The sequence below is a fragment of the Mixophyes fleayi genome, chromosome 1 (genome assembly GCF_038048845.1).
Source record: "Mixophyes fleayi isolate aMixFle1 chromosome 1, aMixFle1.hap1, whole genome shotgun sequence".
NCBI classification, from domain to species: Eukaryota; Metazoa; Chordata; class Amphibia; order Anura; family Limnodynastidae; genus Mixophyes; species Mixophyes fleayi.
The window spans coordinates 32,011,979-32,282,061 of NC_134402.1; the positions used below are offsets into that span (position 1 = coordinate 32,011,979).

A 270,083-nucleotide genomic window follows, 5' to 3' on the forward strand; every position below is an offset into this window, starting at 1 on the left:
TATGGCATAAAATATGTGTTACATAATATATATTATTTATATGCAGTTCACGGTGAGCCCTTGTAACTGGATTTACTGGTAGGTCCAGCACACCCCAGTCCGACACTGGTAATTCTTTGAGTAGCCAAAGTACTTGGGACAGCTGTAATGTGTATAAAATACACTAATTTACAGTATATATTGTATATATTTGTAAATTGTATATGGCTATATTGACAGTTAAGAGCCTAATTGTTAAACCGCAATAGAAACTTCTCTACATTAGTAATTGTATTTCTCTCAACTATATGTAACAAATAAAAAAAAATATTTTCACAGCTGACGCACATCAATTCAGACAAGGTAATTGAAGATGTGATTTATATCATACAGCACGTGCAATGAGACAGAACTAAAGTGCAACTAAAAATCACAAGCATAGTGTAATCACATTCAAAACAATAACAAAATGTGCAACTGTACAATTAATCATACAAAATCACACAAACAAAAATCACCTGTAACCCTAGGAGATAGGAAAGGGTAAGAGCTAGCTGGGAGGAGTTATTAGTGTGGTGGGTGGAGTTGAGTGTAATTAATGCTTAGATAGAGGTGACCCCATTACAACCAAATTTGCTGCTGTAGGTATTGTTGCACCTTTGTGTCTTATATATATATATTATATATATATATTTTATTTGATATACACCGCCTTATTTATGAACATCACAATTATAATCACTGTGCTGTAATTACCCTGAAAAACTGACCTGTCATTGGCAGGGCCGGTGCTGGGGTCCTTGGCGCCCTAGGCACACTTTCAAAATCCGCCCCCCCCCTCCCCCCAGGCACACTTTCAAAATCCGCGCCCCGACCCCCACGTCTTTCCTTACCTTTACTTGCCTCCATAAAGCTGCTCCTCTCTGCTCCGTCTCCTCCCCTCCACTCACTGACACTGTCGGGCCGTGATGATGATGTCACGCCCGACAGTCAGTGAGCGGAGGGGAGGAGACGGAGCGCCCCATCAGCTGCTGGAGGGGAGGGCGGCGGTGGTGATCAATAGCCCCTTCCCCCTCTCCGTGGATTTATCTGAAGCTGTGAGGCAGCCGTTGAAGGTATGGTTAGCAGTCGCCGCACAGTTTTAAAGTAATTTTAATTCTGTGGCGCCCTCCAGAGCCCGGCGCCCTAGGCAACTGCCTAACCTTGCCTAATGGGAGCGCCGGGCCTGGTCAGTGGGCTAAAAGCTGAATAGCACTGACCACGTTAACATAATGAATATTCATAGTCCTGACCTTATCAACAATAACATTGCCTTATGCCAGAGGTATGCCATCTGTTGCCTGGATAAAATAATGTAATAGTTGTGCTAATTCTACTGAGCCTCTTGCAAAAGTGTTTCTCTGTTATTCAATAATGTGGGTTAAATGTATCAAGCTGCAGGTTTGAAAAAGTGGAGATGTTGACTATAGCAACCAATCAGATTCTAGTTATCATTTACTTAGTGCATTCTACAAAGTGACAGCTAGAATCTGATTGGTTGCTATAGGCAACATCTGCAGCTTGATAAATTTACCCCTGGAACATTCTGGTATAGTTATGAAATGGTGTAAAGCCTTTTACCCCTTTGATAAAATTAAACTTGACAAAAATATGTATTAAGACTTGCAATGGTCATGTTTTCATATAGTTTGCCCAGCCTCATGAGACATTTTATATCTTGTTGGCATAGACTGATACGAAGTAATCTCCACGGATTCACCAGCAAACATGTCAGCAGTACAGAGTTAAACATCAATTAGGGCCAACTCAAACAAACTAGTGCCCATGTGCTATACCTTTCTAACCTCAGCGTTATTCCTTGTCCTACATTCCGTCTCAGGATAACAGTGTAGAAGTACATAATTCAGTAATATGTTATTTACACAGTTCAACTACTAGTTGTGCCTAGTGCAACAACAAATATAAATCCGAGTTCACCAAAAAGCAAGACTGAGTTAATAAAGTTAAAGTTCAATTAACATAGATTTCTTACAATTCACTCAATATTTGGCAGTATTACAGAGGAATTTAAAATATATATTTGTAAAGTATATTTTTGCTATATGGATATGAGGAAGAAAACATATTTCTGGACAGAACTTGGAAAATGCTTGTTAAGGGTATATTTTCTTTTATGTTGCTGGAGATTTGCCCTGGTAATGTGTAAAAAGTGTAGTTTTATGTGTACATTAATTGAAATTTAGGTTAAGTAAAATGCATGTTTCACTTGTAATGATATAGTGCACAATTTGTTTATTTTTTCTTATTTAGTGTTAAGTGTATATGTACCTGCATATGTAGTTCCTAATATGGCAACTGATTGAAATAACTACTTACAAAAGCTGCACTTTTATCAGCCTTGAACCTTAAGTGCTCTCAGCTGCTCTGCACTTGTATTACAGACTTCTTCACATGATGATGTGAGCAGAAGTGGTGATGTAATACATATAGTGAATCAGTTCAGACATATTCCAAGACTCTAAGGGAGCTAGTGTATGTGCTTGTGTGCCCAGCAATAACAACCTTATTCACTGACGTTAGTCATGAATGTGCTGCAGCTAGAGAAATGTTATGAATGCCCAAGAGTATTTTAAAAAAGGATCTTTTTTTCAATTTCTATTAACTTATTTGCAGAAAGCAATTTTACAAAAGCGAGGGGCCGCCATTTGTTTGCTTACTGATCTGAATCCACTTTTTATAGAATAATTTAATGGTCACCATACCTCTTGTGTAATCCTGTAAGTAAATACCTGCTTGTACAGTGCATTGTACTGCTTAGCTTGGTGTAACTTCCATGGCTATTAGTAACTGTTTGCTAGAAATAATAATAACATCCATGGTATTCATTATTTTATTATTATTTCTTTTTAATATCCGTCAAATATGCAAGTTATACCTCACTGTCACTATAATTAATAGTAAATAGGTCAGCAATAAATTAAGTTACATATTCAGCTAAATGTTATTCTAAACAAATTTTAAAAAACAATGATTTACATGTGATCATATTTTAAATTGAAAATATATCCCTCCCTCATTTACTTGGCTCTATTGTTCAGTACGAAGTAAGACATTTAGCACCATTATGATGTTCTTACTTGTATCTTTTAAAATGATTGGGAGCTGTCATTTTAACTGGCCAATGTAAAGTGAAATATCAGCAATATATTCTTGTTATGTTTAGAGGACAATAACCAGTAGCACACAGAAACCTGCCTCTGTATATCAGTGTAGTAATCTCTGCCATGATCTTTATACTTGTAGCCTTTTATCATGGTGCAATATATCAGTCACATAATCACCATGTAAAAAATGACTGTGAGCTGTTATTAAATTCTCACTCCCAATAACATATTGTACACAGCCCTATTTAAAGTGCACCAATTGCTTGTATGCAGTGAAGGCAGCATTTATCTGGCTGAACTAATATTCAGGAGCAGCAGCTTATATGATCACTATGAACCAGTGACATCAACGAGGCAAGAGACTAAGGGGCATATTTAATAAAGCACGATAGTGCTTTTAACGGGTAATTAAGGTCCCACAGTGCCCTCCGCAAATTTATTAAGGGGGCATCGCAGCAGATATCATGGATATCTGCTGCTTTGCATTCCTCTTTGTTTTTGGGAGCAGTCACCATTCAACAGAATGGTGACTGCTCCTGGCCGCAATCTAACAAGTCCCGAAAAAAAAAACGCTGCAGCTGGCGTACATCATCCGAATTGAGGAAATCTAATGCTGTCAGCTCTGCTCCGCAGAGCAGAGCTAGACAGCGCATGTGTGGAGGGATCACATGATCCCTCCCTGTCCCTCACAGCTCTCTCTCTGCAACTATCGTTGCAGAGACAGAGGGGATCTGTGTGCGCATGTCCAGTTCTTGGAACTGGACATGCGCAATTGAAGACTAAGGAGAAGACCCGAAGACATCGCTTCCGAAGAGGCAGGTAAGTATGATTTTTTTTTTCACAGAAACAGCAGATTATCGGGACTGCTGTTTCTGTACTCCGGTTTTGATAAATTTGAGAAATGAATCAATACTTATCCGTCCGATAAGGATTGATAACCATTTCTCTATTTCAACGATAAATGATAAATGTGCCCCTAAGTGATCTATTTATTAAGATCCCTCCGTTATGAAGATTTTCAATTGCTGCATATAGCAAAGACAGAAACTCTCCCGGAGAGTAGGACATTGTCCCCATTTCCTAGTCAAGTGGGCAGGTGGGAGCATCTATGGCGTGATTTGTGGTTTAATCACATAATTTTGGCCCCCCTCCGTCCTCACATTTCACCTCCCCTCAGGGATCTCCCAGAGAAAAAGAGAAAAAAGTTGGTAACTATAATCTTTACTCACTGCAATTTATCAAAAACATGTCACCAGGGCAGCTGAGCGACGCTCAGCTCCCCGGCAACACTGGAGTAATAAGAGGAGTAATACCATTCACCAGGCCGGTGCAGGGTCCCTCTGTGCATGCATGGGCCAACTTCAGGCTCAACAAAAAAATTACAATAAAGTTATTTAAAAAACAAACAAGTAGAAAGAGAAAAAAAACTTTATTTAAAAAATTGAAAAAATATTTTACAAATAAAACATTTATTCCTGTGGGCAACCATGGCAATTGGAGGTCAGCGGTGGCACTTTGCATTGGGGAAGCAGTTCCAGAGGCCCCTGTGGAAGGCTGCCAACAGCTTTGATAAATAGAAATCCACAGGATTTTTTCCTATTGATAAATAGATCCAAAATTGTTTCATACCTTAGTGGTGTTACTAGTTCTAATTGAATAGACAGCCTGTATGCTCTTAAATATTAATTCAGCTATATCTCCCAACATTTTATATAGTAAAATTGGGCCACAAATATGCCCCTCCCAAGATCCACCCAGACCATGCGCAGATCTGTTCAGAACAGACCCAGATTCTTCAAAGCCATGGCCAGATATGGCAAACCATGTCCACATTGCCAGGGCCCATATGTATTCCTGTGTCTTCTAAACAAGACACTCTCACCAACGTAGGGACTGGTGGGAGGTATGGTGGGTGCCCTACTGTGTATAGGCAATGGGTACACTTTAACAGTATGTCAATATATTTCAGTATGTGTGTTTTTTTTTAATGCACTGCTGTAAAAACACCACTATAATGTACGGTCAATCCCTATATTGCCTTTGTTTTCTACATTTTGATGGAAATTATACATAGACTAAAAATGCAAACCAGTTCTTTTTCCTCCTACTCAAGTGTATTCTGATTTTTCCTAATTTTGCTAGATAACTCAGTGATTGCCTTTACTCAGTTCAGAGTGAATAAATGGTCTGCAGATACTATACTAAGCCCTTTCATCATCTCTGGCTGCACAGGGGTAATGTGGGTCCCTGATGGCCGATTTTACTGTGAATATCTGAATAGCTGCGATATTTCGTTTGCTGCATAATTTGTTTTCAATTTATTTTCTATATAAATCAGAAAGTTAAAATTACAAATGGAAATGTATTCTGCTGATGTAAATAATGTTTAAATAAATAAATCAATCTTAAATCTGTCTAATGTATTTTTATATTCTAAATTTGTGGTTGGAATTGTCTCAATACCATATCTTTTTTTTTTAGCATCCTTGAGTAAGATTTGTCTATTGGTAATAGTGCTGTATTATAATGACTGTTCATGATGCAAGAAAGTATTGCAAATAATGAGCAACTAATGCTTCTTCATTTCTAAGGCTATTCATAGGGCACTCCTTTTTAAAAAAAATCTTTTACAAGATAACATAGGATTCTAGAAATTCCGTCTTTTAAATGTTAACACCACCCATTGTTTAATTCATATTTCATAAATCATATTTCAAAAGATTTGCAAATCATGTTTCTGCAACCTTCTCCTTGAAATAAAGCACATAGTAAAGTTATTAATAATGGGCTCATTTAGAGTTAGGAGCACTACATTTTATCATAATGTAGGGCACATGAAATTAGAAAAAAGTGAGTCCGGAAACCCCATTTAAGGATTGTGTACTTTAGGAATACTGTACTGCCTTCAGATCCTTTAAGGTTTGTAGCTGAGAATTGGTGTATGGTGTGTATACGATTGTCTGTCTTATTATAGGAGTTACCCATATACTTTTTGTCAACATTTGAAACCATTAAATACATACTTTACAAAATGGTAATTTTGTAATTCATCATGTGAATAATAGCAGGAAACCTGTGCTTGGATGTCTTTCCAGAATTTTACCACATGTACAGTGCACACTGTTAGGGTATATTTTTGCCACCAACACTTCATAATTATATTGTATAGAAGACTTTCCAAAAAAAAGTCACACAAAATGTGGGCACACTCCAACTACTGTGATTTCAGATACTTGAGGAAAATATGCTAATGAAAATGATAATTAATCTAATCTCTAGCTTCCGTATCCATCTCGATCCTCTTGAATACCATTTTGAATGCCATTTTCCTAATACTATAAGTGAAACGACTAGGGATGAGAATAGGTTGCCTGAATTACATCACATCTCTAACATACATTTAAATCAACTCACTAAGGAAGTACAGACAGTACCCATGTTAACAAAGATTGATAAATGCCTCTCATTCTGTGTTAATGCATTCTATATTGTTTGCCTCCCCAATGGTTTTCTCTGTGTATTCCTTGCAGACATTTTCACAGTAATATCACACCTCAGACCACTACAATTTCTCACCAATAAAGTCTTGATTTTCCATAGATCAAACGTGTTAAAAACATATGCCTGAAATATCGACATTTATTGAAAGGCAATGCATGTTTATAATTATTTCTAAAAATAGACTTTTTAGTGGGTCCAGAATAAAAACATATTTAGTGTGAAAAGCACATTATGGACCTCATTTAGAGTCTAACGCAAAGTCCGTTTTAGGCACATCGAACAAAAAAACACTCACACATGTGCAGCAAGCACAATATCCACCTGCATCTTGGATGCAATTAACACTTGCGACAGCTTGCAGCTCACTATAAGAGAAAGGCCGGAATGTGGAATTGTGAAGGAGTGACCATGTAAGTAAATCCTTGATGCAGTGAGGCGCAGACGCAACACACATCAAAAAAGGGCTAAAGCTGTGCGGCGGGAATTAGGTGACGCAAGCAGTTAGCTAGCTGCAGGAACTGCTCGCAGCTCGGTAGAGTATTACGAGTGGGACACGACTGGGGTTGCTTGTCACTCGTAATACCCTACCAAGCTGCGGCACACTCCCACTCCAACACTTCTTACATGGACTTTGCGTCCGACTCTAAATGAGGTCCTATAAGTTCTCATCAGGCCCACCAGCTGCAGTTCTGTCAAGATTTTCACATAACCATATCACAAATCCACTGAATATATATTACTATTAATAATTGGTTATTTTATCAACATCCAATAAAACGGAAATTTGCATTTTCTTTGCCTATGCAACATTATATATACATACATATTGTTTACTTCAGTGTGGACTATTACCGTAAAACAGCCAATGTAATAAATGTATCAGTTAGACTAATTATATTGCAAAGTTTAATAATATCTAGCTGTATGTATTTTAAAAATAGTGCTTTCAGACAAATCCCCATCCTCTTCTATTATTGGTACAGAATGGAAGAGGAAAAAAGGGTACACCTGACTAGACAGACTGGGTATCCTATCTAATGAGTCATCATGTGCCATCTTAAAACCATTGATGGATCTCACAGTGCAGGATTGGTCAGATCTGGATTTTAGGCGCTCAGGGTAAATAACCACATTATATAGGGAACAAATAGTGCAGTTGACCACTGACAGCAACATTGTCAGATCATGGGTACACTCCAATGTTCTCCTTTAGCCCTGATCAACAGCTGATCAATCCCAGTCATCTATTAACAGGTAATATGGTAATGGCGGCAGTGTTGGACCTCTTTACACATGCTTATATGTATCAGTTTGGTCTTTGTAAAGCACTGCATATATGGACATCATTAGCTCCAGGTACCACTGCTGGTAAGTACTGATAAGGGCAGGGTTATTAGTACTTGTTGATTGCAGAGAAAGCAAGGAACCCCAGGTGAAATGTGTGGTGGGATATTATTTTATATATACATCACTTTTATTGCAATTAAATGAGGAACTTCCCTACACAGATGATGAAGGAACTTAATCACACTTACTCACCTTTCCCTGAATGGCTAAGGAAGCAGAACTTGGCTTAGAAGCTGTTTTCTGTTCAGATACTTCTCCCTTCTTATCATCTTGTTAGACATTTTCTTAGTCTTTTATGAACACCAGCAAAGATGTTCATACTTACAATTAAATAATATATAAAAACTTTTTATATTGTTGTTCAGTCCACTAGTGAGAGGTTATAGCATTTTTACTAAACATTATGAAAGATGGGTGTCTAATCTACATATTTGTTGACATGCTAAAAGCTCATAGACAAATAGTTTATGCAATTGTGCCCTGGTCCACCTTTCTGTCAGACAATTGCCCAGGGCCCAGTCGGACATTGTGTTCACCTTTAGACTTATTAGTAATAGAAAAGGCTTGACTTCTATCTCTTTTGCTCTTACACGTTGTTGTATTTTTTAAAATGTAAGCATCCTTCAACATGTAATTTGTCATGGTTCCAGTGTTCAACGTTTGCCAATTCTGGATCTGGATTGGCTTTATTAACCTAGCTCCAGAGCCTAGATCAGGGCTTATATATCATCTTCAGACTGTTCCAGTAACCCTGCTCCAGCTCTGGATTTGATAGTATTTTCTACATAGTGTTAATAGGATAGGATAGAAATCCACAGAAACCAAGTTCCAGCTAGACGTTTAGAAGGCTCGGCTTCCGCTCTGCTCCAGCATGCCAGCTCAATTTTGGCTCTGGGCATAGTTTAAAAAAAATCTTTGCTCCAGCTCCATGTCTTAGAGCTGGGTCCTTCTATAGAGGAGAAACAATCCCTAATACAATATGCCTATTGCATGCCCTGGGCCAATGATAGGCCTCATGATACAAGGGCCACATTAGCGGAGATTCAATTCAGCAATTTATGTCTCCATAACGTACAGGGAGACACATCACGCCAATGTTATGGCAGGAATTTCCACTCATTGTTCCAAGCACGCCATAGAGGTGAGCAGAAAAATGAGCAGGGATTCCTACCGCAATGTGCGGAAATGTGAGCAGGGAATGTCTGAACAGCACATCATCAGCATTTGAATCTCCCCCATAAATTCAAACTTAAAATAATACATTTGTTATCTGTAATAACATATCTGCAAGCATTTTAAACAAGTATTACAAGAAATGACAAATATATTTGACAATAAAGCAAGAAGAAGCTGGGGTCTGCAGGTGAAGGGTCAGAGGGCCGCATGCAGGGCCGGCGCTCCCATTAGGCAACCTTAGGCAGCTGCCTAGGGCGCCGTGCTCTGGGGGGCGCCACTCAAGCCAAATATAATAGTTAACGGTTGTCCCTTAATGCTAGCGTCAGCCGTGGACATGATTAAGATAACCTATTTGCCGTTATAGCCGCAGTGCACCTCATGAATTAACCTGGATCAGCAATTGAGTCATTCAGTGACTCTTTTGAACAGCTGCGGAGTAAGGCGCCCTCTCCTTCACTGCTAGACAGTTATACTCCGCTCACGGAGGAGGTCCTGAGGGAGCAATGGTGAGCAGTGCCTCACTCACCCTTGGATCGCTACTCGCAGGCGACTCATGGACAGGATGATATCAGCGTCAGTAGCTGCAGGGGTTCTGCTGCAGCCACATCGCCCATCGATCTGTAAAGGGAGTCAATGTCGGAGGCAGCTGCAGAAGCAGACTCCAGCGGAAGCATGATTGCCTGTGCAGGAAGTAGACCCCGCGAACCTCCTTCCTCTGTACATTCAGCTGCAGCCTGAATGCAGCCCAGAGAGCTGAGAGTTCGGCAGGGGAGGTGCTGTGGTACCTGCACTGCTCAGAATTGCTGTGAAAAATGAGCAGCTCTGTTCAGCCCTGTTGAAGTCGTATAATTGGATGAACGAAAGTATATTGGTTTGCCGTGCGTATTGCGAAGCGTACGCCACGTGTTACGTGGCGTGGTGCGTTCGCACGGTAAAATACGCACGCACACACTCGCATTACAACAGTTAGTTATTTATATAATTTCTGTTACACTGTAATTCAGGAGCAGATAGTATTCGGTTTATTATTAGTCTATATATATATGTATATATATATATATATATATATATATATATATTGATTATATGTACATTGTAGTGTTATTAAAGGTTTAGGTAATAGGAAAGGTGTCATGCCTGATATCATATTGAAGCCCTAATCATCAGCAGCTGTCCGGTGCAGTCGGCGAAGAGATCGCACATTGCATACTTTAGTTATTGATATTAGAGAGTAAACCTTTGTATGATACTGGCTATGAAAAGGAGCAGACCCCCTGGACAGAAGACCCCCACCTTTGGATTCCTTAGATTGAAGCAACCTATTACCTGTCTGGCCTGGACCCACCCAACGTCTGGACCTATAGAAACAATCTACGTTATCTCTATTGTTCACAATGAAACACTGACTGTATATATATTAGCTGCATCTCACTGGGGCCTCAGTCAACTATGACACAATATTCTATACAGAAAATTGTCCATCGGGTCCCGTGGGTGCGCATGCGAGCGCAAGCTATTGCATTGGTATGTACTTATCTTTTGGTATTGGCTGTGCTGTACTGTACTTTATCATGATATAATAATGTATTGAATTGTTGACTATTTACATCTGTTAAAAATAAATCACTTTGTGCTTTGGACACACATTCAATTGATTGGGCAATGCTTATTTTAAAACGATAGAATTACTTTAATACTTTGGGGGCTCTTGAGTTAGGAGTTACGTTACCGGCAGGTATGCAATGCTTACGATATTCGGTTCCTCAACAAAGGGTGGATTGACGGACGCGTCGCATAAAGCAGGAAAGAACGTTATGCGTCTAATACCTGTGGTTCACTGTGTGTTGTGAAACCGAATGTCCGTTGTTGCATAGACTGAAGGAACGCTAATTAGAATCTAGGGACAAGAAAGAAAAATGTTTCTTTTTATTGTCGTTTTAATGGTTTAAAGTGTATTGCATTGCTGTGCGTATGTGTACTTCCTGCTGTGCGTACGCAAACTTCCGGTAGATTTGCCACGTGGTTGAACAATTGTTTTGATAGTTATTATATGCATAGTATAATTACTTGTGAAAGCCTCTGAGACATTATTACGGTTGTTGGGAACTTTCAATTTTCTGCGCAGAAAAGGTGTATAGTGTGCGATTTTGTAACGTAGATACACTGTTATTATTCATGTGCTCAGTTGCTGTCTGACGAGGCGGATTGCCCAACTGAAGGACGGTATACAGGGCAGGTATACCGAATGCGAAAACGAAGTTTTCGCAAAAGCGCTACCAATAGATCGCAAGGTTTGCTAATAATTAGTATTGGTAGGCAGTGCGATCCAATCGCACCGTTAGTGCGAATTGGTGAAGCAGCTAGGAGGAATTATACTGGAAAGGCAGGTTGATTGTATCGACTTTGCGCTCCCAGCGATAATAAACTCAGCAGATTTTTTGTGGTTGAGCCAGGGTATCGAGGAGCTGATAGCCCTTGGGGCCCACAGTGATATTTCTGTATTAGGGATCCTCGCCTGGTGCGAGAAAAGCGAGTGAACGCGGCTAACAGGAAATACGTTCACCGAGCATAATAGATCTCTAGCGGTGAGTATAGCAACAGAGTTGAAATTATTAGGTGGAAAGAACAGAGCATTGCGGTGTGTCTGTATTTCACATTTGGCCGGAAGGAACAGAGCATTGCGGTGTGTCTGTGTTCCGGGTAGAAAGTATATTGTGCAACATGGGTGCTAGGCATACGCTAGAGATGGCCAATTTACTGCCTAAGGAAGGTCTTATTGAGTCAGCGAGATTTCTCATGTGTGCAAAATATGGTGCATACGCAACTGTGTATTGTGACACGTGGGTCGAAATGACCAAAGATTGTGATAGGCCTTTCCCAACAATAGGGAGTTTTAATGCAGAGGTGCTAAATACCGTAAAAGATAAAGTACGGTTGATTAAGTCAACGAAAGTAAGAAATGCACATAATCATTGTTTAAAATCGTGGCAAATGGAAGGTAACACGTGGCAGAGCAGCGAACGCACAGCGGAAGTGAGTGTAAGGAAAAACACATGTTCAGCGGAAGTAAGCGTACCAGAAACAAGCATTCCGGAAGTGTGCGTTGCAAAGCGTGGCGAACTGAGCGCAAACACGCCCCCGATAAATTCGGTTGGGGCGGGAAGTACAGCCAATACCAAAAATGTAAAAACTGTAACTAGTAAGTTGTATGTTGTTTTAAGTAACGTTAAAAGTAATGTTTCAGGACAAAGAAGAGGAACGGTCCCACCAGCAGGGGCAGCTGCTGAAAGTGGTGAGAATAATGAAAAGGTTAACACAGGGGGAGACATACATTGTACTGCAGCAGCAATTTCAGCAACTAGTTTTAGTGATTTGGTAGACTTACATCCTGTCTGCACAGCAGCAGTTCCCAATGGGAAAGCAGACAGGAATAGTGATGTTCCCTTAAAACATGTAGCAAAGCATGATCCATGCACTAGGTCTGAAACATTTTCAATTTTGTCTGATTTCCCTGATCCTAGGAAAGATTTGACCAAATGTCAGCAGTTTATTAGATATTATGGTAATGTGTATGAGCCAACTAATAACGATTGGCGAGCATTATTGAAGGCCTGTCTTCCTCTCAATACTGATATACAAAAGTTCATTAAGGATTGTATGTTGGAGGAGGATAGAAGTATAGACAAGTGTTTAAAAGGGGTGAGATAGAGAAATAGAAGAATTACTCTTGAAAGACTAATTAACAATAGACAATTGGAACACTCTTTTGTTTTAGGCTGCAGTGACTCATGATAATTTGTTTGGCTGAGAATCATTATCCAACAATGAAGTATGTACATACTTTGCTCCAAAATATCGTTTTATATATTTCAGAGAAAATATGAGTCACTAAGAGTACATTTTTACATTTCTCTATTATAAGTTAGAAAAGTCCGTTGAAAAGGTATGTAGTCAATGAGATACCGAGTTCTTAATGAACAAATGACGGACGACACTGGATTGCACTGTTAAGAACCCCTAGTCAAGTATGGGAAGGGGTCATAGTTAGCAAATAGCTTAGGGGAACAGTGGAATGAATACAGCCATTTCCCCATAGAGTCAGAGTCCAATCCAGCTGTCATTTTGTTGTAAAAATCTCCCTTTCTACATGTATGTTTGTATTCAAACCTTTGTATTCCCATCATTCATTGCTTTCCTATTTCTCATTCTTTACACAAACGCTAGTCTCTCTCTCTCTCTCTCTCCCGCTCCCTCTCTCTCTCTTTCTCTCTCCCTCCTCTCTCTACCGCTCTCTCTCTCTCTCCCGCTCCCTCTCTCTCTCTCTCCCTCTCTCTCTCTCTCTACCTCTCTCTCTCTCTCTCTCTCTCTCTCTCCCTCTCTCTCTCTCTCTCTCTCTGCTCTGGTAGAGATAAAATCAGACACAGTCTCAACAATGGGGCTAAAACATATTTTTATGTTTTTACATAAGACAAATTCAGAGATACACACACTAGATTGACATAAGTTACAGAAACAGTCAGGGATTTTGTTTTCATGTGTATAGAAACTGCTGATTTTTTTAAGCAGAAAGGTTCTGTTGTGGAAATACGATTCATGTTTTATAGATTGCATATCTGTTTTGTTTTTTTTTTGTTTTAGTTCGTGCCTCCTGTACAAAAATGTGCCTTTTTATGGATGCACAAAGGGTGGAGACAGGAGATTGCTAGAGGATAGGCATACAGATATGCATCTCTGTGTAGAACATTGGAGTAGGATTTTTACCACAAGATACGACATAATGTGAAACCCTAGAAAATGTAGAATTTTCATGTTTTTATAATTTTCACTGTTAGACAGGCATGTACGGGATACTGTTATATTTGAAGAAAGTGTTATAGAAAGAGACCTCTTTGCCTTTCCCACTTAGTCAAGTAGCTGAATATGAGGTACTGAGAATGACATGTGAGTTGGCAGAGGGAAAATCGATTGATATACATTGGTCTTTAGCATTTTTCTAGTCTAGAGGGCGATGTTGAGGTGACTGAGAAATCGTTTTATAATAATACCAGCACATGATTAGGACACTACATAGAGGACTTTATACAGTGACACAGTTACCAACTGAAGTAGCTGCTAGTAAGGTCCACACTTACACGCACAACCATACATGGCTGTCATACCAGGGAGAACATAGCTGTCAAATAGACAGCAGGGTTTTATGTGACAGCTAACAAATCTATGTTTTGTATTGTTTTATGTTGTATTGTTTTAGTTTTAAAAAGGTGAACACACACACACATGCACGCATACACATATTGGTTAATATAGGAAAATTTGTGTTACCCGAGGGATAAACTGTCTGGAAGGTGAAGAGATGTGGTGAGGAGTCTGGTGGACTCTGGAGAGATGGACAAGGTAGACCAATAGAGCCATCCCATATCCCTCCTGCTGATGGGTTTTCCTCCAGGTAAAACAAATACACGTCATCCAATTACCACCATGCAGGATCCTCAAGTATACACAGATGTACCAATGAAATATGTCTGGGTAGAGGTGTATTGAAATGTGTCTAATGTATTACTGTATCATACTCAAAGCTTTTGTTATTTAATGTGATAGTCCTAGAGTTATAATAGATGATAGGGGTATTCATGTTGTTGATAATAGATGTATAATGTATGAGTAGTGGTAACAAATCACATACTTTCAGTTAGCCATAAACCAGTGTGAACATAAAGTAGTGGTACTCGGTAGAATGAATTGAATAGAATAAGAGTTGGAACTTTATTGAAGTGCCACTAGTCCTTTCCTGTTACCAAAAGATCACCCCTGGGCAGACTCCTAACCTGTCAGTTTTTGAAATGTTCTTGACCGCTCGTGAGATGAGATTGTAACTGGGAGGCTAGGTTAGACCTTGAGAGAAGGTAAATAGTGAGACAGTAACCAAGAACGTCCAAAACACTGTTTCCTGAAAGGTCACACTAACTGTCAGGATGTTGGATCGGGAGAGTAAGTTGTGGAGCAGAAATTTCTTAAGCTTAGGTTATTTGCCAGACAGGTACCAGGTGTAGGCTACCAGCCTCACGGCTTCAAGGGTAGCAGAGACACACTGGTGCCCATACCACCCACTGCAGAGGGGCCAACACTCCGAGAAGGGTCCAAGGGCACTCATGAGTCTGTACTGGAAGGCCTCGAATGCAGTTAGTAGCACCTGAGCCAAAGGCTAAGACTGTTGTCCAGCATGAAGTTGTAGTTTTTCCTCTTTTGTGTTCTCTCATTTCATTCTCTTCTTAGGGCGGTTAATTCTTTTAGTTATTAGCAGGTGACAGAGACTGGTTCGGGTAATGATAAGGAGGTATTGGGGAGTAAGAAGTTAGTAGCATAATCAGTCCAGCCAATTACTCTATTCAATTCAGGGGTAAAGGAAAATTTGGAAACCTTGGAGCTTGGAGAAAGTGCGAGGGGCTATTGTCTGAGTAGCATTACGTCCGTAAGTACGGCGAACCCATAGTTAAAAAGAGACACACCCAGCGATGCCAGTCCAGTAATCTTCGGACTTGAGCAGGCATCCTTGAGAATGATTATCATTCTTGGGAGGGTAAGGTTTTAGACCAAACAAAGTGCTGGGCGTGCTCACACGTGCCTCAGTGATTATATCAAGTAGGATTAGTTCTCTTTCCACTAAATATTCTTGAGGTACCCGAACTATAGGCGGGAGGTCACTAAGGGAAAAAGTAGGACACCTAGGTCCCTTAGTCTGAAGTCTCCCAATGCTTTGCAAGCCGATCACTGTTAAATCTGAGTATTGAGAGACTGGGAAGAACGAACAGACAATAGCCCACCCACAAGTGTTGATGAAAAGAACTGGTGACATTATTAGATGTGTGTATATTAACGCAAGCTGAAGGAGATTGCATATGACATTATTGATAGACATAGGATGATGCTATTGATGAACATGAAGTGTTTAAATGTATTCTGAGCTTAAAGACATGGGTTGGACAGAAGAACCTGTTAAACTTGAAGAACTGTAGTAGAGAATTCTGTATAGCTGATACACGTTCTACTGTACCGTGTACCTTTCCAAATAATGTATTAAGTGTTTTATTGCACCCTTGAAGGGCATACAAAAGGTTATCTCCAAGCTCCAGAAGTGTACGGTTTATAGTAAAAGAAGAAGTCGTTTAGTGGATTAAGACTCTCTCTTATGATAACTTGTTTAGATCTACAAACAGTGTGGACATACACCAAAGGGGATTTGTATTACATAACAATGAAACGTGGTACTGAGATCCTGCTTATAACATCTTTAAGGTGATAGTTTATTGTACTATCAAAGGGCGGACTGTTGAAGTCTTATAATTGGATGAACGAAAGTATATTGGTTTGCCGTGCGTATTGCGAAGCGTATGCCACGTGTTACGTGGCGTGGTGCGTTCGCACAGTAAAATACGCACGCACACACTCGCATTACAACAGTTAGTTATTTATATAATTTCTGTTACACTGTAATTCAGGAGCAGATAGTATTCGGTTTATTATTAGTCTATATATATGTATATATATATATATATATATATATATATATATATATATATATTGATTATATGTACATTGTAGTGTTATTAAAGGTTTAGGTAATAGGAAAGGTGTCATGCCTGATATCATATTGAAGCCCTAATCATCAGCAGCTGTCCGGTGCAGTCGGCGAAGAGATCGCACATTGCATACTTTAGTTATTGATATTAGAGCGTAAACCTTTGTATGATACTGGCTATGAAAAGGAGCAGACCCCCTGGACAGAAGACCCCCACCTTTGGATTCCTTAGATTGAATCAACCTATTACCTGTCTGGCCTGGACCCACCCAATGTCTGGACCTATAGAAACAATCTACGTCATCTCTATTGTTCACAATGAAACACTGACTGTATATATATTAGCTGCATCTCACTGGGGCCTCAGTCAACTCTGACACAATATTCTATACAGAATATTGTCCATCGGGTCCGGTGGGTGCGCATGCGAGCGCAAGCGATTGCATTGGTATGTACTTATCTTTTGGTATTGGCTGTGCTGTACTGTACTTTATCATGATATAATAATGCATTGAATTGTTGACTATTTACATTGTTAAAAATAAATCACTTTGTGCTTTGGACACACATTCAATTGATTGGGCAATGCTTATTTTAAAACGATAGAATTACTTTAATAGCCCCTTGGACTACAACAATGGAGAGCCTTGGAGTGTAAGGTAAGGAGATTTGTATGCAGAATGACAACAACATGACACCCACAGGTGCCTGCCCCCTGCTCTTGTTTGCCTGACCCCCCCCTGCTAATGTGTGCCTGTCCTCCCCCCCCTGGTCATGTGTGCCTGTCCTCCCCCCCTGCTCATGTGTGCCTGTCCTCCCCCCCTGCTCATGTGTGCCTGTCTTCCCCCCCCCCTGCTCATGTGTGCCTGTCCTCCATTCCCTGCTCATGTGTGCCTGTCCCCCCCCCCTGCTCATGTGTGCCTGTCCTCCCCCCCCCGGTCATGTGTGCCTGTCCTCCCCCCCTGGTCATGTGTGCCTGTCTTCCCCCCCTGCTCATGTGTGCCTTTCCTCCCCCCCTTGCTCATGTGTGTCTGTCCTCCCCCCCCTTGCTCATGTGTGCCTGTTCTCCCCCCCTTGCTCATGTGTGCCTGTCCCCCCCCACTGCTCATGTGTGCCTGTCCTCTCCCCCCCTGCCCATGTGTCTCCCCCTGCCCATTTGTGCCCGTGTCCCCCTAACCATTTGTGCCTGTGTCCCCCAGACACTAGGGCAGGGACCCCCCACCTGTCAGAGTGTGCTTTGGGCTCCCTAAAGACTTCAGTCAGCTCTGATGGTGGCTATGTAATGATGTAGCCCTTGAACAGCAGCAGTTGAGACACCAGCTTTGTGACAGCCTGACAGGCAGTATACATTAATTTTGAATTTTTAGGTGAGATGCTGACTTAAGTCTTTAAATAAATAACCATAAACAAAAACCTATACTCTTGACTATACTCATGTCCACTTATACTCAATATACTCAGAAATGTAGAAATAATATAGAAGGATGTTCTACTCCCAATAAGTTCACACTAAAAAATACCTTTACTATATTTGAAGCTTTCAGTTCTCTTCTTGATGAGTTTATGAATGTGGATCAAAGGTAATGGGAGGGGGGGCGGGGGGCGGTAGGCTGAAGCTTTGCCTAGGGTGCCCAGAAACCTAGCACCGGCCCCGGCCGCATGTTGCTCATCATTGCCTTAAGTCCACTAATCTTTTCAAACAGACTTGCTCTATGTCGCATTTCTTCTCCCTATCCAAATCTACGTGTAAGCAAAATAAACTCTGTGGCATTCTAGTGGAAAGTGAGTGTTAAAGTAGCATAACCTAGTGCATGCTGATCTGCACCAAAATGTTAGTTTTTTGAGTAAAGACCTGGAGAAGGCACCACAACTGAGTCTGTATAAACACGTGAAGGTGCCAAGAGTATACTTATTGGAATTGAACTTGTCTACAATTACTGGTTAAGTCACTGAACACTGAAGATAGTCAAGAGCAATATATTTTAACATATTTTTCACAAAATCATTTAACTGACACAAAAAAAAGGCATACTACACTAGGACATGTTACACTAAATTGGATGGCAAAGAACCTTATTTTATGCAGATGCAACAAACACACAGGAATGCAAGTTGTTATAAGTACGGTAAAAATAATGTGTTATGGAGTGCAGAACAAGAAATACAGACAGAGTGATGATGAAAAAATTAAAAAAATTTAGATTCATCTTTATCCAAGAACGAATATGTTAACTTAAGGAAACATTGTGCTTCAAAGCAGTTGATAAACATTAGCATATTGTGTCAGAGGAAGGAAAGGATGTTACGAATAACTCAAAGTGAATGCTCAGACAAAAACAAAAATAGTGATAGTAACTTAAACTAATGTCACCACATTCCAGCATAAATAGAATAGTAACTGCAAAAAGCTGTGTGAGTACAACAAATATTGCATTCTGTGCGAACTAGTAAAAATAAATGTTTAATCACAACAATAAAAGGCAAATATTAAATCTACTGATCCAGTTCCCTCTTTTACCTAATCCTTCCATGACTGGTAACCTGGTAGATGCATTTAAACACAGTAAATTAAAATAAAAGTTATGAGATTTTATACTTATATATTACTAATAGGTAAAGTAAGTACTTCCCACCTAGCCTCTGAAAATCCATAGAAAGAAGGCAATATACAATGTTATATATTTAATGCATCCATTCAACAATGCCCAGACATGCCATTCCAAATATGTATCAGTCAATTCTGACTTCTGTATGACCTTTTTTTATATTTGTAAAAGTATAATTACATAGAAATACATTCAAATCAATATGTATGGTCATCGATTGGGAAAAAGAATAAGAGATGCATGTGAATTGATAACACAATATCTTAATATATTGCATTACATATCACTATATACGGTATAATGGTAACAATGTAAACAGAGATGTTCAACCTTTAACAATTTTAATTGAAACAGATAAGGTCAGCAAAAAAACAGTACTGTGTATTGAATTCATGCAGAGCAAAATAACATGTCAGCACTGGCTTATTTAGTGCAGTTGTACCTGTAGCGACTATGATAAAGTATCTTTGGATCACATTTCCCAGTGAGAAAACACAATATAGATTAAGCATTACAAGAAAGAAAGAGAAACAGGCTGCAGATCTCTGCTGGGTACCGTGGCTAAAATAAGTACAATAAGCTGGAATGAACCAGTCTGGTCCCACTGCGGTTGCCTAGGGCTACAGACAGAATGATGTAAGAGACATTTACATGCTGAGTATTAGGTGCTGATGAAGGAGTCTGACGAGCAGTTGCTTAGTGATTCCCAAAAGAATCAGTGCAGATCGGGGAAGTACTTGGTTACTAAATAACAGGGCTGAAGGGTGTTGTTCTACTTCACTTCAAGCTCACTCATGCATCCCCAGGATTTTCCAGAGGATAATGTGACTTTCAAAGGGACCTAAAAAATACATGGATCTCTGCTTCTTAGGAAGATCTGCATACTTTAAATATACAACAAGCCAATGAAATAAGTGTCATTCTTTTATTGTTACTAATTTCAGCCTCAGTTGTGTATCCTAAACGTATGTTAAGTCTTGAGAATTCACCATATCAACAAATTTAACATTTTGTGTCAAATGCAATATAAATGAAGTTACTCAATAGAAAGTTATAAAGAGCTTTGTGACTTTCTCATGAGTTTCAAAGAATAAAAATGGATGGAACAATTCACTTATCAATATTTTAAAGACATGTTTCAAATATGATAGCACTGCTCCAAACTGTGGTTAGAGTTTGAAAAAATAAGCAAGTGAATGTAACTAGGCAAGTATTAGATTAATCTGCATCAAAAAAGATCTGTTTTGAAAAAACAATTGTCAATTTTATATCAATAATAAATATAAGCAGCCACCAGCACTACCGCTGTTACACAAAACTACTGTATTCATATAACCTGATCTTTATCTGTCACAGTAAATATTTGTACCTTTAATCCAACACCACGAGCATGCTGTAAGGATTCCATGATGTGTTTAACAAGTGCTAGAATTGTAAGCAAAGTATAAAATAGCTTATATATAATTATATTTACACATAATATAATATGCCTAATTTAGTGAAATATACAAGATTAAAGAAACATTCTGTGGATAAGGAACACTATTTTGAAAATTATATATGTTTCACTACATGTCAGGTTAATATAGTGTGCTAAATGTTTGCTAAATAATTACAAAAAGAAGGTAGTAAACACTTGTATATTTTCCTTTTTAGGGAAAACATTACAGTCTCAGCAGTTTAGCGATCGTAAATAATTTGATATCCAATAAGTTAACCTGCTCTGTAAACAGTCCGTAAAGGAAACACACGATTGCTACAAAAAGCTGGCATTCTAGAGAATAATTAGTGCAATGAACTCATCAATTACAGAAAATATGTTTTATTCTAAATATTTCATGGAAAGTCATGAAAAGCACAGTACCATATACTGTTGATATTTTCCACTGAAAGTGAGAACTATAAATGAAACATAATATTTTTTTTTTTTTGTATGGCCTTATACAACAATCTCAGCAGAAGTTATAGTGGCATAGAGCGAAGAAAGGGCTGTGGAAGACTCATATCTCTGTCCAGTAAATATTGATGAGCACTAACAAAGGGTGTTTTAAAACAACAAAGTGTGCTGTCTCATATAACAATATAAATGTTTAAGGTTTAATGTTACTTTAAAAGATAATTCTATACTAAAACAATATGGATGTGAGTTCTCTGTACAGCACTGAGGAATAAGTTGCACTATATAAATAGCTGATGATGATGATTATGAATATCTGTAAACTAATATTGGGCAAAGAAATGCCTCTTTTTATTATTATTGTGACTCCAGAAATCCCCTATGTAAGTGCTTTTCTGAATCCCAGTTACAATTTTCTGACTTTGTGTCTTTTTTAAATGCTGTTCTGGTGAGGGAAGTGCAGTTTGCAAACGCATGCCAGCTTTATGTGCTACAAATGTGGCACGAAACCACATCTACCTTCATGCATTGCATATCCAACAGCACCACTAACAGTTGGAGAGAAGCTGACAATGAAGTCTGAAGTGGGAGGAGGAGGGACAGATGTTTCTGTCCATCCTCCTCAGGCTGCATAGCAATCATCATCATCTTCAGATATTTATATAGCGCCACTAATTCCGCAGCGCTGTACAGAGAACTCATTCACATAGCAATGTCTGTTTATAAGAGCCACTGAAATAAACAACATTAATCCACAGGCCCGCTGTGCTGCATCTCCTAAACCAAAGCAGCCCAAGTACTTACATTAAGTGGGCTGAATATATGTTATAATTATGTGCTTCTGAGCAAAATGCTATTAAAGAGGTTGCAATATAATTGCCAGTTCAATACTTGCCTAATTCCTGGTTCCAGCTTACCACTGTTGCTGTTTGTTTGCTGCTTCATTTTGCCTGCTGCTTTACAGACTTCAGTCATTAACACTTTGTGTGAATTCAGCTTCATTCTGCCTGCTGCTGTACAGACTTCAGTCATTAACCATTTCGTGTGGATTCAGCTTCCTTCTGCCTGCTGCTGTACAGACTTCGGCCATTAACCCTTTGTGTGCATTCAGCTTCATTCTATCTGCTGCTGTACTAGATTCCAGCTTTCACCCCTCGTGTGGATCCAGCGCTCTGCAGCCTATTCCTCTGACTCATCTAATGGCTATTTGGAGTAGTAGGTTACTGCTCTGAGTCTTCCAACTTCTAGAGCCATCTCTGTCTCTCTGGGTACCGACTTCCGGTTCCTGGCTTGACACAGGTTCTGAGTTTTGAGCTGCCCAGGGCCAGTTCCAGGCTTATCTAGTGTAAGAGGTAGTCACCCCTGATAATCCGCTACCTGAGTTCTCAGGCTTCCCAGTCCCAGTTTTGGTACTATAATCTTCTGAGTTCCTGGATCCGTGGGTGTAGTCTCACCATTGGTTCAGTCCCTCTGCTCCTGTACCAGGTTCCAGGCCACCAGGTCCAGATTCCATTATTGAGTCCAGTCCAGCATTCCTCCTCCTGACATCTGTCATAAGTGAATAGAGCACATCCTCCCTCTATGAGCAAGACCTTCATCCGGCCACCTAGTTTCTACTCCACCCCTGCCACATCTAGTCTCAAGGGTCCCTAGACGGATCCCAGAAACCCTATTGCCGTGATACTCCTCTATTTTAATAGACAAACTCTATTGTTTTGTGCTTTTTTTCAAATAAAATAGTGAATAAACAGCTGCCTAATGTCTGGACATGCCATTATAATATGTGGGTGGACCACTTAGGCACACCAATGCAAAAATAAGGTATTTTGAAGTGCATTTCCACTGCTCTTCATAAATTTGGTCCTATATTTGCATTTTTAGCCTCATATTGTTATTTATAATACTGCACCAACCTGCAAATTCCTGTATTTGAGAATCCTCAACTTCAAACAACAGTTCATCGTGAATTTGTGCGATAAGCCTGAAAGCAAGAGATCACGTTTCAGTGGGATTATTCTACTAGAGCTCGTACATATGGAAGTTTTCTATGTGCTGGAGGTTCATTCAAAAGCATGTAAGTGCTGCTTGAAGGATTTAAGGATCCATATGGATAATGCACACTGAGGGCCTGATTCATTAAGGCATGCAAAACGAACGTAAATTGTGTTTTTTTGAAAGCGCACCTAATTTGGGCAAATGCACCGACAGACACAATACACTGCAGGATACGTCCAATACATATGTGGAAAATAAAGTCTCAGCAGAACCCGCAATTAACGTCTACTGTACATAAGATGCATTTTTACAGTTGCTCTTTATTGCAAGCACATGTTTTAGAATGCACACGTGACAGTCATCACTATCACTCAGCCCTTACACAAGCTCTGTAGCTGGTGTAAATAATACGACAGAAAAACACATACTCTGAGATGCCAAAAGCTTGAATTGGGTGATGGTGCGTGTGCTCGAGCTTGGCACACCCTTACTGTACATTGACTGCATGCATACTCTCCATTACCCTCCCTATTCTGCCCCTGAAATCGTAGGCTAGGATCCTTTGCGCTCGAAGATGAATTGGATGTTCTTGTTTTACTGGGGTATGGTCTGCTTCTGGGCATGCACAGAACGATTTTATGCAAAATATGTATACATGTTTCTTAATGAATCAGGACCCCGAGCACAGCAATGAACAGATTCACCCTGCAGTTGGATTCATAGTTATATACATGACATTCATGATCTAAAATTTACTGAAGTCTTTATTTATTTCATATGGATTTTTGAGATAAAACAATAATGTAAATTATGTAAAGTTGTCCAATTTGTTGTTCGTTTTTTTAATATATATATATATATACTTTGACGCCAATAAACGCATTTTAAATGAATATTTGTAACCAATTCATATATTTATTAATGCTACAATTTCTGCCATTATTTTTGGCAATCATAATTCAATAGTCTCCAGCCTAAATACAGAAGAGCATTCAGGGTGAACACTTTATGGCTTACAGAAATGCTTCTCGTAGAACTGTCAAACATATCTGATATCAGACGCTGTCCCCGCGCCTCACTTGCCGGGGACGGTCGTCTTCTTCTTCCGGAGCGCCCCGTTGCTAGGCAACGGGGACGCTCCTTCCGGTCGGCTCCTGCACCTGCGCGCCCGTTGCCTAGCAACGGGATGCGCTTCTCAGCTTCCTGTCGGTGGTCAGTGCGTCTGAACGCCAATCCACTGCCCACCAATGAGGGCTGACCCCTGTGGGTGCCAGAGCAACTAGTTTACTTGTATTCTAGCCTCCAGCGTTTACTCACATATCTAATATATATAAGCCTAGCGGCGTGTGTTAGTGTGTGTGTAAAAAACTATTTTCTCAGAAAGGGCTCATCCAATTGACCTGAAATTTGGTATACTGACATTATTTGACAAAAAAATTATAATAGTGAAGTCAGTTAACTTCCATCATCCCCCCTTCCCCCTGTGGGAGGGGTAGTAAAGGCTAAATTTACGAGTTGAGGGCTCAAACTCTTGACCGTGTGGGTATTTATTTACCAGAGCCTGTGTTTGGTCATGGACAATTGTATGTCACATTTTCACGAGTACGGAGAAGCAGTGATGTGAAAGTGCAGGTTATGAATACCTTCAAGTAAGACTGATTGAGCACAGCGATAAGGTGTTTAGCAGAAACGTGTATCGAGAGGTTTTAGAACAGTAAGACGATGGAGATTAAGGATGTGGCGATGAAGATGAAGGATGAGGTGATGGAGAAGAATGATGAGGTGGTGACATGTGGACAAAACCACGTTAAAAAAGGGCGCTTACGTCGGGAAGTAACGCTCTGCCCCTGAGGAGGCCTGGCCTAGCCCCAAATGCATGACAAGAACCTTTTTAACACCTTAAGTAGCTTGATTTGACTAGAATGCATGAGTATCATGCACGGGTTAACTTGTATATTATATAGTCTGATTGTATTCCTGTGTACCGACCCGGCTCTTCCTGACCCTCCTTTGGATTCTCCCTTGGTCCTGCATAATACTCTCACAATTGACCCTTGGCTTGTTTGACCATTCTCTGCCTCCCGATTTTGTACTTCATCTGCCCGCACGGTTCCTGACTCCTGCTTGTACGATCACGATAACCTTCGCCACCTCGCAGGTAGCTCCGTGGGAGGGCCGCGACCTGCACGTCGTTTTCCGCAAAGTCCAAACTTCCTGGTGAAGACCGGCGGCGTGTTAGACTCCGAGCCTCCTAGTGTAGCTGTGCCAATACCCGCAGGTGCTGCAATCTTCTTCGTGACATCTGATTATTCAAGCAATCACCAGGAAAAAAGTCAGCTTCTCCAAAGGGTGCATTCATGCTGAACTTCACATGCATCTGAAGGCATTTTCTGGCATCATACCTTGCTCATTATAAAATTACTTATTTTATTATGCAGAGTAATCAAGTTACTACACAGATGACTGTGCGCTCCCTATATATGCGAATCATCTGCCATAGGTGGGTGTGACGGAACTCGGTGCAAAAGTTGTTGTCTTTTAAAATTTCCTGTATATCACATCTTCTTCAGCACACATCACTTTATTTTACTTTACTGACACATATTTCTTTAATAACTTTATTCCTCCATTCCAACTCTATGACCAATATATTTTATTTTGTTGATTTTTTTACTTGAAGTTCAAATACAATTTTATGGTCACATATAACCACAGAACTCCTTGATGACCTATAATCTACAGTAAAAAATACATTATCCCTTACGTAAACAATTTCAAACTTAGAGCTAACATTATTTAGCAAGTCTCATGACACACAATAAAAACAAATGAATTTTAAATGAAAATGGAAATATATTCCAATATACACCAGAGAAGCTAATCCAGAGTTGATAATACACTTTGTAAAGAAAACTTTTCTCCTGTATTTTCTTTATTCTTATTTATTCTTATTTTATCCTAATATATCTATGATTTCACATTTCTATTCCCCTGTTTCACTGAACTTTGCAGTTACTTATCGTCTTCCATATGCATTCTACAATTTTATTGAGCTACAGCAGAGATCAAACAATTTCCATAGACTCAAGAGTCTGAACTGCAGGAGGCTGTCCATTTAAATAACAGAAGAGAGCTCAGGGAGAGGGTGAAGACTGACATGAGAGGTGACTCTTTATGAGCTTGATTTCTGGATGTTCTTTTTATGCTTCACTGAGACCAATATTATTTTATTACAGCACTATAACTGCCACATAAAAGAACAACCCCTATCACCCATAGCTATGTTCATATGTCTGACATTGCCTGCTCTTTGTCCCAAGTTCTCTTTCTTACCACTTGCACTCTCTGACCACCAACTTATCTAATTTACAAAGTATGAAAACATCCCAGTTCACCACTGCTAAGCATGATTACCTTGCTACTCCTATACTGCTTTTACCAGGCAGCAAACCTCACTCTTTGATGTTCTATCCTCATAATCCTCAACCGTAGTGTAACTTTAGGACATACTTTCTTATATCTGAGGTTGACTCCATTCTATCCTATGGGGAGAGCATCGCAGGAGAGGGATCTTCCCTCCCCAGTAGGCTTGGTGCTCCTTTCCATGTCAAATTCTGCACAGGCCATTAGAACCTGTTAGTAAAGTGATTATGATTATAAACTATTCACGGCAACAGGCTCCTATCGGGGCTGCTGTCCTGGCTGAGCAATGTTAATAAATAGGCACGGTGTATAATTTCATACTAATGAGATAAGAAATTATAAGTAATGTGAGGAGAATACGATGGATTATAAATAGACCCTTTAGATTGGGTTTCCAAATTCCTCACTATAAATACCTCTTACTTCCACCTAGTGAAATAATCATTAGCTCTGATAATAATTAATGAGACTATTTAACTGTTTAACTGTGTTTGTAGCAGACACTGTAACAGAAGGTACAGAGAGCATTTCTGCATATTTGTATATCAATATATTTCTTTAGAACTCTATTAGATAAATCAAATAAGAAAACTGTAAAGGAGAATGGGAGAGCTGATGGATTATGTCACATTTTTTTTCATTCAATCCATGAAAAGAGTGCACAGTGCCATATCCCGGCAATACATCAAATTCAGGCTGCTGCTCCACCTTGTGGAAAAGGAGAGCTATCCATGTACCTGTAAACTACATGGATACCTTCTTTCCAGAGGTTGGTTAAGCAGGAAGCTGGCTCTAGAATGACCTGTCCAATGTCCCTCGCGTTGCAATTGTTATATTCAACACATAGACAGAGAGATGAAAAATAAATCCATAAGCCAGCATGGGATGATTTCCTTTATACAGCAAGACAACATAGGCACCAGCACAGCAGTGTGGTTATGTATTATGCTGTTGAACAGCAGGAACATATTTTGTGCTCTTTTTGTGGTTTTGCACTGCTGCTCCTGAATGTTCCACCTAGCACATATTAATGTTCCTGGCTATACTACGCTCTCAGGAAATACATTGGAAATCAAGAAGTGCACCTAGGTATGGGAATAAAAACTCCAGAGTGGAACTGTGCAGAAGTTTAAACATCACATCAAGGAACACTGTCTTACCACTTTAGTGTCACCCCTCTCAAAAAAATAAACTATTCAGGTCTCCTCCTAAAATACTGCACAGAGAGTGAAAAAAATAAGGGAACAGTTCTTATTACATCTAGCAATTTTGTCTGTACGAGCATTGAAATGTGCTCTCTCCTCTCCTCTCCTTTAACTCATTTCAGTAATAACACTTCACAAAAGGAAATCTGGTTTCTGCACTGTGGGCCATCTTTGCCATTGGGCACGATGGGCAGCTGCCCAGGGGCCCCATGGGCAAGGGGGCCCCATAGGCACGGCTCTTAATGAGAATAAATAATCCTGCAAAAGAAAAAAACCTGCAAAAAAAACCTTCAAGGGTCACTGAGCAAGTACATCTATCTATCTCTATCTCTATATATCTATATCTATATACATCTATATATCTATATCTATATATCTATGGATGTTTTGTATATTTATAGACAACAAATATATGATAATAGGATGTGAATGGGGCTTATTTCCAAGCAAAGCAATGCCCATAAGCATATCCTGTAAAAGGAGGCTTGGCCTGGTAGCAATGTCCTGATTGGCTCCCTGCATTTTAATAGAATAGAGCTCTGTGTGTCTATGCTGGTTATAGGTGCTGTGTCCGTTCGCTTCAGTGTTCTGATTCTGTTTTTTTTGTTGGATTTTGTTGCTGAACCTGTGCCTTAAATACTGACCACTCTGTCTGCCTTCTGCCCTGAACCTGGAATATTGGCCACTTGCTATCTGTCTCCTGCCCAGAACCTATGCCTGGAATACATTCACAGTCTGTTGCTACCTGCCTCTACTGGGATTCTGACTTGCTCTGTCTACCTTCTGTCAGTATTACATTCAAACACAATTTGTCGCACTAGTCTAAAACTTGGACTGTTCACACTTTTAATTGATATATTATATCCTATTTTTAAACATGCTAAAGTTTTTTATATGTCTATTTTATTATTTTTAGGTGAAGGTACAACCAAGCAGGTTTAGAAATTTCATTAAAAGAGACAAAAGGATAGATGAAATACTGGATGATTTGGTGCTCAGGAATAGTCCCAATTACTCTATCTAATGTCCTATCATCTAAATTCAGAAAATAACTTGTATTAATCAAAATGTTAAATTGTTTTATTAAACGCAGCAAAAATATTTGTAACCAGTGAATAATAAACATGATTTAAAATACTGACTGTGACTTTTGATCACTTTATTAATATTGCAAATGAATTGATTCCTGCTATGATTTTATATTTTGGTAGGATGTAGATCCGCCCACAGCTAGAGTAAGAGTATTATGTTAATTAGTAGGAAGATATTGACTTGCAAATAACTGCTTGATTCCTCAAAACCCAGGGGCTTAAGGCAATGTCACACATTGCACCAGCTAAACCTGCATTATGGTCACTATTCTAACCTGTTTCCCTCTTTCTGCATTCTGTTGCTGGTCTGAACTGAGCATGCACACACCTGGTCTGTTCAATACTTCCTACATTCTCTTGATTGGCTAATTGCCTGTCAGCTCTGTCTATTTAAAGTATCTGCTTCTCTACCAAGTTGCCAGATGTTCAGGTCAACTCTCCTGTTCAGATGTCCTGTTCCCTGGCTCCTGTTTGCTACCTGTTCTCTGAAGTCTCCAGCACATCTATCCGCAGATCATCACAGCCTTTGTGACTGCTCCACTACCCTGTGGTAACACTCTGCAGATTATTGCTACCTGTTATCATCACAGTCTCTGTGTCTACTACACTATCCATATGGTAAACGCTCTGCCGATTTTTGCTACCATCGCTGACAGCCTCCTGTTTTAATCAGCACACTGCTCTACTGTCTCCTAATCTCTCAGTCTTCCTGGTACTCCTCATCCAAAGCATCTTCAGTTATAGTCCTGGTTCTCTTCACAGTTTCGCTCATCACCTCCTAGAAGATCCACAACCTGCTGTCAGGGGGCTGCGAAGAACAAGCGCACAAAAAGATGACCCCATTCTCTGGGACAGCAAACCTTTATTTCGGCCTTTCGGAAAATCTTTGATGAGCCAGGTCGGGTTTCATCTGCAGCTTCAAGTATTCTCAGACTTCGCCTGGGTTCTCAGTCTGTTTCTCAGTACGTCATAAAATTCCGTACTGTTTCATCTGAACTCCAATGGAACAACGAAGCCCTGGTCGCAGCTTTCTGGCTGTATAAAGGATGTCCCCGCCTCCCAGGAATTACCGACTTCTGATTTCTCTATGCCAATGAGTGGACACCCGCTTCCGCGATAGATCCTCAGAAAAAGACACTGCCCAACGGTCTGTGATCAAACTGGCTTCCTAGTTCCAGCCACCCAGCCCTCCCGGGGACCCTATGCAATTAGACCACTCCAGACTTTTTCCTGAGGAAAGGCAGAGAAGAATTACCAACAATCTCATTTATTGTGGCAACTCCGGCCATCTCATCGTCTCTTGCCCAAAAAGTCTGGGAAACGCCAGGCCCTAACCTACACTGGAGAGGTCAGGCTGGGGACATCAAAATCCTCTCCAGATTTTTAAAAAACTTCTGTATGTTCCATTCCTGTCACCATTTGTGGACCCTCAGTATCGTTCAACTCCTGTGCCCCTTTGGATTCTGGGGCCACTGGGAATTTAATTTCTTCCACTATAGTAAAAAACCTATCATTTCCTACTGAACTTTTGTCCATTACCATTAGCGCTATTGATGGCAATCGTATTGCTAATGGAATCATTCGTCGTCAGACCAAGCCAATCACTCAAGTTGGTGGCTTACATTTTGAGACCATCTCCTTCTTAGTTTTCTCCCAGGTTATTAGTTCAATTATTCTGGGCCTTCCCTGGCTCCAATGGCATTCTCCTCACATTGACTGGTCTTCCTCTCAGATCTTAGCTTGGGGCTTTATCTGCCATTCCCGCTGCCCGGTCCAGGTCAAACCCTTACTGGCTTTGTCAACTCAGCCTGCTGATCCTGGGACGCTCCTACCTCCACATCTCAAGCCCTTTTCCGTTGTCTTCGATAAAATCCATTCAGAGGTCCTGCCTCCTCATCGTACTTGGGATTGTCCGATTGACCTCCAACGGGGTAAAACACCGCCCAGAGCTTTACCCAAGAACCAAGCCATGGGTGAATATGTGAAAGAAAATCTTCAGCACGGTTTCATTCGAACCTCTACCTCTCCAGCAGACGCAGGCTTGTGAAAAAGAATGACGGGACTTTACGACCTTGCATTGATTATAGGGGTCTAAATGCTATCACAGTTAAGAACCGGCACCCTGTTCCACTCGTGACCAAACTGTTCGATCGTATAAAAGGAGCACAGATTTTCACCAGGCTAGACCTCCGAGGAGCCTACAATTTAATCTGCATTCGTAAGGGGGACAAATGGAAGACTGCTTTTAATACGAGGGATGGCCATTATGAATACCTAGTAATGCCCTTTGGGCTCTGTAACGCCCCAGCAGTATTTCAGAGCTTCGTGAACAAGATCTTTAGGGACTTACTTTACTCCTGTGTAGTAGTGTACTTAGACGATATTTTGACCTTCTTGGGATACATTGTATTGGACTATGGCTTACAGATGGACCCAGATAAAGTCCGGGCTGTTCAGGATTGGCTCCATCCAGCTGGGCTTAAAGCTATTCACCGTTTTTTAGGATCCGCCAACTACTATCATCAATTCATACGAGAATATTACACTCTTGTAGCCCCAATCGTGACATTCACCCGGAGGGGACCTGAAACGAAAACTTGGCCTCCAGAAGCTATTGAAGCATTCAACATCCTTAAAAAGGCTTTCTCTACAGCTCCAATTCTCAGAGAGTCTAACTTCTCTACCCTGTTGAGGTCAATGCCTCTACAGTCAATGTTGGTGCTGTGCTCTCGCAGTATTTCCCACCAGAGAAAAAGTCGCATCCCTGTGCCTTCTTTTCTCGAAATTTTTTACCAACAGAGAAGAACTACGCTATTGGAGATAAAGAGCTCCTAGCTATGAAACTAGCTCTATCCTAATGGAGATACCTCCTGGAAGGATCACAGTGTCACTGAGTTAGGGTCAGAGGACTGCCCGTACACCTGGCTCACGTGATATTACCTCCCAAGAGGAGCAGAGTCTAACGGTGAGGGAGGTGTTCGTCAGGGACTTCCGCAAGGGAGTTTGGAGTTAGCTGCTCCCAAACTGCAGGTCGTGGCCCTCTTAGGGGGTGATGAGCGAGGCTGTATTGAGAACCAAGATAATAACTGAGGATGCCACGGATGAGAAGTAGCTTAAAGACTGGGAGACTAAGAGGCGGATTCCCAGGGCAACAGTAGACCCAATGTATTGAGGATAAGGAACAGCAGGCAAGTATGCAGGTTATACTGGAGACTGGTAGCGATGATCTGCAGGTAGATGTGCTGGAGACTCAGGGAACAGGTAGTAATAATCTGCAGAGCATTACTACAGGATAGTGGAGTAGACACAGAGGCTGTGATGATCTGCAGATAGATGTGCTGGAGACTTCAGAGGACAGGTAGCAAACAGAAGCCAGGGAACAGGACATCTGAACAGGAGAGTAGACCTGAAGATCTTCTTGGTAGAGAAACAGGTGCTTTAAATAGACAGAGCTGACAGGCAATTAGCCAATCAAGAGGATGCAGGAAGTATTGAGCAAACCAGGTGTGTGCATGCTAAGTTCAGACCAGCAAGTGAATGCAGAAAGAGGGAAACAGTTGAGAACAGTGACCATAATGCAAGTTTAGCTGGTGCAATGTGTGACGCACAGTTTCAAATCAATATTATTACTGATCACAAGAATCTGCTCTATCTACAAACAGCCCAGTGCTTAAACCCTCGCCAGGCACGCTGGTCCCTCTTTTTTTCTCGCTTCAACCTGCACATCACTTTTAAACTGGGCTCTCGAAATAAGAAGGCTGATGCCCTCTCTCAAGCCTTTTCCCATGAACCCGAACCAGCAGAATTCTTGTCGTGACATATTCTAGATTCTAACTGTCTGTTGGCCACATCAGTATCCTCTACGCCTACGCCACCTGGGAAAACTTTTGTTCCTCAGACTCTCCGGGAACAAATTACTCCACTGGTTTCATGCCTCATGTTTCACTAGTCATGCTGGAATCCGGAGAACAACTGAGCTTGTTTCCAGAAATTACTGGTGGCCTACCCTTTGCTCTGATACAAAATAGTTCATAACTGCCTGTAATCTCTGTGTGCAGACCCCTCGTGTAAGTCCGGCGGGACCTCTATTTCCTTTGCCTCTACCTACGAGGCCTTGGGTATACATCGCCATGGATTTTATTACAGATCTCCCTACAAGTAAAGTGCTCAACACCGTCTAGGTGGTTATATACCGGTTTCCTAAAATGGCTCACTTTGTACCCCTTGTTGGCCTACCCTCGGCTAACCAGCTGGCTCGCAATAGTTGTGAAAGAGATGTTTCGGCTACATGGATTTCCCTTGGAGATTGTATCGGATTGAAGAGTTCAATTTACGTCCAGATTCTGGAGGTCCTTGTGCAAACTTCTTAATATCCAACTCAATTTCTCTTCATCCTACCACCCGCAGTCTAATGGATAAACCAAGAGAGTGAACCAGGACTTGGAGACGGTTATTCGGATCTATTCTTCAGTCTAGTAAGACAACTGGTCTGATCTCATGTCTTAGGCAGAATTTGCACACAATAATCTTTACCACGAATCTATGTCATCTACTTCATTTTTTATTACTCATGGGCAACATCCAAACCTCCCTAGGTTTGCTTCCCTCCAACCCATCCAGATGCCTGTAGTTGATAAAATTCATCAGAGTTTTGTCTCCCTCTGGGCCCAAACCCTCAAATGTCTCATCTTCCTCCTGGTACAAACATTTTGCCGCTAAGAAACGACGGGCTATCCCTCCTTTAAAAATTGGCGACAAGGTGTGGCTGTCCATTAAGAACATCCCACTTAAGGTGCCATGCATGAAGTTTCTGCCCCGATTTATTGGTTCATTCAAGATACTCCAGGTCATCAATCCTGCTTCGGTGAAATTGAAGTTGCCCCCTGCTCTACAGATTTCCAACACTGTTCACGTGTCCTTACTCAAACCTATCATCATTAATCGATTTTCCCCCATCAGGACATCTTCAGCACCTCTTCCTGCTACACATGATGAGGAGTTTAAGATAAGTTAAATCCTGGATACTAAGATTTCTCGTGCTAAGCTTAAGTATCTTGAAGAACGCATTTGGATTGACTCTTCTGACGTCCATGCTCCTATCCTGGTGAGGAGATTCCATTCTAGAAATCCTAAGAAACCAACACTTAGGTGTCCAGTGTCCACCTTTAAAAGGGGGGGTACTGTCACACATTGCACCAGCTAAACCTGCATTATGGTCACTGCTCTCACCTGTTTTCCTCTTTCTACATTCTCTTGCTGGCTGAACTGAGCATGCACACACCTGGTCTGCTCAATACTTCCTGCATTCTCTTGATTGGCTAATTGCCTATCAGCTCTGTCAATTTAAAGCACCTGCTTCTCCACCAAGTTGCCAGATCTTCAGGTCTACTCTCCTGTTCAGATGTCCTGTTCCCTGGCTCCTGTTTGCTACCTGTTCTCCAGCACAATGAGCAGGGATTCCTACCGTAATGTCCGGCAATGCACGCAGGGGATATCTGAGCAGCACATAACCAGCATTTGAATCTCCCCCATATTTTCAGTAAGTTAAAATAATACATTTGTTATCTGTAATATCATATCACCAAGCATTTTAAACAAGTGTTACAAGCAATAACAAACATATCTGACAATAAAGCATGAAGAAGCTGGAGGCTGCAGGCAAAGGCTCAATGGGCCGCATGTTGCCCATCACTGCCTTAAGTCCACTAATATTTTCAAACAGACTTGCTCTCTGTTGCATCTCTTCTCCCTATCCAAATCTTCATATACCCAAAATAAACTCTGTGGCATTCTAGTGGAAAGTGAGGGTTAAAGTAGCATAACCTAGTGCATGGTAATTTGCACCAAAATGTTACTTTTTTTAAGTAGAGACCAGGAGAAGGCACCACAACTGAGTCTGTATAAACGTGTGAAGGTGCCAAGAGTATACTTATTGGAATAGAACTTGTCTACAATTACTGGTTAAGTCACTGAACACTGAAAATAGTCAAGAGCAATATATTTTAACATATTTTCCACAAAAGCTTTTAACTGATACAAAAAAAATGCATGCTACACTAGGACATGTTACACTAAATTGGAAGGGAAAGAACTTTATTTTATGCAATACAATAAACTCTCAGAAATACAAGTTGTTATAAGTACGGTAAAAATAATGTGTTATGGAGTGCAAAACAAGTAATGCTAAGTGTTAAGTGCTAAGTGTTTCACTTAGGTCTCACTTAGAGTAAGGCATAAATCCAACTAGAAGGTGTCATTTTGCACTATGACAAAATCATATTGTACTGTCAGGGATGAAAATGTAAAATGTGTGTACAGATTTAGAGTTGCGAGGGAAGTGCGTCCTAGCTCAACCGTAAATTGCATTGTTAAAATAAAACTGCCCACTATTTGTGTGTTACATGCAAATGTAGGCTGTATTTTCCCAGCATGTGAAAAATCCAAAAACATTTGCACCCCTTACAACGCAACATGGTTTGTCCAAGTGCAAACTTGGATTTGCTCTTAACTTTAAATGAGGCCTTATAAACACCCTTTGATAAAGAATAGCCTTGACTCTCCTTAGCCACAAGTCAATTACAAGTGTTTGCCCACACTGACCGCAATGTGATTGGCTGGCAGCTAAGGAAATCATAAGTCACTTGCAAAGTCATTTATCAACGGGCACTTGTAGTACACTCTTTATGTGGATTTTTGCTGCGTATTTTTTTTTTCTAATTCCATTGGACTATGATGGGACAAGACAGAAAGCTACCTGGTATATAGTGTAATGTATCAAACATTTTATGTAAATTAATAAAGCTTATATAGATCCTAAATTCAACACAAATAGATTAAATAGTTAACTTTAATGATTTTGATGTCCTAGTAGTAATAATAGCACGTTTGACATATTTGGACAATTTGTTTTGATAGATGATAAGTGCATCAGAAAGGAGTTAATGGATTGCATCTATATAGGATTGATTAAGATCAGTTGTGTACTGATGCAAATCTCTTTTTCTCATAACCATTTCAGTTATTGTTCCTTGCTCTACCTTCTTCTCTGTCCCTCTCCACCCTGACTACCAGTACATTTTTGCTTTCTCTTATAAAAGGGTACAATACAGATGGACCAGATTGCCCCAAGAGTTTATAAATAGCCTCAGTATCTTGGCACAATCCTTGCATGGTTGTTTGCAATCTTTTCAAACAAGCAATGGGTCTATTCTAGTTCAGTATGTGGATGATGTATTGCTGTGTTCTGATTCATTAATGTTATCAGTGACTGATACTAAACACTTTTTACTTCATTTTTTACAAACAGAATACAAGGTTGCAAAGGACAAATTACAGCCATGCCAGACAAAGGTCAAATACATGGGGCGCTGCCTCTTAAGGCTATACACTACATGACACTGCCACAAAACCAGCTACAGATTTGTACTTTTATACTGTACTGAAGCTACTAGTGTGCTGCAGGTGTAATACGTGAAATCCAGCTACATATCTACCATATGTGCTGCAAGATGCACAAAGGGTGGAAGGAGAGGAGAAGCTAGCTCAAGGTGAATTTGGCACGTATACAGATATGCATGATTGTATGGAATATTTGAATCAGACCTTTACCACAAAACCTGACATGCGTGACACCCCTTTAGAAAATGTAGATTTTCTGTTTTATATGGATGGGAGTTGTCATAGACAGAGGGACACAGTAGAATTTTGCACTGGTTATGCTGTTGTAGATGACGAATGTGTTATATAAGTTGAACTCCTTTGCCCACCTCACATTGTACAAATAGCTGAACTCGTGGCATTGATAAAAGCATGTGAGTTGGCAGAGGATAAATCATGACTCTAAGTATACCTTTGGGGTAGTGCACGACTTTGGGGCTCTCTGGCATCTGTCAGAATGTCTGTCAACGATACAACTACCTAAGGAAGTAGTCATTATCAAGTGTAAAGCAGACACATAAGACAGGGACCCCATTTCACTTAGTAATGATAGAGCAGATGAGGCTGCTAAGAGAGCAACAGGCTCACTCATAAAAACAAATGTAACCAAATTAAGAATTTTTGAAGCTCTCAGTGTACAGAAATGAATAGAAATACAGGAATTGTGTTCCCTACAGGAGAAGGATGTCAGGAAGTTGAAGGGATGTGGTCAAGAGTCCTCAGCACACTAAAAAGATGGATATGGTAGGCCAGTGGCTGCCAAGGCATATCATCCAAGCTAAGCAGAAGCAGCACATTGTCTGACTCACCTGGGTAAGGAGGGAATGTGCAAATTAGTAAAAGCATAGTGGTGTGTACCGGGCTTCTCTTCACAGGCTAGTAAGAAAGCAATGTATTGTCTTACTTGTCTGAAAAGGAATACGGGACAGAGCTATCCCACATTCCTCAGACAGATGGACCTTTCCAGGTCATACAAATCGATTTTATCCAATTACCACCCTACAGGAATCTCCAGTATGTATTAGTATGTATTAATGTTTTCTCTAATTGGGTAGAGGCTTATCCAGCTGCTGTTTTAACTACTAAGAAAATTGTTCAGGAATTTATTTGCAGGTGTTTTATCCCCAAAATCATTAAAAGTTATCGGGGTACACATTTTACTGGGGATGTCTTTCAGCTTCTGTGCAAGTTCATGGGTATTAATAGTAAGTTACACACTCCCTATAGGCCACAATCCAGTGGGAAATTAGAGAGGGTAAATGGTACTATCAAGAAAAAATTGAGTAAAGTGATGGCTGTAACTAGATTAGCGTGGAATTGCCATTAGTTCTCCACAGCATCAGAATCACTCCTGGAACACCTCTTAACCTTTCACACTTTGAGATACTTTTTGACAGACAACCTCACTTAATGATAGATCCCCAAGATGATTTAATTGACTGTTTAATATCTTATGAAGAGGCGCTAACAATTGAGACAGCAACAAAGGAATTTCAAGGATATATCAGACACTAGCTGTCATGATGTTGAACCTAGGGAATATGTTATGAGCTGCAATTTCCTATTTTCAGGCTGTTTAACAGACACGTGGTAAGGCCCATACCAAGTGTTGATGACCAGCACCACATAATTGAAAGTAGCAGAAAGAGATGCTTGGATCCATTCCACCCACTGAAGAAAAGTCAACAATCTGGAGAATGTTCAAGACAAGGCTGAGGTTGACAATATAACCCCATCACTCGTGAATCTGTTCCACGAGACTCAAAATTGCAGTCAATAACATCTGAGCCAATGACTTCGAAAGTCTACTCTCCGATCAGGGACGGACAGTGTGACTGGATCACTATTAAATAACTTTTGGTAAAAATGTATTTAAAGCGAATAGCGCAGAGCACTTATTTATGTAATTGCATTTGCACTTATTCTTGTTTAGTGTAAGATAGGAAGTCGTTATCTCTGAGACCAGGGTAAAAAAATATTTTTTTCTGTGTAACCTTGCTATAGGAAATGCCTATTTCTGATGTATATATCTGATACAATAAGTCTTTGTTTTGAAAGCCTTTTGCATATCTTAGTGAGAGGAAATGCATTTATGTCTAAGGTATATGTTTAAAGTCTGATAGCATAAAGTGCTAATGAAGTTTTGTGATGAAGTGTCATGCCTGCTCTGGCCAAAGGCCCAGCAGGGGGTCGTTACTGTGTGGCCTTTGCCAGAGTGAATTTCATAGATAAGTGTAAATTTTGTTAGCCTTGAAATACATGTAAATTCATGGTTGTGTCAATAGAGTATATCCTGTTTCTAAAAATAGACTACTTCTGAACTGTACAAAAGATGAGCTCTGTAAGCATGTAGGTGTTCTTCTGAATTGTCATCTGACCTGATCACACTGGTACCTTCCACCAGTGTGTGTGAGTAAATAAACCATCTTGCTTCAAAGACCTGCTTGGAATCATCTTCAATATTGCTGTTTTCCTGTGATCTACAGATTAGACACTAAAATCTAATCCGTTCTCCGGCTGTCTCTTTGGTTTGGACCCAAGCTATTCCAGTACCAACGCTCTGCCTGCTACCCAGCAGCCCTGGTTAGTGTGATAGGCCAGGGGGGATCCATTCTCAGCAACCCAAATCCATAGTAAGAGGTCCGGAGTTACCAGCCAGGTACACCAGCAACGAGATACACTAGCAGCGTCAGTGACCCAGAAGAAACCCGGTACTGGATGCCGGTAAGGAGTCCAGTGGTGGCAGCCTTTATAAACCCCTTCTATTGCGGCAAGAGGGCACTTTTTGGATAATGAAAGGGAACGGTGGCCAGCCGGTTCCCAGCAACAACAGACAGGGTGGCATAGGCGGTCCATCCTGTCAGACAGTTTTTCTGTTTCTATTGTTTTTCTCATCCTTATTTTTTTCCAGGGACAATCTATTTTTGCAACAGGGATCAGTTGATGAAGATTGGTTTGGGTCATGGTACTAATATTGTGGAGAAGAAGGGGAAAGTGTTAGCCTATTCAGTTTAACTTAACACTTTTCAATTCAGGTGTAAAGAAATGATCTGCTAACCTTGGAACTTGGAGACAATGTGAGGGGCTATTGTCTGAAGAATATTGTATTTATAAATACTGTGACCCCAAAATCGAAGAGAAGTGCATCCAGCAAAGTCAGTCTAAAAATAATTTGAACCTGGGTGGACATATATTAGATGATTATTATTCAATGACACATCGTCAATACTCGGTAGACAGATCTTTGCTGTGCCTGAATTTTACGCACGTTAAGAAATTAGAGTATTGGGAAGCTGAAGGGAACAATCAGACAATAATCCACTCCACAAGTTTTGTACAAATAGTTAACTCCGAGCTCCAAAGAAATATGTTGTTAGGAATAGTAGTTCCTGAAGTGACTGCTCCCATGATAAAATAAAATAAAATGACTGACATTCACAGATCAATCCCACCTTCTTATGTACATACACAGTATGAACACAATGTCAAAAGAAGTATGACACAGGGAAAGAACCATTAGCTGCAAATTTAATCAAACAATCCACAGGATTTTGGTTCTTGGTTGCATTGGACCTCACTAAGATGGCTCGGGGGAAAAACAATTATAAATATATACTGGACCTGGCTAAATGAATTGATAATATTACTAACATCTACAATGACACATTCAGGTATACGAGTAAGGAGCTGCAAGCATATAAGAAGGAATGAGTACACCATAGAATGGTACTAAATTACCTCACTGCAATTACTGGTGAAAATTGTGTGACATTAGCCACCTAGTTTGGTGTTAAGTGCTGTACCTATATAATAGGAAATGGTAAAGGTAAGCTCCTTATTCCTATAGTTGGTGGCTTTATAGTAATTTGGCTTATGCTTCAGATGTGTTCCTGCCATGTGTTCTTGGGAATTCCCCATAGACTATAAATAGACCTCACGGCTGGATTCTATTCAGTAGCTTCGGCCAGCTTGTACACTGTACAAGCAGAAGTTGCGTCGTTTGTAAACTGGGTTTATTATTTCTCTCAAGTTCCGGATTTGGATTACAAATATGGGACCCATTCTGGGCTGAAGAACAGAAGACTGCAAGCAACAAGGGGGCCTTTTTGGCCAGGAAGAACAGAAGATATTTACAAGCAGTGACTTAGGAATTACAAATTATTTTGGACTTTTGAAGGTGGACATTTGGAATTACAATTTATTTGGGACATTTCAAGCTGGAAATTTGGAATTACAATTTATTCGGGACATTTCAAGCTGGTCTTTGGAATTACAAAATATTTGGACATGGTTCAAGCATTTTTGGATTAAAAGCTGCTGACAAAATAAGAATAATTCTGATTGGTAAGTATTTTGAGGTTTTAAGTATTTTGGAGTTTTCTTATTTTTAACAAATATATGTGCTATTAATGAGGGTGTGTATTGTTTTTATTGGGGTTTTATTATTTTTATTAAAATTTTGTGGTTTAAAACGGTGTTGTGGTTTTTTTAACATAATTTTTTGTGGAACTACAGGTCTCAGCCAACCCTGGGTGTCAGGGCATGTTGGCACTTGTGGTTCTCCAAGAGCCAGCATGCCCTGGCTGCCATGGGTATGCTAGTGCTTGTAATTATACATGCATCAGCATGCCCACACTGTTTATGGCAGCCCGGGCTGGCTGGGACTTGTAGTTCCACAAACCAAATGGCATCTGATTATTTTTTACATTAACTTTTGCTGTTATTACCATACACCCATCTCCCAGGGGTGTAGGAAGAGCCCTAGAGCTTTCAGCACTGGGCTGGGTGTCCCTAGAGGGGGTCTGCTCGTTTTTTTCGGTGGACCCCACTCCCTAGGGAATCCAGCCCAACGCTGAACAGCCTGGTATTGGTTTGTCATTATGGCAGGGGGACCCTTGCCGCGTGTCCCCCTGCTATAATGTCACACACACCAGCTGGTTTGCCTAGTGCTGGTTATGTGAAAATCGAGGGGACCCTGCGCAACTTTTTTCCCCGATTGTCACGTAACCAGCAGTAGTCTGGCTGCACTAGGGTTAATAGTGCTCGGGCAGGGAGACCCCACAATTTATTTATTTTTTTAAACTTTTATTTATTAATAAACTTTTGACATCTGCCGGGACCTCCAGCTGTATAGACAGGGCAGAGTAACAGTGATGTGTTTACTAATCATGCAGGAAACACAGGAGGGTTAGCTAAACACGGGAGTGTTTAACATTGCAGCAAATCACCAGAGATGACCAGCGATTTTTGAGATCAGAGTAAAAATCGCAGTTTAATACATCTGCCAATTTAGGGACTAAAATCGCGGGTGATAACCCACGAGTAACCGCAATTTTAAAACGCTGAAAAAATCGGACCTTGATACATTTACCACCTGGTCTCTGTTTAGGGTCACAAGAACCTATATGGAATATTTATGTTGTAAAGTACTTTACAATCCTGACAGTAAAACAAAGTAAAAAAGCAAGAAGTTGTTTGCATGTGTTTCACCAGAAGTGTGCTCTTGGTTGACTCTGGAAGTGAACTTACATTGGTTTCCAGCTCTGCCTTGCCCAAAATCATAACTACTTGGATGCCCAAGGTGAAGGTCCTGTAAGTACAAGGAACCACTGAGGAGTATGACAGAACACTTCTGCTAGTCACACTTAAAAACCAAACAGTTATGGTGGTGGCTGCCATAGCGCCTAAACTCCCATATCCACTCATTCTGGGGCGAGATTTCCCACTGATACAACGGTCGGAAGCCTGGTCTTAAAGAGGCCGCCTAAGAATCCACAACATCTGGACCTCAATATTTGGGAACCGCCAAACCGAAATGCTATCCTAGGGGTCACAGCAGGAGTTCCACTAAAGCATCCACCAGCAGCAGGGAAGAATGGACAGTCCAAACTAGCATTGACTGGTGAAGTTGCAGATGAGCCAACCTGTCAGTGAGAATATGGACTGGTTTGCAATACCAATTTTGTTTCATCTGCAGGACTTTGCTCGTGACCAACTTAAAGATGCAACTTTAGAACATGCTTTTAAAAGTGTGACAGAGGTGAAAGATGTAACAAAATTTTTGTTAAAAAAACCTTTTTGTGTAGAGTTGCTATTGTACAGGGGGTAAAAGTAGATCAGTTAATGGTTCCACAGGTCCATGTATCACTAGTGTGAAAAGCAGCACTTACACATGTCTGTGGGGGACACCTGGGGAAGGATAATACACGGGAATGAGTTACTGCAGGTCTTGTCCCATTTGTCAGAGACTCTGTCCCAAACCGATGTACAGGGCACCTATCATCCCAAAACCAATAGTATAATTTCCCTTTGAACGAATAGCCATGGACCTGGTGGGGCTGCTGGAAAAATCTGCTCGTTGGCACCAATATATATAAGTGATGCTTGACTATGTGACCAGATATCCATTGGCAGTTCTCATATGGAACATAAAGTCCAGCACCATAAAGAACTTGTATTGATGTTCACACGCTTGGGAATACCCAAGGAAATTCTGACAGACATGAATGGGCTGCCCTAGTCTAAACTCATGAAGTACATGTGCAAATTGTTAGGGGTTACGGCTCTTTACACCTCCATATTCCACCCATAAACAGACGGCTTGGTGGAGTGTAACACTTTGTCCGCACTACTCAATTATTGATGAGAGACTGGCGGTGATTGTGGTACAAATGAGTTCTGTGGAAGTATTTGTACGTTCTCCCTTATAAGTAGTAGAATCCACAGACAGCACATATTGTTCTTGTATGTTCCACTCTGGTAGAAACTGTTCTTTCTGTATTTCACAAATATTGTGTAAAATACGTCAAGCAGCAACTACATCGGGCTCAAGTTTGTCATTGTGCTTCAATAAACACCGCCAACATCCTTTCAATCATCCAAAGGCATTTTCTACCACCATCCGAGCACAGCTGAGGGAATGGGTGAAGCAAATTTGTTGCCAGAAAGTTAATGGTGCTGTGTGAAGCCCTTCATCAACCATCGCCGCAAGGGTAAGCTGCATCCCGAATGATGTGTACTGGGATATCCACACCATTCAACGATCTTGGATTTCTGTAAAGAAATACAACAGATTCAATTTCTGTAGTGCTTTACAGCGAATATTGGAACTTTGACAACAATCACTACATCTATAGACTATTATTATTACCATTTATTTATATAGCGCCACTAAATCCGCAGCGCTGTACAGAGAACTCACTCACATTAGCCCCTGCCCCATTGGGGCTTACAGTCGAAATTCTAAACACACACACACACACGCACACACACACTTACACAGACACACAGACTAAGTTACAGAAGACAATACACCTGCTGGTATATGTTTTAATTGTATTTGGAAAGCGGAACATCTACAGATGGACAGGGACACTAAACAAAAAGCAAAAAATACATAAATATATTAGCTAGCTGAGGAAAATGTCATAAAAAAAAATATATATTTACCTCTCTAGGGAGCAAACCAATCATTTTGTTGCTCTTCTGCAATCTGGTACAGACCCGAATTGGCCAGAACTCTGGCGTCATGGGAACGTCTTGGCCAGCCTATAAATACATCTGTGAAACTAAAAGTATAATATATTTAGCTTTGTTTTACAATACACATTATAAGTCACAGTCTCATTACAATAAAAAATGATGCTTACCAATGGTTATGGTCAACTACAGTGCAGAATGATGGAATGCCAGCCTTTGCAGTTGTAGTAATCCGCAGGGTTCTCTGTGGGGGCAATGATAGGAAGGTCTGTCCCGTCTATGGCTCTTGCACACTGTGGATATTCAGATTGCAGGAATCCAGTGATGATGTCATCTAGTTGCTGTCCTGGAGGCAAGGAGATGAAGCGATGGTAAAGGGCTTCCAGCAATGCCCTGGTGACTTCATGCATTAGAGTGCAAACTGTGGATATCCTCACTCCAAACACACCACCACAACACAATCACTAGTCTCCTACTTGGTGCAAAGGGTTTTCTGAAGTTTGTGGTCTGTTTAGAAAGTGCTGGGGTAATAAGGTCCAGTACATACTTAAATGTGACATACAAAAGTGTGTCATCCACTGCTTGTCCTCAAAAGCTTCCACAGTAAACTAGAAAGCTTCTCTGTGACTGCATTCTCTGGCCCACATAGTTCGGTTAGTTTCCGCATTGACTCTCAATATAGAGGTTGGAGGCTGGAGCTGACAAAAGCTCTCCTCTTGCACAAATAAAGACGTTAAGTATTCTCTCTCTCTGCCATAAATTGCTCCTTTCTCCTCCTAAAATGACACTGTGCAGGGTAGTACAGTGTTAGCAGCTCCATCAAGCTCTCATTTGCTTTATAAAACAGCCAAAAAACGCAATGAACGAGGAACTCCTGGCTACACAGCAGTGACTTGTCGTCCATGATTAAAGCAATGCTGTGAACAGTCACCCCCCACTTTGGCCTCATCTTTGTGTGCAAAAAAAAATGACCTCACCATTTTCCACCAATCAAAGCTCCTCTTGTGATGACTCTCACTTATTGCCAGGGCAGATGCTCTGTGATACAGCAAAATCCGGGCTTGAAAGACCCAGGATATTGCAGGGGCAGCAATGTGACAGTGGTATTACATGCTTTGGAAGTGTCTTTTCTCATGCAGCAAGCTAACAGGGTGTTCCTGCAGTAAGAGCAATGAAACAGAAGCAGGTAATGAGAACTTCCTTTTAAAAGGAAGATCGATGGCTAGAGAGCTGGCTTCTGTTTATTTAGCGTTTAGGGTCACAAGAAACTGTATGGAATATTTAGGTAGCCAAGTACTGTACCATCCTGACATTCAAACAAAGTAAAAAGGCAAGAAGTTGTTCATGTGTGTTTCACCAGTAATGTGTTCTTGCCACTATATATATATATATATATGTAAGAGATCCATTCCCCATGACAAAATAAAAGAAGAATAGTGAACCAAATGATCTGTGTTCTGTAACAATACGGAGTCCTTATCATAGTGGTGTCAACAGTGGATTTACCCGAGTGACCTGGGCAACGGAATAGTCCATAGGCTTCTGCAACATAGGACACGAGTCTGAAAGCGGTCCTTATCATAGTGGTGTCAACAGTGGATTTATCTGAGTGACCTGGGCAACGGAACAGTCCATAGGCTTCTGCAACGTAGGACACGGAGTCTGAAAGCGGTCTGGTTCAGCGCACTCAAAGCTTAAAGGGGCAGACGCAGCCTTTGCTGATGCCTTGTCTGCAGTATATTTCCAGATGAGTCCCCTTGAAAGGACACCTGGCTTCTGTCAGGATATTGGCTTTGGAAGTCAGATCAGAGGTTTGGACATTTGCTGCAGCATTCCAAACCTCTCTACCACAAAAGCAAGTTCTTCAAACAATTGTGGATCAGAATGCAGTACCCACCTTTGCACTCCATGGTCCAAACTATAAATACAGTGGTCTATGGCTAGGATTTCGATCAAACGGGTGGGGGTGTTTCTCAGGCTGCAGCCATTTTTTTAAAATCTTTGAGAGATCTGATAGTTGTGACTAAACTGATTTATTAAGGGTACAAAATTATTAAATTATTATATTATTTGGGCACAATGTAAATTGTGCAACATAAATAATTATATCTACCATTAACAATCAGGTAATATTAATATACAAGTTAACCCGTGTATGATACTCATGCATTCTAGTCAAATCAAGCTACTTAAGGTCTTAAAAAGGTTCTTGTCATGCATTTGGGGCTAGGCCAGGCCTCCTCAGGGGAAGAGCGTTACTTCCCGACGTAAGCGCCCTTTTTTAACGTGGTTTTGTCCACATGTCACCACCTCATCATTTTTCTCCATCACCTCCTCCTTCATCTTTATCGCCACATCTATCCAGATGTCTATCCAGACACAGGGATCTCTCTCAGCGGTCCTGAGTATCACACTCCTCTCGCTCTGTCACCCCCGGCAACCACCAACCACTCCCCACTGTCACCCCCGGCAATCACCAACCACTCCCAAGTGTCACTTCTCCTTCAAGAAATATATTTTTTTTTAAAATCTTTATAAACACTTTTAACAATTAACAAATTAAATTAACAAATTAAAAACATCTTAGTATACCAAATTTCAGCCCTTTCTGAGTTTTTTTTCCCCACACACACTAAGAATTTAGTAGGTCAGTGTATAACTCCACCCAGCAGGTGGCGCTGCAGCTTGTGTTTTTTTTTCACACACACACAGACTAACACACGCCACTAGGCTTTTATATTATAGATATATATTCATTTATATTCATTTCCCCCATATTATAATACAATAATAGTGTCCCCTTAAAATAAAGAACAAATCAAAAGTTACTTTTGTTTGGCTGACCAGATCATAGCAGTCACGTTCCATTTAAACTTAGTGATGTAGAATGATGGTATTGAACTTAGTTAGAGAAATACATTATGCAAGGTTACAATGAACACCAGATTTCCCAGACAACCCTTTAGGGTGGGGTTCTCTCTAGATTAAGCTTTAGACTGTTATTTGCAGATTACTCAGCTTAGAGAAAACAGTAACGATAATTTACAAAAGTGTAAAAGGGCAATTTCAATGCTGTAATGTACCTTCACTAAACACTAAAACATACATTCAACCAACCATGACAGATGTTGACATATTGACTTCCTTATAGGTAAAAAATGACATGTTTTCCTCTCCTAGGAAGGAATGTCTCCTGGAAACCCACCCACAAGGCCCAATTTTAGCAAAATGTTTGAGGGCAGTTTACACTAATTGATGGTAATATGGCAACACCAGATTTATCATTTTGGTTCATGATGAGATAAATCTGCAAATCAAGTCACAACCCCCAATGTAACTAGTTAGAGGGCATGCATCTGGAAGTGCACTTGTGGGTCTGCATTTTTTGTAGTTTGGATATGAGCAAGCATGTACAGAGGGAAAAAAAACCTACAAAATATATGAACATGCTCCTGTATATACTCCTCCTATATCATAAGTCATATTACATGTTAAACATCGCTATCCACCAATTACCTCTGTTCAAGCAGATCTATACAGGCAAATGAATATTTACTATCATTCAGGGCCAACCTGCTTGTGATTCTATTTTTCAAAGAAACCTTTGTCGTTCTCTGGTGGCTGGCCACGCCCCTTCAATGACCCCATTTCAGGTACTCCCACGATTTGATTTCCCCAGTAGGCCCTTCATGCCCCAGTCCGACACTGTGTGTATGTATATATATATATATATATATATATATATATATATATCACACAGAAGTACATATATTGCTGGGAAGGAAATGCTACTTTAACTTTGTTGGATGTATTCTAGTCGTTCATAATGTCCTGTAAACCACCAATTAAATGTTAATGGTTTATCTACAAACTTTTCACTGCAGAAAGTACCGTATATACTCGAGTATAAGTCGACCCGAATATAAGCCGAGGCACCTAATTATACCACAAAAAACTGGGAAAACTTATTGACTCGAGTATAAGCCTAGGGTGGGAAATGCAGCAGCTACTGGTAAATGCACAGCCTAAGGTCAGCATCTGTAATCCAGGTGACAGAAGTAACAAAGGCCAGGAGACACTTACAGAATGATTTACTGCCACCCAATGTGGTTATCTTCTGTCAGTAACCAGGGTCCAGCTAGAAAAAGATGCAGGTGCAGTTACTTCCAGCTATTTGTTGTTCAAAGATCATGGTCTAGCCACACATTTGCATTAATGTGCGTGACTTTCACAAGTGATATCATCACCACTGGGCATGGTCAAACCTCGTCCACTTTAAACATTCATCCTTTGGTTTCATCCTCGCTTATGTTCTATATAACTGCTGACATTGATGAACACCAAGGTTGCATTTATTTTAAGTGTCAAATATTTTCATTTCCTCTGTTTAAATTAATTGGTTTGTGTATGAGGCTTTTAAGAGTATTCCCCCTTTGGCTTTTTTTTTTTTTTACCTTTTAATTTTCTTACATCAAGACATCAAAACTGATGTATTGGGGGATTCTAACCACTGATCAACACAAAAAACTCTGGAATAGGACATAATAAAAAAAAAAACCCTCTAAAGCTGTTTCCTAATTACTTACAAATAATACACTGACATTAGCATCACTACATTAAATGCAAATAAACATCCGTACACTATCTGATATGAGCTCAGGATGAAGATCATGAAATAAGACTCACAAATATATATATTTTTTTCCCCATTTCTAAAAAGGATATCTTCTGCGTGACTGGGAGAACGTGAGATCATTTCACAGCTAACAGTACATTTGATCTGTGTCAGCGCATAAGCCATCATTACATCTTGGCTGATTCACACAATAGGGCTTAAATCTGCTAAAGGGAAAACAGCATCTGATAGAGAACAGCAGTCTCAGGGTAAAATCTCTGTAATCCCATGAAGCACAGTAGCAGAGCTCAGATAAGACAACAGTAGCTGTAAACGGACAACATACCAGTGATGAAGACTCATGAAGGCCCGATTCAACATGCATGGGCTCTATGGGGCAACGCTGTGTGTGACGAGGGAAAGAGCTTGATGAAACAGGAGAGATTTGTTATAACAGCACTGTCCCCCCAATTACATCCAGGTATCGTCCAGAAAACATGCTCCACACCACCTAACCAGATCACTTACGACCGCAGTGGAACGCATGTGCGTTCCAAATGCCGAACTTCCTGTCAGTGGAACGCACTGGAGTTCGGCATTTGGAACGCACATGCGTTCCACTGCGGAAGTTAAGAGCCAAGGGACCGGAGACCAGGTAAGTTCACCCGTGTATAAGCCGAGGGGGGCTTTTTCAGCATAGAAGAATATGCTGCAAAACTCAGCTTATACACGAGGATATATGGTACTTAATACATGTGTACTATTATATTTGTACTATATAGTGAGAGAAATATCATTATGTATGAAAATGACAATATGAACAGAATCAGACCCATGTCAAAAGTTGAGTAGAACACACAGATGGAATATTAATTTGAATTTATATAAATGTTTACTAACCTGGATGTTAAAATGAAAGAAGATGCAATTGATGCTGAAATTTTAATCATTGCCAATTTGCATAGATCAGCAGCAGACCCTGGATTAAATGTACATGTTTAACAAAGTCAAAAAGATACTCCAAAAACTGAAATTAGACTTTATTAATGCAAGCAGAGGTGGATTAAGGTAGGGGGAATCAGGGAACATGTATCCCGTGCCCCCCTGTCTTATGGGGCCCTGCAGACCAGGTGTGGACCCACAGCCATAGGGTCAATCCATATGAAGTGGTCCAGCCCTGGTTGCTTGACCTTTTTTTTAAAAAAAAATATTTTTTTGTACATGATTACCCCTGTTAGTTAATAGTTAGGAAACCAAAATTACTTTATTTTTATTTACCTTCATATGAAGATGGCAGCCATTTTTGTATCATGACTTATGACATTTTTTGCTGTTGCTGACGTTTGGGGTAAACGTAATATCTCAGCTCAGAAAAGTCATTGAAAGCTGAGATAAAAACCATTATTTTCAGCACATTTCAATATTTTTCCCTATTTCTCTTCCTTATGACTGAAATTTAAGCCCAAAGTTAATTGCCAGATTTTAAAAAAGTCAATTTTTTGGATTTAATTTCAGTGGGAAGGAACAAAATTTCAGAGCTGTTGTCGAAGTCAGCAAATTGGATAAAGTCCTTTTCAATTAATGTTGAGCAAACTTGATTGTCTTTGTCTGAAATTATGCGTAGAGCACGCTATGGTGTGGAAGGGCGTATCCAGCCGCAACACGTGGCAATAACTGTTTTTTACACTTTTGTATACATTTGCACAAACACACACATTTGTAAATAGTACACATTAATCGTAGTTGCAACACATAGTTATTTATGTCGAAATATAGTAGTGTTTATGTGTAATATTATAAGTTATATGCATATTAGTGATACATATGGTTCAGGTTAAAGGAAAGGTGTCATGTCTGATATCATATTAATCCTCTTTATATCAGCAGCTGTCTGGTGCATTCGGCGAAGAGATCGCACATTGCATACTCTAGTTATTGATGTTAGGGAATAAACCTTCAATATGATACTGACTGTAAAATGCTAATGGACTGGTAGCAATTGGAGTTTTGTCGGGAAGAACAGAGCTCATCCCCTGGAGAGATGACCCCCACCTTTGGATTCCTTAGATTGAACTAGCCTATGATCTACAACCCCCTGGATCTTCCTGAAGCCTGGACCTATAGAAGCAAGCCATACCAACTGCATTGTTTCACTGTATTTCTGTTTGCATATAAGCAGTAGCTCTCATCTAGTGTTCAGTCACATTGACCACAGATTTCAGACTTGAATGACTGTTCACTGGATACAGAGCGCCTGCGATAAGTAACGGCTGTACTTACTATTATTTCGCTTGAATTATTCTGCTACTTTTTGAGAATAAATATTTGTGCGTTGGAAACACAAATCGAGATTCGACAATCGTTATTGGATAGTGACAAAACGTGCATAACACTGTAATATTTAAGGGAGTAGATAGATACTCAAATATTTGAAAAACCAATTTTGAGTTATCTATATTGTCTACCTTTTTTATTAGAGCACTTTGAAATTGCTTGTTTTTTCAGTTTTTCACTAAAATTGACCCCTAATATCTCTGGTGGGGGACATGATAAAAATTTAAAATTCAAAGCATAGACAGTACTCTTTGAGAGGTAACTGTAAAAATAATTTGGAGTTTGATATTCCATGGGGAACAAAGTTACACTAAAAGCAAATGTGTTAAAAGTGTGTTATAAGAAGTTTACATTTTTTAATTTTTTTTTACGTGACCGTGTTAAATAAAGTAGCATCTAAATTACATAATTTGACATACTCCTTAAGGAAAATATTATTTACAATTTTGTTAAGCTCAATGTTGATTAAGCAGTTGAGCTATTTCTTCACACAGCTTTTTGTAAATAATATGTGAGCTGCCTTTTTATGACAAAAAATGTAGCTTGTAATGTGCTGAAAATAATGGTTTTTATCCCAGCTTTCTATGACTTTTCTGAGCTGAGATATTGCATTTATCCCAAACGTAAGCAACAGCGAAAAATGTCAAACCTCATGATACAAAAATGGCCGCCATCTTCATATGAAGGTAAATAAAAGTAAAGTAATGGTGTTTTCTAACTACTGACTTACAGGGGTCATCACACAGAAAAGCTAAAACAAATTAAAAATGGTCAAACAACCAATAAATTCAGAGAATCCTAATGCTATCTTCATATGCAAGATTAGATGCAATGACCCAAGAAATATGTAGTTTTTGTACTGCACTCCACTTTTTATAAAAAAAAAATTAAAGCACTACTATTAATGAAGTTCATCAATGGGCACTATTAATAATTAAAATTAAGGGGGCACTATTATTAATTCTGATTATCAACTAAGCACTTTTATTAATTATGTCAATGGGAGGGCAACTATTATTACTTAAGAGCATCAATAGCGCACTATTAAAAATTAGATCATCAAGGGTTCACTTACAAATAAAGATAATAAAGGGGACACTATCATTAATTAAGACCACCATTTGGAAACTATTATTAATTACGGCAATTAATAGGGTACTCTTATTAATTAAGATCATCAAGGGGGCATTATTATTAATTAAGATCAATATAGGGACACTATTATTAATATAGATCACCTATTGGGTACAATTAAATTTAGATGATAAAGGGTTCTAATAGTGTAGTATATTTAGAACCATGTGATTCAATATTGGGTAAGTAACTCTCCTAATTTTAGAACATAGGGGCCCTCATGTCCCGTGCCCCCCAAAGCCTTAATCCATCTCTGCATACAGAAATAGATTTGTGATTTTTCCAAGCTGTCTCTATGATTCGAACCCTTTCATAATAAAATTCATAAATTACTACAGAAAAATTAACATCAGTAGCAATTACAAAATATCAGAAGAACTTCCTCATAGCGCCATACTTATTGCATGGGAACTTGTTTTATGGGATGTAGGAGCATCATATTTTGGTTATTGTAATGTTTGGATGTACTGACTTAGATAAAAGCAATCAGTTTCTACAATTTCAATAATGCTGGTTGTGTTTATATACAATAGTACAAATAGAACATTTATTGTTAAATTTGCAGTACCTTTTTCCCATTAAAATCAATGTCATGTAGTTCCCCGAATCCACTGTTACCCTTAAATACAATTTACATGTCATACTTATGTCCAAACTCTGGATGGTTTCTGGTTGGATTCAGGGACTTTAGTATATAACATTATTTATTAGACAATACACGCTAGGTTTGTAATATTTTTGATCAGAGATTTTGTTTATTAGGTTTAAGCTTGACTAATATCAGGTTTCATTAAATAGCCATTAGAAAGCTCAAAGTGATGATAGAAGTGGTGGATTATATCTACATGTGGCTCAAAATAACCTGTCACCAGTGAATTTGCATTTCTTTATACTACATTTTGTATTAATTTAAAATAATTACTATTACTTTAACTATGCAAGATGTTCTTTCTTGGTTGACTTCATTTCTACATCACAGATTCCCTGCCCCACCAGCAACCACAAGACGGGGTAGTTGTATGGAGGAGCTGTTTGGAAGAAGCCAAGAAAAGCAAAACTATGTACCCCCACTCCAAATAAATACAATTTTCTGTACCTGTGACCTAATTCTTTAATGTCCCCTGTAGACCATTTCTAAAATTAAATATTTTATTACTGTTGGAAAGATTTTCTGACAAAAGCAATCCATCCCCTCCATGCTTGCCTATGCTTTTTGAATACATTTATTTACCTTGGATGACAAAATTTACAGCCTGCCTTTCTGCCTGGGCTCTAAAGCGGTAGTTTTTTGAATGAATATGAGGAAGAGGCCTTTTGCGCCCCATAAGCGAGACCACAAATCCTGCATGTAGGTAGAAAAAGAATAGTTAGATTCCAAAATGAACACGTTTTGAAATTTACACAAACATATTGACTCCTCTCAGACAGCACTAGCAACAGAACCACGATCAGACGCAACATTGGCATACTGTATTTACATGTATTTAGCATTTGTTATATTTACATTATTTACTAAAGAGGACTAACTTTCATGTGGAGACCATTTAAGAACATGAAAAAAACACTCCAACTTTGGCCATCGGGTGTGGTATGGGCTAACGCAGGCGAGAATTCCAACTTCTGTTTGATTGACAGCAGAAGAAAGATGGATATAAGGCATATAATAGAAAATTTACTACCTACCATATAACTTACCACCCATTTTTCCTAACTGTGAAATGATCGTGTAGTGTGAAATGCGACTAAGGGACACACCTACACATGAAAAAGAGGATTTATGTACTTACATTAAATCCGTTTCTCTGATTCCGTCTGGGGACACTGCTTACCATGGGTTGTGGAGGGGAGCACGGGAGTTGGCACCTAGCTAGTTAACTTTAGCACTGCTGACAGACCCCTCACCTCTACAATCCCCCTGCCTCTTCCTCTTCCTGTCAGTTAATTAAAAAGCCCCAAGGAGAAAGGTCAATCAACCAAGAGCATACAGAGGAAAAGCAGAAGGGAGGGATCGCAGTGTCCCCCAGACAGGATCAGAGAAACGGATTTAACGTAAGTACATAAATCCTCTTTTCTCTTTCATCCAGTCTGGGGGACACTGCTTACCATGGGGACGTTCTAAAGCAGCCCACTAAGGGTGGGACCGCTCTGAAAGCCCCGCTCGTAGAGCACTACGAGCGAAATTTGCATCCGCAGATGTAAATACATTAAACTGATAAAATTTTGTAAAGGTGTGGACAGAGGACCAGGTGGCTGCCCTGCAAAGCTGGTCTGCAGAAGCCCCATTTCTCGCTGCCCATGACGCCCCTACCGATCTGGTGGAATGGGCCGTAAGTCTCTCTGGCATCGGACGGTTAGCCTTTATGTAAGCTTGCTTAATGGTTGCCGTAATACATATTGCAATGGACTGTTTTGAGGCTGGCCAGCCTCTCTTATTAGAATCATAAAGAACAAACAGAGAATCTGTACGTCTAATCTGAGAAGTTCTTTTGACATAAATGCGGAGAGCCCTAACCACATCTAACTTTTCCATAGACTGTTGATCCGAATGGGAAGTAGATGAAAAGACCGGAACTACAATTTCCTGGTTCAGATGGAAAGCCAAAACTACTTTTAGAACGAAGGAAGGGAGGGTTCTTAACACCGCTCTGTCCTCGTGGAAAACCAGATATGGTTCCTGGCAAGACAGAGCTCCTAATTCTGAAACCCTACGTGCAGATGCAATAGCTAAAAGAAAGACGACCTTCCAGGTAAGACACCTAAAATCTGCCGTAGGTAATGGCTCAAAAGGAGGCCCTTTAAGCATATCCAGTACCAGGTTAAGATCCCATGGTGCTGTGGGCGGAACGTAAGGAGGCTGAATATGTAAGACTCCCTGAAGAAAAGTCCTGACGTCTGGCAGGTCCGCTAACTTCAGGTGAAAGAAAACTGAAAGCGCTGAAACCTGAACTCTTAATGAACCTAAACGGAGCACTGCTTCCAGCCCATCCTGAAGAAAAGCCAATAACCGAGGGAGACGAATGGAAGACGTGTGACAGGGCTTATTTTCGCACCATTTAATATAGGCTCGCCAAATACGATGATAGATGCGTGCCGAAACCGGTTTTCAAGCTTGCAGTTCACTACACTGGGGGAAAAACCCCTAGCTCTCCAGAGGCTGGCTTCAACAGCCATGCCGTTAAACTGAGCTGAGGTGAATTCTGGTGACGAAAGGGACCTTGGAAAAGAAGGTCATCTCTTGTGACGGAAGACGATATCCTTGTCCTACCACCATGGATATTATGTCTGCGTACCACACTCAACGCTGCCATGAGGGAGCTATTAGAATCACCGGCCGACCGCCTTGCCTCACTCGTCTGAGTACTCGAGGAAGCATGGGAATCGGGGGAAACAGATAACCCAACCTGAATTCCCATGACATGGACATCACGTCCACCGTTACCGCTAAGGGGTCTCTTGCCCTTGCGAAAAACCTGTAAACTTTTTTGTTGTGTCTGAAGGCCATGAGATCTATATGCAGGATTATTAAGAGCTGTGCCTATGGGACCCCCCTTGCCCGTTGGGCCCCCGGGCAGCTGCCCATCGTGCCCAATGGAAAAGATGGCCCTGCTGCCACGCTGTCCTAGCTCCTCTGCCCTTTCACGCTTTCCCAGCTCCTCTGCCACGCTGTCCCAGCTCCTCTGCCACGCTGTCCCTCTCCTCTGTCCCCCTCCTGTCACGCTGTCCCTCTCCTCTGTCCCCCTCCTGTCACACTTTCACTCTCCTCTGTCCCCCTCCTCTCACGCTGTCACTCTCCTCTGTCCCCCTGCTGTCACTCTCCTCTGTCCCCCTCCTGTCACTCTCCTCTGTCCCCCTCCTGTTACGCTGTCACTCTCCTCTGTCCCCCTGCTGTCACTCTACTCTTTCCCCCTCCTGTCACTCTCCTCTGTCCCCCTCCTGTCACGCTGTCACTCTCCTCTGTCCCCCTCCTGTCACTCGCCTGTCCCCCTCCTGTAACTCTTCTCTGTCCCACTCCTGTCACTCTCCTCTGTCCCCCTCCTGTCACTCTCCTCTGTCCCCCTCCTGTCACGCTGTCACTCTCTTATGTCCCCCTCCTGTCACTCTCCTCTGTCCCCCTCCTGTCACGCTGTCACTCTTCTCTGTCCCCCTCCTGTCACTCTCATCTGTCCCCCTCCTGTCACTCTCCTGTCCCCCTCCTGTCACTCTCCTCTGTCCCCCTCCTGTCACGCTGTCACTCTCCTCTGTCCCCCTCCTGTCACTCTCCGTTGTCACTCTCCTCTGTCCCCCTCCTGTCACGCTGTCACTCTCCTCTGTCCCCCTCCTGTCACTCTCCTCTGTCCCCCTCCTGTCACGCTGTCACTCTCCTCTGTCCCCCTCCTGTCACTCTCCTCTGTCCCCCTCCTGTCACGCTGTCACTCTCCTCTGTCCCCCTCCTGTCACTCTCCTCTGTCCCCCTCCTGTCACTCTCCTCTGTCCCCCTGCTGTCACTCTACTCTTTCCCCCTCCTGTCACTCTCTCCTGTGTCCCACCTGTCACTCTCCTCTGTCCCCCTCCTGTCACGCTGTCACTCTCCTCTGTCCCCCTCCTGTCACGCTGTCCCTCTCCTCTGTCCCCCTCCTGTCACACTTTCACTCTCCTCTGTCCCCCTCCTCTCACGCTGTCACTCTCCTCTGTCCCCCTGCTGTCACTCTCCTCTGTCCCCCTCCTGTCACTCTCCTCTGTCCCCCTCCTGTTACGCTGTCACTCTCCTCTGTCCCCCTGCTGTCACTCTACTCTTTCCCCCTCCTGTCACTCTCCTCTGTCCCCCTCCTGTCACGCTGTCACTCTCCTCTGTCCCCCTCCTGTCACTCGCCTGTCCCCCTCCTGTAACTCTTCTCTGTCCCACTCCTGTCACTCTCCTCTGTCCCCCTCCTGTCACTCTCCTCTGTCCCCCTCCTGTCACGCTGTCACTCTCTTATGTCCCCCTCCTGTCACTCTCCTCTGTCCCCCTCCTGTCACGCTGTCACTCTTCTCTGTCCCCCTCCTGTCACTCTCATCTGTCCCCCTCCTGTCACTCTCCTGTCCCCCTCCTGTCACTCTCCTCTGTCCCCCTCCTGTCACGCTGTCACTCTCCTCTGTCCCCCTCCTGTCACTCTCCGTTGTCACTCTCCTCTGTCCCCCTCCTGTCACGCTGTCACTCTCCTCTGTCCCCCTCCTGTCACTCTCATCTGTCCCCCTCCTGTCACGCTGTCACTCTCCTCTGTCCCCCTCCTGTCACTCTCCTCTGTCCCCCTCCTGTCACGCTGTCACTCTCCTCTGTCCCCCTCCTGTCACTCTCCTCTGTCCCCCTCCTGTCACTCTCCTCTGTCCCCCTGCTGTCACTCTACTCTTTCCCCCTCCTGTCACTCTCCTCTGTCCCCCTCCTGTCACTCTCCTCTGTCCCCTTCCTGTCACGCTGTCACTCTCCTCTGTCCCCCTCCTGTCACTCACCTGTCCCCCTCCTGTCACTCTTCTCTGTCCCACTCCTGTCACTCTCCTCTGTCCCCCTCCTGTCACTCTCCTCTGTCCCCCTACTGTCACGCTGTCACTCTCTTATGTCCCCCTCCTGTCACTTTCCTCTGTCCCCCTCCTGTCACTCTCCTCTGTCCCCCTCCTGTCACGCTGTCACTCTTCTCTGTCCCCCTCCTGTCACTATCCTCTGTCCCCCTGCTGTCACTCTCCTGTCCCCCTCCTGTCACTCTCCTCTGTCCCCCTCCTGTCACGCTGTCACTCTCCTCTGTCCCCCTCCTGTCACTCTCCTCTGTCCCCCTCTTTTCATGCTGTCACTCTCCTCTGTCCCCCTCCTGTCATGCTGTCACTCTCCTTTGTCCCCCTCCTGTCACGCTGTCACTCTCCTCTGTCCCCCTCCTGTCACTCTCCTCTGTCCCCCTCCTGTCACGCTGTCACTCTCCTCTGTCCCCCTCCTGTCACTCTCCTCTGTCCCCCTCCTGTCACTCTCCTCTGTCCCCCTGCTGTCACTCTACTCTTTCCCCCTCCTGTCACTCTCCTCTGTCCCCCTCCTGTCACTCTCCTGTCACGCTGTCACTCTCCTCTGACCCCCTCCTGTCACGCTGTCACTCTCCTCTGTCCCCCTCCTGTCACGCTGTTACTCTCCTCTGTCCCCCTCCTGTCACGCTGTTACTCTCCTCTGTCCCCCTCCTGTCACTCTCCTCTGTCCCCCTTCTGTCATGCTGTCACTCTCCTCTGTCCCCCTCCTGTCACGCTGTCACTCTCTTTTGTCCCCCTCCTGTCATGCTGTCACTCTCCTCTGTCCCCCTCCTGTCACACTGTCACTCTCCTCTATCCCCCTCCTGTCACGCTGTCACTCTCCTCTGTCCCCCTCCTGTCACTCTCCTCTGTCCCCCTCCTGTCACGCTGTCACTCTCCTCTGTCCCCCTCCTGTCACTCTCCTCTGTCCCCCTCCTGTCACTCTCCTCTGTCCCCCTGCTGTCACTCTACTCTTTCCCCCTCCTGTCACTCTCCTCTGTCCCCCTCCTGTCACTCTCCTGTCACGCTGTCACTCTCCTCTGACCCCCTCCTGTCACGCTGTCACTCTCCTCTGTCCCCCTCCTGTCACGCTGTTACTCTCCTCTGTCCCCCTCCTGTCACGCTGTTACTCTCCTCTGTCCCCCTCCTGTCACTCTCCTCTGTCCCCCTTCTGTCACGCTGTCACTCTCCTCTGTCCCCCTCCTGTCACGCTGTCACTCTCCTTTGTCCCCCTCCTGTCATGCTGTCACTCTCCTCTGTCCCCCTCCTGTCACACTGTCACTCTCCTCTATCCCCCTCCTGTCACGCTGTCACTCTCCTCTGTCACTCTCCTGTCACTCTCCTCTGTCCCCCTCCTGTCACGCTGTCACTCTCCTCTGTCCCCCTCCTGTCACGCTGTCACTCTCCTCTGTCCCCCTCCTGTCACGCTGTCACTCTCCTCTGTCCCCCTCCTGTCACGCTGTCACTCTCCTCTGTCACTCTCCACTGTCCCCCTCCTGTCACTCTCCTCTGTCACTCTCCTCTGTCCCTTTCCTGTCACTCTCCTCTGTCCCCCTCCTGTCACGCTGTCACTCTCCTCTGTCCCCCTCCTGTCACTCTCCTCTGTCACTCTCCTGTCACGCTGTCACTCTCCTCTTTCACTCTCCTCTGTCCTCCTCGTGTCACTCTCCTCTGTCCCCCTCCTGTAATGCTGTCACTCTTCTCTGTCACTCTCCTCTGTCCCCCTCCTGTCATGCTGTCACTCTCCTCTGTCACTCTCCTCTGTCCCCCTCCTGTCACTCTCCTCTGTCACTCTCCTCTGTCCCCCACTGTCACTCTCCTCTGTCACTCTCCTCTGTCCCCCTCCTGTCACTCTCCTCTGTCACTCTCCTCTGTCCCCCTGCTGTCACTCTCCTCTGTCACTCTCCTCTGTCCCTCTCTCACTTTGCCCCATCTGCCGCGCGCCAGCCATAAAAAAAAAAAAACAGAAACACTTACCAATCCGCGTGGCTCAGGGACCCAGCATCCTCCTCTCTCACGCAGCTGTCACTGATATGACAGGCTGCGTGAGAGAGGAGGATGCTGGGTCCCGGGGCCGCGCGGATTTGCAAGTGTTTCTGTTGTTTGCTTGTTTGTTTTTAAGGCTGGCCCGCGGCACCCCAGTGACAGCGCCGCGGCACCCCTGGGAGCCGCGGCGCACAGTTTGGGAACCGCCGACTAAGAGTATAAATATTAAAATATATTGTCTCAGCTCAAGTTAAAATATGTACATCACTTGGAACTTTATAATACAATAGTACTTTGGTTTCTCATCTTAGAATGAACTCTCAATATTGATGATGCTTAAATAGAATTGTTGTTATGACAAGTTTACCTTTATTGTGGCACTGTTCTATAACTTTATGTGTAAAATTGGACACTTTGTATCTTTGAAGAAAACGTTCCATAAACGCATTAGCTTCAGCTTGTGTTATGCCCAGGCATTCTGAAAGACGTTCTTTTCCTTTAACATATGTAATAAAAATTAAATTACATAGTAATATGCAAACTAACATGCAACAAAAAAAAAAACATTGTTTTGGTTATGGAAACCAAACTACTGTCAGAGAAACAGCGGCGAAGTGGTGGTAGCTTTTGGTACTGAGAATAGGCACAAGTTGCACCACCGCACATCTTTAAAGACTATTATTAAGAGAAGCACTAGGCCATAATAAGTGAATACATGATGAAGAAAGGAATAGGTATAATTGTAGAGCCCCACCAATTCTAGCGAATATTATTTGTTTAAGTAAAGCATTTTTCACCAAGTCTGAACAATAAATAGTATATATATATATATATATATATATATATATATATATATATACTTAATAACTGGCTGGTAAAAAAAAGTTAAGACTATGCTTACCGTTACCATACAGTATCTCCAGGCAGCTGATAATCAGTTAGCTGCTTTTGTGCTATTTTATTGCTAAATAGTGGACAGAATAGATTTTCTACTGGTGTGATAAGTAGCGATAGAAAATCTGTGGTATCGCTGCATAATAATGAATATATTATCTTGGATTAAAATGGGGCAGAAAAAGTGTTGCTTCTTCATAAAATACTGGTGATGCCAAATCTTGAATATGCAATACAGTTTTAGACAACAATTCACACAAAATAGATGCTCTGGTACTGGAGGGTATGTAACAACTAAATGAATAAAAAGTATAGATAAAAAACAAGATAGGTATTCATTTTAATAATACTATTGGCCAGATAAAGAGTAGGCCACAATATATATTTCCGACTTGAGTAAAGACACGAAAATCATCATCAGCATCAGCTTCATGATGGCTACAGTATCTATATTAAAATAGAAAGAAGCACAATATTGTATTGCATAATATTGAGATGGGGTAATCCTATATTGCAGCTTACCCTCTATATATTAAGTGGTTCTTTGTAAAATTTGTTATGAGAAATCGAGTTTCGTAAATATACCCGTATATGTCACATATCTCAAGAATAGAAACAAAATGGATATTTGAATTAAAAACATTAACACCCTATGTGTCTCAAATTAGATTTTGACCAAGGTTCCTTTCTCGCCTTTAAATCTCCTTTTGCACCTATTTAATTTTTATTGTTTTTGCCCTTTTTTTATTATTATTATATTTATAAGTTTTTATCTATTATCTTTTTCATTTTTTTGTATAGGCCTCAGTCTGCTGATTGATCTTCTTATTAGCAGCAGAACAGATTCTGCACTGTTATTTAATACATTGTTTTTAAACCAGTTGGTCAATAAAGTTATTGATGAAACCTCACACAGGCTAGAGCTTAAATAGCCTTATTTTAATGCCAGTTGTATCCTTGACAAATTCCTTCAATGGATAAAATGTGTTGATTTGACATCTGAAACATACACAATTTTGACCCCTGACAGCTGCCTTCTACTTCCCCAAATGCGTTCCATAGCACCTGGCAACGCTGATATTGGCAAATTCGTTTTGTTATAATGTGAAACCAGCTCCAGCACAAGACTGAATTCCTTAGGTTAAGTAGGCAATGGCTTCCAGGACTTGTTGGGATATCGTTCCACAATAGTAATTAATCTATTTTTTACTTATATCTATTATCTTTTATATATATATATTACCTAGCTTGATTTCTGGGGTGATTCCAGTCCATTGCTGACCGGGGTGTGGCTGGTTTCACATTATGACAGGGTTACCCTACATCAAGGATTTCCATGTTATGGTGTGACCCGCACAACCTGGCTTAGCTTTACGTGTGTACTCCAATACTGTACTCAACTTGCACTTGCCCACTCCTGATCCACCTCTCTAGATATAAGGGGTTGCAAGTGCAAGTTCCTTAGAACTCTAAATACGGATGCAGTTTATTACGGCCCTAGATAATTACGGGCTGCAGCTGGACATACATCCAACTCTAGATCAGGCCAAAAGTGTTTTGTCATATGACAGCACCAAAGAATTCTAGATACAGTTTTATTTTCAGTTATACAAACAACCTAAATAAAGTTAAAGAATTCCATACCTACTCCATAGATGACTGAGTAGACTACACGTTTAGCTTGCTCTCGATCAGTTTGGGTTATTTTATTATATTCTACATTTTTCCTGTGCAAAGGAGAACAAAGTATCATGTACAAAAGAAAAACAAAACAATATTAAAGTAACATTAAAGCAAATACATATCAGAAGTATCAGAAGTATGTTAGGGTAAAGTATAACTGTTAAGAATTGCAAAATGGCGATTCACAAAGCTGCATAAGTGCAAGCCCACAGCTCAAATGCTATTTTGAGACATTTTGCACGATGTACCCTTGTTATATTGGAGATGCATTAATTAGCGCATCAAGATAGCAACAATTGCAAATGGTGAAAAGTTTACATTGTCTAATGGGAGAAGCTGACTGAAATAATCTGGGCCTACCTTGCTGAAAGTGGGCAAAGCACACTTGCATACATCGTATCTTTCCCTCATGCAAATACAAGATTTCTTGTTGAGAGACAATATATTTAAATGAAATTCAAGGATCAGACATTGTACAATTTAGAATATATTCCTTCTGCCTCATAATCATCAATAAAAAATAAGGAACTAAATGTCAATCTTCTAAGTAGAATGAAGAGATTTTAGTGTTAGTTACAACACACTAACTAATCATTCTACATTATATATGACTCTCATGTCCATTTCATTAAAACTCACAACTGTAATGAAATATAGAACACCTTCTATGTTAAGACACAAGATTCAACAGTTTTTATAAACAGTTTTTATATTTACAACATGCAAAAATAAAGGGGCTGATGCAGAGTTGGACGCAATTGTGCCCTAAACCACAGACGCAAATTGTATTCACTAAAAAAACACAATTGTGGAAGTAAGCAAAGCTGCAAGTTACATGGAGGTCTGCACCAGTAACATATGAGCACAGTTTACACCAGGCATATATCACATATACTTACGACCATGTTTATAACCATTTGTTTCATTTGCAAAATAAATATTTGCTATAATATTTGCTATTAGGCATCAATAAAACTTCAAAACCTTCTCTAATACATGAGAATCAGCTCCCTATCTCACATACATGAAGCTAAAAATGCTTAAACCAGCTTTCAAAATAATATAATATATGCATGTGCACTAAGAAAGATCTTATCAGCATCAGAGGAGCATTCGCAAATAGCCAATCACAAGCGTTTCTTGTTTTCTGGGCAAGTGCAGTGCACTTTCATGCAAGATACACTACACAGACTAGCATAGTACTCACACTGCATCAGCACCAAAACCAATAAACTGTAAAACAGCATCACCAATTCCATATAAATATACAGAGGCCCTCCCATCAACTTTACAATACACACAAGTTATTATTGACCTCTCATATTTTAAGAGTGTAAGCATCTGAAGCAGGGACCTCTTCTTCTACTATCTCATTTTATTTGTTATATTTCCCTGTATTATCTTATTCTATTTGCTATATTTCCCTGTATTGTCTCTTGGTAAGCTTCGAGCAAACAATGGCACAAAATAAATATATACATACATGTTTAAGTCATCAGTGGGCAACAGGTTCCCACCAAAATTCTATTGCAGTTGTTAATTATAATGTAGAGTTACTCATCTACCCTCCTCAAGTACCCTCAAAATGGTCATGTTTTCAGTATTTGTCATTGTCATGATTATGTATTATGTCTAATCACTGATTGTTAGTTTTTCTTGAATTTTCATGTATGACAATGTCATACATTGAATTTATTGTATGTATCCTTGTAATGTAAAGTGTGTTTTGATGACTGTACAGCGTGAACAGTCCAGCCAGCGATGTAACAGAGGCAAGTGCAGCTTGAGCAGTATAGCCTGTAGTACAGTAGCACAGTGGAGACAGGTGCAGCCTGAACAGTCCAGCCAGCGAGGTAACAGAGGCAGGTGCAGCTTGAGCGGTATAGCCCGTAGTACAGCAGCACAGCGGAGACAGGTGCAGCGTGAACGATCCAGCCAGCCGGGTAACGAGGACAAGGAGGCGCTGAGGATCCACAGTAAACGTACAGAAGACAAGACTAAGTCTAATCAGGCAGGTAACTTGATCAACAGGCACTGAGGAGAAAGAGGAAGTGCCTTTTCAAGTTTGGAGCCAGAGCTGATAACCAATGGAAAACATGCAGAGGACACAAAGGCTTAGGGTCTGCGCATGAGCAGAACCAAAACCAGGACACCAGCAGCAGAAGTATGCTTCAATGGGGAACAGGTGAGCGTGTCGGTCTTTGGTTGTGGAAGCTGAATGAGCGCCGTGTGACAGCTCCAGATTTGTGTATACAGTCCAGCCACTCAAGCAAAGCAGAGGTGAGAATCATGCCCTCTGAGATACCAGACATAAATCTCAGTAAATCTCAGGGATAGATAACTCACTTTGAAAGCCCTGTGTCATTCTGGTAATCAAACTGCCTTGGTTGAGAGAGCTAACCTCAAAAGGTGGGGGTGAGAACTATGTGAGAAAGGTTTAAATCATCTGCTTTACCTAGTAAACGTGTGAATTTCTAAAGAAGAAACCTACAGTATCTAGGTTGAAGTGTGCTATCGTTCCCAAAGTGTACTCCTCTCACACCAAGTCTTACTACTTAAAAACTTTTAAAGGACATACTGTGCAAATAGTTTCTGTTCCCCCCTTCTTGTTGTCATTTCTATTTTAATTTGGTGAAAGTGTGAGGTCCAGAATGGCTACTGACTATAAGTGTGCAACAGAGGAATTGTTGACCACAGGAGAAACCAAGAGCAACTGATATAAACGCTTGTGGAGGCTGATCAGAAGTTAAGTGTCATGAGGCTTACCGGCTTAAGTTCCGAGACTCAAGGCAAAGTCCCTCTGATACCTATACCGGACTGTTAGCACAATTATCAATCATGATGCATCAATGGATTGAGGGATTGCAAGTACTGGACTATGATAAACTAAAGTATCTCATTCTCCAGGAGCAATTCCTCGCACTGTGCCTAGCTGGGGTGAAACAATGGGTTGGGGATCATGACCCTAAGACATCGCAAGATGCTGCAAGCCTGGCTGACAAGTACACCATCACCAGGGCTCCTGTGACGAAGAAGAGTTGGGGAGCGCCAGGGCAAACTGCGAGGAAAGAGAGGCAATCTGGAGTATCACCAATGAGTTCCCTGTCAACCAAACCAGCTGTTGCAGCACCTTTTGGGGGGGCGGGGGGAAAACATGTTTTGTCAACTGGCTGCAGGTGTTTTCTGTGTGATGAAGTGGGGCACAACAGCATCAATTGCCCCAAAAAGAAGAAAGCACACCTTCTCCTGTGAGGGGTCCGTCAGAGAAGCCAGTGCCAGCCCTCCTGTGTGTGGGTGGACCCCAAAAACGCCCCAGAGACAATCTGCAAGCGGTTAAGGTAGGACACCAAGTCGCACTTGGTTTGTTAGACTCTGTCGCAGACCTGACTCTTGTACACCCAGCCCTAAGGGTCCAAGAAAACGTTATTCCAGGGAAAACTAATGCTGTGCGAGGAGAGGGGGGTCTACACTTCACAGTCTCCACAGTACCCCTAGCCAGAGTGTAACTAGATTGGGCATCTGGCAGAGCAATACGAGATGTTGGGGCACTAGACAATCTGCCTGCCACAGTACTGTTGGGGACTGATCTGGGAAGGATGCATGTTGCCTATATAAATGAAAGTGATGTAATTTCTGATGCACTGGTGCAAACTAACCCTATTCATTCTCAGATGGGCACTGTCAACCAACACAACATGAGTGCAAAAATATCTAATGAAATTTCATGTGCTGCTAAGAATACTCACACAGATTTACAGGTACAGGGAGGCACTTTGGGCTGGGTCACCGGGCCACCTGCATATTTTTTCCTTTAAAATAGGCTGCTGAGTCGAGTCTTGCCCCCCGGGCTAAAGTTTGCCAGCCCTCCCCTGGGGGAGGGATTATGTGGCAATGTGTCTAAAGGTAATACTCTTGCTGGAGAGTCTAATGCTTTATATCCACTGGGTTGTGAATTTGATCAGGGCAAAATGTGTGCGATTGTGATACCATGTCTGCTAATGTTTTAGGCAGTCAGGTCGATTTACATGTGCCCAGTTCTGAAGGTGACTCAAAGTGTGAAAATGTATCCAATGTCTTAGCAGTAGTAAGCTGGAGAGCAGCACAGAGAAGCTGTGTAGTAACCCCTGCTAGTGTGGAGGGAAGCTCACTAGGAACTAATCCCCCTTCACCCCCCTCTCTCCCTCTAGAAGCTGCAGACTTAAACAGTGGACTAAGTGAGGACAGGCAATCTTCTGCTGTATGCAATAATGACCCGCTCAGAAGTGACACTTCCAAAGCAGAACAACACACTGATCTCAACAGTGAGGGGGAGGGTCAGAAAGGCCTATCTTGAAGGTGAACAAGATAGCATTTTTTGGGAAAATGGCCTTTTGAACAGAGAGAAAAATGTCACGAGTAAGCATCCAGATGTAATTGCTGACAGGCAACTAGTTGTACCACAGACCTATAGGGAAGGGTTGCTAAAAGAGGCCCATGAGATTCCCCTAGCAGGACATTTCCATGTTGCCAGAACAAAGATCATTTGATATACAATTTCTACTGGCCAGGAATGCTGGCTGGCATAACCAAGTACTGTCACTCATGCCCTGCGTGCCAGGTTGTTGGGAAGTCTGGTGATGTGTTAACTTATCAAGGTAATCAATTCATGTCTAACCTCATGCAGAGCCTTTGTAAAAGAAATGCAGGCAAATCATTTAATTACCTCCCTGTATCACCAGCCGGCCAACAGGCTGCGCGAAAGCCTTAATAGCATCCTAAAACAAATGCTTAGGACTTTTGTGGAGTCGCAGGGAGGAGACTGGGAGAGGTTCTCCTCTTTGCATATTGTGAGGTACCGCAGGAATCCACTGGCTTCTCACCCTCTGAACTCTGGTACGGGCGCGAGGTGCGCACCCCCTTAGATTTGACTAGGGAAGAGTGGGAATGGAAACTGATCACCCCAGAAACATTAGTGGTACATCATGTAGTGCAGATCAGGGAAAAAATGCAGTCCTTAATGGGGATGGCACAGAGCAACCTGAAAGCTGTGCAGGCGAAACAGTAGCTGTGGTATGACCACAATGCAAGAGAACGCATATTTGAGGTGGGGCAAAATGTCCTGGTTCTGGTCCCTATGCAGCAGAACAAGTTGCAGGCTGTCTGGGAAGGACCCTACACCTTAGTACAGCGCATTAATGATATCAATTATGTAGTGGCAAAAGATGAGGGGCGAAAGAGGCAGAAGGTATATCACATCAACATGCTCAAAGGTTATCATGATAGGGAAGCTTATAAATTAGCTGTGTGTAGCTTGCCTGAGAGTGATCAAGAATCTGACCCCTTGGTGGAATTAGTAGCTGACACACTAAGGCCCTACCAATCCCATTTCACAGGGAGACCTGGGAAAACACACGTGGTCACACAACATGTAAACACAGGCAATCAGAACCCCCTCAGACAACCAGCACATCCTACTTCCCTAGCAGTGTTGGAAGCCATAAAAATGGAAATTGCTGAGATGTTGCAGCTAGGAGTAATTCAAAAGTCTTACAGTGCTTGGGTGCCCCAGAGGTACTGGTCCAAAAGAAATGTAGGGGCACCCGGATCTGGTGGTACTCATTAACGGTACTTTAAATGCTGACACACTTTATAACCACAAAACAATAGCTATTCCCTTAACAAAGACAACCTGAAAATATGTACTCACCATATAACACACATGCACTGGATCGGATATCTTCAATTGCCTCCAAATGAAAAATACGACTGAAAAAAATATGTACAGTTACAAATGACGTCACTAAGAATGGACACAGTAAAAACGGCGCTTTTAAAGCGGCAATGGCTGGCCCCACCAACTGGATTACATTATACAGACGGTGGGGACAGCCATTGCAGCTTTAAATGCAGCGTTTTTACTTGGTTCATTCTTAGTGACGTCATTGGACGGCGATTGAAGATGTCGGATCCACTGAGGGGACAGCTGGCAAATTTTAGCCTGGGGGCAAGGCTCATTTCAGCAGCCTGTTAGGAACATTTTAAAGGAAAAATAAATGCACGAGGCCCAGTGAACCAGCCCAGGGTAACATGCCCCCCTGCCCCCCAGCCCAGCCTGCCCCTGGATCCACTGCATGTCTGTTATATGGTAAGTACATATTTTCAGGTTGTTTGTGTTATGGCAATCGCTATTGTTTTGCAGTTATAAACTATGTCGGCATTTAAAGCGTCATTAAACCCTACCACACCCCCTGGTTCTGTGTAGACTATAGGAGGTTGAACGACACCACATGTCTGTTTGATGCTTATCCTGTGCCCAGGATAGATAAATAGATAAGCTTGCCCAGGCACGCTACATTGTCACCTGAGGCCTGTGAGTGGTCTGCATTTATCACCCCATTTGGGTTGTTTGAGTTTTCGGTCATGCCCCTTGGAATGAAAAATGCCCTTGCATCCTTCCAGCGCCTGGTCAATGACATTCTAGGACCAGGAGGAACATGCAGTTGCCTACCTGAATGACATTGCGGTGTTCAGTAATACCTGGGAGGAGCACCGGATCCATCTGAATCACTGGAGCAGGCCTGACTATCAAACCAGAAACGTGCCAGCTTGGCATGCATGAGGTGCAGTACTTGGGCCACAATGAAGATGGAGGTACCAGAGCCAGGCAAGGTAGAGACTATCACTGTGTGGCCGACCCTTACAACGAAAAAGCAGGTCATGTCTTTTTTAGGTACGGCTGGGTATTACTGAAAGTTCCTACCCCATTATAACACCCTAGCCAAACCTCTGACTGACTTAACAAAAAATAAATTACCACATGTGGTTAATTGGACAGAGAATTGTGAAAATGCCTATATAACACTCAAATCTGCTCTGGTCCAGTCATCCTGTGATACAGGCCCCAGATTTCAAATGGAGGTTTATACTGCAGACCGACGTGTCTAATTATGGACTAGGAGCTGTCTTTAGCCAGGTGGCAGCGCAGGGGGAGGAGCACCCTATAATTTTTCTAAGTAGGAAACTACCTCCCCGAGAGGTGGCTTATGCTACCATTGAACTAGAATGCCTAGCCATCGTATGGGCACTTCAAAAGCTACAACCCTACCTGTATGGACAAGATATCACCATCATTACAGACCATAATCCTTTAAGCTGCCTGAATAGAGTTTCTGGGGATAATGGAAAGCTGTTAAGGTGGAGTTTGATTCTGCAACTTCACCATTCAACATCAGAAGGGCGCAGAACATGGAAACTCAGATGGACTCTCGCGAAAAGGGCCAGAAGTGGTGAATGGGCAGGAGAGACAGTGACATATCCTGCCTGTAGTATCACTGTCCACCAAAGGGGCCACTGTGGTACTTAGACTGCTCTTACCTGCCTTGTTATTGCTGAAAGCTTAAACACCTGCTTCTGGCCTATTTAAGCCTGCCTGTCCCAAGCAACCTTTGCCAGATCATCTGTTGCATTTGCCTGTGTTGCTGTTCCTGTCCTTGGCTCTTGTTCTCTGAGTTTCCAGCACATCTACCCGCAGATTGTCTCAGCCACTGTGTGTACTCCAGTATCCTGTGGTAACGCTCTGCAGATTATTGCTACCCGTTGTCTACAGTTCCCAGCACATCTATCCGCAGATCATCTCAGCCACTGTGTCTACTCCAGTATCCTGTGGTAACGCTCTGCAGATTATTGCTACCTGTTGTCTGCAGTTCCCAACACATTTATCCGGAGATCATCTCAGCCACTGTTTTTACTTCAGTATCCTGTGATAATGCTGTGCATATTATTGCTACCTGTTGTCTGCAGTTCCCAGCACATCTATCCGCAGATCATCTCAGACACTGTTTTTACTTCAGTATCCTGTGGTCAGGGGCGGATCTATAAAATTGCTTTCCCCATGGCGATTTAGGGGGGCAATTTAGGCCCCGCCCCCTTTTTGACATCTAAGGCTGCCGGCGGCTGCACACTATGTGCAGGTCCGCTCGGCAGTGTCAGTGTGCTGCCCGGCTGCTATGATTGTGTTTTAAACACAATCAGAGCAGCCGGGCAGCACACTGTCACTGCCAAACGGACCTGCACATAGTGTGCAGCCACCGGCAGCAATTGCCCCGATCGCCCCCCCCGGATCCGCTACTGCCTGTGGTAACGTTCTGCAGATTATTGCTACCTGTTGTCTGACGTTCCCAGCACATCTATCCACAGATCATCTCAGCCACTGGCCTTGGAAACTTTTTTTGGATTAAATACATTTAGCATATTCTCCGTGATTCTTTGTGAATTTATAAAGCCAAGTGAGGCTCATACTACATGTGTATGTGATTTAAGTGTGTAATTTTAATAAGCGGTTTTGGTGAACATAAGGACTCCATAGTAAATCCTTTGTGGTGGCAGAAAGGTATATTCATTGGTAAGTAACCAAGGTAACTCCAGTCACAGCCAGCTGTTGCAGATTGCCGTATCTGAGACAGGGTGGGTGTTCGTGACAGTCATTACAATATGGAGGATTATTTGTGATTCTGGAAAATAGAGCAGTTTAAAGCCTATCAGGCTTTTGGGGGCCGTCCTGCCATCCAAAAAGAAGAAAATTCTCTGGGTTAAGCACTCCCCACGAAGTGCATGGTGCTCATGGGAGAAGGGGCACATCAGGCACTGAGCGCTCGGAGAGCAGGTGGCACAGGTGAGGGTATTGGGGGGAGGGGTGGTAGGTTGATCATTTTACTAGGGCCCCAAAAAGCGTTGCACCGGCCCTGGTCTCATTGCTGAAATTACAGATCACTCTGAAATTGCTCATAATGTGTCTCTCCAAGCTGACGGCTTATGTGTCAAACAATCATATTGTTCAAAGGGAAATTATTAGATTGCTGATTACTTCATGTGTGGCAAGCTTCAGGCTGAGAGAGCCAGTGATGAAGATCCCAAACACACTAAAAAATTACCAATAATGAGGATATTTCACAAATCATAAATATCGTGCAAGTATGTGTCCCACCTCCCTCTTTCACGGGGCGGACAGCATGTCATAGTACACAAAACAGGAGAGACAGACGGAAGAGTCTGCCTCTGAAGTGTACAGATCCAAGTGGAAGAAGGTAAGTGATGGCTTATTGTCATAAAGGTGGAGGCTGGGTATTAATTAATGGTGAGGGTGGGATGTAATCATTTAATAGTGGGTGTGAAATATTAATTTATTGGTGGGGGCCATGTATTTCATGGTGAGGAATATTTAATAGTGGGTTCACAGTAATGATTATTAATTTAAGGTGGCGTGATGGCATTATTTAATTAATACTAGGCTGGAGCCCTATTTGTTAATTGTGAATACCAATTATTTAATATTGGGGCAAATTGGGCGGAAATATATTTAATTATTAAATGGGAGTACTAATTATTTAATATTGGGAGAAATAGGTGTATTTATTACATGTGAGTACCATTATTTTAATGTCAGGACTGGTAGGGAGGAAATAGGTCTATTTATTCAATGTGAATACTATTAAAATAATGTTGGGCTGGTTTTAGGTAGGGTGGCCTAATTATTAAATGTAGGTGTTATTGATTTAACATCTGAGGTGGTTGGGGGAGGGAGGCCTTAATGGACTCACTCACTTCTATACTATTCATAATTTATGTATCTCCCTTTTAACTAAACAGGGCTCCAACACTCCAGGATCCAGCAAGCAGCAACTGAGCTTAAGAGACCAGCAGAAACTACAAGAACAGGTAGGAGAGTGCAGCACAGTCTGCCAACTGTCCTGATTCTGGTGGGACAGTCCTGATTTTGCGTGACTATCCCACTTAGTCAGGACTTTGTCCCGACTGCCACAATATTTGGGATGTATGTCCCGGTTCACACTGTACTATTCAATACGGGCAAGCAACATGCACTACAGTTATATGCAAGCAGCTCGCCCTTAATAAGTAGAGTATAGCGTGAAGCAGGACATCCATCCCAACTATCCTTGCATTCAGAACAAGGTCCTTAATTAGAGGGATAATCACATAAATTTGGGACTGCCCCAACAGAATCAGGACAGATGGCTATCATTGCCTGTGTATTTTGAAGGTGATAGTAAAGGATGGAGTACAGACCAGCACTGTCTCAAGTGATAGCCACGCCTTTTTCATATACTCCAGTGGTGTGGAATGGAAACCCCCCTAGAAATCCTGCGTTTTCCCCTTCAGTGTGAGTTATTCACAATTATTCCAAAATGACCCATTTACCTATTTGCATTTTTTTGTTCACAAAAACTGGGTGGTCTTATAACACAATACATCATATAAAGAGATATTTAGATAACATATTAAATGAGTTTTCCCTAATACCCTGAGAATATGAATAAAATAGCTTTGCTTACTGTTCTATAACCTCATGATCAATAAGGCAACAATCCACCATGTGCTAGGAGCCAAACACTAGCAGAGATGACTTTGTTATAGTTCACAGTTTGACATTTCTTTGTCTATTTTCTCTGATTTATTACTTGTGTAGTTATAAACAATTTCCCGCTTGACATATCAGACTGCTTTTAGTAGTAAGTTAGAAACAAGACTGAATGTTTTGATCTATGCTGAATTGTTGAGTTGCAGTAGAGAGATACAAAGTCAGCAGGTGCACCCCTTACACCTTCCAGAAAAGTGCTAAAAAACTATGATACATTTTGTGCTATCTTCCAGATAAAGCCCAGTGGTCCTAATGCTATTTCCTTGTGTGTAAACTCACATACTGTTAAAGAGATGGACACCACATGAGACAGCTTGTGGCTTGAGAAAATACCATCTGTTTTATGCTAGTGTGCAGCTGGCACTCTATTATTTTATCTTTTCAGATTGTTAGGTGTTTTGATTGCATTGAGCGGTAAAGGCAAGATAACACCTCTACTAATGCTTTCATAAACACATATTTATAAACATTTCATTTTCACAGAGTATTATACCCAGACTAATTTTCACTCTAAATAAGTGATGAGCAACAGGTGACCCTATGGCCACATGCTGCCCTCTGAACCTTCACATGTGGCCCCCAGATCCTTCCTGCTTTATTGGCAGATGTGTTTGTTATAGCTTGCAACACTTGTCAAATGCTTGTCGATATGTTATTACAGCTAGGTGTCTTTTTCTTTAAATATATTTTATTTAACTTATTACTGAGACTAAGGGTAATGTGTGGCCCTTTTGAAGTGTAGAGAGCCACACCTTGCTGCCCTAAAGTGTATAAAGTTGCCCATGACTGCTCTAGGTTGTCCCAATATGGCTCTACTGTGCAACAAGCAATTGATAATAGCTAGACATGAGGCATGGAGTCTGATGGGAATGACAGTGTTCATCAGGGAGGCCCACTAGAAAGTTATGGAAAACTGCAGGAACCAACAGTTTGCAGCAACAAGGCTAGTCTTTCTAGGTTACACTGAGTGACGACTGAATACTGGAAACAGGCCGAGGGCAGGACAGGAAGCTCAGGTGCAAAATCAGAATTCAATCCATGGTCATATTGACAAACTCAGTCAAACAAGCCAGAAAGAAGGAAAAAGAGGAAGGGAAGGGAAAGACCTTAGGTAAAATAAAAGATGCTCACCTAAGAAAATGAATCTAAATTTGACAGTAGATATTCAGTTGTGTCTACTAAAAAAGGAGCAGATTGTTTCATATCTTTTGAGATAGCTTAGCATGCCAGCACTTTGTAAATTGTTTCACAATAATTACAAAAATACAAAAAATAAATAAGAAACAACAAAAAATCTTATTTTGTCTCAAAAAATTAATGATTTTTATGTTTTGTCTCCTGTTTCACCTGACATTACACTTAACATACTTAATTTGATTTATTTTTTAAAGATACTTTTCTATTTTTATTTTTTTGCCATTTTATTTTCATTATTTATTATTTTTTATACAATATTTTATTGAGTTTTTAGTAAATTTGAGGAAAGCTTGTGGGGTCCAGAAGGAAAAAAGCCCAAAGGGGAGTAGGACAAAGATAAGGGGAGGAGATACATGAATAAGATCGCATAACAGTGTCTTCCAGAGGATATCGGAATTATAAAGGTGGAGGTCTAAACAGACAATAAGATAAAACACTGTGGAGGCAATTGTAGTGCTTCTTAAGGCGCCAATAAGCACTGCAGTGTTATTAGGCATTAGGAAACAACAACATGGAGATATAGGGAATTGAAAGGATGAAAGACATGGGGATGTTAGTATAAAAGGTGGGGAATAAACAGGGAGATGTGATAAGAGAGAGGAGTTGAGTTCTCAAACCTAGTCAGAGTGAGAAATTACTGAAGCTGAGTTTCTGATTCAAATTATTCAGTTCAGGGTGTCAAGTAGATAAAAATTAATTAGGACGGTCATGAAGTTGGCTTGTTATATGTTCGAGTTTATGGATTTGACAGATATGTTTAATTAGGGATGTAATAAAGGGGGACCTGGGTTCTTCCTGATCTGAGCTATTAAGCATCTAGCAACAGTATGCAGGGCTGCCAAGAGGAATTCAGGGCCCGGGTACAACAAATTCATGGGGCCCCCCTCATAGTCGAGTAAGCCCTAAAAAAATGTTGTGGCTGTGGTCATAGATTCAGAGGCGTGGCAATGTGCCGTTGGGGGCGTGGCTAGCCTAACGCCGCTGCAAAAATGTTTGGGGGTGTGGTCATACATTTGGGGCATGGCAATGCGCAGTTGGGGCATGGCTAGCACATCAAAATCACTAGGTCCTGAATTCACCAGAGTGTCACATATGTCCCAGCACTCCTGACTTTTAAGACATCTAGCACCACAGTGTAGTATACAAAGAATGCAGTGTGTACACAAAGAGTTCAGTCTTGGCCTGCACCTTACATTGGGCACGACACTCACCAAAAATTCCCATTGTCTCTACTAGAATCACAACATTTCACACACTCTGCTGCTCTCTCCTACCTGTTCTTCTCACTTTCACCACCTGTGACTGCTGCTTTCTTTAGTTGCGGCTTGTCCGGATCCTGAAATGTTGGAGGACCTATTTGGGGAAAAAATGGCTACATTTAGAAAATTACAGCCAGCCCCGGCGTTAAATCAATAGCACCCACGATTAATAATTAGGCCTTCCTCCAGCCCTAACATTAAAATAATAGTATTCACAATTAATAAATACACCTATTTCCCTTCCTGCAAACAGCCTACCAATACCTATTTCCCGCAACCATCACTGCCATTAATAAATTCATAGTCACATTTAATAAATAGACCTCATTCTCCCTAAACTCACCCCCATATTCAATAGCCTCCAAACCACCCCATCTTAAATTAATAGTCCCCACTATTAAATGTGCCTCTCCCCTTTTTATTTTAACTCTGTGCTTCTCTCCCCTTTTTTATTTAATCTGTTTCTCTCCCCTTTTTATTTATTCTGTGCTTCTCTCCACTTTTTTATTTATTCTATGTTTCTCTCCCCTTTTTATTTTAACTCTGTGCTTCTCTCCCCTTTTTTATTTATACTGTTTCTCTTCCCTTTTTTATTTATTCTATGTTTCTCTCCCCTTTTTTATTTATTCTATGTTTCTCTCCCCTTTTTTATTTATTGTTTCTCTCCCCTTTTTTATTTATTGTTTCTCTCTCCTTTTTTTTTTATTCTATGTTTCTCTCCCCTTTTTTATTTATTCTCAGCCTCTCTTCCCCGTTGTTTTACTCCCACTTCTTTATAGCACTGTCCCTTTCCTCCCCTTGCCTCTCTGTTTTTTTACTTACCTCCAGTCAGCTTCTTTCTTTTTCTCTTCTTCTCTTCTGTCTTCTCTTCTTTTTTCTAGCTTTGTCTTGTCCGGCGCTCCTCACTGACTGACGGGCGTGACTTGATGACGTCACGCCCGACAGTCAGTGTGAATAGAGAAGAGGAGAGGAGGGACGCGGCACTGCGGTCACGTGAGTATTCTTTTTGTTTTATTGTTCCAGCTCCCCCCACCAACAAACCGACCCCCCCCCAGCCGTGAAAAAAAAAAAATACATAAAAAAAACGCAAGTATGGATGTGTGATGGGAGTTTCCAGATCTAGTTATGGATTCCAGGAGGCCGGCGAGGGAGAAGAAAAAAGGAGAGATGAAAGGGGCAGGAGAGAAAAATAAGGTCAGACACCTCTCACCAATAGGGCTCAATTTTCAGGCAACTCCACCAAATGTGGGACAAGGTTCTTCGCTGGCCACAGTTCCACCAGCACAGATCCGACGTATCGGGATATATTGTTTTGAGTCTAGAAGGGACCAGATACAATTGAAAGAGAAGTTTACAGGAATTCTCCTTAATTCGTGCACAGATGGAGGATTTAGCAGTGGCTTCTCGAATGGGCATCCAATCCTCAATGTCAAGCGTCTCATTCATGTCCTTCTCCCAGCGAAGCTCGTGAGGGTCTTTATCTGGGAGATTGAAGTTCATTAGAAGCGAATAGAAGGTAGAACTAAGTCCTTTGGAGGAGGACCGATGAAGACAGAAAGTCTCTAGGGGGGCAGGAGTATAGGGGAGTCACGGGTCAATAAGGGTGTTATGGAGGTGTCGTATTTGGAGGTATTGATAAAAAGAGGTGGTAGGTAGATGAAGGCGATCGCAGAGATCAGAAAACTCAGAAGCCCATTGGAACAATATCCGGGAGGAATTGAAAGTCATGTCTTGTCCAAGCAGAAAAAGCCTTAGGATTTAGACCCAGAGGAATTAGTTTGATTATTAAGCACCCATCCCATAAACAAAAAGAACAATTAAATATCTCAAGCAAAATAAATACCCATCAGCCTCCAAACTTAACAACTCAACAACACACGTACTAACAAAATGTCCTGTACCTGCTAAGCCCAGATCTAATAGAGTGGACTGAAGACTCCATATTCAGCTTCACTCCTAGCTTCTCCACGACAAGCACCTTTATCTGCCATCAGGTAACAAGAATGGGGAGCTAAATCTACTTTATTTTAAAAACAGCAAGGATTGTGTGTGTCAAAGGGAAACAGCTATGCATTTGTTCTGATTGATACTGCTTTAAGAAACTTAGAATATTTGCCCTAACTAGCACATCATATAGATAGAAACTTGAAATTGATTATATAATTACATATTTCCCAAATGTTCTTAAATTATTACCTAGATTCTCTTAGGATCACTACTATACTTCCCTCAAATAGAATCTAATCCAGCGATAGGCAACCTGATACACTTCAAGGGATGCATGTTGCTGACTGTTGCCCATTACTGACGCAGAGAATAAGGGTCACAAGCCAACAAACCTAGTCAAATAAATCAGGAGCAAGGGAAAGAATGTAAGGAAAGTAGGTAAAATTCTACATCTCTGGTGCATATTCCATGTGTGCTATTTGCATGTTTCTTCTCATATAAAGCTGTCATAATTTATTGGTTCATGAACATGATACCTTTTGTGATCTATCATGTCAGCTTCACCCAAACAATCAAGTGGGATGAAGGTGTCCTTTTTCTTTAGATTAAACGTTATCTGAATAAAAGACAAACAAACAGCAAAGTCTCACCCCTGTAACCCATAAGTAATTGCACTAAAATCTAACAAAAACTCATAGGGAACACTTGGAACAGGGGCGGAACAGTGCATTTACTTGGTGAACAGATGGCATCAGGATGCACTATGGGAAGAAGGCAAGCTGGCGGAGGCAGTGTAATGCTCTGGGCAATGTTCTGCTGGGAAACCTTGGGTCCTGCCATTCATACGGATGTTACTTTGATACATACCACCTATCGAAACATTGTTGCAGATCAAGTACACCCCTTCATGGTAATGGTATTCCCTGATGGCAGTGGCCTCTTTCATCAGAATAATGCTCCATGCCACACTGCAAAAATTGTTCAGGAATGGCTTGAGGAACATGACAAAGAGTTCAAGGTGTTGACATGGCCTCCAAATTCTCCAGATCTCAATCTGATCGAGCATCTGTGGGATGTGCTGGTAAAACAAGTCTGAGCCATAGAGACCCCAACTTGCAACTTAAAGGAGGGTCATTCATCAAATCAACACAATTTTAGAAAGAAGTCTACCTTACATTCTAGAATTTCAGTTAACTTTGGAATAATAAATACAGCCACGGGTATAAAGAAAAACCCCAAAATTTGAAGTTCTATGTCTTTAATGCTGCAACTTTTTAACAAAAAATGTGCTTTTAACGTTTTTTAAATTGCATTTGTAGCTCACCTAATTGAGCTAGAGAATTTGGCTAATTTTAAACCTCTTTTTATGGCTTTCATGATATATAATACAGCAGTATGTTTCAATAAAAAATTAAATTGTAAAATTTTGATTTTCTCAAAAAGCCATACTTTTTGATTTTTGAAGTAGAAAATTGTTCATACTGTTGTTAATAAATCCCTAAAATTTTATTTTGGGATCATGATGGGATCATCTGCTACAAGAGCTTTCATTTTTGAGTGATTCGTGAAAATTGTATTTATTGAGGCTCTACACATCTAAGAAAATCAACAAAACAATATTTTTTACAGTTAGAGGAATGCACATTCCTCTTCAGGTGTGTTTGGGGATGAGATTCTTCAGACCGCACCTACTCCCAATTCTGCACCAGCATGTGAACTTAAGTAGAAAGATACTGCATGTGGAAAGACACTTCAATTGTGTTGAACAGGCCCACCTTTTACAGGGACAGGTTAGGTTCGGGTGGGCTTTAATTAGTGAAGAAAAGCCCATAGGTCACTAATCTTAAGCAGACCAAACCCTGGAGCATTTGTGTCACATTTGAAAAAGCGGAGTGTTTAATTACAGTGGAGTATAAGATTGGGAGAATGTGTGTAGGGAGCAGGGAGGAACAGTAATTTGCAGAAGGGGTAGACACAGTGGCAGTCTGCTGCTTCCAGAGGAAACTCATAAACTTGTTGAAGAAAAATTTCCAGAAACCATCAAAAAAGATTTTTTACTTCTCTGATTGGTCAGCCCCACACTTTAAGAACAAGACAAACTTTGCCAACTTATTATTAAAAATGATTTTGGTATAGAAGCAGAATTGGATTTTTCAGTGCAAAGGGCCTTGCTATGGTGTTGGCACAGAGAAAAGGTTAGCATCCCAAGCAAGTCTGCAATGTCCATATGATAAACAGATTCTTACACCACAACAACTTTTTGACTGGGCAAAACATTACAGGAATGCATTTTACTTTCTCAACTAGTGTTTTGTGTTTTGGGTTCTGATTAGCTTGAGGTTTTGGGTTCTGATTTGTTTTGCCAAAACACCCGACGAAAGGTTTTGGTTCTGATTTAGGGTTTTGGGTTCTGATTTATTTTTAAAAAAGCATAAAAAGTGCTAAAATCCCGTTTTTTTTTTTCACTCCTACGGTATTATTAACCTCAATAACATTCAATAAGAATCATTTCCACTAATTTCCAGTCTATTCTGAACACCTCACAGCTATCTGGCTGCTCCTACATCCTCTGCAGCATATAGAGGGTGTAGTTCGAGCGCGTCACTACCTCTTGTTTTCGACGATGACAGGTCATTTTCATTAATTTTTGATTTGGCAGCAACAGTCAACATATTTTAATATCTGATACGTATCTATCTGGACTGCGTAGTGGAGTGGCCCCGGTACCCAATTTGGTGCCGAGGCCACAATACCTCCTCCAACTGGTCTGAATTCCACTGCACAGATAGCGGACACCGGATGCACGTCTAACACCAACATAGCTGTTAAGGCCGCAGTTATTTTTGGGTACAGCAGCAACAGTGAACGTAGTTTGACTTTTAAATAGCAGTACCTAGTATTTTTGGGTACAGCAGCAACAGAGAACGTAGTTTGACTTTTAAATAGCAGTACCTATTATTTTTTGGTACAGCAGCAACAGTGAACGTAGTTTGACTTTGAAATATCAGTACCTAGTTTTTTTTGGTACAGCAGCAACAGTGAACGTAGTTTGACTTTTAAATAGCAGTACCTATTATTTTTTGGTACAGCAGCAACAGAGAACGTAGTTTGACTTTGAAATAGCAGTACCTAGTATTTTTTGGTACAGCAGCAACAGTGAACGTAGTTTGACTTTTAAATAGCAGTACCTATTATTTTTTGGTACAGCAGCAACAGTGAACGTAGTTTGACTTTGAAATATCAGTACCTAGTATTTTTTAACTAATTTTTAAATATTTTTTTTCAATTATTTTTGTATAATTTTTTTATAATTTTTTAATATTTTTTTTAAATTATTTTTGTATAGGTTTTTAGAATTTATTTTTACATTTTTTATAACTTTTGAATAATTTTGAAATAACAATGCCCTTAGCAGAACAGAGCACAGGACACAGGCAGCACCACTGGACTCAGCAGGACAGAGCAAAGGACACAGCACCACTGGATTCAGCAGGACAGAGCACAGGACAAAAGCACCACTGGACTCAGCAGGACAGAGCACTGGACAAAGCACCACTTGACTCAGCAGGACAGAGCACTGGACAAAGCCCAAAGAACCACTAAACTGATCAGGAGCTCCCTAACTACAACCTCCCTCACGAGTGATCACAGCCAGAATGAAGATGGCGCCCGCAAGGTGCGTATTTATGACATCCGAGTCTCACGAGATCCGACGCGAGACTTAGATGTCATAGCCTCAGTTTGGCTCTGTTTGGCGCCCGGAAGTTCCCGTACAGTGCTCGGATCCCGTCGGATCCGCACTGTTCGGGTGGGCTCGGATTTGCGGAATCCGAGCCCGCTCATCCTTATTCTCAACACAAGAAGAACATATTAAGACAACAATGGTTCTAAAACACAGTAACAATTCCTGGAACCCTGAAATTCCGCATCCACAACAAAAATCTTCGTGAATATGTTTTCCTGCTCACAAAATTCATTGGAACAGACAGTGAAAACATCCCAAGAAAGGTTCCCACTTGCAGACATCAGAGAGTATGCAACTGCTCTGGACACAGCTGAAGTGAAAGTGACATTCCTCCATCCAGCTGGTCCATCACAATCTTTTTCATACCCAAGGAAGCTGGATGTTTTATGGATTACTATGGTAGATATTCTGTGTTTGGTGAATCCGTTAAGTGCAACGGGTCAAATGTACACCCTTTCTGAAATGGAAATACTAAAACAAATGAAGCCTACAGACAGTTCCAGCCAATCAAGTAGCACCATCTATCCAGAGCAGCAGCACCAAATGGTAATGATCTGTAGTAAGCTTTCTTATAATATGTGAAAAACATAAAATTATCAGAAATGTTTTAAATATTTCACTATTTCCCATGACTTCCAAAAATGTCGAGCTCTAGTAAATTATGTTATGGGCCATGAATGCTATATGTACAAAGTTAGAAATGCCAGTCATAAGTATTATCAGATATAGTTTTGCTGGTGCAACTCCAGGTATAGCATACATTACGGTGACGGTGACATTTATGTGCCTGAAAATGTACAGAAATTCTGTTTTATATGCTTTGTTAGTTTATCTACGGACACAGCTATATATGTTTCAAATCTTTGAATTGGAACCACTGCTATTATGTCAGCCCTTTCATTAATAATTGTTTATATCCAATAGTTAACCATTTACCTAACTTTTTACTATATTTTTAACCTGGATAACTAATATGTCAATTCATTGATTAGATTAGCAAATGCTTGTCAGCATAACATATGTCAGGTTGCTTTTATGGGTCTTTTTTTGCTTTTTTGGTTCTTTTTTGTTTGTTTTAATTTTTGTTTGTGTTATAAAAAATTTCCAAAAAACACATGATTAAAATAAAATATATATATATTTCAGTATTAACATACTGTGTACATAATATACATCGAAGGGATTGTTTAAGGAGATAAATTAAAAGTAATGAACAGGCTTAGATAGTTCTCATTTTCATTATTTCAAACAGTCCAAAATGAAAGCCCTTGTAGCAGATTATCCCATCATGATCCCAACTCTGGTGATGTATTAACAACAGTATGAACACTTTTTGAGATGTTTTTCAAAACTTAAAAAGTATGGGTTTTTGAGACATACTGTTGTGTTACAATTCACATGAAAGCAAATAAAAAGAGGTTTACAATTAGACCAACTCTCTAGCTCACTACGGTGAGCTACAAATGCAATTTTAAAAATATTAAAAGCACATTTTTTGTTAAACAATTGCAGCTTTAAAGGCATATAACTGCAAAACCAGTGCACATATCAGCCTAAGATTTGTGTTTTTTTCTTAACCAATGTTAGTATTTATTATACCAAATTTCATTACAATCTGAAACGGTCCGTTTGAAACCCGGTGTTGATTTGATATGGAATGACCCAGGACTTAAAGGATCTGCTGCTAACGTCTTGGTGCCAGATACCACAGGTCACCATCAGAGGTCTTGTGGAGTCCATGCCTCGATGGGTCAGAGCTGTTTTGGTGGCACGAGGGGGAACTACAAAATATTAGACAATAAACTATAAAATATTACAATAAACATGTGGTTTTAATGCTGTGGCTGCTTGATGTATATCCAGGTAGCAGGATGTTCCTTAAGTAACGGCTATTTTCAGTTTCATATTTCATTTACAGTTTCTTTGTCATATCTGTACTTCTGCTGGGGAAGGGATACACAGAAAGAACTTTCTCTAGGTCTGCTAATAAAGCTGATAATGATTAATAATTACAACAAACATCTGCAATGTACTCTGCACCTATAGCCAACAAAGACCCATAATAACTCAAAGACAATAATCACAAGACAGGGATCCAGAGCTCCAATCTTAGAAGAAATAGAATCATACAAGACCAGTGAAAGATCATAATAACCCAGATCCTGATTAAAAATGCTGAATTACCCTGCATAGTTCATGTAGCACACAAATACTTGATAGCTTATTTGTACACTGAAATTTAAAGTTGATATGCGTGTGCTACATAAAAAAACAGGCAGTATTTAACTTATGTGCAAAACAGAACACTCATTTGCACCCCTTGCAATGTAACATGGTTTTGTCCAGGAGACTGAAATAAGAATCATCTTCATTTAACATCCTTAATGAATCAGGCCCTGTATTACTAATGTTTACTGAAGTGTGTAAAGCAGAAATCACCATTTATAATGAATGACATCAGAACTAACTCAATATAACAATAGTATTTATATAAATTAACATCAGTTATGTATTATAAAACATGAATAACACATATATCCCAACATAACCCATATCATCCAGGACACATTACACTACTCTTATTTTTCTCTCTAATTTTTGGATTGTATTAACTTGGGCTGTATTAAGTAAGTTATATAAGTTTTTAGTATGCATAATAACCCCTTCCAAGTTATCTACAAGAAACAAGAAACATCCAACTGCAATCAACAAAATTATTTTCTGTTTTATTTTAAAATAATTAAAAAACATTTAAACTGCATTTCGAGTATGTCTATATAGAGTTGCTTTCAATTTTAGTGAGGAAATTATTGAAGTAGCATTCTAGATTACTTATGAACAGAATATGCAGGTCATATATTGAAGAGCTAGAGCTACAAAAAATAGTCCATAGTGAAAGTATACATTATATATATATATATATATATATATACACATACATCATCATCATCAACATTTATTTATTTAGCGCCAGCAGATTCTGTAGCGCTATATATATATATATATATATATATATATACATACACACACACATGGCAGTAGCTCTTACATAGCATAATGCTTTACAGAAAGTGCACTTGTGAAACTTTACAATGTAGCTCGGCAACTTGACATAAGCCTGATAAGAGGATTTTTGTACTTACATTAAATCTCTTTCTCCGAGTCACCTGGGGGACACTGCTACCTTGGGGTTATGTCTGAGGGCGTTGGAGTTGGCACTTAAACTTGCTGCTGACTCCTCCCCTCTGCAACCCTATCCACCTCAGTTAATACTAAAGTCCCAAGAAAAAATTGGGCAAGTCTAACTAACTAAAATAACAGCAAAAGGGAGGGAACGCAGTGTCCCCCAGATGGACTCGGAGAAAGAGATTTAACGTAAGTACAAAAATCCTCTTTTCTCCATCATCCATTCTGGGGGACACTGCTACCTTGGGGACCTTCTAAAGTAGCCCCTCTAAGGGTGGGAATTAATTGGTCTACCTGCTTGTAATACATTTTTGCCAAAATTGGCGTCCGAAGACACAAAAATGTTGAATTTGTAAAACCGAGTAAAAGTATGGACAGAAGACCAGGTAGCTGCCCTACACAGCTGATCCGCAGAAGCCCCATGACAATCAGCCCAAGATGCCCCCACTGCACGGGTAGAGTGTGCCGTGACAACTCTAGGCACAGGCCGGCTCACACTCATATAGGCATGCCTTATGACAGACTTAATCCAGTGAGCAATTGTCTGTTTGGAAGCTGGCCATCCTCTCCTTGAGGAGTCGTAAAGCACGAAAAGAGAATCAGTTCTTCGACAAACAGAAGTCCTTTCCACGTATACTTTTAAAGCTCTGACAACATCCGGACTTATTGACAAAGACGGAGAAGAGGACCTAGGAGAGGACTCTTCTTCCTTAAAGGCTGGAACCACTATTTCTTGATTCATATGGAAACTTGAAACCACCTTTGGCGAAAAAGATGGAATTGTCCTGAGGACCGCTCTGTCCTCGTGGAAAATTAAGTAGCGATGGCTAAGAGATAAACAACTTTCCATGTCGCAAAATCTGATGTCAGCCGATTCCAGAGGCTCGAAAGGAGGATGTTGTAGAACATTCAGAACTAAATTTAAATCCCATGGGGCCAACAGTGGAGTATGGGGAGGCTGCACATGCAGAACCCCCTGAAGAAAAGTATGAATATCTGACATGAAGGCCAAGTGGCATTGGAAGAAAATAGACAGTGCAGAGAACTGAACTTTCAGGGAGCTTAATCTAAGACCCTTTTCTAACCTATCCTGGAGTAACGCCAGAAACCAAGCTAGACTAAAAGACACAGGATCATGACTATTACTTTGACACCATTGTACATAAATCTTCCATATTCTATGGTAAAACTTTTCTGATACTGGTTTACGAGCTTTCATCAGGGTATCCACTATGCTAGATGAGAAATCTCTGGAGCTCCAGAGTTTAGCTTCAATAGCCACGCCATTAAAGCCAAACGAGTTAAGTCCAGATAATGAAATGGACCTTGAATTAGCAGATCGGATCTGAGGGGAAGAGCCCAACCCTGACCTTCTGCCATCTTCAAGATGTCTGTAAACCAAACTTGTCTTGGCCAATTTTGTGCTACTAGAATTACTGGATGCACTCCCATTCTTACTCTTCGCAGTACTCGTGAAATCATCGGAATTGGGGGAAAAAGATATCCCAGTTTGAAATCCCAATTCATTGACATTACATCCACTGCTACTGCTAAAGGATCTCTGGTTCTTGCGCAAAATCTTGAAACCCGATGATTGTATCTCAATGCCATCAAATCCAGATCTGGAAGACCCCACCTTTGAACTAGTTGCTGAAACACCTGTGGATGTAGAGACCATTCCCCCGGAAGGATTGCATGCCTGCTCAGATAATCCGCTTCCCAGATTTCCGCTCCTGGAATGAAGACTGCGGAAATCGCTGGAACCCAGATCTCTGCCCAAGACAAGATCTGTTCCGCCACATGCATTGCTCCTGCACTTTTTGTTCCTCCCTGACGATTTACATATGCCACTGCCGTGGCATTGTCCGACTGTAGATGGACCGGTTTTCCTTGAAGGAAGGATTGCGCTCCTTGAAGGCCCAGTAACATGGCTCGTAATTCCAGAAGGTTGATTGGAAGAAGAGCCTCCCTGCTGGACCAAAGTCCTTGTAGTCGGAGATGGAGAACTAATGCTCCCCATCCTTGTAGACTTGCATCTGTTGTCACTATGACCCAGTTTAATAGAACAAAGCATCTGCCTATCCTTAGATGATCCCGAACAAGCCACCAACCCAGAGAATTGTAAATCTTTTTGGAAAGATGAATTCTCTGAGATTCCAGATGTAGGTGTGATCCTGACCACTGACCCAAAAGATTCCACTGGAAGGCCCGAGAGTGGAATCGACCCTAGGGAAGAGTTTCTAATGCTGACACAATCAATCCTAGAATCCACATGCCCAATTTCATTGAAGGGCGAGGATGGTTCAGAAGTAGCTGAACAGAGTTCTGAATTGAGCAAATCTTTTGCTCTGGAAGAAAAACCTTTTGAAGAGACGTGTCCATCAAAAGTCCCAAGAAGACCATTTTCTGAGAGGGCTGTAGATGAGACTTTTGATAATTGATTATCCATCCATGTCGTTGCAGAAAGGTCAGGGACAAGGTAAGATGTTGAGCCAGGAGCTGATACGATGGAGCCTTTATTAGCAAATCGTCCAGATATGGGATTACGTTTATTCCTTGAGCACGTAACCCCGCCGCCATTACTGACATAATTTTTGTGAAAACCCTGGGGGCGGTGGAAAGACCGAAGGGAAGAGCCCGAAATTGAAAATGAGAGCTCCCTATCGAAAAACGAAGAAGAGACTGGTGTCCCTCCCAAATAGGGACATGTAGGTATGCGTCTTGAATGTCTATCGATGCAAGAACCTCCAGAGACTCCAAACTGTTTATCACTGAGCGGATTGATTCCATATGGAATTTGGTTACCCGAAGGTGAAGATTTCGATTTTTGAGGTTCAGAATCGGCCGAAACGAACCGTCTTGTTTTGGAACCAAGAATAGGTTTGAGTAAAACCCCTTGCCTCTTTGACTTTCCGGAACCTTAATAATAAAAAATAACACTGGCGCAAAGAAGAGAAGCGATCGATTGCAACATCGCATTTCTCTTGATGCAATCGTGAGGCAACTGAGTCTGGAAAAAATGTTGGGGGGTAGGGCCAATAATGTCTAGGAAATAACCTCTGGAAATCATTCCCAATATCCAAACATCCTTGGTGGAAGCTGTCGACTGATCTTTGAATAATTGAAGTCGACCCCCAACCCCCGCAGCTGCTAGGAGAGGGGGAATCACTTCATGCGGAAGGCTTATCTGATGTCTTAGACTATGGACGCCTCTTAGAGTAAGAACCCCTTCCTTTCTGAGATTGACCTCTAAGAGCGATTGGCTTACCCCTAATGGAGGACTGTCCTCTTGAAATTGAGCTACCACGAAAGGGCTACCGAAGGGAACTGAACCGTGGAATTCTGGGTTTAGAAGAATTAACTGGTAGGAAAGTATTTTTACCTCCAGTAGTCTGACTGATCATATCATCTAATTTAGAACCAAATGGGACGGACCCGGAATAAGGTAACGCCTCCAAAGATCTTTTAGATTCCAAGTCCGCATTCCATGAACGAAGCCAAATCATTCTTCTAGCTGCCACTGCTGAAGCAGAGACCGTGGAAGAAATTGAAGCCGCATTCTGGGCTACCTCATAGAGATAACCAGAAGCCTCTTTTAAATGAAGGGCTAAAGGAAGGAATTCCGTATCCTGTAAATCCGTATCCTGCTACAAATTGGTCAGCCCAGGACTCCATAGCTCTAGCCACCCACGCGGATGCAAACGAGGGTCTAAAAAAAGAGCCTTCCCCAAGAAAAATATTTTTTAGAAACCCTCCCAATCTACGATCAGTAGAATCCTGGAGAACCGCTGCGCCTGGAACTTGCAAGGCGGTATGACGTGCCAGCCTAGCCACCGGAGTATCTACCTTGCGTAGCTGTTCCCAGCGAGATACATCCTGTTACTCTAGAGGATAAAGCATAGCATATCTACGAGAGACTGAAAACTTCTTATCTGGATGTTTCCAGGCAGATTTAGCAATTTCCGTAAGTTCAGGGGAAGTAGGAAAGCAAATAGTTTTAGGGCTGATGCGCTTAAATAAACCCTGGACGGGAAAAACGAAATCCTCTTCCATGCGATCAAGGTTCTGACGCACCGCTAACACCAAATCCTGAATCCCCTGGTTTCTGGAATTTTCATCCCAGTCACCTAATTGTACAGAATCTGCATCCTCTCCTACCTCTCCAGATGAATCGTCAGAATCAGAAAGTAACAAAGGATGAGAATGACGAGTGCGCTTTGCTCTAGTAGCTAAACGTGTAGAAAAGTCTAAGAATCTATTCAATCGATCCAAACGCTTCCCCAAGGTGGATGACCATGCCGGTTCAGATTGAGATGTAGAGGGTTGTACCTGAGACAAGTCATGCACCAAACCGCCTGAGGTCCCAGTCTTAATTATTTCGCTAGAATTTGCAGACGCAGAGCCAGAATCCACTCCAATTACAGTGGAATTTGTCTCTGCCTGTCTATTGATAAGCTGGGTGAGCATAGAAACATACTGCGCCAAAGAGGAAACCCATACCGGTTCTTCCACCATGTCAGAAGGGCCACCCCGGGTCCGCTCGCCCTGTGCTCCCGAATCACACACTGCACACACAGCCCCTTTGTCCACTTGTCCTACTGGTAGTTTAGCAGGACATTTAGAACAAGAAAAATATTTATCGCTGACACTCTTTCCTTTGTCAGACATTTTATATATATAATGCCTCTCACAAATTAAATATAAATTTCCTGTGCTCTCTTTTTTATTTCTTTTTTCTTTTCTAGAAAAAAAAAACCAGCTTTTAGCAAATATATTTAACTTGTGCACGCTAAAAAAAATAGGTTACCAGCCCTTATTTCAATAGGGTAAGGGGGGGAATAGGGGAACAGGTAGTGAAATCAGAAAATATACATATATATATATATATATATATATATAGATAGGTATAGTGCAGGAATCGGCGCTCAAAGTGTGACAGTATTGGAAAATAAGCCAAAGTTCAGTGGAAAATATAAGTCATAAGTAAATAGATCTTTCAAGATTCTGGATAGTCCTCTTGGACCAAGGTTATAAGTCCAGTCTTACATGTATGTAAAAGACAGAAAAACAGAAAAATCAGAGGACTAGTGTGTATTTGTGATAGCCCATCACCCTAATCAACACACCAGAAGATCAATAAAATAGCTTATCTGCATAGACTGCTCTTATTCAAAGGAACCGTTTAGCTGTGTAGCAGCTTCCAGTATAATAATATAACCAGCTTCCCCGGTATCACGATGTTTCTCCAGAAGTCTGCATAATCAGCACATCTGTATGTCTGTTCCTCAGTCATACACCAGTCACAAAACCTCTCCTCCACTCATCAGATATGGGGAAACAAGATAATGTACCATATGGTGTAGTATTTCAAAAAACGGATATTTAATTAGCAAATCATATAGAATGTGCACTCACAATAAATCAATCAAAAACAAGCTTATCTGTTATACAGGTTACACTGATTGGTGTAAAACCAGCCCCTCGGGTATACACAGGAACTTCTATTAAAGTAATTCTATCGTTTTAAAATAAGCATTGCCCAATCAATTGTATGTGTGTCCAAAGCACAAAGTGATTTATTTTAGCAGATGTAAATAGTCAACAATTCAATACATTATTATATCATGATAAAGTACAGTACAGCACAGCCAATACCAAAAGATAAATGCATACCAAATGCAATCGCTTGCGCACGCTGCGCACCCACGGGACCCGATGGACAATATTCTGTTTAGAATACTGTGTCAGAGTTGACTGAGGCCCCCAGTGAGATGCAGCTAATATATATACAGTCAGTGTTCCATTGTGAACAATAGAGATGACGTAGATTGTTTCTATAGGTCCAGACGTTGGGTGGGTCCAGGCCAGACAGGTAATAGGTTGATTTAATCTAAGGAATCCAAAGGTGGGGGTCTTCTCTCCAGGGGGTCTGCTTCTTTTCATAGCCAGTATCATACAAAGGTTTACTCTCTAATATCAATAACTAAAGTATGCAATGTGCGATCTCTTCGCCGACTGCACCAGACAGCTGCTGATGATTAGGGCTTCAATATGATATCAGGCATGACACCTTTCCTATTACCTAAACCTTTAATAACACTACAATGTACATATAATCAATATATAAATATATATATATAGACTAATAATAAACCGAATACTATCAGCTCCTGAATTACAGTGTAACAGAACCAATATGAAATTATATAAATAACTAACTGTTGTAATGCGAGTGTTTGCGTGCGTATTTTACTGTGCGATCGCATCACGCCACATAACACGTGGCGTACGCTTCGCAATACGCACGGCAAACCAATATTAAACCAATATACTTTCGTTCATCCAATTATACGACTTCAACAGTCCACCCTTTGATATTATAATAAACTATCACCTTAAAGATGTTATATGCAGGATCTCAGTACCACGTTTCATTGTTATGTAATACAAATCCCCCTTGGTGTATGTCCACGCTGTTTGTAGATCTAAACAAGTTATCATAAGAGAAAGTCTTAATCCTCTAAACGACTTCTTCTTTTACTATAAACCGTACACTTCTGGAGCTTGGAGATAACCTTGTGTATGCCCTTCAAGGGTGCAATAAAACACTTAATACATTATTTGGAAAGGTACAAGGTACAGTAGAACGTGTATCAGCTATACAGAATTCTCTACTACAGTTTTTCAAGTTTAACAGGTTCTTCTGTCCAACGCATGTCTTTAAGCTCCGAATACATTTAAACACTTCATGTTCATCAATAGCAACCATCTATGTCTATCAATAATGTCATATGCAATCTCCTTCAGCTTGCGTTAATATACACACATCTAATAATGTCACCAGTTCTTTTCATCAACACTTGTGGGCGGGCTATTGTCTGTTCATTCTTCCCAGTCTCTCAATACTCAGATTTAACAGTGATCGGCTTGCAAAGCATTGGGAGACTTCAGACTAAGGGACCTAGGTGTCCTACTTTTTCCCTTAGTGACCTCCCGCCTATAGTTCGGGTACCTCAAGAATATTTAGTGGAAAGAGAACTAATCCTACTTGATATAATCACTGAGGCACGTGTGAGCACGCCCAGAACTTTGTTTGGTCTAAAACCTTACCCTCCCAAGAATGATAATCATTCTCAAGGATGCCTGCTCAAGTCCGAATATTACTGGACTGGCATCGCTGGGTGTGTCTCTTTTTTTAACTATGGGGTGACAGTACTTACGGACGTAATGCTACTCAGACAATAGCCCCTCGCACTTTCTCCAAGCTCCAAAGTTTTCAAATTTTCCTTTACCCCTGAATTGAATAGAGTAATTGACTGGACTGATTAAGCTACTAACTTCTTCCTCCCCAATACCTCCTTATCATTACCTGAACCAGTCTATGTCACCTGCTAATAATCAAAAGAATTAACCGTCCCGAGAAGAGAGTGAAATGAGTGAACACAAAAGAGGAAAAACTACAACTTCATGCTGGACAACAGTCTTAGCCTTTGGCTCAGGTGCTACTAACTGCATTCAAGGCCTTCCAGTACAAACTCATGAGTGCCCTTGGACCCTTCTCTGAGTGTTGGCCCCTCTGCAGTGGGTGGTATGGGAACCAGTGTGTCTCTGCTACCCTTGAAGCCGTGAGGCAGGTAGCCTACACCTGGTACCTGTCTGGCAAATAAGCTAAGCTTAAGAGATTTCTGCTCCACAACTTACTCTCCCGATCCAACATCCTGACAGTTAGTGTGACCTTTCAGGAAACAGTGTTTTGGACGTTCTCGGTTGCTGTCTCACTATTTACCTTCTCTAACCTAGCCTCCCAGTTACAATCTCATCTCACGAGGGGTCAAGAACATTTCAAAAGCTGACAGGTTAGGAGTCTGCCCAGGGGTGATCTCTTGGTAGCGGGAAAGGACTAGTGGCACTTGAATCAAGTTCCAACTCTTATTCTATTCAATTCATTCTACCGAGTACCACTACTTTATGTTCACACTGGTTTATGGCTAATTGAAAGTATGTGATTTGTTACCACTACTCATACATTATACATCTATTATTAATAACATGAATACCCCTATCCTCTATTATAACTCTAGGGCTATCACATTAAATAACAAAAGCTTTGAGTATGATACAGTAATACATTAGACACATTTCAATACACCTCTACCCAGACATATTTCATTGGTACACCTGTGTATACTTGAGGATCCTGCATGGTGGTAATTGGATGACGTGTATTTGTTTTACCTGGAGGAAAACCCATCAGCAGGAGGGATATGGGATGGCTCTATTGATCTACCTTGTCCATCTCTCCAGAGTCCACCAGACTCCTCACCACATCTCTTCACCTTCCAGACAGTTTATCCCTCGGGTAACGCAAATCTTCCTATATTAACCAATATGTGTATGCGTGCATGTGTGTGTGTGTTCACCTTTTTAAAACTAAAACAATACAATGAAAAACAAACAAAACATAGATTTGTTAGCTGTCACATAAAACCCTGCTGTCTATTTGACAGCTATGTTCTCCCTGGTGTGACAGCCCTGTATGGTTGTGCGTGTAAGTGTGGACCTTACTAACAGCTACTTCAGTTGGTAACTGTGTCACTGTCTAAAGTCCTCTATGTAGTGTCCTAATCATGTGCTGGTATTGCTATAAAACGATTTCTCAGTCACCTCAACATCGCCCTCTAGGCTAGAAAAATGCTAAAGACCAATGTATATCAATCGATTTTCCCTCTGCCAACTCACATGTCATTCTCAGTACCTCATATTCAGCTACTTGACTAAGTGGGAAAGGCAAAGGGGTCTCTTTCTATAACACTTTCTTCAAATATAACAGTATCCAGTACATGCCTGTCTAACAGTGAAAAAATATAAAACATGAAAATTCTACATTTTCTAGGGTTTCACATTATGTCGTATCTTGTGGTAAAAATCCTACTCCAATGTTCTATACAGAGATGCATATCTGTATGCCTAACCTCTAGCATTCTTCTGTCCTCCTGTCCTCCCCACCCTTTGTGCATCCATATAAAGGCACATTTTTGTACAGGAGGCACGAACCAAAATAAAAAAACAAAACAGATATGCAATCTATAACACATGAATCGTATTTCCACAACAGAACCTTTCTGCTTAAAAATCAGCAGTTTCTATACACATGAAAACAAAACCCCTGACTGTTTCTGTAACTCATGTCAATCTAGTGTGTGTATCTCTGAATTTGTCTCATGTAAAAAAATAAAAAATATGTTTTAGCCCCATTGTTGAGACTGTGTCTGATTTTATCTCTACCAGAGCAGAGAGAGAGAGAGAGAAGGAGAGAGAGGAGAGAGAGGGAGAGAGGGAGAGAGAGACTAGCGTTTGTGTAAAGAATGGGAAATAGGAAAGCAATGAATGATGGGAATACAAAGGTTTGAATACAAACATACATGTAGAAAGGGAGATTTTTACAACAAAATGACAGCTGGATTGGACTCTGACTCTATGGGGAAATGGCTGTATTCATTCCACTGCTCCCCTTAGCTATTTGCTAACTATGACCTCTCCCCATACTTGACTAGGGGGTCTTAACAGTGCAATCCAGTGTCGTCCGTCATTTGTTCATTAAGAACTCGGTATCTCATTGACTACATACCTTTTCAACGGACTTTTCAAACTTATGATAGAGAAATGAAAAATTTACTCTTAGTGACTCATGTTTTCTCTGAAATACATAAAACGATATTTTGGAGCAAAGTATGTACATACTTCATTGTTGGATAATGATTCTCAGCCAAACAAATTATCATGAGACACTGCAGCCTAAAACAAAAGAGTGTTCCAATTGTCTATTGTTAATTTGTCTTTCAAGAGTGATTCTTCTATTTCTCTATCTCCCTTTTTAACACTAAGTCTATACTCCTTTTGTGTCCCCTTTACCTGTGAGAAGAAAAACAAGATAGTTATCTTAAAACAGCAAACAAAACAAATATTTCTATTCTTTGCCATCGGCTAGCGATTTAGGGAAACAAACATGTGACAACATAAAATGAACGAACAAAATCAACAAAGGTTACCTTTTAAAAATCAGTTTCCTGCACACTACTACTTACCACAGTTTAAACCCTAGAGTCGGCTATATTTCTCCCCCCAGAATATTAGTTGTTACAGAGTGTGCAATCAATTGTAGGGGAACCTCTGAGAGAAGTGTACGTCTCCTTTGTGGATGTCTATGTGATTTCCAAGAGTTGTTCTTTACATTGTGGTTCATCACTGAAATTGCAGTAATGAACCACAATGTAAAGAACAACTCTCCCTATATGCACAACGCTTTATAAACAGAGGTTATCCAGAACAACTCATATCAGAAGCCCTAGCCAAAACTGAAAGGGTAACGAGGTCAGAACTAATGGTGTACAAACACAGAGAGACTAAGATGGGGTATGTTCCTTTCATTACTAACTATAACGCCTGCGAATACAGGATCAGGTCCACATTATCCAAACATTGGGACATTCTGAGGATGGATCCCATACTAGCGAATATCTTACCTGCTAAACCTGATATAGTCTTCCGTAAAAGTAGAAATCTGAAGGACACCCTGGCCCCCAGTATGATACCTGAGAGACCCCTCAATGTCAGAAAAACTTTCTTGGAAATCAAAGGCTTTAACAAATGTAATCATTGCAATATATGCAAGTACACGAATTCTGATAGAAAGGTATTCTATAATCACAACAATAGTGTGAAATATAACATCAAACACTTTATGAACTGTCAGACAACTTCCGTCATCTATCTACTTGAATGCAGCTGTGGCTTAAAGTATATAGGCAAAACCAAAAGGCCTTTAAAAATACGTATATACAAGAGCATATCCGTAATATCAAAAATAAGATTGAATCACATTCAGTCTCTAGACATTTTATCAGTGTACATCATTCCGACCCTACCCACCTTACGTTTAAGGGAATAGAGAGTGTCTGTCTGGGTGCAAGGGGTGGAGATATTCAAACCAAACTATCCAGAAGGGAAATGTTCTGGATATTCCAACTTAACACCCTGGCCCCGGCTGGACTTAACGAAGGATATGAGATCGCTCCGTTTTTATGATGATTACGCTTTTTATGTTGATTATGCTTCCTTTGTGCTTTTATGTGTTTTATTTTATTTAACTAGGTGTCTTACCATAATTTTATACTGATTCTGTATAAGTCCTAATAGGATAATGTATCAAAATATAGGTAGGAGACACACCAGGTTTATGCAACCTTTGCCTTGCTGTATATGCTAATACACATAGGTTATACATGTGGATATATACATTTTATATGTTTCCTCATCATCTTTGTCTTTATATATTTTTATATTATGTTATTATGTTCTACAACTGTATGATGTCACTATGCTTGTTATTATGCTTATTATTTATTATTTACTATGTACCACTCAGTATGTTATTACTATCATCTATTGCTGCTATACCTTAATATTATCATCTAAGGTCACTCTGTTTTCCCTCAACCAAGATGGCCCCTTACAATTGAAATGATATGTTTATATCAACTTTGGGTTTAGCCTGCCCAAAAACAAAATGGCCACCGGCAAATCGCCGTTTTCTACACTCTTTATGCCCCTCCTGGCATTGAGCACCAGTCCCTAGGTGCCCCTATGAACCTATTCAGCCATTCCTGAAACAAGTGAGAGATAACTCACTTTAAACACAGCAGAATAATCGCGGCTCGGTCGCGCATGCGCAGTAGCGATCGCGCATGCGCAAAATGGCCGCCGCCATATACAAATTACACTCCTGTAGATAGGAAGTGTTTTACATTCCTCCTGAAGAAGTCATTAGACGAAACGCGTTGAGGCCTTTCCACTGACTGTGCATCCCTGTCCTGAGTCTACCTGGAGTATCTAACCATTGAGTTTTCTGTGCGGAGACTGTGGGAAGTTCTTGTGTATACCCGAGGGGCTGGTTTTACAGCAATCAGTGTAACCTGTATAACAGATAAGCTTGTTTTTGATTGATTTATTGTGAGTGCACATTCCATATGATTTGCTAATTAAATATCCGTTTTTTGAAATACTACACCATATGGTACATTATCTTGTTTCCCCATATCTGATGAGTGGAGGAGAGGTTTTGTGACTGGTGTATGACTGAGGAACAGACATACAGATGTGCTGATTATGCAGACTTCTGGAGAAACATCGTGATACCGGGGAAGCTGGTTATATTATTATACTGGAAGCTGCTACACAGCTAAATGGTTCCTGCCTTTGAATAAAAGCAGTCTATGCAGATTAGCTATTTTATTGATCTTCTGGTGTGTTGATTATGGTGATGGGCTATCACAAATACACACTAGTCCTCTGATTTTTCTGTCTTTTACATACATGTAAGACTGGACTTATAACCTTGGTCCAAGAGGACTATCCAGAATCTTGAAAGATCTATTTACTTATGACTTATATTTTCCACTGAACTTTGGCTTATTTTCCAATACTGTCACACCTTGAGCGCCGATTCCTGCACTATACCTATCTATGTACTCTGGACTTACCACCCATTATAAGGAAGGCTGCCTCCATACGTGGAAGAGGTATTTTTGTGGACTCTTTTGAAATACCATATATATACAATACTGTTGTTTGCGCCAATTGTTTATTGCTGTATATCTTTTATATATATATATATATATATATATATATACCGTATATACTCGAGTATAAGCCGAGTTTTTCAGCACATTTTTTGTGCTGAAAAAGCCCTTCTCGGCTTATACTCGAGTGATGGAGATCCAGATCTCAATAAACAGTACTGAAGGGAATGGTGGTATATCCGGAGGCTCCAAACTGTATAGGAGATAACAATAAGGAACAATGCAGAGCAGTGTTGGAGTGTATAAAAAACCTTCTTCTTAAAGGAACGGAACTTTGTTCCATTATAAATATCTATGAGGAAAAAAATGTCAATAACATTAAAACCTCACCTACACTCATTTGAAAACTAATAAAAAATAATAAAATCTAACACTAAACAGCAGGTACCAAACGTAGCCCAACTCCTTGGCCACTTATACATAACTGAGGTGGATGGGGTTGCAGAGGTGAGGAGTCAGCAGCAAGTTTAGTTCTTAACTGTTTAAGTGCCAACTCCAACACCCTTAGACAACCCCAAGGTAGCAGTGTCCTCCAGAATGGATGATGGAGAAATATATTGTATTCCAAACCACTGATATTTTTTTTTTATTATATGTGTTATCCCAACACAGTAAAAATTACACAACGCATGGAAATTTCTTTTAATCGCAAAGCATTAACAGGGAAGTTAGTTTGACTCCTCCCTAAAATTATATTGGGCCATTTTACAGTATATGCATTTTTTTCCAAAATATCCAGATCTTATTTATTTGTACACTTTACCAAAGCAGATTTACCATTCTGACAAGTGAGACATTTATTTATATGGGAAATGGATTTTTAACTAACTTACATTAAACAAAAGTGTTCATTTTGCCATCATAGAAAACATTGTTATTTTACTCACAGTCCTCTCTTACTGCAATACTCCTTTAGAATATGGGCCAGAAAGTTATCAGAGCACAGAACAAAAAGCATGAAAACATACATTTTTAGAAGTAGAACCACCCATCTTGTAGGCAGGCACTTCAAAGTGTATTGTCTGCTCTTTAAGGAATCTGTGAGGTAAGTCACCCGGACTTTCCAGAAGAGATGGCAACTATCATATTCATGAGTCAGTATTTGTTTGAGAAGCTTCTATATTTGATCTCCCAATTAGCAGAATATGAAAATCATCTGTATTAAAATATTATACTTACCACTGAGAAGCCAGATTTGTAAAGATATCAGTTGTTTCCATTTCATTAAATAATTGTAAAAGTTCAGGATCAGATGAAAAGTGAGCAAGCAAACGCAGCTCTATTTGTGAAAAATCTAAAAGGAAAATATAGCATAACATATTCTAATACATTTGTAGAAAGAAAGAACACATAATAAACAAAATGTATACAAAGTATTGATTGGCCCAGGGTGAAGATCACCTAACTCTTTGCAAAACATGAAGGTTAACTTGTAACTCTACCCCAAAAGTATTTTGTCATAGTGACAAATACAAGACAAAGCACACACACACACACACAACACACAATACACACACACGCACACACACACTTCCAACATCTTATTATTTCCAATAGTACAAATAATGCCATGGCAGGATTTAGGGAGATAAGAGCAAAACTCTGATAGTACTGGCAAACATTAGGAACTAAGATTCTGACTATGATTTGGTTTTAAATTAGCCTTGGTTTTAGGTTAGGTCTAGAAGTCATGTTTGGGGTAAAATAGGCTAATGTTAAAATGTAATGGTTAGGATTAAGATCATTAAATACAGATTGAAGTTACTATTTTTTTTTGACCCACAAGATGAAAGAATCATATTAGTCAAGCCGCTCCCTTGAAAGAGGAGACTTAAGAAGGAGAACTAATTCCATCTATGGTTCCTCCTATGAAAGTGCCATGAACTTTTAATGATGGCATTCTTGTTCTAGTAGGCCCACAGCAAGAGCCCCTTTTTAAAAAGACCTGACAATAAATACTTAGACACAGTCAAGAAACTAAATCTGTGTGTAATTAACCATTATATAATTTTCTCAATCAAAAGAAAACTTTTGAAACATTATATAGCTCTAATAATGACATGTCTAATGACATGTCCATCAGAAGCAGAGAATACTGCTCATGTGTTGTGAATCAACAACATTGGGAAGATTATTTTTACATTGGTGCACTTCTTTTCCTTGGTATAATAGCAATGTTGTTATTACTTTCATTGGACAAATACAGTCAAACCTACAACAAAATCCACACAAATTGTTAGTTACACGTAAGTACACTGTCAAAATTAAACTGCCAACTCTTAAGTCCAGGTAGCAGATATAAATGTTTTTTTTTGTGAAATGGTTCTGAAACAAAAGACTAGACAGAATATAATGCAATACAAAGAACCCAGCAATTGTGGTCATTGGTGCACATTTTTGTCTACCAGAATGTTAATATATGTACAAAATTATTTGAAAACAAAATAAATATATTATTGTGGTGTCTTACATAGTCATTAAAAGATTCTAAAAATGCAACAATATAACAAAAGTATAAATAACACCATTGATAAATAACTCAGCATGATGTATATCAATATTAGATGAATATACAGAAATATAATGTACAGGCAAAAGTCTCCCCCTTGTGGACACACATATTTTACAATGATTAACTGAGCCATTTTGCATGCATCATCTTATTTGATTTTTACTTCTTATTCTCAAATTAATATGTTAAATGGATCAATAATAATCCAAATGGGTTACCTAATTTCATAAATTGTTGTACTCTTAAAAGCTATGCCGAAGTGCAGCTTTGACTGCAGGGCATTTCTTTCTTCTTCTTTTTTTAACATTAATAATTGTTATTAGAGGTTTATCTCTGAGGGAATGGGGTACAGAAAAAAGATTGGGGGTTAGAAAGGGGGGTACATAGTGGGGAGCAGATATAACAGTATATACCTAGCTATTAAACATCATCTTAATTACAGAGTAATAAACGCATATTAAGAGTCTATAGATAGTATGGATGTGGAGTTTCAATCAGGGACTAAGGGTACGGGCCCCTCCTCCACCAAATCGGGGAGGAGGGGTCAAAGAGCTCTGCTGGGTGTATGAGACTAGATCCTTTACCATCAGTGGTAAACTTGTGCCATGACATCCATTTATCGATAGGAGAGGAGGGCGCCATAAAGAATGGGACATCTAGTATCTCCATGCGGAAACTAAAGTGGATTTTTGCAATAATTTTGTGAAGGGAAGGAGGAGATTGTTTCCAATGTTGGGCTATTGCCGCTCTAGCAGCCACCAAAATATGGCCATAGACATATCGATAGTATTTAGGCAGCTGATCAGGGTAAAGGTAAATGAAAACAACGAGTAGGGATAAAGTCAAGGATAACGTAAGATTTCGAGCAAGGTCAAAGACCTTTTGCCAGAGAAGCTGGACATTGGGGCATAGCCAGAATATATGCATAATATCTACTATAGCCCCATGGTTACGCCAGCAGAGCTTGGATTGATGAGGTCAGATCTTCTGGAGACGGGCTGGGATAATTGAGATTGTAGATAGGTTACCATAGGATTCCACATTAAGAAAGGGGAATGTTGAGATCCGTTTCCCACATACACTGGAAGATGTGTTTGGGAGTGTCAGGGAGGCAGGATAGATATTGGTACCAAAAGGAGATACCACCCTTGTTGCTGCCCTTAGTTAGTCTGGCATGGAGAAGAGGTGGGGAAGGTGTAGTAGGCGGTCGTGGTGGCAGAAGTCCCTGATCCAATGCTGCAGCTGCAAGTATTTATAAAAATCTTTAGATGGGATGTCATATTAATTCTGTAGCTGCACAAAGGAGCAAAGTCTCCAAGATTCAAACAGATTTATGATGGAGGAGATCCCCACTTGGATCCAATTAGATAGATCAAAGTCGGGATGCAACATGGAAATTGTGTGGAGGGATATGTTGCCAGTTGGGGTATAAAATCAGTGGTGGTTCCAATGGTTCTATCCCAAACTTTAAGCGCATCAAGGAGAGATGTTGGAGGGTCATGGGAGCTGGGTCTCATAGAATTGGGGAGTCATATCAAATCTGACACAGGGCACAAGCTTTTTTCAGGTCCACCCAAAGTTTTTGCAAGGCCGGAAGTGCCCAGTCCCTAATCTGAGAGAGGATGCAAGCTTCTTGGTAGCGGCCAGAGGCAGGCTGGGCTGGGGGGCAGGGGGGCACCTGCCCCCCGGGCCAGTCCCATAGTGAGCTAACTTGGGCTGGGTCACTGGGTCACCTGCATTTGTTTTCCATTAAAACAAATGCAAATGCTAAAATATGCCAGCCCTCCCCTGGTAGCGGGTCAGGTCTGGCAAGGCTATGCCTCCAGATTTTTTGAACAGAGTCATACGTACACAGGACAGCCTAGATGGTTTACCCCTCTTAATGTAACAGAGCATCAGCGAGTGGAGTGCTGACATAAACTTCTTTGGGAGCATGTAGGGTTGGTCCTAAATAGGTACATAAGCTTGGGGAGAAGCATCATTTCAAAGGCCACCCTGCCCAGTCATGAGACCGCATATGTTATCTAAGAACTCGATAACTCGTGCAGAATGTTATGGCCCACGACCAGCAAAATGAGCTTTTAGAACAATTAAGAGTAGAGATCTTCACCTTTAGCAGCCGCCTATCCCGTAAAGCTTTATGTGCTCACAGGTACTCAGATGCCCCCAGGTCTTAAGCTCAGAGTAGTAAAAGCTCATGAAAGATGGCCATAGCGCAGATGGAACCGGGGGCGCTAGCCCAGACTGAAGCGGGTGGTCAGAGGCAGGCCGAGGTCAGAGGTCCGTAGCGAAACAGCGAAGTGCAGAATACAGGTCAAAGGGTCAGGGTCACAGGCAAACAGCGGTCCAGAATACAAGATAAAAGGTCAGGGTCATAGGCAAACAGGCAAGGTCCAAGGTACAGGCAAAGGACACAATGGAAGATCAGGTAGACAGGAATACAACAGCAGGTTAGCAACAATACAGGACTGGAACTGGCAGGGAGACTAACCCCTCCCTGCCTTAAATACTGAAAAATGACCAATAAGCAGGGAGATGTGGAATAGGGTAATTGGCTCCCAGGAGGAGACTGATTAATGGGCTAATTCGCCCCTTAGGTTTTAGGGCACACGCGCCTGACTTTCAGCATTGCCGGGACGCGGCACTGACCTAGAACGAAGTCCCGGCCGTGTCCCTGACAACAGTCGGGACACACGAAGCGGAAGTGACATCCCGGCCGTTGTCATGACAACAGCCGTAACGTAGGTAGGAACGAGATGAGCTATTAAGGGTAGTTAACGTCAAATACCTCTAAAATGTTTGCAGGGACATGGATCCCTAGAAATGAAATCGATTGTTTTTTCCAGACATATTTAAACTTTAATTTTAAATGAGCCGAGGAGTCAGGGGGAATGTTAAGTGGAAGTGCTTAAGTCTTTGTGGTGTTTAGCTTGTAATAGGAACCTTGACTATATTTATTCAGTATGTGGCGTAACAGGCCTAGCGAGGTCCCTGGGTCAGATATAAATGAAAGGACATCGTCTGCCAATAGACACAGACTGTGGCTGGTTCCCATGAGGTCGAAACCCCTACAGGCCTCTGAATGTTGCAGTTGTTCTGCCAGAGGTTCAATTGCAAGAACATCGATAAGGGGTGATAGGGGACACCCCTTTCTGGTAACATTTTTGATAGGAAATGTATTGGATAGGAAGACGTTGCTGAAGAACACTTTAGCTGACGGGCCTTGTTATAGGGCCATATTTGCCTGCAGGATGTGCCACTGTAAGCAAAATTTAATTAAGACTTGGCTCATGAAGGTCCAGTGCAATCTGTCGAAAGCCTTCTCGCATCCAGAGAAAGCATCAACAGTTCGGCACGCCACCTCGAGGCATATTCTACCAAATTCAGGACTCTCCTCGTATTATCGTACGTCTGGTATCCCAACACAAACCCCACTTGGTCAGGGTGAATGAGAGTGGGGATGAGGGGGCAGCTCTTGTTGGCAAATAGTTTGGCATATATTTTCAAATCCGTATTAAGAAGGGCTATTGGCCTGTAATTTCGGCAGTCTGTCGTGTTTTTCCTTGGTTTCGGGGTAGTCACAATACAGGACTCCAACATCTCCTCAGGAAACCCACCACAGACTGCACCCGCATTAAACAGGTAAAACTAGTATGGGAACAAGGTCCTTCTGGAAAGTAGAGTAGGAATCATTGGTGTAACCACAACGGCCAAGAAGACCTTTAATGACCTCAATAACCCGGGGAGGTCCATAGAGTATTCAGGGCTTGGAGGGCATCTGAGTCTAGGGAGGGAAGGTGTAGATGGTATAGGTTTTCCCTCCGGTGGCAAATGCGCGCCAAGTGTCAAACAATTCATACTCCGCTGATAGCTTGCAAAATGAGAGTGAGAGGCCCACAGTGTTGGAGAGTAAAGTGGTATCCGGGGGGGTAAACCTTGTCTAGTCATGGGTCTAACATTAGATTAACATTACCCAGCAGAATAAGGCTACCTATTCGAAAATGTTGTATTTCCCTAAACACGGCCTTCAAAAAGGATATTTGTCAGGAATTGGGGGAATATAAGGAAACTACCATAACTGCCTTGCCGTTCAGTTGACCAGTCAAGATCAAATATCGACCTTGTTTATCTTTTTGGTGTATTGAGAACAATTTGTTGGAACCAAACTAGATGGCCACGCCATTGCGTTTAAGAGGACTGTTGGCCGAGTAGCATCGGGGTAGTATTTATCTCTAAGTAGTGCTCTCTGGAACAAAAATGAATTACTGCAGCACAACCACATCCACCTTATGTTTGAAAAATATGCTATTAGCTAACCATCTTTTGTTGGGGAGTTTAGGCCCCATACATCATCATCATCATCATTTATTTATATAGCGCCACTGATTCCGCAGCGCTGTACAGAGAACTCATTCACATCAGTCCCTGCCCCATTGGAGCTTAGAGTGTAAATTCCCTAACATACACACAGACAGAGAGAGACTAGGGTAAATTTTTTATAGCAGCCAATTAACCTACTGGTATGTTTTTGGAGTGTGGGAGGAAACCGGATCACCCGGAGGAAACCCACACAAACACGGGGAGAACATACAAACTCCACACAGATAAAGGCTATGGTCGGGAATTGAACTCATAACTCCAGCGCTGTGAGGCAGAGGTGCTAACCACTTCACCACCGTGCTGCTTGAACAAACATCTGCTGTATTGGGAGGGAAGTGGCAAAGTGAGTAACATGTGGGGGTGTGGAGTCTATGGCAAAGGAAGAGAGAACGGCAACCTGAAAGGGTATAAAAGGGGAAGGCTGTGGGTCTGAGAGTCTCAGCGTAGGTGTACGTATGTATGTAGAGACCCATTACTAGGCGAAGAGCGTACCTACACCTGAGTTGTAAAAGGCAATGACAATGAAAAGGATAGCATAATAGTGCAAAATAGCAGATTAAGTATATGAAGGTCAACAATCAACATGTAACATTAATACAACTTGATATAAAAGGGCCCTGGAGGGGAACCACCAGGGGCACAGGGAGCGGACCGGTGGGCCAAGGATGGCACAGGAGCCACGGGATGGAGTATGCCTCTAAGGCAGGTCGGGTCCTCAGCCACCTGGTCCACCACCAAGGCCGTGATAGCAAATCAATACAAGCAAAATACAAATTGCAATATTATGAGGTAAGGTTACCAGGCCCTCCACGTCACATAGGAACTCGTGGATCATCCTAAAAAACAAAATGAAAAGACAAAAGCCAACGAAAATAATAATCTATCAACATTAACATAGGCAGCCCAAGTCATAGTTGTCCAGAGAGTTCAACTATGGGAAGTGTGTGCCAGGTGAGAAGGCGGTGCATTCCTGGTAACAAAGCAAACACTAACATAAAGAGGCGGTACCTGGAAGTCCCGATGGGAGCTCCCTGATCAGGGTAGTACCTGCAAATGAAGAGGGTTATAAAACGTTACAGCTAGAATGTTGCAAGATCAAGAGCGTCCTGCAGTTGACAGGTCAGGTTGAATCCGAGGTCGAGGTAGAAAGTTGCTTGGGGCACAGGGCATTTCTTTTCTTTGCCCAAAGTCATAGGTCTGAAGTAGTTGACGTCAGGAACATATTTGGTAACTTTTTTTGGGCCCATTGTGTAGACTGTCAAGGGATGGCCAAGCCAGGTCAATAGTTACACAGGTGTGGTAAAAAGCTAGATCAGATTGCCAGAATAAATTGAATGGTAAGATTAACAAGATATGAGTGGAATGGTATTGTATATATCAGTTATCAGACATCTTCATGCTAAGAGAGTGTGCACTGTTCAGTCTGTAGAAGTTCATATGTACTATGGGTCACCAGTCAGATTTCAATGAAAAAGTGTGGGTGGACTCAAAAGGCACAAGGTGTAGAGATGTATAATAGCCACTGGGTGGCAGCAGAGCCCAGGTGCAATAATGGCAGAGAATGTGGGTGAGGTACGAACTAGCGACAAGTAGAAAGTCTACAATTACTACATGTCGCTATAACAGCTAAATATGGGACTGGAGGTCATTATTCCCAGCCATACATGTCTTCCATCTCTGCCTCTTTCACAGATTAGTCTCTCTCATTACTTACACAAAAGGGGGAAAATACATTCACCACTGAATACATTTCAGTTGTTTCTGTAGTGCCCCATGTGACTACCAGAAATTACTTAACACCAATGCGACACCTCACTGGGCATATTCCCAGCCCAGTATGGACATACACTCACACCTAAGCAAGTATCACATTTATTTTCTTAAAGGAAATACCACCAAAAGGCTATATCCCTATTTAACAATAAAAGACAGAACACCCATACTGTGTACACGTTAATATACAAAGGGTGCACATACTGCAAGTGACAACTACCCTGTAGGCCTTGGTGTTGTAATCCAAGAAAATTGTGGGTGTCAAGGATACTTCTGCCTTAGTGTGACAGCAGTTAATCCCAGGCATTACCCCGCTTTTTGGAGGGGACACAACCATGCTAAAACCTACAGGCTTCTCTGAGAGATATTTTTGGTTTATTTTTCCTTTCTACTGCCAGTGCATATGGAACCATAACCTGCAGCCAGCCTGGTCTCTTATATCACCCATCTTACTTGGTCTTACATGCTGGTGCTCTCTGGATACAGGGGAAATCCAACCCAGGAAAAAGAAATATGGTTCCACTTATCTCAAGACTTTGGCAAAGGGAAGATAGTTCTGTCTATCCCCCCTGAATTCCCCACTGTGACTGGCTCCATTGAGTCAGGTATTAAGATTCTGGGATAATTGGGGACAATACATGAGGAATAATGGCCAGTGATCACTATATCATGGAAAGGATTTGGTTCCCTCCCCAGTTTAAACCGTTAAGTGAAAAAAAACTGTATGTCTATCCTCTGGCACTGCTTGGGGAATTCTTCATTATGTGACACAAAATAGTGCACACACATTTCACATACTGCCATTTTCTGAATTCCAATGAGTGCCTAACCATCTGAATGCTTGCATGTAATGTGTGTGTTTTAAAAGAGCACAGAATTTGTTCATAGTTCCAACTGTAATTAAATTCAGGCTTATCTCAAGATACACTTCCATTTGAATCTGGGTGTATGTAAGCTCTGCCTAAACAGTACTTGCCATACGTAGATACACAGAACACACTGTCCTATATGCACAAGGATATGTACAATAAAAGGTCACAAAACACATAAAATCTTTATTTGGTCATGAAATAAAATAACAACTGTTATCAGTATAATCATTTATATAAATCTTAAAGTTGTTCTGTGATAGCTAGTGGCTATCACTTTTTAATCAAAGACTATGCCAGTATCAGTCATCACAATCAGTCGGCATCTACACCTGCCTTGTAGGTGGTGCAAATAACGAGGCTGAAAACAAGCATACTTACGAGAAACCCAGGACTTAAATCAGCCGCATCTGTGTTGGAAAGCCCTCAGTGTACATGGCATACATTTGTCCACACCTTCCCTCTCCCCTTTCAGACTCCTAAGTTATAGGCAGTCATAGGTATCATTTGCATTCAGACATGAATTGCATGCAATTGCATTCATTAGCGTAATGTCTGTTTCTGGGCATCAGCAGAGCTATTTCCAGCAACATATGGTACACAGACAGACTTATGTCCAACATGAATCCGGCCCATTGTCCACTAATATCCACATTTCTTTTTACCTTACAAAGGTATGTCAAACACATGCTGTCTTCATTGCAATATCCACCATTTCGATATCCATCATGATGGTTGTCAAGAGAAACTTACATTTGTAGTCAATACGTCGAAATCGCATTAGATAAAGTGCATATGTCACGATCTGTCTCTGGCTGCAACCTTGCATCTAGATGCTGCTGTGCCTTCCCCTGATCTTGGTTGAAGGTTGAAATATATGTATCCAGCCTGAAGTACCACGGTTCCACCAAAGGAACCACTGTGATACTTGAGACTGTTCTCCTACCTGCTAGAGTTAAGCTCATTACTTCGGAATGCTTAGCACCTGTATCTGGCTTTTAAAAGACTGCCTCTCACAGCAGTCTTTGCCGTTCCATCTGTTGCCTTAACTACTGGTAGTTTTCCTGTGTATGATTCCTGATTGATTTCCTGGTATTGAACTCTGCCTGTCCCTCTAATTTGGTACCTCTTCCTATGACCCCTGACCCGGCACTGTTGTGATTTTCTTCCTGCTTTCTTCCTGGTATTGTGGTGGACTGTCTGGCTTTGACCCCTGGCTTGTTTGACCATCCTGTTTTACTGTGTCTGCAGTTTATTGCTCCTCTAGCAATCCAGCACCTACAGTCTGAGATATTTCCAGCTATCCAGCTCTTGTGTCTTCAGTTTATTGCTCCTCTAGCAATCCAGCATCTACAATCTGTAGCATCTCCAGCTATCCAGCTATATAGCTCCTGTGTCTGCAGTAGTTACACCTTCGTGTCTGATCCAGTATCCTGGCTGTTTGCCTACTTGGAACCCTGCAGACCACTACACTTTCTCTGCCTGCTGATCATCCAGTGACTTGTGCCTCCTGAGTAACCTGGAGTCATGACACCCGTGACTCATCCGGTGCCTCCTGCCTCCTGAGTAACATGGAGTCCTGACACAAATGACACATCTAAAGCCACCTTCTTCCTGAGTAACTTGGAGTCCAGTAATCCATAATTCATCCGGTGCCTTGTGCCTCCTAAGTAAACCAGGTATCCTGACACCCGTGTATTATCCTGCTTCTCCAGCCTCTGAACCAGACCTTGTTATTCTCAGCACTGCCTCTTTGAACTATATTACTACTGACCATTCTCTGCATCTGTGGTTTGCTGATTTATCCATGTTATAACTGCTATACCCTGCTCACTTGTACTTGTTGCCTTACCATTTATTGCATCCTAAACCTGTGTAACCTGTGTTATAAATAAACCACTTTGTTCCACTTACACCTAACAACATAGCTCTGGTAAGTTTATAATTGAAGAAGACTCTGGTGATGGCAAATTAAATGAATCTTCTAATATTTCCTTCCCTGTCTCTGAAGAAATCTATGCTGATAGCCTGATACATCTTTACAGTGTGTTTCTAAGTATGACATTTGACGTCAAAACCTCTGACAAAGCAGTGAAGATTTCTCATTATTTTGTAGATGGTCATTCAATACAACAAATAGGAATAACACTGGAGGACATAAAAGCAAAAAAAGCTTTGGATAATGGAAATAGCCAGGACACATTTACAGGGGGAGGTTATAGGACATACCATCAGTGCTCGAAGTAGGGCAGTATGAGATACCAGCACTTGTTAGCCCCACTTCCTTACAGGTAGCCAGGGCCGGCAGAAAGCATGATAAGCAAGGCGGGAGGGATTTGCCATGCCTTCCCCACTTCTCCACCGGCTCTGTAAATACTTACTTGGTACCGGCTCCCCCCCGCTCCCTTCTCACTGTCAGGTGTGACGTCATCATGTCCGTCACAGTCAGTGAGGAGCAGCATGAAGAGGAGCCAGAAGACCAAACAAAGGAAGACGAGAAAGAGAAGAAAGTAGTAGAACATAAGGTCATAGAAAAGTAAATAATGAACAGAAGGGGCAGCAGTGTGAAGTACTTTCAGTACTTTCAGCTAAGTACTTTGCTCTGGGAGTGTAGGGCAAAAAAAGTTCAGCAACTAATCAAAGGTCCTGACAGACATCCAAGTAAATTAAAATAATTATCTCAGAACCATATAGCTGCACTAACTACAGCCTGAAGCATCAGGTTCACACGGAAGACAAACCTCATTCTCTCTCAGTGATGTAATCAGGATAGAGAATGATGTTGCCCGGCTAGAGAATTGTGTGGAAAAATCTAGAAGGAACTAAACCATCATAAAAAACACAGATTGAATGAATTTGTAAACGAGTGGCAAAACATCCAGCGCATGTGAATCATGAATCGAACACATACAAAAACACATTGTGGTTTACATGTATTACTACATTTTGCATTTGCATTAAAGAAGTATTTTAAATGCCTGTGGTTATGTGATCTTAGGTGAGCAAATATAATTTTTTAAAAGCAACCATTACATGTATTATTGTTGTATTTGAATAATTTTATTCTTGTAATTTGCATTGTAATTTGTATATTGGATGCCTACTGTGGATTAGATTCAGTTTTGATAAAGATTGTGGTCCAAAGGTATTATACATGCATCTGGACAAAAACCTGACTTCATTATATAAGTAAGCGAGTTATGGAAATTAGTAAAAGTCCCATTGTGCAAAACTTTGTACACTTTCATGTAAGCTAGACACGGCGTGTAATATAAAAAAACATTTTATCCCATTACTTAGCTAAATGGCATTTTTGCAGTCTAATTTTGGATCAACAGAATTTGATGAAATGCAAATGCTTAGAACAGAAATATTAATTCATAAAATAACATAAATAAAGTAAGACAGTTAATTAAATGTCATGGTAAAATTCTAAATAACTTACCTGCTGCAAGGAAAGAATGGCCTTTGGCAGCTATAAACATGGATCTTGGGTTAATTGTTACAATTTCTTTGGCGTTTCCTGTTATACAAAATGCATATTAATATTTAGCAGTAAATCCGTTTCCTCAATGTTCTCATCTTACCAGAGCTCTTTAGCACATTTCTATAAATGACCCATACAATAGGTTAATACATGTAAGAAGACATTTATGAAAACTGGTACACAGAAGAAAAGGCACTCTTGCCCATATCATTCAATGAGGTGTTTGTTTTAATTTGCTAAACAGTACTAAAAATATTGCAGTAGAATCTGACTGGTTGCTATAGGTTACAGTATATTTTTCTGGGTACCAGTTTTCAAGTGTCCACAAGTTTCTCAATATCAACTGTGCCATGTTTCCATTGTGATAAGGCGCATCTTCCTATTAAAGTCCAATAAAATGGCAGTCATCATAACGTCCAATAAGTAATGGAGATAGCAAACAAGCCATTAAAAAAATTTAAGTGATATAATTGAGGTAATCTGTGTGAACAATTAGTCTTCAATGTCCAGTTCAACAAATAAGATATGACACTACTGATACTGCAATGTCAAGTCCTATCAGAACACATTCAAAAAACTTTTTTAGACAATTATTGTACAACTATTCATACTATATCATTAATAAAAATATATTTTTTATCACATGAAATACAAAAATCAGGATGTTCTTAATGTGTTCTGTAAAATGCATTTTTATAGTTTCTCTTACTTGTAAACATATGTTCTGGCATGAATACTTATCAGTCATCACTTACAGCAGCCCTGTAGCTGGTGCAAATGATACAACTAAAAACACGTATCTAAGAGATGTAATAAAACAAATGTGTATGCGCTCGACCTCGGCACGCCCCATGCTGACCAGCCTGGGGCTGATTGGCATCATGGCAGGGGGACCCTTTGCTGTGTATTTCCATGCTATAGTGCCACCTGTCCCGGCTGGCTAAGCCTAGGGCTGGCATCACTAGGGTTAATATGACTACGGACAGGGCAGCTGTATAGCCGCTGGACCCGTTGGCATTGCCGCTTTTAATTCGGCATTGTAACTGTCGACATTTTCACTGTCGGCAATCACAATGTCTGTGTTTTATCAGTGTCTGGAAAATGTACATACAGGCATTCAACCTGTCTGCATTTTAGTGTCAGCAGGATAAGTATCGGTATTTCAATCGTTGGAATTTCGTACCCAACACCAGCACAGACAACACTCTGTAGAGCAGTGTGATAAATCTAGCATTTATGCAGAATTTCTCAGAACTGACTGTGCACTTCGATTTCTGTGATTGTTTGATGATTGTTTACTCACACCTTGTATAGCGAGTTAGAGCATTTTAGATGAGGTTTCATTTATGTTTTAATACTATTAAATTATGTCATAAGTTTTTTCCACTCTCTCATTTTTTGCTTATTACTGATTATTTCACCAGCGCTGTAATTTATTCCTTTGTTTTTAACTACCAGTGATGACAAGAGACCTTTGTTTCATTTTCATCAATGACACTCAGGGGCAGGGGGGCCTCTTCCTCCCCCCCCCCCCCCCCCATCCTGGTCCGGTCCCATAGTGTGCTACCTTGGCCTGGGTCACCTGCATATTTTTCCATTTAAAATAGGTTGCTGCAGTATTGCCCCCCGAGTTGAAATTTGCCAGCCCTTCCCTGATGACACTCATTTAAAATTGTTAATAAATATTGGTTAAATATTGATCATTAATTTTATCTTATGATGTATATTTATTGTAATGGTTAAAGTCTATCCAGCCATTTGGTAAGAGTAAATATAGGTTGAAAAGAAAAAAGAGCACAAGGATTTATTTCTAAAACTAAAGTGGGAACTTTCACATGCCTTAACTTTGTAAATTGCAATGATGTGATTTTCAAAGGATTTAATGTCCCACTAAATTAGTCTTTACTTTTTATATTGCAAATATAATATTTTAAGTGACCCTTTTGACTTCCCAACAATGTCTTAACAACCTTTGTTACAAAGACAAACTTGAGGGCACCTACTGGGGAGAAAGATTCTTCCATAAATAACCCAAACAAAAAGGTTAAGAAAGAAAAAAGACCCATTACCACATTTTTAGAGCATACATACAAGGTTTCTGACATCAGTTGGTAAGTGTATAAACAGCATTTTTCCCCTGAAGGCGTTAATTATAAAAGAAAATTGTTACAAAGACAAGTAATCTAGATTGTGAGCTGAATGCTAAAAAAAAACCCTATAGGACTCCATGAGGAGTGTAGGTTAAAATTTATTTTTATTCATCATATAGACTGTGTGACTGTCTACACAGAATTTAGTGGATTCTCTATGTCAGCCAGGATTGGCTCTGGCAGGAACAGAGGCACAGAGTCTAATGAATCCCCAGTTTTCTCCAGGGACCCCCGTAAGGAGGTTTGGTCTTTGCTGCTGATGGGTTCATAGATTGCGGCCCTCTGCCCTGCCCTCCATAGTGACATGCTGGTGTCAAGGAGAAGTGAAGACTGGTCTACTATCCAGAACACGGTCAGGCTTGGAAGGACAAGCCAAATTAGCAGCCATCAGAATCAGAAAGAGTGCCAGCAACACTAGATCAACCGCAAAAGAATGGACAGGAACACTGAAGTACAGGTATGGAGCCTAATACATTGGCATATCACTGTGCACAAAGCAATTTTAAATAGGCAGGACAATATGAATTTGGGCTGGCTATGATGTAGTGGCCATATGACCACAAATTAAAATCCCAACAGATTCACATGCCATTTCTAAAAAGATTGAGGCAGCTAAGACAGGAGAGAATGCAAATGCTGACACCCGGATGGAGGAATAGGAAAGAGGGAGCACATCGGAAATGGACACAGAGGTCAATGTCAGACTCGATTATAATTCCTCATGTGTTTTGTCAAGTGTTATAATGACCTTTATGCATTACTTACTCTGTATAGTGCTGTGGAAGATGTTGGAATTATATAAAGAATAAAAAATGATTTATTATCAAAGTATTTTCTGCCTTATAACAATGATTCGGGATTGCTTTTTGCTTATAAAATGCAAAAAGAAAGCATTATATGATAATCATAGTTACTAATGAACTAGCTAATCAACATACTTTTTGGATCTCTCCTAGCGCAGAAAGGAGCAGGGTCATGATGTACCTCCCCAATCTGCAGAAGGGGACAGGGCCATGAAGTACATCCTCATCGTGCAGCAGGGGGTGGGGCCATGATGATGGAAATCACATAATCGGTTGCCACAACATCATTTATTTATATGGCACCACAGATTCTGTAGCGCCTGACATAATCATACATATAAGAACAGTAAGCATGACAATGGGTACATGGGTACAAATAAGCAGAATAATAAATGCATGGATGTACTTAACAGAAGAAATTGCATATCATGCAAAAATGAATTTAGCATAAGACATGTCATGGACCAGTGAGAAACGGAGAGTGGATAGACATGAGACATATGGTAGAGGACCCTGCTTGTGAAAGCTTACATTCTAAATGGATCCAGGAGGGTCATCTCCCAGATATTCCGGAGAGTAAGTAAGGAAGTACGATGCTAATATTTTCCACATCATTTAGCAATATGTAATAATAAAGCTACATGTACTACTTTATACTTTCAAATTCTATATTTTCGGTATTTAGCAAAATTATAAAGTTAACAAGTGTTATTTTACCTTGTATATAATGTTGCTTTTCAAACTGAACTGAAAGCTTTGAAACACCTTGGATGTTCTAAAACATAAAATTATTACTGGCTTTTAAAACTGATTAGCGACAATTTATAACAATATGGTACAAGATTTATTATCATTTAGCCCGCTGAAACAAATGAAATACATCATAAGGTGATGCTATGGATTCATAGTGTAAAGCCCTGTTATGTTTCTCAAGGAAATTTGCAGTAATGTTGGTGACAATCTTCAAATATTAAGATAAATGGTTTTCATTAGTCCAGTCAGAATCTCAGCTGAAATAAAATCCATAATTAGTTGAATAACCTGTCATTGCTGTTAACCAATGCTGCCTAAAGTACTTGAGAGCCATGGCACAGCTAATTGTAACAGGAACTTAGTGCAAATATTATCCAGGCCTCTTTCACAGGTCCTACCTGTCTTTCTGGGGTCTTTCCTTAATCTGTCCCATGTTTCTTGTCTCTCTCCTTCATGCCTGCTATGTCCATGCACATTATAGGGTCACAGCTGGCACTCCAGGGCCGTGGGCTTGTTACCATGGTTGCTACAGTTACTAATCTTATTGATAAATTACTGTGCCAGAGCATAACTAGTTTTGTGGAGTAGAATGGCCAAATATTGAAAGATCTGCATTTGGAAGCTGACAGGTTGTAAGCAGAAATTATTAGCTAATATGTGTGTGATGGGTGTGGACGCTGTGAGATTCCACACAAATCTCCTTGTCAGTAGTGTGGAAGTAGGAGCATTATATGCTGGCAGGAAATGACTAAAAAGTAGTGTATTCAGTCATCTGGAGCCACCTTTATTCTGTGCAACATTAATGCATATTACACAAGGGTGTGAACCCCATGATCCTCCATTACAACAAATTATTTCTTACATATTTTTCAGTTTATGATTAGGACTCACTTGCTCACCATCTGATAGCTGGAAGAACTGCCATTGCAGAGACAGAAACAGCAGTATAGTTAAGACTTCAACATTTTCCTGTTATTTAATGGAATGTAAGCAACATAAACTTGCCAGAGATGCACCATTATAGCTCTCCCTTCCCACAATAGCAGAATTACACATTTTTTTTGTTATATATATATATATATATATATATATATATATATATATATATATAACATTAACTTACAGGATGCTTTGCTGAAAGCCTGCCACTTACAGTACCAGTCTGGTTCCAGGTGGGAGACACATGGCCCTAAAAGACATTACATATGCTTACTGTAATTGTAACTGAATTTCTCTTTAATTAAAATATATTTACAGATCTAAGAATTATAAGGAAAATATTCTGAAAGATCCAAAAACCAAACTCTTAGCAACTTAACTTAATCTAGCAACTATGTAAAAAAATGTACTGTGGCAAGCCATTTAATGCATTGTAACAGAAATGTGTGATTATTAACTTGTGATTATTATTAGACAGACAGACATTTTGTACCTACAATTAAGGGAATATATAAGTTTACATAATACATTTTAGAATGAGTGATGTCTATGCTTTTAAATGTTTAATGTACTTTAACAAACACTGAAGTTGGAAAACTAAATCGCACAGCACCCTGTTCATGTTTGGAAATATTTACTGTTTTCTTAACTGTTTAGCGACATATATATACTGTATATAGCGTACATGATGTCCCTGAGGAAAGTTGCGATGAACTAAAAAGTGGGGATGGATTAAACACTTTTTTTCACTTTACATGGCTTGTCTAAATCCATGAGTACCATCTCACCTGGAATCTGTATACTGTATGTAAACTATGTATTAAAAAAGTACCAATCCCAATTACATTTAATCCACTATGTACACCATAATTCACTGTAATACAGTACATTAAATTATCCCTGCCTACCTACCTTAGTTATATAGGATGAAAGTCCATCGACAAATGCCGATTTTATTTTTTGTACCTAAGGTAGAAAACCATTAATACTGTAATAATAATGTGAAACACAGCAAAGAAAACAAAACATTTATATTGGCATGCAAATAACATCAGAAACATACATAACTGATACCATATGAGGATTACTTAATAATAAACATTATAATGCTTATGTATTCGTTTTCTCATTTGGAAAGACTATAGTTCACAAAAAATAAAGGGAAAAGAGCAATGGGAAAAATATAGAATGATTCTGAATATATAAATACAATACATATTGTTTATTTTAGCTTTTCTGTAACCGATACTGTAGTCTAGTAAATGCAGCTGTGTACATTTTTGATTACCCATATAATATACATTTAACTAAGCTAAGATTATTGTATTTCCCAAAATCCCATAACAACCTACTTGTCTGAATTGTAAAATAATTCTAGGCAGTGGATGCAGATCTTCAAGATGATGCAACTAAAAATATAAATAGACATGTTTGTTTTCCATTTCTGCAAATATTAAATAATGTGCTATTGAGAGAGAAAAATGGTCATGTGTGTATTTTAAAAGCAAAAGACTGCCATATAGATGTAACAAAGGAAGGAATTACACTCCAGTAACATTCATTTGGGTCATATGTTGTACATAGTCATGTCTGTTTATCATGTCCTGATTAAAAGTTTGTTTCTCTCTATCCACCCTTAGCTATTACCCACTCAGATCCCCAATGCCCACAGTTCTACCACCTTCATTCTGTAAAAAAAAAAAAAAATTGGCAGTTTATGAGCACCCCAAAAAGTCCATATCTCCATCTCCAGCTGTACAGCTACATATCGAATAAGAAGGAAAAGATGCCCTATGTGGACTCTCCATAGGTCCAGGTCTGCCATTATGGCTGAGAAAAAATATGAATAAGGCACTTGATGACGTATTCTGTAGTGACGTTGACAAAGCTCTCCAAGGTAAAGACACCAGTGGCAAAGGACAGCAGTGGGTAGAAAAGTGTTATAATATGTGTGCATTCAATTATATTTACAGGCAACACAGACGAACATATATCATTTACTGTCTAATACAAACCAGAGAAGAGCGTGTCTCCACACATGTATACACCCCTTCAATTTGGAAGCCCTTGCTTTGAACATATCTCATGTCCTTACTTGATAGTTTAGACTAATGTTCCATGTTCTGACTATATAGTGGTGGTGGATGGTCGATATCTTCTTAGTATTGCTATTCCCTTTTTCACATACAATATATGTATAAATATATGTATGATTATTAATAAAACTTGTCATGGTAGACTTCTATTAATAACTGAAATAACTAGACACAATTGAAAATAAATTCACTTCTATTTTTAGCTTTTTAAGACATTTCTTTCCCCCATAATTTCAAAACTCTGTTGCCATCAGCAGCAGCAGAACCAACTGAATCAAAACAGTCGCATATCTCTCAAATGACAAAGGTCCCCTGTAGCAGATCATTAAAGGAAGAACAATTTCTTCAGCAGCCAATGAATAGGAAATAGTCAATTAAGTTATAAATACTAATTTGCATAATCTTATTGTTTTGCAGCTTGTAACTCTCTGCTGACAACTTTAATTTGATATATTTAAAAAAACCTAGAAGCTATATTGCAAGAAACTGATTTCTACTTCATACAAGTAATATTTCTGTTTATTCTATAACTGTGACTTATTCATAATAATTAGAGATGCTCTTTGACCCCCGTGTTTTGGTTTTGGTTTTGGATCTGGATTATCGTTGTGTTTTGGTTTTGCCAAATCGCCTTTGCGTGTTTTGGTTTTGGTTTTGTTTTGCAATTTTGTTTAAAAATCAATGTTTTTGGGCATAAAATAACCATATTTAGTGCTCCACCTGTTTCTTGGATAAGTAATATAATTGTAAAGCTAATAAATTATGAAAAAAACTGTTAAATTCCTGGTAGGCCTTCATTAATTCTACACACAAACCAAATTGTCTTCCTCTCCATCAATGCATATTGGCAATGCAGCCATCGTCTTTGTGTGTATATTACACCCTACACTTATAGTTAATTATCTAAAGAAATGAACAAGAAAGTTTGGTTTCTGTCTCTCTAGGCCCCCCTCCACTTGTAGAAAATACTAAAAAATTCAGTCGTTATAGACTGTACAATAGAAATAGAAATGGACAAAGGCAGTTTGGTTTCTGTCTCTATAGGCCCCCCTCCACTTGTAGAAAATACTAAAAAAATTCAACCGTTATAGACTGTACAATATAAATAGAAATGGACAAAGGCAGTTTGGCTTCTGTCTCTATAGGCCCCCCTCCGCTTGTTGAAAATACTAAAAAATTCAGCCGTTACAGACTGTACAATATAAATAGAAATGGACAAAGGCAGTTTGGTATCTGTCTGCATCAGACCCCCTCTCCACTAGGAATAAAATAGAAAACTATTCAGCCGTTATAGACTCTAGAATATAAATAGAAATTGAGAAAGGCAATTTGGTATCTGTCTGCATCATCCTCATCAACATCATCATTAGCGCCCTCATCGCCTACACAAATCTCCCCCTAATCCTCTTATAATTCCAAAGTGGCATCCTCAATTTTTGTATCACCGGCTACACTCGGGCTGTTCAGGCACACATCAGCAGAACTGCTGAAAGGACCCTTCTTTATGGGTACACTATCAGAATGCTCATGATTACATATACCATTGGTGGATGGACTCTCCACAGGGATTGGTGTCATTTTTTATTCTAAGCATACATTATCCTCTAATGCCTTACTGTGATCTTGCAGCTCAGCTTTCCCGCGTAACAGTAGATGTGCACCACTTTTAGACTCCAAATTATTTGATCTTGCTCGGTCACGAGTGACCGTACAAGAAGAAGGTTCAGTAACATTTTTTGATCTGCCACTAATAGAGAAAAGCGAAGGCCTCATTCTTTCTTTTCCACTGCGTGTGTAGAATGGCATGTTGGCAATTTGCATTTTATCGCAAGCTTTTCCTCAGTTACTGTCACGGTTCAAATACAAAGTGCAGCTCAGGATCCAGGAATGAGGTGAAAACACACAAAGTTTATTGCTGGAATAACAATCTGATGGTGTAATACTGAATATACAGGAAAATGCAGGAATAAATACCGGGTAGATGGCGGATGTAGGAAAGTGGTAATATGGAGAGCTCCCAGATAGCAGGTAAGCAGATATATGGAGAGATTCGGGCAGCATGAAACCACAAGCACAGCAGAGAGTAGGAACAACAGGATGGGACAACAATAACCAGCAATGACTGCTGGGAGAGACAGGTTTAAATGGAACACACCCAGGTGCATGGGATAATGAGTGAACAGAAAGGTTAACTCCTAAAACACAAGAAGCAGGCACAATTGCAGCACCTCTGGTTATCAGAGGTACTGCTGCTAACACATAAAATGAAACACAATAATACAGTCCAAAACTCCAGGAGACAGGAGCTGCCAATACAAGCAGCAAGATTAAGCAGATCGTTACAGTTACACTTCTTTTTCGCTTCAAGGCGGTAAAAAAAATTTTGGTGTGTTTTTTTCCCTGATTTAAAAAGACTATGTACTTTTACATCGCCTTTCCCAGATGATGTACTGGGAACACTACCATCAGGACTGGTGCCAGAACCTGCTTGCTGATTCTGCTCATATGTGGACTGCTTTGAATTCATTTTAATGAGCCCGAACCACTTGTAGTGCCAAAAATTGTATAGATACTGCTTATAAATATGACTTTTGACAGCCAGAAAAATTAGTGTTTCACACTGGGGAATATGGGACACCCCAAAGCACTTGTAGTGCAAAAAATTGTATAGATACTGCTGATAAATATCACTTTTGACAGCCAGAAAAATTAGTGTTTCACACTGGGGAATATGGGAAACGCCAAAGCACTTGTAGTGCAAAATATTGGAAAAAAAAAAGACTCCTCTCTTCCTGCTCTAACAATTGCTAATAGAATTGGCAATAATAATAGAATTGAATAGAATAGAATTGAAATAATAATACAAAGAATAAGGTGTACAATTATTGCTCTGTTTCTGCTCTAATACAGCCTGTGACCTAACCCTGCTCTCTTCTTCTGTCAAATGGTGATGGATTGCTGTGGAGGCGGCTATTTATGCTTTTCAAATATCGCGAGAACCGAGCTCCGACTACGTCATGATGACGTTTTGCCTTGATTTCGATTTCGAACGGGTGGGAGAGTACCGAGCCTGCTCAGCTCAGTACTCGGATAGGCAAAGTTCGGGTGGGTTCGGAACTCGGGGAACCGAGCCCGCCCATCTCTAATAATAATATTGAACGCTTTTGGGTCTGTGTGCAATTTCCACGTGTCTTTGACACGTGCTCTTTCTTCTGTATGTTCTACATAGCTCAACTTAAAAATATATATATATATATATATATATATAGATATAAATATAAAAGTGAACAGAATAATATTTTATTAGGGAGCCTCCATGCTTCTGTCCCTGACATGTTCGCCACACAGCTTGTTCAATCAAATTCTCTGTCACTCTGACTGCAGACCTACTCAGATCAGAAATTCCAGGTACTGCGGACTAGGCAACAGTTCTGGCAGGGATAAGTATTCTAAGCGATGCTTTGAGGGCAGAACCCTCTGCAGTCTCACTAGTTAAGGGTAATCTGTCTGGAACTCTAATTTGCACTGATTAATATGCAGGAATTATGCATGTTTTGTATACTATAATTTACACTTTTAATATTAAATTGTGAACCAAATGTGTAATTTGTTTAATAAAATTATACATATATAAACACCAAACTATTTTCAATAAAAAAAATCCTAAAAAAAAAGTTAACTTGGGGCAAGGTGTTCAGATTTTCTTGTATAATCCAAAAACATAATGGTAGATTATTAGGTTTATCACTAAATTTACTGGTTGTAGAGACGGGTGTATATGAACAAAATTATGCAGAATATGTTGCCACTAAATGAATAGTGGATAGTAATAATAACACTACAATCTCACACATGTTATATAAACATTCACAGAAAGTTTTGCACCAAATAAATAGTTATCTTTACCGTAGGCTCAGCTGTCGATGGTAAATGGGACAAGTTTGTCAGAGGAAGCTTGCTTTTACACTGCAGGTGCAAGTGCAACTTTTCAAAAAGCACCTAAACAATATGAACAGTCACTGAAGAAGATACAATTATGTAAAAAATACCCACATGGTTTTAGTTGTTTTTTTTATTGACTGAAACAACTGTTTAGTATCTCTGATTTCCCATGTATAATACTCAGCCTGTTGCATCATTATTTATACCATAGACTGAGCCAGGGTTGTTCCTTGCTTAAAACTGTGATAACATATAAAATAGCTATTTTTACCAATGTCAGTGAATCAGAATAAATTTACACAATATTGTGTTATATATTTTACACTGGAATGTTACAATATTTTAATAATGGAGTCAGAATGCCTGCTTGTTTGTATAGCCCAGAAAGGTGCAGTGCTTCACAAGAATATCAGCTATCCATTTACAAGTGAGTGTAGTCACAATTGCCTTTATAACATTCATTTGTGAAAGAGTACAAGCAATATTTGTTAAATACTCCAGTGTAAAATTGATTCATAGTCAAATAAGTAGTTGATATTAATTTGATGATGACTAATCAATATTACTATTAACAGTTTTAAAGACAATGTTTTTGAGAAATTGGGTCCAATATAGAGTTGGACATACACCAATTTCATTTGCGGAAGATATGCATTTCCGTACTGCAAATTTGTACTGAAAATGAGTATGCATACATCCATATATACATTTTTTTGTAACTGTGACTTAGGTCCAGTTACCCCTGGGGAGGTGGAACGGGGGCAGGGAAGTTTCACATAATTGTTCACAAAAGGGATTTGCATGTTGTTTTTAATTATTTTGTTTTACTCATAAACCCTCCTTTCTTCCACACTTTTGATTGTTCACGCGAAGTGGCATCTGAATTCATGAATTCTGTCAGTGGAGCTAACTTACAGTTATTTTCTTCCATACCTAATGTTTATATTGGTGTAATCATTATGACAGACAACAATGTGCTATAGCAGCAGTGTTCAACTGAAGAGCACTCTATGGGCCATGGGTTTGATGCAGGGGAGCGCAAGATGAGCTACCCACCAGCAAGTGACTATTTTTCTATGAAGGTGGTGATGGTATTGTGAGTTACTATTTTGCTGCTTGTCTGCCAATCAACTTTAGAGCATCAATTGCAGTATAGGCAATGGAATGAATGGGGAAGAAAGAGGTCTGGCATGTGTATGGGGCAAATAGAATAGAGTCATTTATTACACTTGCAACATTTAAGAGTTGACAGTGGTTGGGAGTCCATTAGGGTGGAGAGGTATATAACATGGGTAGCAAAGTGTCAGGAATCCAGGCTTCCATTTGAGCAGTGTTCGGAACTCACAATTGCACACGGATAGCAGACCACCAGGAACTCACTATTGAAAAGGGGTAGCAGAGTGTCAGGAACTCAGGACTGTACTCGGATAGCAGAGAGTCAGGAACTCAGAATTGCACTTGGGTAGCAGAGCCAGGAAGACATGGATAGCAGAGTTTCAGGAACTCAGGACTACAGTTGGGTAGCAGAGTGTCAGTAGCACATGGAGATCAGAGTGTCAGAAACTCACAAATAGCAGAGTGTCAGGAACTCAGGATAGCACATGGGTAGAATAAAGTAAGGACCTCAGAATTGTACACTGGTAGCAGGGGGTCAAGAACTAAGGTTTGTGTCACACTTCTAGTATCACAAACGGAACCCAATAGCCAGGCATTACTGAATTCAACAGGATTTATTTTGGTATATAAATAAATCTCCAGTGTCCAACAAATAAAGTCCAAAGTAACAAGAGGATAAAGGTCTGGTGGAAGTATCAAGTACTTGTAGTCCAAATCACAAGGAGGCAAGGTTCTGTGGAAGCATCTGGTTCAGATACAAACACAATACTCGTGCAAAGGCTTCATAACAGGAAGTGCCTTTTCTAGGCCCAAACAGGAAATGGGATCCAAGATGGAATCTTCATGAGACAGTCCCGGCCATCTTGGATAAGGGCTATTGTAAGGGCAAGTTCATAACAGAGATCCAAGATGGAAACTTTATGAGGCAATCACGGCCATCTTGAATGAGGGCAAATCTAAGGGCAAGTACATAATACCCTCTTGGATGGAGTAAAATGTTTGCAAGTTCAAGTTTATAACTATGTCTTGTAGATAAATATATGTGTTTAGATGCATAACTAGAAGCTTTTAGTACTGTAGATACACAAAATAAGTTGCTGTGAAAAAGGTGGGCCTTAGATTTTTTTTTTTTAGATTTGGGGGGCATCAGAATGAAATATGTTGAGAGCCATAGATAAAAGTCAAATTATTTTGTAGTAATACAAACAACTTATCATGGGATTTGACAGCTTCCTGAGCCATGTGTTTACTTGTCATATGAAATATATATATATATATATATATATATATATATATATATATATATATAGTGTATATATATATACAAATGCACACCTGTCTAAGTTCTTTACTGCTTGTTAATCTGAACTTTTCTCCTGCGGCATGGTGTGCCTCTCGTTCCAATTCTTTGAGATGCATCTGTAATATAAATCATACTTTATCATTTATAGGGTTCGTTTTAGTTTAGTGTTACATACAGACACAGCATAAAAAAATCGCTATGCATTTTATTGTCTCAAAGGAAAGCAACCCTTCTAGCTTTCTTATAGCCAGAACCCCTCTCCCCACTACCCTTCTTAAGCAGAAAATATGACAATGCAAGCTGAATCTGCTGGCAACTCTGCTACCCTAGCCTAGTATGCTTCACTTTGTAAATCACCTCCCTTGTAAATATAGATTCATTGAGGACCATTAGAAAAAGAAGAAACAGAAAACATATAGTAAATATATATTATGTGTTATACATAAGGTAAATGCAGAGATTGGAAATCTCCTGAATCTGTAGCTTACTAGCCCTCCCATACGTTTATTTCTATTCTCCACTAACACCTAGAGAACTATAATCATTCTGCACAAGATGCAAAGGTGATTACTTCCACTATGCCGCTATTCACTTTAACAGGTATCAAGTATACTTTTAGTCTAAAGAACACCTTGCTCCTATAGTAATACAGTATCATTGCCAACCATTTCTAAATGAATGTCCTCAAATCCAACTTCACTTGCTTCTGCATCCTTCTTGATCTATGTTAAAAGATAAGACCACCTTTTCTTGAAACCCCCACCCCCCACCAAGTTGCTTTTTTTTGTAGCAGAGGTAATTTAGCGATTATCTGATTTTCAAATTCCTATATGGTCTTTGCTTCAAATGGCATAAGCACTCTACATTTGTCAAACGTCTGAATCATCTTCCCCAGAATATAATGTTTCAAATCCCCAGTGTAAATAGTTATTTGTGGTGGGAATGTGTAAACTTAAATTAAGGATCTAGAGTCCATAAAATCTAGACTATCCTTTAAATGTACTTTGTAGTCTAATTAAAATTAGCTTTTTATTAATATCTAAGTATAGATTAGGTATGCTACAATTATTTAAATTTATTTATCATTATTATTTACCCCTAGAAGTACTGATGTCCTCTTCAGCTCCTCTTCATTAACTTGAATTGTATTGTTTTCCATTACTATAAATCAAATAAGCACACATTTTATGTTTGTTTTAGAACCAAATGATTGTACAACACAAACTGTATTATGTCAAGTAAGAAATTTAATATATTAAGCTCATAAAAATATATTACAGGTCATCATCATCATTGTTTATCTGTAAGGCCCAAAATAACTCCATAACATCAGACAGTTGGCATAACAAATCATTCATAAAAACAAGTCATATATATAAACAAAACAAGTACATGTGAGACTGAGGATTCACTTGAATGGTCCTCCTTGAATGTTAATGTGGCTCACGGAAATCCTGTTGCTTCCAATATCATGTATGTTGCATTATGTATTTTATTTCTTCTATTTGATTTCATTCTGAGCTGCTGCTCAGCCCAATGAATCATGCAGTGTTGACAAATCATGCCCTTAAATACCAAAATATTTTAACCACTTCAGTGCTGAGAACGAGAGGGTCTCGTATTAAACATGCCTTATAAGTGCTATGGGTGAGTCTCACATATCTTTTGCACATCCAAAAGCCTGGTGCAAATTTACATGTTGATAATGACAATGACTTGCCTTTATTCCTCAAGGAGCATGTACACGCTTGATATGTTTGATAATGATGACTTAAGTTGGTGTGGTTTTTTTTCCCCTGGACGCATCTATGCACTCTATTTTATTGCACGTGTCTTAAGCGATGTGCAACTCAAAATACGGACAGATCCATTTTTGTGTACACAAAGGTCCTGATTCGTGTTCTGATGTAGACCCATTTGCATAGCGTAACTTGAGTGATTCCGCACTGTTAGCGTCAGGGGCGGATCTAGAAAAGTACTGTACCCGGGGCGATTTAGGGATGGGGGGGCGATTTAGGCCCCGCCCCTTTCTAAAATCTTAGGCTGCCGACGGCTGCACACTATGTGCAGGTCCGTCCAGCCGTGACAGTGTGCTGCCCGGCTGCTCTGATTGTGTTTTAAATACAGTCAGAGCAGCCGGGCAGCACACTGTCCCTGCCTGTCACGGCTGGACGGACCTGCACATACTGTGCAGCCGTCAGCAGCAAGTGTCTGCTAGGGGGGGCGATCGCCCCTATCGCCCCCCCCTGGATCCGCCACTGGTTAGTGGCCAGAAAAGAGGATTTATGTACTTACGTTAAATCCGTTTCTCTGATTCCGTCTGGGGGACACTGCTTACCATGGGTTGTGGAGGGAGCTTGGGGAGTTGGCACCTAACTAGTTAAGTTTTAGTACTGCCGACAGACCCCTCCCCTCTACAATCCCCGTGGACTCTTCAGTTTATTAAAAAGCCCTAGGAGTAAGGCCAGTCAAACAAGAGCACACAGAAGAACAGAAGAAGGGAGGGATCGCAGTGTCCCCCAGACGGAATCAGAGAAACGGATTTAACGTAAGTACATAAATCCTCTTTTCTCTTTCATCCAGTCTGGGGGACACTGCTTACCATGGGGACGTTCTAAAGCAGCCCCCTAAGGGTGGGACTACTCTGAAAATCCCGCTCGCAAAGCATTACGAGCGAAATCTGCATCCGTAGATGCAAATACATTAAATTGGTAAAATTTTGTAAACGTGTGGACAGAGGACCAGGTGGCTGCTCTGCAAAGCTGGTCCGCAGAAGCCCCATTTCTCGCTGCCCACTACGCCCCTACCGATCTGGTGAAATGGGCCGTAAGTCTCTCTGGCACAGGACGGTTAGCCTTTATGTAAGCATGTCTAATCATTGCCGTAATCCATCTAGCGATGGACTGTTTTGAGGCTGGCCAGCCTCTCTTATTAGCATCATAGAGAACAAACAAAGAATCTGTACGTCTAATTTGAGAAGTTCTTTTTACATAGATGCGCAGAGCCCTAACCACATCCAACTTTTCCATAGTCTGGAGATCAGATTGGGAAGAGGATGAAAAGGCCGGGACTACAATGTCTTGGTTAAGGTGAAAAGCCGAAACTACCTTCGGAACGAAGGAAGGAAGGGTTCTTAAGACCGCTCTGTCCTCGTGGAAAACCAAATATGGTTCCCGACAGGACAAGGCTCCTAATTCCGAAACTCTTCGAGCAGAAGCGATAGCTAAAAGAAAGAGGACCTTCCAGGTCAACCACTTTAATTCTGACACACGCAAGGGCTCAAAAGGAGGCATTTCCAGTACCAGGTTGAGATCCCATGGTGCTGTCGGCGGAACATAGGGAGGCTGAATATGCAGTACTCCCTGGAGAAAAGTCCTGATATCTGGTAAATCGGCTAATTTCATATGGAAAAATACCGAGAGTGCCGATACTTGGACTTTTAGGGAACCTAACCTGAGACCTGCCTCCAGGCCATCCTGAAGGAAAGCTAACAAGCGAGTGAGGCGAAAGGAGGATGAGTGGCAAGTCCTACCTTCGCACCATCTAATGTAAGCTCTCCAAATCCTGTGATAGATGCGAGCTGAAACTGGCTTCCTAGCTCGCATCAGGGTATTAACTACGTTGGGGGAGAAACCTCTAGCCCTCCAGAGGCTGGTTTCAACAGCCATGCCGTTAAACTGAGCTGAGGTAAATTCTGGTGTCGGAATGGACTCTGAAGGAGAAGGTCGTCTCGAGATGGTAGACGAACCCCGGGTCCTTCTGCCATGGAGATTATGTCCGCGTACCAGACTCGGCGAGGCCATGAGGGGGCTACCAGAATCACTGGCAGACCCCCCTGCCTGACCCGTCTGAGAACGCGAGGAAGCATGGAGATGGGAGAAAATAGGTATCCCACCCTGAACTCCCATGGCATGGTCATGACGTCCACTGCCGCGGCTAAGGGGTCTCTTGACCTTGCGCAAAACGTGAAAACCTTCCTGTTGTGTCTGGAGGCCATGAGATCTATGTCCGGAAGACCCCACCTCTGAACTAGGGACTGAAAGACTTCCGGATGGAGAGACCACTCGCCCGGCATCATCTGGTTGCGACTGAGATATTCGGCTTCCCAATTGTGTATTCCTGGGATGAATACAGCCGATATTGCCAGAACATGAAGTTCTGCCCAAGACAAAATCTGGGCTGCAATTTTCATTGCCGCTGCACTCTTGGTTCCTCCCTGTCTGTTGACATATGCCACAGCCGTGGCATTGTCGGACTGATTTCTGACAGGGTGGCCCTGGAGGAGGGATTGTCCTCCTTTGAGGGCCAAGAGAATAGCCTTCAGTTCTAACACATTTATGGATAGGGATGATTCCTGAACCGACCAAAGGCCCTGAAGGCGGAAGTGTAGGATTACCACCCCCCAACCTTTCAGGCTGGCGTCTGTCGTGGCTATGATCCACGCTCCCGGAGAGAAGGATCTTCCCACTGTCAAGTGATCCTGAATCAGCCACCACTGGAGAGATTCTCTGGACCTCGGGGATAGAGAGATCTTCTGGAGGTCCAGGCGTAGATGGGATCCTGACCACTTCGTCAACAGGTCCCACTGAAAACAGCGAGAGTGGGCTCGCCCAAAGGGAATGGTCTCGAAAGAGGCCACCATCTTTCCCAGCAGCCGCATGCACAAGTGGATTGATGGGCTGGGGGAGGACAAGACCTGAGATGTTATGCTTTGAATTGAAGCAGCCTTTTCGACAGGAAGGAACACCTTTTGCTGGCTGGTGTCCATGATGAGGCCCAGGAAAATCATGCGTTGACACGGAACCATCTGAGATTTCTTTAGGTTGATTAGCCATCCGTGACCCTTGAGAACCGCCAAGGCAAGGGACAAGTGATAACGCAAACAACTCTCTGAGGAGGATTTGAAGAGCAGGTCGTCCAGATAAGGCACGACCTGGATGCCCAGAAGGTGAAGACGAGCTGCCATAACCGACATGACTTTTGTGAAAACCCTCGGCGCCGTGGAGAGGCCAAAAGGGAGGGCCCGAAACTGATAATGGGAGGGTCCTACAGTGAATCTGAGCAGGGACTGATGGCCCTCCCAAATGGGAATGTGGAGGTATGCATCTTTTATGTCTATGGAAGCCATAAATTGATCTCTCTCCAAACCGTTTATGACCGACCTCAGAGATTCCATCCGAAATCTGTCGACTCTTAGGTGCACATTGAGGGTCTTTAGGTTTAAAATGGGTTGGAAGGAGCCGTCCGGCTTCTTCACAAGGAACAGGTTTGAATAAAAACCCTGTCCCTTTTGGAATTCTGGAACCCTGCAGACAACCTTCTGAGAGAGAAGAGAGGCGACACAATCCTGTATTGCCTGTCTTCTGGATGGATCTCGGGGTAGGGGGGTTACGAAAAACCGATGGGGTCTGGGACCCAGCAGGTCTATCCTGTATCCCCTTGATATAATGCCCCGAATCCAGGAGTCCTGGGAGGAATCTGTCCACTGTTGAAGAAAAAGAGACAGACGACCTCCCACTGGGGTTTCCCCCCGGGGAAACAAGTGGTCGTCAGGACGCAGGCTTCTCCTGAGTCCTGGAGGCCTGGCGCCTGGCCGAAAAAGAAGATCTTCCTCTAGAGGAGGAGCCTCGGGCATTTGGCTGTTTACCCCTAAACACCTGTCCCCTGGACAAGGAGGATCCTCGAAAGGGCTGACGGAAGGAGCTGAACCTGGGTTTTCTGCTTCTACCTGGGAAAACCGGCAAGGAAGTACTCTTGCCCCCAGTAGCCTGGGATATCAAGGTATCTAATTCCGGACCAAACAAACCTGCTGCTGAAAAAGGAATGATTTCAACAGACTTTTTTGATTCCGCATCTCCTTCCCAGGTTTTCAGCCATAGAGTTCTTCTAGCTGAAATGGATGCAGCCTGTATAGAGGAGGAGACAACCGCTGAGTTTTGAGCCGCCTCATAAATGTACCCCGATGCCTCTTTTAAATGTAAGGCCAGGGGGAGTAATTCAGAACCCTGTAAGGTCTCTGCCAGCTGGTCTGCCCATACTTCCATGGCTCTAGCCACCCAAGCTGAAGCGAATGTGGGTCTAAAGGACGAACCTGCAGCCGCAAAAATAGATTTCAGTTGGGATTCAACCTTCCGGTCATTGGCATCCGGAAGGGACGCTGAACCAGGAGCTGAAAGTAAGGTGTGTTTGGCTAAACGTGCTATAGGAACATCCACTTTTGGGATACTTTCCCAACGAATTACCTCCTCCTCCTGTAAGGGGTACAAGGAGGAGAATCTTCTGGGAACTGAGAACCTCTTCTCAGGTTGTTTCCATGCTCCTTCAGCAATATCTACGAGTTCCCTAGAAGGGGGAAAACGGTAAGCCTTTCTTTTGGCTTTCTTGAACAGAATTCTGTCTCTAGGCGTAGGATCCTCCGGTTCTGGGAGGTCTAACGCTTGTCTAACTGCAAAAACCAAATCATTAACAAATTGGTTTCTAGAACTATCCTCCTGTTCCGAAGACTGAACTTGGTCAGAATCGGAATAAACTGTCTCCTCATCCTCAGAAGATTCCTCAGAATCTGAAAGGACCGTGATAGGGTTATCCGATCTAGGTCTCTTCCTTTTAGCGGACGGGATGTTTGGGGACTCAAGCAACAAGTTAAGCTTATTTAAACCTTTAAGGAAAGCTGTAGACCATGCCCCTTCTGTGGGGATAGGGGTTTGGTCAGAAAAGGTTGAGGAAGGTCCTGGTAAGGACGCTCCAATAGACCCTGTGGTAACAGGGAGGCCCAGCTGAGTGCTATTATTAGAAGCCACCGAAGTAGCCATATTAGATAGCAATTGGTTAGAGTGTAATACCATCTGAGCTAAGGAGGAAACCGACTGTGTCAGGGAGGCCACCCAGGCCGGCTCCTCCGTCAGAGGGGCTGTGGACTGATGAGTCTGCACAGTGGAAGCCCCTGCATCACATGCAGAACAGAGCGCCAATTTAGGGTCCCCCTGCCCACACGGTAATTTAACTTGACATTTTGAACAAGTGAAATATTTTACAATAGGGCCCTTTCCCTTATCTGTCATTTTTATAAAGGAAGGCACACCAAACACACAGATTAATGGGTTAATCTAGCTGTGTAACAGAGAGAATAGAGAGAGATATGTATGCAGAAAAAAACAGATTATATAACAAGAAACAACTGATCTATATAATAAAAGTTGTACTTGTAATAATTAAACACCAAATGTTTTGTAGGCAAGTAGGAGACTATAATGTAAACCTTACAAGCCTACTTTTTTCCACAGAAATAAACAATATGTGTGTTTAAAGGCAATACTTAGCCCAGGGCCATAAAGGAGAGAAGTCCACGGCAGTTTGTCCAGTGTCTGCTCCCTCAGCTCTGATCTCTCTTCCCGGGCTTCCTTTGGCGCCAGAAGACAGGGATATACCATCTCTCTGTGGAAGGAGGGGGGAACTCTATGTATTAGCTCCCCCCCCTTCAATAGCTCCAAAACGCTTGTAAAAAGAAAAAAAAAAAAAGAAAGAAATTAAAAATTTTAAAATTACACTAGTCTATAAAAAACGCTGCCCAACTCCAGGGCACCTGAAAAAAAACTGAAGAGTCCACAGGGATTTGTAGAGGGGAGGGGTCTGTCGGCAGTACTAAAACTTAACTAGTTAGGTGCCAACTCCCCAAGCTCCCTCCACAACCCATGGTAAGCAGTGTCCCCCAGACTGGATGAAAGAGAAATGGACATTACGCCAATGAGCACAATTGCAGGCAATTTCTATCTACACGCAAGTGACAGATAGGAATTACGGTTCTCTACGACTTGAGAATAACGTAGGCTATGTACTGTAAGGGCATTTCAACACAGTTGCAGCCAATTCAAGTTTTTTGTTTGTTGTAAATACGCTTGTTTTCTGACTTATTATTTACACCTGCTTTTAAATGCGCTTTTTAAACATTAGCATCTGAAAATCACTTTGACAGAAGATAGGTGTGAACAAGTCTTCATGAAAGAAGAATTGACCCAGAACTGAACCCAAAAGCACCTCAATTATTATTGTAATTTTTTTATTTAATCTTAATTAAATAATTTTTGCATTCCCAGCTGAAGAAAAGTGTTGCTTTGTAAAACTCACCTGTTTGTTTTACTTTATGTTTTGATTTAAAGCAGAACAGTCCAATAGTAAAGAATAATTGCTCATTCTTACCAGCCAAAATAGGAGTAAGTGGAAGTTCTATGGTGCAAAATAAATCCCACAATTCTTCTGACTGCAAAAGAATAATAACTTGTGACAAAATATAGATTGATTGCAAGATATTTAAAATAATTTTGCACCAACAAAAAAGTTATTTTGTTATGTATAACATCTTTCAACTATAATGAAAGTCATTTTATTTATTAGCAAAATGTTTTCTTTTCACACTAAGGGCCAGATCTACTAAGCTGCGGGTTTGAAAAAGTGGGGATGTTGCCTATAGCAACCAATCAGATTCTAGCTTTCATTTATTAAGTACCTTCTACAAAATGATAGCTAGAATCTGATTGGTTGCTATTGGCAACATCCCCACTTTTGCAAACCCGCAGCTTAGTAAATCTAGCCCTAAGTTCCATTTTAAACATTGTTTTATATAGAGGTATACTATTCGTGCTTAAGCAAAATATAGTTGGCCCTATGAGGTCATTTGATGTTTGTTTATCCCCACCAACCTCCATAGTATTATAACATGCAAATGTTTATTCATATACTGTATGCCAGAACCACAATACTCTGTTGTTAACTAACTTTACAACCGTAATCTAAAATTCTGCTGATAACATTATGGTGAAAATACAGTAGTATTAAACCTAGATTACTAGTGGTCAAAATTTGGTCTGAGATATATTGTTGATTATGATTGTATCTAATTGGTCTTTATTAAAGAATCCCATTGGTTTAAGATAAAATCTATAAAGGTCTTTAAGCTCTTACATGGCCAGTCTTCTATCTGCAAAGCATCTAAGAACAAATCTCTTGGTGTATATTATTCTGCATAAAAACTCAAAGACATGTCCTTTCCAGACCATCCTCTAGCCTTGGCTAGTAAACCTGCTAATAATTAAACTATATGATAAATGCACTCAACTATTGAGGTTGCTGAGGTTTCCCAAAACATCACATCTCAATTAGTTTTTTTACATGCAGTACCATTTTTAACCACAAGCTGCTGTAGGGGTGGATTTCCCTTTTATCCTATATGAAACCTGCATAAGACTGGTTACTGCTTAGGCATGGAGACAACGAGCCTGGGATCCTGTCGAAAATAAGGCAACCAGCACCAGACTATGTTGGACAGGTCTGGTCATATCATAAGCTGAAACTAGCCATAGTCAATTCAAGTAAGGGTAGAATTCAATATGGGGAAATAGCCACACAAAGGGTGATAATAGTGTAGTACAGAGCATGCTGGAGCTAGTGGAACATGACCTGTTGGAACATGTAGACACACGATACAATTTTAAAACCATTTTTACTAAAAACATCCCAAACCCCAAAGGGAATCTTTTTACTGAAGTCCATAGGGAATCTTCAGAAGTGCTAACCACTTAGCCACCGTGCAGTCCCTCACTGCTAAATAATATTGATCTACATGGAGCAGTACAAGCCTTCTGTCATCTACCTAAGCATAGTTTGCTCAGGACGCATACCTATTCGATTATTTACAATACAGCATCAACTGTTATGTTTACAAGTAAGATGCATTTTTATACACTTGTGTGACTGGATCACATATTTTTATTTAAAGGAAATAGTGCAGGTCACTTATTTATATAATTGCCAATGCACTTACTTTTGATATTGTGTATATTTTGAGATAGGAAATCATTATTTCTGAGACCAGGGTAGAAAATTAGCTTTTCTGTTTTACCCTTGCTAAAGGAAATACCTTATTTCTAATGTACATATCTGATATAATGAGCCTTTGTTTAGAAAGTCTGCTGTGTATTGTGATGTGGGGAAATGACTCGTTAGAAGTTTATACTTTTCTTTGGGAATGTGTATTCTGCAACTATTGGAACAAAAGGCCTATATGTTAATCAGGCCTTTTGATGTGTGAGTCCTTTTGAAGACAGGAAGATTTAATTTAAAACGTGCTGCTACATTTCCTGCGTCTAAAACAAAGATGCCGGACATTACAGCTTTTCTAGAATTTCACAGATAAGTGTAAATATTGTTAGCTTTGCGATGCACGTAAATCTATGTTTTGGTAAACAGGGTTACATCCTGATTCTAAAAACAGCCTGAGTCCAAATCTGTATAAAATGCACTATCTTGTACACTGAAATGTATCTTCTGATTTCAACGTCTGACCTGATCACGGGTACCTCTAACCAGTGAGAGCAAATAAACAAGTTGCTTCATAGACTTTCTTGAAAATATCTTCCATGCTGAAAATCCTGTGACCTACAGATTAGACCCAAAACTCTAATTCGTTCTTCGGCTGATTCTGAGGTTGGACCCAGCTCTCCAGTACCACCCCTCTGCCTGCTACCCATGCAGCCCTGGTCAGTGTGTTAGACCAGGGGAGATCCATCCACAGCAACCCTGATCCATAGTAAGAGGTCAGGAGTACCAGCCCAGGTACACCAGCAATGAGGTATGCTAGCAGCGGCAGTTACCCAGAAGGAACATGGTTCCGAGTGCCATAAAAGGAGCTCAGTGGTGGCAGTAGGCCCCTCCTACTGTGGCAGGAGGGGCGTATTTGGAATAACGAAAGGGAACGGTGACAAAGTAAGCCCAGCTGGTTCCCAACAACAACAGACAGGGTGGCATAGGCGGTCCATCCTGTCACAACTTGTATCCGACAGTGTTAATTTATCTAAAAAAAATATAACTATGAAATTTAAATATTGTAATGTAAAATAAAAACAATTCCATAATTATCAATGTAACATGAGATTACAATTTTAAAGTATACATTAGTTCATGTATTAAAAGCTGTAGAAGGGGGGTGTGGCATGGTGCTAAAACGTTGGAGATGTGTTTGGTCTGAGCTATTTGCTTTTAATCACAAGTGGCTGACATCCAGCATTATCCTGACTGTACTCACCCACTATATACAACTTAGGCCCTACAGTAGACGGAACAACTTGGTAAGGCTGAAACAGCAGTTCTCCCAGTCTGCAGCTTACATTCCACTGGACACCAATGAGAATACACTGTACCCAACTAACATTCTGGGGCCACCCCACTTCTGAGTACCTAGATCAAGAGACCACCATTACTTCCCCAAGTGCCCTGTCCAGACACAACTGCTCTGCTCTCTCCTATTTGGTGATGGCCTTGGGAGATGCGGACAAGGCTGGATCAGTTTTTTCCCAAGGTGGCCCTGTTTCAGCCGCAATTAAGTCATCCTATTTGTTTGGCGTTAGTCCTGCATAGCCCTGACTGTAGCGGACAGATTGGGCCTGCCACTAGATCTTGAGTACAAACCCATGGGCTACTGCCATTTTGAGAGACTCATTCAACCTAATACTCATACGACCTGATAACTGAATACATGACTTATCATTTACCCTGAGGACTCATATTCCAAAGTACAAGCCTAAGCCAAGATCAGGCACTGCCTATCAAACCACACTGGGCTTCTGATACACTAGAGTCCTGCCTGTAGTTGACTACAGGACCCCACCTAAAATCCAATGCACTTCACAGCTCACAAAACCTCAGGCTGGGCTTTGTTTCCAAGCTCTTTTCACCCCTGCACACAAACCTGCCTGGAGGACAGATCCATGCACGCTGTAGACCTCTTACCTTTGGCTGCAGCCTGCTCCGCCAGGGCCATAGACCTCAAACTGCACCCACTCCTTTCCACTGCTGGGTCAGCACATATCAGTTCCATTTACAGCCCCCTGTATCATCACTGGCTCCAAATTCCTACATGCTGTCTCCAGGCCCAAGACGTTCAATTTACCACTAAAAGTAGCTGTGTCTCCAGCTTCAGAGAACATTGATTTAGCCTTCCTTCTAAGAAGACTGAGACCTCCTGCCATCTCCCTGGTCTTCCCCTTTTTCCCCTCTTTCTCCTGCCCTAAGTCTGTCTTGACTACACCTCATCTTTGATTATCCCAACCCTTTCATTAACCATATCCCATCATCAGTGGAGTGTCGTGTGGTACTTACACCTTAAACCACAGGCCAACACTCTCCCTGACTGAGGCCTCACCACTGTATTAGAGAACTAGGCAGTGAGAGAAAAAGGAAACCTCAAATGTGTTAAGTCTTCAGAAAATATAACGCTAAAAGTAGCTGTGTCTCCAGCTTCAGAGAACAGAGAATTCAGGAAGTTTCCTGCTTCCGGTACCTCTGCAGTTCTGCTGTGGTCCACCAAACTCTCCCCCTGTGTCCTTGATCCTGTCAGTTCCCCACAACATATATCCAACTCAATATATACCAAATACTATTAGCACTCCTGGAATCTGCTGCCTAATATGTATATAATAGAAGAGGGTTCACTCTCCTCACACTCTAGAAACATGCAGATAAAACAAAATACATACATTCAGCACCAATTCCTAACACTCTGGGATTTAGATGTTTATCTTCAATTTGGAGAATATCCAACAGTCTTGTTTTTTCTTACTACAACTCAGAAAAAATATAACATAGTGTAGTATGTCACATCAAAGTTCTAAACAATCCCCAAGATCATAGAGGAAAGTTCCATATAAACACTGCGTAGTCTTTATCAGAAACACCAAAAAACAAACAAACAAAGCTTGTGTCCTTCCAGCACACCTTGGCCCTATAGGACCTATGTTTACAGAAATTCTCGATCAAAAGCAGCCTTCAAATAGACACCCCTTCTCTTGGTCATCCTTCCTTCACTGAGAAGCCGCAATTCCCTCCATAAACAATACAGAAATGATGGGAAGGAGAAAATCTAGTGCATTATCTTTTTAATCATCCATATGATAGGTAAAAACAATAAAATATTTGTATACATGAAAAAGATTCAATTCCAATATATCAAAATATAACAGGGACTCGTACCAGACTGTCTCAAGAATCAGGCATTGATGTCGAAGCAAGTCCAGCTCTGTTACCAGTCAAATCCGGTCCTCGTTGCACCAACGCATTTTCAACTCTCCACGAGTCTTTATCAAGGCCAGTAGGGTTAGTAAATCCCCTTCTATGGGTTTTATACTTTTTTCATAATGAAAGCGAGGTTTGGGCATAACACATCCCCCTCGGCATATCCCCATCCTCTCCAACTCGCGTTGAACAGAAATCGATGCAGTGACGTACTTCCGGTACGTATGTGTCGCAAATACAGCAATAAAGTTTTAACAATTTGATATAAAACATACACTTCTAAAACATAAATAACTATTCCAACATTATAAAAACAAGCACAAATATACACTCATGTCATGCATTTCTTCCTTATGTATCCATAATTGAATCTCTCTTTATTCATGTTCCATCGTTGATGGGTACTCCGGTAAGTATGTATGAGAATACAGATGGAAAAGAAAGAAAATCCATAAACACATGGTTCATTAATCCACACTTTTCTATACACATGGCAAATCTAGCTGGCATTCAAATCTATAAAAAATTAGTTACAAAAGAAAAAATCCCATAAACAAAGCATCTGCTATTGCTCATACTTTCTGTTCCTATAATATTATATAATATAATATAATATATTATATAATAATATATTGGGCCATCATTCACCACACAGTCCCAGACTATAACCTTTCTCCGACTCCTTATTGCTCTATAAAGTGTGAAATGGCACAAATGGGGAGAAATACGAAAGAAAGAAACCCCAAGGTACCATGTACTTATACTACTTACAAGAACCATTTCAGCTCGAAGTCTACATTTAAACTATTAGGGGCTAATGTTTTTAATTTAAAAATCCATTTCATTTCTGCTCTCGATAGAGAGGTGCCTATATCCTTTTACTCCAATTTCTCTCAATTTTTTGTATTCCCCAGAAATGTTTTATTTTCTCAGGTTTACAGGCATGATGGATTTTAAAATGATTTGATAAAGAGTGGGTCTCTAAGCCCTTTTTAATATTATATACATGTTCCCGTAATCTTATTTTCAACTGGCGAGTTGTTCTGCCTAAAAGTGACCAAATTCACATTCTATCAAATAGATTACATTATTAGTGTGGCAAGCGATGAATTGTTCAATCTTGCATTTGTAGCCATTGACCTCTACTTCTGTGAATTTGCCAATATTGGATTTAACTGTCTTGCAAGCCATACACTCCCCACAACGGTAAAACACTTTAGTTCTGTTAGATTTTCTTTGTTCTTCAGGCATAAAACTTTTAACTAGCTGATCCTTCAAATTTTCTCCACATTTTTAAAATCCCTATTAAATTGAGATGTAAACGCCCAATCAAATTTTTTTGACACAACTTTATCCTCCTTGTCTTTCAAAGTTAGAAGCTCCTTCCTTTCAATATGTAATACCTTCTCCTACATTCTATTAAGGGCCTCCCTCCTATAACCCTTTGCTTCATATTGTGTTTTCATGTCTTTTAAATGCTCAGAAAAGTCTTGTTCCGCCGTACAATTTCTCCTAAGTCTTTTCATCTGACCGAGTGGTATGTTATCAAGCCATGTTCGGTGATGGTTGCTGTCATATTGGATATACCCTACTATGTCAGTCGGTTTTCTGAAAGTCTTTTTCTGTAGGTCCTTATCGTTGATGTAAATCATGATATCTAAAAAGTTGACAGTAACTTTACTGTACTCAAAGGTTAATTCAATATAACATGTATTGGAATTCAAATAAGTGCAAAAATTCTGGAGGGTTGTCTCTGATCCTCTCCATACAAAAAATATGTCATCTATATAGCAATGCCAAGCAACCAGGTCCACCCCAATCTCATGGGCGCGCCACACAAATGACTCATCCCATTATGCCATGAAGATGTTGGCGTAGTTTGGGGGGAACCTGGTGCCCATCGCCGTACCAATACATTGTAAATAAAAATGTTCCTGAAATCTGAAATAACTATTATTGAGAATAAATTGGATTCCTTCTTTTATGAATCGTCTCAAGGTTTCTGAATATGATGTACTTTCAAGACTCTTGGAGACAGCCTCTAAACCCAATTCATGTTGGATGATTGAATTAGTTGCCAACCGTGGCACACTACAGTAACACAAACTCTACAAAAACTTTCTCGTAAAGCAGAACATCACTGGCGTAAATCTTGTGCCTCTAATGATTTCATCACATATACTGATATCTACCACTCCTATAGAAATGCCCTGGACACTGCTAAACAAGCACACTTCCAATCTCTCATCTATGCTCAGGCTTCTAACCCCAAGTGCCTCTTTAACACATTTAACTCTATTCTGAATCCTCCTGTCCCAAATCCTCCAACTAACAACAGTGCACAGGATCTTGCTTCCTATTTCAAGGACAAAATTGATAAGGCTTGAAATGGTATCATCTCCCTTAACAAGCAATCGGCTCAATTCCTTTGTAGCACCCTCTGACACTCTCTCTTCATTTGATCCCACAAATGAAGAGGAAGTTTCTACTCTCTTCTCATCTTCTTACTCTACCTCCTGTCCTCTTGATCACATTCCCTCACAAATTGGTATGTCCCTGTCTCTTCTGCTCATTCCCCCTCTAACTAAAATCTGTAATCTCTCTCTCTCTACTGGTATTTTTCCATCACTATTCAAGCATGCAGTGATTACTCCCATTTTAAAAAAACAGAATTCTGACCCTAACTCTCTCATAAATTACCACCCCATCTCCCATGCCCCTCCAAGCTGTGAGGCGAGAGAATTGCCTACACTCACCTCACACACTTTCTTACAGCAAACAACCTGTTGGATCCTCTTCAGTCAGCCTTTCGCTCTCGACACTCCACAGAGACTGCACTGACCAAGGTTGTCAATGATTTGATCACAGCAAAAAATAATAACCATTACTCTCTTCTAATTCTCCTGGATCTCTCTGCTGCATTTGACACTGTTGACCACTCTCTCCTCATACAAACGCTACAATCCCTAGGTCTTGAAGTCACTGTCCTATCCTGGTTCTCATCCTACCTATCTAATCGCTCTTTCAGTGTTCATTTTTCTTGATCCACCTCTGCTCCTTTATCAGTTGGAGTACCACAAGGCTCAGTCCTAGGTCCTCTGCTATTCTCTATCTAAACCACTTCTCTTGGAAAACTAATAAACTCCTTTGGATTTCAGTATCATCTCTATGCGGATAATACACAAATCTATCTATCCTCTCCTGATCTTTCACCATCTGTGTTGTCTCGCGTTACTGACTGTATTTCTGCCATTTTATCTTGGATTTCTTCAAACTCAATCTTTCAAAAACTGAATTAATAATATTCCCACCCAAAAACAGAAGCTTCCTGACTGACATTTCTATTTCTGTTGATAACATGACCATAAATCACACCCCGCAAGCTCGTTGCCTAGGTGTAATCCTTGATTCACAACTGTCACTTATTCCCCACATCAACTCTATATCTAAATCATGTTACATACACCTAAAGAACATTTCCAGAATACGCACATATCTGACACAAGACACTGCAAAAACATTAATTCATGCACTCATCATCTCCCGCTTCGACTATTGCAATTCCCTGCTTACTGGTCTTCCCAAAGTCAGACTTGAACCCCTACAATCTATTTTGCACGCAGCGGCTAGATTGATTTTCCTTACTAACCGTTTTTCCTCTGCTGAGCCACTGCTGAGCCACTCTGTCAGTCTCTACATTGGCTGCCTGTATTTCAACGAATCCAATATAAAATTCTTCTACTAACATACAAGGCCATCAACAAAATTGCACCAACATACATCTCCTCACTGGTCTCGCAATACCTCCCTACTCGACACCTCCATTCTGCACAAGATCTATGTCTCTCCTCCACTCTCATCACATTCTCCCATTCTCGGTTACAGGATTTTTTCCGGGCTGCACCTACTTTGTGGAATTCCCTCGGTCGCACAGTAAGACTTTCCTCTAGTCTTCAAACCTTCAAGCGTTCACTGAAAACCCACCTCTTCAGATAAGGTTATGATATTCCGCAACCACCATCTTAATTTCCCTAGATTACCCTATTACCATCCTCTACACTGCTAATGCAAGACAACAAACCTCTGACCAACATTGCAGCAAACACAGCCCTCTCAGTACTTTTACCTTTACGTTCTAGCTGGTCCATTGTGCAATATGATGTAGCACATGCCCTTGTGTTTCTAACTCCCATTGTCCTATAGATTGTAAGCTTGCGAGCAGGGTTCTCTTACCTCTCTGTCTGTATGTATTACCCAGTATTGTCTTATCAATGTTTGTTACCAATTGTAAAGCACTACAGAATTTGCTGGCGCTATATAAACAAATGTTGATGATCATGATGATGATTGTATATAGGGATTTTACATCCGCTGTCACCAAGAAGAAGTCAGATTGCCAGTTAATCTCATTCAGTTTTTCCAGGAAACACCTGGGGCTAGATTTACTAACAGGCGTGATGCATGGGGCTTGAAGCCACCATGCATCGCTGCGGTTTTCCGGCGGGTTTGCATTGCAAACAGCCGGATTTCCGAATGAGCGCATTTCATCTTCAATTTGAAGCCGCCGGCGATGTAACGGCGGGATGTAATGGTCAAAGCCGCCGGCGGCTTTGAATAGAACATGGCGCTTTTGCTTTAAATGACGGCGCTTTCGTGTAAAGGCGTTTTTTTTGAAAATTACACCTGTCTCTTGGCCTGTTACTATTGGCTATTTTCAAAGTCAGGAGATTTGACAATAGCAAATATCACAAGCCCTATATAAACCACTGGCCTGACACTTTTTTCTCTGATAGGGTTTTGAGGAGTTTTGTGAGAGGAGTTTGGAGGATAGTGCTTTGTGAGAGTTGGTGAGAGTTGGAGTTTGGTGGATTGGTGGAGCGATATCTGATTGAAGTGTGAGTAGTCCTGTGGTATTTTTCTGTTTTGTACATTTATTTTCTCATTTATTTTCTGTCTTGTATTTTTTGTATTTGACTTGTCCTTTGTCTGTGTTACTTGTGTGTGTGTCACGGGCACTAGGAGTCTTTACCCAGGGATCACCAGGTGGTAGGCTTACAAGAGCAATGTAGATGGTAATAGGGTACTCTGGTAGCTGGGTGATCACGGAACAGGAAACAGCAGATGATGGGATGCTCAGGAAAGTCTATGACTAGCAGCACTGGTAATATGGAGGTAATAGTACACGAGGAACTGTAGGACAAGGACACGTGAAGGTAGTCAGTGGTCTGCGATAGCAAGTTGTACCACTGCTATAATGAGGGGGAATGTCCAACAGAAACGAGGAGGTGATGAGAGTCAGCGGTCTGCGGATAGCAAGTGGTACCGCTGTCTGAGTGAAGGAATGGAATCCAAGTGGAGGTATCCGGGGAGTCAGTGGTCTGCGATAGCAAGTTGTACCACTGCTATGTGAGAGGATACTGGAACAGGTGATACCGGAAACAGGGATCAGTGGTCTGCTACTAGCAAGTTGTACCACTGAATATATATGTGAGGAGGTGCACGGGGAGAGACTGCAACACAGGATATACACAGGCACCTTATACACGATCCACAGTAACATGCACAATATATATAAATGACTGAACAGGTCTGCAAATATAGAAAGTCTCTTGAAGTAGTCCAGCACAAGTTAACACAGTCAATGATGGCAATAGACTCAGCGGATAGCAGACTCCAGAGGAGAACCAACACAGTCCAGCAAGGTATGCAATACACCAGCACAGTCAATGAAAGGTATGCATACCGTGGTTCAGAAGCAGGCAGTCAGATAGGAGTGCAGCGATACCTGAGCGGCAGGAGGCCGGCTGGATGAGAAGTCCCAGAATAGATGAGGCAGCGGTCTAGTAGGTGCAGCGCACAGATAAGTAGACCAACAGGGACACGAATACACAGGAATCAGTAACACGTGGAACTGGACTCAAGGAGGGCCCAGGAGAGTGGAGATGATCCAGCAGAGGAGTAGTTGATGAGATATAAATCCAATGCTGACAGGAGGGTAGACCAGCGGGACACGTGAAGACGTGGAGAGCGGGTCAGCAGAAGATGGGTGATAGCGCGGTCAGCAGCAGCAGGACTCTGCGGTACACGGAGGTAACCAGTAGCAACCAATAGGTGTCAGTAGCGATGGAACACGGGAGAGCAGAGTAGGCCAGGAGCTGTTGATCACGGAGAGTAGCGAATGGCAATGAGAGCAGCAGTCTCGAGGAAACACAGGAGAGCTGAGGAGAGACTGCAGTGCACAGGGGCAGCGGATAGGAATCAGCTAACTTGTCACGATGATGAACACAGGCGAGTTGTAGGCTGGAGGCTGTAGTGCACGGAAGCAGCGGATAGACATCAGCTAACAGTCACGATGATGAACACAGGCGAGTTGTAGGCTGGAGGCTGTAGTGCACGGAAGCAGCGGATAGACATCAGCTAACAGTCACGATAATGAACACAGGCGAGTTGTAGGCTGGAAGCTGTAGTGCACGGAGGCAGCGGATAGGAATCAGCTCACGGACTTGATGAGGAACAGGTGAGTGGATGTAAAGTAAAGGCTGGAGTGCACGGAGGCAGCGGGTAGGAACCAGCAAACAGTCACAGTGAAATACAATAGCGTGATGTGGACTAGAGGACTGTAGTGCACGGAGGCAGCGGATAGGAATCAGCAAACAGTCACAATGATATGAAATAGCGTTGAAGTGGTTTGGAAGACTGTAGTGCACGGAGGCAGCGGATAGGAATCAGCAAACAGTCACGATGATACAGTTGATGGTAGAAGTGGTATGGGAACCACAGTAGTAGAAGTGGTTTGGAAACCACAGAGGTAGAAGTGGTTTGGAAACCACAGGAATCAGCAGCGCTGAAAACACGAGGAATACAGGAACACCTTCAGAGACTCATAGGGAATGAGACTCCAAGATCAGGCAACGTGGTGTTGACCACAGGTGCTTAATATAGGGAGTGTTGCCTGATCTGCCAATTGAGTTAAAGGGACATACCCTGAAGTATAGGAAAGGGCTGCGCATGCGCAGACCCTCAGGATGGAGGACGGCCACGGTTCCTAAATGTCCGAGAAGAGGCACTCACGGTCCGGTGAGTGACAGTACCCCCCCTTTTAAAGGTGGGCACAGAACGCCTGGAACCGGGCTTGTCCGGATTTTTGGAGTAGAACTTCTTCAAAAGGGCAGGAGCATTAAGATCTTCAGCTTTGATCCAAGAGCGCTCCTCAGGACCAAAGCCCTTCCAATGAACGAGGAAACGGAGGACTCCTCGCGAAATTTTTCCGTCTAGTACCTCCGTAATCTCGAAATCCTCCTCCTGATGAACTTGAACTGGCTGCGGAGCTGAGGGAGGATTTGAGAAACGGTTGATAATAAGAGGTTTGAGTAAAGACACATGGAAGGCATTAGAAATCCGAAGATTCTTAGGAAGAAGAAGTTTCACACATACTGGATTGATTACTTGAATGATCCTATATGGACCAATAAAACGAGGGGCGAATTTCATAGATGGAACCTTCAAACGAATGTTTTTAGTAGATAACCAGACACGATCTCCAATTTTTAGTGGTGGAATAGCCCGCCTCTTCTTATCTGCGAAAGATTTATATTTGATAGATGTCTTCTTTAAACAGGTTTTGACCTGAGACCAGATATTTTTAAAGGTCTGACAAGCAGTCTCCACCGCAGGAACTTGGGTGGGCGGGAGGGCAGGAAATTCCGGAAAAGACGGATGGTGACCGTAGACCACAAAAAATGGAGTTTTGGATGATGACTCATGGTACATGTTGTTATGGGCGAATTCGGCCCAAGGAAGCAACTCTACCCAGTTGTCTTGATTGGCTGAAGAGAACATCCTTATAAAAGTCTCAAGATCTTGATTGACACGTTCAGTTTGTCCGTTAGATTGCGGATGGTAAGAAGATGAGAGTGCTAATCGTATGCCCAAGGTTTTACAAAGGGCTCGCCAGAATCTGGAAACGAATTGTACTCCTCTATCCGACACAATCTCAGAAGGACATCCATGGATACGGAAGATCTCTTTAATGAAATGTTCAGCCAGAGTAGACGAGGAAGGCAAACCAGATAGAGGAATAAAATGAGCCATCTTCGAAAATCTGTCCACCACCACCCAAATAGTGTTATGATTCTTACTAGGTGGTAAGTCAGTAACGAAATCCATACTAATATGGGTCCACGGTTTGGACGGAATGGGTAGTGGTCGCAGCAACCCTGCTGGAGTTCTGCGGGAAGATTTGAACTGGGAACATAGCTCACAGGAAGCAATGAACTCTTTGACGTCTCTCCTCATTGAGGGCCACCAGTAACTTCGAGAGAGAATCTCAAAGGTCTTGTGTTCACCGGCGTGTCCAGAAAAACGAGAGGCATGGAACCACGAAAGGATTTTCCTCCTTAGAGTAGAAGGCACGAGGGTCTTCCCAAATGGTAGCGTTTTGGTGGATGAAGCAGCCAGTGAGATACATTTGGGGTCTAGAATGGTATGGTTGGAAACCTCTTCTATATCAGAGGATGTCACAAAAGCTCTAGATAAAGCGTCAGCTTTTTTGTTCTTGGCAGCTGGTTTGAAGGTTATTATTAATTCAAAACGGGAAAAGAAAAGAGACCATCTTGCTTGACGAGGGTTCAAGCATTGGGCAGACTGGAGATATGACAAGTTCTTATGATCCGTGAAGATCGTCACCGGATGGCGAGCTCCCTCCAATAAGTATCTCCATTCCTCTAATGCAGCTTTGATAGCTAGTAACTCCTTGTCCCCGATAGTATAATTCTTCTCTGCGGGCAGGAGGCCCCGAGAATAGAAGGCACAAGGATGGAATTTTTGCTGTTCCGAGCGTTGAGAGAGAATAGCTCCTAAGCCCACATTAGAGGCATCTACTTCCAGGAAGAAGGGGAGTGTCACATCAGGCTGTCGAAGGATTGGAGCCGAAGAGAAGGACTCTTTTAGTGTTTGAAAGGCTTGAAGAGCCTCAGGTGACCATTGCTTAGGATTAGCCCCCTTCCTAGTCAGGGCCACAATAGGAGATGCAATGGAAGAAAAGTCTTGAATGAAGCGTCTATAGTAATTGGCAAAACCTAAAAAACGCTGGATAGCACGAAGAGTAGTTGGCTGGGGCCAATGTAGTACAGCATTCACCTTGTCTGGATCCATCTTCAGGCCAACTCCGGAAACTATATACCCCAAGAATGGAATCTGAGGTAATTCGAATGAACATTTTTCGAATTTACAAAACAATGAATTTTTCCGTAGCCTGGAAAGGACTTCTGCCACATGTTGGTGGTGAGAAGGCCGGTCCTGTGAAAAGATCAATATGTCGTCCAGGTAGACGACGACACATACATATAATAAGTCCCGGAAGATCTCATTGATGAAACCTTGAAAAACAGCGGGGGCATTACACAGCCCGAAAGGCATTACCAGATATTCGTAATGCCCATCTCTGGTGTTAAACGCTGTCTTCCATTCGTCACCGGAACGAATTCTGATTAAATTGTAGGCACCACGAAGATCCAACTTAGTAAAGATACGGGCTCCCTTGATGCGATCGAATAGCTCAGTGATCAGCGGAATGGGATACCGATTCTTGATAGTAATGGCATTGAGTCCACGAAAATCTATGCAAGGGCGTAAAGATCCATCCTTCTTTTTAACGAAGAACCCCGCTCCCGCGGGAGAGGTGGAAGGTCGAATAAACCCACGCTGGAGGTTCTCCTGTATATACTCAGATGTAGCTTGAGTTTCAGGTAACGAGAGTGGATAGACCCGGCCCCTGGGGGGAGTCTTGCCAGGTAGAAGATCGATCGGATAATCCCAAGAACGATGAGGAGGAAGACGTTCAGACTGAGCTTTATCAAAAACATCAGTAAATGAAGCATATTGAGGAGGGAGTCCCGGTGAGGTAGATGAGATGGAAGATTGCTGTACTTTGAGAGGAATGACTTGGGCAAGGCAACGATGGTGACATTCAGACCCCCAAGACGTGACTTGAGGGGTGCGCCAGTCAATCTGGGGAGAGTGACACTGAAGCCATGGAAGGCCTAAGACAATTGGACTAGTCGTAACAGGGAGGATTAAAAACGATATTTCTTCATGATGCAGGGCACCAATCAGAAGGGTTACTGGAGACGTACTCTGAGTGATGAGACCGTTGATGAGACGTGATCCATCTATAGCCGTCACAGTAATGGGTGTTTTTAAGGTAATCACTGGTAGGGACCATTGATTTACTAATGATTTGGAAATAAAATTTCCTGCTGCTCCGGAATCAATCAATGCCTGTGACTCAAAGGTTTTGGTAGCACAGGAAATAGTAACATCAAAGGCGCAGACTTTAGATTTCATGGAAGATGGAGAGGACTCCAGGGACCCTAACTTCACCTCTCCAGAACTAGTTAGGGCCTGGCATTTCCCGATCTCTTAGGGCAAGAGCTGAGCATATGAGTGGAATCAGCACAATAGATACAGAGTCTATTCTTTACTCTTCGTTTCCTCTCCTCTGAAGATAATTTGGAACGTCCTATCTCCATGGGAATCACAGAGGGTGAAACTGGACGAAATTGAGGGTTAGAACGAAGAGGTGCTTTCGCAGAAGTTGTTTTCTCAGCCTCTCTTTCACGAAATCTCATATCAACACGATGGCAAAGAGAGATCAGATCTTCAAGTGACGAAGGAAGCTCCTGGGTAGTCAGTGCATCTTTAATTTTATCGGAGAGCCCCTGCCAGAAGGCGGCAACTAGGGCTTCAGTGTTCCACTGAAGTTCAGAGGCTAAGATCCTAAATTGAATGACGTACTGTCCTACTGTATGAGATCCTTGTCGCAGACGGAGGATGCTGGAAGCAGCGGAGGTCACACGACCTGGTTCATCGAACACACTTCGGAATGTAGAAATGAATTTGGCACTATCTTGCAATATTGGGTCGTTTCTTTCCCACAGAGGGGAGGCCCAAGCCAGGGCTTGTCCAGAAAACAACGAGATAAGATAGGCCACTCTGGAACGATGGGTAGAAAAATTTTGAGGTTGGAGCTCAAAATGGACTGAACATTGGTTAAGGAAACCCCTACAAGTTTTGGGGTCCCCATCGTACTTTGACGGAGTAGGCAGGTGAAGCGTAGAAGCTGTAGACACCTGGGATGGCACTGGGGAAACGGAGGAAAGCACAGGAGCCTCAGTAGTAGCTGTCACAGTCTGTCCAGATGTTCCTTGGGAGGTTAACGATTGATAACACTGAAGTAACAGCTGTTGGCGGGCATCCTGTTGCTCCACACGGCTGACCAGATGCTGCAGCATCTCTTTGGCTGTAGGTTCCGTATCTGGGTCTGTCATGGCCTGATCTTACTGTCACGGGCACTAGGAGTCTTTACCCAGGGATCACCAGGTGGTAGGCTTACCAGAGCAATGTAGATGGTAATAGGGTACTCTGGTAGCTGGGTGATCACGGAACAGGAAACAGCAGATGATGGGATGCTCAGGAAAGTCTATGACTAGCAGCACTGGTAATATGGAGGTAATAGTACACGAGGAACTGTAGGACAAGGACACGTGAAGGTAGTCAGTGGTCTGCGATAGCAAGTTGTACCACTGCTATAATGAGGGGGAATGTCCAACAGAAACGAGGAGGTGATGAGAGTCAGCGGTCTGCGGATAGCAAGTGGTACCGCTGTCTGAGTGAAGGAATGGAATCCAAGTGGAGGTATCCGGGGAGTCAGTGGTCTGCGATAGCAAGTTGTACCACTGCTATGTGAGAGGATACTGGAACAGGTGATACCGGAAACAGGGATCAGTGGTCTGCTACTAGCAAGTTGTACCACTGAATATATATGTGAGGAGGTGCACGGGGAGAGACTGCAACACAGGATATACACAGGCACCTTATACACGATCCACAGTAACATGCACAATATATATAAATGACTGAACAGGTCTGCAAATATAGAAAGTCTCTTGAAGTAGTCCAGCACAAGTTAACACAGTCAATGATGGCAATAGACTCAGCGGATAGCAGACTCCAGAGGAGAACCAACACAGTCCAGCAAGGTATGCAATACACCAGCACAGTCAATGAAAGGTATGCATACCGTGGTTCAGAAGCAGGCAGTCAGATAGGAGTGCAGCGATACCTGAGCGGCAGGAGGCCGGCTGGATGAGAAGTCCCAGAATAGATGAGGCAGCGGTCTAGTAGGTGCAGCGCACAGATAAGTAGACCAACAGGGACACGAATACACAGGAATCAGTAACACGTGGAACTGGACTCAAGGAGGGCCCAGGAGAGTGGAGATGATCCAGCAGAGGAGTAGTTGATGAGATATAAATCCAATGCTGACAGGAGGGTAGACCAGCGGGACACGTGAAGTCGTGGAGAGCGGGTCAGCAGAAGATGGGTGATAGCGCGGTCAGCAGCAGCAGGACTCTGCGGTACACGGAGGTAACCAGTAGCAACCAATAGGTGTCAGTAGCGATGGAACACGGGAGAGCAGAGTAGGCCAGGAGCTGTTGATCACGGAGAGTAGCGAATGGCAATGAGAGCAGCAGTCTCGAGGAAACACAGGAGAGCTGAGGAGAGACTGCAGTGCACAGGGGCAGCGGATAGGAATCAGCTAACTTGTCACGATGATGAACACAGGCGAGTTGTAGGCTGGAGGCTGTAGTGCACGGAAGCAGCGGATAGACATCAGCTAACAGTCACGATGATGAACACAGGCGAGTTGTAGGCTGGAGGCTGTAGTGCACGGAAGCAGCGGATAGACATCAGCTAACAGTCACGATAATGAACACAGGCGAGTTGTAGGCTGGAAGCTGTAGTGCACGGAGGCAGCGGATAGGAATCAGCTCACGGACTTGATGAGGAACAGGTGAGTGGATGTAAAGTAAAGGCTGGAGTGCACGGAGGCAGCGGGTAGGAACCAGCAAACAGTCACAGTGAAATACAATAGCGTGATGTGGACTAGAGGACTGTAGTGCACGGAGGCAGCGGATAGGAATCAGCAAACAGTCACAATGATATGAAATAGCGTTGAAGTGGTTTGGAAGACTGTAGTGCACGGAGGCAGCGGATAGGAATCAGCAAACAGTCACGATGATACAGTTGATGGTAGAAGTGGTATGGGAACCACAGTAGTAGAAGTGGTTTGGAAACCACAGAGGTAGAAGTGGTTTGGAAACCACAGGAATCAGCAGCGCTGAAAACACGAGGAATACAGGAACACCTTCAGAGACTCATAGGGAATGAGACTCCAAGATCAGGCAACGTGGTGTTGACCACAGGTGCTTAATATAGGGAGTGTTGCCTGATCTGCCAATTGAGTTAAAGGGACATACCCTGAAGTATAGGAAAGGGCTGCGCATGCGCAGACCCTCAGGATGGAGGACGGCCACGGTTCCTAAATGTCCGAGAAGAGGCACTCACGGTCCGGTGAGTGACAGTGTGCCTGTGTTGAGAGTGTGTCTGTAGTTAGTCTAGTTTGTCCTTTGTGTTTGTCAGTCCTTCAGTGTTTTGTGTTTTTCTCTGTGAAAATGTCCAGAGATAGGAGGGGAGAACAGGCTGAGGAGAGGGAGATGGAGCTGGAGGGGTCAGAGGAGGGAGAGGGAGAGTTTGAGGAGACAGGACAGGGCAGGAAGACAAAGACAGGGAGGAATGTGTGTTTCTCGCATGATGAGAATTGTGTGCTGGTGCACAATATCATTCCCTGCTATGAGGTCATCCTAGGCAACCTGGCAGCCCGGACTCCTCTAAGGCGGCGTCACCAATTGTGGGGGCGTGTCTGTGATGCTGTGAACGCGGTGGGCCCACTGAAGCGGACAGTGGCGCACTGCCGCAAGCGCTTCTCGGACATTAAGAGGAGGCTGAAGGAAAAAATGGGCCAGGAAAGGAGGTCTACAAGGCGCATGGGTGGTGGCCCCCCACTTTGTGTAGAGTACACCAGTTACGAGGAGGAGCTGCGCCAGATAATGCCGGCTGAGATTGTAGAGGGCATAAATGTGCAGGACACCGATTCGCCCTCTTTGGCCAAGTAGTTGGTGAGTTATTTGGTTTTTTTAACCTAACAGTATTTTAAATGCTTTTTACTTTTTTTAAATGCTTTTTCTTTTAAAAAAAGTTTTTCTTTTTATTGTTTAAATTTTTTTTTAGATTTTAAAAGTGTGTTTTTTACTCTATTAGTTTGTAAAGGACTTTTTTTTAAATGTTTTTTGCTGCATATACATTTTATGCATTTTCTATTACATCCAGAATCGCCAGGACCGCAGTTCAGTCCCAGTCCGAGACCTACACCTCCACCTTCAGCGAGAGATTCGGGCAGACGAGCAAGCAGGTGCGTGATTTGTGTTTAGGAGAGAAATAATGGAGTTAATTGATTTTCTGTGCAAATGTTGCTGTCAATGTAATTCTTTTTTTTATTTTTTTTTTATGGTTTGCAATGTGAACTTAGGGCTACATTTACTAAACTGAGATGTTGCCTATAGCAACCAATCAGAATATACCTTTACTTTATTTATTGCATTCCACAAAATGACAGCTAAAATCTGATTGGTTGCTATAGGCAACATGTCCACTTTTTAAAACACGCAGTTTAGTCAAAATACCCCAGCATGTACTACACAGAGGGAGTACTAAAATAGTATTAGTTTACCCCAAAGCACGGTCTAGCAGCATTTGGATGACTAAATTTTCATATTTGTAGGTCAAAAATACTTTGCTTATTTAGCCCCCTCAACCATACATAGTCCAAATGATAATGGGTATTAAAAGGATTATAAGTGCATCCTTAAGCAGGTAGCATAGGACAAGAAATCAGGAATGCAAACATTGTGAAAGAATCTGTAGTTGCTAAAGATTATTCTTTCCTATTCAGTGTTCAGAATGCAATATACAAACATATTATATCCTATATACTTACCGTCATTTTTCATACACAGGGCCCTCTTCATACCAGGCACCTCAGGCGGAGTCCCTGCAAATGTCCCCTGAGCCAGATGAGCAAACCATAATCACCCTGGAAACAGTGGATGCCCCTGTGTCTGACCTCCAGCATGTTGCACCTGGCCCTGCTGAAGCCCCAGCACACCACCAACCTGCACCTCCAAGTATGGACCCAGCCAGAGAAATGGCGCTGTCTATTGGCGCATTCCAGCAGCAGCAAACAATGTTCATGGAGAGCCAAACTCGCCACATGTCCCAAATTGCGGCCCAGTTGAGGCGGTTACACCGCACAAATAGCCAGATACTTGCTGCAATCAACCGTCTGGCTAATGCATGGGAACAAACCAATGTGCAGATGGCCCAAATGACTGGGGCTGTGGAGGCATTACATTCCTCCGTTCGCGAGGGGAATGCGAACGTGACCCGGCTGGCAGGCCAACTACAGCAGGAACTCATTGCCCACTTGCCGGCACCTTTTTCATCCGCCACCACCAGTACAGCTAGTACGCCAAGCAGATCGGCACAGAGTACTCCTCCAAGGAGAGGTACTTGCACCAGGGGTGGGCGAGGGAGAGGAGAAAGTGGGCCAAAACATAGCGATATGCCAGCAAAAAGGCGTCGCTATCGCTAAAACATTATTATCACCTAATGTTTTGTTCAGTTTGTGTAAGTATTATACTTTCTTATTTATTGTGTTGTAATGCAATAAATGCAGTTAAATTTCTATGGTGTCAGTGTTTCTTTTCTACTAATTAAACAAGAGTATACTGATGTTTAAAAAAACTATGCACTCAAATCACTTACACATTGACCTCTGACTGCCACTTTCCAGGGATGTTCATATTTACCACATGAGGAGCTCACACTATCCTCTTTTTAAAGGTTCCAATGTACAAAACAATTTAAATAAAAAAATCCATTGCACTCACATCAAACACATTTTAGAGCAATAAATGTTTTTCCTATTCTGCACTTACATGTGAAGTCGTTTGTAATGAGACGGACTCTAATCTGCCTTCCGCCCTCTGTGCTCTGCACATCACCAGATATGACACGGACCCCTTCTTCTTCACTGTCTACTGCAATAATCGGTGGGGTAAGTTGATGTAATGCTAAATTATGTATCAAACAGCCAGCCAAGATAATATCAGACCCCTTTTCAGGTGCATACATAGCCACCCAACCAGATTATTCTAGTAACCTGAACCTAGTTTACCAAAGTACAGATGTGTGAGGATGCAGCAGAGGAGTCATCAGCCAGAAACCCATTCTTTATTTAGTAAATTTAGAATTGCTTTTACACTTTGTTAAGGGATTTGTTGCAATATTAAAATAAAAAACAACAAATGTGGAAATCAGTATATAAATTGCATGGTGGGAAAACACAAGAGAAAAATAAACCAAAAAAACACTGCAATTACAAGACACTGGCCTTTTAACATATACAATCCCAAAGGAACAAACTTTGTACATGAAATGGCCCTTTCCCTTCTGTTCTGATTGACCAAATACCTGAAACAGCGCACTGTTTGAACAATCTCGCCGCTCACAAGCAGCGCTTTCATTTTGGTCTTTTGAATGGCGGTTTTCCGGCTTTATAAACCCCCTAATAGTAATCCGGCTGTTTGTATGTTGAACATTGTTAAAACCGTCATGGCGCTTTATACAGAGGCGGGTTTGAAAACATCATTTCTGGCCGTTTGGACGGCGGGTTTAGCCTTAGTAAAACCGGAGATGGCTAAACCGCCGCCAAACCCGCCGAAAGTCGGCGGGTTTACAAACACGCCTGTTAGTATATCTAGCCCCTAGTGTCTTTGAGATGAGATTTAAATTGTTGCGCCAAAGGCTGCAAGTAATGATCGATGACCTCTGATAAATTAATTGTTACCGAATTTAAACCTGAAATAATGGGCCTCCCTAGTGGAGCTGTTGGATTTTTGTGGATTTTAGGTAACGTATACAGTACCGGGATACGAGGATATGGGATGATGATGTATTCAGGCACTACATCATCCATCACCCCTTCCTCAACATATTTACTAACCATTTTTTGTAAGTTCTTAAGGATACCATCTGTCGGATCACTCTTAAGTTTTTTGTATGTTTCCCCTGTATAAAGTTCACTCTTAATTTCTTTTATGTAGTATTCTGAGTCCATCACAACTACCCCCCTCCCCTTTGCCCCCAGGCTTAATCACGATGCATTTGTTATCCTTTAAACTTCTCACAGCTTCCCTTTCCTTTCTTGTAAGATTGTACTTGTTCTTTTGTCTACTAGACTTTATATTCACTTATTCCAGATCCTCCGTCACCATTCTATTTAAAGTCTCAATAAAGTTTAATTTCACTTGTGTGGGAAAGAAATATGATTTCTTTTTAAAATTTAACTTTATCAACACTCTCGTCCTCCTCTTTTAACATACTTGTATTATCTTTCATTTAAAAAAAATTCTTAATTGTTATTTTTCTGATACATTTTTGGACGTCTACATACAGATCAAAAGGATCAATCCTGTTCATTGGGGCATATTTTAACCCCTTTTCCAGGAGGGACAACTCCTCTTTCAAAAGTTGAACAGAGCTGATATTAAATACCTTAGACTGTCTAGATCCCATTCATCCAAAATTCTAGACTGGGAGGATGGGCCTGGAGCGTCTATATCTTATTCATCCAAAATTCGAAACCTGTTACTCAGATATAGAGTCCCATACGACTCGGTCAGATGAAAAGACTTAGGAGAAATTGTACGGAGGAACAAGTCTATTCTGATCAGTTACCCATCAATGATGAACATGAATAAAGAGAGATTCAATTATGGATACATAAGGAAGAACGGAAATGCATGACATGAGTGTATATTTATGCTTGTTTTTATAATGTTGGAATAGTTATTTATGTTTTAGAAGTGTATGTTTTATATCAAATTGTTAAAACTTTATTGCTGTATTTGCAAAACATACGTACCGCAAGTACGTCACTGCACCGCTTCCTGTTCAACGCGAGTTGGAGAGGATGGGGATATGCCGCGGGGGATGTGTTATGCCCAAACCTCGCTTTCATTATGAAAAGAGTATAAACCCCATAGAAGTTGATTTACTAACCATAGTGGCCTTGAGAAAGACTCGTGGATAGTTGAAACGCGTTGGTTGCAATGGGGACCGGACTTGACTTGTAACAGAGCTGGACTTGCTTCTACATCAATGCCTGATTCTTGAGACAGTCTGGTACAAATCCCTGTTATATTTTGATATATTGGAATTTAATTTTTATGTATACAAATATTTTATTGTTTTTACCTATCATATGGATGATTAAAAAGATAATGCATTAGATTTTCTCATTCCCATCATTTCTGTATTGTTTATGGAAGGAATTGTGGCTTCTCAGTGAAGGAAGGACGACCAAGAGAAGGGGTGTCTATTGGAAGGCTGCTTTTGATCGAGAATTTCTGTAAGCATAGGTCCTATTGTTTAGAACTTTGATGTGACATACTACACTATGTTATATTTTTTCTGAGTTGTAGTAAGAAAAAACAAGACTGTTGGATATTCTCCAAATTGAAGATAAACATCTAAATCCCAGTGTGTTAGGAATTGGCGCTGAATGTATGTATACATTTGTTTTATCTGCAAGTCCCCCTCAACAGCCTTCTCCTTCCCACTACCCTCTAAACAGAGCCATCCAGATATAACTGGAGGGTCACTCTCTCTCCACCCAGTTCTTATTCTTCAGTCTCCCCCTGTCTTCCCATAGATACTATTTATCCCTCCTTTGCCCATTATGGTTGGAGGGTAAAACTGTCCACCTAATCACAAAAAAAATCATAGCCACTGGACCACAAGTTTTTCTCCCTCCAAACTCACCGTCCTTGCAGACATGTCCCTATTCTGAGTTTATATGAGTTTATATATAAAGCTATCATCACAAGTCATGGTGGTGTCTGTGCTGTTGCAGCTCATTGTTTCCCAGCTGTTGCTATAACAACTGGGACATCACTCCTCCCTTCTCCATCCCAGCATGCTTCTGTAATCAGCGCTGCGTCTTGGTAATTGACAGTCGGACGTGTGTGCATTCCATGCACATTAATTAGTAGCCTCCTAAGAAGGTAATCAGGCTAGTTGGAGCTCTGGCCCCTCATTGGTCAGTATGGGTATATAAGGTAGGGAGGTCTTAGCCTTCCTGCCAATTATAGCTTTTGTTCACACACCTGCTGACCTGCTTCCTATACCTGTGGATACTCTGCCTGTAATCTGTTGTGACCTCAGCTTGTTCTGGACCTTACTGTTTCTTTTCATTGAATCTTTACAAATTGACTAATTACCTTTAAGTATATGCTTGTTTATCCTTCAATATCTCCCCCCCCCCCTCCGTCACAAGTTTAGTTACACCCTCTAGCTCCATTATTCTCTTGTTCACATCTTGGTTTCTGTCACACACATTATTTCTAATTGATGCAATATGTTGTTAATAGTCATTTTTCTTTATTTTCCCTCCTAGTCCCCCCCTTCACAATCAGTGCACCACTTAGCGGCTTTGATGGTTCACGGGCCATTGTGGACTAGCAGGACTGATTTTTGATAAGTTTGTGTGCTTTCACCACGGGTTTGAATATAATCTCATTGAATGTCAATGTGTTTAGTACACCAAAAAGGTGCACACTCTTAACCACAAAATAAAAGGCTAATATTATGTTTCTGCAGGAAACTGATTTTGCAAACCCTCATCCTTTGCTGTCAGGGAAGCAATTCTCTCAGTCCTTTTTGGCTTCTGCAATTAATAAACTTGATACACAATAATATATAGTTTGCATGTTTGAGGAGAGGTTTTCAGTTATTGTCAGACATAACTGAGCTTTAAGTTTGACCCTGCCATCTATATATGGGTCGACTACACTATATTGAGTTCCACTCTTATCTTCACAAGATCTATACACACATTGACTTAATATGTATAGATGCTTCCTTAACTCAGAAACTACTAAACATGGGGTCACCCCCATCTTATGGTCGGATCATGCGACAACGTCTATAGAATTACATTTAGCAGGGACCTCTCCTTCACACCCTTTCCCCATTACTTAGTTGCACATAAGTAATAGGGAAGGAGATCGGTCAGGCCATCTCTGAGTTTTTTTGTAGCTCAGTCTATCAGATGATATCCCACGCACAACGATATTGAAGGCCCACAAAGCCACCATTTGGGGAGAACTTAATGTTATCTCGGCAGAGCAAAGCAAGCGCAATAGAGAGAAGGTGGAGGAGTTGCATATTTAGATTCAGGATTGTACAGTATGTGCTAAATGTGCTTTTGTCTGAAAAATATATTTGGACTTCTTCGATCTCTGCACACTTGTTCCACTGCTGTGGTAAACGCTATGATCTACACCTGTTACCTACTCAGTCTGCATTGCTGACTACTGTTACCTATTCTACAATCCGTGGTAAGCTGCTATTCATCGCTGCTGTGTGTTCATCGCTGCTGTATGTTGACTTCCTCGATCTCTGCATTCTTGTTCCACTGCTCGTGGTAAACGCTATGATCTACACCGGTTACCTACTCACTCTGCATTGCTGACTACTGTTATCTGTTCCACAAACCGTGGTAAGCTGCTATTCATCGCTGCTGTGTGTTCATCGCTGCTGTATGTTGGACTTCCTCGATTTCTGCATACCTGTCCCACTGCTTGTGGTAAACGCTATGATCCACATCTGTTATCTACTTGGCCTGCATTGTTGACTGCCCTTATCAGCTCCACAATCCGTGACAAGCTGTGTCTATAGTGGCTGAATATGTCTGGACTTTGTTAATTCCTGTGCCTCAATTCTACTACTATGGAGACTCTGGTTATTGCATGTGCAGCTTGTATTAATGAATGTTGCTGACAGTTACTATTTTTGCATGTCTTCGTGATCATCATTTGCAAAGTACTCAAGTTTTCATTGAACTCCTGTATTAATGTTTTATAATAAAATGGTAATCTTCTTTATCACCATTTGATGTCCGAATTGGATCATTCTTCTGCTATGTAACTTGTTCTCTAGCTTTCACATAGGGAGCTTTCCTGGAGGGCCGCGACCTGCAAGGTGGGAGCCGCAGAAGCCCATATTCCCTTGCGGGAATCCCTGCTGAACACCTCCCATTTTGTTAGACTCCACGCCTCCAGGGAAGTTTAATCAATACTCATTGAGACAGCAGGATCTCACTCAAGTATTCGTGAGCTAACCTGACATGAGGCCTGTTTATGAAGTCTCTTGCCCTGCTGAGTTGACTCCTGTTCCACTGTGTTCCTGGTTATTTAATCTGTTCCACTGTGTTCCTGGTTATTAAATTTGTTCCACTGCAGTGTGTTCCTGGTTATTTTATCTGTTGTAGTGTGTCCCTGGTTATTTAATCTGTTTTAATGTGCTCCTGGTTATTTAATCTGTTCCAGTGTGTTCCTGGTATTCTGTTCTCCTATATTCCTGGTATCAGCAGCCATCAATCATATTCTCAGAATCAAGTTATCTGTAGTTATCCTGATGATTTCAGTAATCCACTGATTTAGGTTATCGTTTTCCAGTTTATACCTCTTATATTCTCACTAGACTCTATCTACCCACTGGTCACATCTGGTACTTATTCAGAGGGCTGCAACCTAAGTAAGGATAGCAGTAAAGCCTATACCTCTTTGCAGAGGTCCATGATGGATACAATCCCTGCATTAGACCCTGTGCTTCCATTATAGGTAGTGTCAAATCAGACTGACTGTTCATATCCAGAGTTTCTGTGTAATCCTGACAACTACATTTAGATAGATGACAAACGGTTTGTCTAGCTCAATTCAGATATATATCATTTAGCAGTGGGGCTCTATAAGCAACATTTGTCTTCATGTTACATGACTTCCCCTCACCCCTTTGGATCACTGCGTGGAAAAAGATTCCTATGGGTTACTTCATTAAAAAGATTACCTTTGGAGTTACCAGATAAAATGGGGTTGTTGGGTCTTTATTTTAATAAAAACCTTTGTTAACAAATTGCTTTGTGTATTTTTTTTTCTATTAGATACTATTGTGTATCTCCAGCATGCTCTGGCAGCCATGGGCATGCTGGTGCTTGTAGTTCCACAAGTGGCAGCATGTCCAAAAAGGCAATGGCTGTCAGGACTTTCAGGGACTTGTAGTTTCACAACAGTACTGAATATTTTTGCACTATACACTATTATTCTGACACCCAACGCATGCTTGGCCAAAAAGGAATGGATGGATGTAAGAATAAGGTGAGCTGCTCACATCCCATCCTTGGATTCCTTCTGTGGTCAGATATGTCCCGACTGCTAGGCCTCCCTTTCAATTACAATAAATATTACAATTCGTAAGGTTCACATCCATGTTATTGCTACACTTTGGGATTCATGTAGAGTTGAATATAGGCTAGTACTGGCAAAAATAGGAGCACACAAAGCGTGGGGCCCCCTGAAATTGCCAAATGCAGCACTAGACTATGTGACGCCACTTCACTAAAATCCATTAAGAGCTCCCCTCTCAAATAAACTTTTTTTATGGAAGAGAAGTGTCATGCTTTATGATATGCTTTAAGCATATCTTACTGAAATGTAAGCATTTTGTGCACTACGCAGGGCCGCACATTGTTTGACATATATGGATCTCTGAATAGCGATTAAAGACTGGGAACCTTTGATTCATACAAAGACATGCCTGAATAGTCCATAAAGCCACTACACTTAATCATTATCATCCTTGTTCTTGGGAATACATCCTAAAACTACTACACTATTTTGTGCCCTTTTAAATTTTTTTTTTTTTTTTAAATTTCTCCAGATTTACCAACCGACATATTGGAAATCAGCAGCCACCCATGCATTGGGAAGTGTGTAAATGTCTAAGACTTTTTGAATTGATGAACATTTCCAAATATAGAGTTAAGTGTCTTATTGTATCTGTCTATGACTATGTGATTGTTTAGCAAGTAAATTACATTTTAAAAAATGGATGCAATTTACACTTACATTTTAAGCGTAGATTAGTTTTAAGCGTACTAGATCCAACTCTACATGAGACCCCATATATCAGGTAACAGATTGAAGGAAAGCATTTTACTTCATGCTTTGGTACTTATGTCATTTATTGTTAAAAACAATCTATGCACTAGTTCTGCTATGCTTTTTAAATTGTGCAGCAGTGAAAACTTATGGGATGCAAATATAGTTGTTTCTCACCTTAAGTTTATGCTCTAGTTTCACCATCAGATGATACAATATAACCAAACTTTTGCAAGTGATCTGGTGCTATAAAAAACACAAAAACAGAGATATTCACTTGCAACTTTAATTGCCGACTGCATGCCTTCTTAAAATGGTACAGCAAAAAATGGTATCAACATTCTTCTGAAAGTGCAGACCCCAGCCATCACTTCAGTTTTTCAGAGTTATATAAGCATGAGGACCACATTGTCACTGTCATTTGGCAGTCCTGTTCAACAAATGAGAGGCCTGTGTCAAATCTCGAGCACTGTCACATATGTCTAAACTGAATGTTATAAAAGAAGCAGTTATACTTAACTGCAGGGAAAAGATGAGATCTACATGGATCCAGAAAATTAAACACTGGACAACTGAATATCTTTCAAATAGGACTCACACTTACATAAAATGGCGAGTAGGACGCAAATAGTATCTGCATTTGGAACTTTCATCAGTTAATTGGATAAATCCATAGTGCTAATGAAAGCTTTGCTGGTCTATGGTGAATTTTTTTATAACTTCCAAACATTGCCTGTAAGAGGCTGAAGGAATACCCATGATCACTATAGTACCTGACATATAAGCTTTGAGTATGCAGGGACATTAAAATCTAAAATGAAAGAGCCATGATGTTAAAAAAAAAAAAAAAAGTTATTAATGTATCAGCATTGGTGATTAGTTTATGATACAGCACTTAAAATGTTAGTTTACTGATAAAGTTCTGTTAGTTATTTTGAAGGATGGGTTTTGCATGAGTTACCATAGCAAAATTAGGCGAGGGCAGTAACAGTAAATGAGAGTAAGAAAAACTGAGAGTGTGTGATAGAAAAGGAAACTTAGAGAGAGAGAAAATGGATTTACTGCAATATGATAAGATTGTTAAGAAATAGGATCTCTCCTATTTGTCTTATCTGTCATCTGTGCAGTATGGCTGCAACCATGTGTAGGATCAATTCTGCAGTAAGGTAAATAGTAACAAGCTTCTCTTTAGTTCCCAAGTCTGGTTGCATCAGCTATGCTATTACTTACCACACCCATGCAACTAATTAACATGTGGTTTCTGATTGGTGCTACTGCCTTTATAAACCTCTTCCTGGCAGCATACCAATGCTGGTGATAGTTCCTGGTTGATCCAGTGTGTCTTGTATCATGACCTGATTCTGTCTCTTTGTATTTGACTGGGCTCTTTTAAGCTACATGCCCTCACCCCTGACTTTAAAAGGATTGTGCTGTCTTCTCCACTCCTGACTTTTTGGCTTGTTAAATGGATCTGCACCTATATATCTATCTGCCCTGACCTCTGACTTGTCTGTACCCTGCATTAAACCTTGCCTGTCTGGCTCCGAGTTCTGCTATTTACAGTCTAGTTGCTCACTTACCTGCTACCGTGTGCTGTCCTCTCCCCCGGGCATGTGCCAGACTATTCCCCATTAACCTTTGCCTGCCTGGATGAGAGTTCTACTAATAACATCATGGGTTGCTGTGTTCTGTCATCTCCCACCAAGCAAGTGCTACTACCCGAGCTTTAGTCCTGGGGCAACCGACTACTGTGAAACATAACAAGTTCCTCGGAAAGGGGAATGCACCAAATTATCCCTTTAAGAATCTATTGAAGATTCATAAAGTCTTTCTCTATTATTGTTGCTCCTCTTGTCCTGTAAAGGAGCAGATCCTTCCATATGGTATCAGGAAGCACTGAAGGCCTTTCATAGCTAAAAAGAGACATCTTGCACGACACCCATACTTAGGCGCCCTAACGTGAAACAACCATTCATTATTGAGGTGGATGCCTCGGATATCGAGTTAGGGCTATTTGGTCAATCTTGCTGATAAAAAATTCCATCCCTGTGCATTCTTTTCTTGGAAATTTTCCTCGATGAAATTAACTATGACGTGGGCAACAGGGAACTACTGGACGAAAAATGGGTTTTTGAAGAGTGGAGGCACTGACAGGAAGGAGCAAGGTACACTATTAAAGTATATACTAATCATAAAAATCTGCAGTACATAGAATCAACAAAAAGGCTCAATCCAAGACAAGCTCGGTGGGCCCTGTTCTTCTTCAGATTCAACTTCACCATTATGTCAGACCTAGTACTACAAACCTAAGAGTAGATGCCTTTTCTGAGGTCAAACCTCCCGCTTCAATCATCCTATCTACTAATATCGTAGCTGTTCTAACTCAGGATCTGTCTGTGCAGGTAAAAACATCACAAAGCCACGCACCATCCCAAACTCCACCCAATGTCCTGTTTGTTCTGAAACATCTAAGGCAAGCAGTCCTCAAGGAATCATATGAGAACAAATTGGCCGGACATCCAGGCATCAATTAAAATTTCCAGGTCTTGTCTTGTTCGGTTTGGTAGCCATTCATGTGGAAAGATACAAAAAGAATTAATTCAAGCCTGTCAAACTTGTGCTAAAAACAAAAGCCTTAGGGGACCTCCCATTGGACCCCTCATGCCACTCACTCTCCCCAACAAACCATGGTCATCTATTTCGATGGACTTCATTTCCTCCAGTTGGTTTATCACTATATGGGTGGTCATGGACTGCTTCAACAATATGACTCATTTTGTATCTCTTCCCAGACTGCCTTCAGCCAAAGATCTAGCCTCTTTATTCATCCAGAACATCTTTAAAATGCATTGGATCCCTACCAATATTTTATCAGACCGAGGGTCACTGTTCATAGAAAAATTCTGGAGATCATTCTGCTCGACCCTAGGTGTGAAACTTAATTATTCAAGGGTCTATCACCCTTAGATTTTTCGGCGCCTATGGCTACCTAAAGCATAGGATAGCCATAGGTGATAATTGGGATACAAAACTAGTTATTAAAAACTTAAGAATATCTGGAGAGACCAAATATACCTCTCCCACGTGGCCACCCAGTCTAAGCTATTCTTTAATAAAGCTTGCACAAAATTTAATTTTAAAGTAGGGGATTGAGTATGGCTCTCCACAAAAAACATCCAAATTCATTGGTACATTCAAAATCACCAGAAGGATGGTCTGGCTTAGAGACCTGCCATTTACAGTCTGGTTGCTTACTACCTGCTACCGTGTGCTGTCCACTCCACCGGGCATGTGCCAGACTTCCACGTTAACCTTTGCCTGTCTGGATGAGAGTTCCGGTCATAATAACCTGACATATGGAGTCTACTCCACCATCTCCTGCTCAGATTCTGGCAAATCAAATATAAGCATTGACACAGGTAGTCCAAGACTTATTTACACGGGTGGCAGTATAAAAAGATACCACCAACACCGCTCAAGTCATCTCTCTTTCAGTGAAAGAATCTAAATTGATTCTACATGACAGCTTTTCTGGTGACCGGAAACATTTTTGGAATTTCACGGATAGCTGTAAGCTATATTTCCAAATCAGGCCAATCTATTCAGATACTGAGGAGCAGCATGTACCCCCCCCCCCCTCCCTACTGTGTTCTTTTTTCTCCACCTGGCAAGTGCTAGATCAACAACTGTGCTACTCAAGATTAAGTCATGGGGCAAGCAAGTACTGTGGAACATAACAAGCCCCTTGGAAAGGGAGCTGCTAAAGGTGAACATCTCATGAACCAGTTCTAGCAGCTGAGGACCTCACGCTGCTCTGTTCTAAACAGGGATGATATAAAAAAATAAGTAATAAGACACAGAGTAAAGTGTCAGTGAGGAAAGATAGGAAAGAAGAGTGTGAACCCCCAGTGTGACAGGAGTGATTGGAGTCACAGACAAAACTAAGGGGGCAAACAAGTTATCAACAATATGAGAAATTACATCTTACATGAGCAAGGAAAAATAAGATAAGCAGTTTCTTACAATGTTAAGGTTTATTAATACCCCCCTAGTCAATTGACTGTTGTACTACATAAGATAGGGATAGTTAGTTATTGTATTATTAAGTACACAGAATACTGACAAGTTAAATAAAGTAAAAGTCAATCCATAAGAAATTGTAATTTATAGTAAGGTTAAAATTATACATTGATCAGCCACAACATAAAAACCAACCATTGCCTAATATTGTGTGGGCTCCCCTCTAGCTGCAAAAACAGCTTTAACCCTTTGAGGACCTCTGTAGGTGTCCTATGGTATCAGGCACCAAGACATTAGTAGCAGATCCTTTAAATCCTGTGGGTTGCATGGTTAGGACTTGTTTTTCCAGCACATACCACACGTGCTATCTCGGACTGAGATCTGGGGAATTTGGAGGCCAAGTCAACACCTTTTACACTTTAACAATTTGTCATGTTCCTCAAACCATTGGTCCCAATGCTGTGAAGCAGCAAAGCTAACCACTGTGACCCGCTGCCGCCCAAATCTTCAAAATTTGTTACAGGAGAATCCAAGTATCGCAAGTGCACCTATTTCCCCATTCACTACATTTAGAGCCTCTTCTTTTGATATATAAGCATTTAGAGCATGTATTCCAATTAAGGTCTTTTTTCACTTGGTATTTGTTATTAGGAGATTACATTCCTTACAATTACAGTTAACCATACTTGAGACTATACCGATCAAATAAACAGCCAAGGCAGGTAACATAGCACTTGTGCCTACAGATCTGTATAAAATTTAAACAAAACAAAATTAAAACAAAACAGGACACTTTAAGCCACTAGCAGAGAACTTGCTTATGGAAACATTGGTAGGTGTGAGGACCTTCTAAAGGCTGCATACAGGTGTGGTCTCTTAATCCTAATTTACTTGACCTTTAGCAAAGTGCTGATTGCAGTAAGTGAAAAGAATGTGCAGTTGTCAGTTCTGATGGTGCACTCCCACTTGTCATTTGTAGCTGGTATTGCGGCAGATCCTCACACATTGCAGTTGTCAGCATTGACTGTACACTGCCACCTGTTGTCTGTAGCTGGTATTGTGGCCAATCAAGTATTATCCATTTGGACTCCTATTTGAGGGATTCCACAGAGCTCTAGACTGAACTCCTTTCACTTCTTTTAGAACAGAATATTCAATATTATACAGTCATGTTATAGGAGCAGTGACATGATATCAACGTTGAGCTTAGGTGACATATACATTGACATTTGCAATGTGTATTTATTGCAGGTTAAAACAAAAGTAAAAATGCATATGAACTGCATTGTGTTTACGTACATATATAATATGCATTTGATATGAATTTCAATGCTAAATTACTTGACCTCTAGCAAAGTAAAATTTATTAATGCCAAAAAAATCAGCAATTTTTAAATATATGTCTTTGAGAAAACAGGAAGTTGGTGTCTTGTTCAAGCCAAACACAGGTGGAAACTTATATAGACGGAAATGGAACAAGAAGCATTAGGAAATGCACAGCAACACAACACCAATTTACATGGTCTCATTTGGTACAGTGATTTTTAATTATATAGCTGCTTACATGCTCTAAACAATACAGAATTTTAATGCTAGTGGTGTAATCACATATGAGTTAGACCACTTTTTGCCATATTGGACCCGGCTTGTAAAGGTAAGGTTAACCCTAACCCTAACCACTAACCCTAACCCCTAAAATAATACTTACATTGGATGAATGGCAGCAGGGTCCATCGATCATTTTCCTTAGTCTGCAACACATCGGGTCTTTACATCACATCATCTGTGTCATGGTAAGTAGTTTTTTTTCATGTCGGGGTAGTAGTCTTCGGAATTGCCATGTCACTGTAGCCGCTGTCAGGGTAGTCAGTATCGTTAAACTGTCTACCACCGTTGGCAGTATTTCTTCTGAGGCATACGCACCCGAATAGGCACATATTAAATAACTGTCATCATCATCAGCTATTTATATAGCAACACACATCAGTCCCTGCCCCATTGGAGCTTACAGTCTAAATTCCCTACGAGAGAGAGAGAGATAGCAGCCAATTAACCTACCAGTATATTTTTAGAGTGTGGGGGGAAACTGGGGCACCAGGAGGAAACCCACAAAAACACAAGGACAACAAACTCCAAACAGCTAAGGCCATAGTCAGGAATTGAACTCAGTGCTGTTAGGCAGAAGTGCTAACCACTACGCCACCGTTCTGCCCCACTTTTCTCCGGAGCCTGAGGAACAAGTTAAATTTGCATTTGCTGTCAGACCATCTAAAACTAAACCAGATTGTTCTTGGCTCATTTGTTTGTGACCCTGAAAATATCTTGTAACATATTTCTGCCTGCATATTGATGAACAATTCATATATTGTATTATATATTTATTATATTGCAACTCTATAGTCAGCTGCTGCCTAGCTAGGTTAGGAGGCCGCAAATGTGCCTATTTGCAAGGTCCCTGGTGAAAACAATGTTGCCCATTAAACTCCATCCCACATGTCTAGCCAGCTTCAATCACTAGCAGCATAGCGGGTTCACAAAAAAGACAATTTATTACAGACCAGTTTCTGCATTTACGCACACAAGTCCAAAATATTATGATGGTATACTAAGTAAAAATTATATTACCCTATTTTAATTTACCAGAATCATTAGATTGTTATTGATTTTTTAATGAGGTGCTTCTCAAACTATACAACCAGTGAATCACAGCTAGACAAACTTGCTTTGCAGAAATACACAGTATGGATTCATACACAGCAGCAGGACCAGCGATATCACAAATCTCATCAGGACACCATCTTAAATATGTGGGAGTGGCTTCAACTATCTGTACTGGAGTGAGGAGTTATTACTTTACTTTTTACAAGATTGGTGAAATGCCATGTCATCACTGAACAATGTGTTTTATCTTCAAGGTTTAGAACATGAAATTCAAATTTTGGGGTTCAGTGATCCATTAAGATAGCCGGCTAACAATGCTGATATGGCATACTTACTTGTTATCTTGGGTAAGATCTTGTTTTATAAAGCATATGTTCATGATTACGCTGATGAAAATTAATTACAATATTGTTACTGCCAACTGGCTAACTTTTTCAACTCCTACTTGCTCTGGTGCTATTTTCCAGTTCATAGCCCAGCCCTTACAATGCTAGTGGCATAACATATCTAGCTGCCATTAGTCAACTGACCCTATGCTTTTTCACATTACACTTAGAAATACACAGCTCTTTGCAAAAGTTAAAAAAGTTGAACACACTGTTTACTGGGGGGGTTTCAGTGTGTTTATAATCTCACTGTTGGCAATATCTAGATCTGACAGAGTGTGTTTCATGTGATTATACCTACTACCACATTTGCTGTCTTTTGATCTAGATAAATAAGTTTATATTCAATGTGCTTTACTTGGTCAGCCAGGCAGCAATTTTTGAGCATATGTGATGAGCACATTTTTTATTGGTTTCCTATATTCTTCCATGGTCTCCCGTGTATGGAATCCATATTACAATTTTTAATATGGTTTTAGCTTCTTATTGTGTTTTCTCAAAGTGTCAAATCAAATTTTTGTATATTTTTTGAAAATATATCTGCAGTCTGATATATTTAATTTAAATATTTAATAGCATATGCCATTGCTTTGTGGGGTTAGTCTTACCTTTTGCCGTTGTAATTTCCCAGCCATATCATAGTTCAGGCTATGTAACTTTGGGAAGCACCTAATCAGAAGTCTGTAAATGTAATTGTTTATATTATTTATATTGTGCTGTTCATTACGATTTCTATTTTGTGGTATTGTTGAGTATGACATTTTATTAACTGGCTTAGTGTAAGCAAGTGTAAAACCAGTGGGTCAAAGTGGAAATTTAGAAGTGTCTGTATGGAAAATGTAAATGAATACAATTTTATAGTTTTAAAATGAAGGCATTAGGAGAAGTTTGGCATATCACTGTATACCAGCCCATTTTGACCACTGTGTACAACTATAATAAAATGACTTGTTATACAAACTTTGGTAAGTTGAGAATTTCCTGTAGTCCTTAGGTCCACCCTTTCACAATATTTCTTCACTAAATCTTCAAATGATGGATTACAATCAGCTGGGTTTAAAAGCCATGATGCTATTCTTGGGTCTAAGATAACAATTTGTGCAACTGAAAATATAAATTAAAAAATATATAATTGGTTATAACATAGGTCCTACTTAAAAGCATAGGATCTTAAATTGATATGTAGAACAGACTTATCTTCTGATCAAAAATAAGTACACCATGGGCTCAAGAAGATGTGGACGCATTTGCGTCCAGACTGTAAGTAAAGATGCACAAATGAAAAAGTGCATTTACGTGCATATTTTCAGCCACATACTGGTGTACTACTCACTCCTCATCAGGCTCAGAGTGATTTTAAAGAAGCTATTACCTCAAGCAAATTTGACCTACGTAAGAGGTAATTGGAACAAATAGGCACATTTGCGCTTGATAAAATGCTCACAGGTCCGCACTGTTTACTATAAATAACAGCTGTAGCCGATAAAATGGATGTTTCACAGAGTGAAACACTTGCTAATAATTAAGGATAACTAAAGTAATCTGGTAGGTTACTATACCTTGTGCTGGGAAACCCTGCTCTCAAGATTTTGCTTTTTAGCTACATATGCAGAAAGTTTGCTCCAAACATCTACAATCATGTCAGTAAAATATTTTAATATTGTCTAGGGCCACATGATTGCCCAGTGCATATTGCCTGCATACACTCCATGTTGGACACGTCTACATGAGTCAGGGCTAATACGCGTTCAGAATGTGCTTAAATGCCAGATGTGAGGGTCCCGTAAGTCTAACAAGCTTATCATACCTGTTTTCCAGTTCATAATCTTTCCATAAATGTGAAAAATTGTTCGAAGAAAGTCTTTTCCATTGAAGCAAATAACTGGAGTCTTTCTTTCCAATATGACTCTAAACACTTTTCTGTGAAATAAAACAGATATTACACCCGTTTTATATCAATTTGAGAAAAATCATAATACTATTCATGTTTTTAAAAAAGGGAAATTATACAGCGCTGAATTCTCAGCTTGAATGGACAAAATATGGCAGAATCCATATAATAATGCTCATAAGATACTGTTAACTCAAAAAAAAATATACTGCATTTATTAAAACTGATTAAACATCTATAAATGACAGTTCATTAAATATACTAATATACCATTGTCAAAGTCGAATAATTGGATGAAAGAAATTATATTGATTAATATTGTTTTACCGTGCGATTGCGATCAGTACGCCACGTGTCATGTCATGGCGCGATCGCACGATAAAACACGCACGCATACACTCGCACTTTTACATTCATCTATTCATATATTTCATATTTATAATGGTTCCATTCCACAGTCGTTTATGAGCAGATGGTATTTGGTTTATAGTTATATATATTATAAGGTTATATGTACACTTTAGTGATATTTAAGGTACAGGTTACAGGAAATATGTCATGTTTAATATCATTTTAATCCCCTATTTATCCGCAGTTGCCCGGTTCATTTGCCGAAGGAATCGCACATTGCATACTCTAGTTAGCGATGTTAGGGAATAAATGTTTAAAATGATACTGTCTGTGTAATGTAAATAGGCTAGTTTAAACCGGATTCTTGGTGGGAAAATCAGAGTACATCCCCTGAAGAGCTGACCCCCACCTTTGGATATTTTCGTTTGAACTGGCCTATGACCTGCATTACACTGGACCCTCCTGAAGCCTGGACCTATAGAATTAAGCCACATCATCTGCATTGTTTTCTCTGTATCACTGAGTGTATATATACAGCTCCCTGGGACCAGCTAAGACAGTCATCACTGACCAGTCTTCTGGACTGAAGGACTGTCTAGCTGGATCTAGCAGAGGGCGCAGCGGAGCGCAGCGGAGCGCAGCGTATGTATGTATGTATTTGGTATCGGCTGTATTGTACTTGTTGATCTGAACCGCTAAACCTTTTTTTTTTTTTTTGCTAAGTAAATTGCTTGTGCTTTGGAACCACATAAATCGCTTAGACAATGCTTATTGAAAAATGATAAAATTACTTTAATACCATATAAATAGAACATTATTATTGAAATAACTGTGGATAATGGCTCAATTTGCAGATACAGATCCTATTTTTCTTATTTTAAGGAAATATTAATCCCAGCTCAGTAAACAAAATGGTATAGTCCTATGTAAATAATCAAGGCAGCAATGAAGCAATATAAATTCTCCTTAAGTAGGGGCTGTGCTTATAGCTAATTCCAATATCAGCCTGCTTGGACTATTGAACTGAATCAAGGTTCAACTGGGTGTTATTAGTAGCTTCAAATCGAGTAGTGCCAAAGTTGAAGTAGAGGCAGTTATTTCCCGCATATTGAACACTGGAGACTGCGCGACATCAAGCAGTAATTTCAATCGTTCTGGTATCTGCAAAAAATTCACTCATAATAAGCAGCTGCTTTTGAATAATTTTGTTTAGTAAGATACATTTCAAAAACATTGGTCAGAAGGCCTACACTGATTTGCCCTACACTGTTCTAATGAAAATACATAACTATAACACAATAATATTTATAATACATTGTGGAATTCATATACCTGCAAAGTGTCTCTGGAAAGTCTGTGAGACACTTTGCGGCGGACATTTGACAGAAATCTCCGATAAAATTTCCTCTCATCCCATAGAGGTGCGAGGAAAAATAAACAAATACTTCTACCCTAAATGCCGGCAATTGAATTCCCCCCATGGAGTAAACCTTGAATATGGTGCTGGGCTTGTTATGAAATCACCATTGTATAACTAATTTCAACTATTTTATTTATCATAACAATTGCTGGCATGTCTGAAGCAATATAAATATAAAATTAAAATGTTCAAGATGTGTGCCATTGTTTAACTAATTTCAACTATTTTATTTATCATAACAATTGCTGGCATGTCTGCAGCAATATAAATATAAAATTAAAATGTTCAAGATGTGTGCCGATATTTGTCACACACTGCCTAAATACCCTACATCTCACATTTAATAAATTTATTTCTACTCCTATCCCTATACATGTATAAGTTACAAAGCTAGTTTGCTTGATGAATAATACCCAACACTGTATATCACCTTAAAATGCACCTCAATGGATGGAGGCAGTGTGATCACAACTTCCAGCAGTCACTTACACAGGAGCACAGGAGGGGTAAATCTTTGTCAGCTTCTTGAATGATCTCCCAGTCCTTACATTATTGCAGAAGCAGAGTTGGGCGCTGTCAAGCCACAGATCTACTGCACTAAACATACACAAATATATATCTCCCACTGAGGGGCCCCGTGATGGGGGGTGGCGGGTACATATTACCCGTGGCCAGGACCTGCCTGAGGGGCCCGGGAGCTCTATAGGGTTCTTTTGTGCACGCACACCCGTGAGTTCACCCACAAGTGCAGGGGGCTGTGTGCAGAGCCAAACCAGGTACCAGCGGAGAGCATGGCCAGATCTAGACCTGTGCAGTAGAGAAAAGGTAAGAAGATGTGATGGGGAGGAGGCATGTATGACTAAATGTGCTGAGCACAGAGGGACATGTGTGACTAAAGGTGCTGGGCACAGAGGGACATGTGTGACTAAAGGTGCTGATGCACAGTCACGCTGTCAAAGATATTTTATTTTGGATGAAGACAATTTATTAATATGAAAATATTTATATTGTTCTGTCTTATTTTGGTATATCATTGATAATTGATGTGGTGTTGTTGTGTCGGTTGGAGCCTTGTTGTGTCGGTAAGAGCTGGAGAGAAGGAACAAGAATAAAGGAGTTATTCAAGTGACAGATGTTTCTAATCACAGATGTTGGAACAAAGAGTTGCAAGAATTTCTTCAGAGTTTCCATTGCATCCTGTAGAGCCATGAGGATCAGGATACGCCTATATACTTTCTCAGCCAATTGTAATATGATATTTGTAAATTGTAGTACAGCCTACTTTGAAACAAAAACTATGTGTCTGGTCTGTTGGGGACTAGTTTTCAGTTTTTGAAAATGAGCTGATAATGTTATCACAACGCTTGCTTATTCTTTTGTAAATAAACAATGATATAATTTTATTCTTAGTTTCTTTTGCTGAAGGAATTATTTTATTACTTTATTAACGCCCCCAATGGTATGGCCCCACCCCCTTTGATGGGGCCCCATGAAGTTGCTGTACCGGAGCCCAAAATTCCTCTTGGCGGCCCTGCTCCAACTATCCCAGGAAGGGGAAAGAATTATGCGTTTGTTTCCCACATAGTGTTCAACATAGAGAATTGGTGTCTATAATATAGTGGTAGACTCAATAGAGATTTAGACACAAAGCTGGATGTGAAAAAAGGAGACCCGAACTTAGCAGTGTCTGTGAAAAAGACACCTTGAAAGGAAGGGAGATGAGAAGTGCTGGTATATCATACTGACACATACCCTTACACCAGGGTCTGGTTGTCCAATACACTGACTAGACTGCAGTCTAAGGTGCTAGACTTTAGGGGGATTGCAAAATTGTGATAGGGAGAGGTATAAACTGAAATTCATTTTAAAATATAAAAGAATAGTTGTTCGCCAAAGTATAGAGAAAACATGCAGAAAAAATGTTGTATGGTGTTAATCTTGACGCATATCTATGGTAAAGGATAAGCGAGTAGGAGAAACAAAGAAGGCGATAGGTGCAGGTGTGATAACCCCGTCCACCTTCATATCTTTGCCCTCTGTTCTACTATACACTTATGATTGTAAATAAAAAAAAAAATGCGTGACAACGATTGCCGTGATCCTTTTAAAAAGCCAAGTGAAGGCGAGTGTCAAAAAATACGGGAACAGAAACATTGCTGGTGCAGTGATGGAAGTCTCATTTTAAATTAAGGACAAGATAATTTTACCTACCATGTGTTAGCCTGGTGCTTAAGATGAGGGGGTGCTACGGTAGGGTTGCCGGAACCCTTAATCAGCCCATGCATCGCATTTCGACCAATATATTATATATATATATATATATATATATATATATATACACACACATATATGATTATATATTGACATGGGCACCCTTCTGGCGATACACACATGAAGAGCAGCTTCTTGCTTTTTAAACAGTACTTTTATTGTGCCATCACAATAAAGCAGCATACACATACTTCAGAATGACACCAAGCAACATAATACTGAAGAGACATAGTCCTTCTGCCTAGACACCAGCCACTGACTGCCATTGGTCGCACTGTGCATATTCACTATACAAGTTTAAATACTTTACTTTACAGTTCTGCTCCTCCCATGGCTTGATTGACAGGTGAAACTGCCAATGGATCCTTTGAGAGGAGGTCTCTGCAGGTGCTCTGTTTAATTTGTCTCACTGCTGACACACCAAGTCAGCTGTAAAAGGAAATACATCCAAACCACTTGCACCATGTAAGTTACATTGTCATGCATATATCATTTACCTCTTTACCTTTAACCTAGATGCACTGCTGTACATGTGTGTAACCCTGTCTACAGCCTGTATGCTCCACCTATGAGTTCCACTGGCAAGGACTTAACCCTGTATGCAGCCTTCTCCTGCAGCCTGGCAGCTGAACACCTAACTCCTCTCTTAGAGGCTTTTGGTAAACCATTGCCTTTGTCACAATATATATATATATATATATATATATATATACATATATATATACACACACACACACATACATATATATATCCATCTTTTCAGGATCCTGAACTACCTGAGGTTCACACACAGTGGGAGTAGCACCAGTTACAGCGACAGAACGAAGAGATGACATAACTATTACTGTGTTTGTTTCCAATTGTAAAGTGTTATGGAATGTGCTGGTGCTATATAAATAAATGATGATGATGATAACCTTAGCAATATCTGCATAGAGAGATTAAGCCCACTAAAAGAGAGTGTTCTATTCTTCAGAGGCCAGGATGGGATAGTGTGTGTTGCATCACCGAGTACAGTGAACAAAATAACAGCTGTATTTGTGGTAGCTTACTTTGTTTATGTAGGTAGTAAAGGGCATATTGCAATTTGTAGAAGATAATTAGAGCACATAAAATGTTATTATGCACTTGCTATTTCCATACACTGTTCCTAGATAGTTTTGTTAATTACCCTTATGCTTTTCACACATTCCCTCATAAACCATGACTATTCCAGTCCTTCTCACCACTTTAAATAACATACAGCCCTCACAGAGTTCTCTGTACAATCAGGAACAGATTAAGGGCCACATGGGCCTGGGGCTGAAAGTTATAAAGGGCCTATTGTGAGAAGTGCCCAGTGATATGCGGGTTTGGCCAGATGTGTGTGGGCGTGGCAAGCACCATGGAGAGCATAGCTTGAACTTTCCTCCAGCCACCTACATTTCCTCTCCATCTTCCCTTTTATAAAGAGTGCACCCCTAACTAGTTCACACTTCATGTATGTAAAGAGAAGATTAGAAATACGTCCCAGCTGTCCTTCATCCAGCGAAAAAGCTAATGGTTATTTAGGACAATCCCCTAAAATCAGTACTATCCTGATGGAATCGGTACAATTGAGAGGTAAAGATCTGTTATTTTATTGACCATTGAACACAAAAATACAAACAATGGGTGATTATTTTTACGTATAGTGCTTTAACAGAAACATACATGAAAAATGCTCATTTTCCGGTTTTCAACATTGAACAAAGTACAGGGTGCGGAAAACTTAAGAAAAATAAAAAACTTAAAAGTATCTATAAATATATATAAATAAACTGTCTAATGTGTTATCTCACATCGGGACAACTTAAGGGATTAACACTTAGGATTTCTATAGCATTTCCTTTCTACTAGAGCAAATACACTTTAACATGCAGTAATGCCAAATCTATGGATATTTATATATAACAAAGGTTATCAGGGCAACCTATACATACATTTATTATATAAACCACTGGTATGATTGTCAATTCGTTGTTCACCCCCACCAGGATGATATGATTTGATTTAAATGGGGAACCACCGGTATAGATGTTAGATTCAGCCCTGTGCAGCTTCAGCTTTAGTCTCAACTTCACTTAGTTAGGATTGATTTGGAGTTTAGTTCCTTGTACACTTACAAGAATGACAATACTTAACCTGAGAAGGGTCACCTGAATGATTACACTGATCTAAGTACATCCTCCACTGAGTGACTTCTCATGCTCTCCTGATTACAGTTAGACACCTGTATTTTTGTAGTATGTTAAAATCGAAAAAATAGTTCATCATCATCATTTATTTATATAGCGCCACTAATTCCGGAGCGCTGTACAGAGACCTCACTCACATCAGTCCCTGCCCCATTGGGGCTTACAGTCTAAATTCCCTAACACACACACGCACACACATACACAGAGACAGACAGACTAGGGTCAATTTGTTAGCAGCCAATTAACCTACCAGTATGTTTTTGGAGTGTGGGAGGAAACCGGAGCACCCAGAGGAAACCCACGCAAACACGGAGAGAACATTCCTCACAGATAAGGCCATGGCATGGTCGGGAATTGAACTCATGACCCCAGTGCTGTGAAGCAGAGTTAAGTAGAATAGATAGGCTGGAAGTTTCTTGCAACTTCCTATTATTATTTTTGTGTCTGTATGTTTTGTTTTGAACTGTATGTTTCTTATTGTATTGTATTTAAAAATAACCTAAATAAAAACACTTTATTTAAAAAAAAAGAAAGTGGAAGCATTTAGGAACAACAGCAACTCAGCCACGAAGCGGAAAACCGAGTAAAATCAAAGCGGGATAAACGACTGCTAAGGCGCGGGGTGCGTAAAATTCGCCAACGCTCTGCTGATTCCATAGCTGAAGAGTTACAAACTTCCATTTCAATTAATGTATTAATCCATACTTGCCAACTCCCGAAATTCGGGTCAGTCTCACGGACTCCCGGGAGAGCTGGCGATTCTCCCGCATATGGACCATCTGCCTACTTCAATAAAATTAGACCTGGAATGTACGGGCGGAGGGGGGGGGGGGGGGAGGGGCTTCGCAATTCGTGTCATTTTGGCCCCGCCTCTTTGATGTAATGCTTGTTTGGGTTTTTTTTTACACTGTATAAAGACCCAAAACAGGCATTACATCACCGGGGACGGGGCCAAAATGCAGCTAATCGTGAAGCCCCGCCCCCTCCACCCATACATCCATCCAGCTCTCCAGAATCTCCCGAACCCAGCCAACATAAGGTTGGCAAGTATGTATTAATCTTTGTCACTGCCACCCAATACAGAGGGCAGCCATGAGTAGGCCACCCAATACAGAGAGCAAAATATGATTTTTATTGATACAAACAAACTCTGCAGATGTGTGAGAACGTGATCATCAGCTGTTGGTCCTTTTCATACCTCCTAACACCTCAAATGGCCAAAGGGAAATGTATAAGGTTATATATAACTATTCTTTCTTCAAGTGTTCATACATCTGAGCAGGCTTCAAAATGAAAGTAGTCAAAACACAGTTACCTGTCAGTGGCACCAGGGTATAATCTCCATTGAAAAAGTTAGTAATTTTGTTGTAAGAAATGGAATTGATCTCTATTTTAATACACACAGCCATTTACACATGCATATTATATTTTCACATATCCCCTGTTGTCACACATCCCCTGTTGGGCCTGTTTTCACATATGTCCTGTTGTCACACATCCCCTGTTGGGCCTGTTTTCACATATCCCCTGTTGTCATATATCCCCTGTTGGGCCTGTTTTCACATATGCCCTGTTGGGCCTGTTGTCACATACCCCCTGTTGTCATATATGCCCTGTTGGGTCTGTTGACGTGCAAATCGGTTGTCCGACCTGGGTATGGGGCGAAAGACTAATCGAACCATCTAGCAGCTGGTTCCCTCCAAACTCAAAACTCCCAGAGACCATTGCTACCACATCATTAAACACATATGGACGTTCTGTACATCGGTCAGGCCGATGACATTATCACACCTGACCAGGTACCTCCATTGTAAACATGATGACTGAAGTCGCCCTACACAATGGAGTCCAAGGGGTATATTTACGATGCGGTGGTTCGGTAGAACAGTCGATTCCTGGCACCTTGATGTCATTTTTTCCAAATGGCAATTTCAATAAAGACAAAAACCCGATGTGCTTTGTCTTTGATAAAAGTGCCATTTTAAAAAAGGACTTCAATGCGCCGGGAATACGCACAGTAAATATACCCCCAAGTATGCTACCGTGCACACGCCATTGGCACATACATAGACCATACTCAGCCCTGCACATTCCATTGAATATGGTGCATGTGCAGGTTCCCAAGGTTTTTCTAAACGAGAGTTCCTTGCAACATTACATAAAATAAACTTTATGGTTATCATCTTTTTACTAAATATGGATTTAAGTGGTCTAAATTGAATGGCTTGGGGGCCCTGGCTGGTGAAGGGTAGAGCACCTAGTGTAGAAGACAAATGACTTTTTAAAATACAGTTAACCTGTGCAGTACTTTGCGGTGGCATTCCAAATCAGGTCTCTGGGCATAGAACTCGCATGTGCCAATACAGGCTTAGCTATTGGAAGTCTTAAATATCTAACTTGGCTGTTCACAGTATCCAGCTATGTTATATTAGGTGGTGTCCCATTGCTAATACAGAGCTGGATAAACACATATACACTTGTGTATCTTTATGAGTTCAATAGACTGTATTACCTCCTGACTGAAGACATATGACAACACAATATTTTAGAAAAACATAAGCAGCCAGTTAGATATTTCTGTTTGGCTTCAGATATAAAATCATAGAATGCAATTTTACCTTAAAAAGTTATATTGTGCTTTGTCTTTTCTCAACAAAGCATTATCAGTTATATCCATGAAAATGTATATATCTTCTTTATCATAAATGTCAGAATCAATTGGATTAACAGATACAACCTCACTTTCTCTTTTCAATAATATAAGAATTCCATTTAATGATGTACTTGAATCCTGTGAGAAAATATTTATGCATTATATATTTAAAGCAAGTTTTTTCTTGAATTCAACAATTGAATGGTTGATATAAATAATTAATGAATATATAATAAATTAATGCAGTGACAGTTGATATCATGAAACTGTGTTCAATAGATTTCATAACATTTTCAACTAATTCAGTATCAGGCATAGAGTAACAGGTACCATAACTGGAAATGTATCATGTGAAGTAACAATAAAACCCTTAAACTCATGATAAACTGTTCATAAAATCATGAATGTAATGGTTTCTACAGTAACAAATGAAGGTTCACTAGGCTACAAACACATTTAATATCTATAAATAATGCTACATTCATCAAAAAAAACAAATTAAGGTATGATATATTTCATTCACTCCCTGCTGTTTGTTAAAAGAAAGAAAATAATGGATACATACATTGACAATATTGCATGCCCTCTACCCAAATTTGCGGTTGACATTAATTGAATAAAGAGATACACATTAATTATTCCTATGTGTATGAAGTTCAAATCTCACAATGATTACTTTAATGGTACATACACCATAATTAATGCCTGCAATCCTAATATAGTACTGAAGCTGAGAGACAGTCTATGTATGCCCTTGACCCTAAAACTGTTTAGTTTTATTTTACTGGTAGGACACTGCTGCAAGTTCTTTTTTTAAAACATTTTTTATGACACAAAGAAGGAAACACGTATTTTAATATAATCTTTCTTCCCTTGACTAACATTATAACAAGGAATACATTCCAAGAAGTGCCCACTGATTACTGAATGCTTCACTCTTTCTGGATCATTCAAAATGTAGGGGTGAGAATGGTACTATGGGAACAGATAACTGAGAGTAGACACAATCCATACATGCTTGCTGGATTTGTAACAATTACAAACATAAACAATAGGTTTTTAATCCTTTTCATTTAACACTTAAGTTATTGTTTTCTAGTTTCCTGCTATATATGTGCTACCAATAAGCATGCAAGGCTTAAATTATCTAAGATCATTTTACTTTTTCCAATTATTTATTAAATAAAAGTAAAAATTACTGACCTTGGAGGGACAAAGCTGGGAAGAACCATTCTGAAACACCATAGTAAAAATAATGGCTTTGGTCTGATTAGTTTCTTCAATTAATTTACATTGCTGCTCCGAACTCATAGACCAAATATTACATAAATGTATCTCATTACTTTTATCAATTTCATCCTTTTTCCCTAACAATTTTCTTGAGACTTTCTGTTCTAGAACACATGTCTTGGGCTTTTGAGACAAAAAACATTTTAATTCATGGGTAGCACATGAAGGTCTTCCTACATTTACATAGTTAATTTCATCCAGAACTGAAAGTCTTGTCCTCAGTTTTTGATTTTGTCCATCCTCTGTAACTATAGGGACATTCACAAATGGTTGATTATGATCTTGATCCATCCTACTGCCAGCTAAAACACAAGGGTTCATTGGTGTACTGATAATTTCAGGATTCCCTGGCAATTCAATAACAGCAGACTGCAAAACAAATTTTAAAGATAAAAATACTTATATTTCCATTAATGTGTAGTCAATTTGGCACATTCTCTTCACTTGATCCCACAAATAAAGATGAGGTATCTTTCTCCTTCTCTTCCCACTCTACAACATCACTTGATTATGGTCTCCTTTACTCATTTCAGCCGTACCTAACTCTATTGCGAACTCTCTCCATTGGTATATTTACATCATTATTCAAGCATGTCATTATTACTCATTTTCTGCTACATTCTACAAAATAGAGCAGATTCTGGAATTCCAGGGGAAGAGAACGCCACCAAAGTACTATAATTGGGAAGGGTATTTTAAGTGGAAACAAAGTATTATGTCCTAAAGAAAGGTGCATTCCGAGGATTAGGAAAAGGAAAGTTCAGACTAACCATTTCGGATGAGGAAGAGATCATGGATTCTTGTCAAAAAATGGGGACACTGTTTTATTCATGAGAGAAGCAACCAGGCATGTCATGAGTACTTTAAATTGAAAGCCCTGTTTGCAGCTGGGGTAGCTGAAATGCCCACTTTGGTCCTGGCTGAGTGAGCCTTAGAACAGGAAGGATTTTCTCTCTCTACATATGCTGTATCTGGCTTGAGATCCTTTCCACCCCTATGTTTCAAATAGGAGTTTAGAATTTAGTTTACATTTAGCAAGGTCCTCTATACCCTTTGTTTTCATGTCTGCATTTATTTTGTCTACCTTGTATGTCACTGTTTTATGTATGTACTGTTTTCCCTACTGTACGGCACTGCAGAGCACTGTGGCGCCTTACAAATCTACGATAATAATACAAATAGGAGTTACTGTGTATAGACTGTAAATACTTCAAGCCTGTTAATAAGCAGTTCAGCAATAGAGGCTTGGTGTGGACATTCACTTTCTGCATCTGTGTCCAAATTTCAATGCTCTTAAGATGTGGATGTATTAGAATATACTGAGGACAGTAGCTGGTACTTGTGGCTAGGAACAGGGCAGCAGCCTACATGCTCTTGGTGCTATTTAATGAGGTCATATTTTCTATAAAGCATTAGTATGTCATTTCGCACAACAAAAACAAACTGTATTTGCATCTATTTACATAAATCAAACCGTTTAATAAGTAGTTATAATGAAATTTCAGTCATAGACTCTAATGCAATAGTGCCCCTAGTGGCCAAATGCAATTCGGTAGAATACTTGCTATAACATCTGAACAAAGCATCACTCAAACATGGGCATGTCTGTATTTTATTCAGTAAACAGTGGTCTACAAAACATGTTGCTGCTGGTGGTATGCAAGGGTGGCTTTATAGGAGGTATAAATATGGAGCACTTTATTTTTAGTACAATGATGAAACTTGCCTTATCAGTCTTTTCATAATCTCCTATGGATAATGTATTGTTGCTAGGTATTTTTGAAAGGTTTGCTGAAACAAAAAATTGAAAATATAACACTAAGTAACACATTTAATATAACCAATAAATAATACCATTGATACAAGTAACTTTAGCAAAAAAATATATATATTCTGTATATAAAAAAATGTGCATCCCCATTAATTATTTTCCCAATGCCCCTTTTAATGCCAGTAGAGCATAGTAGATTTTCTAGGAAAATTATGACTCTCCCTAGGAATACGATCACTAGTTTTAAATTAAGAAATCACCTATCCAAAGAAAAGCCCGAAGAAAACTGTAATATCTAAAAAAAATATTTTATTCTTTTAATTGGGGCCAATGGAGTAAACAGTGCTAACTAGCTAGGGTTCAAAGTAAACTCTACATAACTAACCATGTCAGTGGCGCTTCTTTGACAGCGCCGCGGCTGCTGTATAGTACAGTGCTGCCTCTGTCGCTTTTTTTTTTCCGGTCGAGGGGAAACCCCCCCTTAAAAATCCTCCGTGCGCCCCTGCATGTTACATCTACAACACAATGTAAGCTGTTACATATTTTTTATTCTAAATTTTTCTGTTGTTTGTTAACTTACACTGTCAACCATCTGCTGAACTACTAGTCAGTCACATGAGATCAAATTTAAGGAGATCAACAAACCGGGCACCTCCCAACAGTGCTAAATATTCAACACTGTAATCGCACATTGTATATCTGTTATTAATTCAGTTCATTATGTTAAAAAGTATATAATGTCTGCACAATAAAATAAGTAGATTTAACAAACAATAAAACGTTATTTAAACAATAAAATAAATATTAATTCTTTGGATCCTATACATTTATGTTCTGAATTGTATATTAATATAATTCTGCAACAAGACACCAATTATACATTGGTCTAATATGCATAGTAAAATGCAACAAGTCTGTCCCCACGCGCCCAAAACACTGAAGTGTCTGAGGATTAAACTACCTATCTATAGGCTTGTATGAATGCCATAGTTTTGGGAAGTGCTTAAATAAACAGTTTGTGGATGACTTGGACTTTGAAGCAAATGCAGGACCTGGGTTGATTTTTTCTACAAGTGTATATCATTCTGCAAAAATTGTGCTGCAAATATAAAATACTGGATACTCTAGCATCTAGAAGTTAGACTGGATACACACTACAAAAACTTTCAACCAATTTTTTATCCTAACGACTGAAGTCTGGCGATTCATGTGTACACACTATACATGATTTACCTTCAGATCTCTGCTCTTCATCTGGTCCAATAGCAGTGTAATCGGTCATTCTTGTCACACTGATTAAAGGCTGGGTATATACAAAATAAACTTTGACTTTTCCACAATGTCATTATAAGTTTAGTTAGCTTCTGTGACTCCAAAATAAATATTCAGTCTTAGAACAAACTGACATATTTTTCCACCTACAGCACATTCTCTACATTTAATAACACAGACACAGTGACAGGTTGCCAACTCTCTCTCTCTCTCTGGGCACTGTCTTGAGTGCATACACACTACAGGATCGGAAGGCGGTTAGAACAAGATCTATAGTTCTGCTGAACAATCAAATGAAGTGACAATCGGTACTTTGGAATGACAGTCATTCATCGTTCACGTATACACACTAATGCAATATTGGCCCAAATGGTCGTTTATCACTAGATTGACCCCATAGTCGGCTGAAAAACATGTAGTGTGTACCCAGCCTTACATATAGACGGTTATATAGATTGGCCAACATTTTGCCATGAAACTCAAACAGTGACATGCATACATCTGACGTGTACTTTATCTATGATACAAAGAATAGAATGCTTACCTTGGTGGTGGTCCTCCTCGTCATCTACAACTATGTGGCGGTCACCCACATTGTAAGCCTGGCCAAGAACTGGGCCTGACTCCTCCTTTTCACCAGTAGGGTATGGTTCTTCTACCTGCACAGTCATGGCTGCGACTGCATCCTTTCCAGAAGACGGGGGTGGACCCACCTCCTTTGTGGACTGTACTGTGAAACACAAATTGCATTTATTGTCATCTTAATATGTGTTTGATTTTATTAAACAATATTTCATCCTGTATGTGGGACAAAAATGATCAAGCACACTAAACACTAAAAAGAAACCCTGTAGTCTGCCACACCATATTATTATTTCAAGTCTATTTTACCTCTACTTCAGTGACGTTGGTTTCTATGTTATTTTGGCTGTTATTATATTTATTCTATAACGGAGACTGTTTGATGTGCACTAAGGTTTGTTACTTTCCAGGATAGGGGCTCTGCTCTGTGTTAGTTATAATAAACATTACTATTATTTCACCGAATTTTGATTCCTGCTTCAGAAAAACACACTGTGATTCATAACACCTGTACTGCCCTGATCTGTCTGCCTCTTTCTGCAACATAATAACTTCAGGCCCCTAGACAATGCAGCTCCAGCTATCACATCCAATGATCCAAACTTAAACCATGGCTCATCAAACAAAACCTCTACCTGTAAACGTGCTCACACATTGCTGAGCGCTACTGGAGAAAATCTCACTCAAAAGCAGACTTCACTATAAATTCATTATTTTATCTTACATTGCCCTTTCACTTGAAAAGCAAACCTATTTTACTTCTAATATAGTCTATTTAAACCTTAATACCTTTTTCCCACCTTAGAATCAGTTTTCTGCGCACCTTCACCACTTCACCCCTTCTTCATACAGCCCATGACATGCCATTTACTTCAAAGTCAAAATTGACACCATTCAACAAGAATTCTCCTCATGGCAGATTTCGCACTACCCACCTATCTCTGCAGTTATGTCTGCATATGCTGGTTGTTTACCAGACCTCTCTTATCTTCTCAGATTTAACTATCAACCCACCTTGTGACATTTAAGAACACTGTATAACTTCACGGTCACATAACAGGTCAATGCATATAAAAACAGAATTAAAACAATAACATAAGAACAACATAATGGCAAAACCGTCTGGAAGGTAGCAAGATGGCAAATGTTCAGTATACGCAGATAGGGCAATGCAACGCAAATGACTTCAGTGAGTGAATCGTACCAGTCCAATAATTGCACCGCATGATCTGACATTCCTGCCCCTTCTTAAATCTGGTACAAGAGTCCAAATATCCTACTGCCGAGCAAGTGGCTGAGACCAGGCCAGGTGGGTACAATGAATAGCAATCGACCCTTCTTGCCCAGATAGTCCATCAGCATTCCCATGTTGGTTACCCATTTTGTGGGAAATGGAAAAGTTATCCATTTGCAAAGCCAGACTCTATCGCAACAGTCATTCATTGTCTCCTGTGGTCCGGTTGAATCAGCTGAAGAGGTTATGATCCGTAACAACGGAGAACTCTCTGCCATATAGAAAGGGTTGCAATTCTTAATACTATGGCAAAACACTCTTTTTCAATGGTGGAGTAGGCAATTTCCCTAGCTACCAGTTACCGTGACAAATATGTTACTGGGTGTTCTTGACCATCCTCCCCGACCTGACTCAATGCTGCTCCTAATCCACAGCCTGATGCAGCAGTTTGTACAATGCATCTTTGGAACACAGGGCAGCTAGTACAGGGGACTAGGATAATACGTTCTTGAGCTGGCAGAAGGCCTGCTCACACTCATCTGTCCACATGAACTTCTTGGTAGTCAGACGTTTGGCCCAGTAGTATGTCACAAATTTGCAATAATACTGTGCAGTTCCGAAGAAAGTTTGCAAATGTTTCTGGTTGGAGGGTCGAGGCTATGATTGAATGGCATTTTCCTTGGCTGGCTCTGCCATTCCCACTTGGTACGTGTTAGGCCTGATGGTTAGTCTGTCATCCTTAATGTGATTAAGAATCTGTATGACATGAAATAAGTCCTCCCATGGCACACTAAAGATAGTGGTCATTTAACAGATAGACCAAAATTTGTATTAACCCCCCCCCCCCCCCCCCCCCTCGCAAAAAAAAAAAAAAAAAAAAAAGGGGGTCACCAATATAATACTAAAGTTTTCATTTAATGTCAATTGTTAGACTCCTGTATGTATTTAAATATAATGCTGGACTCTATCTTGTCAAATACTCTGTTGTTTCTCAAACATTTAATCCTCTCCTATTTACACACTAGATTATGTCTTACCTTTACAGGACTTAAGTTAGCTAGTCACCATAGTTAGGATTCCCCCCTAGCAAGTGTCCCACTTGCAACACGACCACCCCCAACACTCCCCAAGTACACAGGATGAACTGGTTTCGATTTATGGAAAACAACTCCTGCCAGTCAAGTTGTCTTCTCCCTTGTACCTACGTTACCAAACCCACTTTACCCTTGTCCTATACCTTCTTTGCCCCTCCCCCTCAGCCTGGTATCATGTTCCTCCATTTGCTTTGCTGTAATCGACCGTGGTCTGACTACTATTGGTACCAACTATGACTTCTTCTGTTATGACCATTAATGTTAATGGTCTCAATACTCCATAAAAACGCCCGATTTTGATACAATACTTAAAACGACACTCCCCACAAATTGTAATGCTCCAAGAGACACATTTTAAGCAAACTCACCCAAATTTACAATGTAAACAATACCCCCAGGTATTTTACTCTACCTCCTCTCAAAAGGTTAAAGGTACGGCAATTCTTCTTCATCATACCCTCCCCCTAACAATAGAATCCAACTATATAGACCCCCAAGGACGATTTATCACTCTGAGGCTCTCTTTCACATACACCCATTACATTATATGCGCCCAACACCTCCCAAAGGTGTTCTTTACTTACTTCTTTGCCAGACTATCACAGCTCGGGGCAGGGAGAGTAATAATGGGTGGAGACTTTAATAGCGTCTTAAACACTCGGCTAGACCGTTCACAGTCAGCGCGGGGTGGCAGTCGCACTGCTGATGAAGGGGTGAAACTGCAATCCTTGCTTACTCAGGCTAACCTATACGACTCATGGAGAGTACTTTACTCCAGTGATAGAACTTCACACACTACTCAGTACCACATGGTACATACTCCAGAATAGATATGCTCTTTGTAGATGCTCAGACGACACAGCATTTGAAATCAGCCTCTACCTCGCCGGTCCCCTGGTCTGACCACTCAGCCGTAACTTTGCGACTTGACATTTTGCCAACTTGTATCCCATGTATTAGGTGGAGATTAAATGACCACCTGTTCTTAAAACAGGATCATGTTAACACAATTCGACAGGCCTTGGAAGATTATCAAGCAGACAATAGTCAGGATCAAACTACACCTGCCATAAGATGGGAAGCTCATAAAGCAACTATTAGAGGCCGACTAATTAGCCTAGCCACATACGAGAAAAAAAAGTATAGGCAGACAGTCACTAAATTGGAGTCCCAAATACAAACCCTCACTCTACGACACCAGAAATATCCTAAACGTACAACCTACCTTAAATTGCTAGCTTTGAAAGGACAATTAGGCAAACTACTCTCCGCGAAGGCTACTAAGACCCTCCAATGGCTTCAGCAGCGTTTCTATGAAAAGGGTGATAAAGCCGATATTACTGGCTCGTAGGCTTCAGAATCAACGTACCCGTTACCGTATTGTCGCTATTAGAGACCAGACACTGCAATTACTATACGACCCACAGGCCATAGCGGATAGATTTAGAACTTATTATAATACATTATACAACCTCCCTGTGGCTGAAGGTCCTCTAGATATTAGGCATACGCAAATTTTAGACTACCTCCAAACATGTTCTCTTCCTCGCCTGACAGAAACGCAATTAGCAATACTAAATGCTGATATTACAATAAAGGAGGTTAAAGTAACCATTAAATCCCTTAGAAATTCAGCAGCACCGGGCCCAGATGGCCATTTTAGCACTATACTATAAAAAGTTTAGAGCTGAACTGGCACCTATGCTAGTTCCCCTTTTTAATGCAAATATGAGTGTTAAAAAATTCGAGAGAACACCGCCAGGGCGGACATTGTTGTTATTGCCAAAGAAGGACGAGATCCTAGTCACTGTGAGAGCTACCGACCGATATCTCTCCTGAACGTAGATCTAAAGCTATTTGCCAAGATATTAGCGAACAGACTAGCCCGAGTGATACCTGCGCAGGTCCATCCTGAACAGGTGGGCTTTATTCTAAACTGCCAGGGAACAGATAACACAAGGCGTGCAATTGCCCTAATCGAGGCTGCTAACCAGTCACAAGCCTCCGCCCTGGTGGTGTCTCTTGACGCGGAGAAAGCTCTTGACAGGGTGTCTTGGCCGTTCATGAGAGCCACTCTCAAAAAAATAGGATTCAGAGGGCAATTCATGTGTGCACTAGCCTCCCTATACCATAACCCCTCGGCAACAGTGTGGGCTAATGGCGCCGCATCACAACCATTTCAAATATGAACGGCACCCGTCAGGGCTGCCCACTTTCCCCTTTGCTGTTTGCTCTAACAACGGAGCCGTTAGCGTCCCGAGTTCGCAATAACCCAATGATAGTAGGGATTCAGGCGGATGTACATGACTATAATATCTCTATGTACGCGGATTATATTTTACTGACAATCACCAATCCTCTCACTTCTCTCCCCTCTTTACAAGAGGAACTAGACGAATACGGAGTGGTCTCTAACTTTAAAATTAATATGGATAAATCTGAAATTCTTCCCCTTAATATATCTCCTCATCTGTTAGACTCCCTCAAACGTCAATCGACCTTTAGATGGCAGTTGGAAAAGCTTAAATATTTGGGGATCTATTTAAAGAGACAATATAGTCAGCTCTATGCGGCCAACTTCCCCCGGCTCTTGAATACACTTGAGAGATCTTGAGAAATGGGACAACTTATACATCTCGTGGCTAGGCCATATAGCGGCGGTAAAAATGAATTTACTGCCACGAATCCTTTATCTATTCCAGGCGTTACCTATTCGAGTCCTTTCACTTGCACTAAAGACTTTACAGAAGCAGGTCTCTCGATTCATTTGGGCGGGAAAAAGCCTCGCGTGCAAGCCCGCGTGCTCCATCGTCGAACCTCAGAGGGGGGAGTGGGCCTTCCAAATATTTCTAAGTACTACATAGCTGCTCACCTAACTCAACTAGTCCTGTTCCATTCTCCTCTTGGCACGAGGTTATGGGTTGACATAGAGGCTAATATTATGCATGTTCTCTCGCCTTATACCCTTCTATGGATATCGATCAAACACCGCCCGCCTCTCTCTTCACTTCCACCTACTACTCGTTTCTCACTTCAGATATGGGACTACTGTACTCGAACATTCCACTTGGTAACGCACCATGAAATTATGTTTCCATTATGGAATAACCCTGATTTCCCTCCTGGACAGCAACAAGCCTTTTATCAGCTCTGGTCATCATGTGGATTCAGGTTTATGAGAGACGTAGCCCGCTTAGGTATTTTTCCTGAGTTTGCGGACTTCCAACGTCGTCACGGTATCCCACATAACCGATTTTACCAATACCTACAGCTTAGACACCTGTATCATTCAATTCCAGCACTTAAGACCATTCACCATCTTACACCCTTAGAAACCTTCTGCGTAAGGAAATCCCTCCCTACTGGCTTAACCTCGACATTTTACAGCATCCTGGTGGCATTTCGTCAACCTGACAAGGATCGGTATATGAGCTTAAGTGGGAAGAAGGCCTTGGAGAGGTATTGGAGGTGGATGAATGGGCTAGGATCAGAGCGCGTGTCGCTAAGAGCTCTATATGTGTGAAAACCAAGAAGAATGCTTATAAATTGTTGTATAGGTGGTATTTGGTCCCCACTCGCCTAAAAGCCATTTATCCCGATTCCTCTAACTTATGTTGGAGGAACTGTGGGCAAGAGGGCTCCTTCCATCACATATGGTGGTCATGCCCTAAGATGGTGGGATTCTGGCAAAAAGTTCACAATCTAATAATACACAGAGTCACTAGGCTACAATTACCCCCCTGTCCTTCTTATGCACTCCTACATAGAACTGTCCCAGACGCTGGTAAACATACGGCAGCGCTTGTGGGCCATATTCTTAGCGCAGCTAAAACCACAGTGGCAGCAAACTGGAAAAAAACAGATCCCCCACTTTAACTGAAATCATAAGCAGAATATGGCAAACTTATCGTTGTGAACATATTACTAGTATAATAAATGATAAACCCATTAAATTTCAAAATACCTGGCAACCTTGGCTGACTATCTATGGAACGGACCAACCAGGGACCGATCAAAGTCAAAGTCTTAGTTAAATGAAAGGAAAGAGCTGGCGGAGAGATACCGGGCTGAGTTTCCCTCCCCCTCCCTTGTCCTTTTACTCTCTTTCTGTCTTCCTTTTTTCCTCCTTCATTTGATATTTAACATAACAATGTTCTTATTAGTTTACTTTTATTGACAAAATGTTTGTTTTACAGTCTAACCTGTATGCTATTGTAACTGTAAAATTGTCAATAAAATATACTTTAAAAAAAAAAAAAAAAAAAAGTGAAAGTTTGATGTAGGATTGTTTAGTTTGTCCCATTACTTTTGGTCCTTAAAAAGTGGGAGGCACATATAGAAACCGTTGTAATTCCTACACTGTTCACCTGTTTTGGATGTAAATTCCCTCAAATTAAAGCTGAAAGTCTGCAGTTAAAAAAAAAAAAAAAAAAGATAGTGGTCATTTAAATTTGCTTCAACAAATTCCTGACATCCATGTAATAGGTCATCCACTGCTCTCTGGAAGGTGGTTGGGGCATTCATCATACCAAAGGCCATTATTTTAAATTTATATTGCCCAAACGATGTAATGAACGCAGATCACTCCTGCATTTTTTTAGTGAGGGAAATTTGCCAGTACCCCTCGCAAAGATTCAAAGTGGTCACATAGTGAGCGTCTCTCAGCTAGTCGAACATCTAATTTATTCTAGGCATGGGGTGTAATTCAGTCACTGTCACCTCATTTAGTCACCTATAATCCATGCAAAAACATATGGTACTGTCCTTTTTGGGCACTAAGACTGCCCCGGCGGCCAAGGGGCTGTGGGAGGGAACAATGACGCCCATGGCTAGTAATATCGATATGAAATAGAAGTATATACTGGAATTTGAATAAAAGTTAACTTGTTTAGGGATAGAAATAGTTAATATGGTATTTCTTAATCTTTAGTCTGAAAGGCCTTGACAAGATAATGTGCTGAAGTATGTGATTTCTCAGTTCTAATAAATGTTCCATTTTATGTTCTAAATTAGATAGGAGGATTTTTGTACTTACGTTAAATCATTTTCTCTGATTCCATCTGGGGGACATTGCTACCATGGGTTGTATGAGGGGATACAGGAGTTGGTACTTAAATAGTTAAACTGTTAATGTAACTGTTGATAGGAAGCACCTTCCCTCTGCAACCCCTGTAGCTCTTCAGTGTAATTGAAATGCCCTAAGGAAGGGAAACAGAATGAAATGCATCCAACAGAAGAGCGAAGGGTGGGAAACACAGTGTCCCGCAGATGAAATCCGAGAAAAGAATTTAACATAAGTACAAAAATCCTCGTCTTTCATCCAATCTGGGGGACACTGCTAACATGGGGACATTCTAAAGTAGCCCCTTGAGGGAGCGAACGCTCTGTCAATCCAGCCTGCAAAACTATGCATCCAAAACTTGCGTCAGAAGACGCAAAAACATGAAAACGGTAAAACTGTGGACAGAGAACCAGGTTGGCACAAGTCAGAGCTGATCTTCTGATGCACCGTTGCATGCAGCCCAAGAGGCCCTCCACATAACTGTTAGAATGCGCAGCAACACGATCAGGTGCAGGCCGATCAGAACTAATATAAGCCTGCCTGACGGTGAACATTATTCACCTTGCAGCAGTTTGTCTTGTAGCCAGCCAGCCCCTCTTGTGAGTATCATACATATATAAAAGGGAATCCATCCTCTGCATAGCGGACATCCTGTTCACATACATTCTTAGAGCATGGACCACATACAATGAAGTTAAGGATTCCTGATCCGAAGAGGCAGTCTCCTCCTGGAAAACTGGGAACACAATTTCTTGATTAATATGAAAACCAGACCACTTTTGGTTGAAAGGAAAGTATCCTGCACAATACAGACCTGTCAGTATGGAATACCAGATAAGCTGAACAACAAGAGAGCTCCAAGTTCCAAAATGCTCCTCACAGAAGCAATGGCGAGGAGAAAAACCCCCTTCCAAAACTTTAATTCAGTCAACTTCAAAGGAGAATGAATTAAGATCCTTAAGCACCAACTTTAAGTCCCAAGGTGCCTTAGGTGGTACATAAGGAGGCTGGATGTGTAGAACCCCTTGGAGGAAAGTCTGCACCTCCAGTATAACTGCTGGCCTTTTCTAAAAATATATCGAAAGGGCTGATACCTGCACCTTCAGGGAACTTAGGCAAATGCCCACCTCTAAACCATCCTGCGAAAAGACTAAGAACCTGGAGAGTCAAAAGGCTGCTGTATGACAAATCCTGTGTTTGCACCAACTGACTAGGTCCACCACACTATGATAATTTAGGATAGAGACTGGTTCATCGGCCTTCAACGTAGCATCATCAACCTTGGGGATCAGGTTGCTGAAATGGCCCCATGAAGCAGTAAATTGTTTTTATTTAGAAGCCGCCACATTTTACAGACTACCATGCGCTGTATGTCCGCATACCAGGCTCAATGTGGCCAATCGGGTGAAATTAGGATCACTGAAATTCCGCAGTGTCTGCAGGCAGATACTGACAAGGTCCCACTGAACCATGCGAGATTGGAACCATATGGAAGCGTTTTGAATGTGGAGACCATCATACCCATTATTTTTTTATACATAGTAGGATGAAGACCTGAAGAAAGTGCGCCTTGTTGATTGGTAGAAACACCTTCTGCAGTCTGGTGTCCAGTATAAGGCCAAGGAAAACCATCCTCTGACAGGGGACCAAATTTTGGTTCCCGCACTTATTTGGTATGTAAAATATGGAGCTGGAAAGCTGGAAGAACTGATCAGAGTCCGCTTTTATTAGTAAATCATCAACATATGGGATGATGCAGACTCCCACGGCACACAACCGTACTGCCATGACCGCCATGATCCTTGAAAAGACTTATGGTCTTTACAAGGCACTTATAGAACCTTGGAAAGGCCGAACGGAATTGAAAGTGGGAGTCTTCCAATGCAATCTGCATTCCAATTGCGTCCAATGCAAACCAGGAAGAGGTTTGAATAGAAACTTCTGCCCCTTTTTCCTTCCGGGAACTGGCAGATGACTTTGCTTCTTACTGCGGGAGTTATCAACTATCTCATAGCCAACCTCTTTACTTGGTCTCGCGGAGTTGTGAAAAAGACACTGTGAGGTGGCCGACTTCGGAGGCTATCATGTAGCCACGTTGCTTGATTCCCGTAATCCACCAAGGCATCCACCCCCAACGACCGCGAGATACAGAACAATCTCGTCACGTTGCAGATTTTTCAGGGTTTTTAGCTCCTAGACACCTGTTGGAGTCGGAGTAGGACAGCCTGCCCCTCTGTGACTGGTCCCTGGAAGTGATAGGCTTACCTCTGTAAGACTGCCCATGGTTTAAAGAGAAGATGAAAGGAACCAAAAGATCCTCGTGGCTTCTGGACATTAACAGACAGGAATAAACTTTTTTCTCCTGTAGCCTCACATATAATATCGTCCAGCTCTGCACCTAAAAGAACAGAGGTGGCATAAGGAAGAGATTCCAAGAACTTATTGGATTTGTTATCTGCTTTCCATGAATGCAACCACAACATTCTTCAATCTGCAACTGCTGATGCAGAGATAGAAGAAGACACTGAGGATGCATTCTGAGCTGCCTCATATAGATAACCTGAGGCTTCTTTCAGATGGAGGAAGCAAATCAGAATCCTGTAGACCAGTGGTTCCCAAACTGTGTGCCGTGGCTCCCTGGGGTGCCGTGGCGATCTCACAGGGGTGCCTCGGCCAGGGCCATTTTTAAGGAAGGCAGGGGACTTCTTGGTAAATTTTTTGCATCTGTTCCGCTTGGGCTATATGGGATTACCCTCAGTTCGAACTGCTCCCAGACTCATATGCGGTCTACACCATCTCCTCAGATTGACCTATCAGATGTTCTCACTCGTATTGAAGCAGCTTGGCCACTAACCCATCCTTTGTGTCACTTTCCAAGACCACAATATCTTGATCTCAGCAAATGCCTTGCAAGTGGCAATGCTGCATATTTTTGTATTCCTGTTCTAATCCAGCCATTTCTACCGTTCCGTTTCTTAGTGACATTATCGGCCACTGTTGTGTCCGTTTATTTGACTGCAGAGCTTTGTCTGGTTCTTGTATGCCATTTTCTTGCCCTCCTTCTGGGACTGGCTCGAACTAGGTGATCCCACTGTAGCTGCAATCACATGTGAGGACTGTACACAGAGTGAGTTCTCAGTAATCACCTAGGCAGATTGTTGCAACCAAAACACAGACTGTTTCCCTGTTCACTGTTCCACTAAGTGTAAACCCTGTTACCATTGGAACAATAACACTGGTGGCTAACAGGATAAGCATGATACAATTAGGACTGTATATGCTAGTTGTTTACCGTAGACCTCTCTTATGCTATCTCAGATTTAACTATCAACCCACCTAGCGACATCTAAGTACCCTGTATAAATTCATGGCCACATAGCAGTGTAATGCATATTATAGCAGAATTATTAAAACAATCACATAAAAGCAATGGCAGTAGTGTCTGGAAGGTAGCGAGGCAGGAAAAGTTCAGCATATGCAGAGAGTTCTCGAGCGACTTCAATAAACCAATCGCAATAGTTTAACAATCGCACCTGGTGGTCTCGCAGAACCAGAAGGGACGGGCGCCCGCTCTGAAAGAAGTTGCGTCTGATTGCTTAGCAACCAGACGCATCAGGTCCGGCCGCCGCTTCTGCACATGCGCGTTGCTGAGCAACGGGGCGCTAGTTTGACAGCTGGCGATGGCAGTTTACATCACCGCCACCGGCGCTTCCTATTTCCTTTGCCACTATATAATGGAGAGTATTAGGTCTCCTAGCTCCAGGCATCTATGTGCTTTATTGCTCCTCGGTCTGACTTCCTCGTTCTGATCTCGGCTGTTCCTGACGCTCCTCTTGGGTCCTCCCCTCGGTTCTGAAATCCTGTTTCGGTATTTGACCTTTGCCTGCCTGACTACTGTTTTAGTATCTCCCGATGTACTGCATTGACCACTCGGTTAGACCTCTGCAATCCTGACCATCCCTGGAGAACCGCGACCTGCACGTCCCTCGCAGCTAAATCCAAACCTCCTTGCGGGGTCCCTGGTGGGTATTTTACAAATATTAGTTAATAAAGGTTAATATGACTTTATAAGTTTAATAGTTTATAAAGGTATAAGTTATAAAGGGTAAAAATGAATAGATTCCCAACATAGATGCAAAGGGTAATAACACACATGCTTTATACAAGTGTAATGGTCTGCAGCCAGACAGGTGCAATACACATCTATACAAAACACAAGTCTGTGATGTGCGGATACCGCACCACGTGGGACTGGTACAGGCATCACAAATTTACATACCCACGCCCCCCAGGTCGAGGAAGTATTGGAGGATTGTCGTGGATTGGTCGGAAATTTATACACACTACACAACGGAAAGGAGATTGGAACGAAAATATTAAACGGTACGAACAACCAAATGAGGCGACAATCGTCCATTTGGGCAGACTTTCGACCATCGTGTCACTACACACACTGACCCGGGTTTCAAACGAGCGGTCGTATGCCGGCTGGTTGAACCGATTAGTGGACAAACACCGTGTAGTGTGTACCTAGCTTTACCCTGTCTGTCCCACCTACATGGTTTAATCCATGTGACAGTTCATCCAGTGCAGGTAGAAGGGACTTAGGTGCTACTGACATTCCTTCTTTACTGTGCAACAATATATATATAAAACACACACATCATCATCTATTATTTATATAGCACCACTAATTCTGCAGCGCTGTACAGAGAACTCATTCACATCAGTCCCTGCCCCAATGGACCTTACAGTCTAAATCCCCTAACATACACACACATAGACCGAGAGAGACTAAGGGCAATTTAGTAGCAGCCAATTAACCTACCAGTATGTTTTTGGAGTTTGGGAGGAAACCGGAGCACCCGGGGGAAACCCCGGAAACATAGGGAGAACATACAAACTCCACACAGATAAGGCCATGGATTGAACTCATCTGCTGTGAGGCAGAAGTGCTAACCAAATTCCATTATATTTACAACACTATCCCTATTTCAATCTATCCTACAGTCCTTGGAAAGACTGATCATCCTCAGTCAATGCTCCACATCTACTGCACTGCTAGGCAAATAGTTACAAGCTTCATTCAGCTCTCAGTCTGGCAGGTTCAGGTGTGCAGTCATCGACCCCACTCATGTAGTTAACCATGCTGCAGTTCTGATTGGTGCTGCTATTTTTATAAACCTCTTTCTGACAGCATACCAATGCTGATGATAGTTCCTGCTTGACCTAATGTGCCTTGTATCCTGACTTGTTTTGCTATCAGTGTTTGACCAGGATTGTTTATAGCAATTGCTGTCTCTTTCACTCCTGACTCTTGGCTTTGTTAAACGGATATGCTCTCATATCTCTACCTGCCCTGAACCCTGGCTTGTTTAAAGGATTTTGCTGTCTTCTCTACTCCAGATCCCTGCCTATTTGACTATTGAGTTCTGCCAAATACATTCGGATTGCTAAATATCTGTTACCTTGAGCTGTCCACTCCATCAGGCAAGTGACAGACTACTCCACATTAACCCTTGCCTGTCTGGCGCATAGTTCTGCTAATATGTCCTGGTTGCTCATTACCTCCTACTGTGTTCTGTCCTCTCCACCAGGCAGTTGCATGATCAACAACTGCTACTACCTGAGCCAATGCTCTGGGGGCAACCGAGTACTGTGGAACATAACAAGTTCCTTGGGAAGAGGGCTGTTAAATGTGAACATGTCACAAAGTGGTTCTAGCAGTAAGTACGCTTTTTTTCAGACATATGTTTTTCACCCTCTCTAGGTTCTGTGTACCTGATAGATGACAGTGATGACCAAACACAGCAAAGGGTGATTAGTACTAATAAGGTCAATTAAGGAAATGCATGCATGTGCTTACAGATGTGAATTAGGAGTAAATACATATGTAGTGAACAAAAGGAGCAAATGGTCCAAAAACAATACAAAGTAAAAAAAAACGCAATTATGTTTACTTGCGATATACGACTTGTGAGTTAGTTACCTGTGAGTTAGCTACCGTATTCACATCAGAAAGTATTCCTCAGATAGGCAAGGATTTCAATACGGGCATACTTACGAACAAATTTTGTGCTCTTTTTAAAAAGGCAAGTTGCTTTCAGATTTGAATCACGCTCATGATGTGAGCAAGATCTACTTCCAATGGTGTCTTGAACTATTTGCACGTTTTATCCAATTCATTCTGTTGTTCTGTTCTTAGCTCTATAGTAAACACAATTGTACAGTAGTAACAACAGCTGATGCTGCTGGTCTCAGATCTCACCAAGAATGTGAAACTTGTCATATGGAGTAGGAGTTCCTCTTAATTCACTCTGAGCTTGCTTTTGCATAGACGTTTGATCTTTATTAAAATTCCAGTAATGACCCATACTGACGTCATCCATATGGATGTTTTCCTTTGCTTTTAAATAAATTTCATGAGAAAAGTCTCTGTCAAAAATCAACAATAAATATCCAATTACAAAATCAAATATAGAAACAAAGCTGGTGTTAAAGATGTCAAATATACACTAACACATGTGACCCTCTGTGTCTACACAAAAGGTTTATCACTCTCTATTCTCATCTTATCATACAAAGCAACTACACCGATGCTGCCTCCACTTATACATTAATTTAAATTACCCCCCAATAATGCCATCAAGCTCACCATACAACAGTAAGATCAATTAAAACAATGCTATATTATTCATTTTTATTGATAGGCCACAACTAAATGTGAGCAGGGTACAAAAAATAGGACAGAGCAGTACGGTACAATAAACAAGTAATACTAAGTCAGGTAGCTCAAAGCACAGCTAATAAGAAAAGTTGAAAGGGTGAGGAAGGAATATTCAGCACAATCTGGATACCTGTGCGCAAGTGTGTGGGCTCAGCTAACAGGTTAAGAGCCACTGAAAAGGTGCAGAGAAAAGCAAGAGTGGAATCAGTGGGCAGAAAGCCGAAGAAGGAGGTGGGCAGAGTAGCTGGAGAGCAAAGTTAAAAGTGGTAGAAACAGGAGGAGAGAGGGCCCTGCTCAAAGAAGCTTACAACTGAAATATCTATATATACCATAGCCAAATACCAGTTACTATTTTTAAAAATTGTTTTTTTTAATTCAAGTTCTTGACTTTTACTAAATAAGGAGAAAAACATTATGTAACTATGTAAAGTGCTATAATAAAAAAATAAAGAAATTTAGAGGGTACAAGAGAACAGGTGGTAGTTGTAGGACTTAGGTCTAATAAGAGAGAAAACCAACAATGAAATAAGCCTATAACTTTTGCCCCAGAGCACAAATTACACTGTTATAAAGTGTATTAGCAGACCATATTTGAGAAGTTCTGTATTGAAACAAAACAAGCTGAATATACAGAAACCGACTGACTCAAAGGCCTTCAATAGTAGAGAAATAAATATATATAAATGCTCCCACCAACTGAACAAGTCACACCAAATAAGCAAGAATTATACTTAATAATACTCAATATAAAAGAGGAGCCTCTGCTGAGGTGACAGCTCAACAAAAATGTCCATCGGTTCTGCCAGGCTTTCATGAGCTTAAGCAAGGAGGTGCTGACAATTAGGGACCAGCACCTTCCCTTAGGGTCCAGTCCAAAAATGACCAACTGGACAGATCCTCACCAATAAACATGTCTGTCCCTAGTGAGGGAACCACTTGCACCTTATGTGAACTTCCCGGAGCACCCGTTAATTGACCATACCGCTCTCCACTAAGAAGTGAAGAGGAGTTATGTAGAGAAGCCGCACCAACATTGTAGAGATCATCTTGCGGTGACTAGGTGTCTGCTAATATGATGTAACTAGGATTTTTCTCAAGGGTTGACCTCAGAAAGTGCAGAGGATGCGGAAATATCAAGTGCTGAAATGGAACTTCTTAATTAAAGTACCCAGCCAGTTGTGCAGTTTGCAGAAAGATAACTGCATATAAAACTACAGCTGCAGTAAAAAGTATTAAATGAATAAAAAATATATGTGAAATCTCTGTAATAAAACAAAAAAATACCTAAGTCCAGATAAACGCCCTTAATCCTGACTCACGTAGTCTAAACTGAGGTTCCCAGATCGGATTGGGATATAAAGGGTAAGACCATTCAAATATGTGCAGAATTCAAATTAAGTGCTTAACTCCCGGACCAGACTCTATACCCCATGATTGCAGTGGACCCAAATTGGAAGAAAAGTTTATGGGAAGCAAAGCAAATGCTGAGGGGATGTCCAGCTTTCAGCATTTTGCATACAAGCCACCCTCTTTTAACTCAGCCCTCACCCTGGGCCACTGACTTTACCAACAAGCTTACCCCAGTAAACCTGGGGTTCTATCCTGCAGAGTTCAGAGTCTGGAATAATAATAGGGCTGGAATGAGAGCATTTGTTTCTATAATTGGTTCCTTTGACATCATAATACACATCTATTCTTCATATTTTTTCAAACCGATTCAGAAGTATCCCTCGTCCCTTCCCCAACACTTAACTTACTCTTCAAATATATGATAACAGGAACCATTATAAATTATTTTAAACCATATAATTCATTACCATTCCAATCATTTTGTATGGAATAAACATGTGCCCTAATGTGTACAAGTGTCTAGACATAAAATTTAATCAAAACAGATACCAAAGAGCAATCCTATATATTTCAGGAAAACTTTGTATAATGCAAAGAAAAAATCACTAAAGCATTAGACAGTGTTGCATAATATGTTCTGTGCTCTTAAATTCTAAGGTATAATAAACTCCAATCCTTAAAATAACTTACTTCTGTTTCACTTCCACATTGTTGTCCTCAAAAGTGTTTCTGACACCAACATTTTTACCGTCAGAATTACTTTTACAGCTTTGGCCTAGAAAATAAAATTATGCTAATTTATCTATTGCTACACCCTTTCATTTTCAATGAAAAATCGTGCACTGGTGGCCAAACAGGAAACTTATGCTGCATCAGATAGTTCTTCCTAAAGTAATTACTAAATGCAAAAGACCCACTGGGGCTTACTTTGCCAACCAAAAATAAATAAATAATAATTCTGGTTAATTAGGTGCCATGTCATTGGGCCATTGTTAGTATATATCAGCGCTTCCCAAAGTGTGCACCGCGGCTCCCAGGGGTGCCGCGGCCAGGTAGAGAGAAAAAAAAAAATTACCAATCCGTGCGACGCCCAGGACCCAGAATCCACCCTTCTCGCAGAATGTCGGGCGTGACATCAACATTCAGTGACAAGCGGTAGGAGAGAGGAGGATGCTGGGTCCCGGGCATTGCCGGATTGGTAAGTTTTTTTTTGTGTTTTTTTCCTGTTCCTGGTCCATGGAATGCAAAGGGGGCACAGAGTGAGAGGATGATGCAGAAGGGGGCACAGAGTGAGAGGATGATGCAAAGGGGGCACAGAGTGAGAGGATGATGCAGAGGGGGCACAGAGTGAGAGGAGGATGCAGAGGGGGCACAGAGTGAGAGGAGGATGCAGAGGGGGGCACAGAGTGAGAGGACGACGCAGAAGGGGGCACAAAGTGAGAGGAGAATGCAGAAGGGGGCACAAAGTGAGAGGAGAATGCAGAAGGGGGCACAGAGTGAGAGGAGGATGCAGAAGGGGGCACAGACTGAGAGGAGGATGCAGAAGGGGGCACAGAGTGAGAGGAGGATGCAGAAGGGGGCACAGAGAGAGAGGAGGATGCAGAGGGGGCACAGAGTGAGAGGAGGATGCAAAGGGGGCACAGAGTGAGAGGATGATGCAGAAAGGGGCACAGAGAGAGAGGAGGATGCAGAAGGGGGCACAGAGAGAGAGAAGGATGCAGAAGGGGGCACAGAGAGAGAGGATGATGCAGAGGGGGCACAGAGTGAGAGGAGGATGCAGAGGGGGCACAGAGTGAGAGGAGGATGCAGAGGGGGGCACAGAGTGAGAGGAGGATGCAGAAGGGGGCACAGAGTGAGAGGAGGATGCAGAAGGGGGCACATAGTGAGAGGAGGATGCAGAAGGGGGCACATAGTGAGAGGAGGATGCAGAAGGGGGCACAGAGTGAGAGGAGGATGCAGAAGGGGGCACAGAGTGAGAGGAGGATGCAGAAGGGCGCACAGAGTGAGAGGAGGATGCAGAAGGGGGCACAGAGTGAGAGGAGGATGCAGAAGGGGGCACAGAGTGAGAGGAGGATGCAGAAGGGGGCACAGAGAGAGAGGAGGATGCAGAGGGGGCACAGAGTGAGAGGAGGATGCAGAGGGGGCACAGAGTGAGAGGATGATGCAGAGGGGGCACAGAGTGAGGGGATGATGCAGAAGAGGGCACAGAGTGAGAGGATGATGCAGAGGGGGCACAGAGTGAGAGTATGATGCAGAGGGGGCACAGAGTGAGAGGAGATGAAGGAGGGCACAGAGTGTGTGGGGAAGAAGGAGAGCACAGAGTGTGTGTGGATGAAGGGGCACAGTGTGAGTTAGCTGTAAATTATTCTTTGCAAGAAATATAATTTAAAAGAATATATAAAAAATATTCTTTTCCTTTAGATGTATGTGTATTATTTTAGCATACAACTAAACAAGTATTTCTGTCCTGACCTTATATTTATTACGTTTTTTTGACCCCAACAACTTATAAAACAGGACTGCTCTGTAATTATTTTGGAGGGATGCCTTGAAAAAATTATGAAGACTCTTAAGGGTGCCGCGAACTGAAAACGTTTGGGAACCACTGGCATATATAAATGGATAGTGTGAAAAGTTGTACCATTCAAATTGCTGATGTCATTTTTATGAGCCAATTGTGGTAGTGGTAGCTGAACATTTTGTCCCAATACAGAGCTCACCTCCCAGTGCAGGTAGAATTAAGTTTGTTGCTTGGCCAAAGTAATCTTAGATATACTGTAAGGAAGGGAGAAAAGAGAAGAAAGGAAAATGAGGGAAAGGAGAAAAATAAGGAAAGATGGATGATAGGAAGAGAAATGAAGCAAGGAAGGAAACATTGAGTGGAGTTCACATAGTAGGTATTTCTAAAGTAGGTATAAAATACATGGTAATTTTGCAGATATTGCTCTGGGTATGTAAAGATAAGTATAAGAAAGATTATTAAAAACTGTATTTCTTGTGACTTTTGATGATTTTTCACCACACAATCCTCATAAAATAAAAATGTAATATGTTACCAAAAGTAATAAAAAAAAATAAAAAATTACTTGGGTAAATTAAAAGATTAGTTATTTCCTGTGAAACTGTAAAAATAAAAGACTGGTTCAAAATGGTGTACCCCCTCTGGTGTTTCAAGGGATAATATGACAATGTAAAAGCTGTGTACCTGCAATGCTTCATTGTATGTGCAAGTATACACCTGTAGGCCAAGTACATTTCAAGGTGCACACCTACTTAAAATTAATCAGCAACAGATTTTGCAGTTTGGGATATGCTCCAGAAAATGCCATGGTGGAAAAAGTAGAAATATTTAAAACAAAGTCTAACCATCATCGTTTGTTTTAAGGCGACGCCACAAATATCTGCAGCGCCAGAAAGTCAATTACAAATCATACTAAATACAAATCGCACATAAAAAAGTACTTATTAAGTATTATTTTCCCTACAATAAAGAGCAGTTTATATTTATTGAGCTCTTAAAATAATCATGAGAGTAATGGGATGTTTCCCACAGAAGTGCAACCAGATGTTCTTCAGGTGCCCCCTGGCGTCCCGGCCATCACCTTGACGACCAGGACGTCATTTCCGGATCCTGCCCGGCCGTTACCAAGGCAACGGCCGGACGCCTCTTGTGTAGCGCTGTGTCCCGGCAATGTTGGAAGCCGGACGCGCGCAAGCAAACAGTTGCAGCCTGTGGGCTGATTAATGTAATTAATTATGGCACTTGTAAGAGTATTCAGGGATGAACCCTGATTGGTGGATCTTGATATGTTAATGTTATTAATTATGCAGGGGGCAGTGGGTGATTCAGAGCTAGGCTCTGATTGGTGGCCATTGGTATTTAGGGCAGTGAGGTTTGAAGCCTCACTGCCGGTTATAGCGTATCTGTCCCAGTCCTGCTGACCTGCTCCTGTTCACTTGTCCTGTCCTGTGGATACTTTGTTTGATTCCCCGTGTATGACCCCCTGCTTGGATTATTGGACTCTGCTTGTTTTGCTCGGGACCCTGACCCTTCTTGCCTGTACCTTGGACCTCGCTACAGTGCCTGTGACCCCGACCTCTGGCGTGTTTATTGATTACCCTGCTTGCCAGTGACCCTTGACCTTGGCTATCGTATTGACTACCCGCTGCCTTCTAACAGTCTCCTGGCCCGCTGCTGTGGTCCTGTATTTCGAACCCACACTACTGTTGGAGCTAAGTCCTGGGGGAATCCGAGTACCGGTGAGCGCGTCAAGCTCTAAGGGAAAGGCGGCTGCTATAGGCGAAGACCTCCTCATCTGGTTCTGTGGGTTGGGGATCAGGGCCAGCAGCCTAACACCAGAGGGTAGACAATGCATTCTATTTTAAGTATAAGGACCTCAGATGTACTAGAACAGGAGTGCCCAACCCATGGCTCTTGTACTGCATGTTCCTCTTTGTACTTTAAAACATGTTTCCCAGCCAGGAGCATGACCTCATCATGGTGCTCTGGGAACTAGCAGGGCAGATTGGAACTCAGCCAGCCGAATCCCCGGTCATGTGTCCTCCTTTGCACAAAGCAGGGAGCTCACAGGGGTACAAACAATACAATCAGGGAAGGAGGAGTGAGTGCAGCATCCTCTGCCTCCTTCCTCTGCATAGGCTCCAGCGACTATGTGGGTGGTGTGATAGGGACATGTTGAGATTTGATGAAATTTCGGGGGGATCTGATGGCAAATAAGCAGGCTAATGGCATATAAGGGGCACGTGAGGAGGTCTAATGGCCTATATGGGACATGTAGGGTGATATTGTGGCCTGTGGGGATGCTGGTGGGCATGTTGAGGAGTCTGATGTACATGCAAGGGGCATGTAGGGAGGCTGATGACATGTTTGGAAGTCTGATGGGCATGTTAGAGACATATTGTAAGATCTGATGGGCATGTAGGGAGGTTGAATGGTATGTGGGGAGTTTTGGTGGGCATATAATTGGCATGTGAGGATGCTGATGAGCATGTGATGAGATCTCATGGCATGTGGAGAAACTGATTTGATGACATGTTGGCCATTCATGACTTTTTTTTTTAGCCTCCTCCAGCATTTGTTGGTGCAACACCAGCATGATCTACTGTGAAGAATCAGACTACATTGTACTGTCCTTCAGCAGACACAACAATGAGGTAAGAGCTGAGCTGATTGATTACTATTGAGGACATTTTGTCAATGTCCGATATTTTTTCCCCCTGCTTGCAACATATGGTGAACTCTTTAAATATAGGATATAAATGTAATAATGTAAGCGCCATGTGGGGAAGGGCCGAGGGGCATGTGAACAAGTTTGAGGGGCACATTGGACATTTATGCCTTTTTTTCTCCATTTCAAAAGTTCTACCCAACAATTTTGGATTCGATAGTACTGTGGGCTATTGTGAAGAATCAGACTACTAGTAGCCCTCTAAACCCTCCTCGACCAGACACTAGTTAGGTAAGAGCTGTACTGTGTAGAGTTGAGCTGATTTGATGATTATTGTGAACATTTGGCAATGTTCGATATTTTCTTTTTCGCTTGCAGCATATGGTAACTCTCTTTAAACATGGAACGTAAATGTAAAAATAAGCGCTATGAGGATGAACATAGAACGTTTTTAAATGAATGAGAAAATTTATATTTTTTCATTGAAGGCAACCCACTCTGTCTGATGTCAGTCCTCATCGTCACATTTCATGTTTTCAAATCTCCAGCACAATTTTAACACAAACCATGATAACATTGATCAGGAATTTCCAAAAGGTACTGAACTTCAATCACACAAAGTAAAAACTTTGTAAAGTCAGATCGAGAAACAGACTCAAGTTTTCCCATAAACTTGCAAAGCACTCCATGCCTCATATTAAGTTGCTTGGAACACTGCCCTCGCTAAAAAAATATAAAATAATAATATTTTATTTTTTTTTAAAAACTTACACTGAAGCAGTTTGTTAAAAAGTGTCTCACAGATGTAGTTTCCATCTTATGTCCACAAAATTATAATCTTAAAAAAACTATTTCAGATCTTGAACTCTTATGCCACACTATTGAGCACAGACGACCTGAAATTAATGATTCAGTTGGATCACATTAATATTGTAATCTACAGATGTGAGTACCTCAGTATTGCACTGGACGAGTCTTGGATTGTACAGGACAAATCTCAGTTGTCAATATTTGTAAGGTCTGTGTCAAATGATTGTGTAATCATCGAAGAACTCCTAGATATCATACCATTAAAAGACAGAAGACGGGACATCGATGTAAAAGAAACATTGATGGAGGGTTTTTCGAAAACAATTCTGTCTTTACAGAAACTTTTAGCAATAGCAACAGACTGGGCCCTCTATGGTCGGAACAGTGAATGGGCTTGTGGAGTTATGCAAAGTTGATGAAAGATCCTCCGACTTCTGGATGTGTCACTGCAGCAGCTGGTGTCTAAAAAGCTGCATTTGGATCACGTAATGAAACCTGTCCTGGAAATAGTTAATTATACTGGCATACATGCTCTCAACCACCGACAATTCAAGAATCTCATTGCTGAACCCGACCAAAGTCTTCCTGGTGACCTGTCACTTCACTGTACTATAAGATGGCTTTCCAAAGGTTAAGTGCTATATCGTTATTTTTAACTTTTAGACAATGTGAAGTGTTCCATGTAAGTACAGCACAAGAAATACCCTGAGCTCTCAGACCCACATTGAGTTTTAGATCTGGGATTTCTGGTGGATAAGCTGCAGCATCTGCACACTCAACCTGGAACTCCAAGGAAAGTTATGGGCAGCACAGTGGCTAAGTATTTAGCACTTCTGCCTCACAGCGCTGGGGTCATGAGTTCAATTAGCGACCATGGCCTTATCTGTGTGGAGTTTGTATGCTCTCCCCGTGTTTGCGTGGATTTCCTCCGGGTGCTCCGCTTTCCTCCCACACTCCAAAAACACACTAGTAGGTTCATTGGCTGCTATCAAAATTAACCGTAGTGTATGTCTGTGTGTGTGTGGAATGTTAGGGTATGATAGGGAATTTAGACCAAGCTCCAATGAGGCAGGGACTGATGTGAATGAGTTCTCTGTACAGCGCTGCGGAATCAGTGAAGCTATATAAATAAATGGTGATAATGATGATGACATGGTGCAAAGTGTATTTGCATTTGTCAACACACTCCAGCTGTTCAAGATGCAACTTTAAAATGGGGAACGATCACATTATCCCTCACTGTTAAATGCAATTGAAAAGGAGCATAACACTGGATGCAACATTAATTTAATTATTTCAAGATGGCTTCCTGTAAAGATTCCATGATCGACAGCTGAATATAACTCTGATTACATTCCTGGTTGATGCTTTCAGTGTTTGAAAGCTCGTTTAGCCACAGATGAAGCAACTTCTCACATTGAGATGATTAAATTTTCTGAGGACGACATACTTAATTCTTTCCTCATGAAGGTCAGTGCACGGTGGGTAGCAAGGTGGATCAGCATTTCTAACTCACAGCACTGGGGTCATGAGGTCGATTCCTGAACAAGGTCTTATCTGTGTGGAGTTTGTAGGTTCTCCTCATGTTTCCGTGGGTTTCCTCCGGGTGCTAGTTTCTTCCCAGAATCCAAAAACATATTAGTAGGTTAACTGGCTGATGACAAATTGCTTTTTTTAATCTTTCTTTATTGAGGTGATAACAAGCAAATGTAACCAGAACATTAAAACAATCAGTGGCAAAAAAAGGTTTAGGAATCAACCTCACAATTTTTATCCTATATGATTGGAAGTATAAGAGTAAAGGAGCCAGAGAAAGATAGGAAGGAACAGAAAGGTAGAGAAGAGAGAAAATGAGAGGAGGGAAGAGTGGCCAGATGCTCCCTATTCGTGAAGAGGGGTATGGCAGTTTGGCGGGGTTTGCCATCCTGTCCACCGAGCCCAGTCTGAATGGTCCTGGAAAATGAGCTGAGATTAGGTACGTGTAATGACTGACCTATAGGAAGGTGTCTCATTGAATTCCAGCCACTGGAGCCACATGGCCATGAACTCAGTAAATCGCTTTGGGCTCAAAATCGAGAGTTCATCCATAGCCATGTACAGATCAAGTCACCTAAACCATTCTACCACGCTTGGGGTGGTTTGGGGCAGTTGACCTCCAGTGGGCTGGAATTACAGCCAATGCTGCATTGCTCAAATGCCTGAGTAGTGGTTTCATTCAATAACCAGTACTCAGGCCCATCCGGTACCAGACCCCCAAGGATTTTTGTTGAGAACCGGCGTACCTGGTTCCAGCAGGGGATCAGCACTGGGCAGTCCCACCAAACATGCAGGGGGTTTGCCGGACCTGAACCACACCTTCAGCAAGATCCCGAGACACCCGGAAATATTTTACTAAGCTGTGACGGGCAGCGGTACCACCTCAAGAGGACCTTGAACTGTGTGCTCCCATGAGGGTAACTTTATCCATATATGGTGGACTTGTCCCAAATTATCAAACTTTTGGGCCGAGATTAAACTCCTGATCCAATCGATTCTCCAGATAGCAATACCATTAGAGCCTAAATTTTTTCTCTTGCCCTTGGGAGCGCCAGCGGCGACTCGACACCAGAACAAGTTAGCTAGGCACATCGTGACGGCAGCTACCTGCCAAATTGCAGCAGACTGGAGGCAGCAATCTCCACCTTCGCTTCAGGCCGTTATTAACAGAGTTTGGCAGGTTCAGCGCCTGGAATACATGACCAGCATCATCAATAGGACATCAAGATCGTTCACTAAGGTTACGTTTTTTCAGGGTTACTCCCCTTTCACTTGACTCTACACCTACATATATCCATCCTCTTTTCGAGAACCCCTTTCTTCCTTTCCTTTTCTGCTCTGTTCTAGTCTCTCTTCTTCTCTCTCCCTGCGTTATGCACTCCTCTTTCGCGGCATTTCGCTCTCTCCCTTACACCTTTTAAAAAAAAAAAAAAATATTCTGGTCATTCTTTATACACGTAATTTGACCTCTTTGCACTGATATTTTACGATATTCTGTTGATTTTATTTCATGTTTTATGTGATATGGTTTTTTTTCTTGCTGACACTGCATATCGGTTTTGTTTGTTATTTGACCTTCCAAAAATAAAAATTTAAAAAAAAAAAAAAAAAAAAAAAAAGGAGGACCTTGAACTGCGTCTCCACCACCGAAAGACTAGTGGAACTAGCTATGGTAAATAGGAAGGTATTAGTCCACGATTGATCCAAACAAAATACTTGATGCTGGTGGGATGCAGGTTAAGGGAAAGGAGTGTCGGAGCCCTTCAAGAACCGCCGGTGGAATAGAGAGGATCAGGGCCATAGACTTAACATAACTGATCTTAAAATTAGATAGTGCACCGAACCTCTCATATTCCGTCATGAGGTTAGGCAGAGAGACCACAGAATTGGTGACGGTGGCCAGGAGGTCATCAGCAAACAAAGCTAACTTATGTTCCGATCCCCCCACCTGCATACCCGACACATCTGTTTTTTTCCTAATCGATCGAGCCAGGGCCTCCATGCAGTGAACGAAAATTAGGGGTGAATGTGGGCACCCCTGCCTAGTGCCATTATATAATGCTTCGGAGAGCGAGCCATTGCGTTTTGCTCGTGCCATGGGGTCTTTACAGAGAACAAGTATTCTATGCAAACAAGTAGAGCCCAGTCCCATGTGCTCCAGCACCCCAGTTAGAAACTGTCGGTCCACTCTGTCAAAAGTTTTTTCCGTGCCGGTAGTCAGCAGTACTACCGGACTCTGGAGCTCATGACCGAATACATCAGGTCTATAATTTTTGTGGTGTTGTCCCAAGCCTCTCAACCCAGGACAAAGCCGATCTGGTGACTGTGAATCACAGAGGGCAGCAAAAGTTTTAATCGGTTGGCGACCATTTTAGCGTAGAGCTTTAGGTCTACATTCAACAGAGATCGGGCAGTAGATGGAGCACTGAGAGGGCTCTTTACCATTCTTGAGAAGGACTTTAACATTAGCTTCGAGGGACTGCTGGGAGAAGTCAGAATCTTTGGAAATCTCATTGAAAGCCCTCAATAGCATGGGGTTCAAGGATTTCCCAAATGTTTTATAATAACTAATAGTAAAGCCATCTGGGCCTAGGCTCTTGCCCACTGGTGTGGAGGATATGACATCTAACAGTTCCTTCACTGAGAACGGCTGGACTAGCATCTTCCTGGCATCCTCAGAAATCTTAGGGGGCTGATAAATTTAACCCTAGTCCTGGGTCTGTCTGTGTGTGTGCGTTAGGAAATTTAGAATGTAAGCTCCAATGGGGCAGGAACTGAAGTGAATGACAAATATTCTCTGTACAGCGCTGTGGAAATGGTGGCACTATATAAATAAATGGTGACTACGAAGGAAGGAAACACTGAGTCCTGGAGAACTGTACCAACAAATAAATACCCCAATGTTAAACTTGCTGCACTCAGACTACTATCAATATTTGGGTCAACTCATCTTTGCAAGTCATTTTTCTCAAAACTGAAACATGCAAAATCAAAACAACAATCTGTTCTGATACATATGTGAGGGACTTACTTCAAGTAGTGTCAACCGAATACTAGCCAGATTTTAAAAAGTTTGTTGAAGACAAAAATTGCAGCACACGATGTAAACATTTTGATTGTTTTGTCTATGCAAGATACTGTACATTCAAGATACTGTACATTGTTATCTCTGTAATGTATGTGTGTGTTTATACTGTGTATATGTACACACATATAGATATTTTTTGTCTCTTTTATGACTGGTTGGCCAAACCTGTACTAGAGGATTCACGTCATTTTGTGAAATGAAAAAGTCTGTGTGGCCTCTTGCGAAGTGGTCATCTCCCCTCTAAATTCACCCTCTCCAGCCCTGTATCTTATTTAAATAATATTGCCCAGCAAAGTGCAATCTTGTACACGGAACTTGGTTATTCCCACTTACTTAGGAGTTAACCCACATCTGCTGAAACTCTAAACCTCACCAAGTTCCCAAAACACACTGCCATCTTGACATGCTAATCCAAACACTTCCTTGCATATTCGGTAATAGTGCAGGTGATCATCTCCTCTTGCACCCCAATTAGTACGTGGTGAGCACAGCAGATCAATGTTTGTTTATAAAATGTGATCCCATTTCTCTTGCACCCCATTTCTAGTTAGTTACATTAATTAAATCCAACTTGTGTCATATATATATGTATATGTATATATATATATATATATATATATATATATATATATATATATGAGAGATATACAAACATACACATAAAAATGTTGATTAAAGTTAAGGCAATAAACCATGCCATTCAATTACTGTGTTATTCATTTATGTTAGGACACAAGATTACCTATATTCCAGATATCATACTACCTGTATGACTGAACTGCAGCGTTGTCAATATCTTTCCAGCAACAAGCGAGAGAGACTTTCTCCTACAGTAAAATCCAAAGTCCTGGCTATAATTTTCCATGTTTCTCCTTAAAAATAAATGGATTAATATAAAATTTCAAATTTTGTGTGGAAACCTGTCCTTTAGTATGTACAATGTATTTCAAAGAGGAAATACAGAATACTTTCCTATTAGAAGGGTATACAGAGAGGAGTGAAACACCCAGTGGCAGCACGGAGCTGAGCAAGGGCAAAGGAGGCAGGTAAAAATTGAGAGTATGATAAAATGGGGCAATTACATACCTGCAACAAAGGAAATAAATAACTGGTGTTTTAGTGGAGGGATAATGCATAATGTTACAGTTTGTGGGGTGACAGAAATAATATTATCAAAGTGAAATAAAGGCAAGGCAGGAACTACCTTGAAGAGATTCAGGTTCACGAGATTGTGACTAATGGCTCAATAAACAATTACACAAACACAGAGGATGTCACTGCTGTGGGGGCTGCAAAACTGTCCCATTCTCTATCCTCCTCTGGCAGCTTCTAGTATTCTCCATTCAGGCAGCCTAGCACTATCTCTACCTATCGTGTCAGTGTTCTTACCTGCGAGGGATGATTGGGGTTGATGAACCAAATACATATAATCACTGTGGAGCCTAGGAGGGCAAATGATTGTGTTAATGATGATGGCAGCTATGAAGTGCAATTACATACGGTCACTGTATGACTATTGGAGCTCCATGACAGTGTCACAGCATAAAGGTGGATAATCATAAATTGTAAGATTGGGTATTGGAGCATATATTACACCAGGTTACAATGTGGGAAAGGGAGGTAGGAAAATGGTCTGCTCCCTCCTGTCACACCAGGCCAGCATAGGACAAAGGTTTAATGCCCCAGATACATGGGATAAGTGGCAAATTATATATTGGGATAAATGTATGAATCTGAGCTTAGCATTACATTAAAAAAAATGAAGTTGTTGTGGTTACCAAAACAACAGCCATTAAAAACATGGAACTTTCACACACATAACACATCCTAAAGGTCCACTATGTATTAGTTGCTCGATAATACTTTTTTTTATGGTGTTAAGTAATGGTTGTCACCCTATTAATCAGATACTCCTGTGATTAGCATCCAACTGTTTCATGAGGTAACTACAACAGGTATACACTACAGCGCAGGGAATGGCGGCTTCAATGTGGGCGGGAAACTGCCAAGTGACGTAATCAAACCAACGGCTGCGGCGCGCGCGTCTCATTATGAACCCTTCTAATGTGATGTAAATCCCTCCGCCCCCCACCCCGACCTGATTCGACGCGTTCTGGGGATGGGGCGTGGCCGAACGACACCCGCGGCCTGTCGTATGTCTCAGCGGAGGATGTGTGACCCCTGCGCGTCTCCGTACTGCACGTCGTGACGTCACGTGAAGGGAGTGATTCGGCGCCAGCAGCGGGAAATGTGAAGGCGCTGTCAGAGTAGTAGGTGCTTCATTCTCTTATTCACAGATACCATTACATCGCCGGCAGAGCAGATCGCTGTATAGAACTATACCGGGGCTAATACTATCACATGGTCACACTCTCACTATGACATATTACACACAGACAGCACTACAATCCACAGCGTGACTGCTATGTGAGAGATCCCCTGCTTCTTATATGTACAGTGTACAGACATAGAGCACTTCACCTCCAACATGACCTGATCACTGGGCATTATCATACTATTATATTACTCTATACAGACATAGGACACTACACCTCCAACATGACCTGACCACTGGACATGATCATACTATTATATTACTGTATACATACATAGGGCACTACACCTCCAACATGACCTGATCACTGGGCATTATCATACTATTATATTACTGTATACAGACATAGGACACTACACCTCCAACATGACCTGACCACTGGACATTATCATACTATTATATTACTCTATACAGACATAGGACACTACACCTCCAACATGACCTGACCACTGGACATTATCATACTATTATATTACTCTATACAGACATAGGACACTGCACCTCCAACATGACCTGATCACTGGGCATTATCATACTATTATATTACTCTATACAGACATAGGACACTGCACCTCCAACATGACCTGACCACTGGACATTATCATACTATTATATTACTCTATACAGACATAGGACACTGCACCTCCAACATGACCTGACCACTGGACATTATCATACTATTATATTACTCTATACAGACATAGGACACTGCACCTCCAACATGACCTGATCACTGGGCATTATCATACTATTATATTACTCTATACAGACATAGGACACTGCACCTCCAACATGACCTGACCACTGGACATTATCATACTATTATATTACTCTATACAGACATAGGACACTGCACCTCCAACATGACCTGACCACTGGACATTATCATACTATTATATTACTCTATACAGACATAGGACACTGCACCTCCAACATGACCTGATCACTGGGCATTATCATACTATTATATTACTCTATACAGACATAGGACACTGCACCTCCAACATGACCTGACCACTGGACATTATCATACTATTATATTACTCTATACAGACATAGGACACTGCACCTCCAACATGACCTGACCACTGGACATTATCATACTATTATATTACTCTATACAGACATAGGACACTGCACCTCCAACATGACCTGACCACTGGACATTATCATACTATTATATTACTCTATACAGACATAGAGCACTACACCTCCAACATGACCTGATCACTACATTATCATACTATTATATTACTGTATAGACATAGGACACTACACCTCCAACATGACCTGACCACTGGACATTATCATACTGTTATATTACTCTATACAGACATAGGACACTACACCTCCAACATGACCTGATCACTACATTATCATACTATTATATTACTCTATACAGACATAGGACACTGCACCCCCAACATGACCTGATCACTGTACATTATCATACTATTATATTACTGTATACAGACATAGGACACTCAGGGCCGCCGAGAGGGGGGGGGGGAGAGCGGGTACTAATTACCCGGGCAAGGGCATTTTTTTATTTTTTTTTCCGGCGGGGGTGGCTCGGTCGTTGGTGGGGGGAGCAGGGTAGTTAAAAAAAAAACAAAACAACAAAACCATACTCACGTGATTGCGGCGCCGGCGTCCCTCCTCTATGCTGCTCATTGCTCCAGGCTGACCACTGTACATTATCATACTATTATATTACACTCTGTACAGACATAGGACACTGCACCTCCAACATGACCTGACCACTGTACAGTATCATACTATTATATTACTTTACAGATATAGGGCACTACACCCCTAAATGACCTGACCACTAAACATCATACTATTATATTACATTCTATACAGACATAATCATAATACACTGTATTATTGTATATACAGACATATGAGATGTTCTTTATTGAACCCTTTCCCATTTGCATGTTTTGGTGCACCCAATATTTTAAACAGCATATGTGGTCAGTGCTGTTTTCTCTCTGCCATGATGAATGTCCAAGCCCAAAATAACAAAGCGTAGACACAATAATGCCAAGTGCAGTATAATTCTTTAATTTTTCATTGCAGATAAATTTTTTAGTTGGTTCATTATTTGTTGTTTTTTCTTAATTTCCTTCCTCTAAGAATTGGCTTACTTTTAACACATTTAGCATAATATAACATTGGTGATTTCACTATTAGTCAATTCAGCTTATTTGTATCTAGTTTTCCTGTTAATGAAATTTCTAAGGTTATACTTAACAAAAAAAAAAAAAAAAAAGCTCTTCCTTAAGTAACTTACTTTTTAATGTATTAATTTTGTAGAATTCTTGAAGTGCCAATCATGAGTTGTGGGGATCGGTTTGTTCAGACACTGGGGAAGATAGGCTATCCTAAAGCCTCTAAGCTAGAAGGAGAAGATTTTGACTGGCTGTTTGAAACCACGCATTTTAAATCATTCCTAGACTGGTTCTGTGTTAGTGTTACAGAGCAAAATGTAGTTTCGGAGGAAAAATTGCAGGCTTTTAATGACTTAAAGGGGTCAGAAAGAGCTGTTCTGGATGAAACAGCTTTAAATGAGGTAATGAAAACTTGCAAACCATCTAGCTCTAAAGATGCTTTGGAAGAAATGTCCAGAGAACAGCTGGAGGAAGAGCTTCATACCCTGCAGACGTTACGAAGACTCCACTTAAAGAGACGCAATAAACTACAGATGATGGCTTCTGCCAACGTTAACTCCTGCTTGAAATTCAAAGGTAAAGAAGATGAGGAGGCAAAATCCTTGAAAGAAACACTGAGTGTCACGCAGGTCACGAGTAACAAGCTGAATCACGAGCTCCAAACTGTGGTTGATGGCATTCAGAAGCTAATGGCATTCTACGCACCCCATGAAAAAGGTACTAAGGTATCATCGCCAATTTTCCTTTTTAAGGTTCTCCTAGATAAGTATTTGTCATGTGAAGAGCAAAGCACTACTGCACTCACTCAGTTCACGAAGGAACATTTTTTTGAGGGTTTCTCTAAATGTATTAAGGGTTCAGATAATGACTTTCAGCTTGTTCAGCTGGATAGAAACACCTGTGATGACTCTGCCCTCGAGAACAAGTGCAAAGAGATGATGAGACTGCAGTTGGCGTATATCACTGCCAAACACAAGCTGATACAGGCAAAGGCAAAACATGGAAGTTTGAAGGTCGGTCTAAAATGGGTGGAAAGTAATTCTAGTGTAATGCAGAGCAAGGTAAGAATGAAGTATCTCTGAGTAGTGTTGTGTAACAATGGAATTTATAAGCTCATGAGCTATATATCTGTTCTATACTGTTGTTGATAATATAATTGTCATTTATAAGGCACTAACATAGTCCTCAGCACTGTACATTGAGGGACTTGTTATACAAACAAATAACATGCAATGGCATGATACAGAAGGTACAGATGACATTATACTTTACATTAAATAAATAGAGGAGGGGTTTCTTTGAAGCGCTTCACCTTCAGTGGCAGATAAAATGTATTCTAAATCAACCATATACACGTTGAACAATATTCAGAAAACATCAAGGTATCTAAAAAAAAAAAAAGTTAAAGCGTATATACAGCGTGTTAAAATATATAAATATAAATGTGACTATGAATAAATAATACTTATAGTCCATCTCTTGATCAAGTATTCTCCAACACATTCTTCACAATGTGGCCCAAACATGAAAACCAAAATTTACAAAATGACCATGAAAGATGCAGTGTGTATGGGGCGACACCACCTATCAGGAGCTCTCACCTATAGGTGTTGTTCTTACTGTATTAGATCTTGAGGTTCACGTTTGTCAAGTTTTAGATAGCACCCATATTTTGCACTTCTGTGAGTGCCTCCATCCAGTTTTCGATCCCAATTTTTGCTTAATATCACCTGCCAGGCCACGGAGGAGGAGGAGCAGCAGCAGCAGAGAGACTTGATTTGTTAGGGGGGGTTGGTGATCTGATTGGATGGCCACAACTCTGTTCAATCAGGTGCCAGATTCGCCACATACCTTCTCTAGATATGTCAAATTTAAATGTCCTGCCCTGACCTCTTTGCAGTATTCAAAATATCTGCCCCTATTCCTGTTAAATATTATTGCCTGGCAGATGCTGTTGGTAAGCATGTGTGAGGTGGTAGTGCACTTGACATTAATGAATACAAAATTCAAGATAAGTACTATTAAAATCAATCAGGGGCCCACCCTAAATGGTGTGACAACCTTTGTTTTGGATCCTAGCCCATAGACGAAGACCCTCTGCTTCTATAAATAAGGGGTAGTAACAAATCACTGATCAAGGTCTTGTAAAGTTGTCCACACGCAGTGTGTCTTCAGCAGCAAATGTGGGCCATTGCCCAGTCTGTGGTGCCCCGAAACAAACCCAATGATTATCTGATCAAGTCTTTTATTGTTTATCAAATGTTTTATAGCATTTAGGGGTTTTTACCTGTTAATTATCTGTCATGTCAACAATGACTTCATGTACCTTAAATCTCCCGGTGTCTGCTTCTCCTCTGTGGTCACTATTGCAAAGTGGTTTTGCGCACCTGAGGTCACACATGCACAGACACATTTTGCTATAGTAACCTGAGGGGAGAGCAGTCAAGCTGCGGTGAGGGATCCAAAGATCTGTCTACTGCAGTGCTCTCCCCATAGGATACAATGATTAACTTACTCCTTAGATGGCGTTATTCATAGAGGACCAGTTCCAAAAAGCCAGGCTTTTCGGAACGTGATAAAGTTGCCAGACCACAGTCCCCACTGAGTAGTATGGTGACTTTGGTTAAAGCAGTAGTTTGCCTAACGCAGGAGATATCTCCTGCATTAGACTTTTTAATAAATTTAATATTTTGCTTCAAAATGCCTAAACCATACAGAAAAAGCCGTTTCCGTATGGTTCAGGGGTTGATAAATAGGCTGATTCACCTCTCGCACAGACCAATCGTTTCTGGGAAAGGATCTAATATACATTATCTATAGACCTTTTTTTCAACGTCTGGTGATACTATAAAAAAGACACCACACAAATGCTTAATATTCTCGACCAAACTAATTGGACAACTACAACTTAGCTGTTGCGCAAAATCATTATATACCTGCATCAACCAATACGTATTTGCAACATTTTCTTGACTTTTTTATTTTTATTTTTTTTTAACTTCTTGACAGTATCTACTTTATACTGTCCCAGGTTTTTTTTTTTGTTTTTTTCAGGCCAATTCTTTCATCAAATTACAGGGTCCGTGATGGAGGCAAAATTTGTGCCTAGTTACCAATCTTTTTATGGGAAAACTGTAAAAATATAATATATGTTATAATAATCCATGCAGTAAAGAAATGATGCTCTGACATAGGTCCATAGATGTTATCCTCTTTATCTGGAATGTTACACGGGATGACTTAAGTAATATTTTTTCAGCACCTTGTATTTTATCTGGAAATTCATACCATATCAGTCTGAGAGTGGATACTGCTTCCCGGTGATCCCAGCTTAGAGTAGCGGCAGAATCCTTGGAACATCTGAAACTTCTAACATAATCTATATTGAACTTTGTTGTTCATTGCTTCTGTCCAAGTATAAAAAAAAATATAATTTTTTTTTAGACTTGGACATGGTGTTCCAAATTACAGGAAAGCTTCCCTAGAAAACCCCTAACATGCTAGATAATACCTGTATATGACTATATGGTGATTGTCTTGCATATGTGCAGTTATTCATTTGTATATCTTTTAATTATGTGTTACTATATTGTTATAATATTGGATGTTCACGTTATCACTCTGTACAGCACTGGGTAATATGTTGATGCCATTTAAAAAACAAAGCACTAAAGTTAATTTTTAAAAATATAAGACAATGATGCTGCTCATTCCTATGTTTGCTAAACTTAACTACATGAACTGAAGATAAAGATGGCAGCGCCTGAAAACACTTCTGGGGATTTTTCATAATGCAGTGGAACAGCAAGAATCCTGTAGCATTTTATTAAAATGATTTATTTGTATCCTATTGTGTTTGGCACATGCAGGGCCGGATTAAGGGAATGGAGGCCCCTGGGCTAAGGGCGCCTCCATTCCCCCGTGAGGCCCCCAATGTGAGCCACCCGCCGCCCCCCCGTACCCCATGAGGACCCTTCCCAAGCGCTTACCTGTCACTGTAGTCCTCCGTCCCCGGCGCGCTGTAAGCTCCTTACTGAGGAGATCTCGCGAGAGTTCACTCGCGAGATCTCAGTAAGCAGATTACTGAGCGCCGGGGACGGAGGACTACAGTGACAGTGGTCAGCAGCATTGATCGGGCTGGGGGCGCCCCCGCCCCTGGACCGATCAATAATGCTGCTGAGGACTTTGAAGGGCCCCCTGGATGCCCGAGGCCCCTGGGCTATAGCCCAGTTAGACCTCGGGTTAATCCGGCACTGGGCACATGACATCTTAGACAATTGTGAGAACTATGAAGCATAAATGTTTTTCTTTGTATTGTGAAGGCCTCTCACAAAGATAAGCTGAAGGTCAGAATCTCGAGTTTAAAAGAGGAGACGTCCCAGATTGAAAATCGCATAGATGCCATTAAGAGAGACACTCTGCCAGAGCTGGTTCAGGTGAGCGCCCAGCTGTTGAACATGCCGATTGTGAAGGGAGACTACGATCTGCAGATTGCTCGCTACAATTTATACACCTCCAGACAAGACATAGTATGCAACCATCTGATGAAACAGAAAGCCTCCTACGAACTCTTACAGCTGGGCTATGAACTGGAACTGATGAAACACAGAAATGTTAACCGCCAACTGGAAGCCTTGATTCAAGAGCTAAAACAAAGTGCAGAAAAACTGGAAACAAGGTTAACGATGATGTCTGATGTTACCTTGTTATCCTCCACTACAGCAAGGACTAATATTGATTCCAATGATAAAGCTACTCATGGGTAAGTCTGTAACCTCTTCAGTATACAACTGCAAGTAATCTGTTGTATGCAGCAGAAAAATAACCGTTCTCATATGTTGAGGGATCACCAGCTACTTTTCTGTAAACAATAACGCCCTCTGCTGTGTGTCGTGCTTAAGTCCTGATTAGTCGTGTATTCTTTTTGTAATGTTTGTTGTGTAAGAAATTTTCACTGCATTGGGTGCTATTTGTTTTCACTTCCTCTCAAGTTATGACACCACCAAAACCATTTAAGATCTGTGAATCCCTGATACAGTGTAATGCAGCGTATGTGATCATGGTAGTTTTCACTATAATATGTCATGGACTATAGTGGGAAGCAGGAGAGATGCACAGAGCTGTGTGCCTATAAACCTAATTAACATTCTGGGGGGTATTCAATTGTTAGCGAGTTTGTAATTTCGAGCGAGTTGTCTTTTTTTTTTTCTTTTCGAGCGCGGAAACTTCTCCCGCAATTCTAATCTTTTTTTTTTTTTTTTTTTTTTTTTTTTTTTACCGAAACGGTCTTATCGCACTCCAAACGTTTGTCAATGTTAAAGTATAGGCTGGATGCAAACCTTCAGCGGAAAAAGCTATTCAATTGTTTTTTAACGCTGTGGGTGAAACAGGCAAATCTGCTGTTTCATCTCGCACCTCCTTGGTCTGCTCAAAGAAAAAATAAATTAAACTGAAAAAATAGGTGTAAAGGGTTATTAAAATAACCTGAAAACTACTATTTTTTTAAAAAAATAACAGTGTAATAATTAATATTTTTTTCAAAGTTCCCCTTTAAAAAAATCCATTAGTGGTGCATGTATTTAAACTTTTTTTTTTTTTTTTGTTAGGGATGGGGGTGGTTGTGCCTGACCTCAGTCAGCTCTCATCAAAATTGTGAAAAGTAGCATGTTATTTATTTATTTTTTAAAACCAAAAGCGTTTGCTCCCCACTCTATTTAGTCTTAACCCTAGTGCTGGCAGGCTATTGCTGAGTGTGTTAAAATCTTTGAAAAATTTTGCGTAGGGTTCCCCCTATTTTAATTGAACCAGCACTAGCCAAACCAGCCCGGATGATGGGCACTATAGCAGGGGTGGGGGGGGGAAACGCAGTTTGGGTCCCACGGCCATAATGACTAAACATCCACAGACTGTTCAGCGCTGGCCTGGATTCCCTAGGGAGTGTGGTCCGCTGAAAAATGTAAGTGGGCCACCCCCCTAGGGACACCCAGCCCAGTGCCGATAGCACTAGGGCTCTTCCTACTACCCCTGGGCTGTGGGTAGTAGGGTAATAAATGGGGATTTTGTATGAAAGAAAATAATAATTTTGACTTGTGGAACTACATGTCCCAGCCAGCCATGTTAGCCTAAATAGTGTGGGCATGCTGCTACTTGTCTAACTACAAGCACCAGCGTACCCATTGCACCCAGGGCATGTTTGCACTTGTAGAACCACAAGTGCCAACATGCTCTTACACCCACGGCTGGCTGTGATCTGTAGTTCCACAAAGCAAAATGTTAAATAAAAGCACAACACCCTCATTCCAACCACAAATATTTATTAAAAATAATAAAACCCCAAGAAATACAGTTAACACCCTCATGTACACCATAGATTTTTATTAAAAACAAAATACTCACCATGGACGAAATCCTCAGTTTTCTGATGCTTTATCTACACACACTCATTTACGCAAAGTCCCAACAAATATTTGTACCTTCGAAGAAAGGTCCGGCTTGCCCACTGTCCCACAAATATTTGTACCTTACAAATGTCCATGCTTGGCCAGTGTTCAAGAAATGTTTGTAAATGGCAAAAAATTTACCTGCTTGTAAAATCTTTAAATCTGCTGTCCAGGGGCTGGGGCATTGTTGCTTGCAGTGCTGGGGCCCTTCTTGATTGCAGTGCGGGGGTCCATTCTCTTGTGCAGTGCTGGGGCCCTTCTTCATTGCAGTGTAGGGGCCCAATCTCCTTTGCAGTGCTGGGGCCCTTCTTTATTACATTCATTTGCATTAATTTTTTATACTAAAATGACTGCCTTAACCACTCCTCATTTCAAACTCACTAGGACCAATAATAGAGCGCGAGGGGGTGGCTGCAATGTTAACAGTTGAATTGAGCGTATTTTGTTTTTTTTAAAATGAGCGCTCGAACAGGAAAAAACAAGCGCGGGATTTTCATCCGTCTCGCTAACAATTGAATATGCCGCTATGTGTGTAAGAGGTGAGAGAGACAAAAAGTAATTTTCTAAACAGGGACAACATAAATAAATAAGGCCTGCTTCCACCTTGGGTTATTCCAAGGCTGGACAAATCTATTTCCAGGGTGCCTGATAATGTAATCTTCTGTATTGTTCCCACCAATCCTCTTTCTCTGGCTGTACCCTCTGCATCAGCAGCAAGCATTGGCTGTTCATTCCATCCTCCTGGAACCATTAGAATTAGTTTAGCTTCCCCAGTGACCGTGTTGAAAGTTATAGCTACAAGTGAGCATTAACTTCTGTAACTTACTGGTAACCCCAGTGACGTTATGATCGAGATAACTTGTAGATAAAAGGGCAGGTCTGACTGCTGTAAGAGTGTTGTGGAACATGGAACGTTGTCTGCAAAAGCTGAATACTGGGAAATGTTTCTTTGTCCCAACAAAGGCACTAGAGGGAAAGGAAGTGTAATTTTTTAACAGACCCGTAAACCCTCTAAAAATATTTTTCACCATAAATATACATCTCTCTCCTCGATATGTAGGGCTTCAATAGCAACCCTATTTTGAGTAACTGTTAAGCTTTGGCTGTACAACTGACTGAGTGCCCCCTCTCCAACCTTGTACTATTTTAATAACCCCACACTGGATTCCAAGTAGTGTCAATATATACACTTAGGATTTCCATCAGAGGAGTTCTGCCATGTTGCTGTAATGATCCCTGTTAATACCATCTATACTAAAGACTGGAAAAGGGGCAGATGTTTCACCTTGGTCAGTGTGAACGCTCAAACTTTCCAGTCAAAGATGACCCTAGCTGTGTTGTTGTACTTCTCTGGTGTTATTGGTGTTTTTGTTTTTCTTTCAATATTTTGAATATGACCTTTAAAAAATTATTCGACTCAAATGGTAAAAATATGTATTGCCTGATTAAAATCCTTATGCTGGGTATCGCACGTTACTGGAGTAACGCAGAATACTTAAAGCTGGAGTTCTGCCTGAAATTGTCACTTAAAAGATTGAGGCATGACTATTGCTGCCATTTGGTAGAACACGACTCTTGTTGTGATTACAGATGTTGCTAAGACATGTCTAATATTTACAATTTTCCTGTGTCTCTAACTACAGATTTATCATTGTGGTATCCAGAACAATAATTTTAACGAATGTGTGCACAATTTTTGATTTTTGTTACCCTTTTAAATGTATCCAGGAATAACTAGGAGATATGTGAGTGGCATATGTATTGTAGTTATGTATCTTAGGAATAGTAACATGCATTTTTGTATTGCACCTCATTGTAAACCTTATGCGTTGCAGATTATTCCAGATTCTAGATGAGGATCACATGCAGAAACTATTTAGAACATACAACATTTTAGAATCCATGGCTCAGAAATTATCCCAGGACATCACTTCTCTGAAAGATCAGCTGGCAGTTTCTGAGCAAGAAAAGTCCATTTTTATATCCAAGCTGGAAACTAATCTGAAGGCGATACAGAATGATATGTACCTTGATAAAAGTGAGCTGATGTTACATACCCCAGTAAGTTACAAATACTAAAAAAAAAATCATAAACCGGTTCAGAGTTTGAGGGTTGTTTGGATGTATATATCTTTGTGGGAGTGAGGTAACATGCTGTGATGATACATTCCATACCTCTATGAATACGGATAATGACAGTAGAGGCAGGTGAACGGTTTTTCACATTGGGAAAGGAGTGGTGTTTAATGTTTGAGAGAAAATGCATAAACGTTTGGTATGTAGGTTTGTGGATAAAAGCTATGTTTGGGATGTTCTAAATAAGTGTAATGTGTTCTGTGTGTTTGGTTTAGTGGTGTATGTAGAAATATTGTATAATAATTGAAGTTGACGTTTTGATTGTCCCTTCAGGAGCTGTCGGCTAATTTTCAAAATTTAAATTACCACCTGGACAAATTGAACCGGATTTTATTGGAGGTTGTGGAGGATCTGGCAGTAAAGAGGAAGATTTTGCAGTCTAGCAAGTTTGATAGGTTGGAGAAACAGCTTTATGTGTACTTTTTTCAGAATGAAGACCTTTTAAAGACTATTGTTGAAAATCTGGAGTCCCAGGCAGACATCAAATCCTCTTCATAAGTATCATTATCTGAATTGTAGATGCAATCATGTTCCACAATGACTTTAGAAACTGTAAATCTGTGTTTACTTTATGCTTTTTAACTAATGCACCTTTTAAATATTTTTAGTCATCATTATTATTGGGGAAGCTACATCTATTTTAACATTTTCTTTTATGAACTATTTTAAGATGTATAAATCAAATATATTTCTTTTCATTAATGTGTATAGTAGGCTTCATTTTTATTTATTTATTTACATTAAAAGCACAAAGGAATACATGGACAAATGTAGAGATACATTGTATCCATGCTGCCTTCTAGCTATATCATTACTGTGGCTGGTATATTGTGGTAGGTAAGTCCAGATAAACGGGCAGCTTCCAAGCTGTATATGTTATCATGCAGTAGCACAGGCGACTGGCTGAATCTGTGGACACTCGTGCTGTCTAAGGATATGCCAGAGTCCTGTCCTGTGGTGGTTTCAGTCTCTTACACATGCCCAACCTCGCTCCGTTAGGCTCTGAGGGCACAATAGGATTTATTGTAGCCTGTGTCGACATGTCCTGCACACCCCCAGATGCCAGAATTGATAGAGGCCTACAAGAAAAGCTGCTGAAGAGGACCACTGTGGAAGTCATGTAAAGCCTTTCTTCACCCACCCATTCCAACAAAAGAATAATACATTTATGTGGACTAGTTTAAAATGTCCTTTCCCACACACATGCTGCAGGGAATGTTTTATGTATAATAGGTGTGCTGTGCTAAGGCCATCTAACATGTCTGCTGCCTGGGAGTTATTCTCTCCTCCTCCCTCTCTTTCAGTACCCACATTCACTCTCTCTTCAAATCATCTTCAAAACATCAGTGTCAAAAGCAAAAAACTTCTCAATTGCCAGTAAGGCTGGGTACACAACAGTGTTTTCAGCAGATTGTTGGGCCAATGAGACGATAAACGACTGATATCACAGTCGTGTGTATCCTGGAACAATTAGCGTTCCAAAGCACATGAAATCGTTGATTGAGCTTTTCCAGTTGACTTGAAAATCTCGTTCAACGATGGAACCATGTTGTTCCAATCCTGCAGTGTCTGTACTCACAATGAGGATCTCCATAGAGTTTAGAGTCATGATCTTTTCAGCTGATGGTTATGACAGATGAAGAGCACAGATCTGAAGGTAAATCTTGTAGAACATACATAGTGTGTACAGCATGCTGATCCAGACTTTTTTTTTCAGTTGTTGATAAAATCATTATAGATAACCCATCGGGAGAAAATTTCTGTAGTATGTACCTAGCCTAACTGCCTTCATGTCCTTTCTAGCCTATTGTTCTCGATTATCACAGCTGTAAACTGTTCACACCCAGCATTTCTCTTTCTATACACAAGCAGCCTACTGCCCCCCCAAACACTGCCCTGTGACTGGATCATATAGCTCTATTGAGCACTTTTTCTCATTCCGGTCTGACTGTTACAATATGTAATCTGTGGCACTGAACCTCCTAGTTCCCTATAGAGTACAAGCTTACGAACAGAGGCCTCTTCTTTGTATGCTATGTTGGTTATTATTGTGTTCTCAGTTGCAAAGTGCTGTGCAGTAGTCTTACTCTATATAAATAATTGATAGGACCAAATATTTAGGAATATGGTTTGTTTTTTATAGCCGAGTCGGCTGCCTCCACTGTGTGGAGATAACATCTCTACTTTAGACGTATAACTAGCTTCAGTTGATACAGCAAATGTTTGGGACAACAAGGCCTCTTAGACAATGATTAAACATGCGAACTGAAGGGGTATTGCAAAACTGATCTGCAATCTGAACCACACTGGATGATGTAAAATGCTTTTATTCTGCAATACCATATCAGAAACACTGTTTCACACACCTATAAATCTTAGTATACCAGACTAAAAAAAAAAAAAAACTTCCCTCATCAACTACAAGAAATTCCAGTGATTAATTCCAAAACTAACAACTAATGATAGACACAACTGCATTGTGTCCTAGCCTACTACACTGTAAACAAAGAACATAAGGTACTCTCCAGAAGACTGACCTTCCGCCCCATTTCTAAATTACAGTTATCTATAGCTGCGGGTTTGCTCAGAAACCACCTAAAATAATACTTTTGTGATAAAGAATTCTGAACAACCCTGAGAAAATCTCCCGTTCTTTGTAGAGCATGGTTTTATAGCTCTCGTGTCTAATGTGCTTAGATTATGGATGAATATCTTCCAATAAGAACATTGCTGTGAAACCTGAAGGTAAAGGAGGTGCTGAAGTCGTAAACTACTGTGTATAAATGAAGAAAGACGGATGTGGTGGGGTCCCTCTCACACGTACTGCGGAACATGCTATTATGGAGTGTGATTTCTAGTAATGTAAAATGTTCTGTGTGCTGAATAGTTTAAAATGTCCTTCCCCACACACATGCTGTGGGGGATGTTTTATATATAATATGTGTGGTTTAAAATGTGTTTTAAGATAGTTTGCTGTAAATGTTTAACAGATTAAAACTCACCCTTATGATCCAGAGGGAATTAGGGTGCGTTTGGCATTGTTGTGCTACCAATTCGCCACCAATTTGTAGGAACTGGAGCCATGTGGTGCCAGAGGGTCATCACATTCCTGGTGGAACAGTGGTTATCTGCTTCAGTTCTGCCCTTTCAGGTAGACACATAGCATCACTGGAGGTACTTATTTTCTAATTAATCCAGGAGACTCGTTGTCTCCTGGGAGTCCCTAAGGCCAAGCGCTGGGAAAAAAGGTATTAACATCTCTTAAGCATCTGTGAAGATGAGGAAGGCAGGAGATTGGCCGAAGATAACCTGCCAGAGGATGATGAAGGTTATCAAGGTCAAACTCGGGCTGCACCCACAGTGGAATCTGCATGAGCTCCACATAGTCACAAACATCTTCATCCTCTCCCTAATGGGTCACATTGGCAGAAGTTACAGTGAAAGATGATCCAGCAAGAAGGGCCCATGGTGAGAGTATGAGAGGTAAGTACCTTGGTATGGAAGTCGATAGATGTAGATGGGCAGACATAATTTGGTCAAATTACACTTAAAATCTCATTTATTACAGATATATAATGATACTGCAGAGTTTACTACATAAATGTTTCCTATTGTGATTAATATGGCTTTAGTGCTTTAAGTGTTCCTGCATTTTTGTGCTTTATACACTATATGGTCAAAAGTATTTGGCCACACCTGTTAATTATTGAATTGAGGTGTTTCAATCAGACCCGTTGCCAGAGGTGTATAACATCAAGCACCTAGCCATGCAGTCTCCATTTGCAAACATTTGTGATACTATATGGGTCGTTCTGAAGAGCTCGTTGACTTCAAGCGTGGTACTGTGATAGGATGCCAACTGTGCAATAAGACGGTTTGTGAAATTTCATCCCTGCTGGATAATCCACGGTCAACTGTAAGTGATATTATTGGAAGCATTTAGGAACAACAGCAACTCAGCCACGAAGCGGAAGACCAAGTAAAGTCACAGAGCGGGGTCAACAACTGCTATGGCGCATGGTGTGTAAAAATAGTTAATGTTCTGCTGATTCCATAGCTGAAGAGTTCCGAACTTCCACTGGCATTAATGTAAGCACAAAAATTGGGCAGCGGGAGCTTATTGGAATGGGTTTCCATGGGCGAGCAGCTGCATGCAAGCTTCACATCACCAAGGCCAATGCCAAGCTTCGGATGGAGTGGTGTAAAGCAAACCGACACGACTGGAGTGGTGGAAATGTTTTCTGTGGAGTGATGAATCACGCTCCTCTGGCAGTCAGATGGGAGAGTCTGGGTTGTTGCGAATGCTGGGAGAACTTTACCTGTATGACTGCATTATGCCAAATGTGAAGTTTGGTGGAGGAAGGATAATGCTATGGGGCTGTTTTTCAGTGAAGGGCAATCTTAATGCTTCAGCATATGAAGTCATTTTGGACAATGCTATTATTCCTACTCAGTTTGGGGAAGGTCCTTTTCTATTCCAACATGACTATTCCCCAGTGCACAAAACAAGGACTACAAAGATGAGTTTGGTGTAGAAGAACTTGACTGACCGGCCCAGAGCCCTGACCTCAACCCTATTGAACTTCTTTTGGATGAACTGGAACGGAGATTGCGAGCCAGGCCTTCTTGTCCAACATCAGTGCCTGACCTCATGATTGCTGTACAGAATGAATGGACACAAATTTCCACAGAAACCCTCCAACATCTTGTGGAAAGCCTTCCAAGAAGAGTGGAAGCTGTTATCACTGCAAAAGGGGGACCAACTCTATATTTAAGTATATGTATTTCAATACAATGTCATTACAATCCCTGTTGGTGTAATGATCAAGTGTCTGAATACTTTTGTCTATATAGTGTATATTAGATACAGATATATATTAGATTATACTATACAGACTATAGAGATATATAGTGTGACAAAGTCACCTTACTCTGGGTAATGTTTTGTCTGGAATCTACAGTTACACAGTCCTTCGGGGTAAAGATGACTTGTATGTACGGGTCTGTTATTTTATTACATGCAGTGTAACCGAGCAAACCATGCAGCACAAACAAACAGAATAACAGCACAAAACCTCTAGATCTTCAGGGCACTAGCTAATGCATTGTAAACACACCTGTCAGCCAGGCAGCTAGGCTGCTTACCTGCGTAAATAAGTCAAAGGTTATACCCAACTTTTTGTTGAATGCGCAACAAAGACGCTCCGTACTCAATGCTGCCGCTCGGCTCATTTTCCTTTCTCGCCGCTCCTCTTCTGTCTTCCCCCCTCTACCATTCCCTCCACTGGCTCCCCATCCCCTACAAAATCGTGTTCAAGCTCCTCGCTCTTACTTTCAAGGCCCTCTCCAACTCCACTGCTCCCTACATCTCCAACCTAATCTCCATTCACGCTCCATCCCGCCCTCTGCGTTCAGCTAACGACTGCCGCCTGTCTTCCCCCGATTACCTCCTCCCATGCTCGCATCCAAGACTTCTCCCACGCTGCCCCCCTCCACTGGAACCAGCTCCCCTGCTCCATCAGAACTTCCCCCAACTTGTCCAGCTTCAAACGGGCCTTAAAAACCCACCTCTTCCTTAAAGCCCTCCAGTCCCCCACCTAGTTGACCTAATTGACCTCCTCCCAGTCTCCCCTACCCCCCTCCCACTTCTGTCCCCCTCTTACCTCCCTCCTTTTCATTCTCCTCTCCCCCCCCCCTCTCCGTCTCTGCCTCCGTTCTCCCCATTCCCTCCTCCCACCATTGCGTCTCTGTCCGTCCTACCCTCCCCTTAGATTGTACGCTCCTTCGAGCAGGGCCTCCTCTCCTGTTCTCCACCACCTTAACTCTGCTCTCCAGCTCCATGTCTCTTCCGTGAGGTCCTCTTGCCCTTCTACACCCCTCTCTACCCCGCTGGGGGCTCTCACCTCTCATCTAGCTGTATATTGAGCTTCGGAGTTACTGTGCTTTTTGTGAACTGTACCGTGCTGTCTCACCCTGTATCGTGTTTCTGTCTGTCCCTGTACGGCGCTACGGATACCTAGTGGCGCCCTATAAATAAAAATTAATAATAATAATAATAATAAAAAGACCTTCCTGGATATTCCACCCAGCTCACTTTTCCTTAGGAAGCTGATGGTCCTGAATAATTCTGCCTCTTCGGTTTAAATAGAAGTATTTTCTTTTCTAACTGCTTGGGTGTGATCCCTGCCATGTGCTGCATTACAGTAGACTTAATGAGTATTGGCTGACCTTTCAATCCTAATATGGTGGCATGAAGGCAACTGTTAGAGAGCTCTGCGCCACATATTCATCTTCCCACAAATTTAAAACAGCTAAATATTTGTGAAAGCTGTGGGGAAATTATGGGTTGGTGATGGTGACTCATCACACCAAGGAAAAATCTTATTTAGAAGATCTACTGTTTCCAGCAACGATAGTATAGACAGACATCTGGCACACAGCTACTCCAAACTAGCAGATAACTACAATGCTTGTAGAGCAGTGTATCCCAAGCCCAGTCATCAGGTACCCCTAACAGTGCATGTTTTCCATATCTCTAGAGCACAGGTGTATTCATTACTGACTGACATATTTTGAAAGATCCGCAGGTGGTAGAATTATTTTACTTGTGACCTGGAAAACCTGCACTGTTACAGGTCCCTGAGGATTGGGTTTGAAAAATACTGCTGTCACAATAGTTATTTAAATATATACAATTTGGTTTGAAATAAAATTGTTATGATTGTTAAAAACAATGGTCGTGATGCTGAGTTGGGCACATATTGGTCCCAATATGCTAGGTTTATATCAGGACCAAAATACGCAAACACACAACCAGGTGATAAGCACAAGAAAAGTCTGTTAAAATGTATTCTGATAGTGAAAAACACATTCGCTATTAGTCTCCATAGAGACTAATAGCGATACCACAGCAGATATAATATTCCTTCTTGCGTACAGCAGTAAAAATTATAATTGTAATACGCCCACAAAATCCTATAACAGATGCACAATCAAAAAAGAAAGCCCCAATCCGCTTCAGAGGAGAAGTTGTAATGGGCCAATCAGAAGAGGCTAGTTACAATCAGCGTGTATTTGCACCAGTCCTCAGGCATCCGCAATTGAGGCGGTTTTAGCAGATGTATCTGCATCTCCATTCCGGTCTGTTTGCAATTATGTGAGCACACCTTTACTGTACTTGACATGCCAGAAAGACCAAGCCCGCTCTGGATATGTGCAGCAGTTTTGATACATTGCTGAGTGCAAATTTGCATCAAGCCCAAATATTTTATTTAAAAACACTCACACGTGTGTGTGTGTGTGTGTGTGTGTGTGTGTGTGTGTGTTTAAATAAAATCAACATAACAGACCCTGAGAAAAGTCAGTATATCTGACTGAAACGATCACTGGGTTTCTGTCTGTAATGCTCAGTATGTATGGTTATTTTTATAAATAAATATGGATGTATGGATGTTTTCTATTATCACTAGGAGAAGTGGCGGTATGGAGTACCATCGTGTACACCCCCACTTCCACCACTGTATACATATATGAATTCAATAATAAATTAGTTAAAACTAATGCTTTCACATTTTTCTTTTTGTGGGTTTTTTTTCTAAAAAAAAACAAAATTTTTAGTGATTAAAGCAACTATAGTTATTTTGCTTGCAGATGGCTCTTGTTCACAGGGCCTGATTAAGGGTTCTGACCGCCCTAGGATAATACACCCCGAGCGCCCCCCTCCCCTCCCTCAAATCATTAAAGGAACATTCAGGATTATTATCCAGCAAACAAAATTAGACAGATTATCTTACCTGTTCTTGATGTTCTTTCTTGCTTGTTCCTGTAGCGTTGTTGTTGTTTACCTTTATCCTCATGAACACCAAAAAATACAGAGATCATTCCCCCCCCCCCCCCCCAACAGCGATTTCATCACACCCCAGTCGCCAATTCATGATGCCCCTAGCAATTTCATCACCCTGTTCCCAAGTTAATTCATCATCCACCTTAGCTCCTCCCACATAACTTCCACTTGCTAATTTATAGCATTAGTGAAAAGGATGTATAAATAAATGTCTCTTAGCACACAGTGCCAATTCATGACCCTCTTCCCCCCAGCCATCAAATCACTGTGCTCCTTATCACACAGCTCCCTCAACACAATGTCCCCCTTGCAGCACGCTCAGCCCCCCTTCATCACACTCTGCCCTTCAGCACAGTGTCCCTTGCAGGACACCCAGCCCCCCTTCATCATACTTTTCGCGTTACAGCCACTCTGCTGCCCCCTTTAGGATACACTGTCCCCCTGCAGCACACACTGCCCCCACTGCAGAGTACACTGCCCCCACTGCAGCACACCATCCCCCTTGCAGCACACTCTACCCCTTGCAGCACACACTGTCCCCCATTGAAGCACAGTCTGACCCCCATTGCAGCACACACTGACCCCCTTAATCACACTCTGCTGTCCCCCTTATTTAACTGCGGCTTTGCCCCTCTGTCCTGATGCAAGGTTTCTCTGTGCCCTAGGCAAAATTTCCTAGAGAATTTTGCACACACCAAATACCCATTTCCCAGACCCTCACACACTTGTGTAAAAAAAAAAAGCAGTCTAGACTCTGCTGCTGCTGCCCAGGGGCAAACACAGGATTTCTAGATGGGAGGTATCCTGGTGTTAGATTTCGGAACAAAATACACAACAAGCCTATATATTATGCACTTGTTAAAAGCATCTTCCTTCCTTTATGGGTCGAAATGGAAATGACAAGTAATCTGAATAGACAGTATTAGCATGTCCCTTCATCACACCACTGCTACACCCTGTGCATCACACCACTGCTCCCCCTGTGCATCACACCACTGCCCCCCCTGTGCATCACACCACTGCCCCTCCTGTGCATCACACCACTGTCCCCACTGTGTATCACACCACTGCCCCCGTGCATCACACCACTACCCCCCCCTGTGCATCACACCACTGCCCCCCCCTGTGCATCACACCACTGCCCCCCCCTGTGCATCCCACCACTGCCCCCCTGTGCATCACACCACTGCCCCTCCTGTGCATCACACCACTGTCCCCACTGTGTATCACACCACTGCCCCCGTGCATCACACCACTACCCCCCCCTGTGCATCACACAACTGCTGTCCCCTGTGCATCACACCACTGCCCCCACTGTGTATCACACCACTGCCCCCCTGTGCATCACACCACTGCCCCTCCTGTGCATCACACCACTGCCCCCCCGTGCATCACACCACTGCCACCCCCTCTGCATCACACCACTGCCACCCCCTCTGCATCACATTACTGCCCCCTCTGCATTATACTGCCCCCCCTGGATCACAATGTCCCCCCCCCCCCCAGCAACACACCGCCCCTCTCCCCTGTACACCATGCTTTACTTACCTGATACTTATCTTTGGGCTGCTGCTCCTCTCTGCCGGGCTCCTCAATGACACTGTCGGGCGTGATATTGACAGCCAGGGAGAAGGTGGGGAGGGAGCGACAGCGTAGTGGAGGGGGGGGGGGGGGGCCTCTGGTTGCAATTAATCAATAATAAAAAATGAAAAAAAAAGTAAAACAAAATCTTAAATGCTGCCGGCGCTGCGCCCTCCCCCAGGTCCCAGCACCCCAGGCTGCAGCCTGATCAGCCTATTGGTTGATTAAGCCCTGCTTGTTCAGCTTTGGTGAGATTGGTATTGCTTGGAATGCTCTTATTTACACTGTCTATTACATGAATGGTTTCACAATCAATGGAATCACTTGTGTCTTCTCCCGTTCATGGTCTATTTCCCTATTATTTGGATCAAAGTTGTTCTCTGTCCTAAAAACAAAATTGTACTTTCAAAATATGTTCATATATAAAGGTCAGCGAATTTATTGTTTGCCACTTTAGCTTGTTCCCTGAAAGATCAATAAATATTGACTACTTGACTTTCTTTTTATAGCTAACATTTATTTTTATTGTGTTTAAAAAGATTGCACCCACTTGTGCAGCAGAATTTCCTGTTCTGATGTTTAATACAATTCTAATCCTAATGAATAAAAATATTTTCAGTGTTATATACTGTTTGTAAATACTTTGTAGCTAATGCACATGTTCAAAAATGTTAGCAAAATCAATACACAGTTCAGTAAAAGGCAATGGGAGAATTAGGGATCTTTCCTATTTATCAGAGCCCCCTGGCCGGTGGAACTATCGCCCATGGTAGGCTATGCCAATGGGCCTGTGTGAAACCTCCCCATGCAAATCCTATATTATAAGGACAACAGCAGCCACAATTTTGTTTTGTTTTTAAATAAGCGGCAAATGAAAATATCCTTAACATAGGGGTCTTACTAAAGAGACCCGAATATCTAATCATATCTCATTGTTGTGTTTATGAGTTGCATGAGTGTGGTCGCAGAGCTCTGGATGTTTTCTCACTAAATCAACTGATATTTGTCTCAGTGTTCTGCATCATCAAGTGTTTGACATACAGGAAACACAACCCTAGCAATATCATGCCTTGGGGAAGCACGGTGGCACAGTGGTTAGCATTGCTGTCACAGCTCTGGGTCACAACTTTGACTCTTACCAGGGCTCTATGTGGAGTTTGTGTGGGTTTCCACTGGGTGCTCCAGTTTGTTCCCACATACATACTGGTAGGAACAACAATGAAACATCATATAATTTTTATTGGAATTTCAGACTCGTTTGTCGCACCAACCGATTAGATATTTAAGTTTGTAAAAATACAAACCTTAGCTAGGTCACTGGTTCTACCACTAATCCTGCTGTCTGCCCCATTCTGACAAAATTGACAAGAGAAGTGGAGCCACTTGACTGTTTCATATCTCTCAACATTCCCAATTTCAAAATTGGGGCATAGTAGACCCCACCCAAATATGCCCTAACCACACTGCAATGGCCCATTTTTAGTTAGGACCTGCCTCTTTTCAGACAAACCAAGCCCCAGGTACTCATGTTACCTTGTTCTTACTAACCTACAGTTCCTCCCAGTAAACAGCTACAATGTATTATTAAGCATGCTACCTGAAGTTATACTGGGAGGATATGGTAGAGAAAAAGTTAGTGAACAGTCCAAAGTGTGCTCTTTCTTATATGTATTTTTTTCAGATTTTAGTTTCCATTAAAAAAAGAGTATTAACATGTCTAATGGAAAGAATTATAGAAATTGTATACTCAGGTCAAGCTAAAATGTTTAGACAAAGTGCCTTTGTAACATTATGTGATCACCAACTGGTTAATGGGGTATCCACTGACGGCGCAGCACCCTAATTTTATAAAGCAAATAGCAGAACGTTTACAATCTGACATATGTTACATACTATGTTTTACAAATCCTAAATATTTTGGTGTCCGTTCCAAATGTAATTTGTAACAGTATGATTTTATAAGGTGACCTATAGCTTGGGGATTAGTGTAAAAGGTTCTATTAGATTTTTACTATAGCTTGTAAACAATATAGAGACTATAAAACCAAAGCTGAAAGATAAGTGCTTGTGACAGCATGAAATAGAATTGAAACATATGTTGAAAATACAAAATACTGTAATGAATGCTGAGCGAACATTAGACCTGGTGATGGTATACAACATATAGATTCAGGGTTCATGTATCGTAGTACTACAGACAGTTTTGATGCATGTTGTGTAAACAATTGTTCTTTGATCTCTAAATGCAAGGTATGATGTCTGTCTCCACTAAAGTGTAGGTACTGCACACACTATAGGGCTTATGTAGAGTTACCAACACTTTCTTTATGAAGTTATACATTTTCGCACTGCGTATGTATACCAAAACAATTACACATACGTCCGTATCCAAATTGAATGAATTTCATCACCAGAAACATTACCATTCAATCAATATATAGGCTACATTGTGATGTGCCTCTCCTCATCTTTAGCTTGGTTATCAAATTTCATGAGCGCTCCGATGACTCTTTCATAATGAGGCTATCAGGGTTTGGGCAAAGATCATCTGAGAGGGAAGGTGAACACAAGTGGCTATTAGGTGAGTATATAACGCCATAACTTGTACTGTTACTCTGTCTGAAACTAAATAGTGCCCCATGTGTTTGATCAAAGATTTACCTTATGACTGTACTGATTAAGAGTGGGTGTGATGTTAACCCAAAAAACCAACACAAACAATGTCATATACAGAAAAATGTTTTTAATGTATCCAGTGAAATTAGGGTGTACTGGTGAAATAATAGATGGTTTAGTATGCTGCTTAAAAAAATGTGGTAGTTGTTTTTTTTTTGTTAACAATAGGTTATATTGAAACCCACTTTAACAAACATTACTCCAAAATTGTAGATGTCAATTAAATATGTTTATCTGTTCAGCACAGCATGCTATAGTAAGGCACACATATTGCACTCATGCTCCATTTTTTCCTTACTTAAAAACCTTTAAGTAATGTAATGCCTACAAAAGCAGCACTTTACAGATATATAGGGTTGGATTTAACTGCACATTAATAATTTGTCTTAAAATGGATTTGTTCTTTTTGCAGGAGACAGCACTTACACTCTGCAGCCATGGCTCCTCACTCCTTATACTATCAGCCACAGAGCAAGAAATTTGCATACCATTCAGCACATGACTTCACCAGATCGGTAGTAGAAAAAACATTTGGTCTGTTCAAAGTCTGTTTCGGTACTTAGACTGGTCTGGAGGAAACCTCATGTATGCACTGAATGTTGTGTGTGAGATAATTTGCCATTATGAATACAGTGCCTATAGAGGAGGAGGTGGAGAGGAGATCATGATCCTGGACCCTCGTCCATGAAGAAATCCAGAGGATGAGGTATCATGTTATCCAACAATATATTAGTTGTAAGTACAAAATAAAATGGAAATGTGTATCCAATATGGGTGTTATTACCAGTTTATAGCAAAAATATCTTACTGCTGAGACCATTGTTCAATATGTAGTAACACAAAGTTTACCAATGTAATTAAGCAATACATATAGTCCATATAATGAATGTTGCCTACAATTACAGGTCAGCTATGATTTGTTACTTAATACTTTAATAGGCTTAGATGATGCCACCATCAAAAGTTTTAAAGGACACCCCACATTTTGCCCCCGGCACCTTAACATAGGGAATATGGTTTATTTAATTGAATAATCCTTTTAAAAATGGGTGCAAACATTTTTTGACTTAACAAAGACTTTATTAAAGAAAACTGGAACAACAAAATATATACTGTAGTACATAAAACATAGAGATCAAAGCAGCACAAAACAAAACAAAGACAAATGCTGAATGGTGCCTAAATACAAGACTATTGATAAAATAATAATACATAAGATTCCATTTCCAACACACACATCTGCCACATCAGCCAACACAGCTAGGATCTCTTATAGGAAGATTTGTCCTCAATACCAATTATCAGGTGTTTTAAATAATAGCAAATATGAACGGTAATGAAACTTTTTTGCTTGGTGTCCCCCCCATCAGTTTTTCATCACATGTTAATAGTAACACAACTCTACTTACATAAGTTTATGTAGACATATAGAGTTAAAATTGGTACATATTGAGTATGATGTTCAGTACATTTATTACAGGATAGGAATGATTTTGAACACATGTTTTGCTGCAGGTGAGAGAACTGTACATGTGTTCTATACTTTTGAATATTGTAGGGTAACAAGGTAACTGCCAAACATAAAGTACAGTACATAACGTGCAACAGCCATAATATTAGTGGGCACAGGTGGACGAGGTAGGGCCGGACAAGACGACAGGAGGAGAGAGAGCACTGTTAGTTAGAGCTTAATTTAGTGTAAAAAAATGACCTGCATCTCTTCTTCCTTGCTTTGCTTAAGGTGGCCTATCTGTGTCCATGCCACTCATCACAAGAGTGTCATGTATCTAACAACTGACATTTATATTTATATTATATTATATTTATTTGCTATGTGAAATATGTAATATTTACCTTGGTGGAGGTCCGTCTCCTTCTAGCTCTCCACAGTTATGTTGAGATCCCCAACTCATCTATTCCAGGAGAGAAATCCAAAAGTATTGTTTGCTATGTAGAAAGCCAATGGCAATTAGGAATGCAAACTTTTCTATGTTCATACTACTACTAATAATATTAGTTGTGTAGCTGTAAATCCAATGTGTGTGGAGGTATCTATGCCACACCTGCATTTTACCGATACCACACCCGAAAATCAGTAATTCTGGGCTTACTCTACCACTCTGTCGGGTTATCAGTAAGTCCGTAAATTGCCATCTTTGACTACTCCTATTGGTTTGCTTGACCAAACCAGCCACCTTCCAGCTGCAAAACTCCACTGTGCACGATGTAAATATTATTCTAATGGAAGCGCAGGGTTGCATGGAATGGAATATAAAAGAAGACAAAATCAACACATAAAAGTTGTCCTTGGGTGCTGGTATCACTACTGATGTGCTTTTACTTTTTCTCTAGTTCAGAAAAAAAAATAAGATTGGTATATAAGGCTCCAGCTGAATGGTCATTTATTATGTTCTTTTGTTTGAGTGAAGTTTTGCTATTTGTGGAAAGTGGTCCAATAGGAAATCTTGAATGAAGGTAATCCATATGCATGTCACCATTCTTTTTTTGTCATAGAGTGACTGAAGACTTGGCAGACTTGCTTTGCAGAAATGCACTCTGCGGATTGGTGGATTTATACACAAGGACCAATGTATAACTTAAATTCATGCAGACTCAGCTTTTTAGCCTGTATCAGATAACAGTCAGACACTATCCTAACAGCGTGGGAGGAGCTAGAGGTTTTTGCAATGGAGACAGAAGCTGCAGTGGGATTGCAGGTTAACACTGAACAATGTATTTAAACTTCAATATCTTAAAATTTCAGTTTTGTGTTTAACGGTCTATGTTACCTAAACTGAGTTTTTATTGATAGATGTCTACTCTTACAGAATGTCTGAAGACTATTGGAAGACATTACATGACAGTCATACTTACCTACTTTTAGGCACTGAAGTCCGGGAGGTCCCAGACAGGGAGCATGACTAGAGGGTGGGGCGCGGTCAATCGCGTCATTTTGGCCCTGCCCCCGCATCGAAAATTATGTTTTGATGCGGGGGGCATGGCCAAAATGACGCGATTCAATGCAAATCGCGTTATTTTAGCCAGGTATTTGCCGGATGCGGCAGACTTGCCTGCTCTCCTGGGAGTCCGAGAGACCGACCCGGATTTCAGGAGTCTCCTGGACATTCCGGGAGAGTTGGCAAGTATGCAATATAGACATCGAAACAGGCTAGCCTCCGGGGCAGTTACACATCATTATATATCTTCCTGTGCCCACTTGACGACGCATATGGTGTTGGCAATTGATCATAAGCCTTGCCGGCCCACTTGGTGACATGAATAGTATAATCCAGTCACACCCACCTTTCCTTTTCATACTCTGCATCTCTCAGAGGACAGATATAAAACTTAAGCAAGTATGGTTTTACTTACTGTTTTTTTTTTATTAACTAAAAACTTGAAATGTATATTTGTGTTTCGTTAAAAAAAACGGTGGTAATAACTAGTAAGAAAAATCCCTTTGTTATTATGTAAGTGTAACATGACTTATATTCATTTTTCTGCTGTGTACTCTTTTGAGATTAAATTGTGATTCTCCAAAATCTCATTACACTGCCCAATGAGCATCAGAGTTCTCGACCTCCTGCGGTCTTTCTGCCATCTGGCCCCGTATCTGACTTATGACTTGGCACTCACATCATCCTCCTCTAGTAACTTTAAAGAAGATTGGATGACTAAAATAACAGACTTTTTTTTTTACAGGCTGTCGCTTTCTGTTGTACTTTGGAAAACCTAGGAGAGGATGCAAATCTCTTCAAGGTTTCTAACTTACAGAAATCTACACTATAACCAGTGATTATGGTAATGTATTTATTGTACTTGGGTTACTCTTCTTATTGTGTATGGGTCAATATTGCACAACCTGCAAAAAAAAAACCTGCACTAAAAGCTAGCATTGCAAGGGTTAAAGTGTCTGTAACCTCGAAAATGTGTTTTTGCTTAATTGTTCCTAGCTCAGGGCATTGTATATGCTAAACATAGTTTTATGTAAGATGCCTCTGAGCGGACTATGAGGAAGCTCAGCTAACGGTCACTGCTCGCTCTCATATTTTAAGTCCTTTCCTGCACTGGTCACACCCCAGTGACATCATACCCCACTATGAGGTCACACAAATTCCTTGCCCATAAAAATATGATACCACATAGACACACGGCCTGATTTAGACTTGAAAACGCCCTGTTTGCTTATAAGCAAGGTACAGCCGCACTTTATCACAACTGTATTTGACTTGAATGCATCTTAAGATATATGGGCCTGATTTATTAAGGATCTTAACTTAAGAAACTTCTTATTTCAGTCTCCTGGACAAAACCATGTTACAATGCAAGGGGTGCAAATTAGTATTCTGTTTTGCACATAAGTTAAATACTGACTGTTTTTTCATGTAGCACACAAATACTTGATAGCTTATTTGTACACTGAAATTTAAAGGTGACGGATGTTATTCCTTATACTGCCCCAAAAAAATCCTTGTGAATATTGATATGAAGACAGCGCTACAAAAATGATTTACAGGAGTTTAAAAGTGAAATGAAAGCCAACAAAATTAAAACACTTAAGTTATGTGCACATGAGCAACCATTTAAATTCATCTCTCCTTCGTTGGGGGATTATTGTATTATTATCTATGGAGAGATGCCAGTGAAGTGCGCACTGCCAGAAAATGTAGAAGGGGCAGAGGAAAGTAGAGCCTGTTCTATTTCCCCGTCACTGCTCCCTCATCCACTTTTATGAGATGGCCGAGTGCAATGCACTGGGATCTTTCCATAAGCATTCATGTGCACAAGCCCTTATTATACATTTCTATGCTAAGAGGCCCGTCAGTGCAGGATGTGATAACTGTGCCGTTCGTTCTGCATCAGTTGACAGCGGGAGGCACTGCGTAAGGAGGATACTACAGCCGGCACTCTGTGGAGAAAGTCTTGGCAACAGAAACCACTCATGCATTCCCCGCAGGCCCCAAGCATAACAATGCCCCTTCAATACTTCCACTTCCTCTACCAGTTGTCACATACAGAGCCTCCAAGAGGGATCTGGGCCTCTTCGTGACATCCATTAAGTTCATCTCTGTCACACGGTGGTCCTTTGGTTCACGCTGACCTCCGTGCCCTGGCCGTTGGCGTCCTGTTTTCGACTCTGCGCACGCGCGGACTCGCTCCTTTATGTCCTCTGCATGCTCCTATTGGTTAACCAATTCTGGCTCCAAACTTTAAAAGGTACTTCCCCCTTCATTTCAGGGCCTGTTGATCGTGTTACCTGCCTGGTATCAGACGTGCCTTCTATTCTCCCTGCGTGTTCCATTGGTCTTCAGAGCTCCATCTCTCCACTGTGCCGCTGGCTCCAAAAGCTTACACTCCATCTCTCCACTGTGCCGCTGGTTCCAAGAGCTTACGCTCCATCTCTCCACTGTGCCGCTGACTCCAAGAGCTTACGCTCTATCTCTCCACTGTGCCATTGGCTTTAAGAGCTTACGCTCCATGTCTCCACTGCGCCGCTGGCTGCAAGAGCTTACGCTCCATCTCTCCACTGTGCCGCTGGCTTCAAGAGCTTACTCTCCATCTATCCACTGTGCCGCTGGCTATAAGAGCTTATGCTCCATCTCCACTGTGCCGCTGGCTCCAAGAGCTTACACTCCATCTCTCCACTGTGCCGCTGGCTCCAAGAGCTTACGCTCCATTTCTCCACTGGGCCATTGGCTTTAAGAGCTTACGCTCCATCTCTCCACTGTGCCGCTGGCTTTAAGAGCTTACACTCCATCTCTCCACTGTGCCGCTGGCTCCAAGAGCTTACGCTCCATTTCTCCACTGTGCCATTGGCTTTAAGAGCTTACGCTCCATTTCTCCACTGTAACGCTGGCTCCAAGAGCTTACACTTTATCTCTTCACTGTGCCGCTGGCTCAAGAGCGTCTGCTCCACCATTCCGCTGTCCTAATTCTCCACAAGAGCTTATGCTCCACCACTCCGCTGTATTAATTCTCCATAAGAGCTTATGCTCCATCATTCAGCTATTCTAATTGTCTACAGAGCTTGTGCTCCATTGTCTCTGCCATTACCTACTAGTGTCATTCTACTCATTCCCCGAAGGTCCCGCCTGATACTCCGGGTAGGGGCCGCGACCTGCGGGGAGACACAGCTAAGACCAAACTACTTTGCGGCGGTCCCTGGTGAACACCGTCCGTTCGTTAGACTCTGCGCCTTACCAGGAGTAGCGTCAAATTGGGCAGAACAGAGAATCTTATCTAGCAAACCGTGACAATCTCCTTATGGGGTGTACCCCTTTCTTGCTTGTGATTCCATGAGGCAGCGCATGTGTGGCTGGTGCCTGGTCTCCTATTACGGTTCTTCATGCACACCTCCGTTCCTCCTCTGCAACGTCTGCTGTAGCATGCGTGACTCTTGACTGAGCCTCACGTGACATGTTTTGGCCTCAGCATATGTCCAGCAGCAGCTACCAGTCTTCCCCCAACCCAAACTCACACACCACCATCCTGCCCAGCTGTCCACTCCATATGCCCCCCTTGGCTCCCACACAAATAATAAATAAAAAACAGTACAAAAAAAGAGGCTGACTGGCAAATTTTAGCCCGAGAGGCGAGACTCAGCTCGGCAGCCTATTAGGAACTTTGTAAAGGAAAAAAAATGCAGATAGCCCAGTGACACAGCCCAAGGTAGCCCACTATGGGACCGGCCTGGGGGGCAGATGCCCCCCTGCCCCTCAGCCAATATATTATACACACAACACAGATGGGCCTGGGCACACAAGGCAGACCCTAGTACTTTATATCTGCCCCAGCTTTAGTCACCTCCTGATTACATAGAAGCCACATTATTATCTATCTCTCAGGACTTTCTAGTGTTCATTCAAAACTTTGCATTACAGCTGATGTGTACATTGTAGTTAAATGAACAATAGACTACCAGGCAATATTATATAATATAAAACATGTGTGTGTTAAGGTATGGATGCTGGCCCATAAGGGGATTGTTTACAATTAGTCATGTATATCTTTTGTCAGCATGTTACGACACAAACAGTTCTCCTGGGAATCACACAGTGGGCCTGTTGTTTACACCAATCCAGTGACCCAGCTCCCTAACAAACACAAAGTTCTATATTCCAGGGAACAGGGTGTGTCAGACCTTACCTGCACCAGAGGCACAACTAATGCTGTGGCAGCTCATGAGGCTGCTATAGGGTCTGGCAGGGAGGGTGGGCCTGACGATGTGTGTCCACCCACTCCGAAGGCCCTGGCTCTGCTCTTCTGGTCTGCTCTGCACAGTGGTGTTTAGATTTCAGTTCCACTGTTATGGAACTGTGATAACGCAGTTGTGATTAGATTATATTGCCGAACCCTAGCCCATAGTTGGCAACCTTTAACGATTGGCCTCCGAGGAGTCTCTCTGTGCAGAGGTGGTCGTGAGGAGGCGGGGCTCCGCGAATCGCGTAAGTTTGCCCCCCCGCCCGTGACGTAATGACGCAAGCGTGTCATTTTTGCATGGGGGGCGAGCCAAAATGATGCGATTATGGAGGTTTCAAATCTGCCCACTACACTAGGACGTGAGCAGATGCGGGAGAATTGTCTGCTCTCCCAGGAGTCCGGGAGACCTACCTGGAATTCGAGAGACTCCCGGGCATTCCGGGAGAGTTGGCAAGTATGCCTTAGCCCCCTCCAAAAATACATTTTGCTATGGAGTCTAGCAACTATTAGTTAAGCCTCCGCCCTGTGCTTTAGATTGGGGATATGTGCCGGCATATTATTTGCTGTGGATCATACAGAAAACACCAGTGACATATGGTGTACAGAAACCTGCCCAGTTTATATATATGCTGCTATCTATAGACTGCAAGCTCTATGGTGTGGAGACATTGTCATTTGTTTGCTTTGTCTGTTTGATGTGTCAAACCACTTGTATTTATTTTCTGATTAAGAATGAACTTCCAGTATTGTACACTGTGTGAATACGTAGAAAATAAACGTATAGTGAGGTGCCAGATCCATTATCCAGTTATCCAATAAGTTTTGAAAACCATAAAGATAAGAAAGTAAATAATAGCTGATCTTTGGCAGTAATTTCATAAAAGCAAACATGGTCACCCAGTCAAACCTTTACTACATCCAAGGTCAGGTGCACTGCTAATTAATTTGATGAGGGTGATACAAGTGGCAGTGTGGGGAAAAGCTGGGGTAATTTGGAAATTCAATTATACAATTATTATTTAAGGCAAGTTCTCCACTCATAAGCATTCTGGGTAATATATACTAAATCTGTATACATACAGTACATTCTGTATACAGTACATACACTGATCAGCCACAACATAAAAACCACTGACAATGGAAGTGAATGACATTTATTATCTTGTTACAATGGAAACAGTCAGGGTTGGGATATATTAGGCAGCAAGTGAACAGTCAGTTCTTGAAGTTGATGTGTTGGAAGCAGGAAAAATGGGCAAGTGTAAGGATCTGAGCGACTATGACAAGGGCCAAATTGTGATAGCTAGATAACCGGTTCACTGCATCACCTAAACGGCAGGTCTTGTGGGGTGTTCTTGCTATGCAGTGGTTAATACCTACAAAAGGTGGTTCAAGGAAGGACAACTGTTGAACTGGTGACAGGGTCATGGGCACCTATGGCTCATTTGACCATGGAGCACTGAAAGAAGGTGGCCTGGTCTGATGAATCACGTTTTATTTTACATCATGTGGATGACTGTGTTTACCTGGGGAAGAGATGACACCAGGAAGGAGGCAAGTTTGGGGGAGCAAGTGCGATGCTCTAGGCAATGTTCTGCTGGGACACCTTGGGTCTTGGCATTCATGTGGATGTTACTTTGACACGTACTAACTACCTAAACATTGTCGCATACCAAGAACACCCCTTCATGGCAAAGGTATTCTAGGATAGCAGTGACCTCTTTCAGCAGGATAATGCGCCCTGCCACACTGCAAACATTGTTCAGAAATGGTTTGAGGAACATGACAAAGAGTTCAAGGTGTTGACTTGGCCTCCAAATTCCCCAGATCTCAATCCGATTGAGCATCTGTGGGATGTGCTGGAAAAACAAGTCCGAGTCATGGGCGCCCCACCTCACAACTTAAAGGATCTGCTGCTAACGTCTTAGTGCCAGATACCACAGGTCACCTTCAGAGGCTTTGTGGAGTCCATGCTTCGACAGGTAAGAGCTGTTTTGTCAGCACAAGAGGGACCTACATGATATTAGGCAGGTGGTTTTAATGTTATGGCTGATCTGTGTATATAACATATTTGGGTAAGTTCAAATCTGGAGCTAAACATGACAATTTAAGCAACAGGGCAATCATTGAACTGGTAGTATTTACATGGCATATACTGGTGGTGGCTGGTGAGTCTGAGTGATCCAGACCATGAGAGTAGAAGGATTAGAGGTAATGAGGAAGGCTTAATACAACTGAGAGTATTGTTGGTTAAGGGACAAGTGGTTCTGTTCCTCTCTAGAAAGCCATGGGGCCTAGACTGTTGTCTCCCACCCTGCACTCTCTTCACCTATCCCAGTCATCCCCTCTTTTCGTACTGCCCCTCCTCTAACCTGTCTGCTCCAGCCCTCTCATCTCTATGTGTGGCTGACTTCTGCTGCTTTGGAAAATAGGTAAGTGACAAGGGGTGATTAATGTTATGTGTTTTTTTAGTATCTGAAGAGTAGGTATTTTTGTTAAGTGTTATGATTCCTAGTGATTTTAGGACACGGCAATAGCAGTAGAAAAACCAAGTGTCTTTATTTAGGCAAAATATGTCAAGAAGGATTGAGTTCGTGGAATATGCAGATTTCAGGTAGCAGAATAAACAGGTGTACTCCAATGCACAATTATGAACAGGTGTGATGAATGGCAGGAATAGTCCACAGAAGCAGCAGGCTCCAAGCAATGACAAATACAGTTTAAATGCAGGGACAAGTATATTGAGTTACCCAATTTCCAGGAGGCATGAGGCTCCAGACTAAGGAGGCAGGGGTCAGGATTCCAGATTGCCAGAGTCCAAATCAGGCTTTCTCTGCATCAAGTGATAGGATAACCTCTGGAGTTTTTTGTTTTTTATTATTATTATTATTATTATTATTATTATTAACAATTTGGATTAAATCAACCATTTTTCTTGTATTATGTAGATGCTACAATATACACACACACAGTGGATATAAAAAGACCACCCTTATTGGAATTGCAGGTGTGCTTGATGGCCAACATTCCGGACTGGAACACATGCTACCACCAATAATCATTCCGAACTATAAACAGGCTTTTAAACAGGCTTTTTAGCATTCAAACATGACCCATTTCACCTGGCACACAGTAACACACCTTCCAACATGACCCATTTCACCTGGCACACAGTAACACACCTTCCAGCATGACCCATTTCACCTGGCACACAATAACACACCTTCCAGCATGACCCATTTCACCTGGTACACAGTAACACACCTTCCAGCATGACTCATTTCACCTGGTACACAGTAACACACCTTCCAACATGATCCATTTCACCTGGCACACAGTAACACACCTTCCAGCATGACCCATTTCACCTGGCACACAATAACACACCTTCCAGCATGACCCATTTCACCTGGCACACAGTAACACACCTTCCAGCATGACCCATTTCACCTGGCACACAATAACACACCTTCCAGCATGACCCATTTCACCTGGTACACAGTAACACACCTTCCAGCATGACTCATTTCACCTGGTACACAGTAACACACCTTCCAACATGATCCATTTCACCTAGTACAGTAGCAGACGTATTAATATGACATATTTCACCAGGTAGAAAATAACACACTTTACAACATGACTAACTTCCCCTGCTACACACCACTGTGAGGTTTTTGTAATTTGTGGTGATTATGACTTTGCATAATTGCGATATCGAGTTATGTGTATAGTTGGAACCTGTGGATGAAGTGGAAATTTAGAGTTGGAGGTATGGAAAATATAAGTGAATGCAATTTGATAGTTTTACAATCAAAGCAGTAGGAAAAAAAATGGCGGTATGGCATACCAAGTATACCAAGTATACCAGCCTGCTTTTACTACTGGTTGAGACATAAGTGAAATGTTAAATTTCACTGTAATGTTAGATTATTAGTATTTATAGTACTCTATCCTGTGACACCATATCATATGACCTTATACTCTGCATTTGTAAAATTCTATTATACAATGTTATACCGCTCTTTGTTACAATATACTGGTTTGTGACATTAACAGGTACCGGATATTGCTCAATGTTAGCAGTATGTGATGCCTTTATTATACCTCTTAACATTCCAGATAAAAAAAATGGGACCAGAGAGGCAACACCTGCAATCTACCAGGTAATGTCCTGACACACCCAAACCATGCTCTAATTAGAAGCAACCCCCCATATATGTTCTTTCCATTGTGAACCACAGAAATTAAATTTGAGACTGGAAGTGGGTATGCCTTTACTCACATGTAACAGTCTACTGGAGAGTAAGCAGCATTGCCACGGTATCTTTGATTGTAACTTCACTTAGTGCTCTTAAAATTTTACAAAGTGTAATATTGTATACAACTAATTGTAATTTCCTAATCTATATATATATAAAAGAATATGTTTGTTTGTTGGTGAATATCTTCCTCACCTCTGCACCGATTGTGATGAAATCAACGCAAGGTGGTCCAGTCGGATCCTGTTCAGGTTTTAGGGGGGTTAGGATCCCAGTTAGACCTCCTGTTGGTGTATGCTGGCCAGAACTTTGACCCAGGGAGCCTGTTCTGAGACTTCCACTGGATGGATTTGGACGAAAACTTCACAGACTGGTTACACTGTATCCCGGAAGATATACTAGTGGGTTGAGGTTCCGGTCGGACCTCCCATTGGTGTACGCTGGCCAGAACTTAGACCCAAGGCGCCTCTTCTGGGCCTTCCACTGGATGAATTTGGATGACATTTAATATAAAAACAAAAATGACACTGGGCAGCCACCTCGTGGGTGTGTTGGAAGAGCTGCTAAGCTGCTAATTATTTTTAAAATGTTGACCGTTACATTCAACTCATTGATAACTTAATAACTTGAATATTTAAACCCAGGCAAAAATAGGTACTTCAGCTAGTTACTATTAAAATGTAGAAATTATAGATGGTTTTACCCTATTATGTTGTACCTTTATTTTTTTATGTGCCTTTAGTTTTGCACTTGTGTGAAAGGGTAGGGGCAGATTCTGAAATTTTTTACTAACAAAATTAAAAATGCAAATAAGCAGTAACCCTTAGCAACGTGTCAGAAACATATTTTACTTAGGGTTACTTACTAATGCAGTGATGGGCAACATCATCATCACCATTTATTTAAGCAGCGCCACTAATTCCGCAGCGCTGTACAGAGAACTCATTCACATCAGTCCCTGCCCCATTGGAGCTTACAGTCTAAATTACCTAACACACAGACACACACAGACAGAGAGAGAGACTAGGGTCAATTTGATAGCAGCCAATTAACCTACCAGTATGTTTTTGGAGTGTGGGAGGAAACCGGAGCACCAGGAGGAAACCCACGCAAACACGGGGAGAACATACAAACTCCTCACAGATAAGGCCATGGTCGGGAATTGAACTCATGACCCAGTGCTGTAAAGCAGAAGTGCTAACCACTAAGCCACCGTGCTGCAACATGCCGAGCCTTCATCTGTTGCCATAGCTCCTTCCTGCTATTGTCATAATTGTTTGTTATCGCTTATTACACTTGTTTGTAATGCCTGCTGATATGTTATTATAGATAGGTGTCTCTTTCTTTGATTAAATGTATTTTAACTTATTACTCTGAGTAAGGGTATGTTCTGTCTTTTTGAAGGTTAGAGGGCCACCCTATGTGGCCCCCAAAGTGTATCAGGTTGCCCATCATTGTACTAGATGCACACTTGCATAGTGCAGTAATGTACAACAATCAATCAGACGCTTATGCTCATTAGTCTACATTACACTAGACCAATTAAAGCTAATTGCCAATTGGCTACGATAATGAGTTAAACCAACTTGCAATTTTGCACCTATTTTAGCAAACCATAGCCTAGCTTGCGCTATCAAACTTAATTGGTTGCTATTGGTTACAGCACATCGCACCTCATTACTACATGACCTCTGGTGTCAGTGGTCCCCTTTCATGCAGTTCTAATAAGTGTTGTTCCTGTGAACAGCCCAGTACCATCATACTGCAGCACAGTTGCTGATGCGTACATAATGCTGAAAAGCAGGTCACATCCTTCCCAAAATACAGCACAAATCCAACTTCTGACAAGCTCAGCCAAAAAATAGCATTTTCTATTCACTGGAGTGCAGCTGAGGAGAGAGCAAAACAGCTAAAGGCAACAAGACCCGAGCACAGAACACATTCATATTCATTAAAATACAATATGCATCATTTGTTACCCTCACTGAAACAGGCTGCATTCAGCATTTGATAATATTTCTTTCAGCTGAGGGGAATGGGGTTTTAGTTACACATTGATACCTGCTCTGTGGTTTGAGATACTTAACAAATCACGTCTGGAAGGAATGTAGTTCTAACGTCACTGTAGCAGTGAGTGCTGCTACTTGTTCGTGTGTCAGGCTGAGAATATGCTGGTGAACACCTGATGCCCATTTAATGCAGGCAAAATTAGTGCCTGGTGAATAACATTGGACCAGACAAGAGCTTTTTGGGTATAGAGGGCCCAATGGGTTCACAGAATAGTGAAGACATCAATACATTGATATATCCAGTGCATCATGCATAACACAGTGCAAAGTAAAGTGACAAAATAAATGATTACTATGTGTGCTATGGTGAGAAAGAATATAACTAGTGCATCAGGAAAGTAAGTATTTTATATGCATGGGTAGCAAAAAAGTAAATACTGTCCCATGTATACCAAATACAGTCCAATGCTCACCATATGCAGACCCAGGCCCTCCATTAATCCCCTGGGCACAATAGAACAGACAGTACAAAGCTAGCAAACTCATGCCCAACATGTATCCAGTAAAATATTCATATATCTATCATACAAGTCGTAGTCCCAGCATGGCAGCCTAATGCACATCTTGTACAACCCTGTGCCCAGTATAATGGTGTCCTGCCCACCAGTCACATGTCCAGCATTCTAGTCTCATTCCAACCCTAGTTAGAAACTCATCATACACAGCCCCATGGCCAACATGACAGTATCATATCCACCATGTGCTCCCCACAATATTATGCCCATCATATCCTGTTCTGAGAAAAGTACACAGCCTCTTTCCCCCCCAGTCATTTGCAAGATATGTGCCCAGTATGTATAATAGCTTTGCACACTAGTCCCATTTCGACCTCGCAACCCTGGACAAAGGCTTACATGCCCATGCCAATTAGTGCCATGACTATTACCATTCACCTTTCTGTGTCCATCCTCATTCATTAGTCTTCTGCCTAATATACACATCACTGTGCCCAGCCACTTTCTCAATAGTCCCATGCTGACAATTTACATGTCTGTACCCATCCTCATTCCTACAAGTATTATGTCTATCATACACATCCCAGTAACCAGTCTCAGGCCGTATAGATGCCTAGACATGTTCCTGTACCCATTCTCATTCCAACTAGTCTTCCTCCCATACAAATCTCCAAATCCAACCTCATGCCTACTAGTCACATGCCTACTATTTACATTCCTGTGCCCATCCTCATTCTTACTAGTCTTCCTCCCATACAGATCCCCATGTCCAATCTCATGTCCATTAGTCACATGCCTACCATTTACATTCCTGTGCCCATCCTCAATCCAAGTCTTCTGCCCTATACATCACTGTACCCATCCACTTGCCCACTAGTACTATACCTACCTAACACATTCCTGTACCCAGCCTCATGCTCAATATTCTCATGCCTACCATACAGTTTTGTGCTCAGCCTCATGCCCACTAGAGCCATGCCTACCATACACATCTCCTATACAGCCTTGTGCCCACTAGAACATATTATTATTATTATTAATTTTTATTTATAGGGCGCCACAAGGTGTCCGTGGCGCCGTACAGGGACAAAATGAATTACAATATAAGGTGAGACAGCACAGTACAGTAAACAGTAAGCACAGTAACTCAGTAAGTTTAATGCACAGCTAGAGAGGGCGGGAAAGGGAGAGGGAGGATCGGCAAACAACGGAGCCCAAGAAGGAGGGCGCGGAAGACAGGGAGACCCCCAGAGGGGACGGGGGGAGGAGGGTCCTCGAGGAGGAGGGCAAAGTAGCTGGAGAGCAGAGTTAGAAGTGGTGGAAACAGGAGGAGAGATGGCCCTGCTCAGAGGAGCGTACAATCTAAGGGAAGGGATGGACAGACAGAGAGACGCAGGGGAGAATAGGGGGACAGGGGTGGGTAAGGTGAAAGAAGGAGGAGAGGCAGCAGAAAAGGTAGGGAGTTAAGTGGGAGACTGAAAGGCTTTAAGAAAAAGGTGGGTTTTTAAAGCCCGTTTAAAACTGGACAGATTAGGGGAAGTTCTGATGGAGGGAGGGAGCTTGTTCCAGTGGAGGGGGGCAGCGCGGGCGAAGTCTTGGATACGCGCGTGGGAGGAGGTAATAAGGGGGGAAGAGAGGCGACGATCAGAGGCAGAACGGAGAGGGCGGGATGGAGTGTGAATACAGAGGAGGGTGGTGATGTAGGGCGCAGTGGAGTTGGCTAGGGCCTTGTATGTGAGTGTGAGGAGTTTAAAGAGGATTCTGAAGGGGAATGGGAGCCAGTGAAGGGCTAGGTAGAGGGGGGAGACAGAAGAGGAGCGGCGAGAAAGGAAAATAAGTCTAGCAGCAGCGTTAAGAACAGATCGAAGGGAAGCAAGATGAGAGTGGGGGAGGCCAGTGAGGAGGAGGTTGCAGTAGTCTAGGCGGGAGATGATCAGAAAGTGGATGAGACATTTGGTGGCATCTTGGGAGAGGAAGGGCCGGATGCGAGCGATGTTACGCAGCTGGAAGCGGCAGGATTTAGCAAGAGAGAGGATGTGGGGGCAAAAGGAGAGAGAGGAGTCGAGGATGACACCAACGCAGCGAAGTTGGGGGACAGGGGAGATAGAGGAGTTGTTGACAGTGATGGAGAGGTCAGAAGGGGAACCATACCTACTATACACATTCCCTACCCAGCCTTATGCCCACTAGACACATGATGCCTATACCCTATACTATATTATCTTTCCCATGCCTATGATACACATTGCTACATCCTATCTCCAGACTCATGCTACATGAAAAAACAGTCAGTATTTAACTTATGTGCAAAACAGAACACTCATTTGCACCCTTTGCATTGTAACATGGTTTTGTCCAGGAGACTGAAATAAGAATCCTCTTCATTTAAGATCCTTAATGAATCAGGCCCCTAGTTATCATTTATTTAGTACATTCTACAAAATGACAGCTAAAATCTGAGAACCTTCAGAGTGGTTGAATTATAATTTAACCAAAATACTTACTCTTTTTGTCTAGGACTGTTACTAAACAGTAAATTAAGTGATTCTGGGATACAATTCTCCAAAACAGCAGCCACATTCATACACAACAGCCATTAATCATTCATACACGCAGACCAACACACAAAACTCCTCACACACACAGTTGTTTTCTTAACAACATAAACAAAAAAGTTTTAACAAAACAAATAAATAAAAACCCACAAGAAGCAAGTGAGATCTAAAAAATGTGTATGTATATTACAATGAAAGTATGACTGAGCACAATAACATCAGCAAGCTAGGAGTTTTAACTCACATCACATTGAAACTTTGAGAAGTTGAGCCCTGGGGGTAAATGTATTATTATACAGCGGATTCTGCAATTTGCCGATATTTGGCGACTTTGCAGGGGAAATTTAAAACGGCAATGACTTTTAAGGCCGGATATCGGTGACTTGCAGAATCCGCTACTTACCACCTGGGGGTAAATGTATGAACCTCCGATTTCTGCAAGTTGCCGGAAATCGGCGACTTTGCAGTGCAAATTTAAAGCGGCGATGGCTTTTAAAGGCAAACTTGCCTTTACAAGCCATCGCCACTTTAAATTTTCCCTGCAAAGTCGCCGATTTCCGGAGACTTGCAGAAATCGGAGGTTCATACATTTACCCCCTGGTCTCCTTTGTCGAACTTACGCCTTCATTTTTCATTACCCATCTTTACTGTTAGTGTTTACATACCCCGAGTTTTGCTACTTTGATTACCAAGATCTTATGCTTTTTGCATTTTCTCTGCAATAACTGTTTATGTTTCTATATACTTATTTTAAAAGATAAGGTTAGGGTTCTATTTTTTAAACCTTTTCTGCAAATATTTTCAGATGTTTTCACGTTATCCTTGAATGGGTTGGATTGTTTTATTCAAAATTCGACAATTGCATTGCTTTGTGATAAAAATAATGGAATACAAAATAATATTTGATTTTCAGGCCTTTATAAGCATTTCTTTGCCTCATATAGCAAGCAGATCACTTCAGGTAGTATTCAACTTAACACCATTGTTTCTTCTTTGTGATATAAACCCCACATCCTGAAAACTAAAGCTCGCTCTTCTCTTCTCTAATTGATTTTCTTCCTGTGGAGAAGGTGAATGTTGGAGGCAGTGGAGCAGCACAAACAAAATCTCAAAATAGCAAATGTATTCTGAGCGAAGTTTTGATATGTAGCCATCACAATGAAATACTTTTTTGAGATAATTGAGTTGTTCCTGCCTATCAAGGTTGTTGAGTGAAGAGTTATGTTAAACTTATTAAAGGAGTGATATTATAGAAGTCTGATTTTAAAGTATGTTGTGCAAAATAAGATATAAATTAATTTGTAAAAGAAGAAACCTTTCTAATTTAGGTATTGTATTGCCCCTGACATTGGTAGGGATAGGCTTATATCCCTACCAATGTAGGGATAAGAACAGCTTCCTGTTCAGGGCAGACATGCCTTGTGAGCCCTCCATTGCAGTCGAGCTTAATTCTCCATCTCGGCCCCGTATTCTACCTCTGAGATGCCAACTTGCTGCCTGATAATGCCCTTCATCTGCCCTTTCATGGGTGCATTATCCTCTTCATCATTCCACTCCTGGACTCACCTGGAGTCATGTGCACTCCTTCCCAGACTCACCTGCACTCCTGGACTGAAGTGCACGCTTTCCCGGACTCATCTGAACTCCAGCTCCTGTGGACATTCTCAACCCGGACTGACCTGAACCTAGGGTCACTCATTTGTTTTTGCTTACCTTGCCCTCCATGCCTAGTATTGTCTCTCCATGTCTTACCTAATTGTCATTGCCTGAATTTTACCTTGCATTTTACTTTGTTTTTTGAATTTTACCATTTTAGTTTGTCTCTCCTCTGATTGCCTTGTTGCTCTTCACCTCTGCCTGTACTTTCTGTCCCCTCCTCTTATTTCTTTGGCCCCTGTTCGTTCTCCCATTCCACCACACCCGTTTCCTGGTCTTTCACCATGCCTCCTCGCTCCTGTCCCATTCTCATCCTCTCCCCTGGCCCTTGTCCCAACGTCAACCCTTCCCCACGCTCCAGTAACCCTGCTAATCGCATCCATATATCCCCACTTCCCTCCCTCCCCTTCTCATGTGCCTTGTGGAACTCCAGAACTATCCATAACAAACTGCCCGCTATCCATGACCTCTTCATTTCCAACTCTCGTAACCTCCTTGCTATCACTGAAACATGGCTCTCTTCTACTGACACTGCTTCCCCCACTGCTCTCTCCCATGGGGGCCATTCCTTCACACACTCCACCATACCAGATGACACCATACCAGATGACCGTCCAGGAGGTGGAGTGGGCCTCTTCCTATCCCCTAACTGCACATTTAGGGTCATTCCCACTGTGCCCTCCCTTTCTCCTCCTTCAAAGTCCACTCTATCCGCCTCTTTTCCCCATCCACCTTTGTGTCTGTCATCTACCACTACCCTGGCCCCACCTCCCTTTTTCTTGATCACTTTGCAGCTTGGCTCCCCCACTACCTTTCCTCTGACCTTCCTTCCATCATACTTGGAGATTTTAACATTCCTATTGATAACCCCTCTGACCCTGCCTCCATCCAATTTCTCAACCTTTCTTCCTCACTTGGCCTCACTCAGTGGACCTCATCCCGCACCCACTGCCTTGGTCACTCCCTTGACCTTGTCTTCTATCATCTATGTGCTCTCTCGGACTTCTCCAACTCTCCCTTTCCACTCTCCAACCACAATCTCCTCTCCTTCACTCTGTCCTCCTCCCCCACATCCCCCCTGACCCAAAACTACCCTTTCTAGGCGCAATCTTGATGCTCTTGATTCTACTTCCTTTTACTCCTGCCTTGAATCTCTTCTCTCCACTCTTCTCACCCTATTTTGCCCCAACCAGGCGACCTCTCTCTAACCACTCCCTCACAACAGCCCTGAATACTGTTGTTCCCGCTTCCTCTGTCGGCCGTCGCCACTTAATTTCCCAACACTGGTACCAAATTCACCCGCTTCCTTTAGAAGTGCTCTCGCGCTGCTGAGCGCCTCTAGAGGAAATCTCGCTCTCTGGCTGACTTCCTTCATTTTAACTTTATATTCTCCTTCTACTGCTCCGCACTTTCCCTTGCTAAACAATCTTTCTTTAAGTCCCTAATTTCTTCTCAATACTCTAATCCCCGCTGCCTCTTTGCCACATTCAACTCTCTCCTCACCCCTTCCCCCCCTCCTATCCCACATTCTCTCTCTGCTACTGATTTTACCACCTTTTTCCCTTCCAAAATTGAGGCCAGTCTTGACAACTCCTCCTCGCTCCCCTCTCCTGCCACCCTCTTCACTCCACCTTTTTCCAATAATCAACTGTCACTCACCGGACTGTGAGTGCTACTTCTAAAGTAGCTAGGAACCGTGTCCGTCCATTATTATGAGGTACTGCGCATGTGCAGTCCCTCTTTAACCTTCAGTTCTGTCCCTTTAACTTAATTGACTGATCAGGCAACACTCCCTATATTAAGCACCTGTGGTCAATACCACGTGGCCTGATCTTGGAGTCTCATGGAGTCTCATTCCTCATGAGTCTCTGAAGGTGTTCCAGTGCCTCCTCGTGTGTTCAGCTAATGCTGATTCCTGTTTGCCGTTTGTGGTTTCCAGACCACTTCTATTCCTTGTGTTTCATCGTGACTTCAGCAGCTGATTCCTATCCGCTGCCTCCGTGTATCTACAGCTACAGATTACTGCAAACTCTCCTGTGTTTCATCGTGACTCCAGCAGCTGATTCCTATCCGCTGCCTCCGTGTATCTACAGCTACAGATTACTGCAAACTCTCCTGTGTTTCATCGTGACTCCAGCAGCTGATTCCTATCCGCTGCCTCCGTGTATCTACAGCTACAGATTACTGCAAACTCCCCTGTGTTTCATCGTGACTCCAGCAGCTGATTCCTATCCGCTGCCTCCGTGTATCTACAGCTACAGATTACTGCAAACTCTCCTGTGTTTCTTCGTGACTCCAGCAGCTGATTCCTATCCGCTGCCTCCGTGTATCTACAGCTACAGATTACTGCAAACTCTCCTGAGTTACATCGCTACTGTTCCAGCTGATTCCTGTTCGCTACTTCAGCGTATCTACAGAGTCTGCTCGTCTCAGCGCTCCAGTCTGCATTCTACCTGCCGTCAGCTGACCCGCTGCCTACTGCTTCTACAGTGTGTCCATTTGTGTCAACTCGCCTGTTGCATCGAGTCTACGCTCCTCGGCTTCAAGCTTTGCTACATCGCTTCAACTCTTCCGTGGTCTCCTGCTGTTCTATTCAATATACTACTGCTTCCTGAGTATTTGTCATCTTTGCTGTCCTACCTACAGTGTGCTGCACCTACCTGCCGCTTCCATTCTGCAAGGACTTCGCATCTCGTCTGTTCCCGGCCGCTCAGGTATCCCTGCAGCTATCCCTAACAGCCTGCTCATCTGAACCACGGTATGCATACTTCTCATTGACTGTGCTGGTGTATTGCATATCCATCTGGACTGAGTTGTCCTCCTCCGGAGTTTCCATCCTCTGAGACTATTGCTATTATTGACTGTGTTTCCTTTTGCTGGACTATTTGAGTGACTTTGTTTATCTGTGCAGTGCTGTTCATTCATTATTATCATTGTGTGCAGTTCAACGTGGGATCAAGTTCAGTGTACCCGTGCAGACTCTGCATAGCATTTATCTCCTCGTGTCCTTCCTCACATATATATTCAGTGGTACAACTTGCTAGAGGCAGACCACTGATTCCTGTTTCCCTGTGTCACCAGTTGCATATATCCTCTCACATAAGCAGTGGTACAACTTGCTACTCGCAGACCACTGACTTCCCCGTGACCTTCACCTGGATTCCATTCCTTCACTACAGACAGCGGTACAACTTGCTATACGCAGACCGCTGACTTCCACCTCCTTATTACTCCTGGACATTCTTCTCACTATAGCAGTGGTACAACTTGCCGTGCGCAGACCACTGACTACCCTCACGTGCCTTGTCCATCCAGATCCTCGTGTTCAGTTACCCATTGTTTACCAGTGCTGCTAGTCATAGACTTTCTGAGCATTCTCTAACCATCTGCTGTTTCCAGTTCCATTATCACCCTGCCATCAGAGTATCATATACCAACTCTACTGCTCTGATAAGACCATCAGCGGGTGATACTCGGTAAAGCCTCCTAGTGCACGTGACATCAACTCTGGTGCTCTTTTCACCCTACCTTGGGTGAAGAAGTCCACTGCTTTATTCTTTCTATTCCCCCTGTCTACCTGCCACCTGGATCCCATTCCCTCTCACCTCCTTTACTTCCTCTCCCCCACTGCCTGCTCCTACCTTGCTCACATCTTCAACCTGTCACTCTCAACTGGCATCGTCCCTTCTCCTTTAAACATGCCCTTATCTCTTCTATACTCAAAAAACCCAATCTTGATCCCACCTCACTTGCAAACTACCGTCCCATTTCAATTCTCCCCTATGCCTCTAAACTATTTAAGCAGGTTGTCTGCAAGCCCCTCCAATCTGGTTTGCGCCCCCTCCACTCCACCCAAACGGCTCTGGCCAAAGATACTCATGATCTCCTCTCGGCTAAAATCCAGGGGTCACTTCTACCTGCTCATCCTCCTAGACATCTCCGCGGCCTTTGACGCCATGGACCACCCCCTCTCTGCCTCTAGCCTTGCTTGGTTCACCTCTTACCTTACTAACCGCTCCTTCTCTGTCTCGACTTCTGGCTCACCCCCGCTCCCCTCTGCCCTCCCTGTAGGAGGGAGGGGTGCTCTCATCTCTTCCTTTGGTTTCCAATTGTCACGGACTTACCTGATCCCCGCCGCTCCGTCCAGCCGCACTTCCGCATTCAGGACCATGTGACCACACCCGGAGGCGGTCACATGACCACAACCCTAGAGGCGGGGCTTTTGAATCCCCTTCAGTATAAAAACCTCACTCTGACACTCGCTGAGTGTCAGAGCAACACTTACCTGTTCCTGGCTCCTGCTCTTCGTGGATTGCAGTGTCTTCCTGTTTCCAGTGTCTCCTGTGTGCTGATCTCTGCCTGTTTGACTTCCCTGGCTCTCCAATCCCTGTGTACCGACCCGGCTTGCTGACCATTCTCCTATTCTTGTGACCCGTGTACCGAACCTGGCTTGTTGACTCCGAGTTGCCTTCTGATTCTGCCTGACTCCATTCCTGTGTACCGAACCGGCTTGTTGACTCCGCTACCACCGCTTCACTCCGCTGTACTACATCTTGAGGCGAACCTGGGGACCGCGACCTGCGACTCCTGGCAGCGAAGCCCACCCCGCCTTGCGGCGGTTCTTGGTGAACACCGGGGAGATCGTTAGACTCCGCACCTCAGGTAAGCCAGCGCTAATCAAGATTAGTAATATAGTATCCAGAATCTGTTACAGTTTGCTCTGACCATGGATACCACAGCTAAAGATCTGTTGGAGCATTTAGTAGAAGGGATGGATAAGCAAGAAGCTAACCAAGAGCAACTCTTAAAATTCCTCAATAGTCTATCCACTCGCTTGGATGTTGTCCAGAACACCCTAGTGGCTGGTGGATCACCTGGGCCGGCAGTGGCCCCTGTACCTCAGGCCGCAGCAGCAGCTTCTTCCTCGCAGCTACGGTTACCTAACCCACCTAAGTTCGATGGAGACCCTAAAAATTGCAGAGGATTTTTAAATCAATGCTCCATACAATTCGAGCTTCTACCTGGGAACTTCCCCTCCGGAAAAACGAAAGTGGCCTATGTGATTTCGTTATTGTCCGGTCAAGCTTTAGCATGGGCTTCCCCCTTATGGGAGAGGGACGACCCCATTCTACATAACTTCAACCTCTTCTTGTCCACCTTCAAGAAAATATTTGATGAGCCAGGAAGGGTGTCCAATGCCGCTTCCGGCTTACTACGTCTCCACCAGGGAAACCAGTCTGTGGGGCAGTATGCGGTCCACTTCAGAACCATGGCCTCTGAACTTCGCTGGAACGATGAGGCTCTAGTAGCTACATTCTGGCAGGGCCTTTCAGACCGAATCAAAGACGAGTTGGTATCCCAGGAACTCCCTACGTCTTTGGACGACATTATCTCCCTCTGTGTCAAAGTTGATTTGCATTTCAAGGAACGTAATTCCGAGAAGGAACAGTCGCGGCGTAGCATGATTCGCTTGGCCCCCAACTTCCAAACACTTGTTCTTCCCCCTGAAGAGCCCATGCAACTTGGGAGGACCCGCCTATCAGCCGAAGAGAGGGAGAGGAGATTTCGGAACAAGTTGTGTTTATATTGTGGAGAGAGTGGCCATCTTCTGAGTTCTTGTCCCAAACGCTCGGGAAACGACAGGGCCTAACGAGTTCTGGAGCTGTGTCGTTGGGCCTCTTTTCTCAGTGTCAGTCAGTTCCCAATAGTAATGATTGCCTGTCTATTCCCATTTCCCTTCAGTTAGGACAAAAGACCTTCCCGCAGTCGGCTCTTCTAGATTCCGGAGCCGCAGGAAATTTCATTTCTGCCACAGTAGTTAAACAATTCGCTATTCCCACACAAGCCTTGGAACAACCCATCTCTCTGATGGCCATTGATGGGGGAAGAATCCCTGAGGGGTCCATCCTGGTACGCACTATTCCTCTTCTACTTCAGATAGGAGCACTTCATCGGGAGAAGATTTATTTTCTAGTAATACAGAGATCTACCAACCCAGTCATCCTAGGACTTCCTTGGCTTCGTGTCCACTCTCCCACCTTGGACTGGAAATCTGGTCACATATTGTCCTGGGGACAGTCCTGCTTCTCTAGCTGCCTACAGAGAGTGGTTCCCCCGAATAGTCCCAGACGTACCCAAGAATTTCCTGTGACTCTCCTGCCTGAGCCATACCAAACCTTCTCTGATGTTTTTTGTCAACAAGAGGCCACTAGACTTCCCCCTCACAGAATCTGGGACTGTGGCATTGATCTGATACCTGGTAAACCCATTCCCAGGGGCCGTGTTTACCCCCTTTCCCTCCCGGAATCTAAGGCTATGGAGGAGTACATCCAAGAAAATCTAAACAGGGGCTTCATCCGCAAGTCTGCCTCCCCAGCTGGGGCTGGCTTCTTCTTCGTAAAAAAGAAAGATGGGGACCTCCGCCCTTGCATTGATTACAGAGGCCTGAATGCCATTACCGTTAAAAATCGGTATCCACTGCCACTGATTTCTGAATTATTTAACCGGATCAAGGGTGCCACCATCTTTTCTAAACTTGACCTCAGAGGAGCGTATAACCTTATACGCATTAAGGAGGGGGATGAATGGAAGACGGCGTTTAACACCCGAGACGGCCACTTTGAATATCTGGTCATGCCTTTTGGGCTATGCAATGCCCCAGCCATATTTCAGAGCTTTATGAATGAGCTGTTTCAAGACCTCTTGTACCAATCTGTAGTCATCTACTTGGACGACATTCTCATCTTTTCTCAAGATCTAGCATCTCATCGTACTCATGTATTGGAGGTCCTCTCTCGTATCCGAAAAAATCAGTTATTTTGCAAATTGGAGAAATGCACCTTCGAGCAGAGACAAATTCCCTTCCTGGGATATATTATTTCGGGCACCGGTCTACAGATGGATCCCACAAAATTGAAAGCCATACTTGACTGGCCCCAACCTTCGGGCCTTAAAGCCACTCAACGCTTCCTAGGATTCTCCAACTATTATCGTCAATTTATCAAGGGGTACTCCTCTCTCGTGGCTCCCATCACAGCATTGACCCGCAAATCTGCTGATGCTGGTATTTGGTCCTCTGAGGCTATCCAAGCCTTTATATTATTAAAGTCTCTCTTTTCATCTGCACCCATTCTTCAACAGCCAGATTGTTCTCCTCCCTTTGTCCTGGAGGTAGATGTCTCTTCTGTTGGCACAGGAGCCGTACTATCACAGCGAGGTCCTTCTGGAAAACTTCATCCCTGCGGATTCTTTTCCTGTCGCTTTTTACCTGCTGAGAGGAATTATGGGATTGGCGACAAAGAGCTCCTGGCCATCAAATTGGCTCTCTCCGAATGGAGACATTTACTAGAAGGAGCGCAATTCCCTATCACCATATATACCGACCATAAGAATTTGCTTTACTTACGCACTGCTCGATGTCTAAACCCTCGACAAGCAAGGTGGTCCTTATTCTTCTCACGCTTTGATTTCAACATCACTTTTCACTCAGGATCTAAGAACACGAAGGCAGACGCCTTATCTCGCTCTTTTGATCCAGCTGACATGGAATCCTCGGAAGATAAGAAATTCATTGTAAATCCATGTCAAGTATTGGCAGCTACACACCTGAAAAAGGGTTGTCCTCCAGGCAAAACATTCATCTTGCCACATCTACGCACTCGGCTCCTTCACTGGGCTCATCACTCACTCTTCTCTGGGCATGCCGGCATTCGCAAGACCTGGGACTTATTGTCCCGAAGCTACTGGTGGCCTTCCTTGCTGGAGGATGTGAAGAGATTTGTTGCTGCTTGTTCCAAATGTGCTCAACACAAGACCTCTAGGAAGAAGCCTTATGGATGCTTGCTCCCATTACCCATTCCTGATTACCCTTGGTCACAGATCTCCATGGATTTTATCACGGACCTTCCCCCTTCCAAATCCTGTACTGTAGTGCTTGTGGTCACGTATCGCTTCTCTAAAACAGCCCACTTTATTGCTCTCAAAGGCCTTCCTTCTTCCTCCTCCTTAGCCGATATTTTTATTAAAGAAATATTTCGCCTCCATGGCTGTCCTCAACATATTGTCTCCGATAGGGGATCACAATTCATATCAAAATTTTGGCGGTCTTTTTGCAATAAATCCGGAATTAAGCTTGACTTCTGTTCCGCATATCATCCCCAGTCCAATGGGGCTACTGAGAGAACCAACCAAGAATTAGAGAAGTTTCTAAGAATATTTATCTCTAGTAACCAAAGCAACTGGGTGGACCTTCTCCCTTGGGCCGAGTTCGCCCATAACAACCATTTTCATGAGGCCATCTCTAACTCCCCCTTTTTTGTTCTGTATGGCTGCCATCCTAGACTACCCACCTTCTCTCAAGTCTCATCTTCTGAAGTTCCAGCAGTGGACTCTCTGGTTCGTAACTTCTCTGATATTTGGGAACAAACCAAGTTTTGCAGTTGGTGACAGGGTATGGCTATCCACCCAGAATATTCGTTTAAAGGTTCCCAGTAAAAAATTTGCTCCCAAGTTTATTGGCCCATTTGCTATATCTGAGATTATTAATCCCGTAGCCTTTAGATTGAGTCTGCCTCCCTCCTTACGCATACCCAATGTCTTCCATGTCTCCTTGTTAAAACCGATGGTAACCAACAGATTCTCCACCTCATCCAGAACTCCTCCTCCTGCTGTGGATCGGGATCAAGTTGAATACGAGATTAAAACTATCCTAGATTCTCGTAAAGTTCAAGGTGCCATACAGTTCTTGGTGGATTGGAAGGGTTACGGCCCTGAGGAGCGCTCATGGGTAAGAGCCATTGACCTACATGCTCCCCGTCTACTTAAATCCTTCCATAAAAAATTTCCTTTGAAACCCTATTAGGTGTTCGGAGTCCACCTTTATGGCAGGGGGTACTGTCACGGACTTACCTGATCCCCGCCGCTCCGTCCAGCCGCACTTCCGCATTCAGGACCATGTGACCGCACCCGAAGGCGGTCACATGACCACAACCCTAGAGGCGGGGATTTTGAATCCCCTTCAGTATAAAAACCTCACTCTGACACTCGCTGAGTGTCAGAGCAACACTTACCTGTTCCTGGCTCCTGCTCTTCGTGGATTGCAGTGTCTTCCTGTTTCCAGTGTCTCCTGTGTGCTGATCTCTGCCTGTTTGACTTCCCTGGCTCTCCAATCCCTGTGTACCGACCCGGCTTGCTGACCATTCTCCTATTCTTGTGACCCGTGTATCGAACCTGGCTTGTTGACTCCGAGTTGCCTTCTGATTCTGCCTGACTCCATTCCTGTGTACCGAACCGGCTTGTTGACTCCGCTACCACCGCTTCACTCCGCTGTACTACATCTTGAGGCGAACCTGGGGACCGCGACCTGCGACTCCTGGCAGCGAAGCCCACCCCGCCTTGCGGCGGTTCTTGGTGAACACCGGGGAGATCGTTAGACTCCGCACCTCAGGTAAGCCAGCGCTAATCAAGATTAGTAATATAGTATCCAGAATCTGTTACACCAATATCACCTCCACGCCAACGACATTCAGCTTTACATCTCTTCTCCCGATCTTTCGCCCCTGCTCTTCTCTCGTGTTTCTGGCTGCCTTTCCGCCATCTTCTCTTGGATGTCCTCACGCTTTCTCAAACTTAACATTGCTAAAACTGAACTCATGGTTTTCCCTCGTTCTAGACTCTCATTCCCCCCTGATCTCTTTATCACTATTAATGTCGCCACCATCTCTTCTGTCCCCCAACTCCACTGCCTGGGCGTCATCCATGACTCCTCCCTCCCTTTTTCCCCCCATATTCAACTCCTGACCACCACGTTCAAGGCTCTTTCCCAGTCCACTCCCTCCTATATCTCTAACCTCCTCTCCATTCACACTCCTGCCCGCTCCCTGCGCTCGGCCAATGACCGTCGCCTCTCCTCCACCCTGGTCACCTCTTCCCACTCCAGAATCCAGGACTTCTCCCGTGCAGCCCCCCTTCACTGGAACAACCTCCCTCGCTCCATCCGTCTCTCTCCCAATCTAAGCTCCTTCAAAGGAGCACTTAAAACTCACCTCTTCCTTAAAGCCTACCATCCTTCCACCTAACCCATATTCCCCTCTCTCCTCCCGTGCCCTTCTCCCTCCCATATGCATCAACTGACTCCCTTTGTGCCTGAGTCTTGTTCACCCTCCCTTAGGATGTAAGCTCACTTGAGCAGGGCCCTCTTATTTCCTGTATCCATACCTGTTCTTCTGCTCCGTCCTTACTGCATTAGCCTGCCTGGAGCCTCTGAAGTTTGGTATTTATTGTTTATTGTTCAGTAATATCTTACCCTGTATAGTCTACTGTTTTGTACAGTGTACGGCGCTGCGGAACCCTTGTGGCGCCAAACAAATAAAGGATAATAATAATAATAAAATAATAAAATCCTTTGCCCAATCCTGTCACTTCCAACTACGGAACATCGCCTCCATCCAGCCCTTCCTATCTCAGGATGCCACTAAAACCATCATTTATGCACTCTTCATTTCCCATCTTGATTACTGTAACCTTTTCCTCATCGGCCTTCCCCGCTCTCACTATGCCCCACTTTGTTTTATATTTAACGCAGCTGCCAGATTCATCTTCCTTTCACGCCACACTTTTTCTGCCTCCCCTCTCTGTCTTGCCTTGCACTGGCTCCTCTTCTTTATACTCACCTACAAGAACCTCTCCCACTCCACTGTCCCATACATCTCCACCTCCTCTTCATTCACAATCCCTCCTGCTCCCTGCGCTCGGCCAATGTCCTCTACCCTGATTACTTCTTCACATTCCCGAATCCAAGATTTTTCCCGAGCTACCCCTCTCTACTGGACCGACCTTCCACGTTCCATCCGACTGTCCCCTAATCTGTGCTCCTTTAACCGGGCACTCAAAACTCACCTCTTCCTTAAAGCCTATCAGACATCCACCTAACCCTCTCACCATACTTGTTCTTTTCACCTCTCTCTTCAGTGTTCCTTCTCGGTCCTCCAGTGCTTGATGCCTTATGACTCCATTTGTGTTTGCTGTCTTTTTGCCCTTCCCTTAGGATGTAAGCTCTTCCGAGCAGGGCCCTCTTCCCTCCTGTCTCCATACATATTCTTCTGCTCCAGCCTCACTATAATTGCTATGCCTGGAGCCCCGGGAATCTTTGCAATACTCTATTATTGTTCTGTTTTGTTTTACCATGTACGGTCTACTGTCTATTGTGTACGGCGCCTTATAAATAAATCTTGTGACGCCTTATAAATAAACGATAGGAATAATAGCTTATGTATTTTTCAAGAGATCAGAACATAGAATAGAGTACATACCTCTTACGGTCCCTTAATGAAGTGAATAGTGTAAAGGGATTTACCCTGCCCACAGTCATGTTTGCCAGTTGCTGACGATAATGTTATTTTATAGTTACATGTCAATGGGTTTAAGATGTATTCAGTGTTTTGCAGCAGTGGATATTGTTTTGATTTGTAACAGATCACTGAAGGTGTTACTTTAGCAATAGAGCACAGCTGAGCAGTGGCTTGGAGATCAAAAAGCCTATTCACAATTTTGCTATGGGTTCCTGATATTTCTACTTAACCAAGAATACTGCGAGTCTTAATTACCCAGCGTCAGGTAGTCTAAGGCTGCCCCAAATATCCAGGGTTGCATTCTATACCTTCAGAGTGGTTGAATTCTCATTTAGGTGGCTTAATGTTTATCACTTCTGCCTCACAGCACTGTGGTCATGAGTTCAATTCCCGACCATGGCCTTATCTGTTTGGCGTTTGTATAATCTCCCCATGTTTGCGTGGGTTTCCTCCAGGTGCTCCGGTTTTCTCCCACACTCCAAAAACATACTGGTAGGTTAATTGTCTGCTATCAAATTGACCCTAGTCTTTGTATCTGACTGTGTATGTGTTAGGGAATTTAGACTGTAAGCTCCAATGGGGCAGGTACTGATGTGATTGGCAAATATTCTCTGTACAGCGCTGTGGAATTAGTGGCGCTATATAAATAAATATTTGATGATGAAGATTTAACTAAAATGCTTACTCTTTGTTTCTGACTGTAACTGAACAGTAAATTAAGTGATTCTGGGATACAACTCTCCCAAACAGCAGCCACATTCATACACAACAGCCATTAATCATTCATACAGGCCGACCAACACACAGAACTCCTCGATTCCCCACACAACAGTTGCTTTCTTGACAACATACACAATAGTTTTAACAAAACGAATAAATAAAAACCCACACGAAACAAGTGAGATATAAAAATTTGTATGTATATTACAATGAAAGTATGACAGAGCACAATACCATCAGCCAGCTACGGCTTGTAGCAAGCACCATGTACATGTGTTCAAAATGAAATTTTACAATATTATACATCTTACACGCTATAAAGCATTTTCATATATATATATATATATATATATATATATATATATATATATATATATATAATGCACATACACGCACACCTTATTTTCTGGCACAGAAATCTCCCAGTACAGCGTCTGTAGCTATGTCGGCCATGATTTGTGGTCAATAAATCACCTGGGGGAGATATGTGTACGTTCTGACAACTTAGCGCATTGTAATAGATAGACGTTTACATAAAACGTACGCCGTATTTCCAAATAACATGCACTCTTTTCTCCAGTATATAATAATTTATTATCAAGACAATGCCTGTACTCAATTCTCTTTCAGTGGTTGAAAAAATAATGGCATTTTTTTTTCTTTGTTTTTCCTGAATTTCACTTTTTTTCATTTACAAACATAAAATGTACACTGGCTAGTTTAAAAATATAAGGTAAGGGATTTTATGTATACATAAGGGGCTCTATATTTCTGGTCTCTTCATAGTGAAAATAAATCAACTGTGTCTCAGTAACAGCACTGTGCTCTCGTACTGTACAAATTGACAAGGTTTAAACAGAACTTTGACTCTTGAATATATTGAATAGTTTGCTAAGGCTCTGACCACTTCCTCCTGTAATGTAGCTACTGCGTTCACAAAATGGATGAAGCCATGTTGTTGGCTCAGCCAATCAATTCACTAGAAACAAGTGACATCACTGACGCAATCATGTTCTTCATGAAATGATAGGCTGCATTCTCATGAGTATTGGTCCAGCCCACAAAATGGCTACCTCCATTGTAGGCAGGGCACACTTTTTGGAAGGTCAGATAGTAGGAGAATAAAAATCTCAAAATTTGTCAATATGACTCTTTTCTTTTAGGATTTCCATTACCTTGTGCATGATGGTAGTGTAAAAAAAACAAATTACCTCAGCTTTATTGGGTTTGTAGCCCTGGGGCTGCCACAGTTTAGATTTTAGAATTAAGGCTATAATGCTGGGATTATAACAGCTGCTGTTCTGCAAAATCAAACTGTTATGTAACAAGCAACTCACAGTTTCTTCTGGTGTGCTCACAATGTACTGCAATCGGCAAATAAGGATGAAATGGACCATATACACCTGAAAGATGTCTATTTAGATAAGTAGCTAGTTTTAGGCTCTGTACAAGGAAGACAAAATTCATTGGTTATCCTAAATTAAAACACACTATTGTAATGATGGCAACAAGGAATAAGAAGTAATGGTCACAAAAATACAAATCATCTCTATATGAAATCACCCTGCACGTTTTGTGTCACTCACCACAGTAAAATCAAGAGTTATTTTGGCATAAAGCAAACATAGAGCCTATGCAGTAAAGAGTGACAACAGGCCACCAGGTGCCACAAGTTTACACTTCTTATACATATACTAAACAGGTATATCTAAATGGCAGATCTGACTGAGGTTTTGCAGGAACGTCAGTGAACCCCACATTGCAGATGACATATATTTAGTCTAGACATTACTCCTGAATAGCCTGTGATGGTGACAAACCTACGGAAGCAATTAATCACAGCTATGCTTGCGGAAGTGACAATTCCTGATTGGAAGAATCTTAATCAATCTTCCGCAGAAGTGACAACTGATCCTTTCCTGTGGTGAACCATGCCGCTTCAATACCCTGGCCCCTAGGGACAGCCTGCCTCCATGATTTGTGCTATCTACTGTGCATGTAGGACGGAATGGGGCATCTCGTATCTGGTGTTCTTGTGAGTTCTGAGAATTCCATCGTCATGTAACTACTTCACTTCCAAGTGCCTGGCCTATTACACTGGAATCTCAGTCAGATGACTAGACATGTTTACTGTGTGAGCCTGATACTACACGCTAGTGACAAGACACGCTTTCTGTCTGACACAGCCATGTCTGTACCATGCTAATTTAATACGTGCATTCAAATTCACCCTATAGTCATTTCACTAGAAAAACACCAGTGTGCCTTAAATCCAATTTAATGTTGTTTACCCTTAAAGAGCCAGATTCTAGTAACTGTTATCTAATAAAAAATGTCACCATCCAAGGCATTTACAAAAGTGATGTTTGGTATAACAATGTCAATGTTATATTTCATAATAACAAATGAAGTCAATTCCCCCCATGTTAAAAATGGATTGTTGAGAGTACACACATTGCAAGACATTTACAAAAACGGGTGTACAGAAAAAGAAGTTGCAATGCCCATAATAACCAATCAGATTTTTCTAGTACAGTTTAAAAAAATAAAAGCATATGGCTGACTGGTTGCTATGGGAAACACCACCTGTGCACCAGTGTTCATAAATGCCAAAAATGGCCATCAACTGTGAAATGATGTAATAAATGGAATATAAGTCTAGTAGGTTGAAGTCAGCAGAACAAGACTATTATATCATACCTTCCTCTTATAACTTCCTATATTACATCACTTTCTAAGACAAAGAACTCTCCCTGTATCTGACTAAGATGAATGTCATCAAACCAGCTTTAAAGACATAAACAATTCATTTTCATATATTATGTGTATTGCAGCAATTGTGTTAAACAAAAATAAGAACTATTTTCAGAAAAACAGCATCACATCCTACAAGGCTTTAACACATGATAGGACGATGTTACAGAAGGATTTTGAACATTTACAGCTGTTCCACGTGACCTCTGCTATAACATGTCAGTGATCTCTGAGCAAGAGATCACACTTGTCTCAATTGTACAGCACTGATGTTGTAAGGCTAATTCTTAATATGCATCAGATTAATAAGTGTGGGGATTAGCTAATTACTAAATACTAAATTAGTATAAACACAATTGGAATGTCTTAGTAAGAATGGGTAAAACCATTGTAATGTAGGGGATTCAATCCTTTAAGTACAATAATTAAATTGTACCTGTCACATAGAAGCAACCCTTTTGTGGGCTGTACCAATATTTAGCATATTAATTCTCACTGAACTAATGCCTCCCAATGAGGCCAGAGGCACGAGTGCCACATGCCATGATGTCACTGGTTCATAGGCTGCATCCTCTTACATATTGGTGCAGCACACAAAATGGCTGCCTCCACTGTGTACAAGTGACAAGTCCATATTAAAATGTAAGATTTACAATGAACAAACAATCCACTGAGGAAGAACTCAAAAACTAGCTAATTTTTACCTCATAAATGACATAGTTTCCTTCATAACAGTGCAATATTTACTTTTATTTGATCTGCTAATGAATCTACATTTTGGCTCGTTGCAAGACATGCTTTTGACAACATAGAAAAAAACTATGTAACTATTTATTGGGTTCTATCTATCTTGGCAATTCTTATCAATAATCAATAGTGCTTTCATTTTATTTATGTTAACAGTCTGCTCAATGTATATCTAGTTACATGATTTGCAAGTAAATAGACCTGTTCCCTACATGCAATGAAACTAGACGTTTTGTGGGCATAACAGATATTCGTGAAAATGTAGCCTGCCAAATCACTAGCAACGGGGCAGCCCCGCTCCTTCCTAGTGTACTGATAGGCTGAATATAGTTCCAGCTCACAAAATGGCTGCCTTCACTGCAAGCAGGCAAGGGGAACACTTTAAATAACTGAGGAACTCATTATTTCTGCTGTCAAATAGACACAATGTAAATATTGCTAAGTTCCTTAGCAATTCTAATAAGCAAGACAACAACACTAGAAGGTTACCATCTCGTTCCGCACAGTCACTATAGAGAGTATTCAGCTGCCAAGTATAGTGACTGCATCCCCCTCCAACATCCAGTAATGGAGGGGTGAACCTGAATCAATATAATGTGTAAGAAAATAAACATACACTTATGTATGTCCCTGTTGGCAAGACCCAAGCCAAGTAAGTGCAAATGACAGGGGACGTTCATGAAACATGATGCACAGGAAAAAATAGCAATCAATCAGACGTTAGCTTTAATTTTCTATACTTCACTAGAAAGTGGGCAATAAGAGTCTGATTGTTTGCTATGGGAAACAGCACATTTTTCCTTTTTCATATTGTGAATGCCCCCCACTGATCTTAAGCTGCCACAAAATGTATTAATTTTCTAATAAGAACTGTTTTTCTGAGCGGAGAGACAGCAACTGTACTAGATGTCAGATAATCTGTTTTAATAGTAAAAGCTGGGATCTGGGCACTTGCAGAACATGTCACTACAGTTAAAAAAAGATGTGTTCTCTTCACTTATTAAAAAGAAGATTTAGGGGGTAGATTGATCAAACCTTTCTAAAAAAGATAGAGGTGTTGCCCATAGCAACCAATCAGATTCTAGCTATCATTTATCTAGTACATTCTAAAAAGAATTGATAGCTAGAATCTGATTGGTTGCTATGGGCAACACCTACACTTTTCCTTCTCAGAAGGTTTTTTACATCTAACCCTTAAAGTTTGTTGTTTAAGCCTCTGTCTTATTTTCTTGAGCAAACCATCACTTCTTACTAAAATGTCATTTGTGTTCTGCTATAGTGACTTTTGACTACAAAAAGGCCAAAGATTTTGTTAAATCATACTTAGGGCTAGATTAACTAAGCTGCGGGTTTGAAAAAGTGGGGATGTTGCCTATAGCAACCAATGAGATTCTAGCTTTCATTTACTTAGTACTTTCTCCAAAATGACATCTAGGGCTAGATTTACTAAGCTGCGGGTTTGAAAAAGTGGGGATGTTGAATATAGCAACCAATCAGATTCTAGCTATCATTTTGTAGAAGGTACTAAATAAATGAAAGCTAGAACCTGATTGGTTGCTATAGGCAACATCCCCACCTTTTCAAACCCGCAGCTTAGTAAATCTAGCCCTTAAAGTCAGCAAAAGTCACGCATTTTCTGGAAAAAATAGATGAAGGAAATAAGGTGCTGAAAGTGAACGTGTCGCCTGCAGAGTGGAGGCAGACATTTTTATTTCGAAGCGAAAGCCAGTCTATTAATTCATTATGAATAAGCGACATTTAATATACAGTAACTTTGAGCACCTCTTGTTATGAATGCGTAGGCGGTGTAGAAAATGCCGTTGGGTTAGTGTTTACATTTAGCGGGTGTTTGTAATAGAAGTAGACATTAATAAAGTTATGCTGTATGATATCTCCCATTTTCAAAAGTGTCCTATACTGTACCTTCAGTGTTTTGCTGGGGCACACAATTAGTTGTGTTTATGCCTAATTGACCTGCATTGCAAATTAAATTCATAATGGTACACTTCAATTCCTATACTGGTACTCTGAAATTTCCGTTTCAAGCATTGGACAAATCTGTGTCATAAATCAAGCTTGTAACTAAAAATAATCTCAGATATCGTCAAAGAAAATTACAGTTGATTACCAAGGCACAATATGAAAAAAAATAAGAGTCCCTGAGACTCTGGTTTGGATTCATTCCTTACCCCTCCCCCCTCCCCCAATATAATGAGAACATTTAGGAAAATATAATACAAAATCTTTTACAGGAAATATAGACTACACTTGCTAAAATCACTTGCCAGAAAAGTGTCAATAGCTTTTTTTGTTGTTTTTTTTATTTTTCTTAGCACAACCTCTAACTTTCCTCTGCCAAAATGTTCTATTGTATCCAGAGCAACGAACATTCTGATAGTATAAGTGTTAAAGTAGATCCGTCACCTACACACGGTAGAGTTGGTTGAGCCAATATTCAGCCAATCGATTCACAGGGAACTAGTGACATCACTATTTTCCTCATGACCCAGTGATGTCACCAGTTCTTAGTGAATGCATAGTCTGCGTTTCCATTAAAATGGTTTGAGCCCAGAAAATGGCAGCCTCCACCCTGCATAGGTGATAGAGCGCTTTAATTGGTCGTGTTATCCTCTTTACCCAGCAAGCCTTGCTCTAGCAGACTTAACGAGAGAAAATGAGGCTGTTACACAAATAAAACTAGACTACGACTTCATAGTATTGCTACAATTCTCATAGGTACATATTTAAAGTATATAAAATAAACAGTGCCGTTTCACAGCATGAATTTTTTTTCCTACTTTTTTGTTTTTTTATGTTTCTTGTTCATTCTAGACGTCAAAACATAGTTCCTAGTGTGCTGAGGAAAGACAACGTTATATGCAGTAGCTGTAAGCCATGCCTTCAGTTAAATGCAGTGGTAGCTGAAAGATTAAACACAAAAAAAGCAATTCTCAATTTCACCTCACTTGTCATTCTAAGAGCCAAGAGCATTTGTGTTATCGGACCGAATACCATGTTTAGAGGGTAGTCTGTGGGGTTTGTGAGCTGATCATTGGTCCCCTTCCTATCTGTTGCATTAGAACATGATGGAAGTGAATGATTGCATATACAGGACTAATATGAAGTGTGCGGTAATCTACTGTAGATGATACTGCTAAAATTAGAGAGCAGTGATGTACTAACATATCACCTACACTAGGTTTATGGTATAGAAATGATTCCATGCTTGTACATAGTGTGGCTGAAGACACCAGTGCAGGGGCGGACCTAGACTTTATGTTTAGGGGGGGTGATTTTGCATAATCACGCCCCTCCTCTACTCTGATTGGCTGGCCTGCATTTAGCCCCGCCTTCTGCTCGTGATTAGCCCCCCCTCTCATTTTGATCGGCGGCTGGGACCTAGCTTTATGCTGCTAGGAGGGGCGTATGCCCCGATCGCCCCCCCCTGGATCCGCCACTGCACCAGTGTTTGGGTGTAGTCTGATCACTACAACGTACCGCTTTGCAGGCCAGAGTAATGTCGGATTAGCTGATAACTCTACAGAATATGGATCGTTGGTTCTCCTATTGTTGATCTTAAAGGGGATGAAAAACAACTCATTATTTATCACGATTGGATGTGAGCATCAGTCTTACACAATTAAGCTGGGTATACACCTATGCAATCCTACTTCAGATGCGATTTCTGTAGCGATTTTA

The 270,083-nt window shown here is 41.5% G+C and overlaps 2 protein-coding genes across 13 annotated transcripts; one reads left to right on the forward strand and one right to left on the reverse strand.

Annotated features, from left to right (window-relative positions):
* Positions 1 to 19,191: 19,191 nt before the first annotated feature.
* On the reverse strand, positions 19,192 to 209,419 carry POLN (DNA polymerase nu). Of its 10 annotated transcripts, none has more exons than XM_075194206.1 (28): positions 209,326 to 209,419; positions 208,196 to 208,302; positions 197,498 to 197,582; positions 194,999 to 195,165; positions 181,303 to 181,488; positions 179,442 to 179,506; positions 177,629 to 178,084; positions 176,391 to 176,563; positions 167,431 to 167,543; positions 166,585 to 166,727; positions 158,734 to 158,802; positions 130,730 to 130,790; positions 123,630 to 123,694; positions 122,566 to 122,649; positions 120,079 to 120,171; positions 115,429 to 115,485; positions 114,989 to 115,042; positions 114,261 to 114,326; positions 113,102 to 113,159; positions 109,390 to 109,467; positions 97,590 to 97,704; positions 61,986 to 62,068; positions 59,815 to 59,943; positions 53,191 to 53,301; positions 49,392 to 49,470; positions 23,160 to 23,227; positions 20,719 to 20,774; positions 19,192 to 20,190 (listed from the first exon to the last, which is right to left on the reverse strand). In XM_075194206.1, exons 2-28 carry the CDS (start codon positions 208,293 to 208,295, stop codon positions 20,122 to 20,124), a joined length of 2,883 nt encoding a protein of 960 aa, XP_075050307.1. In that variant the 5' UTR covers positions 208,296 to 208,302; positions 209,326 to 209,419; the 3' UTR covers positions 19,192 to 20,121. The 10 variants fall into 10 exon arrangements, with proteins under 10 accessions (XP_075050307.1, XP_075050305.1, XP_075050311.1 ...); XM_075194204.1 differs by having other exon boundaries at positions 208,196 to 208,872; XM_075194210.1 differs by lacking the exon at positions 208,196 to 208,302.
* A 139-nt stretch (positions 209,420 to 209,558) lies between these two features.
* HAUS3 (HAUS augmin like complex subunit 3) lies at positions 209,559 to 221,226 on the forward strand. 3 transcript variants are annotated; one of them, XM_075194215.1, is made up of 5 exons: positions 209,559 to 209,704; positions 212,088 to 213,003; positions 216,265 to 216,704; positions 220,218 to 220,443; positions 220,792 to 221,226. In XM_075194215.1, the coding sequence occupies exons 2-5, from the start codon at positions 212,107 to 212,109 to the stop codon at positions 221,014 to 221,016; spliced, it is 1,788 nt and encodes a 595-aa protein (XP_075050316.1). In that variant the 5' UTR covers positions 209,559 to 209,704; positions 212,088 to 212,106; the 3' UTR covers positions 221,017 to 221,226. The 3 variants fall into 3 exon arrangements, with proteins under 3 accessions (XP_075050316.1, XP_075050315.1, XP_075050317.1); XM_075194214.1 differs by having other exon boundaries at positions 209,559 to 209,700; XM_075194216.1 differs by lacking the exon at positions 209,559 to 209,704 and adding an exon at positions 209,728 to 209,857.
* The last annotated feature ends 48,857 nt before the right edge of the window (positions 221,227 to 270,083 follow it).

Excerpts from the sequence above, each read along its gene's own strand:
- POLN (XM_075194206.1), bottom strand. The coding sequence starts at position 208,295 with ATGGAAAATTATAGCCAGGACTTTGGATTTTACTGTAGGAGAAAGTCT. Across the intron at positions 176,564-177,628 it reads CCCAGCTTTGTCCCTCCAAG|GATTCAAGTACATCATTAAA; the intron begins GTCAGTAATTTT and ends ATTTTCTCACAG. Across the intron at positions 115,043-115,428 it reads TTATTTTACAATTCAGACAA|GTACAAAAAATAAAATCGGC; the intron begins GTAGGTTGTTAT and ends TTTCTACCTTAG.
- HAUS3 (XM_075194215.1), top strand. The coding sequence starts at position 212,107 with ATGAGTTGTGGGGATCGGTTTGTTCAGACACTGGGGAAGATAGGCTAT. Across the intron at positions 213,004-216,264 it reads CTAGTGTAATGCAGAGCAAG|GCCTCTCACAAAGATAAGCT; the intron begins GTAAGAATGAAG and ends TGTATTGTGAAG. Across the intron at positions 216,705-220,217 it reads AATGATAAAGCTACTCATGG|ATTATTCCAGATTCTAGATG; the intron begins GTAAGTCTGTAA and ends TATGCGTTGCAG.